Source organism: Calypte anna, chromosome 1 (genome assembly GCF_003957555.1).
Source record: "Calypte anna isolate BGI_N300 chromosome 1, bCalAnn1_v1.p, whole genome shotgun sequence".
Lineage (NCBI taxonomy): Eukaryota > Metazoa > Chordata > Aves > Apodiformes > Trochilidae > Calypte > Calypte anna.
In genome coordinates this window covers 8,415,174-8,703,531 of record NC_044244.1, presented here as the reverse complement: position 1 = coordinate 8,703,531, position 288,358 = coordinate 8,415,174, and the positions used below count along the sequence as shown (strand labels likewise).

Here is a 288,358-nt window from a genome sequence, read left to right as displayed (position 1 = left end):
CTTTTGAAGTGAATAAATACCTCTGTTTTCATTCTTATAAATCATACATCTAAATACTAACACTATAGTAAAAGTCAATGCAGCCATGACATGATCATCTAGTTACTGGATCTTCTGAGTACTTCCACTTAAATTGGGATTCTTATTGCTACCCAGACACAGTTATGATTTAATGCACACTCAACACATAGTTTAAATAAAATATGCCTGTAAGAAACAGATTTCAAAATGGTAGAACAGATTTGTTCAACTGTCATTAAACCTTACCATTCAAATGCAAATATAAGATTGTCATTTTTAGCAATCATTCATTTGTTTAAAAAATCTGTGGGTTTATTTCTAATTATAAGATAACAATAAGTTTGTCTGGGTTTCCTGAAAAATCTTTCAGTGACATTTATAAGTCCTAAATTATCACCTCGTGATGACACCAGGAACAAAGCATTGTATGTGCTGTCTCATCTCTCTGCTAACTATACTATGTTAATGAACTCTGACTATTATTATTAGTAGTAGCACTATTAGTATAAAATTTGAGGTTTTTAAAACATAAACAGAAATATTTATTGAAATCCTAAAATAATTATTTAATACCAGAAGGGATTAATATAAACTCAATCACTACACATTATTATTTCGTAGTAGTCATCCCTAATTACTATTGTTTTGTAGGGAGTGGGAACATTAACATTTACATTCCATGAGAAATTTTCTTCTCTACCTAAACATGATAGCAATTTGTGTGGTTATCAAAGCTGCTATATACAGGTTGACTTATTCAGTACTCTGATAAGGTAACTCATTTATCACATTGTTGAACTCTTCAGTCAGTCTACAGCTGAGCAAATTTCTTTGGCTTGCTTTTCTCAGGACAATTATTCTAGATATATTGCTTCCATGGGAGATGTTAACCAAAAGCACTGCTTTCTTTCAACCTTGCCCTGAAAATCTCTCTTGGCAAATAAGAAATATGAAACACATTGTTTAGATTTCACCAAACCTAAATCACCACAAAGAGGAAAGAGGGGGCAACTCACACATTCACTAGAAAGTAAAATGAGGAAAAGACAAACCACCCAAGAGGGAGGCTTTTGTTAGATATTTTATGATAATACATAAGAATCTCTTGTTTTATCAAAGGCAATCCTTTCCCCTTGCAAGTGTAAAAAAGATAAAAATAATATAGCTAGAACTTCAAAACTCACAAAGTTTGGGGACTGATGAATTAAAGCTTTCTAATCCTCTCTATAGCTGCTGTCTACTTCCTCATGAACCTGTTATTGACAGGAGATCCAGAGGGACCACCCACCCAGAGCCCATATCACCAAGCAGGGAAGTGCCAAGTTTAATCCTTAGGGGAGCTTTTTACCCCCACTGCATATCCAGCACTTCCATCAAGCTACATGGTTGAGTGACAAGAGATTTAATGTTTTGTAATGAGAGGCTAATTTTTCAGGAATTATACTGGGGGGCAAGGGGTCTCTGTAGCAGAGCTGTGTCAGTGAAAATGCCACAATGGTGATATCACATCCAGGTTGCTAAGATTACCACCTACTGATGTCCCAAAGGTGGAGACTAAAGAATGAACTTCATAGATTCAGCTATGAGTTCATGTTACAGAATGCAACCATATGTTGGCACTTAGGTTGTGGAAGAAAAACTCCCAACAATAGAAGGAACTGATAAGACAGAGTGGGGGAGAGAGAGAGATAGTCACAGATATGTGAATATAGCAGCATCACTTGAACAGTCACATCAAAATAACAAGATAAGATTCACTGGATTTTTCAGAGCAAGATAAATTTTCACTTAATATGTTGGAAGCCCCACATACTATTCTAAAATAACAGATTTTTATTTTCAATTTATTATTCAGTAAAATAGTTTAATATGGGTAAGCAGAGGCCAGCAAGCAAACTGTATTATATTTTAATTGGTTTTAGCATTATAATTATTTGTTTAGATTAAACTTGTCAAAAATTATTTGTTATTAAGAACGTGTTGATGGGAAGCTAAATGCACGAGTACTCTCATTGCCTCAGGGTGGTAAGAATGACTCTCTTCTCACACACAGAAGTACTTGACCCAGGGAATACATTCAAAAATTGGGGTCAAATGTGCACCAGCTGAGTTAATTTATAAAGGCCTCATTTGTCACATGAAAAATCAAGAAAGCAATGGCAGAAAAAAAACCAAATTGATGAGACCCTGGATTTTTACAATAGCTTCAGGTGTAAACAACAGCTGCTGAAGAGGCATAGCACCATATCTAGATAACACAATTTAAACAAGGGATAATAAAATGTACTTCAAATCTCCAAAAGTTCAGTTGAATACTCCAACTTGAAATTCATTACTGACAACTATTTTAAGCTTTTGTTTCAGTGAACTAAAGTTTCCTAAGTTTTCTCTGGATAGTTTCAGTATTCAGTGTTTAAGTTTAGAAGAGAGATCTAAAAAAGGTTGATTAGGTGAATTATGGTGAATTAACAGAATTATGTTGGCAACAGAGAAAATACATGGAACAAAAATAAAAAATTTTAAAAAAAGTAGTTTAGAGGGTATCTTTGAAAGGCTTTTATTTAAAAAAATAGTCAAAGCAAGAGAAACATTTATTGAATATTGAAAAGAAAGAAGGATTAGTCACTTTTCTATCCTTTAAGGGTAAGGAGTTCTTATTCAAAATAGAAATAACAAATATTATTACTTTATCTTTATTATATGATTAAAAATATGAGTTATGATTCATGTGACTCTCAGTCTGTTTACCTGTGTGCTGTAAGACATGATAGGAGACTTCATACAGGGGGCTGAGATTCTCTTTTTGCACTTTATCACATTTTTTGTGAGATTTATTTCCCCTTCTGGGGATGATTGATGAAGACAGGATTGGCTAAAAAAAATAAATTAGAAAGAATAATAAAAAAAATAGAGCTGACATTCATGACATGTGAGTTCATTACCTGCCATAGTGGTTTAAGGGAGTAAAACTTCTTAAAAAGAGGATGCTGAGATAAAACATCTTCTGATCAATACTGCATGTTTTGTCAGTGGAATCAACAATAAACTATGGAATTAAATACTATTTTAACTATTTAACTAAATTATTTGTGGGTCTATCTTTTCCCCTTATGTATAATGTAGCCTAATCAAATAGCAATACCTCCATATTTTTTTTCCCATATCATGCAACCAAAGTGAAGGAAATTTTAGCTAACACAAGTATCTTCACTTTTCCTAAATAATGTAATAAAATTTCACAAGCATTAATAGATGTGACCTTTTCCTTGTCAGGAACAGGAAAACTGGTTCTTTTTCTCCTCTATAGTCCTGTCTGCTACATAATACAGCTGGGGAAAAGGATTTTAATAATGAAACTGAGTATGAAATCAGTGCCTCTAGCACATCTGAGACAGCTTTAATTTAGCAAATTGAGGTAAAAAATCTTATTCAGCAGTACAAGGTTCTGCAGACATGTAAATTCATCCAAAATTTTTATGATTTGGTTCAGGCTATGTTGTAGGCTGCATTTTTACAGCAATACTAAAGTTATGCTGAAAACAACTATTTGTGCTTCAATCCTACATCTCAGTTTTAGTATGCATATAATCTACTACTTTCAATTCAAATACATTTTTCACTTCTTGACCCTAAAGAAATTTCATTTTTCCCCTATTCAGGGGTGAAAATAGCAATAAAACTGAATCACAACAGCATGCAATTCAGAGTAGATGTGGGTAGTGTTTCTTTCACACTGAAATAATAGAAGAAAATATACCCAAGAGGACATGATTTTATGAAGACAATTGTGCTATAATTCATGTCTGCTCCAAATTTGACACAATTCTCTTCTTTCTCAAGATATTTACAATGCACAATAACTCCCTTTGGGTTAGTATTCTTCCAGACCCATCAAGATTGAGAGGACAAATATAATGCATGACTTCCAGACCAAATATATGCAGAAGTTAGGTGGAATAAAGGAAAAAGAGGAAAGGAAATACCACTGTCATTATACAAGGAATTGACTCAATGGCTTAGACTGCAGAGGTGGATGATGCTGACCTTCATCAGGATACTTCATCGTATCAGTGTTAGACTTTTGATCAGCAAAAATTAAACATTGACAGCAAAAATGCTTAAACTTTGGGACAATGAAGATGACATATGTCTAGCAACTGCAGTATAATGAGAAAGTAAAAAAAAAACCATTCACCATTTTCATTCTGAAATTCTGAATTCTGAATACCATACATAGGAATAATTATTCTTTGCATCTGATTGTGGTACTATTTCCACATAGATGTATTGGAAGGATTGGTGTTTATGGAGGAAAACCATTAAAGTCCAGGGAGAATGCAGAGGCTTTTGATGTCACTGATTATTTTATCATGGACATGGCATTAATGACTCAGTAAATAAGGTTTTAACTAGAATTAAAATAATTTCTCCATATTAAATTTTCTAAAAGGTGTTAGAAGATGATTAATAATTTTGAATGTGTCCATATTGTTTTTGCTGACTTGAGAGACTTTTCCATTCTCTATTTTATTTGGAAATTATTATCAGAGTTCATGAGAGTCCTGGTTTCTCAGCGTACTCTCCGAGGATACCTGAAGTCATTGAGTTAAAGTGGGTATGTGAGAGTGTGTGCAGCATCTCTTTTATTACCAATATATTTTTCAGCCATGAACATAGTGTGAAACTGGAACAAAATTTATTTTCTCATTAAGTACTATTTATATTTACTATATATTTAAATGTAATATATGTTGACATGAGAGACTTTATTTGTGTCTGTTCTGAATTCAAGTTATTGGCAATACCAGTTTACTGTGAAACATTAAAAAGCAATAATAATAAAACAATGAACAACAATTCAGTTGTAAAGTCAAAAAATAATTTGTAAAGTCAGACTAGATATGTGACTTTGCAGTTACAAATTAAATTTTCATTGTTTTAGAATACTTCATAAGAAATTCCAGGTTTATTCTTTGTTCTCCAATACAAAAGGACACTTACAAAGTTGTAACTTATAAAGTTCTACAAATAATTTTTTTATGTTATTTTAGTACTGTTGTCTGAAAGAAAAGCAGAACTGAAGACAAAAATTTGTAGACCTTATTGATTATATAAAATAAGACCCTTATTAAAAAAGTAATTCGAATGCTAGCTTTCTAACCCTCCCTTAATGTTCTCCTGCCCATAGGAGGGCAAGCAAAATTCCTTTTGCCTCTTTCCTTAGAACAAGAGTGAAGAAAAATACAATATCACTGGCAATTATAAGAACTTACTTGAAAGTCATAAGCTGCTTTTGAGAGTCTGGTAGATAGAGAGTAAAGTCCAGCCTCACTGAGGATTTTCATATGTGGCTTCAAATGGAGAAGAAATTAATACCAGGTCTTTAACAGATGTCTGTATGTGTCACAGATAAAAAGAAGAGAGAAGAAAAACACTGTATAAAATTTGAATTGAAATATCATATTTTGTGAAGGAATTGCAAAAATGTATTTGTTACGTTCCTTTTATGTGTTCATACCTGAGCTTTGGAGGGGTGTCTATAAAAATATTATTTTGATCTTTAAATGCATATCTTCCAAAATTCATGTCCTTGTTCTTTATCCATTAAACAGAAAATCTGTAAAATTCTATGCAATCTAAATACCCTTTTGTTCTGTGATAGGATGGTGTTTCAACCAAAACAGATATGATTTCTAATTTGCAAGAAAGTAATTTGAGAATCAATATCTGAGGCAAGCACAGAATAAAACCCTTCATATTTGACCAAGCCTAGATTAGAAGTTTTAGATACAAATATAAACATTGAAAAATTAAGATAGTATTTCAAGATTTTGGAGGAGCAACAAAGAAAAATTTGCTAAAACATTTAAGTACCACAAGACTTCATGCAGATCTATAATCAAGTAATTGATTCTAAATGGAATGAAAGTATTATATGTACTTTAGACAGAGTTAATTGAAAATGAAGGAATTTGAGTTTTGGAAAACACCCAGGTAATTAACTGAATACACAAGTTTACACACTTATACTATATGGACACGAGCTTTTTCAAAAGGAAGTGTAAGCTCCTTTCTTTAAGTAGTTTCATGTACATAGACTACTGTGGGGCATTTGATAATTCATTTTTCCTCATCACCTTTTGTAGACCCCTGATATAGAGTCCATTCCTTTAAGGTCAAACTATAACTGATAAATTAATATACTACTAATAATTGATACTAATGTATCAAGATACATTTCCCAGCATTGAGAAGCTTCATCACTCATACTGCTAAGTTTTCAAAACTTTTGATAAAGATAAAATACCACTGTCCCAAATATTTCCTGGGCATAGTGCAGAAGATAAAAGTGTAATGTATTATTCTTAGTTTGTGGTTTACAGTCAAGTACCTTAAGATAATGAGGTATTTTAGTAGTCTGGATGGAAGCAATTCTATGCAGTCTACACTTAAGTCTAGAGAATGATCTCTTCACATTTCACATGCTGATGAACACTTATACAGCTTTAAAGTTTTGAGATTATTAGTTTCAACAGTAATAGAGATATCAAAAACAACAGGCCAAGTAAAACTAACAATCTGTTCTACATTGGTGGAACAATGTCCAAAATTTTTTTTAAAATAAACATACATTGCAGTATAGGGTAAGCCAATGAAATTGCTTACAAAATAAAATTATAATGTACAAATATAATTTTTTTCTAATTCTAAGTAAATTCTAAGGGATGTCTTTTGTAGAATTAGGTTTTCCATGGAATAAATTATGAGCAGGCTCAATATGAGATAAAAACAATTCCCTGTGATCCAAATTTTATTATGAATCTATCGGTTAATTTTTGGTTATTATTGGTTAAAACTAATTAAAAATTCTAATCAATAGCTAAAGGATCATCTTACGTCCATCAGAGAAATACAGTAAGTTTGTAAAAAATATGGAAAATACTGAATGACCCCCTCATAGTATCACAGCTTGAGGTCATGAGATATGTTTGTTAGGGCTAAGTTTCAGTTTTAATGTTATTAGTTGAGACTGCTTCTGACAAGACAGCAGACTCCAGTTAACTGAAAGATGTAGTATCATCCAGTTTTTTAGAGTTTATTGATGCCTGCTCTGACAGAAATCCATGAGCATTGGCTGAATTTGGCAGCTTGAAAAGCTTAAAAACACTTTAGCAAGGTAAATTCCTTGGGCTGTAGGGGGAACTAACAGTGCTTTCTTTTAAGTGATGCATAGATAATATAAAAATAACCCAAATTTAATTTGCTGTTACTTTAATAGCACAGCTTCCATTCATGCAACTAGAGCTGTACATCTTTGACACGATCAGTGGCTTGTATTTACACCATCAAATTAATTATCTATTTTGAGGAACTTTGAATTATTCTTCTCTTAGATAAATGATATGCATGGAGCCAGTATCTTTGAATCAAAATTGGTGTAATCTCTGAATAAAATAGAATGATAGCAGTGGAGCTGGCATACACTTGGTGGGAGGTATGGGTGATGAATAAAAGGTCAGAATCATATGGCCAGCAATTAAACTGAGGCCTTTCATTCTTGTGAAATGATACTATAGTATTTCCTCAACAGGAATGAAACAAATTGATTTCCAAATACAGCAAAGTAGTTATACTTGAATGCATGCTCTGTACTACAGTAGTGCACATTAGCCAGCTAATCAAAGCTGAGTTTTTGATCTTGATATTCTCTCTTTAATGCAGAAAATAATGAATCTGTCATATGAGCTTGAGAAGAATGGTTAAGCCTCAAGCTTGTTCCATATGTTTGTTTCATATACCAGAGGGAGCTGTGATAAGTAGCTTTTCAGCATATTACAGCCAGATTCCATTTCACCTAAGACAGATTTCTTTTGTGTTAAAATGAGAAAATCTGCATCTATTTGCCCCAGCTATCTCTAATTTTATCCGAATCTATTTTACTCTCATCATTCCTCTTCAATCAGTGTTCCCAGAGGCCAGTGCACATCAACACCATAAGAAGAGTGTCTTGCAAGGTCTACAATTACCCACTGACTTGCTGTGGCAGGCTAATCGCATTAAATTGCAGCTATATCCTTTCAGCTGGATTTCCCAGCTCCAAATAATCAACATCACAGAGAGTAAGGTTCTCAGTTTTAATCCTCTCTGGGCAGCCAGAATGAGACCCGTACCATTCTCACAACACAGCATTTAGCATAACTCTGTATTTGAAAACCATTGTGTTTTTAAATTGGTTTTAAACCAATTATTTTGGGGTTTGGGTTTCTCACAAGAAGAATACATTTTTTTCAGCCTTAAACAGCACCTAAATTGGTGATTTGCCTAGGTCATAAAATGCCCATTAAAAAAAGGCTACATTAGCCAGAGATAAGTTTGGCAGCAAATACTTAAAGGATGCAAATGAAAAACAGGATTCATTCAGCACCTGAGAAGATGTTTCCAATAATTACATACCCACCCCTGATTGATATCTTAATCCCTAAAATAGTTTTTAGTCTCTGCTATTGCTAAGATTTCAAAAAGTTCCCTTTAATGTGCAAAGGAGGCAAAGGAATGAAATAGAAATATCCAAAGTGTTGTAAATATATATCTTAAATATTATTAATACAAACAGAATCACAATAATTTTTCAAAATTTCCTCATAAAACTCTTGGAAACCTTTGATATCAAATTTAAAGCACACATATTTTTCAGAAAAATAAAATGTAAAAAATAAATAGACATCATATATTAAGTTTTATATATATTACTTCAGTATTCTCAAGCCATCTGCTCCCGAAAATCATGCCTACTATTCTAAATAGCCTCTAAGTATATGGGATTAGTATCATAAATATTCTGTATAAATTATGAGTAGAAGTGTGTATAAAAAATGAGGCAAATGAGTAGACACCTATAGACATACTAACAGAAGTTTAACAGAAATAAAAAATACACTATAGAACTTAAGTGGTCATGATATTAGATTAAATTTCTAGAGTATGGCCACACATGCAAACACATTTCAGAATTTGTCATAGAGAACTCCTAGTGGCCCTGTAGAAATTAGGGGTGCTACATTGATTAGAGGATAGTCAGAAAGATTAGCTGAGTGCCAGCAGGAAGTATAATTTTGTCATTGAAGGGATCACCAGACTACTGAGTGGACAGAGTTTATGCCTTCAAAGGTATAAGGTGTCTTTAGAAAACATTTTAAGTCATTTAAGAAAAAGACCTCTTTTCTTTCCCAAACTAACTTAACTTATTAAAAAGCACAAGAATGAAACAAAATTCTGCATTGACTGCTCATATACTCGACCTTACAGATGTATTTCCCAAACTGTTAAAACAAATACCTGCAGAACATAAAACCATTCTGTGATAACAGCACCAAGCTCAAAGCACAATATATCAGCAACAATATTTCTCTCACAATCAGACATGGAGAAAAAGGTAATGATAGGTTTGTTTCCCTTTTTAGCAAGAAAAGGTTAGATCACTTCTGTACAAAATAAACATATTCAAGGTTTTTTAGGCTGGATGTACATCTGATGGATGAATTTACTTTCTTTGTACCATAAACTTTCTCTGCAGGTTTATTGGTTTAGTTTTATGCATGTGCCATAACCTCTACCTGGTTATTAATCAGTCCATAAAACAAACAACAACAACAAAAAAAAAACAACCAGAAAAAACAAACAAAAACCCCACAAACAAACAAACAAAAAATCCCAAAAAACAGAGAGGGGAATGAGATGAACCTAAAAGAGGTCCTAAAAGAAACCATAAGAGAATGTGATTCTATAACATCTTTAGTCCCTTCAAGGGAAAACCATCGGGATCTGCTGTTGTTTATACAACTTTTTTTTAAATTTTTTTATCCAGCATACATAAGAAATCATTAAGAAATAGATCAAAACAATAGAGGATATATATAGAGAAAAGGTCTCAGATGGATGAAAATAAAGCAGTACTGCAAATCACTTGACACTACTATTCAGCAACATCTTAGTTTGTATCAGAATAGAAAGGCCTTGTACAGTTTAATTTAGAACTATGACAAAATATGCTTTCACATCCTTGAAACACACATACATCTTCTAGAAAAATGATGTCTTGATGTTAACAGTTGAATGGTATTGTGACACTAAATAATAAGGCTATGAATTTAAAATATTTGTCATTCCCTTTTAGTAACTATTTTCCTACCTGGAAATCCTCACTAAGTGGTTCTTCCATTAATCTTGGTGTGAAACTGGAAACAAGGCAAATAAAAGCCACACACCTGCATTCTGGAATTGAGCTGTCTTTGAAAAAAAAAGAAGGGAGGGAAGACAGCAGCTATAAAACAGGAGACCTTCCCTTCAATTACATAATAAATTCAAGGGAAATGCCAAGAGGATGGCAGGCTACACAATTGAGGAGGAAGAGATAAAAAAAGAAAAACGGAGAAATAAAGGACATTAGGTGACCATCTAGGCAGAGGTATGTTAACACCTTGGGAGGAGGAAGGAAGCATTAAAAAACCATTTCACCCCACTAGCATTTATTCCTCAAATTGCAGGTTTGGTGTTAAAGGAATTTAAAGCATCCATTAGCCTTTCACAAAGAGAACAGATCATGGATTATAACTGCTGGGGAAGCAGTGGAAGGAAAGCCAAGCCAGGCATATTTATAGAGGTAATTAAAAAGAGTATTCACTAGTTCAGATCATACAGCATCTTTTTAACTTTGCAAATGAAATTAAAAATGTAAATTTGGGGTTCTTCTTACTCAGGCTAAATAAAGACTCCTCATTGAAATCTGTGGTGCTATTAAGTACTGTCATTTAGGCTTTCAGAATCAGGCCTCTGAAGGTGTTGTAAACATTAAATAAAATTACTATGTTAGTTCAAGAGGTACTTACTACAAAATTGGTTTTAACATAACAACACTCGGAAAGGACATGTAAAGTTCACTCTTTGAAAACAATCTTATAATTTTTTTTTTTAATTTAAAACAGAAAATATGTTTATAATGGCTCGCTACAGTGAAAAAAAAAGGCACAAAAATAAATATTTTTGGAAATTATTGCATCACACTGAATCTATGCAACTAGTGGGGATTTTCTGCTGAAAGAGACAGAGTTTAATGCATTACAATAGTGAGTGATAAAAGTTCCTCTCACTTTTCCCTCTTTTCTCTTTATGCATTGCTAGGTTTCCTAGTTGCAGATTTTCCATTAATTTTTCAGTCTTTCAGAACACTGATATAGGTAGCTGAGCAAGTTTCTGTACCACCCCCACTTCACCATGCACAGAGAATATAAGATTGACTCAAGCTACAGAGTTTTTACATTCTTTTCTGTTCTTGATGTTCTGAATTTGCCACCTTGTTTGGTGGCCATGAAACACATGGGGATTCAGCACTGTAAATCAGGTATAGAAAGGGAAGAGAATGGCTGCTAGTCAGTGGATTGTATGAACAGAGTTGTAGCTGCCCCAGGCCTTCAAAAGAGAATTTTAAGTTCCACCCTAGTCATCTGTTATCTTGCTCAAAAGAGTGAATTTCCCCCTCAGGGAGCCAGTACTAGCTCAAATAGTAGTCTTACTGTGGAAAACTCACCTCAGCCTCAATTTACAGCATCTCCCCTCTCTCTTCTTCTCTCTACTTCCTATCCTCAGGCCAACAAAAGGAAATCTGGTTTATATTTCTCAGCACAAGCATTTATTTTCACCTTTGACATACCCTGAACAATCTCTACAGGCAAGCACCATGTTACCAGTAGTGCCACACTTCTTGCCTCCTGGTCTGCAGTGCCTTCTGCCCAGCTCAGCCAAATCAGCGACGCCTCTCATGATAAAGGCTTATCAAAGGGCTTTATTTCAGGGAAATGGGAAAAACTCAAAGATCATAATTCTGCCTTAAAATGGAAGCTTATCTTCCAAAAATTATAAGGAACCCTCTCCTAGAATGGATGATTCCTGTTTAGACATCTGTGTTATAGCCAAGTGTCAGAAATCAAAGACAGAACAGCTTTACTGTAAATGCTCTGTTTCAGAATCACCTTTGTTTCAACAGAAATACTTTTTTGAAACATAACAGCTGTGTTAAATATAAGCAAATGGAATATAAAATGAACTAATTTTTCTGTGACTAATCAGTGACTATATACGAAAGCAAGGCAGAAAATAGTGATAAATTCCATGGAAACTTAAACTTGCAGAGATGTGTTAATTGAAAAGTCTTGTTTTTCAATCTTAATGAGATTTTACTTTAAAATGCATCTTGAAATATGGTGCTCATCAGCCCCTTGTTATGTGCATAAATACCATGAAAAATAAAACACATTCAAAAATCTCTGTATGATTCGGGTAAAACCACAAACTTGTGACTTAATAAACATTCATACCATGACCAATTCAAGATAGACCTGATTTTTTGATTCTTTATGAAAACCATTTTCATCCTTAACATGAAACTGACTCCCAGGTAACCTCAGTACAGCCATTCCAGATTCTGCTAAGTTAAATTACCTTTCTGCCATTTTGGAGGCCCAAGTCCCATAAATGTTTGTGTCATGCTTAGCATTCTGCAAATGGATTTGCAAATGGCCTCTCTGAGACCATTCCTATGGTTAAAAACTATGCATGGTAATACAGTTGGATTAAATATCATTGTTCTAAACACTATATACAGACAACTCCTCCTCAAGGGCAATATAAAGCTAAATAGACTAAACAGAAAAAAAGTCTTGCAGGGAGAGCAAGAGGCATAACAACTTGTAACACTGTCACACTTCCACGGATGAAACCCTGACTGCTTTTTGTAAGAATTTTTAAGCATTGGTTTAAAAGCAGTCTATCTACTTGTCAGCAAAGTGTTTGAAAGAAGAATGAAGTGATTTTCCCAGGTTGCTAAAGCAGCTGCCTGGCATAGCAGGGAACAGGACTGAAGTCTCCAGAGCTATATTTACTAGCATGCTTCAAATTTTGACAAATTTGTGTTCTGGTGATAAGCTCTGAAATCTTATGGTCAGTACATAATGGCTTCTCTTGTTCTCTCCTTCTTCATGCTTTTCTTCTTCTTCTCCATGGGCTGGAGTTTGTTGAGGAAACATCCAACTGCTGTGGTGTGTGGTCCTCCATGGACCACAATGGACATCTGCACTGGTGCCATGGAATACCTTATAAACATCATCATCCTCCTCCTCCTTCTCCTCCTCCTCTATTCTTGATGTTCCCTCCACTGTTTCTCATTCTTTTAACCTCTTTCTCTACTGCCTGTGTGACATTTTTCGCTCTCTAAAACATGGTTTTTGCAGAGGCACAACCCAGTTTGCTTATCCATGCCCCGGTGGGTCTGTTGCATCCATCTGGAACCATTTATGTGTCTCCTCACCCTGAAACCCCTCTCTGCCAACAGCTGGGCATGGACACCAGATCCACGCTGCCACACTGGCAAGACACTCAAGTTAGATGTGTGATTCTCATTGCCTGAGTTAAAATTTATTTTAGGCATTTTAAATGAAGCTTAGGTAAACTTCAAAAATTTCAAGCCAAGAAGCCTTTTCAGCTTCCAGTTCACCTCAGAAGAAATCTGAATTTGCAAAAAAATACTGTCTCCTTATTAACCCTGAAAGAGTCACTTCGTTGCATGCCCAGAAAAACAGCAGCTCAATACTTCAGCCTACATGGTGTAGCCTAAACCTTGAGTGACCAACTTAGATTCAAAGAAACAAAACAAAATCACTTCAAAGAAACAAAACAAAATAACTTACAAGCTAATGTCTTCACATGACCTTAAAAATTATGGAACAGTAACATATTTTTCCCACGTTAATTATTTTGTACCCTATAAAATCAAGAAATTATGCTGAGATTGATCATACAGGTTGAAAGGATCAACATTTTATGACCATATTTACATTCTTCATGTTATCTTCATTTCATAAAAACATCCAGAACATCCATGCCTCTTCTCCCCATAAAAAAAGAAAAAAAGAAAAAAAGAAAAAAAGAAAAAAAGAAAGCAAACTAAAATCAATTTCAAAGGAGTGGAAAAGCTGAGAGCATTCACCTATCTAAACAGACACTCCAGACTCAGTAACTGAAAAATTGGTAGTAATATTTTCAGGAAATAAAATTTGTTGTTGTACATTAGATGAAGATGTAATTTATCAATTATTTCAGGAAGCTAATAATAAAGAGGATCTTTTAAATGGTTTAAATAAAATTTAGGGTTTTTTTCAAATGGTGCTTGATCTTTAACAATACTGCCTTAAATGAGGAGCAGTCTAATCTTACACATTCTGAAGCTTATGAGATAATGAATTCAATAAATACAAGTTGCAATAAGGAATTGCTGACCAAAGGATTAGGACATAAATTTGACAGAACTGAAAATACATCATGAAAAAGATAAAAACAGATTAAAAGTTTCATTTAATTACATACATCAATTTACAGATACTTGAATTAGTATTTGCTTTCAGTAAGAAAACTTGCCCTGACGTGTTTTCATATTTCATGTGAGGAATGTGTTGATTTTTCAGAAAAAATCATTATCAAAAGACTTCACAAAAATAGATATGTGTTATTTATATGCTGATTAGTATGTCTCAATTCAGTAATTATGTGCATCTTCCAGGATATCCATTAGGAACTGAGCTGATGCACTTTTTTCAAACCCTAGTTCACTCTTCTTTGTTTTTTCAGGTGGTATGTATTTTACCTCAGGTATGCGGTGGAATGGTATTTGTCCTTCATTGGTAGACTTGAATAGATCACAGAAACCTTTTCAGTATTGGATCTGTTAGGCTAGAGTCTAGATTAGAGTTATGTTAGTATATTTTAAAGCTATTAAAATAAACACAGAAATTGATTGAAATGTACTGTAAATGCTATTTTAAATAGTTGCTAGTTTGAATAATATGTTAATGTATGGAAAGCTGAATTATGCTTGCAGGAAAAATAATTGTTTTATTAAATGTTTTCAAAAAATATTCCTTAAAATAAAGCTTAGCCCTCGTTTTTTCATTAACAAATAACTCCAAAAAAAGAACTTCCATGTTTCTCCATTGCATCCAGAAAATAGACCCAGAAGTACCATAATCTCCCCAAATACTTAATAATTATTGCTGGTATTTTACATTACACCATTATCGGGTATTAGGGTGGGAAGGAAAAGAGCAGAGATAAATCTGTGAGCAGAGGCAAGTGTCCAACTCTGTTTTTTCCCATGTCAGTGACCTCTTAGCAGTTCTGTGACATCACAAATCCCATGGTCCTTCCTGCAGAGTGCTCCACCCAGCCCAGCAGAATGTTCCCATTCAGAACAGCCTTTTAAACGTCAGCGTATTTTCCAAGGATTTGGTCAGGAGGCATCAACCCGTTGTCTCATGCTGGATAAGGATACTAACACTAAGCTGTTACAGGGTAAAGTGGTGGGTTGATAACATGTTTTAAATAAACATCCTGGCCTGTGCTTTCAAAACTTAATTACAGTTCCCTTCCATCAGGAGAAATTTTCTCTACTCCTGTTCCTACATCCTGTTAGGCTGCACGACCAATGGGGAAGAAATTAAAGCAATTCTGTCACTATGGGCACATCTGAACTGGATTTTTGCTGATGTTTCTCTTTTCCTAAATGATCTTCAAAAGACAGCCCTGCAAAGCATGGTGGGCCACCTCTGAATTTGAGTTTCAGCTGCTTCAACTAACTGTGAAGGTAGTTTGGTTCAAACCCACAAGAGTTCTTGTTGAATTCTTATTAAAAACAACTGTTTTTAATGACAGTAAGATGATTGAATCCTTCTGTGGCTTTCTGAGACCCTGCTTCTTCAAAGGGTCTCAGGACTACTGTCTAAGCACTGACACATGGCATTTTGTTGGATTTTAGACTTAATATCTTTACTAGTAGGATTCTATTTTTTCCATATGTATTAACCAACTTTGTTTCAAGTGTAAATGATATAGTAAATAACACATTTGTTTGGGGACAACAAAAATGTGCTAAGTATTATCATCACACTAGCAGGTTTTTAGGAAGTTACTAACTTCGTTTATATAGCAAAAATTGTGTTCTCAGTAACTGAAACTATTTTTAGGGAGCAGAGCACCCGTATGCCCATGCAAGGTTGTAACTTTTCATCTCCTCACTCTAGAATTAAAGATCTCTTTCAACATGTCTTATGTAGTCAGAAACAAAGTCGGACTAATTCTCCAACAGAGGAAAAGAACTGGCAAATAACCACAGCCATGTCAGCAGATTCATGTCCTAACTTTCCAGGCTGCTACAACAACTAAAAACAACACATCCATTTCATCTGTCCTCTATCCTGAAGTTCAGAAGGTGAGATGCAAATCTTGCTACACCATAAACAGTCATCTACAGTATATTTGACAAAGAATTTTATTGTCTTAAAATGGCTTGGTTTCTACCACCCACAGTGTAGAATAACAGCAGTGGTGCTTGTAAACCAGCTTCCATCCTGTTCTATGATAGTTTAACAACCAGAAGAACTATAATGTTTAAATATAGAATTATTTCTGTTACACATTTAACTGTCCCTGGTGTTACTGGGACTTTGGCGGTTTACATAACATCCTCTGAACAATATGATATGTGCAGGTCTGTACCGGGTGAAATGATACAGCCATCCTTTAAAGGATTAAAAAGTTGTAGAACTTTTGTTGATCTTTTTAAATTGCAGCTAATCCTGTCTTTGATACGCAATGCCTGTGTTGGCAGCCTCTTGATTCTGACAGCATCTAGATTCAGTTCAGGAGCTCCGGTTTAAATTTACCACTCTATCCAGACTTCTAGGCACCAGACACTCTGGTGATGTCTCTGCTAGTAAATAAAACAGGGTACAATAGCCATCCTCTGAGCAGTGGGGTATTTAAATAAGAAATGTTAAAGTGGGTCATGTATTCTCCCTTTGCCTTTTGTGGATTTATTCCCTAAACTCAAATGCACATATGTGATACAAATACTCAGAGAAGGGAGCTTTCTGGCCTTTAGGTATCTTATGCCCAGGAGCTGCTTCCTTTAAATGTGACTGGCCAATAGCTCACATTTGGCTAACACTTAGCAATTGTTCCCTGAAAATTAGCAGTGTTGTTTTTCTTGGAACTACACATAAAACCTAGTCAGTATTAGACTGAGATTTGAATTCACTCATTTTCTCCAGCATTCAAAGGTGAATCTGGGATTTAGTTTGAATTTTCTTCAGGAGGCTCATCAAACAGTTGATCCTAGACTAATTTTTTCATGTAAAATTTCAAAGAATCATCTTGTATTATTTTTATTTATAGCACTGACTGGATTAATAACATGGATATTAACCATACTATACTCGTCTCATAGTAGAGATTTTTTGGCTTGACTTTGTTGTTGTTTTTTTCTTCCCATACTTTACATAATGCAGATAGTTCACAGATGTATCCAAAAATACAACCAGATTATCCCTTTGCTAAACTCTGTCTTAAAAAAAAAGAAAAAAAAAAAAAAAAAAAAAAAAAAAAAAGAAAAAAAAGAAAAAAAAAAAAAAAAAGCTTTTATTTGTTTCTCACTTTTCAACAAACATATATTAGATGAGTCAATATCATTATTTCCTTACAGAAGTATGAACTGTTATGCTTCAAAATTGGTCCAAGGTAAAGTGAAGCACGGCCAAGTCTCACAACCTGAAAGGTCAGAGGAAGGTACTGAATCTCCAGAATGCTCTGCAGAGGCCTCAAGGCTTCTGGTTATCATTCTTGCTTGAACTAAAACTTTGACATCTATTTTGACACAGACTCCAGTGACCACAGTAGAAGTAGAGCAAGTAAAGCCTCTGAGAGTTGTTTTTACTCTCTTTCATAACTGTTTCTAAAGCTTTGTGATTTTCCCTTGGAACACTAAGGACACACAGGGTGCAGGTTGAAAACCACTACCAAAATGCAACTTCCAGGGGAAAGGGAACAAAAGAAACCACCAACAAACTTGGTTTAAAAATTCTGCTTTCATTTTACAGTTATTAAAAACCTGAAACCCAGGTTATATTTCTTTACTTCATGTTACATAAGAACTGTTCCATAGAAATTAAAATATCTATATATAGATAGATAGATATAAGATCTATAGATCTAAGATCGATAGATGTACAGATCTATAGGTTTAAGATTTTTTCATTAAATGATACATGTTTTCCTTGGCCTGCAGTAAAAAAATCAATGTACTTCTATTGCTATCAAATCAAAGGTGATAAAATTGTCTTCAGGAATCATCAATCTTCCAAACTCGGAGGTCTGTTCAGCAACTATGGCTGTTACCAGATAGTATGGATAAAATGAATTTGGCCTATGTGTGCTCTTGGTTATATCAGCATATATTCCAGCACTAAACACAGCTGTGATAGTGACTGAAGGGAGTAGGCTCTGTGGTAATGAGAACATTTCTCCATTTCATAACCTGAAGGCACATGTTTGCATCAAGCACTGCTAACAGGCAACCACAACAACCATTAGCTGCTTCTTTTCATCACTCTTGTTAGTGTTTTTTAGGGGTATGTGAAAGATGCTGCTACTAAAGAAGCACCAATAACTAAAAAGGAAAATGTGAAGAAAACTTTTAAAAACTCAATGAGACAACACAAGGCTAGATTTCCATTCTCTGCTATACTCTTGTAAAGCTTATTACCACGGGTCAAAGGTGAAGACATTTTAAATTGTGATTTTGAAAGGTGGTGACAATTCTGTATCTCTGTGTTTATCACTCATAACATCTGGTTTATATCTGGGAATGCTTATAATTTGTTAGCATCTTGAAGTATTTTTCTTTTCTTTATTATGCTTGAATACACTGTGTCAGCTAGATGTCCTAGCAGTTAATCGACATTAAGGGAAAGGATTGTAAATATTACATAAGACAAAGTTATATATAAAATACATAAACTAATCCTAGGAATGTAAGGAAGTTGCCCTAAGATTGTTAGAATACAGAGTGAATACAATGATAAATTAGACCATAGGACATATAAATCCTTTCATATTGTTTTAATTATAGGACAATAACTTTGATACAGAATTATATAATTAATCAGTTACGTGGAAAGAATTCAAATGAACTGTAGGGGATGGAGATATGTCTACAACTTTGCTTGCAAGGAATGCTTATAATTTACAGATACATTGCATTGTACTGCTAAGCTCAGGGATGCAGATTGTATTACAGCAAAAGTCATTTAAAGGGTATATTAAGGTATATAAAGGTAAATCTAGTTAATTCTGTGAACATTAATGCCAAGCTGGTACACAGGCAGAAATTCAACAACTAAAACTCAGTGTTGCCATGAAGAATATATGCATGTGATCAAGTAATTAAGACACTTGAAGCTAAGAAATTGGCAAAATTAGTCTGCTGAGTTGCAAATAGTAAGTCTCATCTAAACATTTTACTAAAAACTTTGGGTGTAAAACATTTTACTGACCCTAGTATATTTTATTCTTAGCACCGGAGTTACAACCAAAGAAACTTCTCAGCTCTTTTAAGAGTGTTACTTGTATATCTCCAGTCCAAAAGCTCAGAGAAACTGATGTACTTTTATTTTCCTTACCTCCATTCACTTTTTCTGCTGTGAAGACCACCCAGTAACAGCACTATTTATGACACTATCTCATACACTGTGAATCCAATGAATCTAAAACAGTGATCTGTGTGTGTGTGTGTATGGACACTTTATTACTGATAAACCAGATATTATGATATTTGTGTCTGTAGTGATTCTAATTTATTTTAAAAACAGGAAAAATATGTTATAAAAAGTATGTAGCAAAGACAAAAACAAGTAAATATAAATTTTGTGAACAGTAACAAAGTGTTGTGTAACTAAATATACTTTTCAGGAGGTAGTTCATATTTATTTATCCCATGTAAAATAACATATGAAATATAATAAAAACATTTCATAAAACTTTTTCCTGCTGAGGGTGAGTATAGTGATTATAATAAACTAATTTTTGAGTATACATATCCTCCCATGATGCCATGCAAATTATAACAAGATCATTCAGATATTCAAAAAAGACATATAATTTATTATTTAAAAATAATAAATCTTGAGTACTGTATGCATACAAAGATTTAAGTAAAAGTTGGAGATCCTTAGTTTTCTGGTAAGTAAGAAAACATACCCAAGCCCACTGGTTCCTCATTAATCTGCCCTAAATTCCTCTTTCTCCCACACACAGAAACATCAAAATATTTTTAAATAATGCCTTCCAAAGAATTTATTGCTGCTTTGTCCATTCTTTTTTTAGTCTGGTACATGACATACACATCTAAAACACAGTAAATTTGAAGAGTATAGAATTCTTTTCCCTTCATCAGAAAGCTGTCTGCATGTTGGGTTTTTTTTCCTTCTACTCACTGACACTGTTATTGCCAGAAATGATGTCATGCTATTCATATCATATCTCACAATAACACTTTTCTAGAGTAAACCTTAACTCCTAAATCCAGTGTACAGTGGCTGTCCAAACAGAATAGATCTCTCTTTTTTCTTTTCTCTTTTTTTTTTTTTTTAATAAAAGCCAGGTGATAAATTAAGTGCTCTGATAAATGAGAACCCCACAGTTCTGTGGATCTAATCCTCCAGAGAGAGAAATATTTGACCAAGCATAATGTGTTTCTTATGAGGAAGGTATCTTTCACAAAGGAAACAAAGCATGGAATTTCTGAAACATTCTTTGCGTAAAATATTCTTATAAATATATTGCATATGGAAATAATAATAGAAAGCTAGCTACTTTCATCACTCTTTTTGGCCCAGGAAACAATAAATAGGTAGGAATCCTGTCCAAATTTTTCAAAGCTTAGTGTCTGAAGGTAGTCCTATAAATTGCATCTATGTGAAAGCACTTTTTAGAGGTATGGAGAATTCAGTCCCCACTGATTCCCACATGGACATAGGTACTTATTTCTAGACACTTAACTTTGAAATTTTTGGCATTTAATTCAGCTATATAAACTCAGGATTTGTCCCAATAAAAACATGAGCAAGATTTATAATTTCTTCTTCTGATATTTACTATCTTTATCTTGCTACTTATACAGTCCCATCAGCATATGTTTTGAGCACCTCCCAAGATTTAAAAATTAAAACCAATAAATCTCTCTCTCTTGTTTTCCTGTCTTCTTAGCCTAGAGAACATGATTTGATTCATTTATTTGGTTTTGCTTTTTTCAGTCTTTGACCATGAGTAAGAGCTGAGGGGAGGGGCAAAAAAAGACAAAAGAAAAGGATGCTCTTTCTGAAGAATAATTTAGAGATACCTAACTAGCTTTTAAACAAGCAAGGCTGGAGTGCATTCAGGCTGTTATGCACCTCTGGGAAACAAAGCTGATACCTCTGAGCTTCTTGCCGTGGTCATGCTGTCTCACGTCTGAACTGGCTCCTTTACAGCTCTTGGACTAAACTCTCCAGTGTGGCCTGTAGAATAGACATGATAAATTAAATAGGAGAATTTCACTATTTTGTTCCAAAAGTGATGAGGTCTGATCCTGAGCTCCTCAGGGGAGAGCTGCACACACATATCTTCTCCCCAAGGCTCAGATCAGGTCCACTCAGCAATGAGTGATGTCCACCAGTTCCTGCTGCTCTGTTCCTCTTCCTAGCCCTCACCTTCCAATAGAGTTTCACTGAAATAACTTGAGCTGCAGAGGTAGGCAGGGATTAGAAATTATTTCAGAGGTCTGAGGCCACAAGCTCCAAAGGTGTCTTCTGCAGGTAGGCAGAATGCTCTGAGGTAAAGCAGCACTTCTTGCTACGACATAACCCTCCATCAGCACAGAATTTCCTGTGTGTCTCTGGATTCTTTCCCAGTCTCCTCCTGACCCTCTCACCAAGAGATTATGGTTCTACTCCAAAAAAAATTAATATAATACAGTATTATATATCTTATACCAATTTATTGCCTGTGAAAAGTATAATTTTTAGAAAATAAATATTTGTTTACATGTCTGCACCAAAACTCTTGAAGGAGGTCAGTGCAGGAGAAAAAATCGTGGTGGTGTTTCAGGAGAGCAGGTGCTAAGCAGGGCCTGATGTTGTTCTTGAAACAAATAGTAGCTTTTCTTGGTTTATGAGCCTTCATTCCTGCGTTCCTGGGAACAGAGAATTTCATTAGTCAAATCTAAGAGGAAACAATTCTGCAACAGCAGAGGAAGGTGTGTGTTCTGGTAAGAGAGAGACAGTACTCTGGCCCAGCAGATGCTAACAGCCTTTTCAGTCATTTGACAGAACTGCTGGAAAGAATTACCATTTGTTACTGACTTCTTCAGGAGACAGCACTCTAGCTAGGACTGGGAATTCAGGGGAAAAAAAACCTCCCTGAAGAAGTTTCTTCTTCCTTCCTTCCTCTTTCTTCTTTCCTTCCTTCCTTCTTCCTGCCTCTCCTTCCTGCCTTCCTTCTGCCTTCCTCCTCCTTCCTGCTTCTGCCTTCCTTCTGCCTCTCGTCCTTCCTGCTTCCTCTTCCTGACTGCCTTCCTGCCTCCTGCCTTCCTGCCTTCCTGCCTTCCTTCCTGCCTTCCTGCCTTCCTGCCTTCCTGCCTTTCCCTGTCTTTTAAAAAGAACTTTATTATTTCATTCTGGCTCTGAGGGAGATGGGGAAGATATACTTTGTATCTGATACTGAGCCGAGCTAAGCCTAAATTGTCAGGGACATTGACTGCTAATATATTAGTCCATATTGCTACACAGGGTTTGTTGAGATGTTGAACAGTACAGAGAATGTTAATGACTTCTCCAGGACACATCTCTCTTCAGGAGAGATGTGAGGGTGGACAAATGTTGGCCGTAGGACACCTCAGATACTACCTGAGGGAAAACAATTAAACCAGTTCAAGTTTTTTCCATTTAGTTTTTACCATTACACTGTGATTGTCAGGCAGAAATTATTGGAGTACATAAAGGAAACATAAATTACTGTAGTTCTCCATGTGAATGCACTGGAATCTGGCTATGCTCAAAATAACAAACTTATACTCTTTAGACATTAGCAAAAAACAATAATAAAAATGATGCATAACTTAGAATTTCACATACCTATTAATGTAGTTATGATTTGCAAAGTTTTTCCAATGACTATAAATTCACTAAATTCAACTATGTCTTGGAACTGATTTTACCCCAGCTTGTAGTAACATGGAAAATTTTAGCAGCAATATTTAAGTAAGAAAGGTACCAAAAGGAAATTTACAAAACAATGTGGACATCTACTTTTTAGCAAGGTCAAAATACAATATTGAGATGGGAAAAAAAAAAAAAAAAAAAAAAAAAGAAAGAAAGAAAGAAAGACAAGAGATTTCATTTAAATGTTGAAGAATTGCATCAAGAGACTGCACAGCCATTGAGCATGGCCATGATACTGTATTCACCTTCTACCCTTTGAAACTACCAGGATGGGAGGGTTTGGCTGGACATGAGCAGACAGCCAGAGCTCCCACACCTGCCTGCTGAGTGGGATACTGAGATGTTCATGCAGCCATTGACAGGGACAAGTCAGGGCTACTAAGAGAATCATGGCAAGAACAGTAACATGATTTTCCTAATTTTTTTTTCCTTAAAATCCATGAATGCTTCTGAAATGTACAGGAAAAGTCAATACTTTTTCAATAGAGTTACATAGTCTCCTATATAAGATAAGTGCCTGATAGATACTATTTGATATAATGTTTCGTATTTTATATTTTTGGTGGGTTAAGCTGCTTACATATTGCCTTTATAAGAACTAGGACTTATTCCACATAGCTTCCCTCAAACTATTTTTCTCTTACCCTATAGTTATTTTTTTAGGAGTCTTAGAAACTTAAAATATTTTCCTATCCCTGGAATTGAGGTCAAGGCTGGGTGATATTTCATCATAATCGCACATCATGAAAAATAATGATTGTGTCAGTGTTTAGAAATGGCACATTTGAAAGTGAAGTCATTATTTATAGGATCAGAGAGGTGCCCATATACAATGATCTCAGATCTAGAATGTATATTAAATAGATATGGTGTGATTTTTCTCACACGTGGTGCCCTAAAGTTCAGAGAAGAAAGCAAGTCTCTGGTCTTTAATTCCACCTTAAAACATTAGCCACTTCCTTGAGCCTTACATTATCCTAGAGCATACTTCTGACAAACTTAATGGTTTAATTGGCAGAGGCTTCACGATACATTATTCCTATATCTTCAAACACCTATATCACTTCAACAAGCTGGAGGAGACAATGAGAATAAATATTTTAATTAAAATGTTCTAAGCTAAATAGCTGTCTCTGCACTACTCTTTCTATTCATAGCTTCCTAATGAACATTAAGAATGTGCTGAAGGTATTCTAAGAGACAGATGACTAGGGAGCTCTGTACATAATTTACATTAGCATACTTAAGTTGTTCACAGCAAAGCCAGGATGTCAGAAAATTAAAGTTTGTATGGTTTATCTGTACCGTCTTGGTGCACTGGAAAGAAACTGTCTTGCCAGTTCTCGGTATTTTATTCCATTGCTTATGATAATATTCAGTTGCTAAGGACAGATGCTTCTAAAACTGAGTAAGAATCTCATTTTTTACTCAGAAGGAAATGGAGGAAAGGGTAATTTTCACTCTATACTAATCAGAAAAAAATATTAAAGACTCAAAAAAACAGTGTAATTTTAGAGACCTTGAAAGTACTTTAAAAGTCTTTTTTTTATTGATAAAAAGATTTCCAAATGCTGAAATCTAAGAAAATTTAATGCTTACAGTGAGGATGCTAAAGATTTTGGACTATTAGAGGTCTGCAGTATTGCAAATAGCAGCTTCATGTCTTCTGGGGGCTTGGTGTATGCCAAGCAGGGGAGACCACACAAAGTCTGTAATTATTGTCTTGTCAATCCTGATTTTTTTAACTGGCCAACTATCATATGTTGCTGGGAAAACATCTAGCACATGGGTATTTTGTGTGTCCGATTGAAAAAAAAAAAAAAAAAAAAAGAAAAAAGAAAAAGCATGAAGAAAAATAATAAACCAACTGCAACCTTGTCAAGAAACTTCTAATTGCAACAGGGACTCAGTGCAATTAGCAGCCTTTTACTTAGATGTATTAATGGCCTACAGGCAAGAAAACTGATTCCCCACTTGCTGAATCTGAATCTCCATGCAACATACACAGCATAAGGTTTAAGAAAACTTTTTTTAGATATCTGGTGCATTCCCCAAGCACAGACATCCCTGATTTCTTCTTAAAATAGATGTCTAAAATAAATCAGATTAATTAGTGCCTAAAAGTGCGTATTTCTCTTATGACATCACCATGACCCCAAGAGGAGTGTCTGGGAAGGAAATATAGGTGCCTTCTGTAGAGGAGACCTCTCCTACCCTGGGTAGCAGAAAGCTGTCTTCTGAAAGAGTCCTGTGCAGGCTACTGTATCCTGGTTCTCGGCAATAATGCTGCTTCTGGTGTTTGAGTTAGTGCTGTTAAAGGTGAGCTGGTCTAACCTGATTGTTTACATCATGGATTGTGTTTATCATTTCTCTAAGTACTAAAGTAGAGAAACAGCTCCAACCTGTCAGGAGTTGGTGTCATTTCCAAGCAGGATATGGCATCCTCCTAAATTCTAAAGGAGCCAGGCTTTGAGTGCTTTCTCATTCACCTTGTAAAGTCAAATCAGTTTTAATGAGATCCCAGTATTTTCAAATAGCTGTTTCGTATCAAACACCTGTCATTTCTATGTTGGCCTTAGTTCTTGCAAAGCTGATTGTGAAACAAAGCTGGAGAAAAATTTTCTTGCCATCTAAAATGGCTGTTGACAAAGAATAACTGAGGAATTTACTGTTGGCCCCTCTTTTTTATAGTATAAATCTGTGATTCATTTTGACAGTCTAAGTAATCTGTTTATGATCTTAATTTTTTTTTCTTTTATGGGACTGATCATCCTCTCACTTGTTTGATCAAAATCCCAAAAGGTATGCTCTTTATTTTAGTCTGGCACTTTGACCAGCTCGTCTAGTGACCTGGGAAAAAAAGAAAGCCTAGCAGTGCAAAGAACTGACAGATGGTTACAGTTTCCTGACAAATTATTTATTTGAATTCTCAAACACTCAGCTCTTGCTTATAACTTTTTCACTTAAGTTTTAAGAGTCCATTTATCAACAAGAATGATCACATATTGATCATACCAGTACTGAAAAGCAAATATATTCATTTGTTCACTATACAGAAAGAAGTTAGTGACAAGTGAACTGATACAGAAAAAACACCCAAACTAAGGCTTCATTCCAACATTTGAACCATTGCAAAAAGCTTGTCTCCATCCTTTCTTCCTACCTTTTTCTAAGACATTAGTTGTAGATCCCTCATGCCCTCGTGCGAACCTCTTTTTCATTTCAGAAAGCTGACATAATTTTTTTGAAAATATAAAGTTGCTTTCTTTTATATTTTCACATATCTAGAAGGATGAATTTCATTCAAATATATATAGCATTTTCAACAGGAAGCTCTTTTAACATGAAAAGATTTTTCATTTAATGAACTATTTTGCCATTATATTTGAGTAAAAAAGTTTCTGAAGACTTGCCAAGAAGTAGGAACCCTTTCTTTTACTTAAAAAAATGTCTCCTTACAAAAAAAATAAATTTTAATTTTTAAAAGCAGCTTGAAATTTTACTCCCTTTCCTCTCAGTCTGCTAAATGGCTTCTTTTCTATCAGCAAGTCAAACAATCCTAATTGGCCCCTTCCTTTCTCTGGTACTCACAATGAGCTACAGGATACAGAATAGGTTTGTGCTCTTATTGATGCTGCAGTTTGACAACTAAATCTCTCCACTTCTTGGAATGAATAATTCTTTTACATGTAGAAATGTATCTTTGCAACTTTATCCCCCTGAAATGGGAGCATTTCTCTGTCACTGCTATTTGTGATTTATGTATGTAAAATTTATGTATGGGTATGTATATTTATCTGTACTGGTCTTAATGCATCCACTTCAAAAAACATCACAAAGTTGAAGCAGAGATTTTCATTATTTTCCTTGCTTCGGTTTCTCTTTCCAGTACAGTGAAGTTTTCCTTCTTTTCTCAAACATTTGGTTCAGTGTTTTATTTGTAAGTATATCCAAGCTCCATCCAGACCTTCAGCTTGTGCTTGATCTCAATTAAACTAGAGTGTGCATACACAGAGTTGTCCTGATACACAAATGGAGGGTTTTTTGTCTCCCAGTGGAAAACATTCAGGGCTCCAAGCTGGAAGTAATCTTTTCTGCATGTAGTATTGGATGAGTGCAATGTGTGTGTGTGGGAGGGAAAGAAAGATTTCACTTACTCCACAAGAGGAACTGTGGAATGGAGGCAACCTGGCATGAGCACAGTACAACTGCAAAGCTGAATAATCTTTCTTTCACAAAATGATAGCACAATACTTGAAGCAGGCACGTGGAAATTTACATGTCCCGGGTTACTGTCTATCCTAGGATAAGAGCTTTAGGTGCTTTTTTCTACAAAGTCTCCATGAAATCTTCAGTAAGATAAAACAGAATGAAGGAGATTTCACACTGAGACAAAAATGGTATTTCTTAAACAACTCTGAACATAGCATATTCATTCTGAGCATGCAGTTATCTTAAAAATTAGGTCCTTCACAAGATGATTTATCTCACACAGAGATTACCTTAGCAATTAAAATAAAAGTCTTGTCACAAACATCCAGGTCCTATCATCCTAGTAACAAGAATATCCTCTGTTGATTCAAGTAACCAGCATTTTAGTGACACAGACTCTGGCTGCAGAAACATGATAAATGGCTACAAAACTAAGAAAACACACCAATCAACCCTGCATCTGAAGGCCTTGTCTAATGGAAAAAATAACTGAGTGATGTAAACAGAAAGGGCAAACCTAGTGACAAACTGCAAGACCACCCATATGGGATAGGCAGCCTGTTTCAGGGTTATCTAACTGCTTCCTTTCTGCTGGTTCACACAGTGACTATTGGGTCTAAGTTTTGTTGACATGACCACAGATTAATTAGATCAGTGCTTTTTTAAAATGTAAACATTCCAGGTTAAAAAGACAGTTCCCCAGTGAGTTTGCTAGAAAAAAATCATATCTTCATAGATTGCTTAACTGTTGCATTTCTACATCACCATCTTCCTTGGGAGCTTCAGGCAGCAGAATATAAGAGCTATATTGTGAAACTGTGCTATTGCATCTATCTATACACCATGTGTCTCTAGTACAGTTTTAGAAAACAACTTTTAGAAGAGTTTGCCATGTTTTTTTTGCTGAGAATGCAAAAGAATTACAATATAAATTCAAAAAAGAGAACTAGGCATTACATGCAGGCACCATAGGAAAGGAACATTAAGCAAAAAAAACACACTAAATATTGAATTGGACATAAAAAACTTTACTAACACTCTTCATGGTATATTGGATTTAGAAATAGAACAATCAGAGGACTTGGATCATTTCTTTTTATTGTAAGTTATCAAAATACAATATGAGTCAGACTTCCTCACAAGAAATAGTTCCTATGCTCCACTAATAATCCTCCTGATTTCAGTGGCCTAGTTTTTGAGGAGAAAAGTACTCAGCATGCGTCACCAAGCCCTAAATAATGCAAGGAACTCTGCATCTCTTGCTTTTAGATATTTGTTCTCCTCCCTAATTGCACGTGCTAGTTGCTAGTTACTAATGAACATCTGAGCTTCCTACAGCAGAATCCATCTGTCCCAGCTAATGCCTTATTCCTCCCTTGAAACTGTTACTACCTTTACTTTGTTCCTCTGGAGTCCAAGAAAAGTGCTCGGGGAAAGCAATTGAAAGCTCCAACAACCAATTTAATTATTAAAAAAGCACAGTTACAAGGGACTTGGGGCAGATAACTGCCCTTCTTTTTCCAGTTTGGGGAAACTCTTTTCTGATTTTAGAGGCTTCCAGACTATAAGTGTTTCAAAGTACAGAGTGATGACCAGTAAATAGATTTACTGATTACTGGTTGAGGATTAAATGATACAATTATTCCTGCTTCTCCAGAGACAAGCACACAAGGAAGGGAACACTGGAAGCCAAAGTAACGCCCTTCTCCTTTTGAGAATGATATCCATCTCCGACAGCAAATATAAAAGCAGTTGAAACAAGATTTCATGGGCCTCAATTCCCACTGCTTTTTTCTAGGCATCAGATTTGATCACCATTGTAAAAGATTCTATGTGAGTAGCTTAGACATTGTAAAAAAGGGAAAAGAAAAAAATCCCTAACTCTCTAGTTCTGTGTAATTTAGAAAGCAGAATGAATCAGTTTTGTAGAAGGCAGCTTGATGTCAACTTGACAGCTTTTAAATCCGTTTCCACTAAATAAAGAAAGGATCCTATTCCTCCTTTTTGAGCTATTGTATGATTCTTTTTCCCTGATCTGCCCATTGTGAGTCAATTTTTTTGATTAATAGAAAAGAATAGAGGTAGCTATGTGAACCTGGTTTAAAATCTAAAATCATTATAGTTTACAGGAAGAAGACACGTAATGTGTTATAAAATAGTTTCTGGGACTATGACACTGAAACAAATAAAATACCATGTAAAATAGTTTTCCAAATCTGATATTTCTGCTTAGGTTTTGGTTTGATTTGGATTCATGTGTTTCGGGTTTTTTTCCCTTGATATGCTCTCCCACAGCACCAATGAAAGGGGAAAAAAGGTTAGAGATTCTTCATTAATCTTTGAATTCATCTTCCTTTTCAGATTCTGTAACACTGAAGTTTAAGTCCACAGACCCCATATGTGCTTTTATTCCTAGGCCAAAATCACAGATCAGTTTTTATTATTACCAACATGTATGCATAATGATCAGACAGTCAAGACTCATATTTTTCTCATGTTACTGACAGATGTTCACATAAAACTTCAACTAGGTTAACCTCACCCTATAAAAAAAAATGTTACAGTTTGCAAGACATCCCAAGCCATAGGCATTTCAGAATATTTTTCTGCACTATGGAGATGTATCTGAGGCTCACACACAACCCTGAGAATATTTTCTGGTGCTGAATTGGGTGCATTTCATGAATCTGAAAATGAGAAACCTCTTCTGCAAAAGAAGGGCAAGGGAATAAAGTCTTTCATATTTACTTTAATCTACTGTTTCTAGGCACTCTAGGCAAATGGGCATGGCTTGAACAGCTCAGCTGGGTTTAATATTTTGCCGAGTAATATGCAGGGATTTCTATCATGGTGATACTCTCCATCATCCTCTGAAAACTGTAGATTTTTTCACATCAAGGTCATCTTTCAGCTTGGATAATAACTGAACATACTGCAACACTAAACAGGAGGTTAAAAGCTTGCCAGTTCTTAAATTAACACTATTTCCACTGCACATACACTTAAGCATTAGAGATTTCTCTCTAAAACTTCCAGTGTTATTCTGTTCTGCTGACCCACAAGTATCTGTAAATTGGTCTTACTGCAGTGTGTGATTTGGGGGGTTTCCCTCTCACTCACAGAACTAGCATGTGGTCTTTTTCTTCTATACATGTCCCTTAACAACCCTCACTTCTCTCTTCACAAGGATTTCTCTTGTGGATTGTATGGCTTTGAAAACACACGATGTCCAAAATCCTGGAGTTCAGAGACAAACTGTAGTTCATTGTTGGGGATTCTTTTATTGCTGCAACTCTAGAAGGAGAGGACTTTACCTTTTAAATTCTACAATTTCTGCTGATTTTTGCACGGACAAGTGTAATTTCTCCATATTTTAAAAATTATAAACATTTATTTTCCTTTCCTCTTCAACAAGCAAACCAAATGTTATTATCTCACATGGACCATTGGTAAATTTTTGGGTTAAAAGGAACATTTTGCTTCTTTGAGCATTTTGTAAGGTACTATTATTAAATTATTACGCCAGACAATTAAAATTCTGTACTTTGCTAAAATTAATTAATATTAAAACACTAATACTAATATTTATGCTACCTCTACACATCTGGCAAGACGTTCAGTCTTGTAAACATGTTCTTCCTAGTATGTCATACTTCAAGTGCAGTGAACCAACACAATACTTGCCATAGAAGGAACTGACTGGTTAGAATATTCCTAATGCTTGACAGAGTCTGGTTTTAAACATTAGAACACAGATCTATGTAGAGAGACATTGTCAACCAGGTGCCTTGAGTTGCCAAAGAGTGGGTGAGTCCACCTGTGCCTGATTAGGACAGGCCCCCATTGGGCATGAGCAAGACCAGGGGGCCAATAAAGGTGGGACACACACCCACAGAAGGTACCTCAGCTCACTCTGGTGTGAGGCATGGAGAGGCCAGCAGCTCGTCGAGCCTCTGGAGCAAGAAAGGCTCTTCCTGCTACACTTCTACCCTGGAAGCGCTGTGTGGTGGCTGGAGTCCTGGAAGAGGCCAGCAGCTCGTCGAGCTTAAGGAGCAAGAATGGCTCCTCCCACTACAGACCTAAATCTACATGAGAGTATTTTCATGTGCCCTATCATATTAGATACTCACGTGTTCCTAGGTTCTCCAAAAACTTGGGAGAAAAAGTAGCAGAGAGATTTCCAGGGCAGCAATCAGCAGTTATCAGGAAAACGGTAGCCAAGGTGACCTGTCTGAAAAAGATTGAGGTTTATTAAACAATAAAACTACTTCAGATCACCAGAGCCCATGTCTATATCCACTGGCCAGTGAAGTCAGGGGAGAAAAACTGGTGTGCTCTGACTGGTGTGTAGCTGGATGGAACTGGGCACAGAGATAAGTGTGGAAACTGGAAACTGCTCCAGCATCTCATGATATCAGGCAGTGAATAATCATGTCTGCTCTGCATCTTTACCCCTTTAGAAAATAAAAGATTATTTTTAAGGCTGTTACTATTTCGAGATTATCAAGATACAAAAATTCTCTGTGAATTTATCACACTCCTGTATAATGGTGAAACTTTTTTTTTCTCTAGCTTTATGTATTTAGTAGCTCAGTAGCTGACAGTAAATGAAACAATATGCTATATATATATCACTAGATATCTGAACTCCCCATACAAGGACTGTAGCGACCACTCTCTGCAAAAGTGATCATACTTAGCAATGTTATAAAACATAATACAGGGGATATGGTCAAGAGGTTATTTAAGCCTTCCCTGCTATTAAGAGTTCTGTTATTGTCTTTTGTAAGCAGTTCATAATGGGAAAGCTTGATTTTATGAATGCTATCAAGTACTGACTTTTTTTACCTGTTCTAAGACATAAAAAAAACCAAAAAAATCTTCCTGCAGATATAAGCTAAACCATTCAGATTAAATCCTTGCACAGCTGAAGTCAGTAGCAAAATTCCTGATGACTTCTGTCCTCATAGATATACATAACCTTCATTTTTGGACATTCTTCAGTCTTCAATGTATTTAGCCTTACAGCCTCCTGGTAAAGCAGAGAACAGCTGTAATACTACAGGTGGTGAGGTAAGTTGTGAAAATTAGGATTCATTTAGCTGGTTCCACCTACTTAAAAATCAGACATTCCCCAGTCAATAGAAATAGATTTTGTCCTTCTAAGAAAATAATAGAAGAGAAAGAGATAGTAGAAAAAAAATAAGTAAAAAAACAAAAAACAAAAAAACCCAAAAACTTAAAAAGAAAAAATCTCTTTTCCTGAAGAAATTGCCTCTGGCACAGCATAACTATCTTGGAATCAGATCACTCTCCCCCTGGAGGTGTGTATCTCCACTGATCGTAGAAAGAGCTCTAAATGACACCAATTTTCAGAAATTAAGGTGAGCTAAAATCTAAATCTACAAAGGAACTTAGTGATTGCCACATTTACTGGTACAGTGCTTAGCTTGTAAGAGTTTGCCCACAGTACAGTCTGTGGCTAGAACTTTGGTTAAATATTTGAGTTCCATGTGCAGTGCCCCTCAATGCACAGTGTAGATGCCACCTGAAATCCCCAACCAAAACAAACAATAAGAGATGCTTATAAAAAGTAACCAGTTCCTGTTTCTTCCTATAAGGTTCAAAACAGCATTTATGATAAAGTTCATAAGAATGTTCTGCTAGAGTTCAGATGTCAGATTTGTCTCTTGCAATATGTCCCTTTCTAAAAGCAGAATATACCCTCTCTAATACATTACATTGACAATACATTGATAATTCTCTCTCCTCTGCCTATAAACCCTTCCAAGAGTGTAAGTGCTTGTAATTTTATTGCTCAAACATAGACAATTGTGACCATTTCTTCCTGAATCAAATGTGCTTGCTAACTAGTGGCTGAAGGCAGATGTCCTAACCTCATCAACAAACCAGTGAAAATTGGTTTGGAGCTTTATTTTCCAAGGTGACTGATAAGCACAAACTACTGTATTTAAATTAATAACCATCTTAAGAATTTTGTGAAATTATAAAAAAGTAAAAAATCATACCCTTGTTGATGAACTTCTTGACAATTTTGTTTGACTGTGTGATACTGTGGTACATCTGCATATAAGACTAGGGTTAACCTGGTCAGACAAAAAGAGGGTCATATTACATCTATTTTTTTATTATGGAAAATGAAAATACTAAAAATTTTTTTTTTTCACCCATACAGGTGTGGTAACTTCTTACTGTTACATTTCTCTTGAAAATAAGAAAGTAAAATCTATGCAATCACACATAACTGGTTATGTAGTTATATGTCAGTGTGGTGGCCAGGTACACACTCTCTGTGAATTCAATGACATTTAGAGACCATATTACAGTGTAAACACTAGAGTTATTTATCATTGCAATTCTTTTCCTAGGATGGTGGCAAAGTTACCAGGACATTAAATATGTGTTTGGCTTGTCTGTGGTGATGATGCTACCTTCATTATTTAGTGTTAATTGAGTAGGTGTTCTCCTTTTTTTTTTTTTTTTTTTTTTTTTTTTTTTTTTTTTTTTAATATTTTAATATAAATAACTGAGCAGAGATTTTTGCCAAAGTCATTGCCACACAAGCCTTTAATAGACCCTAGAGTAAGAACTAGAAAATCCACTGCCTGTCACTACTGATGTGGTTTAGAATTGAATGAATCACCTTTTGTATAATTCATTAAGCATTTTAGAATATTAAGTTAATTTAATGCTCTCCTTTCCTGATTAGGATATTTTGTCAATCTCTCCTTCATTTAGGTTTGCAGTGTCAGGTATTCTAATCAGTGACATTTAAACATGACTAATTTCAACTTAGAGGTGCAATCAGTGATTTTTCACAAGCAATCACCCCAGTAGATTAAAGAGCCTTACTCTCCTTGGGGAAGTAATTTTCTTACCCACATTTTCTAGGTACCAATCTGGGTTGAGGGTAAGCAGTATTCTCAATAAGACCCAGTAGTCTTGGTCTCTGGTATTTATTGGAGCATTACAAAAACAGGTACTAATATGAAGCACATTATACACTTGCTTCCCAGTAGCTGTTAAAGTGATAGCTGTGGAAAGAACTTCCAGGTAGATGAAATTTCCTGAAATGTCCTTGTATTCCATACTAGCTGTACAAATGTGGGGTCAACAGCCATGCCCTGTGGACTGAGATGAGTGATTTGGTTATGGAATTTCTAATCTCCAAAACTCGGAGGCCAAAACAGGAATGTGAGGGAGTAGGTGAAATTGAGGCCCTGGCAGAGTCCAGGGGAATGCTGCTAATAGCTTTAGGAAAGACCAGGATTTTCATTCAGTGTGTTTTAGCAATTAAAGTCAGGTAAGGGATTCCCAAAAAGACAGAAGCTAAATTACCTGTTTTGATGGTTACAGGGCAGTAGCATTCCCACTGAGAACCATTCAAAAGCTCACTGCTGGAAAACTTATATTTGCCTTCCTTCACAAGGCTGTATCTCCCAAAGCAACAGATGACATCAACCAAACTATGATTCCATTAAAAAGGGTCCTGATTTCCCCTACAAGAAAATTATGACTTCAGATTTCATGCACAATCCAATTTTAGTATTGGTCTTTCCATACAGCATGACAGGCGGTGAGAGTGGGAAACACACAGCAGCTTATGAACAAAATTGTTGGAACATTTGTATGGAACAAACAAACACTCAGATTGCAAGGTCTGTGCCAGGCTGCTTGGTGTTCCAGATGAAGGGTGATACGAGGTCACTTCTCTGTCTCTAGGCTGTTCTGCCTGGCACAGGTGCCACTGCAAGCAGGAAACACCAACCTCTGCTCTCAGATGCTAACTTCACAGGAATATGCAGAGGTGGTGAGATCTGGGGCCAACTTTCTCCTGCTTCAAATATTAATGAAGATTTTTCTCCCCAGTTACACCATTATAAAACATGGTTGGAACACGGGCTTTGCATTTTTGTCAAACACAATCCTTGCTGGCAGAGCTTGTTCAGCAGTGCAGCTTTTCTGCCCCTGCTTTGTAGTCTTTGATCAGTACTTGCGTAAAAAAAAAAAAAATACAGAGAGGAGCATTCCTGATATTCATAATATTAATTCAATTAATCATATATGAGAATAAAAGTAATACTAAGTCAGGGATAACTTATGCAAAGCTAACAAATAAAGAGCAGCAAACAGGATCTTTCCAATGTGTGCATGCCAAGGAGATATTTCCTAGGACTGTCTCCTGGCAAGCCTATTCATTCAGTCTGGATGACTGAAAAAAAATCTGGCTTTCTGGAGTGTTTTGGGAAGAAGAGTTGTGACAGGTATTCAGTGCTAGGATGCTTTTTTAGTTGGCTGCTAGAGTATTCAGGACATGAAAACTATTTTGTTTGAGCTTTAAATAAGAGAACTGGAACTTTCACAGAGTTTATTTTTACTGAGAAGAAAGCTACAGTATTGTACTGCTATTCAGGCCTAAAGATCACAACCCTGACCCTGTGTCTTGCACGTAAGTATCGTGAGAGGCTCTTCCATTACATGATCACATAACAAATTCACACCCTTATTCTTCTTTAAATAATTTGCAACTGTTTGAACCTGAGAGTTTCTCACTATTCAGGCAAGCCTCATGCCAGCTGACCACAAGTGTGCACCATATGAGCAGCTGCTGCTGCTCCACTGGCCATACCACCAGGATACACACCCCATTGCAGGGTAGCACATGTCTTGCTTTTGTGCTTAGAACTCTTGTTTTTAAGATGTTTAGGCAGGTGGTGTTATGGCCTGTGAAGCAGATGTGCGTCTAGGACTAACAGATCATAAAACGGTGTGGTTAATAAAGGAATAAGAGGTGTCACGCTTGCAATATCAATGGGGAGGTGGGCTTGACAGAATGCCAAGGTGTAACCATTGTTTAAAGAATATTATGTGATTTGTGAGGCTTATTAAAAAGTAAGAACTATGTCTCAGTCTTTTTTTGCAGCTCTCTCACTTTTTCCATTTTCTTCTCCCTACAAAACTCATGTATTTGCAAAAAAATTTTGGAATTACTGTAGTCAGTTCTGCATTGGTGAGGCCGCACCTGGAGTATTGTGTCCAGTTCTGGGCCCCTCAGTTCAAGAAGGACAGGGAAGTGCTCAAAAGAGTCCAGCGCAGAGCTACTAAGATGATTAAGGGAGTGGAACATCTCCCTTATCAGGAAAGGCTGAGGGAGCTGGGTCTCTTTAGTTTGGAGAAAAGGAGACTGAGGGGTGACCTCATCAATGTTTTCAAATATGTAAGGGGTGAGTGTCAGGGAGATGGAGTTAGGCTCTTCTCAGTAGTGACCAGTGATAGGACAAGGGGTAATGGGTGTAAATTGGAGCACAGGAGGTTCAAGTTGAATATTCGAAAAAATTTTTTTACTGTAAGGGTGACAGAGCCCTGGAACAGGCTGCCCAGGGGGGTCGTGGAGTCTCCTTCACTGGAGACATTCAAAACCCGTCTGGACACGTTCCTATGTGATGTACTCTAGGTGGCCCTGCTCTGGCAGGGGGGGTTGGACTAAATGATCTTTCGAGGTCCCTTCCAACCCCTAGGATTCTGTGATTCTGTGATTCAGTTATCATGTCTCTTTTCCATACATCTTTAAAACATAAAGCATCTTAGTCTGTATATTTACTTCTGAATAATCTAATAGGAAGCTTGAATGGCCACTGTAACATTTTTTTGCTTTTTCTTCCTTTTTCTTCTTTTTTATTTATTTCAGAAATGAAAAGACCAAGCAGCACATTCTGAGTCTCATTCAGATTAAACAAATTAATAAACAACTAAACAGGCAAAATCAAACTATTTGATAATCTGAACTATTTCAGGAAAGCAAATGAATTTAAATACCACTTCATCACACAAAGCCTGAGTTTCAGAAGTCCTTTCCTGAAGTTCATTTAAGGTCACTCAGTGCTTAATCAAGAGTTAACAGCAATAATAGTAAGAATAGAAATTAATAAAAATATGAAATTGGAAAGAAAAAAAATGTGATTGTAACATGGAACCAATGGAAGAAAACTGCATTGCTTAATGAAGTAGTGTACGGGTCAGGTTTTCAAGTGGTGAAACTCTTCTGATTTCATGTATTTTGGGTTCAACATTTTATTAACCTCACTTTTCTCTTTGATCACAACTGGATCTACAGTAAATTTGATCTTAATTTTTCTCTGTCTTTGCTCTCTATTTGCAGCTGCTGAAACACATCTAGTTCAGACAGAAACTGTATGTACTTAAATATTTATAGTGCACAAAGGAGTTTGGAGAAGCAAATGGATACAATGATGTTTTATAATTTTTATTAGAGCCAATACTTCATGCCAAGCATCAAATGTCTTTTTTTTTCAAATAAACCTACTCTGTGACAGAGTACAGACATATCATATAAAGGTATACTGCAGGCACAATATTGTTAAAAATATTGATATTGCAGGTTGGACCACTCAACCTCAAACTGAGTAGAATAAGAACTTAAAAGACTGCGACTCAGACAGCAAAAGGAGTAGATCTGATCTCCCTTTAGCTTTTTAATTTAAAGCTCCCACCTTGCAAGTTTATATTCACAGGGTAGCAATAGACTCTTAACTGAATCCACCTAAAATACATATTTAAATATCTAATGCTAAGACTCAAATCGGGAACTTTTTTTACCTGAGTCAGCAGTTATATCACTAAACCCTTCTCAACAGGAAGTTAGTCTTTGAAGATCTTATGAAAACAATTAATCCACAACTACTAATTTACCAGACTGAAGAATATAATTCAGTAACTTTCCATCTGACTCAGCAGTCCCCAGGAGCTTGTGAACTATACAACTTTCATCCTTCATGAAAAAAAAAAAAAAAAAAAAAAAAAGGAAAAATAAGAAAGAAAAAAATAATGGTAGAAGTATGAAGAATTTTATCTACAACATCTGATTTCAAGGCTGACCAAAACATCTATGCCATCTGCATTTCCCTTTTAGATTGTGTTTCATTTAACAGAGCAGACATATTTGGAGTATTGAATGTAACTTGTACAAAATTTAATATCCAGTTACAGAAAGTGACTGAAAGCCAAAGCAAAGATGACAGTCATTCCAGCTCCTTGGCTTTGACACAACATTTTTCATTGCTCAAGTACTAAATATCAATCTAGAAAACCTGATGCTTCCCCTCTAGACTATGCAGTAAGTGAGCCTTGTCCTCCTAATACAGGTGCTTACACAGTGTTTTGCAACTAAAGGGTGTGAGTAATGCAGTGTGAAAGAGTATCTCAGACATAAATCAAACATGCACCCTCTGGATCATCTGAGATATTGCCCAGACTTGAATGATCAACAACACCTACTGGTGAGCAGTCTGCTTTCTAAAGATAAGACCAACTGCAAATGGCAGAACTGGGTGCTGTGGAGAGTATCATTTAACTTTATGTGGGGATACTCTAGAGTGTAACATCGTCTGTAACTTATTCCCCTTAAATAAATGCATTTCAGTTTTAGGCTTTGTCTAAATTACCATAAGAATGTAAAGATAAACTCTGAGTCTGGGAAATATGTAGACATTCAGGCCATGTTTTTCACTTCTGATGCTTTGCTCTTAGGAAAAGACATGAGAGATTATAGTCAAACTTTCTTGTTTTGATTTCAGCAGAAGTTTTGATAGATTGTGCTGGTTGTTCCTGAAAATCTTGCCTCCTTTAATGTGCACCTTTGTGTTAGTTTGTGTTGTAAGGGCAAAGTTCTCCCACTTGTGTAATTCATTTTAGTTGAAGTGGGACCATGTACACTTTTACATGTTGATTAAAACCTCATTGTAGGGCTTGAGGGCAAATTTCTAATTTTCTCATACTTTCCTCATTCCTAGTGATGTCACTTGGGCTTGCATGGGGATGAGGCAAATGGATTACACCATGCAATATACAAGTCTTGAAAGTAATTAAATTTTCACATCACCTGAAGAAAAAGAGTCCTGAAAATAACCTACCCTGCAGTGAGATGTAAGACCTTGTATTTTGGCATAGCTTTTTTCACGGGAATTTCAACTAACATTTCAACAACTCAAATAAATGCACAATACTTTTAGTTTCAAACCCCACTGGGTACAAGCAACATTGCTTCTTTATGAAAGTGTTAAGCAAGGAGAATCAAGTCCTGCTTATGTTACTGAAATTGGTTATTCGGATATATCATTGATTAGAGAAGTTTCAAGTTATCTGCGTTTTAGTAAGAATCTCCATGACAATAGAAGTGTAAATGTATACTTTTATAGTTTGACAGCCCAAGACTGCAGAGATCAATCACAGAAAAGCTAAGCATTATTTTTTTCTAGAAGAGTGATTTTCCAGCAGAAACATTAGCTAGATGAGCTTGAAAATTTTAGAGGAACATGACAATTGAATCAACTCTTTTTTTTTTCTTTTTTTTTTTTTAAAGGAAGCCATCAGAATGCTTGCTCTATTTTGGCAAATAACTTTGAAAATACCATCTACCTTAAAATTTTTAAGATCAAACCATAAATATTTCAGAATATTTTCTTTGACATGAACTTTAAACATGAACTTTCATATTTTGTAACAATTCAAGAGGAATACAAATGCCAAAGGTTAAGTTTCCCATGAGCTGGAAAACTTTTTTAAAGCCCACTCTCAGCACATTACAATAAAGGTAACAATTAAAATTGATATGACATTTGGGAACACATCCTTATAAATAAACTGATAAGTAGTCTTTTCAAAAGCTATGCTAGGACCTGGGAACCACTTAGTGATGGAACTGAATGGAACTACATAGCAATCATCTTTCCATTCCTTTGAAAATCTTTGTCACAAAGAACAAAGGAAGGAAGACCTTTGAGCGAATTACAGCCTTAACTATAGCAGATTGATGAACTTTGGACCTAGAATCATGAGAAAAAATTAACATTTCATGCCCTGATTCCACCCAATAAGTTGAACATCTTCAGTGACATTCAACCTTTATTCTTCTTTTAAGTAGTTTAAACAGGCATAAGTAAACTTCACAGAGTCACAGTGTTACTTAAAAAAGCTGTTCAGAGTTTAAACTGTTCACTTTCAGCTTGAAATCCTTGAAAATTAGTCCTGGCATTGGTAGGATACAGTAACAATTGGTAGGATACAGAATAATGCCTTAGAGTAGATGCAATTGTGTTTGTTAAGGAAAGACTAGTGAAGATTTATAAATTTTTAAAACATTTTATTGTCTATGCTTTAAGTTCTCCTTTTTTACTATATTTTTGTTTGATTTCCTTGCTTTTTATTGTTTGGCTGATGGGTTTTAATTTTAGAGGGGTTTTGTGGTTTGGGGGGGGAAGTTTTTTATTTTTTTGTTTGGTGTTGGGGTTTTGGTTTTTTGCTTGTTTGGTTGGTTGAGGTTTTTTTTTTGTTTTGTTTTGCTTTGGGTTTTTTTGTTTGTTTTCTGTTTGGTTGGTTGGTTTGGTTTTTGTTTTGATTTTATTTTGTGCGTTTTGTTTTTTGATTGTTTGGGTTTTTTTAAAAACCAAAAAAGTATAGGAAGTTTGCTTAAAACTTCACTATCTGGTAGTCAGGTGTAGCGACATTTAGGAACATACATTTTCTGGGTCTTGAAAATGAAGTCATTGAATATTTACACTGTGAAATCAATCCATAAGCCTCAGGGTAAGGAAGAATTATTCCCTATGGTGTAATATCACATGCACTAAGTAGGTTTAACACCTTCCTCTGAAGTATCCAGAATTAAGACAAGATGCTGGGTAAGATGGATTGTTGATTTATTCTGCTAAAGCGTTTACTCTACTATTATACTCCTCCTTTAACCTGATGACTCCTTGCACGTGATAGATTCCAGCAGCTCTGCTTTGGGTGTCTCATGGTTCCTTGCTTAACTCATGGCAAATGGAAAACTGCTGTTTGAAAATTCTAAAAAACAGTAGGAACTTTATTTACAGAAATCCTAAAACCTTCAGCTATTATTCACAGAAAAGCATGTGTTCAAGTCCTTTTGTAAATTCACTCCTTGGTCTATGGTGTGCATGAAATATGCTTTCAGAAGGTAGGAAAGAGAAAGCAAAAAAGGAAAAGAGGATTAGAAAAAAAATAGAAACCTTATGGTAAATGTTAAAATACCCAAGAATGAGCTCCAAATGGGTATCAGATGGATGTCTAAGAAATCAGAAGAGATTTTCTCAAGGATCTAAAAATTCTGATTGCAAATTACAGTTGCTAAAAAGTGTAAGGACAAGGTTGATGGCATGGGCAATGGTGTGTATAGCAGTTCCACTCTGTATTCAAGTTTCCAGTATCTGTTTATATAGTCTCATTTTGTCCTCTTCTCTCCTAATTTACTGGCATTCAATGGACTAGCTATTGAGCTACTCTGAGAATGTATTGCAGTCCTATTGCATTAAAAGGGCATGATATAATATCTCAAATGGGGTTAAAGTTTGGAGAAGCAATGAATTTGAGAATTTTTTTAAGAGGTGGCCACTCTACTCAACTTCTAAACTCTTCCTCAGATCACACAGATTACACAGACTCATACACATACACCTACACATTAATTTGTGAAGAAAGGCTGGGGAAGGGAATCTGAGGAAGTCTCAAAATGTAATCAACAGCGTGAGGAAAGCTCTCTTACTCTGGTCTCCTAAATTTATGTCCTGTAGACACAGGATGACTTTACCTAAATCCCTCCCCTCTGTATGGATTGGAGGACAACTTCAGAAATCATATGCAAAATTTCATAATTGAACAGCAATGTATGAGTATCAGACTTGATGTTTAATACTCTAACCATTTTAACCTGAGCTAGATCTGCTTTTTTATTACTCATAAACTTCTAGAAAAGGTATGTCTTTCTTACCTTTTTGTTTGATTGAAAAGTCAGCATGAAGACTCTCATTAGACACAGGCAAATTACACTGAATTAATCGATTTCCCTGAACACCCTTCTGTTTGATTTCTCCCAGTACTCCCAACAGTCAAATATATTAGGATCTTCTGGGAAACATGTGATAGCACTTTTTTGAATTAAATAGATGGAGCAAGCTTGCATCTTTTGTAGCTGTCAAAGGAATGCGAATATTTAAAGGACTCACAAGAGGCAATTTGGTCGGTTTGTCAAGTTGACAATCTGAGATGTTGAAGTTCTGCAGGAAAAATCATCCTGAGCACTGACCTGCAAATCCTGGGACATAATCCAAACTTCAGCTTGATTTGACACTAATGTGTCCACTGATAAGAAGCAGGACTGTACAAATAGAGACATTCTTGGAGGAGGGATGAGATAGTAATCCAGCCAATAGATTGGCTGCTGCTCTACAGCTGAGCATCCTTGGCAACAGGAGACATCAGTAGTCACATTTTTTTAGTGCTGCACAGGAACAAGAAGTAAGCATTTCTTCTGCTCTGACAGGCTGACTCTTGAGACAAATTTTACATTTGCTGTCTGTCAGCACATCCAGTTTTCAATGAACTAGGACTTCTTTTTTATTTTGTTGAAAAAAAAATATCTTTTTAATACAAATCTCTTTAGCTGAGGAGAAAAAAAAATAGGAAAGAGGAGAAGTTTACCCACCTACTTTCTGTGGACTTCTTCAAGTAAAATAGTGGTGGGAAAGATTTCCCAGATAAGGCAGCTCTCTGTTTTCTCAGTGTAGACCTTGCATTCCCATTCACACCATGCTTCACTCTGAATCCCTAAACACAACAAATAATCACGCTTTGGTAAACACCTGCTTGGCTTATTTGAAGAATCCTTCTGTGACAGCATTAAATCCTGACCTTTGGCTTTTCCTCTCTGATGCCAAAATGGTTATTTCTGCTGATTCTCAGTCTGACATCAGGGACCAATTGGTTAAGCCTCACATCCTTCACCTTGTTACCTGCCATTCTTATAGATACCTGTCATATTTCTGTACTTCAGATTTACAAAGACGGATTTTATGTTCTAACAACTATAGAAAAAAGATGCCTCCATTTCAACAGATGTTAGCTGACCTACAATGCAAAAAAATCAAATATACCTTTATTTCACCTTGCATTTTTTTCTTCTGGAACTCTGCTGAATAATAAGCAGACATCTCAGTTCATAACAGGCAGTCACAGATGAATTTGAACCCCTTAGAGTTCAGGTCACCTCTGTAGAACAAACTGTCAGTGATGATTGTGCTACTGCAAATCCCACCTAGACTCAGAGGGAAAAAAATTTAAAAGCTTTTTTTTATTAAAGCATGTTGCATTTGTGCTGTCTTAGGCAATGATACAAAGAACTGATGTATTAAAACATTTAAAAAAAGGAGAAACAGTGGTTTCAAAGGAAATTTTTCTAAGTGAATAAGATGTTTATTTCAGATATGTATATTTAAAAAGTGAGGTGAATGTACATGAGTTACCATTACTAGTGGCATAAATAAAATTACAATTTTAGTTGCTTATAATAGTGTGGTACCATAGGAACATGTGGTTCCTCTATGGGCAAAATCCTACCCTAGCACTGTTCTGATGAAGGAGAAGACCCAGATCAAGGACTCTGGCCTCATAGTAGAGTCAATACTGTTCCCACAGCCATGCTGCTAAAGCCAATGAGCTTGTGCTTATGCCCAATGTACCAGTTGGATCAGCATGGATCTCCACTAGCTCTGGAGACCTTATTACACACTCAGTGCTTCAATGATTTCACATAACAGTGAAATTTCCATGACAAACTGGTGTTAGGAATGTTCTGGCACTTTTATGCAGTGGAGTCACAGATGAAGAGCTCAAACACACATCAAAGTCAAGAAACTAATGCCCAGCATGGGCAATAACAATGGCAATGTTCTGAGTGATTTCCATTTGTGGTGCTGTATTTTAAGGCATGTCTACTGTGAAAATTCCCTAACACATTCATTCAGAGAAGCACAGATCACTGGGATTGTGACTTTTTAATTTAAACAGTTAAATCCAATCTTGTTAGATGTAGTTTGTCAGTTAAGGTATTGAGGTTGTTTCTCTTATTGCTGATTTCCTCCAAGTGCAGGTCACATCATTAGCATAAATCAAAGCAGGAACTTCATTTTACCTTAGCCCTTTTTCTTTACTAATGAATTCTGTTTTCATTTTGGTGCGTCTTTTTAGTACTACAGTTTCTTCCAGAGCATGTCTTGCTTTATCCACTCTTTAATGTAGGAAGGTGTTTTATTCTGAATTCATATGTGGTATTGTGGTTAATCCTAGAGTCCACAATATTGAAGAGTTCCCCAACAAATACTGTATTTTTTATTCTCATTCATGCCCAAACTAGAAGAAATAAATAGAATTTAACGTTCCGTTCAACCTATCCTGTGCAGGACTGCCCCAGCAACAGGTTGTCACCATTAGGAGCCAGAACATCTCTTCTGAGCCACTGGACTGGTTGAAGATCCTTCTCTTACAAATAGATGTTGGTGTTGGTTTCATTCTCTGTCTCTGATTTAGTTTTTAATAGCTCATTTTCTTCAACCACCTGCTGCCATTGACCCTCCATCTTGGACTGTATTTTTTCATTTATCATTTTGGTTTATCCATTTGCATAGTTTTTATTTGATTTGGTTTGGTTTTAATCCACACATTCTTTGGCATTTAAACTGTGGTGTTGTTTTTATTGTTTGTTTGGGTTTTTTTTCCAAAAATATCATTCAGCATTATGTGAATTCTACTTGTATAGTAGCTTCTGGCCTAAGTCTGTTACTATTGAGGTCAGCTGGCAGCTCTCCACAGACCTCGGTGGGAGAGATATCAAACTGTTACTTTAAGTGCAAACTCAGTCCCAAATCTGCAATTCGAAGGATGACAGTATGTCTCAGTCCTGCTCATTTTGATCTGTTGGGATTTTAGCCAGCTTAAAATCTTAGATCATGTTCTTGGCACGTTGCTGTGAAGTTGGTCACTCCCCCAACCTTTTTCTATCATCATGATTATACTCTCCATGGGTCCTTACAGTGCTCTCATCGCTGTTGTATCTGAGGCCCTTGCACTTATTCATTAAGTGACTAACATCTGTCATATGTAATTCATTCCTGGGCTCCCTGGAGGAGCTCAGTGGAGAGTTTTGCCATGGCTTCCTTTTCCCCACATCAAACACAAGTTATACCCTGCCCTACCCATCAACTAAAATTAGAGCTTGTAAGAACATGCTGTCTAAAATGTCTAAAGTATCCCTCTCCATCCATAATGAATGTTTCCAAGGTCAAGATGCTGCACTGTTCCCTATGTAAGGGTATGTTTTTGCTGCAGGATATGTCCAGATACAGATGTCTGGGCTACCTAACTTTGCAGGAGGGCATCTACATTCCAGATGTGGATCCTCATTCACGTCATACCTATATTCCTATTGGCATTATGTGCCATAGTTTTTCTTATTTTACAACTGTAGCTCAAGGGGTGTAGCATAAACCACTTAGAGAGATGTGTTGCAGGAACGGCTTTCCTCACACTGTCAGGCAGCATCCTTGGCCTCTCAAGTCCACAGATGTTCCTATTCCTTCACTGTCTCCATACTACTCTCAATTATGTTTAAAGACATTGCAAAGAGCTGGCTCTGTAAATTCAAAGAATGACTTGCTCATACAATGTGTAAGGTTGAATATTTTTCAAAGACTGAGAGATGAAAGAAAGAAGTGAGAAATATCAGGTTTAGAACAGCAAGTGTCATAAAAATTAGAGTGCTAGTTAAATTAAGGAAAAAATATAGCAAAGTCTACTATCATGTTCTTATTTATTAGAAGATATTCATTCACTATAAAAATACCTTAGAGCCACCAAATACCCTGCAATGCAATTGATTCCAATGGGGTAGGATTATAGATACACGAGAAGTTGGAATTGCCTCTTTATTTTTCATTAAAAAAGAAAAGAAAACAAAACTTCACAAAAGCTGCAAAACTTAAAATAACCCTTTGGAAATTAAATGTTCAGGATCTGGTCTCAGAGGATGACTTCAAGCATTAGACTGAAAGCAGTGTACATATAGGGCATGAATATGGGATATAAAATATTCAGAATTCCAAATCATCTTTCCAGCTCTGCAGATATGAAAAAGCAATCTATTGAAGGAAGATGAAACCTGTGTCTCATCTCTACTCACTGTCATTATGCATTAATATATATGAGCATCATGCACAAAAAAACCCCAAAAAAACCCAAAAAAACCACAAAAAAGCAAAAAACCCCCACACAAAACCACAAAAAAACCCCAAAATTCTCTTTCTATCCAAAATCACTTTTTGTGAAACTAAAACAGTGTATAACTGAATAACAGGGCTTTTCTGTCTTAATGAAATATCACATTTTACCAACACTATTACTAAGCAAAAATATTACCTATCCTTTTGGAAACAATTGACATGAGGACCTAAATGCTGGTTTGTTTTATTGTGTTACGTGTTTTTATAATGCCATATAAAAAATGAAAATATGTGAAAGTAAAAACTGTTATTTCCACGAAGTTCATCATTTAGCACATGATTCATGGCTGTGGCAAATAAAATACTTTTTGATGATTCAGTCTGTTTAAGGGAACAGCAGACAGTATATGATGCCACACCTCAGAATTACTGTATTCCTCTAAAAGCAGATTGGTAAATGTGTTAATGTAAAATATTCTCACCCCAGACAGTTTGATTTACCAGTATTAGAACTCCTTTAAAAAAAAAACCAAAACACCACAAACCAAATTAAAATCACTTGAAGCTGGAGTAGTGGTTTGGGGGGCTTTCCTTTGAAAAGTACAAGCTGGAATTCGATTCACTAGACAGCATGACTTTAAGAAAACATCTGATTTGGGGACTACCACAAGGATATCTTGAAAACACTAACAAGTGGAATAGTTATCCTGGGAGTAAAATAGTCTATTTGGTTAGTATACAACATACTGGATCCTCTGAAGGAAAGCATTATTTTCATAAGAAGATTTTATTTAAAATCTTGACAAGTTTAGGAGTGATATTTGTATAAAACTTTCATATGTTTCTTTTCATTAAATACTTGTAACCTTTCTCTGTCCCCACTGTTTATTCTTTTAATGGGTCCCCAGAAAAAAACACTCGGATATCATAAATAATCACTCTTGCAATTAGCTTTCCAACTCTCAAAAAAGGTTATTGGATGAATCGGGAATTCAATATGACCAGTTAGCTTATTATGGAACCATTAATAGGCAAATAAATTCTGAAACAGCATGGGAATGAAAACCTCTCCTCTTTCAGAAATGAGCTTTATTTTTAGTTTTTGCTAATGTAAACTGTTTTAAGTATTCATACTACAACAGTCAAATATCTGAAGAAAAGTACTGCCTTTGAGGGTTATCTAAATAGTTACTCAGCTTAGTATAAGTTCACAGTGGAAGATGGAATCTACATTAACAACATGTCATATGGGAAAAACCTGTGATCTATAAAAAAATCCATGAGTGAGAATAGTTATCATCAAAACTGAAAATTTTTCTTGTTATAAAAATCAGCCATACACGTAAGGAAAGCCATACACATCAGTAAGGAAAGATTTTGCTTTTTTAAATGACACATCAGTACAATGAACATTAAATCTGACTCATTTTGGAAAACAGAATTTTCCATTTCTTCATCTGAAATATTACCATTCTGAGTGCACTGAGTCTTCTTTCATTACCTCTTCTCTTCATCTCTCTTCCCTCCAGACATATAATACAGGGTAGAAATTCAGGGTATCTAAGCAGGTAAAAAAAACCCCAAAACTTAAGTAAAAGATAATTTTTTATTCTTATACTTCCTTTTCTTCCTTCCTTTTCCTTCATTTTTTTTTACATTGTCATTATAGTCACATTGCTGGATTTTTAACTTTATTTCATATATTATTTTTGTGTGTGACCCAACTAAGATTTTCTTTTTCTTCAAAGGAATTTCCATACTAGAATAGATTAGCCACTCATTTGGATGTTACTCAGACTTTGTCTCCAGAGTTGAGGCGTTCCTCAACTCTCCAGGGTTGAGGAAATCAACAGAAATGCCCTTTATTATTCCATACTGTCCTATAGTACACAAACAACTAAAAGATTTCTGCTGTCAGTCAGCATTTGTCCTGCAAGGATAGTAGCAGTTAGCAAAATTGTTCTATATTGGATAAAGACAAGTTTAATTCCTAAAGCATTCAGTGGTACTGATGGGCATTTGAGGAGAGTGCATACTAAAGTCTGGTCTTTTTCTATTTATAATGCATACTGATATATCAACATGCCAGACTCCCAGCTATATAAGCTGAGAAAATTGCACTGTTGACAGTCACATCTTTTATCAAGTAAGAAAAGAAATTCTATGCCACAAATCCAGATTCAAGGGTTATATACCTAAATCTTTCTGTACCATATGTTTAGCCTGAGATTTTGATCTAACACAGTGACAGTTGGATAAGATCTTTATTGGTCTTACCTTTGCAGAGGTTAAATGCACAAATGAAAGCAGTCTGTATGGATTTAACTAGATTTTAAAATGATATGAACAGGGTGGCAAAACGCACACACAGAAAATACAAGCATCTTTTCTTTGGTGACCGAGGTTTGATCTGATTCAGCACAGAAGCATAGAAAATGTTAAAGGTCTGGGTTATGTTTTTGAAAGAAGACTCCATAGAAAATATGCACACAAATTACTATAATGAAGGACAGTTGGCAAAAATGATAAGAATGATAAGAAAAAAGAGTGAGCATATTTTAGTCTGGAAAAGTCTTTCACTATCACATACCATCTGTTTCCACAAAGCATTGGAATGATGCTTAACAGTGTTTTCCTAGCTGGAAATAAGAAAAAGGAAAGTATTTCTGCCAATTCCTCCTGATCATGCTAGCAATTGTTTAATGCCATGGTTCTGAAAATCTTTTCTTTGAAATCAGACTCACTGGAAACACTGAATTCACAGTTTATGGCAATATCTTAATTCAAATCAGCCAATAATTCCACTGGATTCTTAATCTTGCACTCCAAAGAAAATGGAATCACTCCTTGTTCATTACTAAATCACTGCTTCTTGGAAAAAAAGCCAAACAGATCAAGGTACTTCAGAGCAAGTTTCACTTTGATGGGCAAAAAGCGGGGGTTTTTTTGTCATTTTCTTTCACAGCTCATCACAGACAACACAGCAGCTGTTTGATATCTAAACTTGTTAACATTTAAAAAAACTGAAATAATGAGACACACCATAATTAAAATCTTCCATAGAAGGAGTTGCAAAATAAAATGAGTGACTTAGCAAAGCATTTAAAATCTTAGCAGAAAATCTAGGATATTTAATTAGTTAGTTAGTTAGTTAGTGTTTACATAGTTCTGTTTGAAGCTTTCAACTGAAAATTGGATGTATCTACTACACTTTATCAGGTAACACAGTTAACTCTAGGTTTAAGTTTAGCTGAAACCTGCCCAAGCCTTTGCAACTGCTGCCATAGTACTGAAGCTGCTTCGTTTTAATCAATTGAATTATTTCTGATGCAGAAGCTGCTTAGTGAGGAATAATGTCAGACTATGACCTACAACCCATTTCTTCAACGCTGCTTACATCATCTCCTAACTAATCATAGAGAGGTCAAAAGATTTCAACAAGACAAGTCTCTTAATAGAGTCCTACTTAGCACAGGTCAGACAGCAAAATGGGATTCTAAAATTATGCAGTGAAAGTGTGTCTTTGGTCAAAACTGTGAAATAACTGTGCAGCTCTGTTTTTTTTTCCATTTTCAAACAAGATGAATTTATGACCATTTGCATGGATTGCATTATCTGTTAAATGAATGTACAAAGAAGCAATCTTTCAGCAGCCCAAATAATTTTGTATTTGCCTACACATACTGCATTAAAAAGAGCTTTCTTTGCCGAAGTGAGATAGATAATCTTATCCTATCCTATCCTATCCTATCCTATCCTATCCTATCCTATCCTATCCTATCCAGTTATATCTTACTAGTTCTCTTAATCACTTCAAACAACAAATTTGGAAAGAATTTGGAATAATAAAGGGACATATCTTTAAACCTTTATCCTCAACACATGGTATAGGTTCTTTTGGTGAGTTTGAGAGATCACTAGTTGTGTACAGTTAATAGGTCACAATACTTGGACATTTTTTGGAGATTTTTGCACCATTTGTGAGTGAGGAATGTTCACTGGCACCTCATGGGTATATTCATCGGGAGGTTTCCATAAAATTATGGTATTCTTAAGGTTGGAAAAGACTTCTAAGATCGTCAACTCCTACCATAAACCTAACATCACGATGCCCACTGAAGCATGTGTCAAAGGGCCAAGTCTAAAAGTTCTTTGAACACTTGCAGGTATGGTGATTGCACTACATCTTCAATAGCCTGCTCCAATGCTTGACCACTCTTTCAGTAAAAACAAATTTCCTATATATATCTAATCTAAACCTCCCCTGGCACAATTTAAGGTCATTTCCTCTCATTTCAACTAAGTAAACTTGAATAAGCATTTTGGTTGCTGACTCCATATTCTCAAGTCAGACTCTTTAATAAAAAAGTTTTTTATTTAGAAAATATTATATACAGGCTTCTTGAAATTTGAAAATAGATCAATCTGTCTGCAGAGAAATAATTTTTTCTTCTTAGCAACATTCAACTTAATTGTGACCAACTTCCATGTAGCAGGTAAGTCATGCATTTGGTCTTCAGCATGCCAGATTTCATAGCTATGGCTCTTCAAACTCTGAGATACACTCATTTCAAGGTTTAGCAAAGCTGTCTGTACAACACAGTACTAAGCTAAAGCATATGGGTCAAATTCCAACGTACACACCACTGAAATGGGGCACAAATTTAAATAGCCTGTTAGGAAAATACATAAAAGAGGATGTGATTTTAGGTGTGCCTCAGAAATTTTGAGTGGATCAGACTGAATGCACTGTGGCTGAATTTTGTCAATATGCTCAAGGCATATAAACCTGGCCTTAATTAAGTTAACTATGAATGATTTCAAGGAATGACCAAGGGTTGGGATTGCACTCCATCACATTTCTGGTATTTTCAGTTATATTATTTATGGTAAGCAAGTGGGAATGATGGCTGTTATCCTGTGATCAGTGAGCAGATGGATCCCATATTTCAATAGGAAGTAAATCTACAAATGACACAGCCAGATAATGATGGCTTGATAGAATATCTTTTGTAATAAAACAAGATCCTTGTGTATGGGCTGTAAAACAGTATTTCAGAAAAAGCTTTGAAAGATTTTTATGTTTTCCTTTTAAATATTGTGCTCCTTCAACAATATCTACAAAGACATAGGGACAAATATGCAACATCTGTGTAACTTATTTCTTTTTCTGAATAGACACTCAGCATATTCCCAGATGTATTTTTCCTAAAATAATGCAAAACAGAAAATGCATTATCATTTCCATTACTTCTTTATCAAGAGAAAGGAAAAAATGCTGTTATTTTCATTTCAATGTAAGATTTTTTACTCATTCTGTCACCTCTGAAGTAATTATGTTTATGACACTCACTACAACATAGTCCTTCTAGTCAGTCTGTTAGTTTAGGATGTACTTTACCTTAATATGTTTTAGGGTCTGTCATTAAAATTATTTTGCTATTTCCAAAAAACTACAATCAAGATTCCACACTTTAGATTTCTTTATCCCGCAGGTGTCATGTCAAAGCAGACCACTAAAATTCTGGTTATTTCTTCTAGATGAAGATTTCCTTTAATATTTTCAACTTTAACATATCTATTGCTGTTAATGTTTCTTAAACAGCTCCTGTTATTGTAATTATTTATATATTCCTGAGCCAACCTTTGGATTTGTGATTAGAGGTAAGTCTGTATTATGTAAACAAAAAAGATTAATCTTTGGAAAACCATGGTTTATGACAAAATGAAATATAGTATAAAACATAAAGCAGTCTTCCACATTAAGTTTCCAGTCTTTGAGTCTCTGTAATTTCATTTAGCCAACTGGTTACACATTGCATAAAACAAACTTGACATATTATGTCTGAAATTTTGGCAGTTTCTTAATATTATGTTTTCCTCTTTTAAAAAACTTCTATCCATAAATGTAATCCTACATTCTGTTATGAATAAAAAAGGTCTCCTTACAGTCTAAACAAATGCAGAACATACAATGCAAACAACAAAAGCTAGAAAATAAAACCCAGAAGATTTAGTGTTGTGTGTAGAGAAAAAGGACAAGAGCTCTCATGTTGAAAAAAATTCCTTTAATAGGAACAGAATGGAATTGCATCAGTGCATAAAATAGCGTGTGCTTCCTACCACTTATATTCCTGAGAGTTTTCATTTATCATAGAGGGCTTTCATATGCTGCTTTAGTGACACTGAAAAGGACCAAGGAAGGAAGCTGAAGTATGCAACAAGTGAATTGTGAATTCCTGAGATAAAGGCACCTATACAAAACAGAAGTTAGGTTGTATTAAGTGAAATAAAACAGTTAACCTCTTCACCATGCTTTAAAGCCTATAGTCTTGAATCTACTCCGAAGCATGCTCCACATGAGAATATGCCTTCCTCTCAGGAATAAGAAAGAAAAAAGAAAAAAGAAATAGAATTATTTATCATCTGGGAGGAAAAGAGACAAAGGAGACAATATACAGATTCAGCAGGGCTGGTTGTTACCTAGTCAATCGCTACAGTTTTCATTTTGCAAAAGAAAATAATGTGAAAAGACTGGTGCAATATGCCTGTTTTGTGAAAGATACTTTACTGATAGACCATTCTATCAAAATAAGAACACAATTATGATTTTCTGACCTGGCAGCATATTCACTACTGCCAATACCTTCTGTGGGAACAAGAGCATTGTCATCAAGACTCGGTCTCTCTCCTTCCAAAACTACATTAAGCTGAGTAAACAGATTCTTGTGGTTTGAGCTTTGTTTTCATTTGAGCAGAAAAATCTGAACTTTCTGAAAAGTGAAAAATTATATAAATTCTTCCCCATTAAAAAACTTGGGTTACAATCTAGTAGAAGCAATCCTCCTCTTCTTTTTCTAGTGATGTCCTGCAGATGACACTGTAACATTCAAATACATTCAGAATTTGTCTTTGTAATAAAAGGATAGTTCAATTGGTAGGTTGTTATTCAATGCCTTATGTTTTAGAGTTCAGTTATTTCTCTGTCATGCAAATGTTAAATTTCTGATTTAGCTGTAGATCCTTAGTACGATTCACTGCTACTTTGTGATTAAAATCCTGAGCTTTAGCTTCTTATTACCCAAAATTAAATTTTTGTTCTGGACTGTGTGACTGGGCTGCTTACAGAAAGCTAAAAAGGTGTTGGAAATGTAAAAAAAAAAGGAAACAACTGTTGGTTAGATTAACAGTGACTGGCAATCCTGCTTGGTGCCTGGAAAAGCAGCTAGTAAGTTTTCTTGTACTATGGACTATGGCACAGAATCCCAGAATTGCCAGAGTTGAAAGGGACCTCTAGAGATCACCCAATCCAACTCTCCAACTAAAGCAAGATCACCTAGACCTCATTACACAGGACTGCATCCAGGAGGGTTTTGAACCTTTCCAGAGAAGGGGACCCCACAATCTCCCTGGGCAGCCTTTTCCAGCACCTGGTTACCCATGTAGTAAAATCTTTTCTTATGTTTAAGTGAAATTTCCTATGTACTAGCTTGTGTCTATATGTTGGGTTTACTTTTACTTGTGCCCATCATGCTGGGCACTTTCAGTGTCCCCCTGACTCATACAAATCCACAAATCCTTTTGTATGCCACAGTTACATTATCTGTTTGGTTCACTTAAGCAACCCTTTCATATCCAAAAGATTTTCTGAGTGTACATCTTGTCTCCAGTTCATTAGACTTGTTGTCTTACACAGATATGAACCAGGAGATGGCCACCAAATTTGCAATTCTTCACTATAAAGCTAGATCCCTGTTCCCCATGTAACTGAGAGCAGTGGTAACTTTTTCATATAATAATCAGTAATGGATATATCTTCTTTTTTGGTAGTACCTAAGTAGCTCCCATGGCACAGCCCCTGCATACCCATGGTGAGTCTTATATACCATGCATACCCTATTTTCCTTACCATAAACATCTGCTGGAAGACACAAATTAGGAGAGGCTCTGAAGACTGATTTGTATCAGATTAAGAGGCAGGAAATCTCTAGTCTTTCTTCCATTAAAGGAGAATGTTGGAAATGTAAAAAGTTGCATCATTCCTGCAACTTTCTTATTATTTATCTGGAAACCTGTTCTTCAAAAAAGCTTTGGTCCAGTGCTGTACTTTGGAGAATTGAGTGAAATTTACCTTAGTTGCTGACATCTAAGGGCTTTACTTTCAGGGGAGTAAAAATTTTATACCATGACACATCTTACCTGTAATGCAGCATTACTCAAAATTTATCTTACTTTGATTCTATAAAAAATTTTTGTGTTTCCCTAAATAATAAAACTTAATAACAACAACTTGTATATTTTAAACTATGTGGCCAAGCCACCTATTTTCAAAGTTTCACTGCTACCCATGGTAACACCTGTGCTCAACTTGAAATCACTGAGGAGAATCCCAACCATGAAGAGAAGCAAGCCTAGGATTTGATCTCAGATACAGTCTAAATGCTGAGTGATTGTGGTTGCTCACTTTATGAGGGGGAAAAAATACCAACCAACAAAAAACCCAACCAAAAACCCCAGGGACCACACCTACCCATAAGAGAAAAGCAGAAGAGGAACAGGTTGTCTTGTGCTGCTGATTTTCTTTCCTGCCTATTGAAATGCATCTAACAGAGGATGCTGTAATGGTAATGTCATGTAACTGCAACACTGGAAGATGCAATAAATGATAGCCATTAACTTTTTTATTGCAAGGCAAAGAATCAAGCTTTGGCCAAAGAGGCAAGGTTTGTCATTTCCTGTCTTAACAACACTTCAGCTTCATCAAGCAACTCTTAAAAAAGTTTGCTAAGATTTCACATTATATATTCAGTTACATATTGATATAAAGAATTCTAAGCAAAAGCAGGGAGGAAGATAATGTGCATTAGCATTTCATAAATTGCCCTCTGCAAGCTAATGTATATTTTTGTCCAGTATTTGATGAGCATTCCTGCAGAAATATGCTTGGGAACTGCAAATTCTGTCATTCTGCACCAATATGGTTCTCACTCTACACGGTAACAACGTGGATGCCGTGGTGCAAAATATATGAACCCCTCAGTATCCTCCACACCATGCTTTACTTTGCAGAAATATAAATGATTATGAACAGGCTGTTAGCTCCCAGTCACTTGTTTTCATAGTACATATGGACTCTGCATGTGAACACATCCCAGAGCATTTCCTGTTGTTTGACTCATGAAGGGCCGGATTTTACCTCATACCTCTTTATTTTAAGCACAGACTTCCTCAGCTAACAGCCCTTCAGGATTCTAAGGGCCTGAAAAGAGCCACCAAGCCATGAAGAGAGTGGATTAGAGAGAGCTCAGAAAGCAGATTCTGGAAATGTTTCTGTGGAACTGCAGAAGAGCTTGTGTGCTTCTTCCTGCGACTCATCATTAACTGTCTTGAAGTCTGACCCTGCGAAATCCTTACAGAGAAAATGACAGGTTTCAGCTTAATTGGCTTTTGTTTTTGTTAGTGCACAAAAACCAGTTCTGCATTTATGCTCTTACTGAGAGAGCAGGGGCAGGAAGAAGCTGAAGGATTTCTTTCTTCCTCTCCCCCCAACACCCACCTCTGTCTGCTAATGAACTTGGATAATCAGCCAGCCTGTGCAGAGCACCTCTTCTGCTGGAGCTGAAAGTGCTTTAGCAGCTGGATGCAGGAGCAGATCTGGGACACGCTGGCAGAATTCCCACTTACTTCAATGGGACCAAGATTGATTCTACATGAGACATTATCAAATACAGCCACCTGTGGGGAGGGAGCGGGGGAACACAGCAGCTGTTTAGCAGCACACGGTAACACAGAAACAAGAGTTCAGGCTCGGAAATGAAGAATACCATATCCAATTGCAACTGCAGGTGGAATTTAGGTGAGTGGAATCCTCTTGCTGCAGTTGGGATTTGGCATCAGCTTTCAGGCCAGCAGTACCCTGGGACCTTTCCCAGCAAAGGGTCAGAAGCACCGTGGTCTAATGGACACAGCATGGGACTGGGAATCAGACATCCTTCAGCGCGCCAGTGCGGATGTCCTTGGAAATGACATGCTGACCGTCTGTTAACAAAATAGTCTCCTTAACCTTTAATAAATCCCCTGAAACAGGGGGCTGTTCTGAAGGTTAGGAGAGGAGGTGGACCAGTCAATCTATTTATTTTCCTGCCTCAAGATTTTTATTTTTTTTTTTTAATTTCCCTCTCCCCTTAACAGTAGGAGTAGGCAATGCCACCAGGTATAATTATGAATAACACTTTATTCTCCCTGTTATCCCCATCCTGAAAACATTTTGAGGGGCAGGAGACAGTCACACTCCCTTAGAGCCAAAGGTGCACCTGAGACAGTACAAGGTCATTAATTTGGCTTCAGGGTAACTGTAAAACATGATGTCAGCACAGTCTTTGAGGACAAAGGTAGTTGCTAATCATCTAGACTGGCATGCATTAAAAAGCTATTGTTGAAATTAAATTACTAAGTGTAGAGTTGCCTACTGAGTATAGGCCTGCATGTATTCATCTCAATCACAGTGAGACTCGTGGCTTCTCTAAGTTGTTTTTTTAGGCTCAGTCTGTCTCAGGAAAGTCCTCAGTGGTTAGGTGAATCTCAGTTCTTACTCAGGCAGGACTTCTGATGTACGATACTTTTCACTACTGGACTTTGCATTAACATCCTTGTCATTTCCATGACATGTCAGACTTTGTCTATCTGGAATTTCACATTTTACTACAGTTTGATATGGGTTTACAAAAGAAGCAAAACCTAAGAATTTGCAGTTTATTATAGAACAAGCAAAATATACATTTCTTTCAGTTACCTTTGAGTATAAGATTTTTACCTAGCAAAAAAAGCAGGCATAGTGAGCACATAGCTTCCTTAAACTGTACTTCAGACATCATATCAACTCAACAAGCACCATTTAGAAATAGATACTCTTATGAAAATGTTTCAATATTATTATTCTAAAAATAGTTATACTTCAGAGTGAACAGCACACTCAAAGCCAGCTTAAGCTTTCCTCATACCTTACAAATCAAAAAAGATATACAGCACACAACTCCTATGCTGGGCTTCTGAAGGACTGATGACTTTAACCTTAGGACAAGGACTTTAACCTTAGGACAAAATATAATCTTTACTGGTCACATGTGAAATATTAATCATAATCCTTCCAGTCAGTCCATTTAGTGTGGAATTTAGAGATTTGGAATTTGGAGATTATATACTTTGCAAATTCTTCCTTTCTTCCTAACAAATATACATCCTGAGAGAGTCACTGGGGAGAAGGGAATGGAGATGCATGCGTCATCAAAAGCAAAAAAAAAAATTTTAAAGGTTTAGAGAGGATCTTTTTTCATTTTTCATTTGAATTTTCATAGATTCATATGCTTTGCATATGCTTTGCAAATGAATGGTTTTTACAGCCAAGATATATTCACAGGCAGTCTTAAAACGTGATTTTTACAGTTCATTTCTATAGAAAATGTCCTTGAAGGAAGTCATATAAAGTCTTCAAAGAAGGATATGAGCAGCTTCTGGTGTTCTTTTTCTTCATCTTTTTTTGAGAATACAATGAAATAAAATATATTTTCAATTTTCACTTACAATTTTCCATTTTTTTTCTTATGTTTTTGTAGAAACTTGAAAGTGCAGATTTTAGAGATACTTTTAGAAAAAAAAAATAGTGAAAGTAATTCATAGTAAATATATTTTAAAATGAAAATTGCAGTTATTTTCCAAAAAATTAAGTATTGTCAAATATGAAAATAAATTTAGAAAGTAGAAATGTCTTTATCTATTTTTATTTTTCTATATCTATATCCAGTTAATATAGACAACAGGCCTAATAACAGCTTATTTTTCTGAATCAGTTTACAATTACATTATTTCAGAAATTTTAAAAAATATACATTCTGTATATTTATTCTCAATTTAAATTTCTCTATTCTCAATTTCGTGGGCCTGACGAATGGCACAATGGTTTTTATATTCTCAGCACAGTTATTTAAGCCACTAGACTTTGCTGCTTGTGAATGTAATATGCTGTCTCCATACTAAAGTATCTGCCCAAGCCTTATGCTTCTTTTACTGCTTTGTCATATGTTGCATCACTAGACAGCATCTGGCTTTGGGCATGTTTCCTTTTAATAAGAAAAATAACATGAAAAAAATGAGAACTCAAAAAGCAAACCAAATGCACACATACACACAAAACAAACAATCAAAGAAATCTAAAAAAACCTAACCAAACCAAAACAAATAATCAATTTCCCCCCCAAAAAACCCAACCAAAAAGCAAAACCAAAAAAACACAAAAAACCAAACAAACCCAAAACTAAAACAAATAAATAAATAAGTAAATGAAACAATCCTGAACACTTTGCCCTCCCAAAAAACCACCAAAATCCCAGCCACAGCAATTATATTCAGTAAAAGGAAGGGAACAGAATATGAAACACCACCAGCACTGAGATTTGTCAGGGCTCCTTATTAATAGCACAACTGTCTATCGATGGAAAATGGAAAGATTATTTCCTTGGCTTGCACTGTTTGAAACTATTAACCAGAAGTCCGTATCAATCAAAAAAATCACTTGGAATTGTTCTTGTTTTTACATCACATGGAAAGTCTTACACTTTGAAGAACAAAAGACTTTGATTTTAAATTGGAGAATTATATACAGCACCAACATAAGCAAAAGGAGAAAGGGAAACTCTAACTAACTGTTTAAAAAATTTCCTTTCTAAAATAAACCCCCATCTGGTCTCCAGTTTACCTCAAAGTGTTGGTTTGCATCTTCAATTGAATGCAAAAGCTAATGCTTAAGAAAGCTAGGCAGACGCTGATACTGTGGCTTTGTAGGAATGTCAAGAAAACACTGGATCCCAAAATATTCTTCTATTTAAATGTGGAATTACCCAGCAGATTAGAGAGCCCCAAAAGCAGGAGACAATGATCTTAAGTGGTGGAAGAATTAAATATCCTTACGTGACCAAAGCAGACAAACAAGTACTGGTGTTTATAACACATTTTAGGATAACAACTCTTTTATACAAAGAAATTAAATCTTACAGGTCTGTTTTCTTGAAAGCTCTCTTCCCAAGCTTTTTTTCTTTTCTTTTTCTTTTTTTTTTCCTGTTACTGCAATGAACTTATTTTACAAACCTCGAAATCTGGGTTACAACTGTAAAGAATGTCACACTTCAGCTAACAACAGAAGCCTAGTTCAGGGTAATATTAGCAACACTATGGTAAAATATTACAATAGAGACCATTTAAAGTTTGTAAAATGTAATAGAATATATTAGAGACACACGTGGGCTTAATTTTCCATTCATGCAGATGTAATTTCTTAGACCTCCACATCTTAACTACAACTGTGTGAGAGAAGAACCAGGCCAATACTCCACAAAAAAGCATGGTTTAGGGTGTGTGACTGCCAGGCTATAAGTGGTTTGTAGTATACTAAGAGTACAAGTTAGTTCCAGAAGGATTTTAATCTCTTAGCAGAGTGGAAGCTAAGATGAACCTTGACTCTTTAAATCACATTTGCCTTTTGTAATTAACCTTTGTTACAAAAAAGAACCGAAAATAACACATTTGTATATGCACTCCTGTACACATATGCTCATATGTAGAAACATTGGCAAACTCAGTTTCCATAAGTCATTATTAAATATTGAGACATTATTGTGAGACACAGGCTCATTATATTAATAAAGAGCAATAATAACAAATAATTATTATCTGAAAGGTTAAATGCAGATAAAACCCCATAATGGTTATATTAGAAGGTTCATAGCATGGCATTTGAATGGTTGGCATCTTCTGATCCCAGAAGTACATGAACCAGAGGAAATCTGTTGCATTTAGCATAATTACTTCATTATGAGTGGCATAAGAACCAGGTCCAAAATCTACAGACGAACTGGAAAGTATTCAGGTTCTTAGGTACCTCAAGCTATGTAAGTTTAACTGCTTAAAAAGAAAAGTATTTGCTTGTGGCAAGAACACATATTCACACCTGTTGTTGGAACAGTTTCCAGTAACAGAACTAGTTTATCACAGTTAGTGTTAATACTTTATTCCCTTTTCTGCTAATCCCATTTTCTGTTTTTTAACTGACTGCGAGATCACTACAAAGTTTAAGGCCCTGTTGAGCTTTAAAGCTTATGTCAGTTTTCTGTATTTTTATAACTACAGTTCACATTGTGCTGGTTATTCTAAGAATCTGCTTGAAACCACTCCAGTTCAGTCCAGCATTGGCCTTCTGCTGAGGTGGGATCAATGGAAAGGCTTTGCTGAAAGAAAAGATAATGTAATAATAATGGCACTCCTAGCTGAATGCATGTGTAAATAAATATCTACGTTGTATCATATGAACTAAGGATGTGTTGAAAACATACAGTTATTAAGACGGAGGCAACTTTTTTTCCATTCTGGACCAAAACTTCATTTAACTTCATTTTTATTGAGCTCTTGAAGGGAGGCAAAGTTCAGTCTTATTTTAACTATGAGACTGCTGTGGCTCACAGTTCAACTCCCAGCAGACCAACTGACCTTCAAATCACTGATATGAAATTTAAGCAGACCTAGAGGTGAGCGTTTAAATTATACAGAAGAATATAATTTTTTTATTAAAAAGGGGGATCCTCTTCTGTTACAGTTTCTGGGTGAGCTCATCCTCTGAACCCCTGTTTATGGGACTGCAGGTTGTGGAAAGATGACTGCTCCTCCTGTTTCTGGGTTTGCATTGTTGAGTTGTGCCTAACAAAACCCTGTCTCATTTTCTGTAGTGTTCCCTGATCTGCCCCTGGCACTCTGTGGTTTCCGAGGTCCCCTGGTCTCCTTCCATGTATGATACCCGCTGTGCATGAAGAGTTGTGCAAGCCCTGCCAGCTACAGTGTGCCTCTTCTCCCATGTATCAAAACACAGACCTTTATCCATGCCATGTTATAAAATACATTCCTTGGGGTGTCCTGAATTCAATGTAACACACTGGTTTTGAGGATACTGAATTTATTTCCCATGACAGAAGCGGCTTTATATCTCGCTTGGAGTTTTACACTACCACTTTACCCCAGACTGATGAGGTCATGTATATGAGAAGTATCTCATTGCCACAACATTTGAAATAAAAGAAAGTTGCTTTTAAGAGTAGTAACACTTTATTCAACCATTTAAATCTAATGCTCCCAGCACCGAGACCTTTAGTCATTCCAGACTTCACTAAAACAAGTGGGGAAGTTCATTTGTAGAATGCGTACCTCCAATCATATCTAAATATCAATCAGATTATTTAGTTTTCATGGAGAGGAAAAAATACCAAAGAAAGAAATGATCTGCTTGTTTATGGAGTAGGCAAATATGTCATAAGAGTTGTCTGAAATGGGATAACTGAAGTACTGCATCACCATGGAAGGGGGGTAGAAGAAGACCCTTCTTCAGTGCATGTGGATGTGGGCCACCTGTCATTCCACAGTCTTGGTGTGGTTCCCCTCTTTACTTAATGTCCAAATCAGAGAAATAAGACTTTTTGAACTAATAAAATCTCATGAAGAATAATTGGGTAGGTTCTACATGGTGAGAACATTACCTTCCAGCCAGGAATATTAAGTATTCCCGTCTTAGGGTTCTTTAAATGTAGTATTTTAATGCCCTCCCCCTCATACCTCTTCTAAATAGTCTTAATTGGCCTTAAAATCAAGGTACCCAAAATGACAAGCCTCTTGTGAGACATTCTTGGCCTGTTATTTTGTAGCAAAAATGCTTAAATGTTCTCTGCATGTTCTCAAAGTACTGCACAACTGGTTAGTATTTCAGCATCAGTTTCTTTACTGATTAAAGGTCCTGTGCTGAGAAATACCCTCCTCCCCACAGACATATTTTGTAATATTTAGCACTCAGTGCTTTACACTATAAAAGCATTGTATGCATGCTAATATCTCCTAATTACTTCATACGTCTCCTATTAAAAAAGCATCTAAAATTAATGACATATGGTATCACTGGCTTTTAGATAACACATGCAAACTCAGCTTTTGGATTTTACAAGAAACGTGGGTAAGCTGAGATTCCTTTCTGAAATCTGACAACCACTTTGCTCTAAATTACTTTCAACAGAGAGGGAAAGAACAACAACGTGAATTGGATCTACACAATTCTTGCTCAGGGACTGAAAGCACATACAAACACCAGCACAGGCAAGGGTGAACCTACAACTTTCAGAGCCACTGTTTTTGGTTCCTTAATGAGGTGCATACCAATTACACGGGTTTCCCACAGACTTTGCTCTCAAGATCTGCAGAATGCATGAGAAACAAGTAAAGTCTGTTGTTTTGGTATCCATCAAAGCTCTCTTCCATGTGAGGAAGTGGCTAATTTGTCATTTCACACTCAAAAAGGCGTGAAAGGCAAAATGGAGGGAGTTTAGGTGGAAGAGGGGAAAGGGGGGGCTGTGACTCATGAGAAGAGGCAGTAGGGCTGATTTTGAGCTTGTGTTTGCTGCTGCATATCAGGAATAAATTCAATTAAATCACATTGTTGACAAGAATGAAGCCAGTTGTTCTTGCTTACATGGAAAGATTTACACAAATAAAACCAAAATATGAAGCAAGGAACTAGGAATACTTTACAAATGAAATTATGGTATATAGCAAATTTCTAACTTACAAGCTTTATTTACACACGGACATCTTTTGTTTTATTTAATTATAATAAAAGTATTAATTCCAACAATGCAAATTCCATTTAAAAATACATAATACCTTTGGGAGAAAATCCCAAATACACACATCTGAGGAATGTCAGCTCTGTCTCAAGAGCACTGGTCTCAGCCACTAAGTATTTTCCCTCATCGTCTTTTGTTTTAGCTTTGTTGTTGTCTTTTATTTTTATTTTCCTCTGTTTTCTTTTATTTTCATTTTCCTCTGCATAAAACAAAGCCAGAAAAGGGACAGAGAAACAGTCAGAGTCAAACCTTTAGAGAGACAGAAGAGGTGCAGGCAGGAATCCCATTATTTGTTAATAGGATTTGTGCATGTATCTCCTACAGACCACTTAGGAAATTTACTCCCAAAATATCTCCGTGGCAGTTTCAATTAGAGTCACCATTTCATTTCAGCAGATGGACTGCAAACTGATGGCTACTCAAACTCTAATGAGTAATACCTGATAATTCTCCTCTCTAAAACTATGATTATGCTTTCTTTTTTTTTTTTTTTTTAATTTTGTTCTAATGGGAAGAATGAATATTGTCTGTAAGCCAACACATAATTTGATTTTCTGCTGAGCCTCTCTGTGAAAGCAAACCCCACCCATGTGCCTGTATACAAGCTCAATGGGAAAATTAGCAGGTATTTTTGCATATCTGTCACACATTTCTACCATGCTGCTTATTCAGAAAGATGCCAAAGAACTAGAAATACATCTGCCTTCCCCTGAAATGCAGCCATCTCTAGGGTAGAATGTGGCTGCAAATATTAACATGGGAACATGGACACTAAATCCTACGTGAAAATTATGCAGGAAGTACAGAACACACGTCACGTAGCCTCAGGCTACCCAGGAATTAGCTAGAAGTGTACTTTGCTTCTTTTTAATGAATGCATTTTTAATTATTGTCTGGTGTGTGTGTGGTACTCCAGTAAGGAATTTCTCACTTAGTATCGAATCCCACTTTACAGTCTCCTACAAATTAATAGTGATGGTGAGTTATCTGATGTCAATAAGAAGCAGTACTGATTCATAGGCAGGATGCACAAAAACAGAACACAGTATTTTTCTCATGGTAAATGTCCTTTCTTTAAATAGCATTTACAAACTACGTAGACAGAGGTCTGGCTGGCTCATGGTGTCTTCGGTTTCGCTTTTTCTTCATCTCCTGCACATGCTTCCATTTGGCACCACCTTTGTTCCGCTGCCGCCGTTTCTCCCGGTGCCACATCTGTTCACAGTACTCATCCAGGCTAAAGCTGGGGCTGCTGACGAGCTGGATGTAGTCCTTGTACCTCAGCCGGGACTCTGTCAGCAAATCCCTCACCCGGCCCTCCTCATCCTCAGTTTTTTGAGTGCTTTCCATTTGCCCATTCTCAATTACATTTAAATTCAGCTTCACGATGGTGTGGACGAAATTGTGCTCCTGGGCTTTGCAAAAGTAGGCTCCTGCATCCCTTTTTTGCAAGCTGCGGATCAGCAGGCCGTGCTCTGTTTTGATGATTCTTTCATCAGCCTTTAGCTGTAGGGTTAGACAAAAAAGAATAATATACACGAGATTCATCAGCAAAACCAGAACATTTTTCAGTGCTACGTTGAAGCGGACGAAAGGCTCAGCTGGCACCCAGCATGTCCCGTCCCTTGAATGCCAGAACATGCTGGGGCATGTGCAGCTCTGTTCCTAACTTTAGCATCTGTAACAGTGACATTTCAGGAGTAAAACATACATGCTGTACAGCCTAAAGGACAGAGATGAACACTTATCACACCACAATGAAGAAGTTAAACTACATTCTGCAATGAAGAATAGCTATTTAGTGCCACAAATACCTTTTTTTTTTTTTAGCTGCTCTTCTTTAGGTATCTGTAGTGCAGACAGTACACCAGGATACGTAACAGGAGCACTGAGGCCCTATTACACTGAAAATAAATACTAATACTGATTTTCAAATGGAAATTCTGTGATTCTTATCTTTTCCAACTGGTTTTTATAAAATGAAGCTGACTCTGGCTTTGACTCATTAAGAAGTGATTAAAAGCACCCAGTGAGGTCAGATGAATACAGCTGACTACAACTATTTTATTGCTAAGATATGTGAAGAAATTGGAGAAAAGAAAAATTAAAAAAAAAGAAGAAGCCAAAAAAAGAATGAGATTGCAAGTGAGGGTTGAAGTCTGTCAGTGTAGAAGTGTGGCTTCACTTATGAACAGAAATATTTCAAAAAATACAGCAGGTCCTCACATGTTAAAAATAAGGTGTACCTCAGAGTACTAATAATACTGTGAGGTAAGTTACATAGATGGTGATATGAAAATTATTTCCAAAATAATCTAAGTCAAAAATAAATAAATAAAAAACATATTCCCCCCCTCTAAAACAAAAAAAACCAAACCAAACAAAACAGGAGGGAGCACCGGGTACATAAATACTTTTGCAGCTGGGCAACATAGAATGTAAGTGATTTGCCAAAGACCATACAAAGATTAGTAGCAGAGGTGGAAGTAGAAAGCAGAGCCCTAACTCTCAGTGTCCAACACCAGCATTTCCTTTGAAAATGATCCTGGTCTAGGCCACAGCTGCCACCTCCCAGGCACGCTATGTTCTGCTGCCACGCAGAGGCTGCAGCACACAATGGCATGGAAGAACCTGGAGTGCTGCTTAGCACTCAGCCTGCAGCCAAACCAGGGCCTTAAAGACAGCCTCAGCACTGCTGGCATTGTTATAATGCAAAGAAACTTCAGCAGAAGGCTGAGTAGTGGGCTTAAAAAAGGGGGGAAGAAGAGGAGGGGGGGGAGGGGCAGAGTGAACCAACACCAAATCTGGAAAATTTCCCAGAGTGCACATCTGACCCTCCAGCAAACTTCAGAGGAGGAAGATCAGGGAGGCATAAAGATGACTAAATTAGATTTATTCACAGTGGGTAAGCTACACACTGTTTCTTTATGTAAAAAATCTGCACACAATTCCCTCCTCTACTTCATGGGAAAAAATTTATACATACATATGATTCTCCATCTGTTATGATTCTAACTCACTAGTACTTTATCATAATAGCTTCTCTTGAAGCAAAGAGATGGATGACATGACTTCCCAGGACTTTTTGCTTTATAATTTTCTAATTTTCTATGAGAATGACTTTGAAAGAGTCAAATAATTTAAGAGGCCATTTAGAGATCACCAGAAAAAGCAAAATGCATACACATATACATATACATATATACATATATACAGAGAGAGACTTTGCGCTCCTACTGTATTACCTGTGACATTCTTCAGTAACACACAAACTATACAGGCAGTTATTTAAGCAGGTACATAGGTAGATGAATAGATAGGTGTGTGTATGGATGGATATAGGCCTATGTACTGTCACTGACAGGACTGCAGCAGAGACAAGAACTCAACTGCTAAAAAAGCCTGGTCAGAACATGGCTCTAGCTGCCTAATTCTGTGGCCAAGGATTTTTTGGTTCATGCCACCAGCTGATGTTGTTAAGTAAGCCACAAGCTTTAGTTTCCTTGTTAGTAAAGTTTATATATGCATGCCTATTTGGCACCAGTAGGGTAAAATCATGCTAATTTCATGACATTCCTGGAAAATCAATTGTCCTGACAACAGGTGCTACATGAACACAAGCTACTTTTGATTCACTGCACTGAATTTAAACCCAAGAAATCATCGCCAAGCCACAAGCACATATGCAGAAAACAAAAGGGATACAGACTATAAAAGACACCTTTCCACATCCAGAACCTACATCATAGGGCAGCAGTCCTTAATTTTACCAGCTAGTGACACTTCTTTCCAAGTAAATATACCTTTCTTACAGTAAGGAGTGCAAAATGTGTAAATGAATGCACAAATGAGTAGCTGTAGGCTGAAATATGTCTACGACAGGTGTTTCTTTGTCATGCTGTACTCCAGAGAGGAGTAGGAACAGGGGCCAGATGGAAGTGCTTGGAGGCTTGGTTGTTGCAGTATGACAAGTGAGCCCCTCTTTCTTCCACCCAAAGTTCATGTCAACATGAAGGCCCAAGTTTGAGAAATTTCGGGAAAAGGAAAAGAAGAAGCAGCTAGTTTCCAGACATTTGGGTTTCATAAGGCACTGTGGAAAGACCAAGTTCCCACATTGTCTGAGTGAAAACAGGACAGATCTCTTTGAGCTCCAGGCTTGATGCAATTGCAGCAGTAGCATCTGCCTATTGGTGGCTCTGCCAGTATTGTAGTCTAGAGGGTCTTAACAGCTGTGCACCTCCTACACTTGGAAAACCTCCAGCTGGCTGTTTCAGCTGGCTGGGTGCCAGTCACAAGAGACCTCAGTGGTGCTTTGCCTATTTTCAGTGAAAGGAAGGCAGAATAATGGCAGATCTAGACTTGAAAAAATCACTGGACCCCCAAATCCAGCACTGCGCTACTCATAACTATTTACCATTTTTGTAGCAGCCATCAATTTTAGTCATAAATGTGCTGAATTTCCCTCCTATCTACCACAAAGAAAGCTAACAGGGTCTATATCAGTTGTGTCCCTTAATCCCAGCCCATCACAACTCCTATTTTTAATGAAGCAATGTTCTTACAGAATGTCCTGTGTTAACCTTGGATATTGATTTACAGTGACTGTCACCTCCTCCTTCTCCGTGCCTTCATTGTTCATTCCTTTCTTATCCTCTGGCAGGATGAAATTATGGCTCCGATTTCACACGTATTGAGCAACACTTCATTACTGTTTTCCTCCCTCACTTTTCTTTTTGGTATCCTGTTTATGTTGTTTTACCCATAGGTTCAAAACTCCTCCTGTCTTTGCTCTCTACTTTTCCCCCCACAGGGCTCTGGAGTTTCATAAACACCTGGCATTTCATTACTTGGTAGTAGATCTTTAACCTTTCACTTGAATGCCTAATGTGCTCTTTGGTTCCTGACCTATAGATGTAAAACATATTTCACTAAATTTTGAGGAGAGTGAAAAGACTAGTTAGATAAAAGATAAATTTATTTTGGTCAGCTGTGGATTCATTGTTTCCCCCTCCCGTGTCATAATCAATAACTCTTGTAAAATATTTGTAAATAACATCTAGCAATTCAGAAGCATAAAGGCTTTAATTCATAAAAGCTTGCTGACATGTGCCTAAATTTGAGCATACAATAAAAATTAAACATGAGAGACATATTTTGTTCAATAGGGAACAAATTATAAACCACAAAAATGAAGCAATTGATTACTTTCTTTACTTAGTGGAGTGGGAACAGATTTCTGACAGTATTTTATCAGCAATTTGCACTTTCCATCCTTCATGATAAGCATGTTTGTTTGCCTAAAATTACACTATCTGAATTATTGCACATGCCATAGGCACTGGCAATATTTGAAAAAGGGAAAAGATCTCCAAGCAAATCAAAGAGTTGATTTTCACAATCTGAATTTAACAATGGAGGAAAAATAGTCATTGCCAATAATAATGGCAAATCTTTAAACAATCAGTAAGTTGGAAAACAACCAAGGATTTGAAAGTGCTGTGGCACCAGGTTAGGTCAATGCCTTTTGTCCTTTGCTAATGATGTGTTTAGATAGCTCCCTCTTTACAAATAATTCACATGTCAACTCTTTCACAGTTAAAACACTGCACCTGTCTGGGAGAAGAAAGTGGCTTCAAAGCCTGCCTTCCCTCATTAATCACCATGTGAAAAAATGTTGGAGGTAAAGCTGTACTAATCATGGGTTAGCTGCAACCCCTGAACAAACTGAGAGGAGGAGAAAGGAAAATGAGGAACATTTGCTGAGAATTCACATGTCTTTGTTTTTCTATTGTTTTCTTCTTCATTCTCATCATTTGACTGGAAATAAAGGTCACTGGAGTTTTTTGGTATTATTATTACATATGACTGTTTCTCTTGTACTGGGAAAATCATCATTTAACTCAAATACAGCTGTAGAGTTAATTTCTCTTTTATTTTTTTCTTTATTCTTTATTTTTTATTTTAAAAACCCATATTTTTTTTATTTACCAAGAAGCCACATGAAAAATGAAGAATGTGTTGCTGGTACAATGCCATGTATGGAAACAGATGATTTCTATTTTCAAGGTGAAGCTAACTTCTTATTCTGAGACTAAATTTTAAACTCCTACTGCCTGCTCCCCCCCTTGCCCCCCCAAGCCCTTCCCCCAATATATCCAAATCAAAGCAGAAATATCACTTGCTGTATCTCATTTCAGAGTTACCTTTTTTTTTTCCCTCAAAAAACACTGTAAAATATGAATCTTAAGAATCTCAAGATACTAGGGGGAAAAAAAAAAGTTAATGAGTCATAAAAGAGTGAGAGCTGTAAGTAGTCCCTAGGCTGCAGAATGAATGTCTTCTTATTTTTGTCCTTTTTTATTTCACTGACCTAAGGATTCAAACACTGGTATACACTTCTCTAACAGAAGATACTACTGGTACTACTGGAACCACTGACCTTGGTGTATGTCCTCTTCTTTATTCAGCTCTCATCCAACTCTTAGATTTTAGTGCTAGCACTAAGTCTGTGACCTTTTTTTCACAAGATGCTACTGACAAGATGTTTGTAACAAATAAAGCCAACACTGTGACACAAAAATCTCCAGATACAAAAATACATGGAAACTTCTCTCTTGGATAGACTGAAAAATTCTCAGTCTGGCTACAATGTGGAATGGAAAAAATGCCTTTTTGCTCCAACAAGGGACCTTGGTCACACTCTTGCACCTCCCAAGATGTCCTGTCCAACAATGGGCAATCCTCTTGTATCTACCAAACCATCAGATGGTTACTAAGCTGGATCTATCAGAAAAAACACAGCCCAGACTGTAGGACAGGAACATATAAAAGGCGAGAAGCCCTGAAGAGGGAACTGGCATGTCCTCCTGCTTTTCAGGGATTTATTTTCATCTCCAGATATGAATAGAGTAGGAAGAAGAGAGAGTTAAAAGTGACCTGCTCTTATTCTGTCACTTCAGGCCATATGGTTTGTTCTATCTCCTGCAAAAGGAAGTGCCAGCTTGGCAGACCTGCAGCCACAGGAGATGCTGGGTGAAAGGCAGCCTAAAGCAGGGGGGGCTAATGCTTTTCGGAGCCATGGGGCACCAAAACTAATGACTTTGTAGGGAGCCATGAATTCTTTTTTTGCAGTCCTGACACCAATTACACACATAAAACACAGGAATTTTTCTGAGAAATAGATAACTGTTTTAAGCTTCAGAAAGCTTCAGAAGTTTAAGATATTGTGAACAGATGACATCCTCACTTTTTATGAGCTCTGGTCACCGAAACGCTTTCCCTCCTCCCTGTGACTAACCCTGCATGCACAGGAACGAACGTGATCAATTGTGTGAGCAACATGAAACACAAAAGCACTAGATATTTGACTCCTGACCTTAAAACAGCCTCAGACTACAGGGAAATGTACTCCCACTGGCAGCAAAATGACCTGGTGACAGCTCCTGTACCACAGGAGATCCTGTCCCTCCCCACAGGTTGCTCTGCCTGGAAGTCACATTCTGAACCATGACCCTAAGGGTGAAAAGTCAGGGACATCCTGCTGGGCCAAACGCTTCCCATCTAGTCTGGATTTTGCCCTTTTCCTTCCCTCAGGAAGCTGCAGTGCATGTCCAGGAGACTGCATAACCACTTATTTGTAAAGCTGGGTTTAAAGACTTGCTGAGACATTACAGTTGCAGCCCTGGAACTAAAAGTCCTTAACTTAAGTTCCAGGTGCACAGAGTCATTTGCAAAGCATGGTATCATCATCACAATAAGTTACACCACTAAGACTCACACTAAAATTATGTACAGTGTTATTTGAGAAATCTGCTGCAGGAAGGGAGAGAGAGAGCAGAAAATGTAATTGTAATGGGAAAAGTTATGGTAAGGTATTGTCTGAGTAAAGATCAAGCTACACACTAAATATGACCACGCTGCTTTTGTCAAATATGGTATTTTTGTCAATTTGAAGTACTTTGAAAAGAGTACTTTGAAGTACTCTGATGATCTTTGGATTTTCTAGGAAGGCTTCCAATTAGTCTGTAATACGAATGAATTCATTATTCACCGATAAGTAAAATTAGAAAACCTAAAAATCTCCATTTCTAGATCCTAAAATTACCAAGGGTTTAACATTTTAACCTGCAAATACCCTTCTTCTATCTAATATGAGGAGTGATTGTTCAGCATCTCTGCAGACCCAGTCATTTAGTTGGGCAGCCATGTATGAATTTAGGAATAGAGCAATAGAGGTAGAGAAGCCCCCCTTCAAGCCTCCCTCCAACAGCCCTGGAACTAACATGGGTCAAAATACAAGAAATTCTCTTATTATAAAAATGTTCTGGTAGGAATTGAACTAAACAAATAGCTACAAACTGTCTTTAAGTGATCTAATCCTGTAATCATGAGTGCGTGCATATGCATTTATATAGGCTGTTACCTTCAAAGCCTGCAAGAAAATATATACAAATAAACTAACAAAGCCACCCAAAGGTGTTGCAAAATATAAGCTCCAACTTCTCTTTTATCAAAGTTACATCACAGAAGCATTGCTGTGGCTTCAGGGACAATGTGTGGTAAAAAACTATTTGCCTGCTGATAGCATTCATAATGTAGAAAATCAGCCTGCAGATTTCTCCTTAAAATTTCTTCTACATTTGCCTCAAAGGTCAATCTAGCCTTTTACCAGAGCTTTTTTTTTCTCATACAAACAGATGTCAGACTGTTTACACAGAGCAAACCCAGTAAACACTGGTGTGGAAGGCTGCTAATGTGCAAAGATGTGTGCTGTGTGCTTGCTGGAGCTTCAAATGCCATCAGTCGTATGCTCACATTCCTTTACTCTCTCTCAATGTGCACATCCTTGGCATGTTAGGCAGTCCTGCAGTACTGGACATCACCATATCTGTGTAACTGGCATTTGGCCTAGAACAAGTAGCATGGGCCAGGTCACTGCCACAATGTACCATAAAGCATGGCAAAAAATAAGATAGCTTTAACTTCAGCTATGCTTTACAGTTTAGTCTGCCCTAACTTAGTTCAGAAGTTGGTTTGACCTGCAGTTTGCTCTGCAATTAAATAGGGAAGATAGATTGAGCTTGGCTTCCTGACCTTCAGAGAGCTAACTGAAGCTGTGATTTATGAAAAAAATCAACTGATTTTTTTTTTCCCCCAGATTGACATAGATAAAATTCAAAAGCAGCCCTTCAAAACAGGCTTCCGAATCTTGAATGTGTGGCTTCTTACAGTACAGAAATATTTCATTCTTCACTGTCTTGTTTAAGCACAGTTTGTACTTCTTTTTGAGAAGCCCAGAAACATGCTATAGATGTAATACAGTATTTTAAAAAATTATTTGAGTCTCCTCAAAGCTTAACTTCCAGTTCAGAAAAAACAAACAAGAAAAAGAAATAAAAAGCAAACCAAACCAAAAATCTCTTACCTATCTGCCTAAACTTACTTTAAAATGAGTCTTAAACACATGGGTAGGATTAAACAAGTACTTTACTTGTTTCTGTGATCAAATATGTAAGTGCATTTGCAAACTGTTGCCTTATAGAAGTAGAGTCTCCTGTACAGGACAGTTAAATCAATTAAAGCAGAAGCAATGAATGCCTACAGATCTTTAAAGGCTGCTGCACTTCTAGCTGGGTTTTTCACTTCAGCCACCTGTAGCTGTGAGCACACTTGACCAGCTGACCAGAAGATCACTTTTTTCCTAAGGTTGGACGTTAGAGGTGGGATTTCAAACCAGTAATCTTTCTTCTGGTGCTCAGTTCATTTTGTAGGGAGCACTGTTTCTCCTAATTCATGGATTTTTTATTCTCAGCAGAGGAAAGAAATTTTGCCAATCCAAATCATGAGTAAGAGAAGGGGAGCAAATTAAAAGAACTGCAGTAGCATAGTCAATCTACAGCCTTGCAAGTTTTTTTGTCTTATCTGATGGAAAATCAGAAGTGCCTTGTATCCCCTTACTTTGGCTTTCTGGGCCAAGACTTAACACTGATTAGAACTACTGTCATGAGTCACATCTCATCCAGAGGTGATGCTTTCATAGGCACCTGCCCTGCTTTGCATCTTCCCAGCCTTTAGAAAGAACCATCACACTTCTTGCATTCACAATGTCTCGAGAGGATGAAATATCATTGAGAATGGAAGACTGGTTGGGTGTTGGATAGGTCCTGTCATTTAAACTATATTTTGTCTCAGCTGAATGCTTAACAAAAAAAGCATATCTAACACCTGGGACCAGCTCATTTCAAAGTACAGTTCTTTTTCCTTCTCCTTCCCCGTTGCCATGGTTGCCATCACAGCAGGACTTGGCCTCAGACACAAAATCACTCATGTAAGAGAAAGGCTATGAAAACTCCTGAGGTTTGAAATTCACTCAGACCCAGTCCAAATCAGTCCCAGCACACTGACCTTTTGGCAATGTCAGAGGGCTTCTTTGTTAGTACCTCAGAAAGGAATCAGCAGAAAATTGTGCAGGGGTTCTGTGGGGACCTGGAAGCTTCTCCAGGGCTTTACCACCAGTGAGGACACCAAACCTGCCTCCTGCAGGAATTAAAAGTCATCACAAGTCTCACTGCTTTCTACTCCAGATGCAAGGTGCTATTCTTTGACCTGACATCCCTGCATCAGCACAGAGTGCCATTTAAGAAAAATTCTCAGATGTCACTAACAAGAAAAAAAGCAAGTAAAAAGCTCTTTACTGCACAGACCATTCTGACTGAGGATAGATGGAGAGAAGCAGCAAGCCACACATGCACTTCTTAGCTACACTGTTTAATACGATAAGGGAATGTAATCAGACACTAAACCAGAGATTTTATTAAAACAAAGGATTTTGAACATACTTTTAGCTACTTTTAGCATACTTTTAGCATACTTTTAGGTTGTTGTGTTGATTACTATACAAAAAGTCTTTCTTTTCAGTACTTTGATTTTTTTTACCACTATTGGGAACTTAATTTCTCTTTTCTTCTTTACCTTTAATAGAATGAGCACAAAAGTCAAAATAAATATCTAAATCAGTTTATGACACAGTGCAAATGGCTTCCCTCTTCCTCACTGCATGCCCCAAATGGTAATACCAGAATGCTATGTGATACCTAAGGTGAGGCTGGGAAAAGTAAAACATCAACTAATCCCAATAACTCCTGCCTTTCAATGCATCTGAATTCTCCATAGAGGAAACTTGCCTTGATGACTATAACTTACCTCTTCTCGATGTTCTTCTCCAGAGCGCTGAATATACCACCTAATAGAAGCTTGCTGGGACTTAGGAATACATTCCAGAAAAGTTGAATTAAATTCAATGCCAAAAATCACCTTTTCATCAGCAGTTTCATGACTAATGCCTGGAAAGCAAACATGGTACAGGAGATTAACCCTGACCTGGTTTTTAAAGCAATGGGAAAATAGCCTGATTCAGAACAGATGCTATAAGAGTGAGTGAATTGCAAAAAAGCAAAAGGAAACTTAACTTTTAGCTTAAACTATAACTATGAGGATTTAGAGGTGGCTGCTAACCTTCCTCAGTGCAACTGGTTTTTAAAGAGGCCAATAAAATCTATATCATGAGTTTGCTCCATTTTAAAGTTGAGGCTTTCACCTTTGAGGAATTTAAAATCTGACCTGTATTTTTCCTTTAAGTAATGCAACTATTAAACGGAGCTAAAACTGCTAAAGGTAGACTGTACAGTCTGGTTTGTTCATCCCAAACAGTTTAAAGAAGTCACAGACCTATAGGAACCTTGTTTAACTTCCTTCAGTATGATTTGAAATGTCCTGTAGTACATTTCAGATCAAACACTGTAGGAGCCATGAGCAGATCTGAGTTCCTTTCTTGGCCTTCTGTAAACCTGACCAAATAATTTCTAATCTCTGCAACTCCATTTTCCTCTCCTGTCTGTTTTATCTGTGTCTTATTTGCCTTACAATCTGACTAAAGCTATTTTTAATGCCCTACCAGGAACAGAAAGGAAGGTGAAAGAAGCGTTGTCTCCTAAACCAAAAGTTGCTCAACAATGAAATGAATACAATTTTGGATTGGTTTTTCAATATAGTAAGTACCTATATGAGTTCTATAGAAATTCAAGCTCTCCGCATTAAATGCTTTTCTTTTATTTCACTGTGCCACTGAGATTTCAGTAGAGCCAAACAACTTCATGCAGCCAAGGAAGTCTCTGGGAGTGAATCTCACACAGTGGAGCACTGAATTTAAATAGGTTTTGGGGGCCATAATGTTATTAATTATTGCAAATGGCATAAATAAGCCAAGATCCTGGAGCGGGGCAGCTCAGCTTCATGGCTTTATGGCACGCAGGGGCCATCCCCAGCTGGATAAAATTTCTATTGGTGGTGCTCCATCAGGGCAAAGGATTAATACCAATTTCTGTGTTATTTTACATTTGTCCAGTAAAGACAACTCTTCTTCCAGTAAAATGTGACATGGGCAGCCTTTCTGCTAGTGTTTCTATAACCTTAAGCTTTGCACAGTCTCAGATACCACTATTTGGAGAGCCACGGTAAGCAGAAGTGGGGAAATCGTGGCCCTTGAGAATGAACAGTAGTTTTGTCATTGACTTTAATGGAAATGAGATTTTAGCCTGACTTTTTAACTATGCCTGCAAGCACACATGTACATTCAGAGCCCTCTATACAGTGCAACAGACTTAAGTCTTTGATTCTGTGGCAAGCAGCTCTGATTTCTGCAGTGACTCATGCTGGGAGCTGGGGCAGGCATCCAGCACCACAGCAGCACGAAAAGGACCAGAGATCAATGGAAAGTGGTGGCTCATCCTGAATCCAACACTCAGCTCAGTGATACAATCAATACTGTTTTGACTGAATTGCTCACTTTAATAAGTGGCTAGAAGAGCCCCAGACAAACCCAAGCTTGGTTTTGAATGCTTTTCATTTATTTTACGCTGCTGCAGAGATTGCTGCTCAACCGCAGGATTTCATACTGACAGTGCTTGCTGTAAGAGAAGTGATGAGGTTGCCAAAGGAGCAAGCCAGACCCTTTGGCATCTGAAAAGAGGGTGTGGGAAAGGAAAGGGGGAGCCAAAAGGGAGAGGGGGGTAGGCTTTTGTTAATAGCAAGAGTATTTATGTAGCTGTGGAGAGGGGAAGGGGCTGGTTTGGCAGCTGGGCTTTGAGACTTGTGTCAAATCTACGCGGCAGAAGGGAAGAAGATGCGTGTTTCCCATTTGCCCCTGTGGGTTTCCTCATGGGATTATCTCCTCTGTTTCTGGCTGAACAAAGGCCCTGGTAGCTACTTGTAGGGATGTGTGTGATGTTTTTACATCACAGGCACATCTTGTTCCCCTAGGTGAGTTCTGGGAAGGGTGGCCTGTCCAGGGGTGTGAGGGTGCTGTCCCATGCTGGTTTACCCTGACCAGCCCCAGCTCTCTAAACTTAACTGCTGGAGTAGTAATGTATATTAAGTGTGGGACAGGCAACTGCACACCTACTGGTGTTATTCTGTTGGACTCAGAAGGTTTCCACAGACAGACAGAGACCTCTGCAGCAAACTGTTGCCAAAGTGACTAAAGAGCAAGAAAGGTGCAAAATACTCACTGTCTTCCACATCCCAGCACTGTGCAACGGGGTCTCCATATTTGATATCTTGCCTTCTGGCTCGCCTGTGAGAAGAGCATGCAAACTTGTAACACTTCAAATGTAATTGCAGGAATTCAACAACAAAATACAGAGGAGCTCAGCAGATGTGGACTTGCATTGCTCCCACCCTACTGCTGACAATTACAGTCTTAACTAAAACCAGCCTCACCCTCAAAGCAGCATGTGGCCTAGAGAGATTTGTACAACTGACATCAAGAGAAGGGCCTGTGATCTGGGAAAACCACTGGGAGGGGAATGAGAAAAAAGCAAGAGAAAATAAGTCTGAGTAGAATAAAGAGTGTGCAATTTGTTGACAGAAAAGCATCTAAACCTGCTTTAGGAGCACGGGACATGCATGTTCTGGTGGGTCAGTCTGTCTTAGAGATACTTAAAAGCATCCTTAATATTGTATGCTACAGAAAAATATCTGAGGTGCAACAGGTGGCATTCAAAACTGAGCTCAACATCAGCCTGAAGTAATGTTGACTAGTAAAGCAATCATTAAAATGAGAGAAAAGCATATTTAATTTGGTAAGAAACAACTGATAAATCTGATTATTTTTCATCCTTATGGATAGAAAAAATATTGAGATTATCTCCTCCTTTCCACAACCAACTTGCATACTAATCTTTGGGTTTGTTACTTCAGCTCATTCTGATTAGTGTATTTTTAGTGTAAGAGCATTAAAATAAATATTTTTTTTAATAAGCAAACTCTTCCTCTGTGGATGTTTGCATTTATCTTCCAAGAGCTAAAAAAAAAAGAAAGCTGTATTTTAATTTTTTTTTTAGTAGAATAATTAGATATCCAAGGAGGAACTGTTTCCTTCCAGGAACACTGTTTCACAGCAACACAGATGATAACAGAATTGTGACCTCCTAAGTGCAAAACACCTACAATGTCTCAGCAGGACAGCAGGCTCCTGAGGCTGAGCTGTCCACTGTGGTAAAAGCTGCAGGCATGCTGGAAGCACAGGCTGCTATATAAAAAAATAAAATAAAAAAAATAAAAAAATCAAGTAACTGATCTACTGGAAGATTCCCATAGTCAGTTACCCACCTCTTGCTTTTGAGACACAGACTTTTGCCCTTCCCACCAGACTGCACATCTGTTAAAATGCATAGACCATCAATCTCTATGTCCCAGCCCACCTCAGGCTTCAGCAAGCCTCATGTGTCACTAACTTTGCAGTGAGCCTGAACAGTTGCTCTTCTCCTTTCATTTACGCTTCTCTGAATTTAGTTTGTTTTAGCTTTGAGGGAAAACACATAAAGTTCCTTGACACCATGACACGACAGTCTACAAGTCATTAACTTCAATGGTTTGTCTAATTGCTTGGGTTCCAGCCTTAGAGCCACTGAGGTAGAAGTCTCATACCAGAGCCTGAGCTCAGCCTGCAAACTCCAACCCTCGCTGCAAGAGTTACTGTCAGGAAGGCTTTGTCCAAAGGGAAATGAAGAGGCTGTGAAAGACCCTGGCTCAACCAGTGAGCTCAGAGTTCTGGCTAAATCAACTGAAAACTCCAAGAGACACATGCAGCAACTTTGGAACCATACTCCAAGAGCCTACAGATGCTCTCCCTCCGTGCAGATTCATGTTGCTCTCCTGGCTGGTGAAAGTTCAGATGAAGTTTCTTTCACTGTGGAAAAACTTTTCTCAATGTGGTCAAATCGCAGTACTTAAATCTCTGTCTCCCTCCTGGCTAGACCACAAGTACAATTGATGGGTGTGACACACATTGAGTCAAGTTATCTGGGTTAGCTAAATCAGACAGAATAAGCTTGCTCATTTAGATGGGGGAATCAAATGTATTTTATTACTGTCTGCTCTGAGATACTTTCTTCCTTTCTCCTTTCTTTCTCCACTCTCAAACTGTGATGGTGCCCTATGCAAAAGGCAGGAGATTGAGAGAGGCTCTTGCTTATCAGGCAATGTCAGCTACAACCCGTACCTCCATCTGAGCATCTTGTGCCTTAAGGCACCCAGTACAAAAAAAGGAAAATGATGGATTTATGATGTTAGCTGTTGTAACTGATTTACTGTCACACAAGGATATTTTGTCTTCACAGCTCTTTCAGAAGAAATGTGAAATATGGCCAGAGTATGATCACATTTTAAGGCAAACGATATGCTAAGTAAAAAGGAGATGTGTTCTGATCGGGAACCCCTAAAATTCTTGCAAGCAGCAACACATTTTATAGCATGTTGTTTGTTTTTGTTTCTTACCTTTTAGAAGTGGGAGCATATCTGGAACATGAGTTTCCATCCCAGGCACAGTAGGGGTCTCTGGCAAGGCAGCAGTCTGCACAAGCCTTCCCATACGTGTGACATCTGTGCAGAGAGAGCTGAACCAATCCATCCCTGGAACCAATGTACAATTGTTGCTGCAAATCAGGCAAAGCGAATGAATTAGGAGCGTTCCTCAAGTAGCCCATTTAAAAAGTTCCCTTCTTCAGTGCCACACTTGTAGACTTACAACCTTGCCCCAGATTTTACAAAACAAAGGAAAATTCCTCTTTTAGCATTAAGTGTTTCTCAGGGTGCAGCGTGAACTGGCCAGTCCCCATCAATACCTGACAGAGAGGGAAGGGAACTGAAGTCCTGGAAAGACACTAGCATTCAATTCCCTTACACCTTTAGATTTGTGCTGTGATAAAAAATCAGAAGCAAACCATGGAAAGAATGGTTTAATAGCACATTCAAACCCAAGCGGCTGGATAGCTGTGACAGTAAGAATCCAGGAACTAGGGATGACCTTGTGGGACTAAAACTCCATCTTCTGCTTCTGATCTTTAGGTAGCATGGGGATAATATTACTCCCCTCTTTCTAACGTGTGAGTGTATTGCCTGTTGAGACAAGGGTGGTCCAAGAGTTTGCTGTTGAGCTGGAGCTGGCTCATGCAAACCTTCCAGCTGGCCTGCCACCTTTTTTTTAGGGGAGATGGAACCCAGCTGTGCTGTGCGTGCCTGAAGAGCAGAATACCTCCTTCCATGTGAGGGAGACGTGTTGTGTTGGGGCTGCTCTGGCCACTTCTGTGAAGCAGGGAGGGATGGCTCTTGTGTCACGCTGCCTCCTGAACGTGCATGTAGCCATCACAGAGCTTGGAGATGCCATAAAATTGTTTCCTATCAGGAGATTCCCAACTGGGACTGGCCCCTGCAACTGCCAGTACTGGACCACCCAGATCTAAATGGCAATTTCAGAGAAGGGGGACTGGTTTTCAAACTGTGTGCACAGATTTAGAGCAATGAGGCCCTGATCTCTCTTGACTCCTAATAAAAACCCCAACAATAATAGTAATAATAATTTATTAATAGATTGTAAAGAGACAAGTATTTCTATTGTCTGGAAAATCGGTGTGCATTCATTCAAAAATCCCCCTACCGTATGACTAAAAATTTTCTTCCATTAATAATTACCAGCTTGGGCATACAAATTACTGTTCATGAGCAAACGCAAATTAGGCAGGCAAACAAGTTGAAACATATTTCCTTCTTTCCAGATACATTTTAAGAGTCATCTATGAAAAGCCTGGCCAGTAAGTGGCATCACCTGAAAGCATCAAGCTAAATGTTTCGGGTACCATATATCCTGCAATAATTAAATAAGCTTGTGATTACCTGCTTCTGAGAAATCTCCATGGTTGAGATAGAAGAAGGGTGCTGCAAAAAGAATCAGTAAGGTGCATTAGTTTACAATTTCTCTATTCATGAAGAAAAGAAGAACAGAACTTAACATAGAAAAAAGGAAATAAAATTACAGATGCAATTGCTTGGTTTAAAGAAATATTAAAAATAAAAAACCAGAAATCACTAAATTCATGCTTCCAAAAAGTATCTCCCACAAATTTTCTCTGCTGCTTATGAGGCAACTGACTTTAATTCTTAGAGCTTGTAATCTACCCCATCCTGGAGACTGGACATGAGCATTCACATCAACTTACATTCTTATTAAGCACTATTTGAAAGGCTTAAATGGCATTTAAGGGATACATAGGCAGATCCTTTGCACCAGGATGAATTTCACTACTATGAAAGACAGTGAAATTTTTGCCAGTGACTGAGGTAAAACCAGGATGAAGCTCAGAGTATTACCAATCTCCTAATAGAAGATAATTAATCTAAGCCTATTGTTTAACATTAATGCAGTTTGAGGAAATAAAGGATGTCTTCTCAGCCCTTAAACCCCTCCAATCTTCTGGATTCAGAACCACAGAGGTAACAGTTATAAATGCTATCAATGAAAATGTGAAGGAGTATCTTCTGAGCAGGAAAAAAACAACAACATTTCTTTGTTTTCACTATGATATGATACACTTGCCACTGAGGTTAAATTTTAAAAATGCAGCAAATTGGTGCATGTACTGAAATGCTGATTACTTGGCAAGTCACTGAGTAATCTTGACATTTCAAAGTAAAATTTATAATTGGTGTCCAAGACAGTGGGAATATGCATTGAGATCCTTTAAAACAGAGTTGCTTCATACAGTTGACATACCAAAAGGCTCATAGAGAAATGTACTCTGAAATAATTATTAAAGATTCTGTCCTTACACTTGGAAAACACAAAGTTCCAAATTCATTTATTAAGTATGGGCAGAAATGCTGGCTAAGAGTTCATACAGCACATAGGAGAGAGGAGGATGTATGAGAAAGTAATCAAAATGCAACAGATGCAGATAAAATTTGATGAAAACACAAGGTGAAAACTGAAGAGCTATACAGTGACACAAAAGCAAAGTGAGAATGAAAAATTAAGAAGGAACTAGTAAAAAAAAAAAGAAAATTTGTAGGGAAGATGTGGGCCTCCATTTTCCTACTTAATGGTACATTGACGTCAGCTCCCTCGCCAGCAATGAGGTTATTCAGAAATTATGCCTGTGCAACTAAAAGTTTTGGGCTTTTTACAAGCTGTGATTAGTATTAACAGGGCTCTGGTTACTTTCCTTCTTTATCACTCAACCAGGGTAAACTAATCAAAATGGTCAAGAAGTTGAGCCAGGCTTCACCAATACATTAAACCACATTGATAATCAAAACTTACTTTGCTTTATTTTATGCTTTCCATTTCTGTATCTGTTATGTTAAAGAACTTCTCTGCTTCTGTGGAATTTTGTTTGCTTCCTTGTTTTTTAAAATAAATTATAATTGTACTAAGAATAGTCCTAAAGCTGAGAAAATAGAAAACTTAGCCTAAAATTAAAATGCTACTAATACAAAAATTTAAATAAGAAGAATTCAAATGAGAAAAAGGAAGAAAAAAATAACATTTTTTAAGAGTTAAAAAAAACATGGTCTGTTTTGTTTTGCATTTTCTTCTATTGACGTACCCAAAGGTAATACCAAGGCATTTAAAAATTTACAGTGCCCTTCTGGAAACTTGAACGAGTTCCAGTAAACGAACAATCAGACAAAAAAGCCAGTATGGGCCCTAGAGTCCCTCAAATAATATTTAATTTATGTCATGGCTGTTAATGCTTACCTTGAATATCTGCAGCTCTTCCAGGACTACTTCTTCCTTGGTCCACTTCTCCTTTGTGATGCTTACAACTTTCAGGACTGTGCCTATGTCTGAAATACATGTTTCTCATGTAAAACCCACGCTTACATTTCAGTACCTACATGCCACTCCATTTCATGCCCTGAAGATAGAGCTAATGCATCAAGGATGTAGCTTTCAAACTACATCTATCCCTGTTTGTGTCTTTTGCTATCTCAATAGCTCTATACAATACATTTATGGTTTTACTGTATGGGGGAGCCAACACAATTATGGGATACTCCTGGCAGAGATGGTCCCAACTCTCCTGCTACACAAACAGGAACACAAGCACACACAGAAACACAGACAAGCTGTGCTGCCAGCTAGAAGTTTCTGCACATTTCCTTTGGCCAGAATTGAGGCCCATCTGACCCCAAAAAGCTGCAGTTCAGGGAAATTGGCAGAAAATTATGTACTCTTTTTTTATAGAATGAATTTTCATTCAGTATAGCACCTCAATCAGAAACGGGTTTCATTTTAATGTTAAGCAGTACACTTTTAAAATTTATCTTTTCATTTTAGGGAAATTTTTGAACAAAATTTCCACTCAGCACCAAAACCTTAATTTAATCATTACATAAATTATTACTTTGGAGTTACCTAGGTGATTTTTTTACATTAAATCTATTCAATAATTTTAACCTGAATCCCTGCTTAGTGAAAAAAAACATCTGCTCATTTCACCTCAGACCATCACACATTGGTGAATCTTAAATGGCCTTAAAAAGAACCCTTAAAAACCACTCAGGGTAGTGGGCCGGGTGCTGGAATGTGCAGTGTGGAAATACTATGCATAGTATTGGAATAATGAAAAATAATACATTATAATAGAAAGCATGAGATTTTCATTCTTGTTTACCCAAACTACTGGAGCTCATATTACCAATCAAACCCAAAAGCATTTAAGTTTGCCTTATGTATTATAAATTTTGCTTTTTTGTATGGCATAATTGCCAAAGCCTGCATATGTGCAAGTTGGTTGCTTACATTCAAACACAATTTTCTCATCTCCTGCTGCTCAAAATCTCCTGGGTTATTTGATATATCTGTATTCAGCCTATATATATAATATCAGAAATTTTATCTTCGAGATTGTTTTTTTCCTTAGGACAAGTTTAGGGGATAAAAGAGAACAAAATCTCATGCTTCTGAAAAGGAAAACTCTCTTTCAAGGAAAGTGCAAAAGTTAAATATCTGCATGTTATGGAGTGCCCTCTGGTGGCTGCATGGTACGTCCTGGCCTTCACACCTCTAAGTGGACGATTTACTCTAGAATTACCATTAGTGATGGGTAGTAACAGTAAACCTGGGACTATTCAAGTTGCTGGTTTCTCAAATAGAATTTAATTCCTATTACAAATTTTATAGTGGAGAATAGTAAACATCTGAAATCAACCTGTCTAGATACTGAAATAATATAATGTATATTATAATGTATATTTTAACTAATTTTTATCTTATCTTTCTGGACAACTAAGTTTAAATTACCTTTTCTCACGATTATAAGAAGAAAAGGACGTTTTAGTGAGTATTCCCAAATTCTAGGCATCTGATAGCTTGGGAGTGTGTTTTCTTTCCTTCTCTGCTGACTATACTAATGATTGCATTCAGAAAGTAACAAGGATTTTCCATCATCATGGCTAAACCTTATTCCCAGCCTTCTCAGCCAGCAGGGGAACACTTTAATGTTCTTCTTTATGAAACTGTACTTTTCTCTGTGGCATCACTGTATTTAGCTTGTGGGGCACATAGAGGGATTTTTCATACTGTCACTTTTTTGGAAGACAAGAGTTGTGAGAGGGACTGAGCTGGTAGATCTAAATGGTCCAACAGGGGCTATCTCTGTGCTCACATGTGTGATAAAGCAGCTAGGAAGCTCCTGAAGGCTGAGAAAACTCACACTTCGTAAGAGGGAATGCTCTGTGACATTTCTGTCCTTTCCCCCAGTCCCTTCTGTATATCCACACCAACAAACAAACACTATATGGTACAAGATTTGCTTATAGGCCAATAAAATGCCATGGAACACAACAGGTCTGGGGTAGGATTAAAACAGAAATCTTAATTTACTGCATTTTATGGTAGAAACTGGATAAGCCTTTTCACCTCCATGTACCTTAGTTTCACCTGCTGCAAGATGGAGATAAAGTCAATGACCTACTTATTAAAGCACTAAGATCTAACAGTGAGAAGTGCTTATAAGACCTATTACTAGTGAGAGAATGCTAAATTGTGGATTAAGAAAAAGAAATTCCAGTGGATTAAGATGGTAATTTATTACTTCGGAAATGTTATGGTTATATAGTAGGTTAATATTTGCTAGCATACCATGCTGTTGGGTGATTCACCCAGTGATTCTAAATTTAATTACTACAGTAAAATTAAGACTTTTTCCTTAAGGCTTAATAATATCTGTCCTAAAGACAGATATATCTGTCCTAAAAATGCAAATAGATATATAAATATCCATAGAAAAACTACAAGACGGGTTTCTTTCCTGACAGAGTAGCTTAACCTCTCTGTTCAATCCTCCTCTTATTGTTTAGAGCCAGTCATGTAGCTAAATTGTAATTTCAAAAACTTTTAAGTGGAATTGTTGCCTTATTCTCAATTTTAAATCCTCCTTAGCTGTTCAATGGCCAATGAGATTTAATGCTGAAGCACCATTTCAGTGCAGGTAATAGGAAGTACTTCTTGAGGTGTTTTTTTTTCTTTTTTGGTTGGTTGTTTTTTTTCTTTTAATTGGTTACTGACAAGCAGGAATTTGAGACAGACTATGATGTAATATAAAGTTAGGCACTCAGTGGTACTTGGAAGGTAAGAAGGTCCAGCTACAATGACCCTTAACTGGTTTATCACCTAGGAACCAAGAGACATTTAAATCTCAGCTGTAGCAATCTCTTGAGCTGGTAAATTAATCTAATCTTAGCATTTACATGAAGAAATGGAACAGAATCAGGAGCATCTAAATCCTTCCCAAAACTGCATGCATGGGAAAGACACCTTAATCAACAGGTTTATTCAGGACTTGCAGGAGCAGGAGTGATCTTAAAGGACGTGGTTTGAGCAGAATGATAGTGGAAGTTCTCTCTCATACCTGTTCCCAGGAAAATAACATCATATTGTCCATCCTCTGCTATGACATGATCCACTACAATCTGAGTCAGACGATAGTCCACATTGATTTGAGTGAACACCGGTCTTCCCGTCACTGGGTACACGGGTTTGTACATCAGTGGATGGCGTTTGATAAAGCTGATTACTTCATCAGGAAAGTCTCTGGTAGACTTTATGAGTGGATCATAGGTTTTGCTTGGGCACTGAATGAAAAAAGAATGGGAGAAATATTATATTATTATTATAATCTATTATCATTGATATAAGGAATCTGCAGGTTTCTTTGCATAGTAGGAAAGCTGTCTGGTCTGGATCAGCTATATCACTTTGAGAAAAACATTTGCCAGTGGCTGGTAATTAGATTTACAATTGAAAAACCTTAGTGTTGATTTGAAAGCCTGGCAGCACACTGAAGGTCATTTTCTCCTTCTTCCTCCAATCTCTCCTCTTTTCATTTTTACCTCTCTTCAAAAGCTCTTCCACTTCATCTTTTTTTTCTTTTATCCTGCTCCCAACAATTCTCCTTTATCTTCTAAAACTGCCTAATTATTTTTGTTTCCTCTCAATCATACTTCTATTCATAATTATAAATCTTCTGTTCCTGTTAGTTATATGCTCACACCTGCAACGACTTGCAGATACATGCAGGCTTTGAAGAACAATTTTTAAAGGCTTTTCTTCTTTCTCAGAGATTCTGATAACCAAAACTAAAACTTAGAGGGAAGATGAACTTCCTTAGCTTCTATAAGATACTTAGAAAAAGAACACAGCATTAGAAAACAGAAGTTGTTTGATGTTGGATAAAATGTGAATTAAATCATATTTATTGCATTAACATATTGTAAACAAAAACTACTAAAAGCTACACAGTTTTTTTCTTTTTAGTTTTATCACCAAATGGTCTTTAAGACTATAAACAAGACCCTTCATGTTTTTACACCTAGCAATGTTCCTGAAAAGAAGATGAGACATGCCTTAATATTCATACCACTATCACTGATAATTAAGACATTATTATTAATATCCAAGCAGTACATTCACTATTGTGATGCACTTTGAAATTCTTTTAATCATATATTCGAGCCAGAAAGACTTAGCCATAAGCAATCTAATAGAATATAAAAATACTTATTTTTTAAAAAATATTCAGGATCTGCTTGTATATATTACCCTAATAGATGTCATCACTGCAGGCCATTTTTGAATTTTGGTCTTACCAATATGCCACAAATCCAACCCATATTGAGGTAGAAATCAAGTTTTCTGGGAGAACACTTGTGAAGTCAGTGTGCAACAAGGTTGCACAGATATTTTCCTCATTCCAAAGCACCTCTCAGTCACCATTACTTTATTTTTTTAAGGCATTTCTTTAAAACCAGTGAAATTCTCACAATGGGCTCTGCACACCTGCAGTAAATTTCACCTCCTTGTTCCCTGCCACACTCACAGGTGCCTTATCAAATTGGCTATTTTAAAAGACAAGAAAACCAGGTCTGGAGTGAAGGAGACCTGTCACCTAGTTCTTATTTCAAGACACATGTGACTACCAGCAGTTAAATTTGCTATTTGCTGAACTAGTGCATTTAACAGTGTAAAGGACTTTCACCAGCATGGCTAGAGTGCCCTCCGGTGGCTACCAGAGGATAATTTCAGGGATTTAAAGTGCAGAATCTCCTCACGGATCAGTTTTCCTGGTTTTTTTGTATATTTTCTCCTCTTATCTGAGGTTTAACAGAGGCTGAGCCCCTGCCCAGATGCAATGACCCAGAATTAGGCAAGAGCCACCCCTGAGCATCCCCCCATGTTAGACAAATGGCCTCATTTCTCTTGGGACGTATGCTTGGATGTACTGTGGCAGAAGGCTCCTAGTAAAATGCTTCAACCATGTTCACTTTTCCATGCTAAAACACCAACATCTGTCTTTTCCCTGTATATATCCTGCAGATGCCATACCTCTTCAGTGAACTGCACGTCCTGTGACTTCCCTTTATTTTTCTGCTAATAGACAAAGACTCTCCAGATGCCAGATCATTATTTCTCAGAACTGACTCTTCTTGTATACAAGAAAATGTATACATGTATACAGCTGAAATTACTGCCCAGGCCCACAGCTCGACTGCTGCAGCATCCTTCTATCTGACTTTGAACAGCACAGGCTCATCCTTCTCTGGTTCAGATACCTACAGCATTTTCTCCCTCAGACATATCCCCAGCATCACTCACTGGTGGGGTTGGAACCTAACTTTATTAGACCCATACTAGCAAACTAATCAATTCAGCTGGTGGTTTTTTTGGCTTACACAAAGTGAGCTGGGTCTCACATATCTTGCGGGAAGCCCAAAGCTCCTTCTTTAACTTCCTTCAACTTTTTCCCTTCTGTGACTTTTGGAGTGAGCATACTTGCAAGGTCAGGCATGTTGACCCACCATCTCTCATGTTCACCTATCTCTGTTTTCATGCCCACGGCTGTATCTCTCTTCTGTCCCTTGTTTTATTCTTAGTCTCTCAGTCTGAGAAAGCTTCTCTTTTGCAGCCAGAGTCAGCTCAGCATTGTAAATCCTGGATAATAATTAGACAAACTGAAAACACTATTCCAGTTGGTGACATCCTTTTACATTTATAAACTGTTGTTTGCTTCTTCCTTATTTTCAACTATGCAATCCCTGGATTTACTGCCAGGTGGAGCCATAACACAGTCTGTGAAAAAAAAAAAAAACGTGTTTCAATAATGCCTTTGTAGTGTGTGGGGAAAAGGACTCATGTCCTACAGTACTCCTTCATGGCTAACTTTTAACAGCAATGATTTAGGTTCACATTCCCAAATTTCCAGTGTGACACGTGTTCAATCTATGATGCCAGTTAAGGGCAATTCTGCCGTCAGAATTTGTGACACTACGTAAGGTTGGCATTATCTAAAACATTTGCATTAGGAGCAACATGCACAGTGCTAAGAGCTGAGCACATCCCTCCTCCATTGCTGACAAACTCCATCCTCACAGACACATAATACCAGCCACCAACAGCAAATCTGTTCCTGTGAGTTCAGGACCATCCTGGACCTTCTCCTCTTGGGTTTCCACTGCTCCTTCTCTGCCTGGACTGAGGGATGCACACAATTAAAAAGGGAACATAGCTTCCACCTGCTGGGTACAGGTACTGTGTACCCATGCTGAAGGATGAATTCTTCATGCAATAAATACGACTGATACAATGCAGAAATATTGTCAGCATACACAATTCTACATGAACTTTGACCTGTATACAAATTTTGACCTAATTGCAAAGACAATAGTAACTAGTTAAAAATTTCTGACTAAGCTTGACATTCTCAGAAGTATCAGAGATTACCTGTGTATTCAGAAACTAAGCAGGCAACTGACATTCTGCATCTACAGCCACATCTGAAATGTATGTTGAAGGCAGTTCCTGATCTACCTTAGGCCCCAAATACTGCCACAGATTTGGGTGGGTGGGTACCAGCTGGAGCATGCCTAAACTTTGGCAAAGGCTGTTTTATCCTCAAACAGTCCAGGGACTGTGGGTCTACTCTTGAAACTGACCTCTGGTTTTATTTAGCAGAGATGTAGCCCGAGTGACTTAAGAGTCTACAATTTCCAAGCTATTTCCAAGCCCTGCTTAGACAGAATTTATGGCTATCTAGACAGAGATCTAACAGATTTTGTCTAAGTGCCCATTAACAATAAAAGTGTGCTAATTCTAATTAAGATACATTCTACTGCATATTCAGTCCTTTTGTTTCAATACACAATTTAATGTATGACTATGAAAGAACTGATAAGAAACCAAAGATGGATTTGTATTATTCTCCTATGATATCTACTCCAAGGACATCCCTTGAAAATGCAGTTTAATAAAAATGAAAAAGCAGAAGGAAGTCCTGTTGAAAAAAATAGTTCAATTGGAAACATATTGCAGTGAATTATCCCTAGGGGTTTTATGATAGCATTTCTGTAAGAATTTCACCTTCTGGCTTGCTGAGTATGATCTCCCACATTCTGTTTTCTGCTGTGCTTTCAAAAATTAAAGTCTTTGCAAGGTTACACACTTGAGGTGAGCTATAGCCAGTTTGGGTTTTGAAGAAAACACTATCAGCTAAGTAATTTCACAATGAAATACATGCTTTTGTATTATATAGCAAAAAATATTACAGAAATGGTGTGACAAAAAAAAAAAGAAATTAGATTTTAGACTTTGGGGTAAAAATTAGTAAACAGGAGAAATTATGCAGACAGCACAATAACTACACAGAAACCAAACACATGCACACTTGCTACATGAACAGTATTTCAGCAATAAACATCTGTCCTTGCCTTTAGAAAAAACATGGTCTGAATCTTTGTCGTTTATACCAGAACCAGACCTCAAAACCCTATGGAGTTCAAAAGCATGTTTATCTTGCAGGGGTTGAAGTAAATTTTGTTGGAATAAATAGAAAGAAACATCTTTTAATTGTCTTTGGATGAAAATTTTGCATCAAATTTTTCTATACTTTATGAGAAACAAATTCACTTCTTCAACCATGCAATAAGTCTCTTCCCCCTCATTGAGTACTACAGGTTTTCCCTTATATGTGTATTTTCTGTGGTTCATGTTCTCACTCATTACTCGGAGTTACAGCCTGTACATTCTGGAACTTTGCTGATTGCTCACCTAGTCACAGCTCAGTCCCAGAAGTCTTTTTCTATATGAAAAATTGTAGTAGCCCCATATAAGCCCTCATCTTAAAGATGTCCTAGACTTTTGCCAAGAATGCATCAACAGAGGAAGATGAGAGCAATGACATCACTTACAAAAACCACTAGGATAAAATGTCTGCCAATATGGAACTATAAAGTTGTTACAGTAATCCCAAAGGCCCAGACCCTACCATGCATGGTATAGGGAAATCTTTGCCAGCTCGTGCAGCTAATTCAGTAGAAACAAAGACTAAGGGTCTTATCCAAAGACCCACTTGAGTCAACAGGGCCTTTTCTAATTATTTTGTTGGGCTTTGGATCCCATCCTAAGACAGCATGACCACCAAGAACAGCTGGACAGGTGTGACCTTGTTATGCTTGGCCAAGGGAGTTATTTCCAGAGGCATTACTCTCTGTGGCATGATGGATGGAATAGGGGAAGGAAAAAATCCTTTTGGCCACCCTTTGGCAAAGTCCTCAGGCAGCTGTCTAAAGCTGTGTCCACCCATCATTGCAGAACAATTCCTGTAGGCTTGTGCTTCCTCTCATAGCAATCAATAGGATGCATGATGATAAAGGCTGCATGGCCAAGTGGGTAAGTGAAGCAGCCTTTCACCTCTGAAAATGTGAGTTCACATCCTGTTGCGTGTTTCATGATAATTATATTGGTGTTCTCTGCCCAGTTCACAGAGCACATTTATTCACATCATCAGCACCAGATGCTACCTCAGATATGTGACACCTCCCTCTGAAAAAAATAAAACATTTGCTTCTATATTAAATGTCACAGGAATAGGCTGGCAAGGTCACTTCATCTGGACTGCAAGCTCATCTGACTCCCTAAAAGTTCTTGTAACACCATCACTGTGCTCTCAGCATCTTCTGCTTTTGCAATAGAGTGGGATTCATCTCACCTGCCCTAGATTCTTATCTTGGCTGTGTATTAACTGCACAGAGGAGGCACTTTTTTTTTTTTTTTTTTTTTTTGTGATAAAGAAATCTAAACAACTAGCTCGGATTTGATACTTTTATTCTAAATAACTGACATCAAGAAAAATGGGTCACACTACATGATTAAAATTAATATTGCGAGAAAAGAATCCTGCAAAAAATGGATCCACCACATAATATATCCTTCTGAGGCTACTTAGACCTTCACTGTTGTGAAAATAACTTGATATAAATATACATGTTAAGAAATGAAAAGTAAAGAAACAGACAAACAAAAAAGTATAAAAGAAAATTCCCAACAGAAACAGAATTGGAAGTGTTAAGGCACCTCTATTCAACTGCAATATAAACTCTGGCACAAAACTTTTAAATAGTCAATTTAATAGTAACTTAAATTTTTTCCAGTGCCTTCTGTGTGAGTTTGATTTCACAATAATCACCCTCGACTAAGTCTTGATCTCAGATGATCTAGAAAGATGCCTTTTATTGCCTCACCTGTTATTTGTATCCAAATGTAATCAGGAGGTGGCAAATAAGGCTAATCTTTCTTAAGTAAAAGCAAACATGAATAGACTTAGCAATTCTGCATATACATAAGCTTTTCTTTTTTTTTTTTTTTTAACTTGTCTTATAAAATTTGCAGCTTAGCAGAGTGCAGAATGTGTAGATCTCACACAATACTGAGACATACGGTGTGACTGTGTTAACACTATGTGGAAACCCTGGCCAAGATTCTCAAAGCTGGCACCAGACATTAGGTTCCTAAATAAACCTCAAATTTGCCAAAATGCATAATGCTTCACACCACCCAGTGAAGTTGGTATGAGCTGCTCGATCTAACACCTGTTAAAATTGTGGTAATTATTTCAGAAACTAGCTATGAGGTATGCAAAAAAAAAATAAAAAAATTAAGTTTTCAATTAATGATGCATATTTGGTTCAGCAGTGTTGTTGTTTACTGACAATTTTAAAACAGAGGCTGTTCCCTGGGAGCTTCAAAAGGGTTTCTATTTCTAGTGTGCTGAAAATCCTAATTTCAAAGTGACTGATCACATTAGACCCATTTAACAATGGGACTCAGACACCCATAGGATAGAGATACAACAGGGACTTGATAATAATGAGTGCAGCAGGCATCTGCTTCACAGATTTTGCAACATCCAGGCTAGGAATTTTTATGTATTTCCCATGGAGAACCAAGCACCACACCAGCAAGGCATTCTCTTGGGAGCATATGAAGTAGCCAGAATGAGACATAAAGGAGTGAAATACTTCTCATATCATTCCTGCATTGGGGAATTAGATGTCTTAGCCATGACTTCTTTCTGGGGGGAGGTTTCAGGCGCATGGGCCAGAGCCATCCAAGGAGCTCCAACCTCCTTCCTGTTGAAGGTTTTTCACTTTTCATGGGATAATTACCTCTCAGCTTAGCCAAAAATAGTCAGAAAGTTGCTCAGATATTAACCAGCAAGGGAGAAGCTATGTTTTCCTCTGAAAAGCTCTCTGGTTCATATTAAGCACTGTAGGAACTGAAGGACCAGACTTTGCCTCAGAGCAAACAAATTAACCCTGTGGTCCTTCCTTCTAAAGCTCCCAGTGAATGGATATTTAACTAGCAAGGAGATATGGCCTTGTAGTCAGCATTCTCCTGTGACATAATCTGAAGTCTTCTAAGATCTAAATAAATTCTTTATCACTGATCCAGCAAGCAAAAAGCAGAACACCAGAATCACCTACAATTAGTCACTCGTGTTAAATGGGGACACATCCCAACCCCCCCAACCTACTCCCCAACAAACAGAACTTTATTTGTATAATGTTTATGGAGAAATGCAAAGTCTGAGTCCTAAGGGGTTAAGATATAACACTGTCGACTGGTGTGATTTTCCAGGGTGCTCACAAGTACTTTAGAAAATGGAGTATTTATAAATTGAGGATCTTCTGTGGATTAGATAACAGCTAAGAGATGACCCTAAGGGCTTAGTCACTTATATGCCATTGAAAATTCAACCACAAGTCACTCTGTAGATGAAACCTGGGCTCCTCAGTGGCCTAAATAACATATGGCTTATTCTCTGTAGTCTGATCAGAGCTGCACAATACATCTTACATTTCCATATGCCTACAAAAAGCCTTGGTGTTTCTCTAGATATGGTTGTGCCAGAGGGTCTGGACACTCAGCAGGGAGACTTTCATGAGAACCTTGCAGCTACTTAGAGCAAGCCTGGAAAAGGGCAGGGGAGAGGGGAGAAGGAGAGTCAGCAGACAAAGTGCAAATTTTAATCAACCTCACTCTACCCCTACCACAAAAAGATTTTTTTTAGGGTGGAGTTTGCATCCCACTGGATATGTGATATTTGCTTCATCTTTTTTCACTGTTTATCTTGAGCACTTTGTATTGCTTTTGCATTTAACATACCTGTGACATTGATAGAAAAGGCTGACATAAGAGAGCATCAATCTGAAGATAACTGGGCTGACACCAGCTGGGTGAGTGAACTTAACTCTGCAGGTGGCACTTCGCTATTCTCTGCTGACCCTGCCAGCAGGAGAGGTGGCCGAATTTGCAGAGTTTCGAAAGCTGCCATGATTTAAGAGGTGATTCATGTTGGGGAAAACAGGTTGGTAAGTAACAGGAGGTGGAGGAGGCTTTCTCAGGAAAATAAACCCATAAAGTGAAACATTTCCCTTAATTAAGCAGCCCCATTTACAGTGGGGAGATCAAAGGAGAGAGGAATTGGAGAAGCAAAGAATGCAAGACTATCCCATAAAAGATCAGGTGAAAGAGGAACATAAGTCTAAAAATAACAAGGGAAACCTGTGCAACCCTCAATGTTTTATGAACACGCTTATTAAAGCAGCTAAACTACCCAGATGGGAGGACAGGGGGAGGCTTTTTGGCAGACAGTACTTCTCTGTGGCTTAGCCAAGTCCCGATGGGATGGACACCACATCTTGATCAGCCCATGTACTGGGTTAGCAGGAGAAATAAAGGAAGGGGTTTCACTGAATAAATGGAGGGAAAAAAGCCATATAAAAAGATGAAAAAGATCACAGAAGAATTTGAGGGCATGTAAAGGAAAAAAAAATCACAAAGAATTCAGGAGCTCAGGGACATATTCAGATCAGGACTGGAAAAAGCTGAGACATAAAACCCTTCAAATGCTTCAAATGGAGAGAAGTAATGTGCTGGGTTGTTTCTTCTTGTAGGTAAGAAGTGACTTATATTGCAAGAATCTCACTTTGCTGATCCAGAGACACCTTTTGAACAATTAACAAATCAGTAAGCAAAATATCCAGATCAAACAAAAATTTTTGGTGTTGTCTTGCATAACAATTAAAAGTCCTAGATCAACCTAGGTGTTAATCTTCATCTTTAAACACTGATATTCTTTTAAAAATCTGACCTCAATGACATTCACATACCACCAATGAAATGAAGATGATTCCTCTGTATCCCACCAGAATATCCAAATGGACATTTTGAGTTGCTGTGATACTGCAATGGTTACAGATAAATAGATATCCTAGAAATGTTTTTTCCTCCTAATTAATGGAAAATCTTGTTCAAATGCCTTCATGATTACTGGGAAGGTATTATGAAAATTATTTCAGAATAGAGACAGACAGAAAGAAAGAAAGCAAGAGAGAAAAGAGAGAAAAGAGAAAGAAAGAAAGAAAGAGAGAGAAAGAGAGAAAGAAAGAGAGAAAGAGAAAAAGGCTTCCTTTAAAAAAAGACTTTAAAGAAAGTCTTTGATGATGTCTTTATGAATGGATAATTTACTGTTTGAAACCCTAAGACACTGGAAGAAAACTGGATTTGTTATCTGGGGACAGCTGCAGATATGGAAGCCCAATTTTTGAACAGCTAAAGAAGTCAAAGCAAAAGCTCTTTCTGTTTTCAAATCGCCCTTTGTCGCAGGACTGCTGGCTGCCTGTATTTTTGTATTTTCTTCTCTCTCTCTCTCTTTTTTTTTTTTTTTTTTTTTTTTTTTTTTAGCTTCCAAATTGAAATAGATTTGAAGACTTGCTCTATTTAATTCCTGTTATTTCCACATGATCTTTAAGACCTCAGGGACAAGTCAGAATAAATGCTGCCCCATTTTGCAGCACCAATGGTGAGGAGCATGCTGGAGGTCCCCAGTCCCCCTGTCCCTGGGTCTCCCATGACAGCAGAGGGCAGGCAGATCCTGCTGCAGCACCAGCACCCCAGCCAGGCAGGAGCTCAGCATTGCAAAGGCATGATATCATGGTCATGTTGGGAGTTTATCTCCAACACAAATTGCCACAGGAAGCATTTTGTCAAAATTTCAATATCAAAGTGGTCACAGTCTCTACAGTGAACAGCTTTATTTACTTAGGAGATAAAGGCAGCTGACCAGAAAGTTAAATTAGGGTAAAGCAATCTCCTGCTTCTGTATAAATGCTGAAAGGAAGTCAATGCCTCTCTCAAAGCCAAATATCAAAAGAAATGCATTTCCTAGTATAGCCATTTTTAGACTCCGCCAGTAACTTAAAATATAAGAAATGTAAAATCAGGGCAGTGCTGGCTATACCAACTGTAGGCAACACTTTCAATTTCAAAAATGTTCTAGTAACTTCAGAAAGGATAGATTATCCCTCAATGGCTTTTTTCTGAGCATTCCTGAATCACCTCATAGCTGGCAAGAAATTATGAAACTAATCTTTAAGGAAGAACATTTCAGCATTCACACTGCAGTGTTACCCAGGGGTGTAGCGTGCTGCTTCATCTCCTCCTCACTGTGCTGCTTTTTCAGATCCCAACCTAAATCTAGTCATGTCCAAAGATTTGACATTGCCCATTATATGATGAAAGCATGCCATCAATGTACTTGTATGGTACCTACGTTAAAATACTGAGCCTGAAATGCATTGCAGTCCAGCTCACTAAGACAAAAGATACATAACTATGCAGCAGTATGTTTACCTTATCTACACTACAAATATTACAGATATCTTTCATCTGAGAGCTTTCTTCAGTAAAACCCACTTCCCTTCTCAGTCCTTTTCCAGACAAACTGTGACAGAAACCCACTGAGTATGGAGGTCCTAAGGATTTTTATGAGACCACTTTCTCACAGCTGTTATCAGGTGCTTAAAGGAAGCATTTGGAGAGTTAAGGAGCAGCTTATGGAAAATACCCATTTATCTTTACACTTTCCAACTTTTAAAATACTTGCAAGCATGGATATTCAAATAAGCGATAACGATCAGCATTGACATGCTTCAGCATGACATGTTTCCTTCCTTGTGAATCCCAGCTCAACCATGTGATGGCTAATACACTCAAAAATGCAATGAGCTTATGACCCGTCTATCTGTACAGAGTGTTCATCCTTATGGGGCACTCTGAGTTCTTTAAGAGAGTTATTTTAATCTCTTTAGATGCCATGGGACCAGCTATTGTTCTCACTGCACCATTTTTGTACTTAAAACTAAATGCATCTGCCCTTTTTAACCAGTAATTGAGTTGTACATGCTGAAGGAAAAAAAAAAAAAAAGTAATCTTCTTTTCTGGGGGCACTATGCATTCTGTGTGAGAGAGATGCATAAGCCCACAGTGCCTAAATTTTCTAAATTAGGAGTGGATTTGCTTCAGCAGTGCAGATCCTTGAAAGGCCAAATCAGTCTCTGGAGCTGCCTCAGTCTTTATAGAGAAAGCTGCTCCCTGTGACTTGCCTGCAGCTGAAAGGAGGGAATCACAGCTCAGGACCTGATCTGTTGAAGCCTGGGACAACAAACAGCAAAGAGCATGGGCTTGGACCATGCAACTGAGTCCACTGGAATGATGATGAGCAAAACATAGAGATCAAAGGAAATGTGTGGAAAGAAGAGCTAGATAAGCTTGACTGAAGTAAAGGTTACACCAGTGCTGATGTCAGAGAAATAATGCAGAAGCACCAAGATGGCTTCCAGGCAAAGTACCAGCCATCCAACCTCAATAGCTCAGTGCTTGCCTGGATTTATACAGCTACCTAGTACTAGTTCACTGAATACCTAGCCGAAATTATGTAAACTTATCCTTGATAATGACTATCTTACTTTTAAATAATTGCTCTTTTATATTGTACATAAGAGTTGGTCAAAGTTGTGATGACTTCTTTAAAGCAGATGCATTTTTTGAAAATACCATTATCTTCTTCAGCTGTATATGCAGGTGCTTTTCTAAATTTACTACCAAAACAGAAGTGGAAGAAGAATTTTTTTAATATCTCTTCCAAAATTTTCCTCATTGTTCCGTACTGGTTGTTAGATCTGATGTCTAAGAGACTGGGATTTAAAAGTGTTCCCATACATTAAACTTTTCTTCCTACCACCTTTCATCATATAAAATTTGCAGCAACTAACTTCTTATTCTACTTCAAAATACAACACATGCACAAACACACATAATGGAATCAATGACCATATGTCAAGTAATGAGATAACAGATATACAAGATAGCAAGAAATACAAAATAAAGATAACAGAAATGCAAGGCTTCAAATAAAATACTTCATTATAACTTAATACTCCATAAAGAAATGCTTTTGGCTTTTTATGAAGTGTTGATGCTTTAGAGGTGACACCAAGAGATAGAAACACAGCTGTACAATAGGAGATCACAATAAGGGAGACAATCAGGAAATAGTCTGGACACAATGTTATCTCAGAGACATGGAAAAATGTATATTTATATACCTACAGGGTAGGTAGGAGTCTGAGTTGTTGACAGAAGGGAAAGGGTAGAGAGGACAATTTGGAACATCCTGAGTGGAAAATATAAATTGCCAATCCAGGGAGGGGTGCGAATTATGGTTGCTTTGAGTGAAAATAGAAGTCCATAATTAAGGAGACACTTACTGTACCAGGCCTGGGATACGGGATGCGACCTTCATATTGTACCCACCGATGATCCACACTCTCTTTGTGAGCATAAGGGCCATTGAAAACAGCTCTGATATCTGCCATGCTGTACACACAAACTGCAGAGCCTTTAAAGACAGAGCTGAAAAAGAAGATGGGTTGATATACACATTGTAAACACCTCTTCAGTAGATGTTTCATCCAGTGATTTAACTACTTCCACAAAATCTGATGGAGCCTGGATTAAACCCACATTTGAGAGCTGGTATCAGGGATGCTAAATAACAGACTGATAATTGCAGACATTCGATGTCACCGTCATTGCAGTTTAAAGCTTTGCTTGGTTGAATTTTTTACTTAGTCCTTGGGACCACTTGATAGACTGCCTTCTTTTCTAGTGGCTGACAGTTTCCAGTTATCATTCATTAGCTATTTTGATTACAATTTTCTGCTAATGAAGGAAATGTCTTTTAATTGTGTTCACATCTGGAAGTTTGTATATTAGTGATACTGCAGCTGATGTGCCTGAGAATTACAAGTTGCATTGGACAGACTATAAAAAGAGATAGATATAAGTATTTATTTATGTATTTATTTATTTATTTTTCTATGTATTTTCCCTCATTTTTTACTTTCCTACTTTTTTAGCCAGAAAAACAATTCAATTTTCCGAAGAACACTAAAAAACATTCTGTCAGGTTGCTGAGTGGCATATCCTTTATTTATTTCATATGCTATTCTATTTCTTGTGCAACATTTAATTCAATTTCAAATATTTCATGTGGTTATATTTCTATGGAGCCACTGTGGTGATTGTTTCTGACTTAAGAAGAGTCTTGCCAATTCTTCACTATATACTCATACTGTTTAGCATTTGGCTAATCTTTATTATTTACAAATAATTCAAAGGTTCTGAAGACAAAAGAAATAATTATTTCTTTCCTTTGTGACAATTCTATATAGACTAACACACTATTACAGCTGATATGTTCACTAATTAATTAATTAATCTATCCCCTTGAGATAAAGATGATTTATCCTTCCATCAACTCCTGTCTTTAAAAACACTGAAATACCATTTTAGAGCATAAAGACAGATGGTATCCAGCTGCTGCTTACAGAAATAATGCTTCATGACAAGGATTTGTCTTAAATAGTAACTACTGGTTGCTCAGTAAATATGACTGAAACTTGTAGATTCAGCTAGATTAGGTTGAAACAAACTAAAATGGTTTTGATTGTTAAATTTTCGCTTTGTGTTACAATCACTCTCAGAAATCAGGCACACAATGTTTTAGGGCCATAATTTATTGTTTCCATTTCTGAAAATATGGTCAATGATGACTGCACCCCAATACTGCAAGCTTCTTCAAGCAGTCTCTCAGTGCTCTCAGCAATCAGGATGTAGTTTAATAAAGGCTTAATAAAGGTTTAATAAAAGGCCTGAGTAGGATCTTCAGCATTGATTGCCAGAGGGAAATGTCATTTTAGAACATACCTTGTTGTAGTGAAGACTCCATATACAAGTGGGTTTCTGTCATCTCTTGTAGAAAGCAAGAATATATCTTCTGCAATGGAAAAATGTCATTCTGTTAGGTTCTTTTAATTTAACCATTTACTATTTCTGCCTGTACCATTTATAATTCAGAGATTTGTAAATATTTATCAAAGCTTTATTTTTCCCTGAATTTTTATTTCTGCCATGTGAATATGTGCTAGTATTCAGAAGTCTGTCCATTTGAAGATAGTCTGTTTTGTATAAAGACCTCAATTTTCGCTTTCCAGCTTTTTAGTATGAAAAGGAAAAACCTCATATTTCTGATCAGACTAATTCCAGTTACAATCAGGGACTCTGATAGCAACCAGGGATATTACCACCTACTGTTTGGAAAAAAAAACAGAACAAGACATAGTTCTACAAACAACAAAAAAAAGCACCTGAGAAATACTGATGTCAAAATAGATCACTAAAGATAAATCAACTTACGCAGCTCATCAAAATGTGTGTCTGCTCCTTCAGGACCAGGTATTGAGCACACAAGCCTGGCTTTCAGAAAAGTAGTCCACTTGTTTATTAGGCTTCTTTGACCTCCCATATCATTCTAATAAAAATAAAAATAAATATTTAAGTATTCAACAAATAAAATTTTTAACATATAATATCTGATGCGAGCACAGTGTTGACCATGCTTCTTAAGCCTGATTCCACTGTTTGATCTCACCACAAAATAAGATTTTTTTCCCCATAAGCAGTGTAGGACAGACTTTTTAAAAGTACCTCCAGTGCCTCAGAGTGTGGGCAACCCAAATTTCCTAAATATACCCAAATCTGTTTGAAAAATTGTCTCAGCACTTCTAGAGCTGCAGTGATGTCAAAACATATTTCTATATAATGTGATTACTTGCTCCCTGTGGTACTATTTTTTCAATCAGTTGTTCAGAATATCTTTACAAACCCAACAACACAGAACATTCTGAATAGATTTCTAAGTAAAGAAAAGCTACATTCATAGCAGTTCTTGAAATATAAATACTGTGCTGTTTGTTTTGTGTACACAGTAGAGAGATGAGCATTCCAGGGAAAACCAGTTGTATTATTTCATTAATAATTCTTAATGGAAATATAAGTCTATCATCCACAAAAGATTTTTTTTCCCATTTGTTTCACTGTGGATTTTCAAGACATGAGCATACTTGCCCATCTTCCCTATACTTACTAGAGAAAGTAACAAATCTTGAAAATTTCAAATAATTTCAAATGTGAATTAGTCTTCTGAAGAGTAAGTATCCTTCTATTGACCTGGATCAGTAGGGGGTGTGTGAGGAGAAAGGATTTTAGAAGAAAGTTGTGTATTTTAAGCTGGAATGAGGATTTTGTTTAGGATTCCTCTAAGGACTCTCCTTCCATTGAGAACGTGAAAAATCTAATTAATTACATCCATTTGTCCCCTTTGCCCCCAAATAACAGATCTATTTAGGTTCTACAAAGCCCTGCACACACCTTTTTTTTTTCTTTTTCTTCATTCTGAAAACTGTAAGAACAGGGATAACGGGGATATTCCAGCAGAAACCAGGAATTCAAACAGTTAGATAAATGGTATTGTCAACAGTAATCTGCCAGCTGCATGTTGTGAATTACCCCATGAAGATGCCTAGTTTTTTTTTACTTATGAAGTCTGAAGCCTAGGAGATGTGTGCTGTAATGTGAGCACCACAAATTTGATCACACACATTCATTAGGAGAAATGTCTTTTTGTTGATTGGCTTTGCAGATCTGAAGGTTTAGAACCAAGCAGTAGGTATCACTGGGTAGTTGAAATTACAAGACATTTCTGTAAATAGGACTGTACCATAAATATTACAGACATTCAAAAAGCTGATTTTAAGTTCAGAAATTCACTTCACAAAGAATAACACTTCTCTGGTAAGGAACTCTAACCCTTTTCCCTTTTCATGTGCTTGCTATTTTAAATAGGTTGCCTCAGTTGGAAACAGTTCCTGTTAATCTATTGCCTTTGGAACTCCTGTTGAATTGCTACCTCCTCTCTTGATTTTCTGAGGTCCTGCCAAGCCTGAAGCTTTGCATCTAGCCAACAGATTTATTACAAAGGTGTCAAAATTAGCAGCCTGAAGCCAACAGAAGAAGCTCTGTATGCTTGTGTTCTGTTCAAAGGCACAGCAGATAAAGTTTGTGGTATAATTAAAACCGAACAATCACAAAGATGAAACAAAGGAATCTTAAAAAGCAAGAAGTGTTAAGCTTTTCCTTCCTTTGGCAATTCAGATCAGCTGAGGAATTCTCCCACTGCAAAGCTTCCACTTTGATTTCTGGTGGATGAAGTGCAGCATCACAGGAGATGTCTCTAACTGCCTGGCTAGCTTCAGACAGTAGGGAGAAATCAAGACGTTTTTATCAATGGGGAAATTATCCTTGCCTAACTCCAGCTCCTGTCACTGTGTTCAGCTTCTACAATAGATGGAAAAATGAGTATTTGTGTTTTACTACCCTTATGTCACGATCCAACACAGCATTTTCACAAATGCTCATTTTAAATGCATCAGTAGTTCCACTGATTTCCTGTGCTTAAAGTAAGCAGTATTAGGAAGTGCTATGTGTTTTAAAGTACAAGTATCACTCCAGTACCACTGGATTTAAGATGTGTCCCTATTTCCTCACTCTCAAGGCAGGATACAATGTTAACCATGTTATTTGAATTTAATAGACATTAGGACAGACATTTACTAGGTGTGCCACACATATCCAAAAGCTAGTAATAACATTGTGCAGTTTATATAGGAGCAAGGGGAATACAATGACCAGCCAGCACTACATGATCTACCAAGTCCTTCTGAAGCCAGAGAGTGACAAATTTACAGTGCAGAAATGGGGAGACTGAAAAGACCTTTCACTGACTTAGCCAGTTGCACATATAATACCCTGACATATCCTCCAAATGCTTCTACCTACTGCCCACTGAACGAAAGAAAATGTACTTTTGTATTAGAGGAACAGTGGAGGTTTTGGTGTTTGTTTGGGGTTTTTTGTTTAATTGTGGGTTGTTGTTTTGGGTTGGTTTTTTTTTTTTTTTGGAGGGGGGTTATCTTTGCTTGCTTGTTCGGTTTCATTTGGGGTTTTTTATTATTAGCAGCCATATAGTACTCTTCAATTCCTTTATGTAATCTCTGAACAATATTTTTTTTTTCAGTTTCCTAAGATGTGTGCAGGATTCTAACTGGAAAAGTGCAGGAATTGACAAATGCAATTCCTTTTGCTTAGGCAAAGAAAATAAAAAAACAACTATCTTTCCTTCTGGACTCTCAAATAATAGTTGTTTTGGTAAGCTCTGAAAATCTCAATTTTTTTTTTAAAAAGGGTGCACCCTTTCCTTCCTAGTACTATTTTTGGTGCATATTAGGTTAGTCTTTGACATGTCTTGAAGCTTCAGGTGCTGGAGAACAAGCACTTATCCACCTTACCTTCAGAACATGTTGTCATGAACTCAGTCCCTTTGCATATCTGCCTATTCTATTGCAGCCTCCTTACACCATTAGAGTTCATAATTATTGGCCTCTGAGAGGCTGGACAAAGGGCTTACTGGCCAAAAATCTTTTTGAGACTGGGTTGCTACAGAAAGATGACAGTGTCTTCCTAGGTAAAGATTATTTCAGAGTATCCATCTGCAATGAAGCACTGAGGTGCTGAAATCACCAAAGTGAAGGCCTGTCAGTGTGGAGGTGAACAGAAATAAATATTTAACATGAAGTTACAGAATCCTAAGAAGACCACTGGACTGATTTATGCTAAGCAATGATTTGCCTCAACCCTGCTGGAAGTGTCTGAGTGCACTGAATTTATTTTGGACAAAAGATGCTGGTACTGGAGGCAAAGAACAGTAAATATTTCAGAGGGATGAGACAAGAAGACAGGATAAATGTAAGTGCTGAGAGAAGGAGAGGGCAGCATGAGCAAGCTGCCTTATTAATTCCAAAAATAAGGCTAATCTACTTGTAACAAGAAAGCAGCCACAAGTATCTGAAATCTTATCTCCCAAAATATCTCTTCTAAGCACACTGGATTAGCAGTGTTTACTATAAACTTTGTTACAGTACAGATGAAGGCACTTAGGCCTGCATATTTCTTTTTTAATATAAATAAAGGTTTAATTAGCACTTAATGTTTTTTAATCTCACCATCTGTAACAGAAACCAATGCTATTGCCTGAAATATCTTCTTCTTAACAGAAAGAAGGGCAAAGGGCCTGTAAAATCTTAGTTATTTGGTTACTTGTGTTTTTTTCTGAGTAAGAGATTTAGATAATTGCCAGCTAGAAGGTGGGCAGTTCAATCTGTCACCTATTGAGGAAATATTATTGAAAAATAGAAGTTTTAAACACAGAAATTAATTAGATAAATGGAGAAGTAATCAAATATTATTTTAAGAAATCAGACAGACTTTTATCCTGTGGACATCCTAAAACTTCAATCTTTTTCAATAAGTTAGTTCTAAAAAAATAATTTGTTGGAGTGACAAATCAGCCAAACTACATGAAGAATTTAAATATCTGATTGATAACTTCAATAAGCACAGGTAGGTGTATGACATTCTGACATCCAGGAAGAATGTTGTTTAAATGCCACAATATAAAATTTTTGAATTAAATTCAGTTCATGTCATACACCTTTTCTGGGAGACTTCCATGGAAATACCATTTTTCTGATCTGCAGTTTGAGAACTGAGCAATACAACAGATTTGTTGTCAAATCCTCTAGGACAACTTTACCATGAAAATAAAAGCCATCATAAAAAACAACTGCTCTGGGAACAAGTGATTTAAAAACCAACCTGTATTAAAGACTTTCTGTTTTGTCTATTTTCTATTCTACTGTATCTTATATATGATATGAATGTAGCTTCATTAAATACACAAATGTTAGTCTTGGAATCCAGTAGGTTGTGAAACAGATGGCAACAAAGCTAAAGAACATCTGCATTTTTGGGTATTAAATCTCTTATCTGTTTGTAAGTAACAGTGACAAATTGAACATGAGAACAAAAAGTGCAGTTTTCTGAAAATCAATCAACATCAAAGATGTCAAACACTGTGATTCATAAAACTTTAAAGACAGTAATTATCCTGAACAGCCTCTTAAATTGAAAAAGAAAAAAAAAAAAAAGACAATGAGTGGAATTTCTAGAAGCAGGTTATTAATTAGAGCCAGTGGCAAGATGTACAGAAGGACCATCCAAAGTGAATTCCTGGCCTAAATAAAAGGAAATGCTGGAGAACAGAGGGGGAAAGTGCTGAATCTGCAAAAGACCCTGGAGCTCTTCTCTTGTGTGAAGCCTGGCTACCTTACAAAGGCCCCGGAAACAAATGGCAGCCCCTGCAGCAAAGCTTTACATTGGGGGGGGGGGAACCAAAACACAACTCAAATCCTTCTATCAGACTTCATAAATGAAGAAACAGACAACAATATTCTTTGGGTCTCTGCCTTCAAATTTATAGGGTGTTGGGGTTTTTTAAAATTATTTAATTTTACTTTGCATATTCTGGTCCTACTTTACTCAGTTAGGTACTGACCTAACACAGGAAATTAAGATTTCCTCCTTCAGGAATTCAGATTCAAAATTTCTGGTCCAAACATCACTGATGTCAGATGAAATATTCCTCTCAAGCTTTCAGCAGTCTGTGGGTAAGACCCAAAACATCTAGCTGACTTGAGAGAGAATAAAAGTACACTTGCAAGATAAACAAGAGAAAGGAGAAATGTGTGATTTTAGATCTTTGGCTGCTCTGCTATGGATACCAGGAGTAAACGTGGCAAAGTCAGTTCACCTCTGTGTCTGCAGTCCCCATCTGACAGCGGGAGTGGTAATGATGTTTGGTAATTCTGCTGTTTCTATGAGATTTCAGAATCTTTCATGTGGAAAGCATCTCATTAAAGGATTGCAATTACTTCATATTAGATGACACCAAGCCCTCTAAACACTATCGCTAGTATGCAACACTTCTGCTGTCTGAACTAGTTGATCCACAGATGAGGATTTGAGTGGGACTCAGTCTCTTGCACCATGCGCTTTATTGAAGTGATGTCTCTTATCAAGTCCAGCCTGGCAGATTGATGAATTCTTCAGCCTACAGACTATGCCTTTTTAAGGCCTCTGTCTCTAAAAGGTCTTTTAAACACCTTCAGGGATGACGATTCAATCACCACCCTGGGCAGCCTATGCCAGTGTTTAATAACCCCTTCTGTGAAGCAGTTTTTTCTAATATCCAATCTAAACCTCCCCTAACACAACTTGAGACCATTTCTTCTTATCCTGTTGCTTGTTACTAGGGGGAAGAGACCAGCTTCCACTTTACTACAACCTCCTTCCAGGTAATTGTAGAGAGCTATAAGGTCTCCCCTCAGCTTGGTATCACTGCAATGTCTCTCAGGCCACAAGAATGCAGACTGCATGTCCTTCACCCCCTCCAAAAGCATAATGTGAAGTTTCTCTAGATTTGCATGGCTTGGACATTAAACTTTTCCCTAGGCAAACCTCCTTTCTGAGAATCCTCCTACAATTGTTTTTCACAGCTTTCCTGCTAGCTTAATGCTATTGAACTTTGAAAGAAAAAAAAAATCAGTCTAGGGAACAGGCATACAATAGCTGAGGCTGCCTTTTGGTCCCTGGGACTTGTCAGTTACAAACACCTTTCTGAAATCATCCTTTGTCACAGTCCAGACCTTAATGCACAGCTTATTTTGGCTTCTTCCTTATTTTCCCCATCTGGAGACAGAGCCATCATGTCAGATTCTCAGACTAAAGGGTCCTCATCATCAGTGCAGTAGATTTACTGATCTCATAATCTGTCACTGCTCTGAATCAGCCAGCTTCAGTCCCTCAGTGGAAACCACACAGTTTGTTGCAAAAAGAACTGGAGAGGTTAAATAGTATCTTCTACAGACTAAGATTATAGTCTGCGGGTCATATCATTCATTGAGCTCTGTGCGCGGCCAAAGTTGATTGCACAACCAGGGTCGAATACAGATCTCAAAACCAAAACAAACACAGAAGCTAAACATTTGTCTCAACCCATGTTCTTGCCTATCTAGCCAGCAGGGTCAGGCAGGAAGGACACACATCTCAGTCAGTCATGCAGGAGTGCCCAGGCTGGTGCCAAACCTGCTTTTGGCAGCCCAGGAGGACTGAACCAGGGAAGCCTTTGGCATGAAACCAGAATGAAGCTCAAGTAGCTGAAGGATGATGTCCCAGTCCCCTGACCACAAAGTCATAATTTGCTACGCTAAGAGATATTTGAACATCTGAATCAAAGCACTCTTAAGTCAGGGACTTTGGATTAAACATATGAATTCCTCTCCAATTAACTCTGCAGGCTTCCCACTTCCAAGCCAGTAGGTTACTGACAGTTTCTTCTACAACTAGGATGGTTTCCAGAGTTTGCTTCAGAGGTTGTGCAGCTGTATTTTCATAATCTAGTTTTTAAAGCTCTATCTTGACACTACAATTCCTTTTTCATTTTCCCTGGGGCTCAGCAAAATTCAGTCACACCTCTTTACATATAAGCATAACTTGCATATTTTTGGTTCATGTGCAAATCATGATTTTCCCCCTCAAAAAAACCCCAATTATATTGTTGAAACACACCCATGAGGGACAAAAATATACAAAACTTCCTATACTCATGCCTGTACCCTTGCCAATAAAGAAAGTTGGACCAAAAAACCTGACAAAGCCTGATGTTATATCTCTTAATTCATCATAGTTAGAAGCAGACAACATATGGAACTGGTCTGTCTCCAACACATCAGCCCCCAAAATGAAATCATCTTGAAGAGCATCTGCTTTTCTACATAATTTTAAAACTTTTAAATGGCACGTAATATTCAAATACCAAATTCGGAGATCCAAGAGGAGCTGGCAGCTGAAAGACCAAATGCTACAAAGATGCTAAACAGGTAAACGGGGCCAATTTTTTTCTAGCAATGCCATTTTCAAAGTAGTTTTAAACATTATCACTGAGAAATAATATTTTTTTTTAATGAAAAAAAAAAAAAAGACAAGGAAACAAGAACAAGAAAACTTACCCATGGTTAGCATTGAGTCTAGGCAAGATTATGGTGACAAAGAAAAATATGCAATATGCAGTAAGCTAAATCTTGTCTGGAACGAGTTGCCTCCAGAACTGGAAGCAGGATAGCTGCACGAGCATGGCTCTGAGCCCAGAGTAATTAGCCCTGCTGAGAACATGTTAACATGGCTATTTTGCTGCTGGGACCCAAGCTAATACGGCTGAATGGTAAAGCAATATGCTATGAGGACAACTCACATGTTTTTGGAGATAGATCAATTATCTACACAGTGATGCATTACACAATATAGAAATACAAAGAATGTTAATGACCCAGTTATCCCTAGCCACAGTAAAGGCATGGCTAGACTATTTCCAGGACAAGAAAAACACCTTCTCACTTTTACACACAAGCAGTCCCACAGCAGAGCCTATTGGAGACCCTGGACTTGGAATCACAGAGGAACAGCTCCCTCCTGCCATTATGGGAATACAAATTGCCTGCAAGCACCAGACGGGAGGCGAGGTCATAGCCTTGAACTCTGCTCATGTTCATGGCTTTGGAAATAAATCACATTACCTAAAGGTGGAATGCAGGGTGTGGCTTAGGCTCTCAACTCAGGAGCTCTTAAAATGATTACATTCCACTGTGTTTAGAAAGTACAGTTTAACCAGGAGGGCTGTGCCTAATTGCTATATTCTCGTCCCCCAGGTACAGCATGGTATATATGAGGGTGGAAAGGCATACCAAAAAAAAAAACCAAAAAAACCTAAAAAAACCCCCAAAAACAAAGAGCTAACTTGTTCCCACTAGAACAAAGGCAACTTCTGGATACAAATTTCTCTGGGAAATATGGGAAGGCATCAGGGTCCAAAGTCTGATTTCTTGGCAGTTGATGTCTTGGAAATCAGTGTCTAAGACTGCATGCTGTAACTTTTGAAATACATCACCAAAGACATTAAAGTAAAGCTTGTAACACAGCAAATGCAAACCACTGTAATAATAAACAGGATTTTCATATTGTAGCAGAGAGACTACTGCTTTTGGCTAATTTCCACTCCATTCCAGTAGGATGAGGTTAGAACTATGAAAAATTTTGTTTCAATTAGAAAAGAAAGAAACAAAAATCACAACAATCTCTCTCCATCTCCAAAACCTTTATGTGCCGCAGTAAGTTAGGCTTTTCATTTCTCACTTTATGCGAGTGAGAAAAATAAAAGGGAAGCCTTGGTTCTTTCTAGGGCTATATTTGTGCATATATGAGGTTATCCTTAAATAGAATTCCAATTCTGTCATCATTTTGTGGTGGATGAGTATAAAAAAATGTGGCTGACTTCTTAGTTGTCTGCAGAGGGCAGTCTGCATAGGTGCTGCAATACTGTTTCTTTTTTCAAAATACAGCACAGTGTCTAGTGTCTGTGTCATGTAAATGTTTATTCCTATGTTTCTATAAATAGAAATATGTGTATCAGTGCTCTTAAGAATTTAAAGTTTGCACAATGATGCAATATACACATATGTATCTATATGTGTTTTTAAAACCAAATTAACTTTGTGGGCTAATCTTTAATTATATTTTTTCTTTTTCAACTTGTGTCCTTACTTAAAAGCAAAAAGCCCAAAAGATTACATTTTATCTAGATAGGAGCATATAGATAGTATCAAGTATTAAAGATAAGTCAGTGATACTTCTGCTTTCCTTAAATCACAAATAGGAAATGTCATTTGCCATGATAAATTACAAAACTGGTTCTGAAAGTGACTGTTGAAAGCACTTCTGCCCAATTTATACTGATATCCCTTGCTGCTATACAGAATGTAGATGATGTAATTCTAAATTAGTGCTTTTAGTGCTACACAGGATGAGTTACTACAGCTCATGCTTCGAGGTGGTAAGTATGAATATAGTCTTTTTAACAGGAGAAGTGACAGCTGTTTGACTCTGGGTAAAGAGCTGCCATCAAGAGTATTGCAGTCTTCTGGGTCTGAAAGTAGATGGGAAAAGGGAATGCTTTCCAGGGAAGATTTCCCCTAGGGGTGAGAGATCAGTAAGAAATCATATTGCTGAGCCATTGAAAATTAGCCAAAGAATAGGCTGCATTGACTAACCTCCTTATTGAAAACAAAGCCTATTCTAATTTCAGCATGTGTCCCTGGCATTAATATACAGGAGCCCTAAGGCACAGTGAGGTAGAAAAAACCCTGTGTTTACACCAAGCAAATTATTTAAAAAGTTGCTGAGCTCCTCCCATTCACTCTTAATCTCTGCTTGCTGAGGAAAGAAGGCAAATGCTTAAATGCTTAACTTTATGCAGTACATATCATATTAATGAAACAGTGAAAGTAGAAATTATGTTATCAACTGTTACAACCACAGACAGTGATCCCATTTAAGAGAGAATTTAGCATAGCAGTGTTTCAGTGCAGAAAACAGATCCAGACAATCTTAATCTCTAAACAGAGGAACCTATCTGCATATTTTAATTTATAGTAGATAAACATAATAATTCTATTTTAATTATAATAACTTGGATTGTTTTGTTTCTTTGCAGATAATCAAGACAAATGTACAAAAAAACATGAGTACAAGTATTCAGGAAAATTCTGCACCTATCAGGAAATTATCAATGAATAGAGAATGTTGCAAAGCTGACATAAATAATGAGTTCCCTTTATGCGTTTCCACTGTTTTGCTTTGACTATTAAAAATAAAATTCAAGACATGTTTTTGCCCTTAATATGGTAACTCTACAAATTCAGTATCATCTGAGGTACGATTACATATGATCCTTAGGATTTCCTTACAATACATTTGCTTTTATTACGATATCTTATCTCCTTTTTCTTCTAGGTAAAGGATGCTGGAGATTTCTAATATATCTTAGTTTACAATAATTTCTCGTGTTTCTTGCCTTGAAAATGTTGTCTACCAATTTCTCCTAATGCATTAAGTGCTTTCTCATAATCAGCAAATGCCATGTCTAGCAGCAAATCATGTATGTTTGTGTTTCCATTCTGCCATTAATCACACTGCTGTGAAATACCCAGCTAAAGATTATCCATTCTTTCATCCGGCTAAAAACCTACTAAAGAGCTGATTTATGAATGAGTATTTTTGTTTTCTTAACTCTTTAGGTCAAGGACAGAAGTGTGAAATGGCTGTGGTCACTGAAATCTTGATTGGAAGGAGTAGTTTGCTGGACTGCAGAGCTGCTGTAGATTTACATACCCATACACATGTCCACTCTCTTTTTCAGTGCAGCTATTAGCTGAATGTGTGCTCTTCTCCTAGACACATCTTACCATAAATCACAAACTTTTGTTTGCTGAGTAATTTTCAAGCTTCTTAAGCTTGCCAGCAGACTCACATCACTCAGAAAATGAAAGTAAATTAATGCTTCTGAACAAGAATATCACAGAAAGGTGCCATTTGTGAGATTGTGGTGATGGTGGTGCTCATATATAGTTCAGAGTGAAATAAATATTTGCTCAGTACTTATTAGTATGAAGGCAACTTTGAAGTCCTGTTTTCCTGACTTTTATCACTGGTTCCTGCGTACCTGGGTTCACTGAAGACCCATGCACAGGATGGGAACACTTATACTGACTGCTTCTGTTCCTGCAGTATTCTGGGACAAAGCAGTGAAGAAAAAGTACACCTGACACAGAAGTCAACAGACCTTTGTGCTTTACTAGGAAGAAGACCTTAGAAAAACCACCATGCTCTTAAACAACAAATTCTACACTGACTGCTGCCTTCCTATGCAAGAATTGGTTTATCTGCTCGTTTCCATGAGGCTTTGGCCCATGACAGAGATGCTTCTTCAAAAACAGGGCATCTCATGAGAATCTGAGACTGTATTATGAATACTGTAGGGAGAGAAATCTTTCACAAAAGGCAAAACCAAGCATAATGAAAGAGGAAGTTAAGGGAATAATCATTTAAAGGAGGTCAGGCATCAACCAAATTATTTTTTTACACTGCAGCAGACCTGGGGCCTGGTTCCTTCTGCTGAGAAGGTCAAGGACTCCAGTTCTTCCCAGGGGAGGAAACTTCCAGGCAGATGTGAGTGTAGCTCAGAAACAACATACAATTTTAGCCTCCTTTCACCTTACCTGATTATCAGGAATGTGCAGAAAGAAATTACTGACCCCAGCTCTCAGTAATGCCCAGGAATGATGTCCTGAGCTAGGTTGAAGTGATGGGTTTGAATATCCCTCCAGTGGGCATTTTCAAAACAAAAACCACCTTGCCATTGTTTACCTGCAACAGGTCGGTCCTCAATGAAAGCTTATGAAACAAAGCAGGTCACTGTTGTACATCTGAAGGTCAATATATTATCTTTTAGACATGCGATTATAAATTATAAGCATATTATTGTTTTAAACGGAGGTGGACAGTCAATATCAAGTCTATTTTTCAGACAAGAAAATTTCAGACAGCAACAGTAATCTATGCACAGAAAATTACTGTGATGGCTCATAGGGTAACAGCACTATTTCCTTCCAATCAGAAGGGGAAAACATGTTTAACACAGAAACCAACTAAACCTTTTTTTTTGTTTCTTTAAATAAAATTAAAAGATAAGAGTTCTTACCTTACAAACTCTCCCAACTCGGGAAAGGATTGTCTTGTCAGATGTGGCACTATCTTGTGATATTTCTCGGAAAAAGAAGTAAATTTTGTCATCATCTGGGTTATAGGTGTCTGGGATGGGAAAAGCTCCAATGAATTTCGCTCCTAGAAGTTCCCAAAAAGCAAGATTTAAAAAATAAAATAAAATAAAGTCTTCACAGTCACCATTAAATTTCTTCTACAGTATCTGTGTTTTTATTGCATCTTCCAGTGAAATAAAAATATCACTATACAAACATGTAGCAGCAAGTTTCTTGCTAACTCTGAGTGAAAGCCACCCTAGATTCTGAAGTATTTACTTTGGTGTGATGGGTTTGTGTATATATGTTACTATCACTTGCATAAATATGCAGGACTGGCTATCATTCTCTGTTTGAAAATAGGATAAATCTCAGTACAAAATATTGCCTACAAAACTGCCTTGCTGCTCTTGACACCAAAACCAAGGTAAGCAAATTTTCTGAAATCCCACTGTAGAATTTAAAATAATTTAATTACTCATTGCAGCAGTTTTGAGTATAAAAATACAATGCAGTTTACTAGAGATGGTTTACAAAGGAACAGGAGAACCTTTATGGATCCATGTGATTAAAAAGTCAAGATAAATAACAGCTTTCCCAAGCTAAAAGCTCCCTCTTTTCTGTGCTATAACAATCTTGTAAACTACCAAATCCAACACAATGCCATCTGGGATGCTCAAGTTAGCACAAAACACAGCGATTCACTGGTCTGACTGAAGGACACAGTGCCTTGTTGTATAAGGAAACAGATTAGCTGTACCATCACAATGGTGTGTTTGGGTTATTTAAATTTGCTTTTTGCAAGAAATGCTGGAGCATACCTTGCTTTGACATGCTAAGCCATTATATTACTTCTGGTCTCTTCCAAAGCGTGACTGTCTCTGTTTGCATCTTATAGGCATGTGTATTGGGCAAAAATTCAATATTTCCTTCACTGTCTTTGTCAGCTCTCTCATCCCCAACCTCCAGCCCAGCTCTACCTGCTCAGCAGTTTGGTTTTCTTTTAGGATGTTTTGCTTTGTTTTATTTTTTTTCTTTAAATTTTGCACTGAATTAAAGAATTTAAGTAATTCCAGGGGCCTCTGACTGCAGCAGAGCAGGCAATAACTCTGTCTTGAACAAGTGAAACCGATACTTGGAGAAGAGATTTTTAAGACACTCCCCAATGTGCTACAATAGCTGAGCTCTTCTGAGGGCACTTGGATCGATGGTGTGTTTCTTTAAACAGAAGTGGCTATACAAATATGGTGCAAAGAGACCCTTGACTCTAAAATACATTCTTTCAGCAATAAAATACACAGTCTTTGTCCCTTGTAAGCAGGCAGACTGCAGTAGAAAGCAGTAAGGATGGCCTGAGATGGCAGAGCAAACAGAGCACGCTGACAATATGTGAGGAATACTATTATCAGCTTTTAATGTATCTTCATGCCTTTGTCCTTTTTATAATGTTTGTTACTTTATACTAGCTTTGAGGAATTTCCACCATGAACACAATAGTATACAGAAGTCACAAAGAGGGTCCTTGATTCAAAAGTTCACAGTCAAAGGCTTGAGAAAAAATGGGATGTGTTGTAAGTGCTGAATGTGCACCTTTGTGACAGGAGTAAATTTATGGGTAAAAATAGTCACAGTGCTACTTCCATTTTAAACCATTCTGACATTAGAGAATGGCACCAGCAAAAAAATGAAATGATGCAGGCATCAAGCTCTATAAATTTAAGTTAGGATTTCAAAATGAGCCTAAAGAAAACATTCAATTACCCCTCAAGGCCTGTAAGGTTACTTTGAAGATCAGATCTCCAAGTGTGAATAAATACATAAATATGCTTCCAGTATGGTTTCTTAAATATGTGGTTGGCTAAATAGCCATTTAATAGGAAAAACTGTGAAATAAGTCTATAGCAGGCTTTTGAATTTCACATAGATTTTTTTTTAATCCGCATTCAAAAAACAAAACTGTAAATCTATTTTTTGTTGAGGTTTTTTTTTTTTTTTTTAATTAAATTTCATTGCTTTACTTGGCAAGCCAAAAGAAAAAACAAATGTCTCAATACCAATTCCTGGAACCGATTTAGAAGAATCTCTAACAAATTATAGGAACACAAATATTTGATGATTTTAAATCACAATTGAAAACACTGAAGTTGAAAGTTAAATCCAAATAAAAATACACTGTAAAAGATATGAAGACAAAGGGACTGAAAACAATTTAATGAAACAGATCATGATCTGAAATGCACATTATGTTCTGCAAGTGAGATCTTTGTCTCATCTTTTGTGACAGATCCATACAACAATGCATTTAAATCAGCTGTCAATTAGGGTTTTGGATTCTTTGCATGGGAAACAAATTATATGATGATGATTCTAAACCACTGTCTGTTTTCCCATACACACAGTTGAGCCCTCCTAATTGCTTCAGTAGAAGTTTTTACCTAGATCCTAATTTCACTTGTTTGTAACCCAGCGGGATTAAAGACATCATGATCTCCAACAATATATTGTACAACAGATTCAGGTGTTGCTCATGCTTTTTTTTTTTTTTTTAAATAAGCTCTTGTGGCCAATTGGGAAGACCTGTTACACTGCTGGGTTCACTGGAGTGGTCATTTTCTTGTATCACCAGAAGCTGTTTTAGACAGTGCATGCCTTAGTAAGACCTACAGAGGAGTAAGACTCATGAGGGTCAGAAAAAAGAGGACTGCAACCAAGGAAATGTCACTTCTCTCTGTAAATTACACAGACAACTGAAATGACTGAGCTCAGACATGATTCTAAGTTTTGCCTTTTACAGTTAAGTGAGCTGAATCTCATCCAAAGTTGGCAGTATATAAAGAAGTCATTGCCTTCAATTCTTTGCCCTGGCAAAATGATCAAATTTCAATGAAAAAACAAACAAACAAAACCAAAATAAGACTAATTCTGTGAATGCAATTCAGGGAAACACTCATTCCTACTGTGGCTTTAGCTTCCTCTAAAGAAGGGAGGGATTGAATCCATCATCAGCAAATTCGCAGACGACACTAAGCTGGGGGGAAGTGTCGATCAACTGGAAGGCAGGAGGGCTCTGCAGAGGGACCTGGACAGACTGGAGAGTTGGGCTGATTCCAATGGGATGAGGTTTAACACGGCCAAGTGCCGGGTCCTGCACTTTGGCCACAACAACCCCATGCAGCGCTACAGGCTGGGGACAGAGTGGCTGGAGAGCAGCCAGGCAGAAAGGGACCTGGGAGTCTGGATTGACAGGAAGCTGAACATAAGCCAGCAGTGTGCCCAGGTGGCCAAGAAAGCAAATGGCATCCTGGCCTGTATCCGGAACAGCGTCGCCAGCAGGTCCAAGGAAGTGACTCTGCCCCTATACTCAGCCCTGGTGAGGCCACACCTCGAGTACTGTGTCCAGTTCTGGGCCCCCCAGTTCAGGAAGGATATCGAGGTCCTGGAGCAGGTCCAAAGGAGGGCAACCAGGCTGGTGAAGGGACTTGAGCACAGACCCTATGAGGACAGGCTGAGAGAGCTGGGGCTGTTCAGCCTGGAGAAGAGGAGGCTCAGGGGAGACCTCATCGCTGTCTACAACTCCCTGAAAGGAGGCTGTAACCGGGTGGACGTTGGTCTCTTTTGCCAGACGACTTTCAACAAGACAAGAGTGCATGGTCTTAAGTTGTGCCAGGGGAAATTTAGGTTAGATATTAGAAAGAATTTCTTTACAGAGAGAGTGATCCGGCATTGGAATGGGCTGCCCAGGAAAGTAGTGGATTCTCCGTCCCTGGAGATATTTAAAAAGAGACTGGATGTGGCACTCAGTGCCACAGTCTAGCAACGGCAACGGTGGTAAAAGGGTTAGACTCGATGATCTCTGAGGTCCCTTCCCACCCAGCCAATTCTATGATTCTATTCTATGATTCTATGATGTGCAGCTGTTAAGTGCAGCCTGTGTGCAGGGCCTGGGCATCCCACCACACTGGGCTTGGGTATCTGACCAGCGTGAGGCAAACTCAGTCCAAGTTGGTGGTTTTGCCTTCCAGAGCAGGGCCACAAGCCCCACATGCCTCATCCCTGGCCACAGTCAAGGGTGAGGCAGCTCCGGTCAGTGGCCGTGGGATCGCCAGATTCTTCAGCTCTGCTGAAGCTTGAGCAGAGGCAGCATCCCCTCTGGCTTCAGTGCCACTGCCTGCAGGAGTATCAGCCTGTGTGAGCATGAGTCATGGGAAAGATTAGCTGCCTTCCTCCCTCTCTCCTTTGTGGAGCTGCTATTCAGTCATTGAGATTAAGACATGTCTTAATTAGTCAAGATAGAGATGCCCTGCAAGGAACTGGAAGGTATCCTACGCATTTTTCCCTTATGCTTTGTCTTTCCCTCCCTTCCCTCAGGAAAGGATAATCTTTTTTCCAGAAAGAGAACAAGGCTAAATTTAAAAAATATTAAGGTGCATTGTAGCAAAACTTCCTCAGCTCTCTGGAAAAAAACAAGTTATATATTTTATGCTTATCTTAAGTAAAACATGAGTCATGCCTGGAAATAATTTATTTCTAATTGTACAATTACTCAAGTTACACTACAACTTTCCTGCTTGGTAAATGGGTGGTAGATTTAGAGAAGAGGAGCTTTAGATGAGATGAAAGTGTTATACCTGGTATAAAGTAAATATTTTCTTTGTATCAGTATCAGCTGAAAGCACAAAAGTGTATAATTGGAAATGTAATACAATCAACTAGTAATATATTGGCTACCCCATAGCTTATTGCAGATATGATCCCATCATTTAGAGTTCCACTCAAAATTTTCTCCAGCCTTAAAAGGACTGTTTCAAAATATTAAAAGCACCTCATTTATATCTATGCCTCTTAGTATAACAGTGCATGAATTGTGTATGTGGAGGCTTAGACAGAGCATGGCTGCAGCTTTTTATATGACTGGAAACAAGGTAAGTAGGTATGTGTATGTAAGTATATAAGGGGTCTTCAGTGTTTCTATAGTAATTTATATAGTGGGGTAATTTTCATGTCGCACTCTTACACACTAAAGCTTTTTTACAAACCCAGACATATTAATATATTATTCTCCTTAGAAAATTTTACAAATACAGATGCTTTAAGTGAAAACAGAATAAAACATGAATCAATTTAGAAAAGAAGAAAGGCAGACAACCCCCATCCACCCCCCAAACTAAAACACACAAACAGTTCTCAAACCTTTAGTATATTCTGTGCTCTTATATTGTTCCCTTGCCTCAAACTGCTCAATGAAGAAGCATTAATTTAGAGAAGAGCATTAATTTGCCATAAGGAAATGTTTGGATGTGGATGTTTAAGCTCTAAGTTGTTTTGGGCTGTGAACTGAACCCTGTAATACTCATCAAGGTGGATCTATTCTGATGATAACACCAGGTGCTCCTCCAGACTAAACTGCAGTTAATCTTTTTTTTTTTTTTTAAGGTATTATAGTATCCCTGAGGAAAGTGGCTACCCCAGACATTTTTCCCTGATGAACATCAGCAGGCCATCAGTGAATAATACTGTATATTCAATTGCACAGTTAATTACAGTTCAAGAACTGTCTGCTGGACCCTTCCTGCTCCTTATCGTTTACAGCCCATTTCTGGACTACACTGCACAAAGGATGTATAGAAAGGAGAGACAGAAGACAGAAGAAATGGGATAAGAAAGGTTTTGAGCACAGGAGATGAAAGTGGGAGAGGTCAGCACTCACAGATGTGATTTTTTTTTTATCTATTCAAAAGACTTCTCCTATTTGGAAAGGTAAAATGACTTTAAGTGGCTTCTCCTTTCCTCCTCATTCCACAGCAGAAATCCTGATGTTATGGACTTACATCTAGGCAGAAACCTAAGGCAACAGCTTAGAAGAAGTGAGAGAAGGGGTAGGAAAGAAAACTAAAAGAACATTTCCTTTTGTTGAGGTCGCAAGGAGTTAGGAGGCAAAATTATGCCTTTCAGAAGTTGTCTGCTGGGAAGACAACCTAACCCTGTGGTCAGCAGGCCCTGGCTTTACAATACACCCATAGTAGTTACACAGGCATCCTGAAGCAGGGCCAGTGTTGCCACATCTTTAAAGACAGCTGATGGCTAAAAAGGGGATGCTTTAATTGAGGACGGTTAACTTGTGAGTGAAGTTTTCCATGTTTCTCTGTGTGTGGTTTCAGACTGGCTGGGTGTAAATGCAGCCACTTTTTTAGAAGGTTTAGTAGCTCAGGATGTTTTTTAACAGGCAAGAAAAAGTGCTGTTTTTGCTTGGGAAGCTATTTTAGGGTGCCCTTAGTCGTTCTAAAATGATTGTCACAGCAACAAAGAGTATTTTTCCCTCTCAAAAATGGAAAAAAAAAAAAGACCTCTTACCTAAGAACATAGAATTTCTAGTCTGTCATTTCAACATGGTATAGGGAACAGCTTTTAATAAGTGATTGGAAAAAAAGGTTTTAAAAAAAATATTCCAACAAGACTGGAAACAGAAGCATTTAAGTCATGATACCATTCCAGTTTTGGGACTTTATACAGATGTATAGATAAAAGACAGAAAGAATGATAGGTCATAGGCTCCTACTCTTTCCATAATTAGCATTTTCACCTCTGTGACGTTTCTCAAGTGCAATTTTGTTCCACTGAGCTTTTTTTAAAAAAGCCTACATAATCCAAAGATACCATGATACTGTATCTATATTTATAGTTACTGGACATATGTTTATTTAAGGAAGGGGCTATTAACTTCAGAGAGGCAGGGATGATGCAAATGAAAACAGCATATGTTTGGGATCTTACCAGTAAGCCAGTAATGTTCAGAAATGTCAGTTCTGATGTAATGGTGGTCGTGAGAAGGGCCCAGAGAACGTGTTAGTGCGGTGTCTTTGCCAAGGAAATCAGAAGCTGTTCCAGCATAAAGATATTCGTCTGCAAATGAAAAAGAAACAGGGTTTCTACAGCTATGGGATGCAGAAAATTAAATCTATTTGTGTTTTGTTGGGTGAACAACACCTGTGTTTAATTGGCCTATGAACTCATTTAGTGTTTCAAAGTATTATTAGCTTATATTTTATTCGGATTTTGGGTTCTGTGAGGTTGCTTGCCTTTAAATGAGGGTAATATTTGTAATTGCATGCCTGAGAAGTAAAGGAGTCCAAGTCTCATTTTCATACCTTTTAGGCATTCAGAAAAGTAAATTCCCTAAGCTTCAATGGGTGCTGGGCTCTTAAGGGTATAAGGGTGTATTCAATCTGAGCATCCAGGCCTGTGAGCACTGACCAGGGGGTCACAGAGAGCACACAACCATCTATCCATTCAAGTTAGCTCTTGGTGTCTCAGGTTTGCCATAGCTATGATGGCTTTGCTTCTTCTGGGCTTGAGCTTAGTAGTAAACATGATGGGTTCTCCACTAAAGGAATTTTATAACTTGGCCTTTTCCTGATGAAGTTATTGCCATCCAACACTTCATGAACAAAGAGCATTTTAATCAGTACAAGAATTCTTAACTGCATGACACATTAATGGTAGGAATATAGCTACAGATCCAAATTGTGATCATTTTGAATTAGCAAGTGGTCCCACTAAAATAAATGAGACATCTCACTTGAATAAGGTAGACAGCCTTGATCTCTCAAGGAAACTGTGTCTATAATATAGTACACTGGGCTTGCTGAATCTGCAGTTATTGTTTTGTCTTCTGCAAGCTTCGTCAGCAATGCAAAAATTTACAGCCTTAAGAACCGCGCAATATTTTCTGTTTTCCTTCAGATCTCAGAAATTTTCTAAAAAGAGGTAAAGAAATAACATTATTGTTAATTTTTTTGCACAAATATTTTATTTTTTAATTTTTTTTTTCTGCAAGATAATACAATGAGCTGGAAGAGATTGGCTTTCATTTCATGAATTGCGACAATAAATCTCTGGAGTTTGTAAAAAGAAAAAGGTTCCTGTTCATAAATGATCATCATATGAAAAGCTGTATGGTATATAAAAATCCCTTTCTGAGAGTTCCTACTCCAGATTTTCTTATACTCTGGGTGGAAACATTTCACAAGATCTCTTAGAGAGAAGCCCTTTGTTGAGAGTGAATACAGAATAAACACCATTCAATATATGTTTGTGTTTTCATTTGCAAAAGATGTAAAATGCACTTAAAAAATAAGATCAAGGAAGAGTGGGGGGTGAACAATACCACAACCCACAATTCACAGACACTTTATTTGGCAAAAAAAAAAAAAAAGATCCATCGGTTTTCTTTTTGCTTCATTATTATTGTTACTTATGTATTATTTCCATGACAGTATTGGAAAGCATGTCTTTCAGACAGCATGTCGCCTTTGTGAAGAAACAATAGTGCATTCTGAAAGGAGTTTGTCATAATGAGGAATGGGCAGGGTAATTGGTGTTTGCTAACTGACAGGCACTCAGTGATCGATAAATCTGAAGAGCTAACAGAAATTCTCCATCCTTGCTTTGCCTCTGCTGACAAGGCATTTTCATCACTTCTCTCAGCTTTTGGTACCTCTCATTCCAAGTTCCAGTTATGTCCAGAGCAGTTTTGGTTAGCAGCAATTTGTAATACAAGATGAATTATGAGCAGGTGATTTTTTCAGTCAGAAAGACTGGCTTTTCAAATAAATCTATGGAATTTACTTGGGGCAAAAGGCTGTGTAGAATTCAAAGACATTATAGACACACATGGGTGAAAACATAATGAAATATTATTTAGCTCATATATGCATAACTGATTAGAAAGTGCTTTCAAAAGGATACAGCTAATCTTTATCACCATTTTGCAGATAAATAAAACGAGGCAGAGAGCAGTGACATGCCAAAGGTTACTCCTCTCATAAATGGCAGAGACAGGAACCAAGCTCCCTTGAGTCCCAGGGTAGTATCTTATCCATGAGCTACACTGCTCTCCTAGTACTCTGGGAATAAAGTAATCATTAAAAGACTGGCCAAGAACTCATTCTCTGGTCAGGCCTGTAACTCTTTACAATGCTCCTTGTACACTATTGCAAAGCACTTGACACCAGGCATGGTCAGAAAAGGGATACCACAACACACTGACCATTAATTTTATCTAGCCTGCAAAATTCTTATGTACTGAAGTTCATGTTTTAGTTTGCTAAAAGATGTCAGCTTCTTCATTTCACAAGATTTAATAGAGCAGTCAAAGCACTAGAGTGCTACTGGAATTAGCCAATACTATAATAAATCACAGAGTCCCATTCCACTTTAAAAAAAAAAAAAGAAAAAAGAAAAAAAAAAAGGAATAAAAAGAAGTAAAAAAAGTTAAAGTCTCTATAATGCTATTTTAAAAATAGACTTCATGGTCATTAGACAGTACTAGGGGTCCATGAGAAGAATAAGTGGGGCTTTAATCTATTGTTTTTAATAAAGGAAGTCCTGCCCCATCTGCTGGGTCAGAATTACAAATCATCTATCTTATTATCTGAGAATAAAGACTGAACATTAGTCATATTCTTTTTATAACACAGAGTGACTGATACTTCAAAGCATTGTCACCACTGCTCTTTGGCTGTAAATGAAAACGTCATGGTGCTTCACTCTTATCTTGTATTCATATGGTTGATGGACAAGTTAAATGAAAATTGTCCAAAGCTATGAACCAAACCATGACAAAAGTAGCTCTTATAGTGATTTGAAATCCAGAGGTCAAGCTGACATTCCTTGGCACCAAATGTCAGACCACACAGTGCTGCGATGCATGCAGCAGGCAGATTGCGCTATCTTGCTCCTAGGCTTCCAGCTTCAGAAGTGGCTACTCGAGTAAATAGAAACCTCAAAAATGTATTTATGGAAATAGTGGATGTCAGCAGACTTCAAAGAGCAGAACATATTGATAATTGCGGAAAGAGGCCCAGAAGCGTTTGAAACATTTCTGTCCATGTGGGAATTTTTTGTTGTCTTCTTAAAGGAGAAATGACTGGGTAAGGATGAAACCACCATCCTGCTCAACTGGCAGAGGCTTCCCAGCTGCTTGAATGTCTGTTTGTGTTGCTGCTCTTCCAGCTCTTTGGTGTCTGCAGACTGAAGGCTCCCTCAGCTCCAAGAGGACAGAGAAGCATCAGAGACAACTAACACCAGAGAGGCTCCAAAGGTGTCATCTCCTGAGTCTCCAACCACAGGTTCATGTATGAAACCATTGCATATCTGAGAGGAGAGCCTGGCTCTTGTGGCTTCTTACCTGCCATCACTGAAGCAAATGGCTGCTGAGGATCAAAAGGGCATTTCAACCTGCCAGACTCCAAGTTCTGAGTATCCAGCCGGAATACCATTTCCTGAGAATAAACACATATTCGTTATCCTGGTGTGGCTGTAGAGAAAAACTCACTTAAACAACTATTCTGCTAATATATGAAGGTGTGTTAGATCATGCAGCTGTCATCTCAACGTTGATGTTTACAGTCTGCGTCTCTGTTCTATAATCTGGATTTTTTTCACTCGTTTTTTTAATATAACCTGTTTGCTCTATAGTGAAACACAAAACTTAAAAAAAAGTACAAATATTTTCAGAAATAAAGATGCAATTCTACTCAAATTAAAAGCTGGATTGTACTTAAAAGTCAATGGCTTCCATTTGGGAAAGTGCTGATAGAGTGTGTTGCAACAGGAGACCCAGAAGGGATTCTGGCTGACTCCTAAATTTCTCCAGGGACTGCTGAATAATGTCTGCACCAGACACAATTCAGCCTCTTTTAAATGAAAGCAACATATGCTCTCTCTTGTTATTTTTAACAGGGCTTAATGATACAGAAATATCACAATAGATCCTTCTCGGTAGCTCCCAAATACAGTGTGATTAATTTCTGGTCACAGAACAAGGGCATAGAGCAAGATAAAGAAAAGAAATAATTTAAAAACTGTTCCTGATGTTTTCACTGGGCAATCAACAGCTCAGTTGTTGCAAGCAGTAATTTGAAGTTTTGCTACAGTTTAGAATTGACAAAATGGACTTTTTTACTTGTTCCTTTCACTGGTTTCCTAAAAGCATGCTTCATCTGAAACCTATAGAGTGTCCCTTTGAAGGCAAATTGATTGCTCAGAGGAATAAAGTCAAGTCTTTGCAGGTATAAAGATTGATTTTCAGAATTCTCCAGCTATTAGAGATGGGAGATTTGCCTACAGCAGTACTCCTAACGTGCTCCCCTACCTACTGTGATATTTAAAGTCCCACTAAAGTTCAGGAAAAAAATCATTGTGGTTTTAATGTATATTGTAGAGACATAACTTCTGAAATTAGTTTAAAAAAAATCAAAACACTTCAGTGATTTAAACAGTTACTTTTAAAAACATGAAATGATTTTAAGCATTTGTTTCTATACTTCTGCCTTCCAAGAGGATTTAAGAGGCCATGCTAGCAAATGCCCAAAGATGGCCACATGAGATCAGTCTTCTTCACAACATGTTAATTAAATTCAGATTATAAATGACCAAATATTTTTATTTCATTCAGGTGTCTCCTAGAATCTCTAGACTCAGAAGATAAATGTCCAGAATATTGAATAATTAAGCTCCTTAAGAAAAGAAAAATCAATTCCAATCTGTGAAAATTAATTCCATTTCCTCCTGCAAACCTGGCTGATACAAAACAGAATTTAATTGTCAAACAAAAATCCTGTTTATTTTCTCAAACCTATGAAACATCAGTTAAAACAAATTCATAGGCTACTAAAGTGTATCAGAGCACAACAAGGACAAAACAAAATTAAAAATTAGGTGCTTTTTTTTTCCTTTTTTTTTTTCCTTTCTTTTTTCTCCTTTTTTTTTCTTTGCTGGCAATGCTATGCAAAGTTATGTTAGTCTCTCATTATCATTTCTTCTAGAATGTGCAATCCTGAGCTGCTCAGAGATCACATCCCTTCTGTATCACATGAAAAAGGGCCATCTCCAAGTCCAGCAGTACTCAAGGGGCTGGAGGCCTTACAGATAAACATCAAATATTTCAGACTTCACCCAGACAAACTAATGGACACTACCAGGCGTTCACAAAGAATTAAACTCCTGCTTACACTTTGGACAAAGCTTTCAAAGAAATGAGCATCCCTTGGAGAGCTGTGGCTAACAGCACCAACCAGGCCAAGTCTCTTCTTCACCAGCCAAGAGAAGTTTTGGCAGTGACTTCAGCAATAGCAAGACTAGGACTTTAATCCCCTTTAATTGTGTTATCCCGTTGGGGATTTGTACTGCTTCAAAAGCAGTGTCTGCTGTGGTTTTGAGTCACCTGACCCATACTGTTTTCCTCTCTGTTTTCACAGCACTGGCACTGGCCAGCAGACCACTGGGCAGATCCACCAGAGGCTTCCTGAGGTCAGCAGGGCACTGCTTGGTTTTGCAGCCTCAGTGAAGCTATCTCAGGACTTGGCTCTCCCAAGCATCCTACAGATGCCTGTAGAGGTTGCTAATTACCAAGCATCCATTATCCATTCTTAAAACCCAGAGTTAAAAAAAACAAAAAACAAAAAACTGGGGGAGAGAAGAAGAGAAAACTAACAGAATGGATATGCAGTAAAAGTGCTCTGAATTCTCACGTGGGACTCCTCACTTCTGCTCATACAACCAGGAGAAATTTTTATCTGCCTGTTAAATTCACACCCATGGGTCTGTCCTCAGCACGCCCCTGCCATGTCAAAGGCAGTGCAAAGATGATGGCTGTGGGGTGCTTGGGACCCAAGAAGGAAAGGCAAAATATACCTCATGCCATTCACAGCTGCTGATCCACAAAAAGGCTGCAGACGAGATGCACCATCAGAAAAGACACAAGTAGTGCTGAACGCTGCCCACCCTCCCATTGCAGCTGAGCAGCAAGGAGGAATGCAAAAGAAAGGCAGAACTGGGAGACAGTGAGGGGATTAGGAAACACAATACTGGGATTCTTCTTCCATTTCCTCTCATAAGGTAATTGGTCATGTCTAATTGAGACAGACCCCTTGTCTAGACTGGCTGCCAGACTGAACAATCAGACCAAATCCATAATTTCATAATGCGTGATGAAAACAACCTTCACAAACGAAGTAGTTAAAGGTGCAATGGTAGAGTGAATAAGGAATCTTGCTAATGACCCAGAGGTAAACCAGAGCTTTACTTATACTCTTGCTGAGAGCTGTTCTGTTGAATTCAGCCGTGTATTTGATCATTCAGGCTAAGGAATCAGCATGATACAAGGGATATAAAATTTCCATTGCTTCAACTGGACAATCTGAAGTAGTGAAGCAAAGAAACCTAAAAAATTATTTTGTTGCATGCCCAGTTACACAGCTTAGATGAAACAAGGCCAGTAGTATTAATGTCTTATTAGGGAAAGACCACCACCATACATGCAGATTTCAGGCAGCTTCAGTTTTCTGTAACACAAGCAGTCCCTCTGGGCTGGTTGACCAAAACACAGATTATGTGGGTCACAGATGATTCTCAGGCTGGGCAAGCATTAATAACATTTGTTGGTTTTTGTTTGGTTGGTTTTGGGGGGGATTTTTATTTCTTTTTCTTTTTTTCTGTGAACATCTGCCCTTGTTTACATGTCAGGGTACCTAATTCATTTCATTGTTTCATTTAATAACTTATCATTAGACGTAAATATTCTAGAATTTCACCAAGATCCAAAGAAAAGAGAAGGTTATTTCTACAGCAGCATAGGAAACCAACACGAAAGGCAAGCAGCCAGACAGTTCACATCTCAACACTGTCTGAGAACAGAGCCTGTGTTATAAATATAGCCAAAGTGTTATACCTATAGGAGTTAAAAAGAGACTTGTGTACTAAGTGGCTGCTTGACACAACACCAGAATGCTTCTGTTGTTGGGGTTATGTCTCAAACATTTACCACTTAGGATAGAGATTTCTTTGTCACCAGCAAATGAAGACCAACCAGTTGCTAACTTCAGTTAAGGAATATGCCACAAGTGATGGAGAATGCCCAGCACCTACTTAGCTACAGGGCTGGAGACCATCTGCAAAGACTGGAGATGCCATCATGGGCTCAAACTGAGAGACTATTTACAGTCTCATGCATAAGGAACAGGAAACAATCTCTATGGACCGAGGTTGTATCTACATTAAAAAATAGAACTATGTGTGTCATCTTGAACTCTGCTTGCATGCGAGTGTGTACGTAAGCAGAAAGCATGTGAGGAAATGACTTACTACAAAGACATCTGGGCTAAATGTTCTCTTCACTTAGTTAATCATACAAAAGTGTCATTCTGAAGAACTTTGTGTATTAAGCCTACTGAGGGAAGTGCTTTGTTTAAAAGTGATACGCACATATCAAATGTGAGAACGAGTTCCCGTCTGATTTGCAAAATCCACCATTTATCCTGTTATTTATGCAAGCTGCTGTCAGTTCATTTTTTACACACTCACATAATATTTTCCAGCCTATGATCAATGCTAAACAAGATGAGGGTTATTCCTTGACAGGTCAGAGTGGTGAGGAAACTAAATTACCTCTTTGTGAGTTCCGAGTTCAATGTATCCGCAGAGAGGGTGAAAGGCTCCTGTGCCACAGACATAAACATGGGTTCTGTTGTAGGGCTGAAGAACCCTGATAAAATTGGCACATTCTGTCTATTGGGAAAACAAAGAAAAAATTTAATTTTAATGTTTCATATTATCCATTCTAATAGGATACAGCTATAGTACTGACATATTTAAACTCAAGCCTAGTAGAGAAGACTGTTTACTAAATCATTCAAAGTTGTGACAGCTACAGCTTTGCAGTCACTACCTAGTAGGCAGTTCATTAATCAGACTTGCAAGCTGAATTCTGCTATAATGTTTACAGCCACAAGAGGCTGTGTGGTTAAAGCTCACTTTGGAGGATATCTGCTCCCCCTGTGCTGTAGCAAACAACCCCTGTCAACAACTGGGCAAAGGTTGGAGAGCCACTGGGTTAGTCTGGCTACCAATCCTGCCTTTCTTCCCATTTCAGGGTCCTGCACAAGGTTCAACACCAAAGACTGCACTATAAAAATAATTGTGGTGGACCAAAGGGCTTCAGCATACTTCCAAGGGTATGTTTTGTGTATGAATAAATAATTTACCTATAAGAAGGTACTTAGGAGGGAATACAAGAGCTATGCATATGTCAAAGCTGCTACCCTAGACCTACGTACGTGGGAGGCAAGCTGCAGAAACAATGTAGAAAGCAAAAAGGAGATTATTTCTGATCTAAGTTTAAAACAAATATTCTCCTCTCTGGTCCTTTTCCTTTTGTCTCAGTGTCGAAATAGATCTGCACTAATCCTCCACATAGACCAGTATCAGAATTTTCCCAGTGCTCAGCAGAGGTGTTGTTTAGTTTTTATCTGCTGTAAAGATAAGGGTAGCAATAAGTTAGGATAAAAAGTTGAAATTCCTCAGGCAAAGAGCTCAGTAGAGTGTTTTGAGCTGGTGTCCACCTTGGTAACAGACAAGCTGGACAGAAACCACAGGATTTGTGGAAAGAAAAGGAAAAAATTTATTACACAGACAGGAAAAGTTTACATTTATAGTGGGTCTAGACACATGATGTAATCTGTGCTATGCAAACGAGATATGAAAGTTTTGTTTTACATATGAATGTACCTTTAATACACTTCCTAAAGAGACTTCCTGAAGAAGATGTGTGGTTTCAGGGAAAAGCTAATAAGTCTGAGATTTTATTTTAACCTTGACTATGGCTGTCTGTAAATTAAGTTAATTTGTACTCTGCTCTGCTACTCTGTTCTGTTAATAAATTATAATGAAGTTAGATTCAGGACATTCCCAAGAAAAAAAGAAGCAGTTTGATGGGAAAAAAGGATTTCAGGGGAATATACCCTGGGATGCATTTCAGAGGAAAGTCCATTCATCTCTCAACTGCACCTACGACATACAAGAATGCCTTAGTAAGATTGCTGCTTGCTATACTGAACTGGTTTGGTTTTTTTTTTGTAATATTAAACTTTAAAGAAAAAAATAGAAATGTAGCATTTTTTTGTAATGAAGAAAAAAACATGTTAGTTCATCAGTCCAGGAAAATGGTGTTAAAAACAGTTTACTAACCCATTTTGTGCATCTAGAAACACATCCATAGTTATACAATAATCACAGCATTAAAAATATTTATATATACCATACTTACATGGGCATCTTTCCCAGCTAATTTGCATAATTCTACCTTTTCTTTTGCTGCAGTCCAGTAAATCTGTAACAAGACCATAAGACAATTATGAATATTATAAATTGTCCTGTGACTATGGTTTAACTATTTCTTTGAATGAACAATTAAAACTGATTTATTCTTCTTGAAGGAATTTGCATGCAAATTTAAACGAACATTTCTTCAAGCTCAGAGTTCAATTGCTAAAAGTGAAGAGGATTTAAATCAACCCCTCTGTTCTTTGTTAAATTTTTCATTCAGTATATTTACTTTTTAAAAGTACTTAGTTGATGGCTGGCTAGCACACCTTGTCACCATTATGCATTGCATGTTTTCTCCAAGCTATGATGACTCAAATCACCTGGAAACTAAATTGACCGCAAAACAAGGAAAATTACATTTGTGAAGAATTTGGCCCAGTGAACTTGGCAAAGCCATTAGAAAAATATGTAGCTGTTACTGCCAATTTTAAAGTGAAAAGAAGTTTTGTTCAAAAAATTAAGGGTAGCTGTAAAGAAATGTAGAATAAAAAGTACATTTGACAGAAATCAGTAGCACAGAGTTTAAAAATGTCACTCATCAGCACTACATGGAATTTATTGGGACAATGACATGGAAGTTTAGAGGAACACCTTGTACCTTAGATAACTGGTAGCATGTATTATTGTTGTTTCTCTTCATTCACCTGCACTGCAGAATTCTGTAAACTGGGTTTAGGTGTAGATGGAGCCAGATGACAAATTACTGTTACTAATATAACCTCATTTGTGTTAGTGAAGTAGTACTTATGAACAACACCTCATGTTCTGTCTCACTGATTTAAACTAAACAGTCAAAACTACATGCTACTGAGAATATATTTGATTCTAATAAATTCAAAATATAAGCTAAGGTCTTCAGAAAACCATACCAAAGACAAATCTTTTTTTCCTTCTTGTTTTGACTAGACAAAGCCATTTCTCATTACTAATAATAACAACAGCAACAAATCACACTAATTTTTGAGCAATATTGGTTAGGAAATTGCCTCTAGTCCCAAGAACCAATAAACAGATTACTAGTAGTCACAGATGCTTTAAGAGTAGTGTTGAGTCTCAAATCACACTTTATAAAATCTTAAATAGTGAACTATGTATGAATAAAGAATCATTATACTTTGCATTAGGAAAAAAATCATCAAGGAAGGATGAACAACTCAACAACACACAAAAGGAGGTAACTGCTGTCATATTTCCTTTCAGCTAGGTGGCATATTGAAGGATGTGGCTTGCCAGATACACAGACTGAGTCCCCACACAGGTAAGGAAAGCAAAAAGTGCCCTGTGTCAATAAGCTTTATCACTTTCCCAAAACTACAGCCAGTGTTTCTTTCAATCTGGAGTCTTCACTTTACTTCTCCCTCTTCTCTTTCCAGTGAAAACAGACATGTTAGCCATATGCAAAGGTATCAATTTTAAGTTACTTAAACCTTAACCCTTTACGGCTGTATTTACTTTAAGTCAGAGATAAGGTAATATGACATCTCAGCACTGGAGCACCAAGAGCTCCTTCCCAGAGCATTTTTTCAAACTGACATCATGAGAGCATCCAGGTAGGATAACACAGTCTGAAATCAGCAGTGCCAGTGTGTCCAGCTCACACAGCTTATAATGCCAGCAAGTATCGAGGCAAATACTGGGAATAGTGCAAAGTCATTGGGAAGACATGAAGGTAACACCATCAGTGAACTCAACTGGTCTCTGCCTGAGAAAAGTAGAATGGGTCTCACTTGTAGCACTGGTCTAGCCCTAGTGCCATTGGTTAAGGAGAGAGCCAAAGACTTAAGAGGTGCCAGTGGACAAAAACTGATGAAAAGGAACAGCTGGAAGAAAGTTTGTGGATATCCAAATACTTTTGGACAATTAAAATATGGACAATTACATAAAATTTATGCCTAATTCTGCCCAAGATCCCTGTATCAGTAACAGAGAAGGTTAGAGGTCTTTGAGGGTTTTTTTGAGATTTTTTTTGGCCAAAGTTTAGGCATCCATTTAGGTAGACAAGCTGTCCCTCTGCAGCCTTTCAAAAGTGCCTAGCTCTCCTTGCTGCCTACAGAGAAGAACAGGATCCCTGCTTTGGGAGGCCCAGTTATATTCAGAGACATCTGTCTGAATAAACATCTCACAATTCTTGTACAGATTCCTTCATGGGAAACAGTGTTTGTCCTGCAGTAGGACCAGTCAGGCTGAGACACAGCCCAACCTCCCCCCGTCCTCTCTTTTCTATGATAATTGACCACAATAAATTATCATAGAAAAATCAATTGTTTTACTTTCTGGCTACTCAACAGCCTAGTATTTCTCATTTTACAAGGCTGTATTAGACAATGAAAAGTGAAGCTAAGTGATCCAACTGTAAAATCAATTTGCAATTATATATGGGGGAGTTAAAGTGATATTTATTTACTTTCCATAAGAGAAATTAGAGGTTCCCAGAAATTGTCAGTTCTAAATGGTAACGGGTCAAGAAAATTGCATCATAAATAATGAGCTGACGTGTTGAGTAAGAAAGCATAAACTTAATTTTTTATTAAGCTACATACTGTGTAACAGTACCACGGGTCTGGCTCCCTCACACACTAACACGCAAGAAACTTCACATCTGTGAAACAGTCTCACTAAATTTTTACATGAATCTGCATTGGCTTTTTTGTAGGGAGTGAGATTAAGTTTAACTGCATTTTTTTCAGGTAAGTATTTAGTCTCTCAGTATACAAAAAGTTAGACTAGATGTTCCAGTGATTTCTTTTATATTTAAAATTTTTGAGCTTGGAGTTGGGTTGATGCTTTGACACTGGTCAATTTGTTTCGTAATTTTTTTACAGTTCACATGCTGAATTCACAATGGTAACATCTTATTTGACAAAGACTTTTTCTTAAGTTCCTCAAAAAATTAAACCTCAAAGAAAGAAAAAAGAACATGAATGACCAACATACAATAATAGTGACAACCACACTGACACTTAGATTTATAATATTTTGATGGTATAAAATTACATATAGAATATATTTATGGTTGCACATGTATCTGAAATGTCTAAAAAAATCTTGGAATAGCTAGATGGATTTACTGAATTTAAGGCAAGAATGTAACTAGTTGAAACACATGAATTATAGACTTTAACAGGATTATTTTCTTCTCTTAATCTTAAGTTTATTTTCCTTGCAAAATATCCATATCAAAATTCCAAAGGTTGTCTACTGTCATGATTTCCTGATTTTATCTTCCATAGTCCAATTAAAAAAAATACAATTACTTTTAAATCCTTCTACAAATATTTTCTTAAATTTAGCAACAGGAAAGAAATTAAAATCTCCTAATAAGTTAAAGTTAATAAGTTCTTTACTAGAAGAGTGAAAGAAAACCTCCCAGGAGTACAAAATTAAGTAGTACATAAGTGTAGGACAGATAAGATATCACTTTAAAAGGTAGCTGGAAATTGATTCCTGATTAAAACAAAACACTAAAAACCACAAAGGTCCTTTTCATATCAGAAGCAGAGTCATTTTAAAAAGTAACATTTTTCTTCTAAAACTGCATTTTTACTATAAGAAATGAATGAAAAGGAATTTTTTTTTTAAATAGAGATTTATTTACCTATATAAACTGATGTGTGGATGACATATACATCACTATACATATATATTTAAGTAACACCTGAGTTGACTTCTAAGAGTTTTATTTCAGCTGTCATCTCTGATGAAGATTGATCAATATTGTTTATAGGTGAGTAGTTTCTTCATCTTTCTGTATCTGTGTTGCTCTAATTTTGTTCCTAGGCTAACACTTGGACTATAAATTCTTAGGGGAAGTGATGCCTCAAAAATAAAACTGGACTCTGACTCCAAAGAAACTGTAGTATGAAATTACAGATTTTTCAAGAAACACTTATAAGGGATGAAGCAGGACTTTACTAAAGGATCAGAAAATACTGTATATTGTCACAACACAAAAGAGAAAGAATACAAGATATCTGAGCAAATTACAGGCTTATTTCATCTGTTTGCAATGTGTCAAAATAAATTTTTTGTTCGTTTCCAATGAAAATGCAGTATGGTACAGGAGACTTAGTAAAGAGCTGTTATTCCAGCCTAATGTTTTTCTTTAATATCAAAGCTGAATCCCACACTACATTAACGTAGTAGATTTCCTCACTGTCAGGCTCCAATTAAGTATTTCATAAGTTGTCACATAGAAATTGATTAGCTCAGCTGACAAAAATTGGCATTATTACAAGAAAAAATAGTCTGGTAAGTAAAGTACTTGTGGTAGAAAGTTGCTCATGCAGTTCCTCAAGGAATACTGTCAGAGCTCATCCTATTTTGTATATCTTTCAGTAGCCTTGGAAAAAACCCAGCACTCTGCAACACATGCAGATGTTTCAAAGTTGAGAAGCATCACTAATACAAATGAAGACTGGTAATATTATGCAGGAAGAATCAAAGGGCTATGAAGACCAGAATTATAAACAGTCAAAGGAAATGGATATAAACTAGACATAAATACATTTAGAGTGTAGGCTAAAAATAAATAAATCTGAAGTATCAGACTAAAGAGGTTCTGGTCTGCAGCAATGACTCTCCTAAAGTATCCCAAAAGGCCCCTTGCAGCAGATTTGGATCAGGTTATGAAAGGAATAACAGCTGGATGAGGTAGCTGATGATGATAGCAGGGAGTGAGACAAACTGACCAATGTGACTCAGACCAGTTTTGTGTCCCCACAACAGTCACACTCATGCCAGCAGCAAGCACTTAAGTGTCCCATTGAGGTCGATGGCTTTCAGTGGCCCTGAGGTTTTTACTGGAGCCTCTCATGCGCTTGGTGCTGCACACGTGCTTAAGCACTTCTCTATCAGGGAAGTCTCTGGTACGAGAAACCCAAGTGTTTTATTAGTGGTACATGTAGCACCAGCAGGATGTGTCCATATCTGGAGTCAAGGACATCAACTGATGCCTTGTAACATTCACTCACTGAATTTGACACCTGTAAAGAAAGGGATTGTTCCCTTCCTATTTTGAAGGAATGAGAGGTGGTTGAAGCACTCAGAAGAAAATAGACTGATTTTAAATGGCTACTTGAAGCAGTAAGAGAAAGCCTGCTTTTTTCCTTTTGTTGTTTTCTGTGCTCTGGATATCTGTGGCACTGATGCTTGAGGAAAGGCATGCAACAAAATCTCAGCTTCCAGGGCATCAAAATGCTTCATTAAGGCTTTGTGAATCATGTAAACAGTGACTCCGAAGCTAAAGCTCATTGGTATGAGTGAATTCCCTATACGACAATTCCATCTGCAGCTTCTAAAGAAAAAAGCCAGATTGAGCTATAAAGCTATGGTCACACTGGCATATGCAATCCACTCCCTCTGAGAAACTCTCCTCCATGGGAAAAGACTCCCTCCATGGAAACAAAAAAAAAAAAAAAGGAAAAAAAATAACATATTCATTACTTAACTCAATGTGACCATAAAGAACATAAATAGGGCAACATGAGCCAAAATCGTTTAAGTATATCAGGAGTCTAATCCCATTTGTCTTGTGATATGGGATGGTCAGATCTCAATTTTCTCACTAGTAAAATGACAGTAATGTGTGATGGTTTTGGTTTTTTTCCTGAAAAACTTAGCAATCTGTAGCTGAAAAATGAAAAGCAAAGAAAAACTGTAAGATGGAGGAGCACCAAGAAAAGATATAACAGTGATCCAGTAAGACTGCCACACTGCTGCATAAGAAAATATCATAAATATCACAGGCAAATTCTGTAAGAATGGGTGTTCATGGATTGTTCCTGAGAACTATGAGATTTGTCACTTCTGTATAGTGACTCCAGGTCAGTTCACTGAAAATTAGCACAAGCACTAGAAAATTATTGAATTTCCCATCAACGCCTGCAAAGAGTTTAATGCTTTTTTTAGCATTATTTTGCTGAATATAAAAGATACTTCAATTAATGGGAAAATGACCCAATTTTAACATAGTGTGCAAGTATACCAGTTGCACTCTAAATATTTCACATCTGTTGCATTTATGTGTGCAGTGTGGGAAGTCCACAACTTGGGGAACTGGACAAATTGTTCTCATATATAAATTCTACGAGGAAGATTACCCTGAGCTGTTCATGTGACTGGCTCCCACTGTACTTGTTGTACTCTGGAATTCAGTATTTTAAAGTCATCAACAAAAGAAGTTGAGACATCTAAGTTCCTTATCTGAATTTCTCCCTGTTTTTGGAATCTAGCCATGCTGTATTTAGGAGCAGATCATTCACCTTATCTTTCTTTTCAACCCTTTTATCTCAGAAATACTTAAGAGATCCCTAAAATGCCAAGAATGTATTCTTGCATCTTTTACTTACATGAAATAGATTTGCTCTCTTCCAACAGATATTCCTACACCTGACGCACTAATTCCCATACCCTTATACATTCAGTGAGATATGTGAGTGGAATTTCCATCTCAAATTCCTTCATAGCAGGAGAAAACAGGATCTCCAAAAGACATAATTTCGTATGGAATGGGGTGTGGGGAGTGGGTGGGAAGGGTATGAGGATCAACTCAGTGAAACTCTTTATTTTCACAGTGCTGACACATCGAGTAAAATGCACTGCAAGTCAGAGAGAAATAACAGTTGTGTATCTCGATGACACATTCACAGACTTTTGGTAGCTTAAATTTGGCAGGTGGCTCTTAGAGTGAAATCTCTTATTAGAACCAAATGTTTCTTATGTTGCATCTGTCTCATAAGAAGTGAGATCTGTACACGGCACAGTTCCCTCCTAAACTGCAATCCATTCTCCAACACAACTTTAGAAGCAGCCAGTGCTTTCAGTACTTCAGGTTTTCTTTTTTAAAGGACATTTTCATGTGTAAATTATGAGCATATGTGAAAGTTTAAAGGAAATGGACCAGATGCTGATCTCGCTTACACAGGATTAAAATTTGTAAAGCTGCAATGTTTTTATACTTCACTTTCCACAAAGCAGCCATAGCAGACTTCTGAGTACCACCTGCTTCTCCTAAAAGGAAACTGTACTCCAGGATTTTAGGGTAAATGGCATTCATTCCTTATGATGTTTATCACGGCAGACTAAAGACAAATCCTACCTTTGAAAAAACTCAAGTTTTTACTTAAACTGAGTACAAGTTTTCAGTGAGAAGGAAAACATAGGGGTAAAATATAAAAATGACAGTGGATGTTTATGGAAATGTAATTTATGGCAACAATGCAAAAGAAAATAACTGAGACACTCTTTTCCACCTAGGATTGCTGTGGTTCTGGTTAGATACTGCTTTCTTCACATCTTGTCCCTGTCTGCTGTCTTGCATCCATAAACACTATTTAAAAGCTTCCATCTTGTCTACACAGGTGTCAGAATTTTAGTCTATCAAACAATGTTATGGACTCTTGGAGTATTCAGAGGTCCAAAACAAGAATTACATAGCTCAATGATGAGAGTCCTCCAAGGGAGAGCAATCACCTTTTTCTCTGGAAGTCCCTAACCTGAAGCATTGCTATGACTTCTCCTTAAGCTCTTCCTTCAGTGCTCACTGCTGACTATCTGTGGGGACCGGACACCAAAATATATGGATAACCAGTACAACCACCCTTTTTTATTGTAAATTGTAGGTAAGATGGTTTCTACTTCCATCAGTTTTGGGATGAAGGAAAAGACTCTAAAATAGGTGGAAATGAGTACTCTCTGAACTGCAACACCCAGAAAAGTGGGGCCATCAGCACACACATCTGAGAACTAATTCCTCATGTGCGTAGGGTCAAATCCTGCCCATCTAATCTCAGTCTCACGTCACTTCTTTTCTTAGAACTTTTTCTACTCACAAACACCATCCCAGATGGACTCATGACCATCCTCCTCCAGTTCCACTGGGTTTATTCTAGATCTTCCTACTCTTCACGTTCCCAGATGAAGAACTTTAGGTATCTTCAGTGGTTTCCATGTAATACTGGTTTGGTATGTCAAGAAAATTTCACCCTCAGTCAGCCTACAGCTTTTGCTAAGAGGCAGAAAGCTAAATTCCTTTGACATACAAACTAAGCAGCACATATTTTTTCAAAATGGATCAACTTTGGTGTTGCTGTGTTCCAAAGCTGTATTAAAGATCTCAGACTCTACGTGTGTTCCATGGTCTGGCTTGATGGTGAGAACCAAAGCCTCCCTTCAATACTGGTTAAATTCCCACCAGTTTTTTTCCTAATTGAGCCAATGCTTACCTAGATGGAGAGGAGGTTTCTCACTGAAATGACTAAAATTTGGCTTTTGTATTTTGAGGGTGCTGTTTTGCATAAATATGCATCTGTATTTGTATCTATATTTCTCTATCTGCAGAGATGGGTGGATCACACTGAAAATATTGCCTAGTGATGACAGCGCTGGCATGTAACAGCACTTGGGTTGTTGGTAAGCACTGGAGGCATAGAAAATTACATAAGTATTTGCAGTTATTTCGTAAGCATTTACCCATCTGTTATATATGTATATATGCATATGTATTTTTTACTTGAACTGAAGATAAAAATCAATATAAAAAGGCATTAAAGGATAAGTCATAAGACAGCTGCACCTGGTAATGCCAAAAAAATAGTAGCAGCTATAAACCAAGGATGCTCCAAGCTAAGATAATTTGTGACCCTGTGCCAATACACACAGGGGCAGATGAAAACAACTTGTTCCAAAGCTGCTATTGGGGATCTGACATGTTTATCTATTTGGCCCACATGTGGCTGTGTCTTCTAGCACTGACAGCTCCTGCAGGTTGGCAGCTTTTCAAAAGCTTGTCAGCCCTTGATAGCATTCCTATTCCTGCAGAGATGGGCGGGTCGCACTGCGGATTACACAGTGATAATAGTGCTGACACATAACCCCACTTACCCAGAGCACAGGGCTTACAGAAAGGTGCACCATTTCTTTGCAGCAGTTTTTAAAAGGTTTACCTAGCTGAAAATATTTTCTATTCAGTATTTATTTAGTTTAGGGAGTAAATTAACAAAGGCTTTAGGTAAACTCAAAAAGCCCTCCTTATGTATCAAAGTAATATTTTTAGCAGGATCCCAGGCCTTAGGGTTCCTACAGAATTTCTTCTCAGGCTTTCCAGCCTCTTATGCTATTAAACATGTTTGCTCATTTTACACTACATTTCTACTGATTATGGCAAAGTTGTCTTCAGATTTATTGTCCACATTTGTATTTCCCTGATAAATGCATCCTGCTGCTGCTCTTTTCTGCTTTCTTTTGCTGAACATCTTTATTTTATTTATAGGATGGAACCACAAATCCTCCAAATTATAAATAGCTGACAATACTTGTCAGGAATCTCAGGATCTTTCAAGAAGGACTATGGCACTTGATAATGCTATTCCTGCAACAGAAGCTAGAGGCTTCTATTCAGGTTCACAGTTCACAGAAATTTTACCCCTGCTAGAGAACGAGGATTACTTATCTTTTGCTAAGCTTTAGATATTTGTAGAGTGTAACCATTTTAGCTTTCTGCATTTGTCCTTCATTCTGGAGGACTTTTCTATTAGACTATGTCATTTACTGTTGCTTTATAATAAGATTCGCAAATACTGGAAACTGGATGATTTTTTTTCAAGCTGGCAGCTAAGGAAGTTTTCCACCAATTATACAATAAATTGAATAAAAATTGCAATGATTTAAGAAATAAGAACATTTGATTATTTCCTCAGGAAAACCATACCAGGAAATAAAGCCATAACTTAATATATATAAGTTAAATTAGCTATTTTAAGTAAATCATAAGGTCATAAAAATGATGTTATTAAATTATGTATATGTATACATCAAAGGAGGGGAAAAGATATAATGCTTTGTGTGTTTCTTTGGATACTATTTCAGCAATACCTGAATATAGAGCATTAGACTGTACAATATGATCTTGCCAAGTAATTATATTCACAGATGAGGATTTTCTGGGAATGAATTGTTGAGGATCTTTGGCTTTTTGGTGTATCAGTAGTTCCTAGTACAACAAATACTTGAAATTGAGAGCTTACTTAAAGTAATCTGAATCTATGCAGCATAGAGCATTCTACTTTCATGTTCAGTCTTTTTTGAAAAGAAATAAAACCATATATACAACATTTTTACAAAGTTCCTACACCTCTCACCAGCCTCAGCTTCCTGGTTTTAGCCCTCCTCCCTCCAAATCGTTAAGAAAGAAATCATTTATAGGAAGAAACTTAATATTCTAATCAATTACTTCTCTTTTTAGTGGCTGTGTATAAGGAGATATCTTTTTTACAGATGAATCTTACTCCGGAGGAGTACAAAGGAGACACTTCAGACCCTTGTAGTCCCAACATGTGTGGTTTCCTCTCCCAGGGAAAGCCTGGAAGTGAGCCGCCTGGACTGGCGCCAACCCAAACCGTGGTCAATCTAAACACACACAGGCAAATGCTACTTTCTGACACTTCTCTGCTACTGGAGAGTATCCTTTAGCATTGAAATCTTGTCAGGGACTGAGATTTATGCATAACTTCTCATGCAACTTCCTTCATTTCATTTCATTTCATTTCATTTCATTTCATTTCATTTCATTTCATTTCATTTCATCTCTTCCCTCCCAGAACACATTTCTACCAGTTCAGCACAGAGGAAACAAACAGAAACAGTTGTGTGACAGGTTTTGTGTTATCTGTGTTACTTACCCAAGAGGGTAAGTTTCTAAAGTTGCTGAATTCCCTAAGAAACCTTGGAAATCAGCACGTCAGAATGCTCTGCATAGCTTTGCAGTCAGTTTTGGATATTTAAATACACCTTGTCTCAGTGTTTGGTCTGAAAAGTTAAGGATGACCCTAAATGGTTAAACTCAGAAGTGGAAGTATGTGAATCTGCAGACAATCATTTCTTTAGTCCAGATGTACAAGCAGTTATGAATTTCCATTCTTCCAGATATGTAGGTATACATTATCTATTCAGCTTACCAAATGCAAATTTTCATTCAAATAGTAAAATCACAGACTCACAGCATGATTTGGGCTGGTAGGAACCTTTGGTCACCTAGTACAACCATCCTGCAGTGAGCAGGGACATCTTCAATAAGATCAGGTTGCTCAAAGCCCCACTCAACCTGGGCTTAAACACTTCCAGGGATGGGGCATCTACCACCTCTCTGGGAAATCTGTTCCAGTTTTTCACCACCCTCACTGTAAAAGATTTCTTCCTTACATCTAGTCTGCATCTAACCTTCTTTTACTTTAAAACCATTGCCCTTGTCCTACTGCAATAGCCCCTACTTAACAGTAAACAGAGCCTTTGCTCTACAGTTTATTAAATGGCACCGTCTGATTGCACACTAATTCTACTGGCTCCATCTGTGTTCTACTCTTCTAGGAAAGCACAACATCCCTAATGATCAGTGGTGGCTTGGCTAAAGGGAAAATGCTACCAGCTTGGATGGAGGGCCAGATCATGCAGGGTGCTACCACCTCCAGAAAGCTCTGAACTAATCAAGCCCCACGGATCATAATGGGAGGTGACAGCACTCAGCATCTCTCAGGAGGTAAGCAGCATCCCACAGAAACTGAAATCTGCTTTGTACACAAACAAAATTTGTTTTTACAGAAAGCCTATGCCAGAAATCAGTCTATAATCTGAAAATCTGAATATGAATAATGTTGTTATCAGGAGGAGGTGCTGCTTTTTGAGTAAACTGCTGAGATGGAAGATGTAAGTTAAGTGACAGATAAAGCATCTCAGGGAAGAAATTTCCTGAAATGCTCAAAATCTGAGCTTTAAGGAAACTGGCATATGGTGCATAGCAGATGAAAAAAGTAAGAAATAAGATATTCAGCCTGGTACTGTATCTCTTCTACACAAAGACAGCAAGTGTTGCACTCAAACATGTGTGGCAAAATAGTCTCCTGTTACACCTGCTAAGCCCCAGCATTTCAGTTGAATTAATTCAGGGTCAGTTACCTCTTCAGAGCTGACAGCAGAACCCAGTAATTTAAAACCTCCTCCTGGTGCTTAAAGAAAATATCACACAGCTGAGAATCTGAATTTTTCTCACATAAGTAGCATACATGGAACAAGCAAGAAAGCAACTTTCATGTGTGTTCCTGTGCAAGAGTCTGTTTTGTACATGTAGCCATCAATTGTGCTTGTAAAAGCTCATAATGTCTGCTAGAAATAAGGAACACTAGATTGCCATCTTATTATCTGGAGTTCACAGAGTGTCGTAGGGCTTGGACAAGGGTGTACAGTAGATCCTACTGGAAGCTTCTCCTATCAGTAGTAATTCTAGATACTAATACAAATGTTAAAATTGCCACTAACATTTTTACTATAATCTAAACCATCCAAATTGTCTCTGCTCTCTTTAATATCACAGTAATGTAATCCCAGTGATGCCAGGAAAATTAAGAAGCAAGAAGAGCTGCATTTTTGTCTCTTTTATATATTGGTATTACTTTCATGCACTGCAGGGCTCCTCCATGTAGTATTACAGGAGGTCACAAAACATAAGAAATTCAATTTATCAAAGATAACTTGTGAGACTGTGGTGGTGAGAGGTAAGATTATCAAATCCTGGTATGCAGAATTGCACAATGAATTTGTCAGTTACCCAGTGAAGAAAAAAAAGATGAGAGAGAAAAAGGAAAAAATTGAACTTATGAGATTAACTCTCTGGAAAGTATACTGACCTTTTTTACATTTTTGTTTAAATCAACCAAGTTGAGCAGGAAGATGTGGTCTTTAGCCCCGATTAGCAGCCGGCCCCTCTCCTCATCTAGCAGCAGGGTTCGAAAATCAAGCCCCTCTGTTGAGCCCAGGAATGGGATGCAGCTGTTTGAAAGCAGCAAGTCTGTGGGAAAATGAAGAAAATCTTTATAATAAAATGTCTACATATGAATCATTGGTGTCTTTTACAAATATATGCAAGCAGCATGGAGCATGCCGGTGAGATAACTGCAGTCTCACAGTGTGTCTTTCCAGGGTTATAATACAAATCCTGTTAACCTCAATTTTCTTTAGGGCTTTTTACTTCCAAATTGGGTAATATTTACTTTTACAAAACATTTTTCTGTATGAAATTTTCTTAATAAAGTATGCTGAAGACATAAATGAATCACATTCTTTGACAGAAATTATAAACTAAGGTGACAGAATTTAGCAAAATATCTGCTATTTCTCTCCTGCATTTTAAGATATCTGCTTTATGTTTATATCATCATACTCATGCTCTACATATTAAGCAACAAAGATCAATCCAAACAAAGAACTGTTCAAGCAGGAAGCAGTATTTAGAGGGGGCATCTAGCTCAGAATGGTCTGAGCTAGAGGGAACCTTCAAAGCTCATCTAGTCCACACCCCCTGCCACAGGCAGGAACATCTTTCACTAAATCAGGTTGCTCAACCTGATCTTGAACAATTCCACTGATAAGCCATCCACAACTTCTCTGGGCAACCTGTGCTTATGTCCCACCACCATCATAGTAAATAATTTCTTCCTTTTGTCCAAGGAGAGCCCTCTTTTAGTTCAAAACTATTGCCCTTTGTTCTGTCACTAAAGGTCCTGATAAAAAGTCTTTATCACAAGCTCCTTTTATATATTGAAAGGCCACAATCAGGTCTCCCTGGAGCCTTCTCTTCTCCAGGCAAAACGACCCCAACTCTCAGCCTTTCCTCATAGAGAGGTGCTCCCACCCTCTGCCCATTTTTGTGGACCTCTGGACCTGCTCCAGCAAGTCCTTATCTTTGTAGTACTGAGGACCCCAGTACTGGACACACTACTCCCTGTGGTGTCATCCACAAAGTTGGTGAGAATGCACTCAATCCCACTATGTAATTGATTAACATATTCAGTGGCATTGGTCTTGGTATGAACACTAATTATGAGTGGGACACCACCCTCTACTGATTTTCCCTTGGACATTAAGCCAATCTGTGGTTGACAGGAAGAGAAACAAGGTGAGAACCATAATGTGTATAAAATTTGGTATAAGGTTGCACTTGTCCATTGTCTCATATTGAGTTCTGGTGACAGTATATAGAACTACTTTAAATAATTTTTCAATTACTCTAATCTCAATTGAGAATTGAGATCTGAATAAGCAACCATAGAGAAGAGGTATATCCCAGGACATATTACTGTAATGAAGGCAATATAGAGGAATATTAAGGGGAGGATTCAGTAGCAAGAGCTCTAAGATCCTGAGTTCTTCCCCTTCCTTACAGAGATGGAAATGGATGTCTGTTTCTTCATCTCTGCAGAGGAAGTTTCCCCTATTAAAAGCAAAAATCAACACTTAAATTTTAGTGTGATTTAATAGTGGTTTCCAATCTGTCAAGAGATAATTAAGGAGAAAAAATTTCTCTGTGAAACTAATGAAAGAATCTTTGCTTCTCCTCTAAAAAGGACAAAATCTGGTAAAATAAAAAGGCTGTAACCTTTTGCTTAATGAAGGTTCTGTGGATATAATTCTGGATGAGGACACAAACAACATACAGAAAAGAGCAATAGAGTTAGGTCTTGTTGGGCAGCCATTAATTTGGGGAAGATGAAAATAGAAATGAATCAGTTCTACAAACTCCCCAAGCTAAACTATTGAGAAAACATCAGACAGAAAGGCAAATCCTGTACTGAATTGTATATAAAATTATGGACATTTAGACCTTCCATGCCACTAGGTGGACAATGTATCCTTCCTGCTGCAGAGGCCAGCTTAGAGTGCAAGTTATTTACACTTCCTGAACACAATGAAAATCAGGTCCACTGTTCTTCATAGGAACTACCCAAGAAACTAGGAGGTCTCTAGCAAAACATGTGAAAGGCAAAGCAAAGATTAAGTCCTGTTGCTGGTTAATAAGCAGCACTTTGGGAGAAAAAAAAATTTATTATTATTAATCTGACTACCTGCTATATGGTTTTGGCAATTATTTTTTGGCTCAGTCACTTCTGCTTAAGCTTGTGTGGTTTTGTCTGGCTCACTGCTGAAAATGTTGTTACAGAACAGTCTGAAAACAAATTGTCTTGTATTGCAGCTCCTATTCCCGTAGGTGAGATTTATTTGGCAGAACTTTGAAAAAATATGTGAAAAATTAAATGCAACATTAAGAACCACATTGCTTTCACCGGCACTATCCTTTCTCACACATCTTTTGTGAAGCCAAAAATGTACGGGTTCATTTTTTCTTTTTTTTTCTTTTTTTTTTCTTTTTTTTTTCTTTTTTTTTTTAATTAGTAACACTTTAAAAGACCTTCTTATTAATTGACAGAAAGATCACTTTAGAATAGCTTATGGTTAGCATAGTACTATAAAACCTAAATCTTATCCAAATGACTTCTTACACTAGAGCTGGCTGAAGAATAGCTAAGCCAGTGCAATAAATAAATACAGATTTTAAAAAGGAAGAAGTAAAGCCCTCTAAACACAGAACTTCTGAAGCTCAGCTTACTCTACAAGTGTGTTTTCACCCAGTAAGAAATAAAGATGTACTTCTCCTGACACTTGCTGTTACTGAGTTCTCTGTTACAGGACAGCCACTTCTAGTGAAATCCTATTAATTTGTGTCTGTGATGTAGATGAGTCTTCATTAGACATCATGTTCTGTACAAACCTCCTCCCTTGTTTTTTTCTGACTGGAAATTCTTGGAACAGAAAACGATGGAGCTGTTTATTGGGAAGGGCTTCTCTAATTCTGATCACAGCACTGCAGGAAGTTTTAGTTCCCTTGGGCTACTCAAATTCTGCTCAGCTGATCTCTTAAATACTATTTATCAGCTGAACATTGCTGAAGCTTGTTACTGAGTAATCATCTTTCTTTTCTCCAACCATGATATAAAAGCTGCCTGCATTACTAGATTATCTGATCCACTGTATGCAATAATAAATGCCTTATAAATTCTGCAGTTAAGATTATATCTCTAATTATTCTGTGTCCCAATTAGTACAAAGAATGAAAGGAAGAAGAGGAATAGAGGATCAAAATATCTAGTAATTAGTCACTCGCAGGCATTAACATGGGTAAGCAGGAGAGATTAATTAATTTAATGAGCTTCTGTATTTCAGCAAATCGTATCACCCTCTGTTACTTTTAAATCTCTTCTGATGACAAGCTTCCAGTCATATCCCAGTGCTCACCTGCAGGACATGGGCAACTAAGATGCAGAAGGTGAGAGAAAAAGCCTTTTCATTTCCATGCATAGGAACTTGATCCAAGTAATGACAAAATATACATTTATGCAAATACTGTCAAGCACTTGGTTTCATTGCCTACATTATGCAATCCATGAACCATAGCAAGTGTGTCCCTTGCCAAAATATGTAGATCTGATTCTTCACATAACTTAAAGGCAAAGACCAAGACTACTTCCCACTTCTTTCATATTTGGAAGGAATGATCTCTCCAGTGATATCCCAAAAGGACATCTGTCAGTTATTACTTAACACTCTGGTATTTCTCAGCTAAGAACCACCTAGGACAGCTACAACAGGGAAGGAAAAAGTTGCCTCATAACTGAAATGCACAAATAGAAATGAGTCCTGCCTGGTGCCCTACAGTCACTTGTTTCACTGCACCATAAGGAAAACATTTTACAAATGTTCCTGGTTGAAATGACAGCATTGCACACTGATTTCTTACTGACGTAAATGACAACACAAGCTGCAAAGTGGCAGAGAACCAGGTTTGGTCAGTTATTTATGAGCTATTGAAAAGAGCTTGGAAATAAGACTCTGCACATGGTGACTGATAAAACTGAAAACGAAACATGACCTAACAAAATTTGTCAAGTAAACATTACGGAGAATTGATTAAATTACAGCCAAATTAATCATTGTTCCCCTTATCAAGACTTATGGGTTGAAATCACCCTTCACAGAGAGAGGATTTAACATTAGCAAGGATATTACATCAGAAAAGTTTACTATGAAAAGTACATTTGCACAGTGGTTTTCAAGCTTAGACCAAGCAGTTGATTTGAACCACTGCATATCTGTAGCTGGGCTAATATAGAAGCACCATTCTTACAGTCTACAGAAACAAAGTTAGTTTCACAAGTACATGTTCAGCACTCAGTTTCTAGCCTGTATTTGCTCTTTTACTGAAAATTAACACTTTTCCAGTCTGGCAATTAAATGGATATTCAGCAAACCCCCTTTCTGGATTAATGTTTTATGGCTGAGTGTTTGAAGCTGGCATGGTGGCTAGATTTTATCCATTTTGAAATTATGTCAGTGGACTTGGCTCTCAACAGCCTAATCATTGCTTACCCAAATAATCTCCAGCTGCAGAGTCACGGCATAAAGGGTTCAAGTGAAAAAAAAAAAAACCTCACTGTGTTCTGGTAACATGTATTTACATTTATACAGCATATTTAGACTTCTTAGCCTTAAGTCACATATGTGGTGACCGTACACCATTCCTTAACACCACATGGTATAAAAATCCAGGAATCTGGCACCACTTGGTTGAGACCCAGAACTGTCTTTATGGCCAGTCACAGGTATTTTTTGTAATGATGGGCTATGTTTAAAGTGGCAGAAGGGGAACTCCTCAACCTGTTCCAAAACAGCTACATTTAACGACACCTTCAAAGCACTTGGAGTTTAAAGGTTGTATGTGTATATTCTGTGATTTTCATATACAGTAAAAAACAAACGTCACAACATTTTCCTTTAGCTAGGAGCAAGTCCTTACACGTTACAGAAATTACTCATGACAATTTACAGGGGTATTGTGTGAATCCTCAACTAAATTGTTGTGATATAGAAACGTCAATGTAACATAAACACAGAAATTCACTTAATTCCTAAAATATTCTGAGTTTAAAAGATCTCATTTCCACAGATGTGTTTATATGAAGGCAAAGAGAATAGTTCCAGTCTACTATTAATGTCTACTGCTTATTGCAAGAAGGGAGTTATAGTTTGTTTTGCTGCATCTCACCATAGACCATGATGAATTATTGTGCATGCCATATGTCTCTCACGATGAATTTTATTTGGCCTGGAGGAAAATGTCATGTTCATGACACTGCAAGGCCTTTCCAAAAGCATATAGGTTACTGGGAACAGAGAAAACATGACTTCTCATTGGCACAATATTGTGTCAAAATCCTGGTTCTCTTTCTGAGTAGTAACCAAACCACATTGTACTCCGCCACATATTTTTAGCTTAGGCACTTCTATTCCTCTTTTAGAACTGAATTTTTTTTCAGGAGGGTACGGAAGTCTAGGGAGGTGACACTGGAAAGGGAACTTTTTCAAAGATTGCTTCAAAATTCAGGAACAGTCTGCTTCAGATTTTAAAGCATTTCAGGGCACTTTCACTTGAAGCTTCAGGTACTTCCATAGACCTGCTCAGCAATCAGCAAACTAAAGATTTCTCACATCTCTATTTACAAATACTTATTGGTAGATGTCAAATCTGTCAGTATTTCACAACCCAGGAAAAGTAATTTAAGTAGTAATCCTTATGTAATTAAAGTGGCTCCATTATGGACTATGCTTCAAAAACCATCATCAGACAACAGTAACTAGGTATTAGGTCACTGTGCAGTGCTGTGAAGACATATTTTACACCTTTCATTGCATAAACAGAGGTCATCTTATCTTCAGATAACCTTAGCAATGGCTACATCACTCATACAGAGGCAAAAAAGTAACTCAAGCTGTGGGACCTGATTTGATTTCATATCAGCAAGGCTCACTTGAAAGGTTTCCCTGCAAAATCAGAATTAAAACTTCTGAAGATTATTTATTTCATCTGTTTCAGAGATGGGAGTGAAATCCGGACACAGTGTTCTCTCTTTCTCACTGTTTTTAAATCTGCACAAATGGTAATATTGTAAAATGGAACATGTAGGTGCTTGCCACCAAAAATACACCCAGTGAAAGCATGAGCTAAACAGTTCTCACTTATATTTATGGAAGTGTATTTCAGTTGCATTTTAACTGAAAATTAATTTGTCTAGCGAAACAGCTGCACAAATAACTTATAAAGTGTTATTGCAGAGATTATTAAAAGCTGCTTTGTGACTTCATGTTATTGGTGAAAAAATGCAAAGGTCTAATTCACAAACTTCACAGAATAATTAAGTTTAGATAGCAGAAATGAAGATGTATCTGATTGAAACATTTGTTTCTCTGAAGAAGACCTAAGACCATGGATTTGCATAGGTTCCATTTTCTTAAGTAGTTTATCTTGCAAAACTGCCAAAGTAAGCAAACTTACCGTTGTTTCCAAGGCAAGATTAAAGAAAAATGCTTTGGGGTTTGTTTGTTTTTTTCTTTTTAGAGTGATACTGTGGATACCTAAGGAATATGCACTTGAAATGCAATTCAATATAAATGATCAGCAAACATATGAGCTTTGGTAGCAAGTAGATAAATTAAGAATTAATTTAATCAAGAATTTAAGAATCCATTAAGAATTAATGCCCATTAAGAATTCCTGACACGTCAATGGATTTTTAAAAGTACCAAATATGCTTTGTAAATTTAAGATGCAGTATGCAAACCCATCATCTCTATTTCCACATTTTCAGTTGTTAGAAGTGAACTTGCCTTTTTCCACTTCACCTTTCACAGATCCTCAGCCTGGCTGCCAGTCTCATGTAATGAGTGAAAAATCTGAGTAAAGAAAATCTGTTTTCTTACACCTGCAAAGAATCCCAGTGGTGAAGAGGTTCTCTAAGAACAAAAGACTTTCCCCTTATATCTGGCAGAATAAAATTGTAGGCCTTTATCGAAGTCAGAGGCCAGAACTCTTCTCAGCTCTAGATCAGGAGCTTAACTAAAGACCATGCTCTAGCCTATTCTTTTAAAAATATCTTCCAGTGATCTAAGTGTCAAGCAGCTGAGCCAAAACTTCTGCCCTTGTCCAAACCAGGACACTGAAGCAGATGGTTTATAAACTCACCTACTTCTACAGCTATACTGAAACCCCACATCACTAGATCTAAAGTAGTCAATAGCATCTGAATTTACTGACCCTGGAAAAAGGCAGCTCCAAATAAATTCTACTACTCCTGCTCTCTTTAATTAGAATTTAAATTTTTAGTTATCTTGGAACAACTCAAAATAAAGTAATTGCATTTTCTGCCTGGTTAATCATTTCCCAGCCTCTTGTCCCTCCAATGAAACACACAGAAAGCCAGAGTGCAATGATAGGTTTCAGGTGGAAATAATGGCAAAATCCTCTTTGACTGGCTTCCTCATAATACCCAAGTGAAACTCACTGTGAATCAGTTTTACTGCTCCACCTAGTCTACCATCTCATGTCATAAACCTTCTAGCTACCTTTGGGTGCTTAATTATATGACGTGCAACCAGAGAGGTGTGAATCTTACAAAGGACATAGCCATGAGGAATGAACTGTGAAGGTTAGGGCATGCTCTGAGGGACAGGCAAAACAAGCAAAGTGCACCAACAATAGGTAGTGCCTAGTAGACATTTAGCATTAAACCACCTAAGGGATTTGGGACTTGCATTAACTTGCATGAATGAACACACTGCGCTTGGTAGCAGTGGATTAATTCTTTCCTGCTTCAATGGAGATGTGTATTGCACTTTGTGAGTACATCCGGGTGTTAAAAATGCAACACGATGACCATGCTCAGCACTTTAAGGAATATAAATCTTCCTTTGTCTGACTATGGTTCATACAATTATATGCAGTGCTATCCCTCCCTTCAAAACAAATTACTGTCATTATATTGCACTTGTCTTCAAAATAGTACCAGCTCTTCAGTTCAGACTCTACCTTCTTCAGAATGATGCAAAAATGGAATGTTCAAGCAACAGTAGCAGCACCTTCAGAGAAACTGATGAGAACAAGATATTCTCTGCACATGGACACAGAGAGAAGAGCTCTTTGCTACATCTTATAGCCCCTATATCCGTGGGCTGATAAAACACCAGCAGTTTGTGTTATTTCTTCTGCTCACACTATCTGGTAGCAGCTGTACAGAACATGACATGTTTTAAAGTCCTTACTCAGTTTTTGCCCTGTTGATGAAATTCCAGCCTTAGGAATGCAGATAAGTGGACTTAGTTTCACACTTACAGCGAATGAGAATTTTGTTGTGGATTTCATTGTTCAGGATTTAAACCTGCAAGGACTTTTCTCAAACAAATCCAAGGTATAATTTGCTACAGAAACCTGGATTTGTCTCAGTAGCTGTCTGACAGTACTGACAGGTGCTGACAGATCTCTGAGAGTCTGACTCACTTTATTCAGACCTGTTTTCTCAAATTTCTCATCTAACACCTGGACTTGCTCCACTGAGCCTACAGCTGTTATATATGAAAAATGTTGAGTTTTAAATGGTCAGATATTTTACTAACACCTTTTTTTTAACACTTTTCTCACCAGTTTCAATGTATTTGCCAGCTTCCTAAGTGATATAATGTTCATAACAAAGTAGACAAGGCCTTCATGCTAAAAGATGAGAGACCTTGAGCTGTGGTGGTATCAGCAGCTCTCCTGTAATAACATCAGACAGCATGGGCCTGAAAAACACATTATTATCAAATTATTATCAATACTAACAGGCTTAGGAGAGATTTGGAACAGCATAAGCTATTCCTGTAGAAGGTGAGTTGACAGTGCAAAGGAGAGATAGTACCAAACAGATTTACTTGTTCAGTTAATTCATTATTGTCTCTCTTTTCAAGACTTAAAAGATCAGCCCACAGACAGAAAAGTACAGTTTTGTTGCCTGTAATTTCTATTACTGAAAGCTATTTGCAATTTCCATACTAGTGCAGCCATATGCTACATACCAGTTATAATCAGTGTCTGTGAGCAACACAGATTTTTATGGAAACACTCAATAGCTGCACGTCCCACCCTTCCCCACCCTCTGCATACTCCACAGACAGACACACACCCCACTTGCACTTGCACCAAGACTTGAAGCCAAACCCTCAGTTTAACCACTGAGACCTGGAACAATTTTATCAGCTGCAGCTCTAGCCCTGAGTGTCTAGTAAGAAGCTGAGGGGGCCATCCTGCTCTTTGACTCCCAAGCATTGGACCAGAGCCCACACAAGCTGTATGTTCAAGCTGCAAAGCTAAGTAAGAGAGCAAAAGTCCTACTGCCAATAGCACATGTCCTTGCCAAAGGGGCTGATGAAATCTGGACCTGGTGCAAGAGAAAGGGTGGGTCCATGCATCAGGGAGAAGGTGAGGGGGAAAGAAGTGGAAATGTGTGTTTGGGGAGAAGGGAGAAAGGAGGGAGATGCCTTCCTTCAAAAAGCAGCATGCTGTTATGTTGGCTTGGCTGCCATGAAACCACTGTCTGAGAGAGCCTGTCAGTGCTGATGGTCCTTCAACACCATTCCCACCCTCCCCCTGAGGGCATGGAAATTTCCTTGTAATGGGCTTTGAAAAACTGTTCTAGTTTCTCAACTCCACCAAGACAGGTCCAGATGAACTAAGAGGCAGAGCAGGTAAAGTAAAAGGGTGAAACCAAGTCTGGGAACCAAACAGCGGGGAGCAAAGGCAGCATTTGGCAGGGCTGAATTGGCTGTGGTGGAAAGATCGCCTGTACAGGAAAGGAGGTTGAAGGCAGGGATATCTGTGGGCAGATTTACCTGCCAGTGGAACAGATATTTCCTCTGTTGGCAGCAAACCTGCTTTAGGAGGTTCCCACTTGCTCTCCCCCACACATAACTGCTTGTTCCTGTCCCCACCGGGGGGTTCCCTCTCTGACATGGGCCAGATAATGTTTTTTTCCCATGCTCTGAATAAGGAATGAGAACTTCTACAGTGACAGTGGGGGCATTAATAACTTAGTTGTTTCTACCATCATGACTTCTGCTTAATATCACAAAGCAAAATTAATAGCTCTGCACTTAATTGCTACTGAAGTGCAGGACAGAGATGCAACTGCTGTACAAAAGCACTGTTTAAGTCACTTAATCATTATATGGTGTAGCTGAACATAATGGAAATTGTCTGAGAAAATGTGGTTGAAATGTGTGTGGTTGAAATTATTATATTAAGAAAACTTTAAAGATTTTCCTCCTTATATTCTTTTTCCAGTTTTCCAGATGTACTTTATTTGATTGCAAAGCCAGCAAGTGTCACAGGATAACTCAAATGGCACATTTAAAGGTAACTTTTCAAACTGTTTTTGCACTAGCAGCAGCAAAGGATAATTTCCAGAGATGAAAATAAAACCAATACACATCACAATAAAACCAATACACATTGTAATAGCCTGGAGTAGCATAATGTTCTTCCATGGCAAAGTGAAATATAATTATCCGTTATACTTTCTGACTTTGACATGAGTTAAGTACTTATGAAGCCATTAAAGCTTGAGGTCACTGAATATATACTTTAATTCCCTTCTAAGCCAGTTGTTTGCGTTGGAGTTGTGCCTGGCCACCTCTGTCAGATCCAGAGTCACATATGCAGATATGCAAGTGGACCCAATATCTGCTTTGTTGGCTTGGGCAATGCTGCAATAGGACTGTGCTAACTAAAAATTACAGGGCAAGGTAAATCAGAAATGCACAAGGTAACCACATGCACAATCATATTACCTCGTGTCAATCATTAGTATATAGGAATAAGCTATTATTTAATATTGGAAGGCAAAAGAATTGATATTTTTTATTTGAAATATCTTTCAAAAAATCTAAAGTTCATGGATGATGCAGAGGGAGTTGTAAAGCTGTCCTCAAATTGCATGATAAGTTAAACCTAAAAATTAGGTTTTGGCTAGCAAGCTCAATGGCATCACACAGCATATTTCTCTGGGACAGGCAGGATTTGTATCACAAAGGAGAATGCCAGCTTTCTTGAATTAGCCTCATATAACTGCCCCTGTGTAACTACAGTTAGCCAGTCCCTCTGGCTTCTCTGATAGTGCTCTGCCATGATAAAAGAAATTTTGTCTCTGTCTTTCTGCTATCTCTTTGTGTATTTATCTCCAAAAGTTTTGACTACAGCATAGACCACCCCTCGGCCCTTCTTTGAGGAACTCGTCTATAAATAGAACAGCAGAAATGTGGAGGAAGGAAAAGGAAATAGGATGTGACTGGAGGACCTGTGCTGCAAACGCAGATGTCCACTGCTAGACACACGCTGACGTCAAGAGGATCATGCCCTCAAATTAGTACATAGAAGGAGAACAAGGTTAGGATCATCTGAACTACTCTGAATTCTGTTTCCTTCTCAAATGTCTTCAGTAGCAGTGCAATTAGATAAATATTTTTTAAAGTACTCTCTTCAAAGCTGATGCCACCAATCATGTATCTTCCCCACATTCTTCTTCTAGGGAAGCAGTTTTGGGTGTTGTCTCATCCTCCTTTTTACAAGGGACCTATCATTCATCCCAAAGTCTTACTCCTTTGTTTTTTTTCTCTCATCTTCTGAGATTTAATCAAGTGGACATTCAGCAGAATAGTTTGGTATTTTGGGAGCACAATTCAGTTTTTATCCAATTGAGGCCCTTTTGTGATCAGGAAAAAAAAGAAAACTGTTGTGAGCTACAGGCTGTTTACACTGTTAAAGAGGTTGATACGGGTCAGTTCTCTAAGGTTATTCTTAGTTCAACTCCTATGTAAACTGTTGATGTCACTGACTGGAGGCTGCTCTCCAGGACATTATATATATGATAATTATATGACAGAAAATGCAACATATAGTTGGATCTGACCTCCAAGTTCACTAGTTTATAAAAGGAAAAAACTGTCTGTAAGAAACTTGCTGTTTTTCCTGTTACTAAAATGCAATAAAACCCTTCCAAGTTTATACTTAGTCTACAGCACTTCCAAGAGTCTTTTCTTACATGAACAGCAATGCCCATTCATCTTCAGGCTAGGGTACATTTTAAATCTCGGTGTTCGCTGCCTCCAAAAAGCATTTTGGAGACAAACCAGGCAACATCTATTTTATAACTAGGAAAGGATCTGAAACAAGGATCTTAGCTCTCACTTAAACATTGTATGTTACTCTAGAAAGGAATCTGAGGCATTTTTTTCAGAGAAATCACAAATCATAAATTAAGAAAGAAACAAGGGATTCAAGAAAAGCAGCACTTGCTCACTCAGCACAATTTCCTTGATCTTCACAGGCATTCAGTATGACAGCTGCTGATACTACCCCAAAAGCATGTTTTTACTGATTTTTGTTCCTCTTCCCATGGAGCAAGCACAGCTGCAGAAATGCAAGCTCATTTCTAGGTTTTTTTGTACATTACCAGTTTACCATGTTCCAGCCATTCATAGCTCTGCAACAGCCACATCGTGGTACCACAATGTCACCAACAGTTTAAATAAGACTCTTGGAGCTATACAATTCTAGCTGTATTTCACATGGATAATTAAATGATGCATGACATGGAAATAAGCCAGCTTTACTGAAGCAGAGCAAACTGCTCTGATGCAACAGTTAAGCATCTCCTCAGTTATAAAATGTAACTTGCTTAAAGAAAAAGATATATAGAAAACAGGATGCTTCACACTGTAAAGCATCATTAAAGGATCATTTTTAGAAAATTAAGGAAATGTACTAATTCAGTGATATTTTCAAATGAATTCCTGGCACCAAAATATTATCCACCATGTTACAAGAAGGAATCACTCTTAAAGGGAAGAAAATCATGTGTGCAAGACACTGCATGAGGCTAAACAATTCTTAGACATGGTAATTTCCATGTGGAGCTGATGATTTACCATTGTCATCCTTCAATAGAGGAGACAGAATTGCAGGTCTTTAGTTTACTTATTTAAGATGAAAATAGCAAGGAGTGGAAAGTCGAACCTGCTTCAATTTACTGAAGTGGCAGAACTCAGTGGGAGTGAGAACTCATCTTAATTGATTCAACACGAAGAAAAAAAATCAGCTGAGAATAATGTTCTTGTGTATTAGATTTAAATTACTGCCCTAGTTCTTTTTAATGGTGTTAAGTAAATTCTGTTTTAAAAGCCAAAGGTTGCCTTTAGTCTTCCCTTTTCCCATGTGTTGTGCCACTAAACAGGATCCCATTCCTCTGACCATGAAAATCAGCACTGGATACAGCAAGCATGGCTTGCTTTTGGGGCATGGCCACATTCCCCATGAGCTTGATTCAGGTTTGTGGATATCAATGTGTATGTCACTGGTGACAATGTCCAAATCTGGGCTGGGGCACACCCTCCCAGCCAAGAAAATAGGATTCACACTTCTGTGTATAAATGTATTCTTTGAATGCACAGACTATTTCTAAGAATGCATGACAACAAATAAAATAGAACAAATAAATAGGCTTAAAATTGCAGTTTAGGAGTCTGCATTTCTACTGGAAAATTTTCAGAGGGCTAAAAATCGAAAAGAAGTTGAAAATGTTTTATCTTATTTTCTTAGAAGGTAATCCACCTTCTAGTCTAGTTATTTTATGTCTCTCCTGATAAAGTAAAACCTAGGAACACACACAAAACCCCTGCATAAAAGTACCTGCTAATGAATTGGCAGAGACTACAACTCAAAAGACAGACACAGATAAAACCATCTACACAGTATGAAATAACACATACAGTTCTATGTCTGAATTATGACACAGACCCTTCCCTTTTTCAGTAACAAAACTGATGCTGTCCTGTCAATGACAGTATTGAATGAGATTAGTACATGAAAACCTTCTGCTTTTGCTGAAGGGAACAAGGATGTTAAATGAGATAGCAGACAAGAAGGATTTGCTGCTTAGGGAAGCTGAAGGTCACTTCTATGCTTGCAGAGTTCTGCAATTTGGATTGTGGTCTTAGGGTATCTCCAGTCACAGGGGAATGAATGATAAATACACATTGTTCCTCTGAGGCTGAACACAGTGTTATACAATGGCTTGTAAGATATGGAGCATTACTCAAAACTCAGGGCCTTGTTTTCTAAGGATGGCAATCTTCTATTGGAATACACTTTGCCTTCTTATAGTATTAAAGCTATAATTTATTAATAAAACCATCTCAGAATATTGTAAAAGTGTCTAAAGAGGTAGATTACTTACAGTCCATGGAGTGAAAGCAGTCTAGAAGCATCATGATAGCAGTTATAATTTCTGGGATAATAAAAACATGTACTAATATGTAGAAGCTAAAATCAGAGTGAAGAAGATAAAATATATTTTGAAGAATAATTCAATTAATGAATCAGTGAAAGCATGGGAATATAGGATGAGGTATCTAATTAAAGGTCTTAAAATATTATATTAACACAGGTGGATACATGACTTTGCCTCTGTATTAAAAGATATTTTAATTGATTTGTGTGGTTTTGTGGGTTTATGTGTTTATGATTTTTTAGAACGGGCACCACTAATGACAGAAATCCATCATATGACATCATGTTGATACCCACACCATTCACTGTAGTATCTGTATCTCAACATCTCCAGCAGAGATTTCCACCTCTTAAGCGAAGTCAGAAGATGAAAACCATTCAGACAAGCTGAAAAATTTTAATTGCTGTCTGAACGCAGGGACTTATGATGAACTTATGATGATTTGCAGCACTCTTGTGGCTATAGATACTCCTTTTATCTAACACAACCTGCTGCTGCTCCCTCTTCCCCTTCTTTCTCTTTCTTGTCCCCTGCACTTTCTAACCCTCAGCATTTGTCACTTGGGGTGATTTTTCTTCTCCTTACTGTCAGGACATGGGAAGAAGCAGTTTCCTACCCCCCAGCTGAGGTGTGCTGGGCTGCAGCTCTTTGGTGAAGCAGCTGCAGGGGAAAGTCCTGCTCACTTCCAGCTTGACCAAATTTTCAGCCACTCTAGGAAAATGGAGTTATGCCATCCCCTAAACACATTGCACTTGGAAGGGGATTACACCTTCCCTTGAAAGACAACATCTTAAGCAGCCAAAAAAGCACACACATGTGACCAGGTTTTCCAAGGTGCCTGATGTAGCCATATCTGGTCCGTAAAAGGGCCCCATATTATACTCTTCATGCTGTTTCAAGATTTAATTCCAAAGAATGGAGATGCCAGGACTTGTCAGTGGCATGACTGTAACTTTATGAGAACTGGCAAGACAGTTCATTTCTCCTACATCTTGTTCTCAGAAACCATGGAGTTATTTTGGCTGGAATACTTGGAGGGGGATGGGGACAAGAAAGGTAAACATAATTCTGAATTCTGACAACTGTATTAAATAGTCAGAACATGTGCCATGCTGTTATCAGCAACAAAAATATGATTTAATTATGACAAGTACTATCTGCACCATTGCAATGCAAAAGTGTTAAAACAAAGCTGTAACTTTTTTCTTGTTTCCTGTGGAAAATAAAAATACTCCCCTTCCCCCCACTCCAAAAAATAAAATAAATATAAAAATTAAAAAAAAAAAAAATTAAAAAGGCAAGAAGAGGCACAATGAAGTCTGATAATTCTCTTTCCTTTGGTTTTCAGTTCCATCACAGCTCTCCAACTCAAGATTTATGTGCCATTTTGTATCTTCAGTGGCTTTTTTTTTCCCCTACAGGGATATAGGTGGATAAGTTTGGATAGGAAACTCTATACCTCAAGCCAAACTGAAAGTGTTATAAAGTTGCTAATAAAAGTTTGGGTCAGGGCCTAAATATCAATCATGCACTCATTGTCTTTTTAAACGAGCTCAGGCATCTTCCCAACCACTCCCAGAAGGTCGCTACCACTATTTTAAACTAAGATTTCAGTGAACATTTTTTTTTACTTTTTTGCCTGTGCTGACCTCAATAATTTTTCTTGCTTCCCCTCCTTACGTGCCAAATGCATTCATCAGGATTTTGCCACAGGCTATCTGCTTTTGAAGTTGAGAGGAATTCACTAATCATGAGTGTCAAATCCACAATAAATGCCATCAACATATGGTATATACTGCTATTGGGAATTATCTCCAGGGCCTAGCTGTGAAAAGCATGCCTATATGTTAGGGTTTTTTTACTGCTATCGTCCATAACTCATGTCAGGTCTTTCGGTTTCTGTATTCACTGGCTTCAGTGAGTGCAACTGTTTCCTGAATTTATAAAACTGTTGTCAAGATCCCTTGATCTTTGGTCCTCTGTCTCTCTCACACAAACACATTCAAACGTATATACACAGCGGAACAATGTACAAATCTAGTAAAAGGGAAGCTTGTAAATAAATAGTATGTCATCATGCTTACTCAGTAAATTCCTATGTGTGCTAAATTCCTGATAAACACATCATAACCACTGATGAAGGCTTTACAGCCTCCTGTCCCATCACACTCTCCTGAGTGTAAATCTGTGATGCATAGGAAGACTTATGTTGGAAAAATTGAGAGCCGAATCAGCTCCCATAAGGGCAGGGTGCTGACATAACTGAAAAATGACTAACTGGAGAGCATTTGCTTTAGCTAAAGGAGACAATATCAAAGTGATGCGTCTCTGAGCCTTGTAAAGACTGTGGAAATGTACTGGACATTCAAAGCAACAAGAAATCTACCTAATATAAAAACTTGCCCATTGATACATAAGTGTATCTGTGTTTAAATCTCCCAGCCTGTAAGATTCTCAATAAGAAGTACATATAAGGTTAAGAAAGCCAGCAGAAAAACATGCTTTTGTGATCCAAAGGGGTAATAAGAAAGAAAACATAGTTTCACATACCAACTTAGTGGTAGAGAAAAAAAATATTACAAAAATAAAATAGTGCCATTAGAAACACTTTGGGCAACTCTTTCCTTGATTCTCTTGGAAGGTGTGAGTGTCCCCCATGTTCCATGACATCCCCACCAGCCACATGGGAATGTCTCCAACAGACCTCATGGTGTTTCAAGTACCACAAGAAGCCTATTTTAGGCAATGACTCCCCTCTAATTGTTTATTGTATATTAATAACCTCTTGGAGAAAACTGAAATAATAGTTTTAAAATGCAGTTATATTTCAGTAACTTGTACCCCCCCTACACTTAAAAAAAGAGACTTTAATACTGTCCCTAGGCATAATTCATCCATCTTTAAGGCTTCTATCATGTTTCTGGGAACTGCAGGGACAACTGCATTTCATTTTCCATATTAATAATACAAATGAACTGCTGGCAACATCACATCAAAACAAAAGTGGTAGAATCAGAAAAACTACTGAAAAGTTTACCTTTATAGGAAAGCTTAAGTCTTGGGATATTTTGTTTTGACGTTCCAGTGACTGGAAGGAACAGCATCACAAAAGATAACAGGCTGCAGGCATGTGGGACTTGGGAAGCTCTCATTCTGCTCTCTTCTTCTGTCTCTTCTTTTGCACTATGGTGAAGTTATCTCCCCACTTTTCAAACAGTACAAATTTTATCTGGAAGAAAAAAGGAAACATCTGTAGATTTTTTGCATTATTGTATAAATTATAATTCTGACAGCAGGCCAGACCGATCTTTAAAGAGTAGCTTATTTAACACTTTTGTTACAAAAAGCATTTTTTCCTCTAGTATAAATCAAAATTTAAAACGGTTTCTTTAATACTAATCTTACACATTTTGAGACTGGAAAAATATGTAAACTTTTCAAATGCCAATCCCTAGCATAGCTACAGTTTAAGCACAAATTAAATTAATGCAGTATCCATAAAAAGAACATTTGCCATTCAAAGTGATCATGCAACTTGTTAGCTCATTCCACTCAATTGGATATCTTCATGTTTTATAATTCTCTCTTTATCTCAGTACTACAGCTATTGTGTGTTTATACTATGTCCAGAATAAACTGTAAGATCTTAGATACCACAGTTGTACAAGAGTGAATACATCCCCATCATAAACTTTCATAAACAAACTAAGAAAACTGGATAGAGCAAGAAGTTGTGTATAGTTTTAACACAAAAAAAAGTTGATGCAGCTGATGCTTTTAAATATGCTTTCAGTATGATATTTCCAGCTGAATAACTGCCTCAATTCGCCCACCAAAATGTCCTATAAACTTTAATGAGTGGTTCATGCTGAAGTCAACAGGCTGATACAGGACTTTATTAGCCCAGCGTGCCACTAAGACAGCTTTGCAACACTTTTCTCTTAGAAACATTCATCTATATTCCATAAATGTTAAAGTGTTTTACAAATCAAAGTAATTATCACTGGCCTTATTTTCTCTATGCAAAAAACTACAGTAGACCCTACTTCCTCAGGGTCTCACTGCCACCCCAGTAGTTGAACAGAAAGCAGCAACAGTTCTCCTGGTGTCCTGTTTGTAACCACTTACAAGATACCCTTTTTGCCCAATAATTCCACTTTTGCATATGAAATGGTTTGAAATTGCATCCCGAGTTCTGAAGGCAGAATTAGATGGCTAATAAACCACAAAGGTCAGAGCATGAAAATATCTCTGAAAGCAGTTTCTTCTCCCTGCAAGTGCATGATAGCAGAGGTCAAGGGAGACAGTGGAATGACAAATGTCTGTGTTGGAGTAATGCTGTAAATCAAAAAGTAAGGAAATGTTATGGTAAGTAGTGAGATTAATGACTCATGACTTGCCATGAAAATTCTTTTCTGAAAGGTACTGACGCTGCCTGATTAAAAGAGTAAACCTCGTGCCCACATCAGCCAACACTTGCACAGACATAAGGGGAAAGGCTCTTTGTGAATCCAGGGGAGATGCAGCATAGCCTGGGGCCCTGGAACTACTCTATGGGTCTGGCACATCAGCTGTCTACAGCATTGGGCCAGAGCACCTCTGCAGGCTGCAGAGGCATCCAGAATCAATTTAGCACCTCATGATGCAGGCAGTACTTCCTTCCTGGCATGAAGGGACTGGAAAGAGTAGCCCTTCAATTCTCTCTGCCAGAGGAAACCTCTCTCAGATGAAGCTGGGCCTTTCTGAGCCTCCAAACTTTCTGTGAATAGCAACAGACAAGGGAGTGTGCAGGAAGGGTGTGATGGGGAAGAAAACAGAGCAAAGCAATTTTTAAAATGCCCAAAGCCTCGTCCATATTGCAGAACACTGGACTTCTTTCTTCCCAATCCCCTCCTCAACACTCACATTCAGTAAGTGAATGGACTACTTTTGGCCAAGTGCCACTACATATTCATGAGATGACATGCAATGAAAACAAAACAAACATGCAATGCCTCTGGTTCATCTATTCCTTCCCTTTATTGGGGTATAGGATCCTGAGAGAAGGCCTGTGCTTCTTCCATACCAGTACAGCTGTTTGTGGTTGGACTGTGAAGGACTATCGTAAGTTTACATTCACCTTAATATATTTCAGGAAGAAGAAGGGGAAAAGAAGGGCAGGGAGGAGAAGGAAGATTCTGTTAAGATAAGGGACACCAGCCTTGTTCATCTTCAGTGGGCTGAAAGAGACAAACTATGCGTCAAAAAGAAGCAATTAAGAGAACAGCAGTCTCACTTCAAATACACAGAAGTCATGGTTTGAGGGTCTGGGTCTGAGCCAATAGGAGTCTCAGCAGAGGATTTGGGGCTCATCATCTCCAAGAAAAATTGAGTGAAGAATCAAAACTAAATTTGTCACTTATAGAGAAAAAAACTAAAACAGTTGTCTGAACGCACTGTCGCTTGATTGCAGACTGAGAACCAGCACTAAACTTGACCATTTGGCAGTACTTCACAATCTCATTTTTTCATGTAGGGTTCTTTTGCTAATGGTAAGATTCCTTTTGAATTTTTTTCTTTTTCTTTCCCCTTTTATTTGAATAATGTCTGTGAAAAACCAGTTGCTTTACCTGACATAAGGCACTAATTTTACGCTGGAGGCAGCTGATTTGTGAGCTTAAGCCAACCCTGCCTTGTCCTAGATCCATTGAAATCTGGACAGATTGCCATATATATTTTTAGTCTTCTAATACAATTCCAGCTTCTACACAGAGTCCTTCCAGCAGTCTAACAACTAGCTCAGGTTAATGAACTTCAAACCAACTAACTGGCTGTTAATCTTCAGGAAATATCCTTCTTCTCTGTTACATCTGCAATGTCAATCAGTGTCCTGTGTTTAGAAGAGCCTTAGTCACACTGCTCAGAAGTAATCAGACCCATCAACAGAAATAAAATATAAAACCTAAAAGTAAATCTAATTCCCTTGTTATTTCCTCCTCTCAAAAGTAAGAAAAGAAGGAAAAATTACTGCTTAATATAGTTCTTCAGTACTTCTGCTAAGCGCTAACATGCTCTAAAACTTCCTCATCATTCACACACCCAAAATAAATAAGGAAAAAGCATTTGAAAGGAAAAATGCTGAGGCTAAATCCACTTTTCCACCTTGGCTTCAGCTAGGAAATATCTGCCCTGTGTTAATTATCGCCAGTGACACCAGCTGGGGAAGCTGAAAATAGGGGTATTTCCACTGGAATGAAGCAGCTATTATTTGCCTTTATGTGGAGGTGGGAGACAGGATGCTGAAGGGTGGCCAAGGAGCCTGGCTCCATCATGCTAGGAACTCCCTGAGAAGCTGATAAATTTGTAATGGTTTGTAGGTTAAAACTGCCAAAAGACAAAATGTTGATCTGCTGGTGTCCTGCCATCTTGCCAGAGCTGGATGTAACTGGCACATGCGTGAATGTTACATCCCTGAAATGGGAGGTCACCTCTCTGCAATTGGTTAGATTTAGTAGAGCCTATAAAATAGGTTGCTCCAAAGCTACTGTCTGAAATAGGAAAACCTGGAGCCAATTTACTAAACATAATTTATTCCAGGCCCTTTGTTGCAATAAACAGAGCTCTTCAGCCTTCTCAAACACACAGACAGTAGGGAGCTCTGTGCTTATGGGAGGTTTTTCAGATTGTGCAGTTCAAATCTATCTAAACGCAAAATCTCACATTCACAAACACTGTGTGAGTTTCCAACTTCTCCTAGCGTCATGAAGTCCAGGGCTGGAAAGACAGTGACCTATCTGCAAACACACACTTTTTAAACAGTAGTTCATGTCACTCACAGTTTAATTCCTTAATAAAAACTTATATGCAATGGGAGGATAACTTAAAACTTGTCTCTACCATCAGCTTTCCAAAGGTATTTCAAAATTTGCAATTTTTTACCCTGATAAAGAGGGCAACGAAAACAGCCAGCAGCAAATACAGAAAGAGTGTTTAACCAAGTGGTATAGCACAGTCATACTGAATATAATAGCAATGTTAAAAATTGCAGAAAACTACTGAAAATATTAAGCAAGATTTGAGTTGAATCATGTTGATGAAAAAAAGCTAGAATAAAATATAAGAAGGTGTGGTAGTCAGTATGGACTTACAAGTAGATTGACTAAGTTATATAGGCCATTTAGTCTCAATATTTAAACTACTGTCTCTGAGTTTTCCTTTCTTCTCTTCAGATGCCCCTGTCTGAGATACTGGGGGTTTAATTTATTTTTCCACAAAGTCAGAAAAGACTAAAAGATGTCCCTTGCAGTTATCAGCCAAATAGGAGGAGTGGCCTGTTAGACAAACATTTCCCTTTAAGAGACTTAAAACTAGTAAGCAAGAAGAAACAAAAAGTACCTCGCCTAAAATTAAAATATATTGAAAGGTACATTATCTCTTTATTTATGTTGTACAAGTACTTCATATATATGCATACCAATCAAAAGCATGTTACTTTACAAACAAATACACAGATGTAATGTACCTGGTATCTCACCATTAAATTCTGAGACACATTCCAAAAGAAAAAGTTGTTATGGTTGTCTACTGTGTGGTTCAAAACTGTAGTGTAATCATGAACTGGGTACTGAATACTCTGTGTTAATAAGAGGGAAAACTACAAGTATACATGAGTCAGGTTAGTAACTCATAAAGCAAAATAGACTAAAAATAAAATTACATCTCCAGACTAACTTAACATTCTTAACTTCTTAAATAACAAAGCCGAAATTCATCCAGACATCCAAAGCACAATGAAACTATGTTCTTATACCCCTCAAATAGATGGTCTGTTGATATATTCTTTGTCAGAGGAGGTTTTTCTCTTCATTGTGAAATCTGGTTTAAAGCTAATTCCATCCAAGAAATGGTAAACAGTATTATCCATCACTAATCTCCCACTTATTAAGTAGCTTTTGTGCTGCTAATAGTGCAGCACAAATGTTCTAGAATTCTGAAAAACACTTCTTTCTACAGAAAAAAAAAAAACCCAAACCCAAAACAGATAAGTATTTCATCACATCTCAACAGTAGCAAATATTACTGAATAAAAAGACAATAGTTCAGTCCAGAAAATTATGACAGCCAACAGTAGGTGGGGTTTTTTTGTTGTTTTTTAGGGGAGTTTGTTGGTTTGCTTGGGTGGGGTTTGTTAGGTTTTGTTTTATTTTGCTTAAATTGTTACTTTTAGTATATCTGCTTTAGCTAAGACTTTGTCATAAAGCAGACCTTGCCATTGTTAAATACACAGATGAATAATACTCATCTGATGCATAGCCCATCTTATAAGGAGTTTTACAAAGCTTTACAGGCTTTACTTTTGCTGAACTCCTCATAGGATTGATACCCTACCCATTCAACACCAATAATTTGGAAGGCAAGAAAAATCCGTGCTCTGATTCCCATTTGGGCCAAATATAGGAAAGAAAAATGAAGGGACAGAGAGACAAGGAGGACAAATCCAAGGGAACAAAGAGTCAGCAGAAAATTCTGGTTTTATTGCAAGGAGCCATCTGATAATAAATAAAGCTCTCCAATGGATAGAAAAAATATTCGAGGACTACACTATAATATTTATGTTCATTAAGATAAAAATAAACTCAAGCTAAAGTAAAAATTGTGAATAAGTAAGCGAAACATGAGAGAATAACCATGAAGGAACTCATCTGGTTTATTTTTTGTAGTTTTCTGTACCTTTGTGAAGCCTGTCTACTGATGGAAAAATTTATAAAAGGCATGCAGTCTGTTTGGAGATAATACTGGAAGAATTGGTAACATTTACAGAGCAGTTTGTGTTGCACTGCTATGAAGAGCTTATCTGACCATGAAATTTACAATCAGGCACTTAAAATTATACACATAGGAAATGAGCACTTTATCCTTAAAAGATACTGGGATATTTTTCAAGTCAGTGTCAGTGGGGTCAGGATTACACCCAAAGATTTCACGTAGACATAGAAGTAATCCTTTCAGAATGTGGCAGATAGACAGCCGTGCACCCAGACATGCTGTATATCACCAGTAACTGATTCTGGGAAGTTTTATCTGTGGCATTGTATCTTTTGGACATACAATGCATAAATCCAAGACTGATGATAAAAAAAATGCTACTCTCTAACCTTAAGTCTTTGTATATTGTGTCACCCTAAAAGAAGTAAAACAAAATAAGACCTATAGTTCTACATTTTATACCCTATTTCTCAAGCCCAGTGTCTATTGTCCAAGAAAAAGGATAAGATAGAAAGCAACTTGTCATCTGATAATGATATTGCAAAGAGGAGGTAGGCAGATGAATACAAAATCCCACCAGTCAGATGAGCAACTGATACCTTCCACACGTAAATACACTCTGAAGTTAGATATATGCATCTCAGATGGAATTTTTTTTTTCTTTCTTTTATGGAAGGAGCTGTGATTTCAAATACTATGTCTTTAATAACAACTTCCCATAGGCTCTTTGTTTAGAACAGCATGGTAACATGCTACATATCTGATCATTAAAAAAAAAAAAAAAAAAAAAAAAAGAAAAAGAAAAAAAACCAAAACCCAAATGCAAGCCAAAGAAGAAAGCTGTGTATGGTATGACTTAGCAACACGTAAAAATCAAAATGAACCCTAAGCCAAACCTCAGTGCCAAACCTTTATTTTAAATAAAACATGTTTCCCCACCAGATTAAAAAAAAACATTTCAAGCTATGAAAAGTAATTCTAAGATGGATTTTGTAACTTTAGTATCCAAGAAAAGAAAAAAGCAGTAGGAAGAAAATTCCTTGAGACATTAATGAAAAGGTAGCCCAGACACAAACCACTTCCTGCCACGAACCATGATGTTTGGACATTTTCAAAGCGAGGCAGAGAATTTTCCTCTGAAATGTCTGTCACCACCTGCAGCACTTGGGGTGGGTTGGCTCAACTCTGAATAAAGTAGACAGGAAGAGAGAATGGATGCAGGAAGCTTTGCCTGCAGAACAGCCTTGGCCTGATGTTGAGAACGAAAAGAAAAGCCAGAAAAGTGTCATGATGGCCATCAGAGGAAAGAAATGCTCATTTTAGGGAGACCTGACTGAACATTTAAACATGAACAGATTGAATTTGTCCTGCTAAAACCTGAATTAACCCCATGCAGCACTGTCATGCCAGCTAAACCACTGACCCTGCAACTACCGTTCTTTTGCTGGAAGAAACACATGCCTACGATGGCCAACCCCAAGGAAGGATTACAGCCCCTTTTTCTCCTCAAGGAATTCTTGCCAGTCTTTTGCTATGGAAAAACTGTTTTCTGTACCTCTTTCATTAGGAGAACTTCCAGCATCTGCAGGGCTGGAGACTGAGTCAAGAAAGTGACTGGAGTGGAAAGTCAAGAAAGTGGCTGCAGAATGAGTCAAGAGTCAAATGACATTTCAACCACCAGAGGTCTGGACTGGCTGGTATTTCTGGGGTCACCAGCAAATGCTGGCAGATTAGCTGCTTCCACGGAAAGTTGCCCTACCATGTATTTTGTATGTTTATGAAAACTCAGCTTGATGGAAAGATTATGTAGCATTCCGGTGAAAATTGCCAAGAATTAAGTCCAGGCTTACTTCTAGGCACAACACAGCAGCAGGGTAAATAATAGCACATACTCTAAAAGCATATAGCCAGTGAGCTGCCTGTATGGATACATCTACAGATTCAAGTAGGTTGAGCTCTTCTGTCCTTAATCCAAGCAATCCAGACTTAAGGTAGATCCTACAGCTGTACTTTTCCATTAATTGCATACTATGTAACAATATACTACACATTCCACCTATGCATGCATTACAGGCACCACTAGCCAGCCAACCCTGTGCAAGCAGAAACTCCTTGGTTCTACCCATAGCTAAACTGCCTGTCCACACAGTTACAAAATAGCAGACGCTGCTGAAAAAATAAAAATAAAAAACCCTCCACCCAAAGAAAACAACCCAATTAATAACAAAAAATTAAAATAAATAAAGGAATAAGAATTTACATTTACAAAATATATTTCTAATGTCAATGTCATTTCACAGTAAACACTTTATTGTGGTACAAATTGTACTTACATTTCTCTGATGAAAGCAGAAATGTACTGCCAAATAGATTGGAATTTTGCTTAGAAGCTGGGAGGCACTCATGGATTCCACAGCTATACCTAAAAGGTACCTATGGGACTCCCAGAGAAAACTAGAATGTTTTACATATTAAAGACAAGCAACTTAGCATAATTAACCAATTTTTTTATTATTTCTGTATTAATTTTGATGCAATGTTCCATTAACCACCAGTATTACATTTATTCATTGTCATCTGTGTAAAAGTGATCTGGTAATTAAAAAAAAAATAAGGCTAATGCAGTCTAGTGATGGTTTGAAAATGTGCAATTATAACAGCTCGGCTTTGATCAAATATGTTTGCTGTATAACTAATGGCATGATTTTTTAGAATTCCTTTCATTTTTGTATGGCCTCCTTATTTGATGCACTGTCAGTGAATTCTGTGCAGCAGTCTGCAGGGCTTCAACTATAGCACAGGGACAGACATGCTGGAAGGATTTTAATTTACACTTCCAACAAATTTTGATTTAATGATTCACGACAATAATCTTGAACTCTTTTGGAGGAGGGGTCTTTATATCTATTATCCAAGTAATTTTGGATTAACGTTTTCTACAGCCATTATGTAAAATGCAATACATATGAATTTGTACACTGCAGTGATCTATGCTGGCACATCAACCCAGATATTACATTTTAGGCTGCATGCATTTGCTTTTTTCTTAGGTTTTGTGGGGTTTTGGGTTATTTTTTTGGGGGGGTGGGGTTTTTTTGTGGTTTTTTTTTTATTAGTATTTCATTTACATTTGGAAGTTGTGTGACAGGAAGCTGGCAGAGCCACTGTACCACATCCCATGTATAAGTATACACAATTCAGTAGCTTAACTTGGACCTATCCCTTTTGACGGGTTTCCTTCAGGTGTCATCACAGCATTAGAGCAGTTTAAAAGCTTTAATGCCTCTACTCTCTGTCTTCTGTCCTTGCCATTAAAAGTTAATTGTTTGGGGTTTTTTAATGTTACCATAGGAGATGACATCACTTGCATAAGATCACACCAGAATTTAGGACCAGTACCCACATCCCCTCAACATCCAGGCAGTGCCATGGTCACCCAGACACCCTTCTCATCAGGGACTACAGACTGCTGGCTGTGATTCCTGCAGCAAGATCCATGACAAACATATCACTTTTTCCAGTGTTTTACTCTGGATTTAAGCCCTTATGCAAGCTGCATAAAATTGCAAGCAATCATAGTTTCATTTTCAATAAACAAGGACTTCACAGAGCTGCCTAAGGAGTAATGAGTGGCCAGTGTGAGTTCAGGTAACAAAATTTTAACACTCCTGTGGTCACTGACCACCAACCTTACCATTTTTAAGGGTCAGAATATGTTGGTCTCAGAACCTGCAAGAATTTTCTGCTTGTGTTGCAGCAGAAATCAATTTATCTTTAGTGCAATAGAGTTGTTTTGCTGGTCTATTTTTAAGCGGCTTTGTGAAGAGTGCTAGCATGACAGTTCCTGGAATGTGAAACAGCTATACTGAAAAAGAAAGCAAGAATTCAGGCATCACAACCTCCATTCAAAGCAGAACTATTTCCAGTTTGGTTTAAAACCACAATAACTTTCCTTTGTCTCGTGAGGACAAAGTGAGGACACAGAGTGCACAGATGAATCAAGAGTTCACTGAAAAATAGCAAAGCTTTTTAAACAGTTAACCAGTTAGTTACTGGTGAGCTGCTATAACTAGAAGATTAATACAGAAAAAGATAAGGTGTAAAACACCATTTCTAATTTCTGTTTCCCTAGCAAGCACATATCCCTTAAGAGTATGAGGCAGTCTCAATGTTAAAAGAGTTTTGAGACTTCATTCACATACAAGGGTGGTCAACATTGCAACAAGGGCTCAGAAAAGTCATGGATTCTCTGTCTTTGAAAATATGTGAAACTTGACTGGACACAACTCTGAGCAGTCTGATCCAAATGCAAGTGGGACCATATGACCTCCTCATATCCCAGGAAAACAGACAGAGGAATAACTGAACTGGATGACACACTAAAGGTCTTCAAACACCTTTCCACTGACCAACTTAAGGCTCTAACAGCTATCAAATGCCTATCTGATCTGCTCACAAATCAGACCCTTTAATACTGAAATCAGGAATGATTTCCGTTTATAAAAATGTCCAAAAGCTGCAGTCATTCATGAGCTGATTCACAAGCATAAATCCCTGTAACAAGAACAGCAAAGTCTGCACAGGACAAGTGGAGTGCACACAGAATAGGCATAGAAACTGCATTCACTATCAAATAGAATATATTTTGTAATACCTAATAGCTCAAGGTTGTCAGATACCGATCACCCACACAATCCATGTCAAAATTATTGACACTGTATTTGAGATAATGTTTTTCTCCACACTGATGACACAAGAAGGGGATTTCTTCCAGCATTCCCCAACTGGAAGAGGAAGCTGGGTGAGAGATATCACTGGGTAGATTGCTGACATGCAAACCACACCAGGGAGCTCTGCTCACCCAGAAGACAGAACACTGGCTCTGTGTTCCAGCCTGACCTCCCTTTTCTGTACAAATGAATAACTCCTTCATTCCAATCTACTACCTTCCAGTTCAAGAAGTGGAGGCCACTGTGGTTACTACACTAAAAACTTCTCAAGGTTGGGGGGAGGTAAATGACTAGAAAGGATTCTAGTCACCACCAAAGCTAGCAAAGAGATGTGGTAGTGAAGATTTATTTGTGTTTCTATAGCTGTGATTGAGCAGGTGGCAAATATCCACCACAGGTGCTTGTTCTATAGAGGATGCCATTCCTTGGTAAAACTGACAACCCCCAAAGAAATCAAGGCTTGAAGATATAGAGGATTCTTCATGGCAGATGAGCCCTATGTAAGTTTATGAAATCCCATGGGATCATCGTGATTAACTATCTTCCTTAAACCATTCCCCACTGGGATTTAGAGCTTTTAAACCACTGACCCCTTGAATTTAAAAGGTAAATTTCTCTTTTCACAGCTGTGTCTCAACACAGGGAGGAATTAAGAGACATCTGAAAATAAAACCAGGCAGAATTTAAAACAAAATACTTCCATGATGGATTTGGAGAGTGATGGCTGCAGCTGGAGCTTACAAATATAACAACTAAATAAATGATCATGCAGTATACAAAAGCCTTACATGGACAGATCCTATGAAGGGCAATTTTCTTCACAAGAAACCAGAAAAATGGAGCTATTAGAAATAAATAATCATAAAAAGTACTTCAAAAGGAAGTTTGGTCCATGGGCCTTCAGCAAACTAAGTGGTAACCACCTCTAAATAGAAAAGCTAGGTGATAGCATATTAGGCAAATTCTTGATATTTTATATATATATATATATATATATATATATATATACATTCCTTTATCTATAATGCAAAACTGAAATTCCTGTGACTGGAGAGAAATGAAGCACTTCAAAAGTTAGTTTTTACACTTATCATATAATAACTTTCATATGCTTAATTCAAAATACACAGTAACTACCACATACATTAGTAAGCCTTCAGTAACTAATAGTTATTGATGCTACAACCTTATACACGATACACTTCTTTCTACCCAAATATGATAAATATGTAGCATATCAGTTTTGAATAATCATGTACAAATGTAAAGATTAATCTTATAAAATGCAACAAATGGTTTGAAGTTACTCAAGCATAGAACATGGTTACAGAGGAATTAATCTACTGACCATCTCCACACCATGCTGCAAAAGCAAACAATAACTACTGGAAATTCTGCTTCCCTTGTCTCAGCTGGGGCAATGTGACTTGCATTAATAGCTCAGGGAATAATGTACTTGCACTTAGACTGATGTCAAAAGAAGTTCAACCATTCATATTAATGGGGATCAGCATTTGTCTGAGGGAATGGAAGTTTCTTAGACGTCAGGGTCATGAATTGACAAGTTATAGGACATTTTCTCTGCTGTGCTGACCATCCTTGATTCTCAATTACATCAGCTGTCTAGACCTTTAGTCCCAGTACAGCTGCTTTGTGCTCCTCCTGAGGTACAGAAAGACCTCATTGCTAATTCTTTCTGTGCAATGTAGGTTGAGAACTCACAAGTCTCTTTCTAGGACACACAGAATAGTCACATTTCTCTGAAAGCCAGGAAAAATACAGGCACATGCATGTAAGCTGTGAGTTTTCTTGTTTTAGGGATCTGAGGCTGACCAAGACTTAGAGTAATAGAAGTGCCTTTAATGAAGGAAAAAAAAAAAAAAAAAAAACCAACCAAAAAAAGCCCACTGAAAACATCATCTAGAAGGTAAAAAAGATGACTAATTATTTGTACAAAGAAAACAATAACTAGCTTGCCATCATCTCTCACCATTAGTAAACTGGGAGGAGGTAAAAAGCAGTTTTTTCTTTCTGATTGACTTTCTAGAAAAATACATTCTCACAGCATTTTTTCTTGACAGGCTCCAGAGCATCTATAAGCTTGTGGTTGTAATCACTCTAATGATCAGCAAGCAGCTATTTCAGATGGCTGATGCAATTCTGTGGCTGATAACAGCTGCCAAAACACCAAAACATTAAAAGATGCAAAGAAAAAAATTCCTACAGAATTTTGGTCTTCTTAATATTAAGTAGAGCAATTTTGGGAGTAAAGACAGTTATAGATTTCACCATCATCATTAATACTAATCATTATAAGAACAACAATAATAACATTAATAGCCATAACTTTTTGGTTTGGTTTGGGCTTTTTGTTTGTTTGTTTTTTGTTGTTGGTTTTTTTTGTGACAGCACTTCTGCCAGAGGCAAATTTAAACTTTATGGATGATAAGAAAGTTGACTGTTTCCAGTGACATTTACAAGTTAGAACACAGCTCTGGCAGTCAGGACATGCAGTGTGAGCTAATTCAGAACCCTCTCAAACCTTGGCATCTCTATTCCTTTAGAGACACCTCAGCCACATTCTTGTTTTTCAGACATGCTTGTGTAAACATTAAAAACACAAAACAATAAAAAGATAAGAATCCAGCATTCAAGGCCAATGCTAACAAAGGATGAGACAAATGGAGAAAACAGTATTAAAATAAATGCCTTATGTGCATAATAAAAAATTTCAATATTGTGAGTCATTGACTTGACTCACAAACTATGAATTGACCATGCCCCTTTTAATTGTTGCACATAATGATCTCCTTTCTGAAAAAGATGAACAGCTTTAGCAGACACAGTTCCTACAGCTAATTGTTTCTTTGTTTGTCAATAGTATCAATAGTGCAACCAGTGCAAATTCTGGTACTTAAGTTTGGCTATAGGTTTAGAAAGCAGCACACAGGAGATATTCAGCTCGCTCAGCAAATGCCTTCTGCATGTACTCAGAGAATTCAGGAGAATTCAGAATGCACAGGAAAACTCACCAGGAAAACAACGCAACTCTATTCCTCAGTGATAAAAGATGAAATGGAAAAACTAAAAAGCAAGATTGAAAACCTGTGCAGTTAGTAACAGAGAAAGTAATCACATTTGAGCATCTTTAAGCACTAAAGTTGTCTCTCAGTTTGCTTTTTTTTAACAATATTCACCACAAAGAACATTAATGATTTTCAGCATTTAAGTTCTGGGCTTTCTCCACCTTCAACATTCATTTCCTGTTCCAGAAAAAGCTCTGTCACACAACTCCCTTCCTAAATAAGAATATAGGAATGTTTGTAATGGCAAGAGTGAAGGCTCATTAAGTCTAGTAGCCTGTTTTCAGCAGTAAGTATAAGGAAGAACAAGAATAGAACAGTCATATATGATTTTTCCTCACCCTCAGTGCTCCCCTTTCTTTCCACCTATTTTTAGCTCAGGAGATTTTCTGAGTCCACTGTGGCTTTTCTATTTTGTAACCACCAAGCAGGTATCACTTTCACGAACTTGTCCAGCTTCCCTTGGAGACCTTGTGAAATTCTTGCATCTGCCACACCATCTAGTTAACAACTGTGCATGTCTGCTACCCAGTGTGTGAAGAAACACTTCCAGTACCAACAATGCAATGTGACAACAAATTTATTTCCCCTCATAACCTATAATCTTTAGTAGATATTTCCCCTCATAACCTATAATCTTTATTAGATTAGCCAGAAAGCAGATCTTACTGGGCAATAAATATATGAAGATTCCAATTGAGCTGTCATGCTCATCCATCTGTTTTCATGCATGTTACCTCATTTCTTTATATAATAGACTCACAGAATGGCTGGAAATTAAGAGAAAATTGGTCAGATGAAATTAAGAAGGTGATAGTAGTGGTCAGCTCCAATGAGTGGTGCCAAAGAAAAATACTTTGCTACGGTCACCGCACAAGATGAGATGTAACATTTAACAACTAAATCTTTGGTCAGAATCCAGGACCAGCTTTGAGCATTCAACCAAAGAATTTTCCAAGGTTGGCAAATATATGGGTGGGGCAAAATCACAGCTTAGATCAGTGAAAAAGAAATCCTCCAGGTTTCATAACCAACACATCACCATTTGCAAAAAGGCTCCCACTAATTGTTCTTAATGAACACCATTAGATATTAGGATAGAAAAACCATCCCAGAAGTTTGGTAGCTTTGTCACCTCTTTCCCTGACCTCTGCCTCTCTCATGCTGCAGCAAAACCCAGTTTTATTGTACTGAAATGGGCAAATATTCTCACATCCAGAAATTTTATTGTCATTATAAATTAAGTAGGAGGAGGGTGGGGGGGAAGGAGTTCACTTTTGCACAAGTTGATAATATACCCTTTAAATATACTGTCCTCAAAATTGTTAAGATAAATAATTTTTTTTAATTAAGATATATACTAGAAAGTGACAATGTGGAAATACAGTTATAAGCTTTATTAATCTTCATGTTTCAATGTGTGAGTGCTGTAAAAATAGCATCTTGCAATTTAGAACAGTAAAATTGTGAAGATTTATGCCTTCTATTGACATATGTGATCTTACCCACTCTTGGTGCCAGAATGGCAGACTGGATGAGCTACTTGTTTGCTCCAGTCAGGCGTTTCCTTGACTCCTGGACTTTATGTTAAGCCATTATGAACATCTTACTCCCACAGGAGAATTTCTACTGTCATTAAGCCAGTCGGCCAGAACTGCAATTTAAAGGACATGAAAAGGATTCTTCATATGAGCTAGTTACATTCTAGTGGATCAGTGGATAATTATAAATTCTGGAAAAAAATAGTACATTATATACTCTGTACTTGTACTTCATACCTGCACAGTCGTTACTGTGGGGGTCTGTCAGAATTCAGCCCCTTTATGTTAAATCATGAGGGGCTGTAAATAAATAAACGGTTTATATTATGTAGAAATATTACAATAAGCCATATAGAAAAAAAAGTTTCTTTCCACGACAACTCAGTATTATAAACTGTAATTATGCCAAAGAATCAACTGGTTATATTTACTTATTTAGAATTAAAAATTATTTAGGTATTTTGATTATATCTATCAAAAGTCAAGTTTCAAGCTAAGTCCTTATCCGTAATAGTTCCAAATAACATAATGACATTTCTGTGATTGCCTAGTGAGTTTCAAAACCACACATATTCAAAAGTTCCATGACTTTTTAAAATTCAAAACCTAACATTAAAATGATGGTGGAAAATATTACACTTTTTGCAAAAAAAAAAAAATGCTATTAAGTTTTAAAACAAAAAAGCTACACTTCCTTTTTCACTTCCAGCTACTTTCACAATTTTCCAAAGGTAGCTATAATTTGGCCTTGATCCTGCTATTGCAAAGTGCCAGAAATACCTAATTATAGCAGTGAAAACGTTTTGTGCTCACATGTGTAAGTGTTGGTCTACAGTCTGCATGAGCAATTTAAAAATATCTAACATATACACACAGAAAACCACATAATTAAAACGACTCTTATGCAAAGTAAATTTGTCTTTAATGTAGAAAATAATGGAAGGACAGCAGAGACTTCTCAGTACTAAACCATAATGCTTCATTTAATGAGTAATCCCTGGAGCACACGGATGTTTACCTCACTCTGGGCAAGCTCAAGTGCATGGACAGACAATTACAGAACTTCAGTTGATGTGCAACAACTTGTTAAGCAGCTGTAATGAAACCACATTCTTTCCTGGGCTTACAGACTGTATTTCTGTATTTTCATCCATGCTGACAAAAGTTTTGACTCCCAATATTCAATGGCTAAAAAAATATCAGAACATGTAAAGTTAGAATGCCTGAATCTGGATCTTCAAATTATTAGACTCTGGTCAAAACTGTCTGCAGTCTCTCCAAGTTTGGCAGGTACTGTATCTAAATCCACCACCTTCAGAAAAATAAAAAAATAATAATGAGAAAAAGGCAAGATTTTGTGATAGGAATAACACAATGCAGTTAGTTGTTTCTTAAATGAATAATTGCTGTATAAAAATTTTATTAATATTACCAACTGTCTGAATATGATTATTTTTTAAAAATTAGAAACATAGATATAGGGTGTAGATCAATAGAAAATGCTGGGAAATGACTTTAGAGAGTCTCCAAGTTTTGCTTTGGGAGAAAGGCAAAAGGAGAAGAGATTCTGCTAAAGCTTCACTTCCCACCACTTTTACACCAGTGCCTCCTGTGAAAGAGTAGGGTGCAGAGTTCTGAAACTGTTATTTAGCAAAAGTACAGTGTAAATTATAAAATAAATAAACCTAATTGATGAATGGGGAGTTGCAATGAACATAGAACCTTTCAGTACAACATCAATGTTCTTTCAGCTATGTTTTGATGCTTCATCAACTATGCTTTCATGTTTCATCATGTACACAGGACACAGATTTCATTGCTTTGGTCAGTCCCACAGAGGCTATCGAGCACCTTTTTCTGTGTGGTGACTCTGTACTTCTTAAACAAATCTACAAAAGCTGAAAGCAGTACTTCAAACTACTCAGTAATTTCCTAGGTTTTTCACCTTTATATAAAACTCTACTATGGTCTTATTTAATAAATATCAAACAGAAGATGAATTTTATATGATTTTTATTTTAATGAAGCAAAAAATATCAATTAATGGTCATTATATTTTTGTTGGTAGAGTTGCCTTTTTCACACAAGTGACCTTTGATATCAAAGTATGGTTGAAGTATCAAAATTCCTTCAAATACTTATCTCTTTTAATAATAACTGCAGCTGCACTCAAAAACTCCTGTCCTTGGTATCACTTACATTCCCACAGGAATAGAAATCTCTGTGAGGCAAGGATTTAAAAAAGGTATTCTTCTCAGGGCACAGGAAAGATACACAGGATGCTGCATAATGGTATTATTGAGTGAACAGGGTGAAATGCTCAATTTTTTCTGAAGATTATCTATTTTCACATTACTAATCTGAAAATAAGCCAAAAGAAAAAACAGATTGAGAGATCCAATGAATTTAGAATTCAAGTAAGTCATTTGGACCACTGAACATCTTCAGTGGAAGCAATTTAGTCCAAGTCATGGGAATATTGAAAAAGAAACATTATGAAGAGACACTACTGAAAGCTGATTGCTATCTTTTCAAGATCAAAGAGGATCAAAGCAAATATTGAACTGTCTTATACCATGAGGTAATAATGTACATAGTGATCTTGGAATGAGTTGTTAAAAAACTCATATTTCAACATTTCATTTTAAAAGGTGTGCATTTAAATCCTATGAGTAATCCAATGATGATAATCACAAAACAGCAATATAAATTTTAAAATTAGATATATTCTATACCTGAATCAAAAGTATTTCCTTCATTATGGTAAAGCCATATTGTTTTTAAAACATAGTGTCTATATTTGTTTAATTTAATGTCTAAGCCCCTGGTTATCACTGCAATTTTACTCATATATAAGTCATCTACTGTTCATCGCTATAACTGTTTGATGTGTATTTCCAAAACCCAAAAAAATCCCTAAGAGTTAGAGACACATCACCACCTATTGCAGAAATGTCACTCATGCTATGAATAAAGCATAAGCTTAGAAAAACATCACCACTCAACAAACAAACAGCATTTGCTGAACCAAATACATGTGTCTGGAATTCTGCTTCCAAGCTAATTGGAGGCAGGCCCTGGTGCTGCACCGCAGGATGCCACAGTTGAGAAATCCCTCAAACTGGTCAGGAAGAGTTCAGCACACCAGGCAATGGCAGTCACTTAACTCTGGGGGCAGGAGGGATGGTGAGAAATCTCAAAATCCAGTCTGGGAAACAATGCTGTCATTTTGTCGTAGACAACCACAGAAGTGCAAGAAAGCCAGCAAGAAGGACAGGGGCTGGTGTAAAGCTGGCTGTAATGCAGCAGCAACCACTGCAAAGGGCCAGCTCTGCTCTGAGGGATAGCTGGGGTTGTTTTACTGTGGAAGAGCATTGGGGGAGATGAAGGGTAGGCAAAAGCAAGACAGGATGAGGCCTGAGAAAACTCGAGTAGAGCACCTGTTCCCATAAACACTGCCCCAAACCACCATGTATCTGTGCATGGCTGTGTCAAGCTGAACTGGGGCAAGCCTACATGTGGGACACCATGGCGAATGCCATCAGAGGGGCTACTACCCCTTGGTAGTCTTCCTCTCAAAAAATGGAGTAAAACTGGTATGAAACAGCAATTATTCACTTAGTCAAATAGCAAAAGTAGAATGGGAATGTACATACACACAGATGGAAGGTTCTCTTTTCCAAGCAGACTATCACAATCTGACAGGCTGCCCAAAACCTTTATGCTATTGTTATGCTATTGTTAAGCCCTGAGATCTAAACTCATGTTTAATTTGGAAAGCTACTGCTACAATATAGTTTGCAATGATTTTCTGGGTACATCGAAAGACACAGAGAAGCAGACAAACAAAAAAAACCTGAAGGGGCCTGGTCACTCAAAAACCTGTTCTAATTTTTTAAATTCAGTAAGTGTAAGCACTGAACACTGATCTGGCCCACTCTGATGGCCAAGATGGAGGACAAAAGGTTTTGAAACTTTGCAACAACTCCTGTCCTTCTTTCCTGTGTGTCAGACTGACCCTGACCCTGAGTGTATCAGCCTCGTCCAAAAAGTTGTTCCAGACAGGATGTTGCCTGTAAAACCCTCACACATTAATTCCACTAATCGGAGCGTTCAAAATAAAAGCAGAGGTGTTTTTTTTTTTTACCAAAAGGCCATGTTGCCTTTCCAATAGTAACACACTATCCAGCCACAGCCCAGGCTGGGAAATCATGCCTTACTGAGCTAATTTACTCTCACAAAAGCCATCTGACCCATTCAATCAGACTGTGGACCTTGATTTATCCATGTGGCAGCCCTGTTCAGCTTTGCTGGGCTGGACTTTGCCCAGAGACACTGCTGGGAAGCTGTAAAGTATCTCTGTGAAAAAGCACCTGCAAAAGCAGAAGGAACCCCTCAAACTTGGTAAAAGATGCTTAAGAGAGGGAGAAGTGGACAAGGGCTGAGATGCTTAACCTATGTGAACTGTATATAGGAACAACAGGGAAATAAAAGCCAATCTAACACAACTTGTCACAACAGAGACAGCTCTGAAAGACAACATCTGATAAGGCAATGCCTTTTTAAAATACATCTCAGGATATTAACTGCATATTTGTTTGTTGTATTATAAAACTAACGTCATGACAACAACTCAATTTAGCACAAACAATAGTCCAATAAATATAATACTAGTGCTTTAAAGTAATTAAATAACCATTTGTTCTTGCATTTATGCTGCTTTCAAATACTGGCAGAATTCCTTCACATAAACAAATGGCTCTTTTCTTTTTTTTTTTTTTTATTTTTAAAGATTACATGTTGGCAGTAATTGAAGAGAAGCTGGACATTTGTTCCATTCATCTGAGGTGGAAAAAACAAAGGCACATCTACCAAGTTGCATTTTCACTCTTAGAAAGCCAAAACAAGCACCCTCCAGGGAACAAGAAGTTTAATTATAAACAATCACTGCAAAACAAGATAGATTCTGGGACGTATCTCTGGGAACACATTCAATATGTTAAACCAGTGCAATCTGAAATGCAATTGTCTAATTTATTTATTTATTTAATGGAAAGGCCATGGCTCTTTTTGGTGTAAAAAGAAAAAGTCAGCAAAATAGTGATTAGTTACAGAGGCTCAAAGTTCACCACAAATAATATCCATAATATAGCTAGTGATTCTTCAGAAGAACTCAGAAGAATAGAAGAACACAAGTGGTGTCACTCAGCAGCCTGTCTAGTTTTTACACTGTAAATTTGCACTGTTCAACACTGAGAAAATATGGAGTATAAAACAGTCACAGTGCACGAGAAAATCACCACCTCTGCGCTGCAGTTTTCAGTCTCAGTTCCTACAGAGCTTTTTATATTTGCTGTATCAACAACATAAAATGTTTCTTTAGGAAACATCCTAAAGAGAAACAGAATTTCTTCCATTTAATTTTTTTTCACCTTTCCCATCAAAAAAACAGGTTTATTCCAAAATCTATTTGAAATATTTCTTCATCACATTTGATACATCAAATAGTTAATTTCTGTCCGCAGAAAATCAAAAAATGTATTTGTTTATAAATAAAATTAAAATTTAAAGATAAAAAAGATGACAGAAGTTACAACCCTCCTACACTTCAATACAGCTATTTAATCAGTCTGTATTTTCAGTTTCCACTGTGGAACAGAGAGGAAAATGAGTTATGTCAATAACACTGTCAACAAGGTCAAGTCCCATAGGAATCCTTATGAATTCCTTCTAAAATCCTGTGTAGGTCTGTAAACTATGTCATGATCTTACCCACCACATCGGTAAAGAATGGAGCTTATTTTAAACACCTGCATACTGACAGCCTAATTCTGTTTCTGAAAAGACAAAGTGGGTATCTAGGAAGGCACATAGATGCCTCATAAAATCTGAGGTGTCTATCAAGTAATTGATTCTCCTGAGCAAATGAACTTCAGAAGTAAACATGAAAGCTTTGTACAGAATCTCATTTAGAGAAAGATTCCATATTCTAAAATCCACACATGACATTAAAGATGATCACTGAGAGATTAATTTTGTTTCACCATTTCCAAATCTACATATAGTTACTCCCTACATAATGCTCTTCACTGAGTATCATTTGCTGAAGCACCATAAAACCCTGGTATGTTTGAGCACAGTCCTCTTCTGTAGAAGATAGAGGAATGAATCCCTCTGATGGTTGTGCAACAGGCTTTTAAGTTCCTTTTACTAAAAAGTGAAAGCATATTAGCAATGCTAGTTGTACATGTCCTTACTGTGGTAATTTTCTCACTTGAGAGGAAATGAAAGAAAATGCCATGCTACACTAAAGGGATGCTATGCTAAAAAAAATGAGAAAATTGCAAGGACAAGATCTTCAATGTTACAAAAGTAACATAACTACAGCTGGAATGTGACAGCAAACAATGTGATCCTGCCTCTCACAGTCTGTCTGCAAAGGAGAGGGAAATGAAAGGCCATATTTTAATAAGCTCTAAAAAATAACAAGACAACATTTCTAGTTCCTTGGTGTCTTTCTCATTCTGTGTCCACCCTCTGCAAGAATGACCCAGAGGTCCTGAGGAACACATGCTCTCTGATTGCATGGTTAAAAAATGCAGCCTAGTACATATACATTAGAGAGTGGGAAGGAATGAAAATGGTTATCCTTTGGGATGCTGATAATGAAAGCATTTGCATGTTATTTCTCAATGTTTCCAATGGAGGGGAGCACGGCTCCAAATCACTGAAAAGTGGCATATCTATACAGCTGCTAGTGGTTTTCAACATGTTTGCTTCTATTATCTATGCCCTCTGTATTCATGTAGTTAAAGAGATGTTTGATTAGTCCTGTGTAACATTAATGAATATCCCTCTGACTTCTCTTGTCTTCAAAAGCATTCAAGTGTTCTGAGCAGTGGTTGAAGAACCAGACTAGATGGTAAACTTGCTATGATACCAGAAACCTTCTGAAAATGCAACAGAAAACTGCTGTCTTGGAGATCCAGGAAATGAGACTTGGAACTTGTCCCAGCCTTAGACTAGATTCTAAAGGTAAAATGGAAAAATCTCTTCTGTTCTCTCTCCCAAGCTCATTTATTTACAAAATTTGTAATTCGTTTCTTTACACGTAAATTTTCAAACGTAACTGAAGAAAACTGATTCAAGGAACTGAAAATATATCACTACTTTTTCTTAAGACTCAGTCAAAACATCCATGACTATTTCTGTCACTGAAATCTGGGTAAAGAGCAGAGCAGCTTTCTCCTGGCAGGTCCCAGGATATTTCACTTAATCTTCCACCTCCCACTCTGGGTCTCATTCATGTATTTCAGTTCCTTTCCCTGTGTGGCCATACTGGGAGCACTCATAAGCTAAACCCACAGGAAAGAAATAGAGAAGAACAGGAACCACGCAAAAGCCTGCCTGGACAGATTGAATAATGCTCCCAATTTGTTAAGCACTAGAAGATGACTGAACTTCCCCACTGTTTTTGTTTTATCATCCTTTTGAAATCATAACTTAATGCTTTTACTCTCTGCGAACTAGTGCACTAAACACAGTAATCTTTAATGGTGAATTATTAGAAAAACATTAATGTCAATATATAATAATAATAATAATAATAATAATAATGTAAATATACTGACATATGCTTATGATTATTTTTACAAATGCCCCTTGGGAAGGCCATATTGAATCTTGAAAATTTATCTTTAACCGTGGCCCAGAATTCTGGGTTCTGTTATATCCATTCAGCCTGAACCTTTCTAAGTCACCATGTGAGGAAAGTATAGGCTTTCAAAACAGACCAAGTCTGGCCATAACACAACAGGATCAGAGACATACTTCTGCCTCAAGGGAAAGCACTTCAAACACCAGGGTGCCAGTCTGTCAGCACTTATCACTCACTGGGTTATACTATCTCTTCAGCAGATTCCCCTTCCAAACTTATACTTCATCACACCCCTGACCTTGCTGCATGCGGCCCCTTCTGCAGAGTTCAAGTCTGTATTGTGTAAGACATGGAGTTTATTCACCATTTCTCTTTACCAGCTCAGAGCTTTGTTCACTGTAAGCCAAAATTGTTTACTCTGCTTGTGGCATTTGTGGAAGATGAAGGGATGAAGAGAAGTCTCACCAAGAAAATGTTACGCTCCAAAGAAAATGAGCAAATACCAGCCCATTCATGAGCAAATGATTGCTCTTGTGCCTGTTTGGTGCAAAACCTTCCATCCAAAAATGGGATGGAAACTGAGACAGACAGACCATACTGCACTCCAGTCAATAAAGTGTTTCAGATCAAGAAAAACAGGCAAGACTGCATCACTCTGGCCTTCACCATATGGACTCTTTTTTTTTTAATCTTTGAAACACTGAATTTGCTGTTCAAGCCAAGACAAGAAAAGTAACATTTTTAACCTTAAGGTTCAGACATAAGCCTACAAAATTAAATATCCAGGGCTGAAGTGAGGCAGGTTTAACAGTTCTTAAGTAGCTCTTCTTTGTTCCTTCTTTCACTGTACAGTCAGTCAGGGAAAGTGTATGAAGCTGAAAGCAAACAGGCAAGAAAAGCTTCAACTGCCTTTATTTGCACTGAAATCTTTGCAGGTCTGCACCACATGGTACTAAATACTCTACAAATAAAGAACAAGTGTCAATACCTCATACCCTGATGAGCTTACATCTACAAAGACAAAACAACAAAAGAGGGTGGAGGAAAAGTCTGTGTAGTTACGGGAATAGGGTACAGTCACCCCCAGTGGCACAGACACCCATATTGCAGTTCTGACTTGAGCTCCAAGACCCCAAAACCTAAATCTGTATAAATAAATAAAGTGTGTCAGACACTACTTACAGATCCTGAGACAGAGCAGCCTGGCACATCTTCTGTCCATAGAGCTGAACCCTTCAAAACCAGGCAGTCTCATCCTTATTGCCTCCTGAGACCCCTTCACATCTACCCCAGCTTATGACAGGGCAGTTTGGAAATGTGCTAATTGAAAAGAGCAAAAAACAGTCCAGTGAGAAAGCTAACAAGCATCACAGGCTGTTGCAGACCACTAGTGTCTTTTGGCCTTGTTTAACTTGCAAATACAGATGTGACCCACAGATGTGACCCATCTGTCTCCTGCAATCTGCCTGAGAGTCCCTGCACCCACAAGGGATATGTCACTAACTCCATCAGCTAAGCAAGATAGGCAGCTGGTGACAGAGAAAACAAAGCATCCCATCAGCTTTGGGCACTTAAAAAATACTGCCTTTCATTGTGTAATTTCTGCGGAAAATAGGAGACATGGTAAAACCATGCAAAGTTTTCCAACAGTCTGAGTACAGATGCCTGAATTAAGCTAAAATGACCATCAAGTAGAAATAAAAAAGGAAAGGTGGGTTCTGGGTTGGTTTGTTTTTTTTTTTTTGAGACAGTGGGCAGATAAATTATAGATGACATCTTAGAAATTAAACTCTTGTTTTAAAAAAGCTGGTGCTGTGCCAAAACATCAGCTGCTTTCTATGACCACTGCAAGACTATTTTCAGAGTAGCTCTGACAAACTTCAAAGAAAAGAGCAAACAGCTGACATACACTACAGTGCACACAAGTGTCCTCCTACAAGATGGTGCTCAAGGGCATGCTTTTAGAGCAGAAGTTCACTGACTTCTCCACCACACTTATTAGTTCACCTTCCATATCACCTTCACTTCATAAAAGCAAGGGAGGTGATAAAAGCCATGTGGGCAGCACTGTGACCAGGGATGAATACTGACGTCCAGCACTTGTCACAGCCCTTGTGCCACATGTCACCGCCTCTTCCCTTCTTCCAAACAACCTGCTCCTGGAGTCACTCTCAGCTGCAGTCAACATTGGATGCTTACCTTTAAGCACCCTAAATTCAGTGCTGCTGTACTGCCTGGAAAAAGAACTGCAGGACAAAAGGCTCACAATAAAATGAGAGTGGAAACGGGAAAGGAGCTTTTAATGTGACAGCACTACAGGCAAATAAAGACATGTGATGAATCCCTTGCCCTCTTCCACCACATGCTGAGAAGGGATTAATAACTGATCACACTTAAGTAGGTAGCAAAATTATTGCTAGCATCCTCTCATATTCAGATGAGATGACTAATTTCTTTTAATCAAATAATTCATGAGAAATAAAAACTAAAACAAATAAACAATCAGCATGGATCTTGGAAGAAAGAGTTTCAGGAAATGTCTTATGGCAAAGAGCATTCCTTCTGCCATCCAGCTGTTTGTTTTGTTTTAACAATTCATGAGAGTTGAGCTTCTGCAGCTTCTTTTGTTTTTCATATTACAAAAGCCTTGGGGATGTTTCTTTTTTAATTTTGAGCTCACTTTTGTGCTGGGAATTCCTTTCTCAATGTGTGAGTGTGAATGATATGAAGGGATATTGTGCAATTGCTCACCTCTTCTCTTGCTGCTCAAGTTATTTGCCTAACTCTTCCCAAGAGTGATGAAAGAAACTTTTATCTATGGGTTTATTTGGATATGTGGAAACCAAGAACTCCTAGTCTCCCTACTTGCCTTCTGCAGGACTGAAGGATTGTGTTTACTATGATGAAACTCTGACATCAGGAGCCATCAGATTGTCTTATACAGAAAGACTCAGGAGTCTGTCTTGCACAGTTCCTAGCACTTACTCTTTCAGGTTTGCTGGACCTCCAAAGAGCTATCAAAAATAAGTGATCTCATGCCACAGAGAAGGGTAGAAGGCAAGCAGGAAAATGTCCACCATGGCTCCAGCTAAAACATAAAATACTAAGACAGGTGCTATGGAAAGCAGAGAAATAAGGTTTGTCTTTTTTTTCCTGTATGTATATATTGTGCTGTAGACAAAATTTCTGATTAAATAGGCCCAATCCAACTCTTGAAGTTAAGTGGAATTTCTTCAGTTTCTTCACTCATGTTCTCTTTGATTTACTTCTTAATGTTATTTGTGATATGACATAAGAGCACTCAGCAAGCTGTCACACTCCCTTCAACAAACAGCCACCCAGATGCTCAACAGCCATGGCAGTGATGATCCTAAATCAAATACTAGTTGGTTTTCCTATATTAAATAACATATGCACCTGCAGCATCACAAGTGAACATGGGAGGAGATTAGCTCCAGCAGCCACCAGCATGGAAGTCCATGCTGGTTCAGCAGCAGAAACTGAAGATGCTACCTGTGCTTCAAATTTCTAACAGCATGTTTCTGTAGAGATAAAAAGAAAAAAAAAAAGATATTTGGCTCAACCCCCTCTGGCACTGAATGTGCTGACAGAGATTCATCCCAGCTTGCTGCAGTGCCTCAAAGCACTGCAGCCAAAGTGAACTAAATATTTTGAACTAGGGTTTGCTGTCAGGGATGCTGTTTTCCAAGATCTTGCTGTCATTGATATCCTAATATCTGAAATTAAAGAAATACTGCAATTCCTTCATCCTAAATTTAGTCATCTGAAAACTAGGTGTCAGTTCATCTAGTTTCCATTTACAGTCATCAGAGACAAACAGGCACTTCAGGGGCTGATCAATCCCAGACACTTAAGACTTCCTGAAGGGAGAGCTGAGCTCTCCCTCTCTGCTGATTAGACAGGGAAACTCTATGACCATGTTAGTTGAGATACTTTAAGCTTGCCTCTTGGAGCCCTCAATCAGGATTACGAAGTGGACATGGAATGTATGGAGCCATGGGTCAAACAGAAAAGTATTTGCACAGAAGGATCTTTAAAATTATTGTGGAAAATTGTGGACCTGCAAGTCATACAGTAATCAGGTCTGATGCTTTTCTGTTACATGAAATTAATCCTCGGTGGCTATGGACTTGTCAAGAGCATTCCCACCTTCTGAAACCCCCCTAAGCAATTCCATAAAATCAATCGAAAAGAATCATTATCTGCAACTATTCAAGAGCAAATCACTACCACTTCATGACTTCAAGTTGAATGAGAACAGTAATAGTTCATTCCTGAGCTCCAGCTTTGCTCTCTAACATATCTGTTAACTTTTTTCAGAGTTTTAACACATGCTCTTTGTGCATAGTGTATTCTTGTGAGAATAGCTCAATTGCTTTGACTGCAGAAGAACTTTACCACAATGGCTGTGATACAGGTAAAAATATTAATAATCTCCTTTTTTGTTGTGTATACCCTTGCATACCTCCAAAGATGAGATGTCTGTATCACTGAGATAAATTAATCCTACCTTGTGCAACATGAACCATCAGTACTGTGGCAAGAGACAGGAAGCTGCTACAAACTCCCAGACTATTGCAGCTATTGTTGCAGCTGAATTTGGTCTGATTGCTTGACTTCAACATTTTTTGATGTTTTTTGCTATTAATCTTGGAAAGTCTCCAAAATAAACCTGATAGAATCTTTATTGTCATAAAAGATGCATTCTTCCCTAAACTTGTAAATCATCTTTGGCACACTTCCAGATTTTAGTAATTATAGATTTCCCCAGAGCTCCCTGTACATTGCCCATAGATATAAGGCTTTGTGTGATCTGTTTGCTAATTCAGAAAAATACAGCAAGCCATTGCATGAACACTGCATTAGACAGTAGATCAATGCAATACTAAGGCACTCTTTAGGTCTCTGTATGGTTTCCTTGATGGATGTTACACTACTGATCTATTTTTATGCATTATTTATACTGGGACAGTGCCTAGAGGCTCCAGTCAGGGGGTAGAACCCCACAGTGCTACACATACAATAAAGGAGTATACAAGAGCTTCTTCTCCTTGCAGCTGATAGTCTAAGTATATAATGAATGTCACCAGATGGATAAAACAGAGGGAGCAGAAAGTGAGACAGATGTTAATAACAGTAACAGACAAAGCACAACAGCTACTTAGCTATACAGAAACAATGGGATACTCCTGCCACTGCTGTTTGCTTGCTCTCCATATTGTGCTTTATGACTGGAGCTGACCTGTGGACAAGCATTAAGACACAGAGTTGTCCTCTGTGTGTCTGAAGCACTGGGTACTTTGAAGCATCTTTCATTGCTCACATCATGCACCTAGGTGAGAACTGGAGGAGGTCTGCCAGAAAAACAAGAGAGCTACTTACTGAGGATGATTCAGAGCGCCTGAATTAAGGCATAAAGCAGATGATGTAAATTCATGGATTTGGAGTTACTCATGGTAAAGATTAACACTTTGAGGTGTCATGGGAGCCCAGCAAAAAGCTGGTCTCAGTGCAATTCACATAATCAATACCTTTATCCCCTTGCACACTAACACTGCAGAATATAAACTTCTTGGGCATCTGTGTTTCTGCTTCAGGAAGAGCCAAGGATCCTTACAGAGTCCAGGAACACAGTGCCTAGTTCATGTCCAGACTCTTGAGAACCAGCTATAGGGTCATGTCCCATCTAACTGGCTGGAAAAGTCTCACCCAAGTTGAAGATGGACTTTTAAGATCATAGTTTTGTGACCCAAACACACCTCTCAGGGAGTTCTTATTTCACATGCTGATCTGAGTCAAGGTTGCTCCACACCCAGATAAGATCCCCACCACATTTACATCCCCTGTGTGAACCCTAAATCCTCTAAATTCTTAGGTCAGTCTGTCTCTGGTTTCCCAAAGCAATAGGTCCTGGATCATCAAGGTCAAGAAAATATAATAAACATAAACTCCTGTGAACACATTTTGCTGAATTCAGCATATTTTAGAGATTCTCAAGCATAAATCTAGTTCTCTGACACCAGGTCCCTGAAGTGACTGATCACTCACTCATCTCTGCCTCTTCATCAATAGACAAGCCAAAAGACAGGAGCTGAATAGCAAAGGGACACTTTCTTTCCCTTGCAGAGCCAGTGAAGCAGACAAGTGACAAGCAGCTGTGAAGCAAATAAGCATCATTTCCATGAAATGAGCTCTGAAGAGGCTGGAGGTGGGAGCCACTAAAAGAAGAGGGACAGAACCTGAAAGCAGGCATTTTCTTTGAAGAGTTCAAACCAAAAAGAATAAACTGGTCATAAAGGAATGTTGCTGTCTTACAGAGTCATACATGTAATAATACAAGGAGAGTCTCTTATCACTGAGTCACACGTACAGCAGGATAAACTGATGAAGCTGATCTTTGTTTGAAATGCAAAATTGTGCAATTGCATGTGTTAGCAGGGGCCTCAGAGAGGTCACCTCAGGCTTCCTCATGAGCCTTTATTATTCAATCTTTCCTCAGATCCACAGCATCCTACAGCTGCTTGGCACATGGACCTCCAGCAGCTCTAGTAGAAGCTCCCAAATTTTTTGTAGCTATTTTCTGAATAATGTTATTTTTCCTTTTTTTTTTTTTTTCCTTTTGTTTTCCTTTTTTTTCCTTTAAACACACAGCAGCCATAATTGTATTTTCTCTGAGGAACAACCATTTCCAAAGAGGTAGCTACTACTTAGATGCAACACAGTATTTCCAACCTGCATGAGGTTGTTGAATTAAAGCAAAAGGCACAGGGAGCAGATTTCTGAAAGAACTCAACTCCCACTTAGTTATTCAGGCCTAGATTTTCAAATGTAATATTAGGTAACTTGAGAGACATGGAGGCCTTAGTGAATACATCATTGGTAGTATGTGCACCACAACAGGTTCAGGATGTTCCAGTCAGCACAAGGACTACTTCAGAGAAAGAAAAGTGGGACCACTGTTATGCATTTAGTTTTTTAATTAAAGATTCCCTGAATGTTTATGAGAAATAACAGAAGGAACACATAAGTTCTTTGAGGTGGTTTCTGTTTCTTTTAAAAGAATATTTTAGCAAATGTTTTCAAACTTTCATCAAATGTCACTTATTAAAGACAATTTCGCCCTCAAAACCAAGCAAGGCTGATTAAATAAAATCTTTTTATTCTTAAAATAGCATTCACCTTGTCTGATTCCAATAATCTAAAATTCAGGCACTGTCTTGGATCTCTCCAGAGAGGGTGAAGACAGGCATTGCTGGGGTGAATGCATCCCCTGACTCATATATTGTCACCAAATAGAGCTCTTTGCTGCTTGGAGTGCCTAATCTCTGTACTGGAAACAGAGGAAGATTAAGTGACCACCTTACCCTACAGACAAGGGAAATAAATCCCAATTTAATTAGTTTTTCTATGTAGTATGCTTGCATGACTTCCATTGTTACAACATCTGAACACTCATATTTTCTGAGTCTATTTCAGTGTCATATTCTTTTTATGACACAGGGTACTTTTTTCCCATTTACAGACATAGAGCTGAGGCAGGTAGAGGCCAGGATCCAGGTCTGCAAAGGTATTTAGCAAGTTAACTGTCTAAATTAAGTGGTTTTCAGTCTCAGATGACTAACACTTAATGATGTAGACAAAGAAGTGGCAGTTGGGTGCCTTTAGGAATTTGCTGGGATCTACGCAGAAATGACTTGCCTAGGGATGTATGTCATGGAATTAACCCCAGGTCTCGAGTTGCTGTCCTAACCTTTGGAATGTCCTTAACATTAAGCAAATCCTCTGATGTTTTTGGAATTAAACTTTTGAAGTATTTACAGTCGTGTCTTTTTCTCTGTCAAACTCAAACAAGCTATGCACACGCAAATCCTTTAATTTTTCCTCATAAATCAAACCTGACTCAAAGCCTCCCTTCTCATTTTTCTTGCTCTTCTCTAAGCTCTCCTTAGATGTTAACTTACCACTAATAGCACAGTAAAGGCAAAATTCCAGGTTTGATTTTTAAGTGTTACTGTGATACAAGTAAATACATGAACACTAGCATAAAGTTGGATCTTTCACTAAAATCAGTGAAAGTTTTATTTTTACTATAATGAGCACAGAGTCCTGCTCTGGTGTGTAGTATCTGGGCACTCTGTATCACAGTGCAGCACGCTGGTATTGGCTACTGTACTTATAGAAATTATTGCTCAAGACCTTAAAAGTGAAATACTTAGTGTTTGTCAACATGCCAGCCCAGACACAGAAAGATGGGAATTACAGCATTCTAACTGCTCTTCAACCACATCACACAGAGGTCTCTATTACAAGACTTCTTTTAGAAGAAATTAGAAAGTTTACTTCACTTTGAAAGCAAACTCAGGACCTATATTCTGCAACTGGTCATATTCTGCACACTGTTCTGTTGGTTTAACAGCACGCTGACTTCCACATGTAGACAAACCTTATCAGAGCAGAGCAGACTTCATTATTGAGTGATATGTGTTTCTTAGAATAATCTTGGGGAGAACTGCTGAATGCTAAGAATGTCCTCTGACTTCCCCGAGACTTGCACCTGGGTCATAATAAGGGTCAATTCATAATATAGATTCCATTCATTTAATCTGTGTTGATTTTTAATTTTTTTTTATAATCTCAGTAAGGTGAAACAGGCAAATTTCTTTAGTGAGAAAGAGGTGATAGTCTCACCCTATGCAAACAAATGACAAGATAAAAGACTTTCTGGTGCTACACAAGTGCAGTTCTCTCGTTCTAGGAAAGCAGCCTTGATCTCTAACTAATCAAAACAATTCTATATCAACTTTGAATTATCATCAAAGCCTATCTGTATTTCATTTTGTAAAACAATAAGCAGCATGGACAGAGTGTGGCAAACACAGAGATAAAGTATCATGTATATTTCAAGAAAGATGTTTAAATAAGTGAGAAAGGTTCTTCAGATTATTAGAGGGACATTTGATCAATTGATGTATGAAACAGACCACAGAAACCTTACACAGTTACACTTACAATAAATCCAATAGACTGTTTATGGACTAGCACTTATTGTCCAAACAGAATTCAGTTTCTTTGGACATCAAGAAAATGAGATTCTATAACAGCGTTTGCATTGTATTGCCTTGCCCACCTTCTGAAATTGAAATTGATAAAACTCCTACACCAAAATGAGGTTACTTTGCCCAATCACCCAGCTTCTGAGAAAGAAGTATGTTTTTTCTGTTTCAGAGTTTCCAACCTGCTTCTTGTGAACCACAAGAGGAACATGTTACTTCGAAGTTTTACACAAACCAGAAAATCTCAGGCATCACCCTATTTCTGTAGGGAATGAAGAATAAGTACTTAGGCAGCAAACACTGCCAAAAACTAAAATGCCTATTTTGTGACTTTGTCCCAGGCTAACAGAAAAGCAGGAGGTGGAAATGACAGCTACACAACTAAAGACACCCATGGGACTGAGGTCACATCTTCAACTTGAGCATGTCCAGAAAGAGCTCTGAGCAATTGCTGCTGCTTCCCCAGTATCACTGGTTTTTTTCTATGAGTGGCAGCAGACACAGGCCCAGGAAGATGTCTGTAGCTCAGAACAGATCCCACCAGTGGGATCATTTCAAACTACTTGGAAAAAACCTTTTCATCGTCTAGAGGAAAACACTGGACAGACTGAATGAGGATCAGGGATCCATTTGAACATAACCTACATAAAGTCTTGGTTGCTCTATGGAACAACCTTTGTTTGCTTAGTGTCAATCATCAATTTCTCTATCCTCTGCCAGCGCCTTTTCAACTTCTCATACTGCTTGTTCTCGCACTTCTTCTCCCATGTGACTCAAAGAAGAATGAAGAGGGACAGCACAATTTAAAAAGGGTCCTGCTTTTCAAGCATCAGAACGCTATTTTGTTGAGAAAGGAATGAAAACAGATAATAAGGATATTACAGTGCCTACTGCAAGGCCTTGTGAGATCGCTATGGGGCCATCACAACAGACCATGGTAATTTCTCCTGATAGTTGCACTAAAGAGAACAAAGCTGCTTATATTCAAAGTCAGTGTGTCCCTGTTTGTCTGGCCTTAAATACAATTTCACTTGTAAAGGTGAGTTCAGCATTTTGTAGACTAGATGAACTAATAATTTATCTTGGAGGTGTCAGATCCCACTTTCCATTGTGTCATATGGATTCTTGGATGGAAAACAAAACACAATGATGGCAAACAAATTCCAAAATGCTCTTCTCACATCACTTCTGTGGCATTAAATTTGTTTGCAGGGAAAGGAAGGAAGGAAAAGACAGCAGGGATGGAAAGTATTTTTTAAAAAATATCTTTTTTTAGCATAGATTTTATTATCCTTAAAATAGGGTGATAACTTCAGTTAAAAATACAAATAAAGACTTTCTTTACTAAGAAAATTACTATCCGTATTTCAACACTGACCAACTGCAGAAGAGCTGTGCTTCTGGTATCGGTGGCATTAATACCATCATAAACAAAGGTGTTTTTACCACTGTCATGAAAACCTGACACAAGACTTGAAATCTGTCTGAATTCTTTCTCTTTAACAGCTTAGCACCAAGATTGCTGCTGAGCACAGTAACCCTAGGGAGTGAGACTTTTTCATCGTGTCGGGACAGTTCCTGAAGTTTTTATAGAAGCACAAGAGATAGTTAAACTGTAGGAAGGAGATAAAATTTCATAGATAAGATTAATTTAGAGGCAGGAGCAGCCTGTCTTGTGCCTCAAAACCACCTGGAGAACTGCTGCAGCAGAGGTGAGGATGGGCAACTCCGGCTGAGACAGGCCAAGCCCTTGAGCCACAGGACACGCTGACAGTCAGCACAGTCCCAGCACAAGAGGAAAAACAGGGGAAAACCAAGCAGCACCACACCTTGGGTTTTAAACTGAGAATGATTATTCCATTCTGCTTTTTTATTTTTTAATTGCTTTGAAACCAGATGTTTGGGATTAAGAGACTCACAGTCACTGCACTGTTTGCTGCACATACCTGCTGCTTTTCTGATGGGCTGTGAAAAGGTACAGAAATTGGCACTGGAGCTTTCAGCAGTGTTTTGTGCCTAGAGTATTTATTCTTCATACTTAAGCATCAATGTAAAATGGCAACAAATTGAGACAAAAAACAACACTTCCCTCACTGTAAGAACCGAAGCACAGTAATTTATCTATCACCAAGTAGCCAGGATTTGATTTTAAGCACCATCAAGGAGATCACTGCCTGTGTTATGAGTTTCATAATGCTGCTCGTGTTGCCATTTAGGAAAGCAGTGAGCTGTAGCAAAGTCACAGGAAGCAAAGGACACAGGAGCTCCAGTTTCACGAGTGAAATATTTTATCTGTACTTAAATTAAAAATATCTTTAGGGAAAACAAAATAAAACAAAACAATGCCCACATAACACAACAAAACAAAACAAACAAGTAAACAGGTATATGAATTTCCAGAAGGGTACCATAAGAATATCATTCTACTATTTCCCCTTTCACATATATTTTATTTTGTGAGTTTATGTAGTCTTCAGTCTGAAAAGTCTATAATGATTTTATCTGAAGGTGGAAAATCCTCCCATGTGAAAACTCTCCTGATTTCACCGAAAGGTAAATGTGTTGTCTGTGTGTTATATAGGAAAAGATATTGCTTTGCCATGCATTCATTTTTTATTCTTTTTCAACCTGAGACAGCTTTATGACATAATATATGTCTGCTTTTTGTAGATGTCACTAGAGAACTATAACCACCAAGTCATAACTCCAGAATAAATCTGTACACTGCAAATGGTATTACCCAGAACACTCATCTTAAAAAGTTAAGACAGAGAAGCAAATGTAAATGCCCCTTTTCTTCTGGAAAGAGGTCCTAAATGATTCTTGAGCCTGAACAATGTTTGTAATTATCTTAGATGCAATAATTCTCTCTCTTTTTCCTCAATTAGGTGAAACTAACATACCAAAAATTGCATCCAGTCAGCTTTTCTTTAAAGCATTTAAAACTTTGAGTTCAATTTAAAAAATAATATCCTGAGTTTTAAAATAAAAACCTTGAATTTCATCACGTCTGAGAAAACTTTAATCCTAATATTATACATTGTATATGACACCAGATCAACAGTCCACAAGTATTCAGTCATTAGTTATGTAAAAATCGTTGTCTATTAATATTGTTTTAGTCAGCAGTTTAGCTTAATAACAGAGTTATGATCTCAACAGCCTCTACAGTCAGGCAGGTTCAGTATCAGAGACCATTATAAAACCTGTCTTCTGCTGTAACCAGGCTTTGCATGTAGCCAAACCTGCTTAACAACACATCCCCGATGGCACCTGGGCCATAGGGTGCTTACACAAGATGGTGACTATTCCAAACTGTTCAGAGCCTGTGGTGTTCAAAACCAGGCTTACACATCTGCTCACCCTATTTGCAAAGCCAGGGTGGGCTCCAAGCATGCCTTGTTCTCCAACAGACTGAAACCAGAAGATCCCAACACTCATTATCAAGCAACCCCAAGGTTAGAACACCCATCTAGAAACAGGTAGGATTTGACGTCTCATAATTAATTCAATAGTGCAGTTCAGTATCAAACAGAAAATATCAACACTGATACCAAACCATTAATTGGATCGGGTCCAGTAAGAGAAATCTTGTGCCTGAAAGATGCTCTAAGCACGCCATTCCACAACCCTTTCCTGTTGAACCTTTGATAACAGAATGCTTCTAACAAAGTGGAATATAGTGGTGGCTGAAAAAAATGAAGCTTCCATGCACCAGCAATACCACCATTCACACATGAGCTTGAAAAACTGCACCTCCAAGTCAACTCAGGCAAGAGCAGGCACCTGAACCACTGAAATCTGTTAGAGATTTTATTTAATTATTATTTATTCTATTATTGTTGTTATTATTATTATTGTTACTGTTGTTGTTGTTGTTGTTATTACAGTTATTATTTTGACACAATGAAAAGAATAACCCTGCTTAGATACTAATACACTGGGAGAGCTCATGGCTGAGGATAGCAAATGAAATTTGGTGCTTAAATCAACAGCCCAATGCTTGAGTTGCAGACTGCTCCTCCTACCCCTCTTCAAGCTGGCTTACACTGCCTTCCCTCATGACTTCTGGCTTTGGGGGATCCCACCACAATAACCCAGCCAGTGCACAAGAAATAGCACTTGATCAATCCTTCAGTCTTTAGTTTCTCTTTACAGCTGTACTCCCTAAATGCTTTCAGTGTACCACTAACTTCAATCTCTGCTTTTATCTCTCAGCTTTTAGATCTGCTCATTCCTTCCAAAGGCCCGGGACTGCCCTCGGTGCTTACAAATCACTCCACGAATTTCAGTTACACGCTTCAAATTTAACACCAACTGAAGACAACAGCTTGTTAGCTCTTAGTTAGTTAGATTTCTTTGGAAAAAAACAACTGCTGTGTGCTGAGGTTACTCCCATGGACACTGTCCACTTCTTCAGTGCAGCATTTTTACCTATGAGATGGCACAGAAATTTGCTCAGGTCAAAAGTCTATCGTCCAAGTTGGAAATGTAGAGTGGCTCGTGCTAAATTAAAACTCACCCATTTGTGGATAGTTTGCTTGTAATTAAAATTATCATTATGAAACCCCTCACACAGGACAGCTTTTGCAGGATTGCATTCAAGAAGTGTATTTTATTGACTTCAAACTCTGAAATGAAGACACACAGATTGACATTGACATAAAATTCATCACAAAAAATGGTATTACATTTCAGCTTTAGGATGGGGATAGAACTAATAAAGACATCTGCTTTTATTAGCTCACCCTTTTTGCTTGGATTTCTGTTCCTTTGAATAAACTGTTTCTACAAATCAATGACTTAAAATATTAACATTAATATTTGCTCTTAGATAGCAAACTGGATGAAACCAACTTTCTTCACTATTAATGTGCCAAGATACATGAAGATCAGCTAAAAATTAGGATATTTTCTTCCAAAAAAAACCTCCAAACAAGCAAAAACAAACCCCAAAACAAACCCAAAAGCAAACCTCAAAACAAACAAATAAAACCCAAAACACTAAATTATGTTTTCTCCTTCTTGGTAAGTTTGTGTTTCTGCATAGTGTTTCTAGAAAATAACACAAAGGCTTAGACTCTCCAACTGAAAGTATTACATGGCTCAATGGATCCAAGAACTCCAGATTTGTTCATGTGAAGATGCTGGGCCTCTATAAAATCCTATAACTTCCTTATAATATACCTCCCAGAATAAAGTGGATTCTTTGAAGATGCATTGTTCAGAAATTAATCTGCTAACTAAGGACGTCACAGAAACCAAAAGTCAGGTTAATTCAATGTAATTTATTGAGGCATCAGGCCAAATTTGCTATTTATCTCTCACAATAGGGGATCTCTGCCTTTACACATTCAACTTTGCCCTGATACTTGTGTCATTCAAAACCAGAAAAACAGGCTGAGATCCCTGTTCATTCTATGAAATAAAATCGGTCTTTTTACTTGTCTCTTGAGGAACCCACAACTCTTTATCTTCTGTGCTTGCTGGCACATGTCCTACCCTGTGGTTGAAAGTGGGGTTTGGGTTTTTGTTTAATTGGATACATCACTGGTGCTAAACAGAAGAGGACTTTGATTTCTGACTAGGACCTGCTGATGCTGCTGCAGTATAGCTAATAAACTAATAACAACTTCTATGAATGTCAAAATGTCCACTGCTTCCAAATAATGACTACACAAACAGAAGGGTTAAATCATTACTATCTATATCATATGCCTGCTTCCTACTAAAATCATATTTTAAGAAATAGGGAAGATGCAGATTTGGTTCAATGTCTCCTCCATTAAACAATGGATCTTCAGAGATGTAACATCATCACTCTGTTAGCTGCATATGCTGTAGCTTTGAAAATTAATTTTCTGGCACCTGCTTAAAAAGAAAATAAGCCATGAAATTAAGTAAGTTATTTGTATTTTATATGCAGGTGGAACATGTCTTATGAATTAATATATGAATTTTACAGCTTGCACAGATTATGAAGGAAGTTAGAAATACTGTGCAGTAAACCTTACTTTTAAGGCTGTTTCTCTGTGAATTTTGGAGAATAAGAACTGTATTTGCAACAGGCTGTCAATATTTGTCACTGCCCCTTCATTTTACTTCTCTCTCAAAGTGTGGCTGTTTAGCTCATTTGATACCAAAGGATGCTATGAGCAGTTTTCTTCTATTACACTGTTTTAAAGCCTTTTGGTATAAGTCTTCATAAAACCTCACATATGTGCATTATAAAATTACAGAGAATAAGTTCCATATGAAAAATTCATCGTGTTTCTTCTTTCTGTTTTTAGCCGAGACTCAAACACGAAGAACGAGAGCGACAGACATTGGTTTAATTCTTCATTGTGGAAGGAAAAAAATAATCAACTTGTTGCTTTTGTTTGAGAAGGAATGTTTTACATACTCCCTCTTTGCAGTCTCTCCCTTGCAAAACCAAAAAAGGATTTTAGATGAACAAAAAGCAACCACAATTATATGGAGTGTGTCATTGATAAATTCCAGGGGAATGTAACAAGCTAGGTAGGCACATACCATTAGATCTAGCTGTTCAAAACGTTAAAATTCTAGCCAAGATTATGCTAGAATATTTGGCCACATCAGCCCTCAGGACTGCACTTAAACTTTTAAAACATTTGATCAGACTCTAGATTTAGACTCTAGGAAGCACCTCTTTCAAGAGGGCATTTTACACAGGACGCTGTCTCTAAGCATGTGCTTAAGTCCCTTAAAGTCACTAAGTACAGACTGACTGAGATCAGACACAAATCTTGCAGCCTTAGTTTTGTGTAATTTTCAGCTAATCTGAAGTATTTTCTTTCCAGTCCTGAGTTATGCTGATGCAAAATGAGATCAGACTCAAGGCTGCAGTATCTCCAGGATTTTTGGAAGGGGACATACCAGGAAAATCAGTAACTTCTCCCCAACCCATCCCCTTGGAAAAAAAGAAGAAAAACCAACAAAAACTCAGTACACCACTGGAGTGTGCTCAGATGTTACAGAACCTTTTAGCCTCTCTTCTTCTGCATGACATATGGCAACTGCAAGTCTACTGATTGACTGACCAACTAGATTTGAAACCGTTTAATTATGGATATTTGTTTTGCTTTAAAACTGACCATATTAAAATAAAAAGCTCACATTACTCTTATTTCTGTTTATAAAAACACAAGATGAAAATATGCGAGGATGTAGAAACACGATCCACATTACTGAAAGCTGAGTAATATACACAGTGTGAAATTCATGCAGTGCCACAGGTACTCATGAGTTACAGGTGTCCGTGTCCATATCAGTTATAGAGCATAAATTGTCTTTAGCCATATATATATATCCAGAACCCTATAAGATTCATCCTGAAAGGTTGCAAATAAATACCTCTACTGCACTGTGCTTAGTCTGAGCAATGAAGCTAATTGTTAGGTAAACTGTCAGGTACCAGCAGAGCTCTGAACAGTCATCACATTTTCCAGTTATGTTGCAGGGCAGTGCAATGATTTAGTTAAGTCCATCATAACACTACCATAAGCCTAAATACCACACCCATCACTCTGATAGTCAAATCGAGTCAATGATTTAACACAGATGGGAATCCAGGTTCTTCTTGGCTTACTGTTATCTGTTCTGCCCATTAGTCTATATGACTTCCATAAATTATTTTGCAGTTCCTGTTAAAAGAAAATAATTCCACATGATGCTAAATGCTGCCTCCCAGCTGTAATGCAAACTGGAATTTTGGACCACAGCACTGCTCCCTGACTCATCCTGGATCCCCTCCATGTGACGCTGGATCCATCTAAGCTGGAGAGAGTGAAATAGAAGGGCTTTTTTTTTTTCCTTGGCTCTTCTTTTTTTTAAATCACTCACTCTCAGATAACATGTGGATGTTCACGCAGCATGTCTCTAAGATGTGAAAAATAACAATACCAGAGAGGGGCCTTTCTGAATACACAAGGATAGAAAGGAAATTATAAAAGAACTAAAGATTTCTACAGGCATAATTTAAGCACTGACTCATTGCCGTTGGTAAGTTTAAAAAATACATAAAACCCAGACATAAATGTTGGGACGAGGGGGAGAATGTGTTAAGAAGCATGACAGAGGTGCAGTAGTATAAAAAAAAAAAAGAAAAAGATAAAAATAGCACACCCATGAAGCAAAAATTTTCTTCACACATAGTTTAAATGCAGCCACCACACTTCATGTCTCATGGGCATGGCTTTGCTATGAGCTCCTCTGTTGCTTGTTTGCAGTTGGAGAAACTCCAGAAAGCAAGGAAAACAAACACATCACAGAGTCACTGCATGTATTTGATCTCACGACACTCAGAATGCACCTTAAGCATTTTCCATGGATTAAATAGAAAAGGGACCAAATATAGCTCTGACTCTCCCACAGGCTGCCTTGCCAGCAGAGCGTGGTGGGAAAGCCTGCTAAATCAGTATGGAAGGATTCCCTCATGTAGGAAACCTCAAAGAGTACAGAGGTGGCTTAGTGGCCAATTCCAGCACCAGGGGTTTTAGCCAAAGAAATGCCAGCATTTGTTGGGAATTGAGCTGGTTCCCAGCGAATTAATCAGCTTCTCCAGAGCCACAGGTAATCAGTAAGTGTACACTGCAGTGGCACACAGTTAAGAGACACCTGAGATTACAACTTCTGTATTTTTTAACAGCAAAAATAAGAACGAGATACAGTGTAAAACAGGGATTCAAAAAGAATCCAGAAATACATTGTTTTGACCACCTTAAGCTGACAGCATGGTCACAGATTGACTCTGAGTGATTATGATCTTAAAGATTTTGACTGTGTAGGACATTTGCAACTCTGCTTGTTCTGCAAGAGATGCTGAGCAGATCTCTTCCGCTAGGATCAAAATAGGGACAGGTGTTTTGGGGAGTGCTTCATTCTTGGCTTCACTTTTTAATATATTGGTGTTTACCATGCTGATTTGCTTTATTATCATTGCTTAATATTTGAATAATAATGATGAAGTATCTTCAAACATTTTAAAGGACTCTTCCCAATGAATAACTATTTCCACTTAACATTCTAGCTTAATTAAAACTTTTTTTTTCCTAAGGTCTTGCTTCATTTAATTCAATTGCCAAATACCAATAGAATATTAGTATAATTTGCATAATTAACATAGTGGTATAAACAATGAAAATTTGGCCTCTCAGAAAACAAAAAACAACAACAAAAAAACCAATGCAAGCCATTGCTCAGGGCTATTACAGCATTTTGGAAAGTCAGCTGATGGCACAACCTGCAGGTGGAGAGAGGCATGCAAGAGGCTGGTGTGTAACTGTGGGTCCAAAAGAGATATATCACTCTTCAAGGGAATCTGACAGCAGCTTCCCACCAACAACAATATCCTGACAACAGGGAATCCCACCAAGCCAAATCTGAGGACACAAATTCAACTCAAAATTATGTCTTGATGAGACTTAGTTACCTTACTCATCACTACCAGCAAGCATTTCTCCCTTCCTGGGATTATTGTCCCAAAAGCATCTTGCACCAGTAGTTCTAATTTCAATCATTCTTATATTTTGAGACACAGAAGAGGATACTGGTGAAGCTACTATTTCCATTTCTGGTTAGAGTGCTCCATGGGCAGAGCTCACACACTGGATGTGGGACACTGTAGCATAATATGCTTCTGCCTGGTTTGAAACTCATCTGCCTGTGCTTCAGTAATGCACCTAATGAGGAGTCTGCTCTCTTTCCCATTCCCTGAGAATCTGTGTTGGATTGATCCAGTGGTAAGAAGAGGGGAATTCCATTCCTGGATCTTAGGCTAGTCTGGATGTCAAAGCCAAAATAAAGTTCAACTTAAAGTGAAGCCAAGCTACTCAGCCTGATTAAGAATAAAATGCTTCTAATTATGAAGCATCTCAGAGCAGGACTTGTCTTAAAAGATTTAAGCAAAAGAGGTGTGACACCTACAGATTTTTGGTAGCTCTGATTGACAGCAGGATTATAATTATGGATTTAAAAACCCAAATTCCTCTTTAGAAAGCTATTTAGACACTCAGCTTTCACAGATTTAGTAAAGACCTTGTCCCTTACATACCTTGCAGGAGATAAGTAATGTTTTTGTGGATCAGGCCCATAGTGAGTAAACAAACAAATTAAAAGGCAAAGATGAAAATCCCAAATACACTTCAACAAACAGTATTAAAATATTGTGCCATACAGTACATCACCTCCTTATGGTTACGGAAATCAAGTTTCTGTACCTGTTCCCTGAGATCTGAAAGTACATAGCAAAGAAGAAGTGGTGAAATGTTACAATTCTTGACAAAGTTCTTGCCTGCATCTTCCTGGCCCCTGTCAGAGGCACAGATGCAGTGTTTAGCTGCTGCATTCTCAGCAATGTGCTTGCTGCTTATGGTCAGACTGCCCCATTGATCCCTATTGTTCTTGGACAAATTTTCCCAGTCAGAATTAAAGTGAAGCTCTTCTGTGGAAACATAGGTGGCTGCTTTGTGCTTCTTCAGTACAGTCACCAGTTGCCTAACATGCTCAAGAATGTTTCCCTTCTAAAAACAACTTTCATTTTGTAATAGTCACTGCAAAACAAGGAACTTTACCACCCTCTGTGTTATACTGCACAAAGTAGAGGTTGTCAGTGTGAGAAGACAAATAATCTCATTTCAGTGAGCACCTCAAGCCAACCAGGTGCTCTGCAACTCCTAGTGATGGACACGTTCGGCAAAGTCGCTCCAGACAACGCTGGAGGACCATGTGGAAAGGAGAGAATTTTGCCACCGCTCCAGAATGCAACAGTTGCTGATGAGCATGGACTGATCGTGCCCATGCTGCCCTTCCCAGCGCACGGAGACACTTGTGTGAAGCAGAAGCAGTAACAGGGTGCCGGGGCTGAGAGAACGAACTCCCTCTCCCTCTGCCCTCACCGCTCCCACCACATCCCAAACCTTTAACCCCCGCTCCCCAAAACTGCCGCCTCCTCGCCCCTCACTCTCCAAACCCACCTCTGCTGAGTTTCCAGGGTAATGCCGAGAGATTTTCCCAACCACCCCACCTCACCGCGGCTTCCCACCTCCTCAGTGACAGCAAGGCAGGTGGCCCGGAGACCGCTGCCGGGTGCCGGGTGCCTGTCCCAGCTCCGCTCCAGCCCCGGCTGCTATCGGGGCAGAGGCGAACGGAGGGTCCGGTTCAAGTAGGGGGGACCCTATGCACTTTTCCACACCCCTTCCCCCCTCCCTCCCCTCCCCCCCCCCCCCCCCACCCTTCCCTCCACCCTTTCTCCGCGGCGGCGGAAAAGTACTCGAAGGAGCGGCGCGAAGTGCGGGGTGCCCCGCGGGGTTGTCTGGTACCTGCCGGGCAGCCGGAGCGGAGGCGAGGTGTGGGGTGAGGCCGGTGAGGAGCCGGGGCCGGTGACCGGGTTTTTGGAGGCGTTGCGAAGGAGGCGGGCTCCTCCCCGACAGCAGCAGCAGCAGCAGCGGCGGCGGAGGGTCTCGCTCCTTCTGCGCCGAGTGTCAGACTTTCCCCTGGCTTCCCTTCCTCCATCCCAGCCACCCCTTTCCACTCCCTCGCACGCACATGCACACCCCTCCAGCAAATAGGCTGCTTCGTGCGTGTCTGTGTGTGTGTGTGTGTGTGTGTGTGTGTGTGTGTGTGTGTGTGCCTGTGTGTCAGGCAGTTCAGCCACACACCCACTGCCGCTGCTGCCGCCGCAGGTCACAGACCCGGCCACCAGGAAACGCGAACTCCCTGAAAAGTAGCGGAGGGCACAGACACAGGAGCACACACAGAGAGAGTGGCAGCAATCTGCCCACCCTGCTGAGACCGGGCACCCAGGGACCCTGTGATAATGTATGCCCCCTCCCTCGCCCCCGGACCACAGATCTCTGCCTCTTTGCTGGATCACACACCTGTGAGCTGGCACATCCCGATCTAATACTGCTATCACCTGTGCTGGTCCAGATATTAATGTTCAGTGCAACCTCAGGTCCACTCAACTACAGGTCACTGGACTTGTAGACAAGCAGACACACACGCAAAAAAAAGGCAGCTTGCCACAGTTGCTGATAAGGAGAAAGCAGCTGGGTAGTGGCTCAGCACTAGGGGTTGGTGCACTTTTTAAAGTGTAGCCCGCGTCCAAAATTGTAGCTGCCAGGGTTGCATCTGCCTTTGCATTTATTTGTTTAGCCCGTGGAATGTGAAGGCTCTCCAGCCTTCACATGCTGCAGACCACTTCCTAAGAGAGAATTTCTCTCCTGGACCGACCCACTCCCACACCAAACCCTTCTCTCCAACTTACTTCCTTCTGTGGCTGCCCAAGGAAGAGTCTTTCTGCCCACAGGCTGAGAGCCATTGTACACATGGCAAAGATAAAATCAGACACTTCCAGACAAGACACACTGGAGTTTTCAAAAACTGTTTCTGTTAGTGAGGAGCTCAGACTGGAAGCCTTTAGCGAGCAACTTGTTTGCAGAACAGGCCCTGACTGTTATTACCATGAAATAACAGCAGAACCAAAGAAGTCCAGAGGAACATTATTAGAGTTTCCACCATGTTACCCACATGAGCAGAATTTTATGCTCACCCTTCACACAGAGGTCAGTTTGGTGGTCTGGGTATCCAGGACAGGATCTAAATATGCGTGGGTTTTTCAGTTCCCCAAGAGTCAGCTTTACACTTTTAATCAAGGTTCTTTAAACAGTTTGTTACTACAGCACCAACCTGATGTTGTTTTTATAGGCTTTGCACACACAGATACACAAACTCTGCTTGTCTACATGTATCTTATATTCCCACAAAATAAACAGAGGAATTTGAAGACAGGTTGTTTCACAGTAGTCATTGACTCCTGCTGTTTTAAGGCCTTCAAAAGGGGATTTTATACCTGATTTTCCACATTCATTTCATGTGATAAAACTTTACTTTCTTTTTTCATTTCAAACTTTCCATTACTTTGATTCCTGGATGGCAATGTTTAATAAAAATATTACTGTGACTGGTGTGATGTAGATAAGAGTCCAGTTTGTGTTTTAAATTCCTGTTCAGTGGTTCTTGCACTTTACCTTGTTCCCAGACATTCACAGAACATCATGCACACTCTGCTTGTGATACACTTTCTGCACCAGAAGTTGCTCAAGAAAGCTGAAAGCAGGAGTAGGCTGATGAAAGAAAAATCCCTGTTGTATTTTTAAGCATTCATTAGAAATGCAGAATTGGGCTTTGATGTATTCTGAAAACATGAATCCTGGCAAAAAAAAAAAAAAAAAAAAAAAAAAAAAAAAAAAAAAAAAAAAAGCTGAAAAGTATTGCCTGATTCATGTATTAGGGACTTGTCAGAAAAAGAAATCAGTAAGAATGTCCCTTTTTCTCATTTGTAGAAACATTGCAGTCTCTGTGAAATGCAAAAGAATAGTGTTTTTATATTATTTTATTTTAGTAGCTAACTTTTCTTCTTTGATGTCACGAGTACGCAAATGTTTTGGTAGAAGATTCGTCTTTCAATTACTATAACAATGAATTTGTGAAATAACCACGCACTTCATTTACCGAAGTGGAAGAAATCAAGAAAAAAGATGCCCTCTTGTGGCTGTTTGCTGAAGGAAAACTGAGAAAGTCCGTCAAATTTCTGAGCAAGCAGCGCGGGTTGAACAGGCCTTTTTGTTCCTTCTTAGGCTGTTAAACCGGGTTACACAAGTTCAGACCATGGACACATCTGGGGAGACATTCACCATCTGTATAGTATCATTTTAAATGATCATTTGGTGCATTCCTTAGCATTGAATTTAAAGCCACTGTTCAGATAATGCTTGACTAGGTAAGTACAGCTTCATCAGCAGAAATTAGAAAGAATTTTACCTTCCTCAGTGCCTGCATTACTGCAACCTCTCTGAGTGAACTTTTTGGTAAGGCCTGCATTTGCCCCTTACAGGATGTTCAAAATGCCCCCAAATATATGGGAATTTCTGCCAAACTTAGAGAAATAGTCTAAAGTTTTAAAGGAAGAGAGGGGTTCCTTCTGACATTTTGCAGATGAGACGACTATAATGATGGCAATGATGATGATTGTTTCTCCTTCAGAAAGGACACTGACTATTGGGTGAAAGATTAGCACCCTGGGCAACTGTTCAAACTTCCTATAAGTTTGAGTGGCTCATAAAAGAAACAGAAGTTGAACATCAGATATCTGGATTTTTCTTTTCTAATCAAACAATAATAAAAGCATGATTTAATTGACCAAATGACTTTAGCAAGTAATTAAAATTCGGAAAAAAAGGTAAGCAGTTTCTTTTATTTTCTGTTCCCTTCTTTTCTGCTTGATCCTAAGTCTGAACACTGTCCAGATTCTATAATACCAAACTGGCACATTTCAGAGAAAACTATTTTCATTAGAGATAAACTGTCAAAGCAGTTAAATGGTGTCTTAGTAAAATCTTCAGGAGAAACATGAGACAGCAGCATGCTGCCACATTATAGGTATTTATCTTTATGCTGAGCACTATTGTTTCATCTCTAAGTAGAGACAGAAATGCCTGGAGCTCTGAACAATGCAGTGATCTTGCTTAAATCTCTTAAAGAGACTGATTTCCAAGTGCAAGGCTAAATTGTGCCTAGTCAGTCTCTTCCAGTTGAACAGCTCTGTATTTGGGGTCTTTGAGGCCTTTCATAAGAAGATCATAGAACTCATGGCCAGCTTTGAAAATTTTCAAAGGAACCTCCCTCTTGCTAATGATGAGACAGAGAAATTTGGTGTTGGCTTACAAACTGGAGTGTTTTGAAGTCTGGCAGTGCTTATTCTCATCCACCCAACCCTGCCCTCAGCAGCAGATATGAGTGTTAGATATGGAACAACTTTTGTACCTGGCATGTTAAATAAAGTTTTTCCATCCACTGGATTGTGGATTGTGAACTGGACCAGTGAAGGAGGTTCTGCATGTGTAGTTGTGCTCCTTCTCCCCAGGTGGGGAAGCCTTTGGAAGGATGAGGTGGGAAGGAATCAGCTGAGGCCAGAAACCATCTCATCCAGTCAACCTCAAGTGCTTGTGTTTGTGACTTGGCCACCAAATCTGCTTCCTTGGGCAAGACTGGGTCACTGAGCAGCTACTGCTACTGTCCAAGCATGTTGGTGCCTGGGCCCCACACCTGCAATACAGTCAAATTCAGACTCCAACACTGTCCAGGTAATCCTATCAATATTCTCTGAAGACAGCAGGTATATTTCCACCAACATTAAGGGGCCTGCACTGACTGATGTTGGACTATATATATAATTTTATATATGCATGTGTATATATGTGTATGTCACAGAGTAACTAAAAGTAAGGAGGATGAGTAAGACAGAATAGCACTAGTGAGGTGCTGAATTGCCTTCCTTCCATCAGCAAGTAAAGGCTAATTTGCTGTGCTCTTTCTCCAACAGATCTTTGCCTTGTCTGAAGGGAAATCTCCTGAGTTTACTCATTGCCCAGTTCTGATTCTGCTGGGCTGGCCTTCTGGGGTCTCCAGAACAAGACGAGGGACTCTGCTCACCCCCTCTTCGTTCAATTTGAGGAATCTGGTTTACTACAGTGTTGGTAATCACAATGCAGCACCTGTAGAATAGTGCACTCTGATTTCATACCTACTCCCACCCCAAGCCAGGGCTGTCTTAAAGCCAGGGTTGGGACTTGCTCCTTTCTTTTATCTCTAATATAGCTTGGAGAGAACCTTGATGTTGCATTTGTAATCTGATTTATTCACAGCAGTATTTCTTCTTAAGCAGGTTTTTGCTTTGTGTTTGGGGTTTTTTTGTCTTCTTGTTTTCTTTTTTGCCTTCAGGATAAGTATGCACAGATCATCATCTGTATTGCATCTGTATTCCCACCCTGTATGTTGCACTTGAGGAGCACAAAGTTGGAAATATTGCCAGCCCTTAATGACAAGAATTTCTGTAAGTCCTTTAATTTATTTTTTTATTTTTTTCCTGACTATTCCAAGCCCTACCTGATCTAAAGCACTGAGAACAAGAAGTAGTGGGAGGAGAAAGAGGAAGTCAAGACTCCTTCAGCCTACCAGTTAGCAAAGCTCAGCATTCACTCTAGATTGCATCAAGAGAAATCCTGTCAGAGGTTAAAGTGCACAAAGACAGGCATTTGTAGCCCCTCTGGCTCCCAAATAAGAGCAGATTTCCCTTCACTGATTGCTGTAAGGTGCAAGATATAAATTGTCTCCACTGAGTTGATGTAAAAAAATATAAAAAGAAAAAGGAAACTTCTATTGAAAGTGAGAGAAGTCTAAGATACTAGTTAGAGGAGGAAAATCTTCCTTAAAAGTGCTAGGTAGAAGTAGAATATCCATCTTTGTCTTGCTGCCAAATTCCTAGCTAATTATCAAAACCTAGTCATAAGGGATGATACTAAACGTGTTCAAACTCCATCAGAGTTCACAATATTTAACTTTTTTCAGCATTTCACAGGATTAGGTACAAATTAAGCAATGCAACATCCCAGGTACTTTCTTGCTGCTATTTAGTCCCTATCCTCTCAAGACTTCAAGTCTCCCATGAAACGTCTACAATATCCAACTGATTTTGGTTCAAGCTTTGGTGTGCAGTCCCTGTGGGATCTGGCCCCTGGTGAGATCTGTGGGATCTGGTGAGAGGAATAAAAAAATTGTCTACAGGTCATGGTTGGGATATAAATTCAGCCTTTACAAAATAAATAGTGTGGAAGGAAAAAATTTGTTTTATCTCCATGGAGGACATGTATGCCCTGGATAGGAAAGGAGAGCAAGACCTGGAAACCTACATTTCTATGTATTTTATGAGTCAGACAAGATATTAGTTTACATGAAAAATTAACTGAAACTCATTTTTCTACTTTGGAAAAATTATGCTTTTGTATACTTCTAGGGAATGGCATTTCTACCTTGTATTTCTACTCCCAGATGAACCATCATCTGAACTAATTGCTTTAAGGGATTATCCTGCTCTCAGTGAATGGCATCAACTGCAATATTGATTTATTGGCTTCAGCACCAGGCAGGGGAGAATAAAAATAAAATCAACTCTGAGCTATGCCCAAAAAACTCCAGTTCGCCTCAGCAGTGGCTGTAACAATAATAAAAAACACTCTTATTTTAATAAAACATGAGTTCTATTACAAGAAATGGTTCCATGTATTTTCTTATCTCAGAGGACAGAGTATCTAGTTCTGTTTATCCTTAGCATGAACAAATCTTTATAAATGCCCGAAAGTTACTTTTTTCTGGTTTAAAAATGTACTTGTGGTTAACAGAAGACAAACATCCAAGAAATGGTTCTATAGAAAGAAGTGTTCTTTCATGCCCTAAAAGATAGCTTTGTCCAAAACACACCCTATTTATTATTTATTCTTTGATATTTTTGTTTCCTACCCAATTTAGGGCAAGCCTTAGCTCTAGGTGATCACTTTGCAATGAAAATAGTGTTAAATGGAACCACATGCCTTAATGATTTGCAGCATACATTATGTGGGCTCATGTTCACTGTCCTCAGAAAATAGCTATTTTGATTGTATTAAAAGATTGTCTCTCCTAAACTGTAAACATTATTTTTGTTCTAGCTTCATCAGTAAGAACAGGTTGTTTTTAGTAGCTTAAGACAATATGCTACTGGTCAAGTCAGTAAAAAATTTGTCTGGAAGATGTAAGGCCTCAGCCTTGTTAGAAGACTGAAAAGAGCAACATGGTATGGTGGGTTTGTTTACACACAGCCTCTGTTCTGTGTTCATATTATTTTAAAATCCTTTCATGAAATACCTGTGCAACAGGTTTGAAGTAAATGGAGTCTTAACTTGAAGATCACCTCATCATTTCTAATACAGATAGGCATATATTCATGGAAGTTGTGGATTTTGGGAGCTCTGGAGGAAAACCTTAAGGGTTTAAGTCTGGGTTTTTCTGTTCAAGAAACCTAGCCTAGACAGAAGAGATTAGTGAGGCATCTAAATCCCAGTGAGTGGAAGACAAATCCCAAAAGTTTAGCAAAATCCCTGCAGCACACCATCATATTTTGAGTATCTTCACAATCCAAAGTGAGATAGAGTTTGATTTAGAAGTGTATTTCCTGGGGAGCTGGTGAGAGAACACCAGTACCACTTTCTTGTATTTTTTTTTTTCACAACTCAATGGCACTTTTTATAGGAGCATAACTCTTGCCCACACAGTCAGGTGTAGATTTATAGCAGACAAACTAATTTCTCTTGGACCTGTAAGCACCTCTCCCCATTACTGTGGTTCTGGTCCATATGATCCTTGTGTACTACTTCCATTTACATCATAATTGCATCCAGGTTTGATTGTACTATAGCATCTCTATTGTCTTTAGACTATCCCCTTGGTAGGCAAAGGAGGCACCAGTCATTACTAAGATATGCTTCACACTGAATAAAGTGATGAATATTGCACTTACTGTTTCTCTCCACAAGTAGCTCGATTGACCAGTGTACCAATCCCAGGCTTTGCTCATCAAAAATGTATGCACTCAAATTTGAAAATAAACTTATTTCCTAAAGATTAGGTTTCGAATCTTAGAGGCCCCTTATGGAGTGAACAGGGGCTGATGCCAGTCTTCCTCTGTAAGGACACATTCCATCATTTAAAAGAAAAAAAAAAAAAAAAGATATTTCGGACAAGTACCACAACTTCTTCCTTATTGCTCTCTGTATCTCTCCTTTGCAGAGGGAGCTTACATGTCTACTTCTAAATGTCTAATGTTGAGTGAAACCCACCCTGAAGTAGTACAGCTGAAGCCAACGTAATTACATATAAAGTGTTTTCAGGATCAAGTCCAGAGGTTATTGAGGACTCTGTTATGAAAGGTGCTATTCATCTCAGCATTATAACCTGGAAACAGTGTCACCACATCTTGTTGTCTCTTATGGAACAAAATAACCTTCAGAGTCTAACAGAAAGATATTTTATTCCAACTAAACAAACAGATTTTTAATTAATTTTGTTTATTTCTTTTTTTCAGTATAAATCAGTTATTCAGTTTTATACTAGATTTAATTCAGTTTACATCAGAAACATTTCTCAATGTGGCTGTGCCTGGCTGCCATTCAGTCTTCAGGGCCACGGCTTAAAAAATTCAAAAAACAGAAAAAAAGAAAAACAAACTAATAAGTTTAGCATCATTGAAACCATGTGCATCTATATAAAATGCTTATATATTCAGTGGCTCTATCAGCTGAGAAGACTGTAACTTGAACTCAAATGTGAAGGGCTACAGTGCATTCAAGAGTCAGCATTTGATGTTGTGGTTTGTGTTGATACCTTCTGTCCTAGCAAACCACAAATATGAAGTGAAATGTGGTGTATAGATCTGTTTGGTTAGCTAGCTCTAACATTTTCTCTTTCAAGCTTTCTTCTTTTAGTAGATGAGGGCTTTTGTCAGTGATTGCAATGAGAGGAGAACCTGAAGCTTTAGAAAAGCAGCTTCAGTGCTGCTTTTGAAAGCAGCCTTGCAAACCAAGTGCATTTGTATGTGGAAAGCTGCTGTATGTGTGTATGTATGTATGCTCAGTCACAGCCTTGGGTGCTTCCAGTTCACAAAAAAACATAAGAAAAAGTAACAAAAAAGGAAAACAATGCTTTAGATTAAAAAGCAAGACTGTAGTTTTTACAAATCAGGTACTTTTCAACAGCTTTGTTCAGAATAGAAAAAAAATCAGTTTAATTTTTCATAGTTAAATATTGACTAGATTGGAGAGAGGAAAAAAAATAGGAAATTAAGCTTGACTACTACCTTCTCTGGCTGATACTAATTTACAAATTTCAATAATTTATTAATAATTGTTTATTATTGCAGTCTAAGCTCCTTAATAGCTACACATTAGTGTCAGTCAGATAAGAAGACTTAGTTTCTAAAGAGAAAGAATTTAAGGCCAAACCTATGATTTGATCACTTATCTTTGACCAGACTCAGGAATTTAAGTGGATAATCTCTGAGCTCATCCTTCAACCTCAATCTGAGCTAGAACAGATACATAAGGAAAAAATGCCAGTCCTGAACTAAGTAACTGGAAGGAAGAGAAATCCCTGTAGAAATAGTCAATGGCTAATAAATATGATCATTAGCAACATGACTGATTTTTAAAGTAGTGTTAGAGCAAACTGCAGTGCAGCAGAATGTTTCATCATCCTGATTTTTGGAAGGCAAAGGTATAACAACGTATTATTTTGGCATGTTAAGGTTTCTGAATACGCAAGGCCCTGTAGACCATTTACCGGAGATGAACATATCCTCAGCAAAACCAAGAAATAGAGCAGATCCAGATGTATGTTGAGGAAGTCCAGATTATATCCAAGCAATACTAAAAAACATGGTAACTTCTGAGTTTACCTGGGAGTATTTACATCTATCCTATATTTTAATTTTAAAAGGAATCAAATAATCACACTCTCCTGCTTGTGAAGATCTTCGTTGAGAAAGATGGAAAAAACATTATTAAAAATCTGGTTCTCAATAAAAAATAATAGAAGACAAACAAAAAAGAATGAGGGAAACACATAAAAGATTGCTTGCAATAGAAGCATCTGTGAGGTCAGAAAGGGCTCAAATATATATCCAAGCTGTAACTTATGTGACTGAAGGACAGAGACTGATCCAACTTCTTACATTCTTCCAGGATATATATTGTAACAGTGAGGACTACTGCCAGAATCACGCTGTGTTAGAGCAACCCTTTTCTAGAGGAGATGAAAACAAAAAAAAGGAGGAACATTTTCATTAAATAAAGCATTTTTAAAATTCTGGTGAAAGTACACTTTTGTTTCTTCACTTCCTATTATTCAGTTTGTTACCTCTTTTATTCCAGTCCTCTCTTTGGGATACTCCTTGATCATGCAGAAAGCTCAACCATGCAAGTGTGAGTCAAAAGTAAGGCATTAATTATGATCCAGTCACCTGAGACTACCAATTAGTCTGAGGAGAGAAACAGGCACCTCCAAAGAATATGTGAGCATATTCTAGAGAGATCAGATGACTTCTTCTTTGGAGGACTCCCACAAAGACAACCCATGGTGACTAGTTCATTGTATGAAATTTAATCTTCTGATACAGAAAATCCAGTGACCTTTTTATGTGTACTGCCAGTCTTCTTATAATTTTTTGATGGTCAGTTGCTAGTTTCTGATTAAAGTCAGGTGTAGCTTAGGAAAAGAATGATTTTTTTGTGTGCATTTGTATAACGTGATAAATAGATCTAACTCTCTCTGAGAAAATTTAGTTATGGTATCAATATCTATGTTTTACATACATATAAGTGAAAGCAGATTGAGCTGGAAAATGCTTTGACAAACAGAGAGGAAATTTTCACCTGCACATTTTACTGATGTGAGAAAGTTTAAAAGCAGTGTCTGCCTTTTCTGATTAATTTTGGGTTTGTTTCTTTTGTTTACATAAATTAAGGAATATAATTTTTTATTTAACTCTAGAGATTACTGAAGAATTAAGCTCACAGAGTGGAATTATAATGTGCTAACTCAAGAACAATTTTTATTAAATTTTTTTGCATACATTTCTATAATTTAAATTATGAAGATTGTCAGCATGAGTTATCAAAATCTTCTGGCTGTAATCTGTTTATGAAATCCTACTCTTCTGCCATTGATGTTAAAATGCTTCCCCTACATCCAAAATCCAGAATCCAGAATCCAGGAGGATGGCTTTAAATGCTGTCAGTCTGAAATAACAAGAAAGATACCCATTCAGCACAAAACTTTCATGAACCATAGGCTCACACCTTTATCATTGATGAACAAAGCCAATGTAGTAACATGCTTCAAAAATCTCAGGAAATTTGACTTGAAAATGAAGAATCATTCTGCCTCAGGAATATTTACAAGCCTTTAGCTTCTGGTAAAGTATGAAATGCTCAGGTTGGTCCCAATGTTATTTGCTTTTATTTTCTATGAGGTGAATTTTAATACAGTTTTCTTGGCCTGTAGAGCCTGTTTGGAATCTTAGTTCTTTGATATTTTTATTCATCCCTTACACATAACATCGTTCTTCTGCCTGGTTTTTTAAGATGTTGGCTGTCTGAAAGCACAAAAGTTGTTTCTTTTGGCAACACTGTTGAGGAGCTAAGTTTCAAAAGAGGACCATAGCTAAGGAAAATACACTTTGTGTACATGTCATGTAGTATTTTAGTTTTCTAAAAATCCAGAAAATACATATTGCAGGTGCAAGTTGTGATTCTTTCATTTCAGCCCAGAGACATAAGTGTGTCCACAGCTGTATCCGTATTTTGATGAAACACCAGTTACATGTTCTAATTGTATATTACATAGCATCTGTTTCTTTGATGGCCTTTTCTTTGTGCTTCTTGAATCTAGAATTAAACTATAAAGGAAAACAGCTTTGGCAAGGAACTAGGTGGTTTCTGGAGTGATCTGAAGCAACTTATTCCCGGGTTTTGTGGTGGTTGTGGCAGAAACAGGTTCTGTGCTCATGGCTTTATGGAACATCTTTGGATGCCTGTACAGACACACGTTCTTTCTTTTCCAAAACATCCTGAGATTCACTGGAAAAAAATATCTGAATCTGGTTTTGTGATACCACACCACTGACAAGGCAAAATACAAACCATACATCAAGCTAGTATTTTTGTAATGGACAATGCCTATTAGTTGCATTCCCTTCATATGTGGCCAGAAGAATCTAGACCTTTCCATCAAGAGAAGCAGCTCATGCTTGTCCTGGGATAGAACAATGAGAGGTTTTGCAAACCCAGAACAGAAAAAGATTTAACAGAAGTCATAGTAATAATTTCTCAATGCAAAAACCAAACACACACACAAAAATGACTAAGGAAGATGCCACTGGAAGTCTAATTTTATGTTTTACTTTCATCTAGAGGCAATCAAAAGAACAAGATTGTCATCCTAGTCCACGTGAAACAGCAGAAAACCAGAACAATTCCAAAGATTGAATATTTACCTCTGTTTTCTTTTCAGCCTAGGACATGTGGTTTTCTTAATTTCATTTCTTAATGATCCACCTCACACCAGGGCATGCAGTGGATAAAGTATTAAATAGCACTGAAGGTGAGGAAGAAGGCTGTGTGGAAGAACACACTGTTGCAAGGACGTAAGATGGGAATACATTAGTGCTAAAGCTAAATGTAGGACTGACTGAAAGGCATGGTTGTGGGAAGGACCATATGTAACAACATGTAAATGGGAATTTCTGCCGAGCCCACCTTAAAGCAGATACAGAAAATTGCCTTGAAGCAAGACCTCTGCATAGCGATCTTTCACCATCAATACCACTGCAGGAGAGGGATGAGGGGCCTCGAGATTTTTTTGAAGCAGGGAGCACAATAGCCCCAGAATGTCACTGTTATTCCTGTCCAATCGAAAGGGGAACATGGGAAGGTTAGAAGTCTGCAAAGAAATTAAGGCAAGATAGAAACCTCCAGGGAAAATACCCAGAACCAGCCAAATTTCATTACTCCCCTGCAAAACAAGGGAGGTAAAGACTTGGGGTGGGCTGCATCTTAAATCCCATGAGTCATGGGATGGATTCTTCAACTGCTAATCTCATCTTTTAGGGAGTGACTCTAAAAGTCTTGAGTAGTCACATCTTCAGGTTAGGGGAAACAGCATATGATTATTCTCTCAGGATCAGCCACTTAATTAAATATAGAAAATCCACCCAGTTATAGCCAAACAGGCCTGTTGACCTCAATTTTTTAATATTTCTTTAAAGTGCAGCATCCTGTCCATGCACTCAAGAAGAAAAATGTGATAGAATTTATAACTGTCGTATTTCATATGTTCTCCAAAGAGCAGATAATCTTCTGGCAGACATAAAATCACCAGTTTGTGAAGGAAACTGTAGTATAAAAAGCTCACATATTTTTCTTAACTGATACCCCACAATGGCACCAACATTTTTCTTTCATGGTCTGATATGTTTTGAAAGATGATGTGTGAAAGTAGATTTAAGGTTCAGTTGTACCATTTTTCAGTGAGGGTACTGTTCAAAAAATGGATTATATTTTTCTAAGCAGAGCTTCCAGTCTAGCAGATTATTTTCCATGTGTCTTTTAGAGGAATTCTCACACCTTCCTCAGAAACTTGAAAAATGTGGCATCTGCTGGAACTAGGGTGCAGAAAAGATTTGCTTTCACTTTGAATGGCTCTGTTCTTTTTACATTACAAGAATCAGAAAGGCAAATTTTACTTAGATGTTTTATATTCTTAAATTTGATTAAAACAAAATTACATTTGTATTTAAAAACTAGAAGAAAATATTTGTCATACTATTTTTTTTTCATGTCAAACTTTTCTGCTGAAGTGAGCACTAGATTTCTGGGAGGGTTTTTTGTATTTTTGGTGTCCCAGGTAGTTCTGCTGATTTCTCTATTCCTGTTTCACTTTGCCCCTTTCATGACCCTTAAGCTGCATTATTTTAGGTATCTGTTTTATAGAAGAAAAATACCCCAAAACAAACAGTTACTATGACTAGCCCCTGAAATCAATGATAACTGTAACATTTTTTGGCCACTGTTTTTTTTTGCTAGGGACTCAAGCCTTTGTTCTTACTTTTGCATTTTGAATAAGGCATTTTTTGTCTCTGTACGTTACATTAAATTTGCAGCTCAGTTCAATAGCAGATCCTTGGCTGATGTAATTCATTGCAGCAGCATTGACCTCGGTGAAGCTGTGCTGAAACATTGCAATGGACTGAAAGTATGAACTCTGTTGTGTATTGCACAATATCCTACCACTTAGGCCAAGTAATACACTGTTTTCTCTGAAAAACCAAGTGGTGAAATGATTTATTAAAAACCAAAGTATAAATTACTCATTTTCCATTGCAATAGACCTGAAATATATTAAGCATGTTAGGCTTATATGTTACTAGACATAACTTAAGAGATCAGTTTCAATACAGAATTGTTAATTTGTGTTAGATGTAGGCAGAGCTTTAAAGTGTCACCTTTCTGCTGTGAGAGGGGTTTTATTTGGGGCTGTTCTGTTGTGGGTTCTTTTTCAGAAGAAATTCAAACACAAACTTCAGAAATATCTTTACCTTAATAAAGTTTAATTTCCTTGGGATGATTATAGCCTTTTTGGTTTTTTCCTCATTAACTGGTTGGGATATCAACCATATTCATTCTGCACAGATATTTTTCAAACTGTGAGCAGAGAGAATCCATTGTGAAAAATTTGCTGTGTTTACAATGCATTTATTGTTCATGTAATAGAATTTTCTAGGTGTTCATGGTTATAATGTTTTTTGTTCCATACCAGTTCAAAAAGGAGGATAGTACACTATCTTCATTGTACTTCTGTTTTTGAGATAAGCCCATACTGTCATTTTAGTTTTATCTTTTATCATTTTTATTTTTCTACACACTCATGTGTAAAAGACTCAAAATTTCTGCTGTAGGCCATTGGAACATAAAAAGATACCCTTAATGAAAATAAAATCGTAATACAGACAACTTTACTCATGCAAACACTTTGTGACACTTAACCCTCTGTTCTGATTGATAGTAGACTACATAAAAACTGAAACCAGAAAAAACCCCTAAATTAAATGTAGCCTGAGGATGCTCATTTTGTTTTGATCATGAAAGAAAGAAAGCTGTCAGAATCTGAAAAATGCCTTTTGAATGAGACCTCCACTGGCTGAACTCACAGTTTAGTTCCAGTCAGGGGCAGCAGCAATAGGTTGTCATCCATGGATTTATCAGTCATGAGAGGGAAAGATCCATTGTCATCACAACCGGGTGCTATCAGCTGCCACTCTGCTCTGCCACTGACCTGTTTGACCAAAGCAATTTCACCAAACCTTATTCCTAGATATATATTTTTCCAATCCACTCTCAGTCTCCATTACTTAAAGGCTGAAAGACACTCTGCATACATTTGCCCTGCTGTGCACTACCAAAATGCAGAAACTCAAATAAAGTAAAACTTGCTAGGAACCCTGAAAAATTGTGTCTTTTATTCCAAATAAAATAATGTTTAAAGTTCTACAAACCAAACTATATTATATATTGATGTTTTGTCATTTTTCAGCCAGTGGGTGACCTTCTCATCATAGCACAAGATAGAGTTAAAAGCGTTTCTTGAATATCTCAACATGAACATTTTGAAATATTCTAAATAGCTTTCCCCAGTGCCTAACTAATTTTAAAATTGTCTTACCCTTTAGGTGACCTGATTGCAGTCACTTATGCAGGCAACTAATTCCCTAACTTGTTCATTAAGATTATTATTGAAAACTTTAAAAATTCATTATGTGTGAGCACAGCCAGAACAGGACAAGTTTTTGGCTCACTGCTAATAAGAGATAAGTTATTTTTTACCTTCAAAGGGAAAAAGAAAAGACTCTATATTTCTCAACTTAAGCCTATAAGAAAGATGATTCTTGACTATAGTACATTATGCACATAAAAAACATCTAATATCTCTATACAAGTAGAAATTTGTGAAGGAATTTTACTCTGGGGTGCAAGTTAATGAGTATATTAATTAAATTTAAGTAAACCATAGGAAAACAATGGGATAAAAGACAAAGTGAGCTATACAAACTTTATGAAAGAGAGTGAATGAAAGGAGGAAGTTTTTTATATGTAAAATTATAAAATATATAGTTTAAATGACTACAAACGCAGGAGGTGATGCCTCATGGAATACAGTTCTTCAAGAATTTTTTTTAGGACTGAAACCTCATAGAGAGTAAATTCAGTTTAAGTTTCAAGAAAGAACTGGAAGAGATAGAAAATCAGTGGTAGATTTGTTTACAATTATAAGGATATGTATATATCTACCTGTATAAAGATATAGTTTTGATATAGTGCACTATATATATTTTGATATAATGCAAAGTGCATTAAAGGGTATTACTAGACTTGAATGTAACTTCAGAAGGCCCTGAATGGTTTTTCTAGATTTTTATCATTTTTATTATTCCTTTTTACATGATTACATATGTGTTAGTCACAAAACTGTGTGAAATACCATGCCAAAACTAACATGCAAGATGAAAAATCTAGCAGTTTACTAAGGACATTTAAATATATTGATAAATGAAATGTTCATTTCTCTAGATCAAAGCATCTCCCCTTGGAAACAATGTAACATGTTGCATTTAAATACATCATTGTTGCTGAAACAGCCTTCTCAGATGAAAAGGTGCTGACAACATTTTTATAACTATTTCTAGATACGATGAACAGCTCTCATATGCAACTCATCACCATCCTTGTCTTCTGCCAAGGTGGAGAATGAAATGCAGTGTTTTACAGGGTTATTTCTTGGATTCCTTTCCCTTTTCTTGTTTGTTATAAATGTACAATATTTTCTGCTCAGAGCAAGCAAGGTTTGTGGAGTCCCTGGCTTTTCTGGGAATTAATTTCTTTCTTTTTTATGAATGCTGTTCAGTTCCTTCATCATCAAGTTTGCACTTGGTAGCAGCAGAAGCTGAGGTGTCTCTGGATGAGTGTATTTGAAAATAGGAGAGTAGAGGACCCAGAGAAGTCATCCACTACATTAGTACATGTCACACAGCTTATTAACAGCTCAGGATCATCAAAGAGCATCTTTAGTCCAGTAAATTCCATTTTTAAAGCTCCTTATTCAGCTTCCCCACTCCCTGCTGAGCACCCTACCTGCTCAGCTGGTGGATCAAGGCAGGGACAGCCCATTTTGTTGGTGGGGCCACCCCACTCCTGCAGAAATAGACAGCTTATGTCTCATGGCAAGGACCCTGGAAGGGCCAGAGGGAAGGATGAGCTACCTTAAAGTAACAGGTTTGGGACTGGAGCATTCCTGTGTGGAAGGGGAAAGGGCTTGGGATTTGAAGGTGGTGGGAATAGACATGCCATGTCTGGCACCTAGGACGTGCTGAGAAAGAAGTGGCTGCTAGTTTATTCCTTTTAATTTCAAAAAGCAGTTTCAAAACTTTAGGAAACTCTTTTCTGGGGGACAAAAATCTTTAAGAAGATATTTTGTTAAAAAGAATTTACTTTCAAGAAAATGTAAAGAAATATTTCCATTTGAATTAGATTACAAACTTGCCTTAAGAAAAAGCCCTGACGTCTCTGTGATCTGATTAACCTGACAGCCTTTTTTAACAAAGACACAAAAATATCTGAACAGAAATGTACAGTGAACTGCATTCCACTTGCAGTTCAAATGAACAGCCAACTATTTCCTACAAAATGAGTTTTTATCTCAGACAGAAGAGGGAAATGCACATTCCAGAATGTGTAGGAAGGTACCAACACTGTACTGTACTCAGTTTCACAGTTAGATGTCCTGTAAGCACATCTATTGGGCTGAGTTGTGCAGGTGGGCTAGGCAAGACAAGAGGATGAAGGCATGAAGGCACTTTGCTCCTGGCCATCCTCAAGGGAGACATTTCCTGCCCCAGAAATGCAAATGTCCTGGGCTGCTCCTAAACTGACCTTTAGCTCTGCACCATGGAAGACCCTGCAGTGTTTCAAAACAAAGACTTCTTAAAAGTTCACAGTAGATGACAGACACCCTGTTTCTCAGTTATCTTTTCCCAGTAAACAAGACCTGGGAGATGGCTGGGGTGTGCTTGAATCCCACTTTCATGTGGAATTAGGACAGGCTAAGATTTATACTCAGATCAGGAACCTCCTTCTGCTCTGGAGTTTCTCAGTTTAGAAGTCACATGGGAAATTATGTGAAAAAAATCACAAAGGGTAACATGAGGGAGACTAATGCCCACCCTTCCCATCATATCCCCTGCTGAGAAAAAGATTATGCCCTGCAGGGCATTTCAGAGCAGGAGCCTAATGCAGCCTCTTTGAGTCAGCCTGTCGGAGCTACTTTTCTGCCCATTTAGAACAGAAAATCATCGTGGTGCTGAAGCTGTGTGACTAACCCCCTAATCCATTAAATTAGGCACTTAAATTACCTACAGGGTTAGGTGGAAATTTGGTTAATGTTCGGGGCACCTAAATGATGTCTTGGGATTCTTAACAAAGCATTTAGATGCTCAAAGTGCCTTCTGAGATCACCTGACTTCTCTTTGTAGCTGTGAATGCTACCTTCAGGCAAACCTTTTGTTTCAATTAGCATAGGGACTTTCCTGACACACATTTTTTTCAATCTGAAAATTTTCTACACAGTTGGATAAGGTCAAGACTTATGTAGTTGTACTCAAGTTAAAGAAGGCAATACACTTTGTACAAGAATGTGCTCTCTTTTTAGTAAGAGGTTAGTATAAAGCTTTAAAAATATGCTCTATTTTAGAAATATTACAAAGCTCCATATTCTCAAGACACTTTCTTTTCACAGAATCACAGAATCATCTGGGTTGGAAAGGACCTCTGAAATCATCAAGTCCAATCCTCAATCCAATATGGTTACCAGACCATGGCACTGAGTGCCACTTCCAGTCTCTTCAAAACCTCCAGGGACAGAGAATCCACCACCTCCCTGGACATCCCATTCCAATGCCTGATCACCCTCTCTGTAAAGTTTTTTTCTACTATCTAGCCTAAATCTTCCCTGGCAGATCTTAAGTCCATGCCCTCTTGTCTTACTGGTAGTCACTTGGGAAAAGAGACCAACCCCCCCTGGCTCCAAGCTCCTTTCAGAGAATTGTAGAGAGTGATGAGGTCTCCCCTGAGCCTCCTCTTCTCCAGGCTGAACACCCCCAGCTCCCTCAGCCCTTCCTCACAGGACTCATGCTGTATCCCTTCACAGCCTCCTTGCTCTTCTCTGGACCTGCTCCAGCACCTCAAGCTCCTTCCTGAACTGAGGGGCCCAGAACTGGACACAGGACTCAAGGTGTGGCCTCACCAGTGCTGAGTACAGGGGAAGAATCCCTTCCCTGGACCTATTTGCCACACTGTTCCTTATACAGGCCAGGTTGCCATTGGCCTTCTTGGCCTCCTGAGCACACTGCTGGCTCATGTTCAGCTTCCTGTCAATCCAAACTCCAAGGTCCCTTTCTGCCTGGCTGCTCTCCAGCCACTCTGTCCCCAGCCTGTAGCGCTGCATGGGGTTGTTGTGGCCAAAGTGCAGGACCCGGCACTTGGCCGTGTTAAACCTCATCCCTTTGGAATCAGCCCAACACTCCAGTCTGTCCAGGTCCCTCTGCAGAGCCCTCCTGCCTTCCAGCTGATCAACGCTGTCATTCCAACTTAGTGTCATCTGCGAACTTGCTGATGATGGACTCAATCCCCTCATCTAAATCATCAATGAAGATATTGAACAGAACTGGGCCCAACACTGATCCCTGGGGGACACCACTGGTGAGCGGCCACCAACTGAATCATCACCCTTCAGCACCACTCTCTGTGGGCCTCCAGCAGTTCCTAACCCAGCACAGAGTGCTCTTGTCTGAGCCCTGGGCTGACAGCTTTTCCAGGAGAATGCTATGGGAGATGGTGTCAAAGGCCTTGCTGAAGTCCAGGTAGACTTCATCCACAGCCTTCGCCTCATCCACCAGCTGGGTCACCTGATCATAAAAGGAGATCAGGTTGGTCAGACAGGACCTGCCCTTCCTAAACCTGTGCTGGCTGAGTCTGATCCCCTGTCCCTCCTGTAGGTGCTGTGTGATTGCCCCCAGGATGATCTGCTCCATAACCCTGCCAGGCACTGAGGTCAGGCTGACAGGCCTGGAGTTTTCTGGGTCCTCCTTTCATCCCTTTTTGTGGATTGATGTGACATTCACCAGCTTCCAATCATCTGGGACCTCCCCAGTGAGCCAGGACTGTTGGTAAGTGATGGAGAGCTCTTCCCCAGCTCCCTCATCACCCTGGGGTGGATCCTGTCTGGTCCCATAGACTTGTGAGGATCCAAGTGACTCAGCAGGTCACAAACTGTTCCCTCAAGGATTACAGGAATGCTACTCAGCTTCCTATTTCTACAAGCCCCAGAAGCCAGCTGTCCTCTGGACAACCTGTCTTACTGTTGGAAGCTAAGGTATAGAAAGTGCTAAATACCTCAGCCTTTTCCTCATCTTTGGTAACTGTTTCCCCCCATGTCCATGAGGAATGGAGGTTTTCCCCACCTCTCCTTTTGCTATTGATGTATCTGCAGAGAGACTTTTTGTTATCCTTAATGGAAGTGGCAAGATTGAGTTCAAATTGTGTCTTCATCTCTCTAATTTTCTTTCTACATGACCTAATTATATTCCTAAACCATTCCTGAGTAGCCCGCCCTTTTTTCCATAGACTGTAAGCTCTCTTTTTAAACTGGATTTCCTTCAATATCTCCCCTTTCAGACAGACCATTATGCTCTTGCCTTCTAAGCCAAACACAGTATCCTAGCATTAAGATAAAAGCACCAGATGAGGTGGTTCATATAGGAGCACTGAACACATAAGCTATTATAGTTAAGTGGTAAGAGCATGCTATTTGTTCCAGGGATGCAAAAATGGGACTCTTCAGAAGGCCTACTCCCTTTGACTCTAAACACCATGCTAGCAAGCTTGGGAAGAAGGGCAGAAGGAAACTTTTCTAAATGGCCAGCTTCCTCTGTTGGCATCAGTGCATAATGGCCATCTGTTCAGACTGGTTCCAAAGGACATGTCTGGTCTACCAAACAGCCCACATCCAAGCTAGCTTTGTTTTACTTAATTCACATGTTGAGTTAAACTATTATAAACTCTTGAGATTTAGAATTTCAAGTCTGCTTTTGACTTTTTGCTTGCCTAAGTTCCACTCTTCATACCTTATTCAAACAGGATATCTTATATATTAAGTCTTATGATTCAATAAATTGAACATTATATCTAATTTTAAAAACTAATCTTCTCAGAACCTAAGGGCAACAGTCCTGGAACAGAACAAAAACCAATCTGTATCAGTATCTGGCCTTCAGCACTGGGAAGTCACAGGAAAATAGTCAAGTATGTGGGACTCTGAAATACTCTTAAAGAACCCATGTCACAGAACTAATTTGCATCTGCAATGGCCTCCACAAGTCTGATGTAGTGTATTTATATGAGCAAATCTTCCCCTGTCCATTTCTTTATTCACAGAATCATAGCATTGTCATGGTTAGGAAAGACCTCTAAGATCAATGTGTCCATCTGTCAACACAGCTGCCACAAAAAAAAAAAATTAAAAAAAAATAAATATATATATATATATATATATATATATATATATGATATATGACTATGCCTACTAGAGGATGTAGATGTTCTGGAGTACTTCCAGGGAATGAATTAGTCATTTGTGATTTTTTGAGCTGATTATCTGCAACACTTCGTGAGATCACTTGTTTAACTCTTTGTTAACAGGTTAACAGTCACCTTCCTTTGACTGTTTGATCATGCATTTTGCTAAAGTATTTAATGTCCCAAAGCTCGGGTCATCTGATAACTTCTCAGTAGTCACTCCTTCTTCACCTTTGCCAATTCTGTTTACTATTTTTGCAGTTTTGCAGTTTTGGTCATAATCTTCCCTTTCTGTTTTTCCGTTTGGACACTTCTCATACAGAAACCAATGATCATCATCTGTCTCTTTCTGAAAATTTTTTCTAATATGACTAATTTTTTGACATTGCACTCAATATATGCTATATCTTTTAAGTGTTTTTTAGAGAACAGCTTTTATGTAACTTCATGAGCAGTTATTGTGTATCAGGAACAAAATTTATTTTTATGTAACTCCTTTAAAATAGAAAGCATTTTTGAAGCAATTTAGGAAAATTTTCATAAAATAGGACAAGGGCCAATGGCTACATGCTTGAGAATAGGAGGTTCCACATAAATATAGGGAAAAACTTTTCCAAAGTGAGGGTGACAGATCAGTGGAATAGGCTGCCCAGGGTGACTGTGAAGCTTCCTTCCCTGGAGACATTCAAAAGCTGCCTGGACATGTTCCTGTGTGATCTGGTGTACGTGACCCTGCTCTGGCAGAAGGATTGGACTAGATGATCTTTTGAGGTTCCTTCCAACCCCTACATTTCTGAGATTCTGTCATTCTTTTATTTTAAGTAGATGGTCTATCAGGGACTATGAACAAATAAACAGAGATAATGGAATAGGAACATAAATAAAATATGTTTTTTGCAGGCTGGTTAGATTTAGAAATGGATCTAGAATGTGCACCATACAAATGGATTTAAGAGAGAGATATTTTTAAACATTCAAAAATTCCTTTTACTTCTTAATAAAGGAATATATTAGATTTAGAAAGCTTCAGCTGTCTAAACCCAAACTTTAGCATTCTCAGACCAATCAGACCTTTAGTGATGCTTATTTCTCATCAGGTCAATGAAGTTTGGAATGGATTTCTAATGACATACTCTTTTGATATAAAATTTTAAAGTAAAAATAAAGAGGTTGGGCTAGAAAATCTTTAAAGATTCCTTTAACCCAATTCTATGATAGTGAAGAACCCATTTCATACAGTGAAGCAGCAATGTATCAGGGAAATGCCAGAGGGAGGCCTGCCTTGTACTCATTCTTATGGAACTTGCCAAAAATAATTAAAAGATTTTAAATGTTTTAAAGGGTATGGACAGTTATTCCTGTTTCTGACTTAGCTGTAATTACCTTGTGTTTAAAATAATTCTAAATAATTCTAACAGTCTAGTCAGGCAAATGACTGTTTTACATAGGATTTTGAAAGATGTTTTAGCCTTAGCAAAGTGTTTATTTTAGGAGTTCCACAGAAATGCTATCTTGCTTTCTTTCTAGCAGTGTAAGAAGACAAGGATTTAGCTTAGAGATATCTGTCTGTGAGGAAAAACAACTGCTCACTATATAAGTACTATACTGTATATGTAACCCTAATATACTCTCTGAAAACTGCATTTTTTTTCTTCACACAATGTGTTCTTGTAAAAAACACTTAGGGCACACAGGTTCTGCAATCATGTTTATTAAACCTTCTTAAAGCAGGTTTGCTTACAGAGTACTTTTGAATCTATGTTTATTTATGAAGCTTGTCAGCCTCTCTTCTAGCCCAGCCTTAGCCTCAGGAGTAACGCAATTAGCCCTAATTGTGTCAAAACAAGTTCTTATTAATCCTTATTAACGTCTTTGTTATGTAAAAAATATCTCCTTCCACCAGATAAAGGGAAAGTGCAGAAAAAGTTGTTGAGTTTGGAAGCCTTACTGCATCTCGGGTGCTGCTGTGAGTGGATGGCGCCAGCTGAAAGGCAAACAGTGGCACCAGGCAAGCTCCACCCATTTCTACTACAGGATTTTCAAATGCAACATCTTCATGCCAAAGACCCAGAGTGTGCTAAATCAGGAAGAACTGGTTTACTCACTGTTATCAGCAAGCCTGAACCCACTGGTTTTATGCTCACCTGCTTCAGTCCGGGACCCATTCTGCAACCCACATCTAAATTACATTGGTGAAGAAACATTCAGCATGCAGTTTCTTTTCTAAACTATAACCTCATATAATACCAAAATCATTTTAGATATTTATTGTTTGAGAAATGACTTACCTAAGTCAGTAAGGATTATTAATGCCACTTGAAAGCCTTCATGGGGAGGAGCCTACTGCCTTTGCAGTGGCTCGTGTCTGAAAACAGACTGTGCTGTGCAGAGGTAGCAGGGCTTTTTGGTGAAAGGAGTAACTTAACTTTTTTCACTCAAAGCTTTTGATTTGAAAAAACAACAACAACAACAACAAAACCCTAAGATAAATCCAAGAGAGAAAACAGAACAAAACAAAAAATCAGAACAGAAATTAGAGCATGTTTTCATATACTCAGCCCAGTGTGGTCTTAAAATGCACTGAGTGCTGTTAAATGGTCTTAAAATGCACTGAGTGCCAGTAACAACATTTTGGCACACTTGGATTTTCAGATGCTAAAAGAAGTGCCAAAATAATAGGACACAATGCTCATTTCTTAACATGTTCTTTTAAACTGTGTTCCTATCATGGAAACACGATATAATCGGAAATTTTTCATACGTACTTCTAACCATACTAATCTTTTGTGTTTGAACTGTCAAGTTTCACTAATGTTGGTGTTGTAAAATTAAATATAGGCCTCTCTTTAAGCAAAATTTGAATTTTCTTATAGTCTGGACTTTATATAATTGTTTAAATGTAAGAATTTAGTGGTCTCTCACGCATGCTAATATGCATCTGCCTGTGCAGCTCCAGTGACAGCCTCAGCACAGTTTCACAAGTAGGTATCTACATGTAAATGTCTAAATTTAGATTTAGTCCATGAATTGCTTCTCATTCTGAGAGACAAAATAATTAGCTTTACCTAGATTTTATCCAAAGTTTTCCAGTTTGGTAACATAACTGCCTATACCTTAGATCCTAATTATTCTAATTCCTTAAGTATAGGCCATTAAGTAAGGATACTGAATAAGAATCCTAACAGTTTAGCTAGCAAGTAATTAATCAGAATAATCAGTCAAATTCTTTCTTTATCACAAAGGATTGACACTGAACCTTATGCTACAGAAAGAGTTTCCTTCACACCGCCAAGAACTATGCAGAGTTCTCAGCACTTAACAAGAACATGCACTGGTAAACAAGGAGCCTGGATAATAGATTAGTAATCAATTTGTCTAGAATGCCAATCTAAACATTTTGTAAACATTCTCATGGCAAACTGGCATCTTTTCAAGTTTCACAATGGCATGGTGGCTTGCTATCAGAAACTTCTGTTTTCAATTTAACCTGAGCAAAAGATTAATAAACAGATTGGAAACCCTGTGAAGATAAATTGATCCTATTAACAGATACATATTGAACACTTCCAGGGAAAGGCAATGCTGCTCTTAACATGTTGCAGAGTACACAGAGAGTTGTCACCTGTGAGAAACACCAGGTTGAGGGAGAGCAAAGACATTACCAGGCACATAAAACTCAGGACTCTCCCTCCTGTCTGTAGCCTCCTGCACTGGCAGTGAAAAGTGAAACAATTTCAGCAAGGATGAAAATGGCAGGAGAGATCTTTTCTGTGAATGAACACCAATCAGCATCACTCATACTGGACGATCTGGAAATTATTCTTAGTGTATGTTAAATAGAAATGAGCAATATGCCTGCCATGCTGACCCAGCTGGCATGGGTTGTTTGTTAGTGGAGTATTTAACACATGTACCTGAAATCAAACAGATGCCACTACCAAAACATCCACCTGCCTATTCCCTTCAACACACCTCAAAATCATTTAACAGATCTTTCTTTCCTTTTACCTCCTTCTCAGTGTGCAGAAGATTCGAGAGCTCCAATTATTCAGGCAGAGGTGTGACAGACAATTTCAGAGGGATTATGTTGGAGAGGAACAGACTTTTTCTGAATTGTAAATGCACTGACAGAGTACAGGAATATAGAAATGGAGGTCATGAACAATGTCACAAAACTTAAATAGCCTGTTGCTTCCAGAAAATGAACATACAATATTTCTGGGTGAGGGTGCCAACAAAAAGGTAAGTTCTGAGATTGTTGATGTTCATTGTTAGATGTGTTTCAAGCTAGCAGTTGTACTTTAGATTATTTTTCTGTATCTGAACATCATACAGTTTAGCTGTGCTACTCGTGGTCACAGTATGTTGGAAATGTCTATTCCTTCTTTCCTGTGATGTGAGAAACAGTAAGCATCACAAAATTGCCCAGTATCAGGTCACAACAGTCAGGGTAGTACCTGTACACACAGTGCAGAGAATTAAACTGTGGGATATACTGTAGCAGGCTGTGGTGAATGTTAAAAGCCTACAGGAATTAAAATAGGAAATAGATGAATGGGAAGAAAAAATACCTTAATAGTCATTTGCATTTCAAAAAATCTATGTTGCAGGAAAAATTATAGGCAGATTTGTGGTTGCACACAATACTCATGATGTAGTAAGGACACTTTTCTGATTCATTCTGCAGTTTATTTCCACAAGCTGAGAAATAAGAAAAAATAACTTGCTGATAGATTGATTGAAACAAACATCTATGTTTGTCAGTGGGATCCCAGTGATCACTTGGGAATTTTCAATATCAATACAAACAACAAATATAACGCTTAAATGCAGGTTCATCCTCTCAAAGTTTTTCTTCCAGCAGAAGCTCAAATACAAAATAGACTTTAACTAAAATACTTAGTGTCTATGCTGTTTTAGTTAAAAAATCCAAGTGTGAACACTTCAGTCCCAAGAGAATTATTTTTGTGATAATTTAATCTTCCCGTGTGCCTACAAACAAATCCAGTAACTCACATGTTTCATCTCATGGTTCCCAAAAGTGACAATGCAACAAACTGCTGTGTTAATACCATTATAAATTAAAATAATTTTAAGCAATCCAAGACATAGCTGCTAAGAATGATTAAAGCAAACTCCATACAAGCCCAGTGGCAGCTTTAATGTTCAAAGGATGCTGTCCTCATTAAATTTCATAGTTCACTGTTCAGCAGTTTATTACTGTCCTCAGATACTTCAAAATGACATGCATTCCTTCCTCAAAAATGTACACATTAATCAATTTTATGTGACAGTACAGAATTTGACATTGTCACTCATAATGTATTTTAGAGATTCCCCATTTTTCGTAGATCTGTAAATCCAAAAGGTGTTTGATTTGCAATAAAGAGTACAAACTTATTTAAGCTAAGATATTAATACTGAAATCTTGCAATTGTTAGTACTTTTTTGACAGCATCATAAAAACCAATAGCTATATTACCATGAGGACTTTTATCACCTTTGACTGTTTTAAACTTTTCTCACTATTTCCAGTGATGATTTGACAACATTGAGAAAAGGAGTGATGGAAAACAGTAAGTATATCAATAATTTTAAGTCTGATTTGTTGTTTTTTTCCCTGCTTGAAATGAGGAAAAATGTGAAAAAAAATACTTTCTGCAGTGGTGGCCATTTGAGTGTGCCTGACATCATTGTAGAAGCAATAGATAAAGCTATCAGATTTACATGGGAAAATCTGGGAGCTCATGATAGATTCTGAGCTGGCTCATTTTGAAATTTGAGTCTAATGACAAGTAAATGTACTTTGAAGCATTTTCCGCTATTCACAGAGGACTTTTTTGCAATCCTTCTTCCTCACACATTATAATGGAGTCAGCAGAGCCACTCACATGTGAAAGCATTCAGAACAAAAGTTAAAGAAATTGTATATTGTGAATGGAAACAAAAAATAATGTTCCCTTCACACCTTATATTCAGATGTGAAAAAAATTCAGATAATCAAGAATCAGGTCCCAGTATAAAGGAGGAAGGGGTTGCTCAATCCAGGAAGCTTTTAGAGTAGGAGGACTTCTTTTAAAAGATTATTGAATCATAGAAAAGATAATTTTCTAGTAATAATCATAGAATCATCGTAATAATCATAGAATCATATAAAACATAATGTCTGTATGGAATTTCCTCTTGTAATATGTAGAGCTCACCCGAAAGACATTGCAACTGCAAGAAAAACTAAGATGTGTACACAAAATGGGAAAAAAAGAGGTGTAAGGAATTAACTGTCAACTCTTATAAATCTATTTAGTTCCACTCATTTCAACTGAACCATGTCAGTGTATGCCAGCTAAGCAAATTACTCTGTGGTTGTAAAAAGATTTAGTGAAGAGATAATGGATCTCAATGGGTGTTTAAGTCTCCTTGGTATTCTTCAAAAATCCATCTACAGCCTTTATATGATGTCTTAGTATAGTGGTTATTATGTATTCTGCATGGCTAATTGATTAGCTCTAACCTAACATCAATTGCCCTAAAATAGATTAATATCATTCTTTTATTTTCACATCAGTGCTGATTCTCTTAAATTATTGATTCTTCTCTTTGTTTCTATAATATTAAATACCACTATATATTCTACCCAGATGACCTCATACCTGACATCAGACACATGTTGCTAGGGGAGTGAAGATGGGTGATGCCCTCAAATCCTTTCTGCTTTTCACTAAAATGGGTTTTTACAACAAATCTTATTCCATATGAACAGTAGTGTTTAGAATAAGAAATGAGCTGTGGGATTCATGTCACCTAGTTCTAAGTTCCAAATAATTTAACAAAAGTTAAAATAGCCAAGAGTTTGTTGCACCAGCACAGTACAACTGTTGCTCTCTACAGCAGAGCAAGAGATGATTTATCATTAGGATAAAAACCAGAATGCATCAAAGTTACCATCTGATGGCTGGGAAAGTCCTCACCAGTCTATGATTTTATTTACATCTGCCTTCAAGGTGTTGAGTGGGCCAAAAGAATAGATTCAGAACTTTTCTAGGAAACTAGGCTAGTATACTTCAATGAAAAAGTGCCTATTCACTCATACTGACTCTCTAGAAACTTATATAATTTTCAATAATACATTTGTAAGGAGATTGAAGTAGCTAATCAGAAGTATGAAGCCTAACATGGTCAGGGCATTCATGAGAAGTGATAGTCAAAAGTAATTCTGTAGTTAAATCAGCAGAGATCCATCTATGTAAACCAAAGTAAAATGGTCACTAGTGCGCTATATACTGTGAATTGTAAAAAGAGTATCTGCATTCTTCTCAATATAACATGCTCATTTTGCATTTTCACCAAAGCCCAGATCTAATTTATGCCATCTTTTACATCACACTGACCTAATGACCTTTTTTGTGTTAGAGCTGAGTACACAATTTACAGTTTCCCATAACTGGAAATCCTTTGGCTTCAAACTCACTAACTGTAGTGTTTTGTTTTTGCCAAGTTATAATACCATTTTATTCTTATTGATGCCAGATGAAGATGGGAAATTCAGGGATGCCCTATGACAACAGTAAAAATATTCACATGAGGCTCACAGAGGAGGCTGGTATATGAGTCACAAAAAGAGTTTGGTATCAAGTTTTGAAATAAAAATTTGTTGTATTTATTCTTTCTTAAAACAAGTCAGTTAGCTGGGACACCTGCCTGTCAACCAGACATTCTCTGCTGTCAATCAGAGAGAGAGCTCAAGGTATCCCATTGAATGTCCTCCCTCACAGGACTGGTGAACACAAGTCTGGTTATATTCATGCTTTAGCTCTTTACCCTAAGACAGAAATCAAGAAGAAAAGTCATTTCAAGTATAGATCAATATATAGCCTTAAAGGTTCAGACAGTTGGACTAGATGATTGTAAGTCCCTCCCATCTGGAAATTATTCCATTGCATTCCACTATTCTATTCTATCCTATCCTATCCCATTCCATTCTAAATAATTCCATAATTTCTAATAATGGACATGTATAAGACTAATTTTCCACACATGTACTAGTATATTCTAGTGAGCAGATGTTCTTGTGGAAATATACACTAAACAAGAGAGAAATAACTGTAATTTTAGAAGTGGCAGGACCGTTGTAGGAGGTATTAGAGACATTATAGCAGAAAATGATACACAAAGTTTATAAAGAGTGGAGAAAGACACCAACCAATGAAGAATCTACATTCTGAAGGTCACAATACATGAGGATGGGGTAAAATCAACTTTTTTTAAAAAAGAAGCAAAGGTATAGCACAAATATCAATCTCACATGGCAGGCATGCAGAGGAACAAAGAACGAACAGTGGTAGCTGTGCAAGGCAGACTAAGTTGACATTAAAGGAATGAAACATGAATATTTTTCAATGATGATGTTGTTCATAAAGGTGGAGTGACTGATGGAAGTACAAGTGAAATCACAGACTCATTTTGGTTGTAAAGGACCCTTAAGATTATTGTTTCCAACTGCTGAAATGGGAAATACCATGTGAAGTAGAAGGAAAACTCAGCATTAAGTTAAATTAAAACAAACAAAAAAACAAAAATCAGTTGAAAATATGACAAATACACAGGTTGCCCCAAATATCTTGTAATCTTTAAATATCTTTAAATATCTTCAAATATCCTCAATCTTTCACAAAATTCTTCAATTTCTTATGAAGAAAATGTTGTAAATATAGTTACATATCTGAACTTCAATGAAGTGTTTGAGACTGAGTCACAGAGGAAATTTCTTGAGATAGAGACAATTAATATAAGACCTGGAACTTGCCTCAAGAATTGTTTAAATGGAAGATGACAAGGCACATCTGAATGGGAAGCCTTAGATCACATGGACATCGCATTGCAATTTCTCGAGGATCAAACTTTAGCTAAATTTATGTCATGTTTTCATTATGACTTTGGCACAGAAACCCAGAGTGATCTAATAAAACATGACAACAGAGTTGGAAGTCACTGTCACTACCATGAAAGATGCATGAGCCATAGAGAAAGAGTTGGATGCCTTTTGTTAGACAAAAATGGGAGAAAATTCAGTTCTGTGGAAACAGAGAACATTCATTAAAACCTTCTTCTGAAGGGGCTGGATGCTAAGAGCTTGAAAGTAGCAGAGAAGAAAAGAAACTGCCTACTAGAGACTCACAGCATGACTGTGATCTGCTCGTGCTGTAGAGCTGTGTAAAGGCAAATGTGATCCAAAGAGAAAGGGAAAAAAAATGCCTGTCTACAAAATAAGACCTCATCTGGTGCAATGCATGCAGTCTGATAGTCAAACAGTAGAAAGATGGATTAAAATGGCACCAAAATGTCAGGCAACACCATAATATGGACATCATTTGAATATTTCCCAGTACTGGTTGTGATTTGTTTCTAATTGTGAAATGCAAACTATTCATAATCTGTCTGTGACAGTGATAACTTTTGTGTTTTAGCCTTTCTGCCTCTGCAGTCTGGTCTGCGGAACTACTGATGAGAGCTTGTCAATGGCACAGTCAGCATAAGGAAGTGCTGGTGGTTCTTGAGTCTTCAAAGATACTGCATCATCCTGAACAATAGGCAGGGAAAGCTGGAAAAGAACCTCTGAAGAGTTTTCGCTGGTTTGTTCCTGTTTAAGCTACTTCAAAACTGCATTTTTTCTACATGTTTTCCATATCCAGCAGTTTGACCTGCTATGATCTGCCTCCTGGTATGATCTGCCTCTATTAATTCTCTCCATAAGAGAACTAATGTGGCAACAATTCAGTCTTGCCTGAAATCCCATCTAGTCTTTAAAAGCCCAACTACCTCTATGCTCCTATTGGAATTGCTTCTAGTTGATTTCTAAGTTAGAGAGCCAAAATGCAGGCATATTACTTGTCCTGTGCATGGCAGATATTGGGATCCACCTTGCTCATCTTACACAAATATTACAAAAGGTTTTCATTCAAAATTACCTGATTTTTTAAAAAATAAGGGAATAAATTTAGCTTCAGCATCTAGGACACTGTTCAATCCATAAAACTTAAGTTCCTGGGTAAGGAAGGTAAAGCAGTCTAGTATTTAAATGATAATAATTAAAAACAATTCAGCTGAGGTTGTAATATAAAACTTAAGTGTCTGAGACAAACCAGTGAACCAGTACTTTAGCATGCAGCTATTTATTATAACCCTCTTTTCACCAAAGGATACACAGTCCTTAGCCTGATTATTAGATTAGGATGTTATGAGGCACTGTTCTGTCTACACAAGTCAAGATGCTATATATTTCTGTTCCTCTTGGATTAGGACTTTTTACTGGTTCCTTTTCAGTATTTTCTCTGAGAACATTCATCATTATTTTTCTTCCAAAGTAACTTTCCAGCACTGGGTGGTGCTTCTTGGTAAATACTTTATTTCTATAGTTGTTTAAAAATAAATGAAAAAAAAAAACAAAAAAATACTAAAATAAAATTGAAATCATATTTTACATTTCAAAAGCTGAATTAAATTTAAAGAAAAAACAAACAAATGAAAATGTTTTAAAAAGGGTTCAAGAGCTAAATCAAACCTTCCTGGGTGTCCCACAGAAGTTTTTGAAATGGGCATTTTTCCCATTTAACCTAAAATTCAGATATCCAACATGTATTTCATTTTGACATTTGGCCACTAACATGGAGACCCCAGGGTTAGTTTAGCTCCAGTGACTTGGAACCTCTTCAGCTGTGAGGAGTGAGAGTCAGTAAATACCTAAGAGTATTTTAGCTGGGAGGATTACAGCTCTACCAGTGTTTCCCAGAACAGCTGCTGCAAGAAGCTTGCTTAATACCTGCTGCCTGTAAAAAGAATTAAGCAGTAAATGAGGGCTTGCCACAGGACTTGTGTCCAGGTTTACTGAGCATGCCTGGAGAAGAAAAAGCACAGGCATTTTGCTTTCTTTAAGGAAATATTTTCCCCTCAGTTGGAGCTACCTATGGTTGTAGAAGTAGGTGTTTAAGGGTTTAGAAAAGGCCAGGAGAAGAAAACCTGCTCACACCACCGGTGTTTCTGTAACCTGTATGTGAACTTTTAAATTAAGTAGCTTTGTTCATAAGCCTTGGTTATCTGGCATAGAACAGATTCATTGCTAATGCCAAAAAACCCCATGTGGTTTAGAAAAAGCAGTCAGTCCTCACAACTCCTCACAGCCCTTAAATATACTAATCCATGAAATAAATAAATAAATGTGCTGTAAAAACTCATATTACCCAAAATTTGTTTTTAAAGGCCCAACTGCTGAATAGTAAGGCTTGAGGGTGTTTTTCATCAAACTATTTTGGAGGGATAAAAGAAAAACAGGTTTTATGTGTAGAAAGCAAATACCAAGCAGGGGTGTTTCAAAAAAGCTAAGTGGTTTGGTTTTAATAAAATCCTTTCGTGTTTGTCTTCAACTTAGAAATCACAGCAGGTCATTTTGAAAAGTCAGGCTGGTTCCCTTATAGAAATGAAATCAAATTAAATTCTTGGTACAGTCTTAATGTCTTCTTTGAGAGGAAGTAAAAAACCAGTGTAAACTCAAAGTGTAATTATAAGGAGCTCTGTTTTTGTGAGATGGAAACAAAAAGTGAATTCCACCTGTCTGCGTGAGGAAGAAGTGTGTGGTCTGGTGTTGGCCCTGGTTCAACTCTTTTGAAGACTTGTCCAAGGTATTCTAGTCTCTGTGTCCTGTCTCCCAATTTACAGGAAGGTCTAATACCAATTCACTGAAAATTGTTGACAATATAAATACATAAAGACTGTGTTATAAGGAAGACATCACATAATTACTGCAAATTCTCATTTCTTAGAATCTAATGAAGGGAATGAAATGCATTTCACAGACACTGAGCTTTCCAAACATCAGTCTTGCAGTGCTCTTCTGTAGTACCTCACACGTTCTGATTTTGTTTCTTCACTCATAGGCAGAGAATAGGTGATGCTCCCAGCTTACTTTTGACTCAACACATGGATTCTGTTGACTCCCTCAGCCAGACTCCCCTGAATAACCACGTATGAGACTGCAGTAAGACTGCCCACACAATGTACAAGCACCCAGGTCTGATGAAAAGGTCTCAAGGGATGATTTCTAGAGCCCTCCTTTGCCAAATTGCTATGTTCCCTTATTTTGGGCAAGCCTTTTTTGGAACAGCCTTAGCTTTTGCAGTAACACACTGAAGTTCTTTGGGAAGACAACACAGAAACTCTCTGAAACTCTCTGAAACACAGAAGAAAAATTTCATGATGCTTTCCATTATCAAATTTCAACTGTATGGACCATTGATTCAAGGAAAGAGATCTCTTTTAAAAGAGTTAAATTCAGCAACCAAAAGCTTAGGACATTCTCAGCATCTTGGAAAGCCATCCCAAGACACATCAGCTTGGGAAACCCATCAAAATATTTTCATAGAAAGGCATTTCATAGAAGCTTTTTCATGCAGTCTTATTAAGTGGTGTTTTGTATACAGTAACTTTCCAATCTGAAGTGGATGGCTTCTTCTCTGTCTGTGATGCCAAGTCTTATCATACTACCTCAAGTCTGAAAATAGTTGAAGGATGTCTGAAAATTCAGGTCCAAGCTTTATGTTCACATGAGATCTGTTTCCATTAAAAGTTAAGACAAGTGTAGCATAGAAAAACTTTGAAATTCAAGCCAAAGCAACTCAAAAAATACAAAGCAAATAACAGAGATCTGGAGACTCTGCTTGGAAAACATAGCATATTTTGAGTCTCCCACTTAAGCCAATGACTGCTTTTTCAAGTGTTTGGGAATGGTAATGATTAATTTTACCTATAGAATTCCTGTTAATATTATTTACTTCATTTTCCTTTGAAAGTCCTGAGGGATATTTTCTCACCTTTGGAATTTATTCCTGTTCTTCAAAAAAATTTCTTCTTTGTTTCTGAACCTTGACTAAACAAAGCAGACATGAAATGAATAAATCTTTACACAGTTGACATTACATCACCAGTATAATGAAATTCAAATATTCAAATTAAAAACAATTGGTGATACAGGTAGAGAAATTCAGTAAGAAACAGGCAGGGTAGTTAATTTTCATTTTGCATGCAGGTGTCCCTGACCTTTTCTCTATATTTAGTCTCATGAGGTCTTTTAAATGGTTTCTTAAATTCATTTTCAAAACCTAGACTAATTGTTTAAGTTTGGCTGCTCATTGAAAGGTATGTACCAGATCAGTATCAGCCACAAAAACTAACTTGTGACTTCTAAGTAGGAAAACTGGGTTTTGGCCTTTAAACAACGTAAAATCATCTGTAATGGGTCTTCCTTGACACAGAGAATGAGAGATCACTGCAGGCACGTTCTCAGGTAATCAAACCTTTTCTAGGAATAAACAGCTCCTTCGGTACAAAGCCTTTTATACCTCAAGGGCGAACAGAACTAAACAGAGAAACCTGAGCCAAAGACCAGTCTTGGAATGAGCACCCTTTTCTGACACACATGTTTTCCAGATGAAATACTCTCTCCTCTATCTTCATTTAATACTTCTGATTTAATTCTTTGCTAAATCATTTGTTCTTCTTCATGATTTATGATTTTTTCTTCAAGATATAGTCTGTGATTTGATTTGTGCAGAGTAAAAAAAAATATTTCCAAGATTAATGGGCTTGGTAGACATGCAAAATCTCCACATTTTCTGAAATAAGGAGTCACATTTCTTCAATGGAGGTATGATACTTGAATTAGATGATGATATGATACAGAAATATTTTCATTATGAAAACTGACTTATGAAAGTAAAATATTAAGTCTACATCTGTACGTGACATATAGACAGATGCAAATTTATGTCTGTCATATATATTGTTATAAACAATATAGGACCCTGTTAAATTCTAAAACCTGAACTTGTCTAAGCCTAGGCAATGGTCCCACTGCATTTAAATGATTCATTTTTGACATGTAAAGTGTCCTATTGAGCCTTTCAGGTTTGCTTAAAGATTACATTTTGGAGCAGATGTCTGACACAGGCTTCTCCATTTAACTTCCCAGACATTTTCATTGTTACAGGGTACTCCATAGTAAAAGACATGGAATCAGATCCAAAGCTGAAGTATGGTCTGGAGTTTAAATTTTATGTGCTTTAATGGAACTTCACCATGCTTACAACTTACCATACTGAGAAACAAGTGAAGAGCTGGAATTTAAATCAAGTATCCTGTAACAGCTGAACAGGGATGTGTGTGAAGAGGGGAGAAAAGACAAGGGCTAAATACTTTGAATATCTGGATTGAAAACACTTTAGGAGAGTTTATTTTGAAAAGCAAGGATTTTCAGTCTGAAAGGGTCCTTTTTCAGCTGCAAAAAATTTTTTATATAGTTTCAAAGCTAGTTTCTAATATTAAATGTCTTCTTACTTATCATGACAAGAAGCAATTAAAAGCAGTCTGATGTACTCAGCAAGAACTTAATCCAGCTGAACTGAATGAGGTACAAATGCAATTAATATCTTTTTACCAGGAAATATCGTGTTTTATAGGTTCTTATTTTTCAGAAATTATTCAGATAAAGCATCCTGACCAGTATCTAGTCTAGGAGGCAGGATTTTTTTTAGCTCTTAAAAATTCTCTGGGCAATGCAATTTGCATCTTCTGGGCTTAGCTGTTAGAACTATCAAAATTGATTTTTGTTTCCACCTCATAGATATCTGTGTTTGCAATTGATTTTGCAGATCAGTGCTCAGCACTCCTTCAAATTAGGACTCCAATAAAGTTACATAAACTGGACTCAAAACTAATTTTTTTTATATCTTGATTTTATGATTATCAGTTCTCTCTGCACTGACACAGCTCCTCTAAAGATACCGAGGATGCTTCTGGCCTTTCTTTTACACTGTTTTGCCAAGAGCCCAAGATTTCCATCTCTGTGGGAATGCCAAAAGATGCCAAAGATGAAGTGCTCATGAATAGAAGACAACTGCCTACCCTGTCTCTGTATCCTCTAACCTATACTTTTTTTCTGTCTGGACTTTTTCTGTTGCTCCAGCTACTTCCTTGAGGAATATGGTTTGGGTACACTGGAGGGCTCAAGAAGAAAGTTAATGCTGAGAAAGAAAAGGGAAAGATGATCTCACCTCTAAAGCTTTGTGTATCCACTATGTCTTTCAAAGGTCTTCATAAGACCTTACCTTGGCAAAGCTGAAAGGCTATTAAAAGGGCAAAGGGCACTTTACATTTGAACTGGGCTTTGTGTGGTTTTTTTCTTCATACATGTCAGGCAATAATCACTGGATGAGGAAAGGCAAGGTGCACCTTTTTTCTGATCTGTAATGGTAACTTTCATATCTCATTTGTCATGTTCAGCACACTGTATTGTTATATGTCTGGCAAAAAAAGAAGAGTAATCTTTGCCAGTCAGCAGTGAAATGTTTGGTTTTTGTTTTTTTTGTTTTGTAACTGTTTTAACAGTGTGATATGTTCAGTGGACATCAATGTCAACATAGCTCCAGAAAAAAATATAACTACAGGAATTTATTGCAGCCCAGGTCTCAGGCATCTTCGTTTCTCCATCAGTTTTCCAGAAAGCATCTAGTCAAGTAGCCATAAAACCAGGAGACAGGGTATTACAAGTACTAATTTTCACTATTTTCTTCTGTAATTTTGGACATTTTGACTGAAACCTCTAAAATCAGCAGTAAATTTCAGACATTATTGCTCAGACATAGAGTATAAAAACATGGTTTGTAATTCCCATGCTTTTCAGTTTATCGAGCATACCAAGGAAAACTATGTTATGTGAAAAGCTCTACCTTCCAGCCTCAGTGTATTATTCATAAGCTACAGATTATAACAATACGTGAGAAAAAATGCGTATCCACACATTGTATATTGTATTTTTTACACTTTCTATTTTGTCTGCCACTTAAGATAGGGTTTCAAAATCATGCCTAACCCTCCATTCACAGGGCTTATGCAAGCTTACATTGATGGATGAAACTCATACTCACTATGAGTATGGGAAAAGCACTTTGTGTAATCCTCAGAAATCCTGTAGTGTTGTGAGTGATGTTTTAGCTGAAATATTCCAAGGGAAAAAGAAAGATTAGACCCCAGCTGTATATGTTAATTAGATAATATTGCTTTTTGTACTATTGTGATCTCAAGGGACTTGTATAAGAATAGACAAATGTTTAGTTGATTGGGATATTAACTGATTATCTCTGAAAGCCTGTTAAAGTTCTATCAAGAGTCATATACATTTAGTTATCTCTCATAACTGTCCATTAGAAAAAAAAATGATTGAATGTGGTATAACTAATTCTTTTTTGTCCAGGGAGAGTTACAGAAATACTGTATTTGAGGTCTGAGATGTGCTGGAAGGTTTGGAGGGAGGAATCTAGTAGAGCTTCTTCCCATACTATACCCTGCTTAAGCAAACTCATCTCCATGGGGTGGTGAGGAGGAAAGCTGGAAGAGCACCAGGAGATATTTACACAACTGGAACCATTCCATACTCAGTCAAGTGAAGCAAATAGCTGAAAAAGCATTCTCTATTTCATCCATCCAAGAACAACACAACAAAGTGGACATCATGAGAGGTCAGTTGCCATAGGCACACAAGTGTCTAACTGGGAGAACACCCACATACACCGACCTCTGGTTCAGCAAATGCCAAGTCTATTTCTTTTTAGCAGAAGTTTTGCTGTCACTCATCTTTAAAAGCAACCTTGGAGCTCCAAAGGAAACATGTGGAGCCAATGGATAGTTCCACTTCTGAGACAAGACAGGAAGGAAGCAAATGCAACATCCATCTTGGACAGAGGTGGGATATCTAATTTTTTCACACCAGGCACAACAGACACTGGTTCCACTTGACCAGCTCAAGCCTGAGTACCTAACTCTTCTAAAAACACAGGCTACCCAGTAGTCATTTCTCAGGGAGTCTAGATAAACTCTGATAGGGATGGATAATTCTTGTAGCTAATTCTAGTACCAGCAGGAGAATCATCTGGGACAAGTCTTTGGAGTACTCTGATTTTTTAAAATCTTACTTACATATGGGTGATCAGTTTTGAGTATGGGTAACAAGGTTCTTTCATCAGCTTGACTACCTACAAAACCTAAGGACAACTGAGCAGAATTCAACCCAATCAACTGGAGAGTAAAGTCCAGCTCTCATAGGTTTTTAAAGCTGGATAAAATATAAGAGGTCATTTTCTTTATGGATACTCTTGCATGTTTAGAAATTAATCATTCAGGTTTGTTTTATTTTTTTCTTTTAATTTGAATAAGACATAATATAAATTATTGTAGCAACACGTCCATCAGTACTGAATGCAATATAACCTCATGACAACAAAAAAAATTATTATTCATAAGTCATAACCTAGCTCTGCTGACTGCCTTCCCCTCACACAAGCTTTCTTCAGTTTCTGTAATGCCTCCAGTCTTCCCTTCTACTTCTCATGAAATAAGGGATTGGAAAAGAAAATCTGAGGTTCTCAAGTCATGACCAATGCCTTTGCTCAGGCTTCTTTGGACTTGGATCTTTCTGAAGAACAAAATCCTTTCCCAATTGCCAAGGCAGAGGCTACATCTCAGTGTCCAACAATCTAACTTGGGACACACTTGCCTAAAGAGCATGCTCCACAATTAACCTTCTGCAACGATTTTATGACCCAGCCAAGACAGATAAATAGACAGCAACAGACAGATAAAAGTCTGTTTTTGAAAAACATGATCTGCAGCTATGTTACCTTGGGATATGATCTCCAAAATAAACAGTTCAAGTATTTAGTCTAGGAACACCTTGTTATTGTAGGTCATTTTTCTAGTTCAGCTGGGGTTAAGCTTCTCTCTAAGAGTTCTACATGCATGTTAAATTTGGGCTTTGGGAAACATTGTACCATGGGAGTTGTATTTCTTCAAATAAAGTATATCCCAGAAGATGCAGTGCAGAACACAGTCATACTATGGAATCACCAGGCAGAGAAATAGTAGTTTTTACCCAATGTAGACTTTGTAGCTTTCTGGTTGGTCTTTGGGTTCCTCCCTTCTTGCATTTCTGGAAAATCCTAATGTGCCTCCCGTCAGGAATTATTGCCTCACAGTATCAGGAAGCCCATGCATCAAATACATGGCTACAATATGATTCAGAAGATGCAGAGCATTTTTAGGCTAAACAAATGGCAAAATGTTGATGTGTGGCAATAGTACTGAGACCCTGAACTGCAATGCCTCTGAGAAAATCAAGAAACTTGGAGAAAGTAAGGATAGATTAAATCTAAGGACAAGATTTACAGTGAAAGCTGGGCAATTTTTCATTCCTTTTTTCTTCTTCTTTTTTGACAAAGTGTAGTTCTCTTGAGTTCTGTATCAAGAAAACTTTATGAGATTGTAAAGAAAAAAGGTAGTTTCTTAAATATCCCTTGAAGAGAAACAGAAACAATGTTGTTTTTTTTTTAATTAGACATCACAGAATTCATCCAGAATTTGGAAAACACAGGATCAAAAAATATTTACAATCTTTCTACTCCCAGAGCAATCCTCTCACTATTCAGTAAACTGGAGTATGATTTCAGTGGATGTGGCAATCTTGCAATATCAGAAATTTGGGATTCATTCTTTACTTTCTACTTTGAGAACTTTGAGTTATATATACACTATTTCATATCAAAATTTTAGCACAAGTTATTCCATCCTCTTTTTGAGATTCACCTGAGAAGTGATAACAATTCTTCGTTCCTGTGAATGTTTATTTATTCAAAGTGGAAGAGCTCAGCCATGATGTCTCCATGAAGCTGCACTTATGGCATTCTTCTAGGGAGGAAGAAGCAGGTTCAAATGTCCTCAGTGATGCATTGAACCTGAACCTGACCCTGACCCAAACTCCAAAAAAATCCTGAGTCCTGTCAAGGGTTTGATATTGTATGTTGACAGGGTATAGAATGAGAAGGAAGGCTAAGCTCTTTCCCAGTAGTAGTTTATTCCTAGAAGAACTCAAAATATACCTCTTTTAGGTTGGGTTAAATAACAGGCTTCCAGTTTTTTGCCTTTCCAGATCTGACCTGATTTTCTACCTGTATCTGCTTATATACAGTCTTCTTTTTCTCTCTCCTTTTGGTTCACTTGTGGATCTAAAATAAAAAAATACGGCTCTATCATTTTCACAGCCCCCTCACAATCTATGCCAGCTGTCTAATCCTTATCAAGTCTTTTGTGGGCCTCACAGTTGAGATTACTGCAGGAAAGACTGGAGGAAGGAGAGGTCAAAGACTACATGGTATTTACAGCTATGTCCATCAATGCAAAGTGTGGCACAGAGCATCACCACAGGCTATGTCACTTGGGACTGGAGTGATAGGCAACAGAAACCCAAACTGAGTAGGGATAGACTTGATGCTTTGACAGCAGGAAAGAGATAATGGACACAGGATGACCTGTCTGTGCTCAGGTCTTGGTAGGACAAATGGTGGCCTCCTTGGATGCCAAAGGCCTGACTCTAGGTAGTCAGGTAATCTGCAAGATGACAGGGTAGAGTTTTCTTGTCAGTCACATACAAAAAAGGACTCAGAAAAGCAGTGTCTGAAGAAGCTGTTCTGTTCAAGAATAGTATGTGGTATGTTTTACTGGTTTGGATGTTTCAGGATGCTTCTGTAACTCAACTCACCCCTTGTTTTTATGGAATATTTTTACTGGCTGTTTTCCCTTTCCCAGTACCAGAATGATACATACGAGAAAGCCAGCCAATTTTTTTGCTATTAAAAAATAATCAGGATTGTAAGAACCATAAAATGATGTAAAATATTCAGCCAAAACATCTCTCAGTTATTAGTTAAAAATTGCCCTCTCATTAAGAAAAGGCAAACCTTCAGTTCAAAGGAGACAAGGCACCATCTAGTACTTTGCCTCCAAGAGATGCAGAAGTGCTAAATTAGTCTGGCTTGTGCTATTAACATAATGTTCACATTACACATTTGTGCCACAGTAATTCCCACGAGTTGGGCTTTAAATTGCCTCAGCTACTGTAGCAGAACAAAGTAGTGCAGAAACAATGAAGAATTTTCACATATTACACTGCCAATGACTGTGACAGTGGTCTTGTGGCAGAAAACACAGTGAGGGTTACAGTCTTGGTCTGAGCAAATTTGCCAGTTAATATCATTGCAACTACCATCTCTGTCAGAGAAGATTGAATGGCTGCTTCATTTTATTTATTGTTTTATTTCATTTGTAAATTACTGGGAAGACTGTGACAAGTCCTATCCCATTGCTACACTGTCATTAAGTCACAGAGATGTAAGCCAACTCTGGGGAATTTTTAAGACCTTTGCTGATTCTACATGTCCCAGTGTGTGAACAGAGCTTAAGAACTTGGGTTTCATGTAGAATTTTTAAATTCTTTTTCCCATAGCTTTGTAGTAATTGCCTTTGGGGAAAAAAAGACTTCAACTTTGCAAGTTTTAAGTCATTTTAGAAAACCACAAGAAATATATTGAATAAAATTTTTTATTCCTGATAGCTGCTGTCTTGACATGTTCTTAAAATACCCACAGTATCAGTAACTATACTGGTCATGTATGGAAGCTTTGTGGAGTCTCCAAGCTATGTTTACATTTTTATTGTCTAAAAAGTGAACATTCACACTGTATATATTCAAGACATAATGCAATCATGCTGCACTTTCCCTGCTTTACCACAAAACTCTCAAGAAAGAATAATACAAAAAATTAGGATATTTACTGTATTATTCTTTTTTCTTGGTAACAAAATATCTCTAGGGGAGGCCATATTATATTGTCTTAAGGCCCAGCTTTAATGAGTGAAAGTTCAGGATGTTTGGGGCCTACTGGGACTGTGCTGTTTGTGATCTTACCCAAGCCGGCTGGCTTGGAGCAGCAGGAGATGATGTTTGCAGAAAAATATGGCATTCATGTTGAAGTTCACTTCTTCACCAGAGTGACTTAAAAAAAAAGGAAAAGAAACTTACTCAAGGTTCATGTTCAAAACAGATACCAACAGGAAAAATCTTATTAACCCACCTATAATATTTGTATCATTATCACAAATATCTGATTGTTTTCCATGTAGAATATTTATGGTGAGACAGTATTGCTCTCTTTGCAGAAGAATGTTTTAATACTAATATTGAAAGAAAGGGACTTTGCTGGAGGCGGATTTATTTTCAAAGTATATTTGTTAATTGTGCTTTTGTCACATGCTAAACAAGATACCAGTATCTATATGGTAATCAATTTACTAAAAGTCATCTTTGTAAAATTACCTTTCTGAAATTCTTTTAAGATTTTCCCAACCCTTGGCACAAAAATCAACATAATAGAGAGTATTGAGCATTTTAGGGGGGGGTGTGAATAAGTGTCTGGGAAAGGTCAGGTTTCCATAAGGCAGATCAGCCACCACTGGAGCAGGAGAAATGTGCTCTGCTCCATTCTTGTCCTGCCTCATCACTCTTGCTTAGCTGAATTAACTTTTTGAGTGTCTGCTCTCCAACAGAAAATGTGAAAGCCACCACTATAGGCAGTGGATTATAACAATATGGCCAGTGTAGTTGCTGTATAATTTTTTTAATTAATACAAATTTCTACCCAAGAAGCAAAACCAAACAATTCTACTCTATTGCCTATTCTCAGTATTTAAACCGGAGTTCATTATTTCTTTCATCTTGGCCATCACATTTTTAAAAACTTTTTTTAAATGCTGTCAAGTCTGTGCCAGTATAGACAACATTTCTCCAGGTGATGCATTGTCTCCTAAATTTTCCCTACTGTGGGCTAAGACTTCACTGTTTTCCTCTGTTGCCACTTTTCTTGTACTTCAGCTGCAGCCACTCTGGCTGTGGCTGTGTTACAAACAATGGACAAAGACTGTTCTGTGCTCCTGACCTCCAAACTCATGGCGTGGCCTGCCTTCACACACTTCATCTAGCTTCTTTCCAAAGAAAACCAGGATGAAAATACCCAAACTGCCCATGGGAAACAGACACAGACATGTTCTGTCTCCTGCATTGTGCCCATGTATCATCTGGTCAATGCTAAATGGCACAAGGCAAAACACTGGTAGGGAGGGTGAAGCTTTAAATGACAGATACTAATGTGCTCATGCTATGACTTGCTCCCTGGACATGGGTTTTGATACTATTTACTAATCTCTGGGGCTGGGACCAGCTTTTATTTTTGTTGGTGAAGCAATGTTAGCCCAACAGGTTCTTTATTACTGAGGGAAGCTCTCTGGAATGAGGAAAATAATATCATATTACTATATTAAACTGCTGATTTTTCTGGGAAAGTTAGCTCATGAAACTAGAGTAAGATGAAACTGAGTTTGTAGTGACTTTTTCTGCATTTTTAAAAATTATTATTATTTTTCTTTCTGTAACCTGAAACAAGAAGTCATGGAGTCTTCTGAATGAAACTACTAAAAATGTCTATAATATCTCCTGTTCTACTGGAAAAAAGAGAATCATTTTTCTTTCTGAGTACCATCGAAAGTGTGGCTGTCCACACAGATCCTGTCAAGTAGTAATATGGATGATCTAAGAGAAAGAAAAGCAAATCAGGAAACTGCCTGCAGAGATAAGAGGGAGGAGGATTTAAAAGGATAGTGTTTCCATAAATCAAGGCAACCGGTGACAGCTTTAAAGTAAGGGTCAAAAACATTGCGAGAGGTGTCACTTGGATAAAAAGTTGATCCAGGTTTCCATCTCTCTGCCTTTAGTGCTTGTTCAAGTGGAAGTTAAAGATCCCATGGCATTATTTCAGGATCATAAGAGATTGATATCCTCCTCAAATTCTCTCTTTCAGGATCATCAGAGACCTCTGCACCAGTATCAATACACACAGATTTATGTGATTGCTATAAACAAAGGAACACATTTGTCTGCATACCATTGCTACAGTTTATTCAACTTGTTTGTGTAGCAGCACAGAATGTTAAATTAGCAGAAGAATGCTGGGTAGTGTACAGTGCAAAACCCATCAGGATAGGTTTTCAATGAGAGGAGAGAAACATAAATAAAGAACTTTCTATCACAGAGAAGTCCAAGCAACCATGAAAACTGAGCATCAGAGCATCTCAGTACCTACTAACTCAAATAAGATACTTTTCCCAAATTTCTCAACAATTCCCTGAGAAACACTGGGAATTATGTTGCCTTATCCTACTAGAAATTAATGTTTCCACCTCAAAAAGAAAGTGACATTTATATCATTCTCTTAGGAGTCTGAAACATTGTCTGAAAGACTCAGAATTTGCATTGCATCATGCACAGGGACATCCTCTAATGTAGCATTATTTTCTTGAAAATACATTCAGTTGATAGGTTTTGAAACAGAAAGAATATGAGAAAATTGGAAATTAAATACCTATGTTACTCCCACAACATGTCATAAAAAAAACCCCCACCTCTTTAAACTGATCTGTAGAAAGATATCTTCTAGTTCAGGTATGACTCAATCCTGATTCATACTTTCTTAATTTTTCTGGAAGTCTGTAGAGTTGCTAAAGACCTTTCATGAGTAAAATAGCTATCAAGTGAGCTATTTTTGAAAGCAGATCAATATTATTCCATATAACTTTGTTAAAAAAACCCAACAAAACAAGGTCCTGTGAAAAATTTATTTTCATAAATGACTGTAGCGGAAATATACAAAGTAGCTAATGAAGGCAGTGCTAATATGATTTCATTTCTGTAATGTTGCCATGAGTCTTACCCTTCTATTTTCATTATCCAGATGGAAAAGAGGGGAAAGAAAAAGCTCATTGAAATGATATTTTTCAGTATTAATAGCAAAAAGGAAATTAATCCAGAGGCACTTAACAAATGGAAAAATTGAAAATTCTGAGTGTGATTTTCCTCTTACACCAGTTTTACACCAGTAGAACTAGTTCCATGGGATCAGACTATTGGGCAGAACTCAGGGCATACCTCTCAGAATGGTGATGAAGTGGAAAAGATTTTTTTTTTAGGTTCCTGTCTAAATGACTAAATGAATACTAAAGAGATTTTACCTTAATTGTCCTGTTGATAATCTGCATTCTTTCATAGAAACCTTTATTATTCAAATATAAATATAATAATTTTTTTAAGACTCTTTTGGCCTCTACTAAATTAACTCTGGCATATCCCAATGGGGTGAAAGCAACTTTTTCAAAGAAATAATACTGCAGGTTGAAGGATTAATTTAAGTGGTTGCTCTAAGGGAACACCCAAACTGGAGAGGTTACAATGGGGGAAAAAAACATATGCCAATTCACAAAATCCCTGAGGTGGTAACAAAAAGATTTGCATCTGTGTGAGATGATTTCAGTTTTAAATTGAACCATATGTGTTAGTGAGTTTGAAGCAAACTGTCAGTATCCTGTTAATGGAACTGGAAATTATAAGATGCAGGAATGGCATGACCCTACAGAGCATTAGTGTATAGTGTATGTATCGAGGTAACCATTAAGAAAGAAATAATAACATAAAAATAATAGGACTTCGTCCTAGGTAACAAGTAAATAAAGGGGGGAAAAGCCTTCCTGACAGATGCTTCAGTGCTTCATCAGGTTATGGTAACTCTTTGCTCCGATAGATAATTTCTGGAGGACACCAAGAAGTTGCTTTCATGAAAAGGTGCTGAAATAGCAGAAAGGCTGAAACATTTGGAAAGTCTTTAGCTGCAGTCATGGCAACTAAATACAGTTTACTTTCAGGATTAATTCAGCAAAATAGCAGAAAATAACCACAAGGGTCACCACTGATGTTTGGAGCAACGTGAAAGATAAAATAAGGATATAATAATATTTCAAAATATGAAATCCCTACCATTAATGGCATTTTTGAACTGTAGTAGAAGATCATTAGTTTAGTCAGGGAACCTGACTGCAGGGAACAATGCAGATTGTAACAGTTTGCTGTTAAATGAATACTGTAAATGATCTCTAAAATAGTCCTGGGCTACACAGCTGCAGACAGTAGGCATCACAGCTGCCTGTTTGGGAATTTGTTTACGCTCATATATTTGCAATGAGCACCAGAACCACCATTGCCACCTCAGTGATGAATGCATCCCTCAGGTTAAATAAATCTTCTGTAATTTCTTAAGTGCTACACTGTGTTATACAAGAGTAGAGAGAAGCAAGAGTGCCAAAGTGTCATTGCAAGATAAGAAAGAAAATATCCTCTGTCCTTTCTAATGAAATAAATTATTTCCTATGGAAATACTGTATTGAGAAGTGACTCTTCAGGTAAATTACATTTATTTTTAAAACTATATTAAATGTTGATGATCTAGAAAAGATTTAATAAGATAGTCCATGTGTTTTAATAAGTAAAAATAAATAATAATCCCCCACAAAAAAAAGGACTTCTATTTGGAGTAGAGCCAAAAAATGCCTTGCTCATCTGAGAAAAAGTATTATGTTTTGAAGTAGGAGAAAGCTCTTTTGACTAGTGAACAAAGAAATCAGTCATTCACAGTTAGCTGCAGATCTCAGAGTACTTTAAGCAAGAACTATAGTTCCTATATTACAGGTAGGGCAGGAACCTGACTTCCTAGCAAGTGCTCTGTGTGTCCAGGTTCAGTGTGGGAACAAAGCTGAAACACATTTGGTCTCTCCAGGAGAGTGAGTCCAAGCTGGCTCAATGAAGCTACTTTCAGTACATCAAGCTGTCTGTTTTCTATAACAGGGAGCTCTCTGTGGGTCAAGTTACAATTAAATTGCTTGCAGTTTGGAGATCTCTCCCTTACACACTACAGAATACAGTGTGGACTTCAGGTTTCACATTAGAAACCTTGGCTTCAAGTCACAGCTTGGTGCGTTGTCAGTCTTCCCACATTGCTACTTTGTGAGGTTTTGTGCAAACTTGGGCTGATGGTGATGAAGCACTTAGATTTTCATTTTACTCTGAAGTTTTTGCCTCCAGTCCTCTGTGTGCTCCTGTCCCTCATTTGATGGGCACAGATCACTCCCACTCTCCTGTGCAGGCAGACACAGGCGGTGTCTCTTATGGGGCATTTCTGGAAGCCATTTAGGCTTTGTGATCAGGGAAGAAAGGTCACAGTTTACTCCTTCTTCATCAAGTGGGTGGGAATGGATGGCAGGCAGCTCCCCTCTCTAACAGCCAGCACGAAGTGGAAAACAATCAATGCCTGTATGAGAGCTGGTGTCAATCATTCTAATGCTCTCAGGGAAAATCTGGACCTGAGTTTGACTTCCACCCTACCCTGGGAGCAGCTATGGACTGCTCCTTGCTAAGGCATGGACTGTTTTACAATTGAGCTCAAATAATTTTTTTTAATTATTATTTTATTATAGCATATTTTGTAAAATTCTGTTCTTTTCCTCTAGTGCCTATTTTTCGGGACAGTTTCAGTATGCTGGGTGCATTACTGAAGTCAACCTTTGGTTGGTTGGCATTTCTGTCCCTGGGGTGATTTGCTGGGTTACTCTTCCAGTGCTTGTCCAGCTACACTGCAGGGACTGAAAAGTGCCAGAACAAACGCAGGAAGATGTGCCAGCTCTTGGTACATGCTGAAGAATCCTGAAGCAACAACATTTGGCAGAAACAGAAACATTGTTAATACAGCAAGCCACTAAAGTCTGTGTTTAATCATCAGAGTGCCATCTCCCCACACTTGCAAGAGAATTTTCAAATGAGAAGGGAAACCAAAAGGAAAATTAAAGTGCCACACAGGGTAGGAACAAAGTATGTACTCAGAGGTTTAACTCCTTAGAGCAGAACTTTTCTTAACACACTTTTGTTTTACAAGTGAGAGAAGGAACATGATGGCATGTAAGTGCTTTTATTAGAATGTGAGTGAAACAACCAAATTTCAGTTAAATCCACAGACACCCCACTAGGCCATGCTTGTGTTGTGAGAATTTAAAAAAAAATGAAGGCAGAAAGGACCTGTTAATGTTACTTCTGCTGGTTGCCAGCACAGAATTCTTTCCTACGGACCATTATCTAGTATTTTGGATGGGATACTGGAGTCACTGACAGCTTTAATGAAGACAGCTTCTTCTTTTGCAGTGAATAGAGAATCTTCTTTGTATGCACTAGCAGTGCCCCAGATTTGCATGTATTTATCTATAAGTCTAATTTGTAACTTCCCACTACAAATCACTGAAGAGGAAGTTTCATACTCAGAAATTACTGCAATAGCATAGGAATGCAAAATAGTAAGATATGACAGATACAAAGGGCATGCTGACTTGTTTCTAATCTTCCTCCATTTCACAAGAGTATTCTGGGGGTTTATTGTTTTGTTTTCCTTTATTCTTGTTAGCTTAGGTAAATCAGCTGGTGACTTTAAAGTATGCAAAACACATGGAAACTGAAAATGTGAATGTGCCACTCTAAACAGAAACGAATGAACCCTACTTTTCCATCCCAGACCTTCAGTGCTATGAACACAGCTTCTGAGAATATATTAATGATCTTGGTTAGAAACTTAGTCATTTAGTCATCCAGGACTAATCAGAATCACCGTGCAAGGTTGGTGAATTTACAGGAACTGAGGATGGAGACCTTCATCTTAGTCACTGGCAGTGCAATGATTGCTTTCCAAAGAAACACAGTGAGCAGATGTGAACTGTTTGGCAGGTAGAGTTGCAAAGAATAAATAAAGAGCTGTATGTGTAATCCTTCAGCCAGGCAGTTATGTAGGCCAAGTAAAGTTCCTAGGGATCATTAATAAAAATGAATCATATCCACCCATGAGCATCTTGGTAAAATTAGCTCATTTAGCTAAACTTCAGTCCTGCAATCAAGGAGAGAAATAAACCCTTTTTTGAAGGAGTACTTAGAAGCAAGAACAATAAAATAAATATTATAATACATGGTAAGAAGTTGGTCTTTGCGCAAAGTAGTTCTCAAAATGTTTTCAGTCTTCTTCTTTAATTTCTTGGGAAGACAACTGCTTGGGCAACTGCCTGCTTCCCAGACACTCTATATTAATGCTTCATTCACAATTTGAAATTTCCAGGGCTTTGACAACAGTCCTGAACTTTAGTAAGGACACATCTAAGTGTCAGCTGACCCAGAAATGTGAGCTGCCATTCACTGTACTGTGCTGCTCTTGTTCCACTACTAATTTTTATTTTCCAGGCATTTCTGTATTTTGCTGAAATTCCATGTAGGGTGAAGGACCACACACAGTTCTTCCTGCTAGAAGGAGACTTAATACTCTCTTCAATATTTCCTTATGGTTTGTGACTATTGCACCTCTAGCCACAAAATGTTGCCTTAAATTAGGGTAACACCTCAGCTCAGGCATGCCCAAGCATAATTAGTTTGTCCAGACTTTCACAGATTATTATTACAGCTATGATTTCTTCTAGGTTACAACAAGCTTACTTAAACAGAAATGTTCTCAAACACCTTAGTGCAGAAAAATGCGAATTGAACATGAGTCAAGCTTTCTTTTTAGACCCTTTAATTTAAATCCCATCTTCATCATTGCATTCCAATGGAGACTTCCTCCATGCATGAGTTTCCTTTACTCTGAACATGTTCTGTTGTCTGGTTTGGGTTTTTTTCATTTTTCAGGTTTCAAACACCAAAAGCACATGTTTGGAAACATCAAGTACTATTACAAGGTACACAGAAAGAGGCCCACAGTAAATGCAAATCATGTTAAATTTCCAGAAAACCCACTGTCAGGCAGAAAATAAAGATACAGTGTCCATCCTGCTCAAAGATTAACTTTTATTTCCTGAATATAACAAACAGAGGAGTAAGAATAAATTCTTGGACAAATTCTCTCTCTCTTTTTTTTTTTTTTTTTTTTTTTTTTTTTCCCAAGGAGTCTGTGGCTTTGGTGAGTGGAAACTGAGTTTTTAGGGAACAGGATAAAAATAAAAGAGAATACTGACCCTTATAACACCCAATACAGCTGTAAAAATCAGATAGTAAAGGATAAATATTGTTCTGTTACAAGAACGAGATTGCTCTTTGGCTTTATTGATCTGCCTTGGTATATAAAAAACAAAGCTAACTGCCTTGATGTGAAGAGTTGTCTCCCAAATACACAATTTGCTTTCCAAAAGCTTCATTGTACACTTTTATATAATGTTAGCATTTCTCTTATATTGGATAAATGCGCATGAATGGAAAAGGTTTCATGCAAATGAAATGAAGAACACGTGTTGGATTAATGCAAAAATCATGCTGGCCCATTCTGTTGCCAAAAGAGTCTCTCCACACCTTCTATTACTTCCATCAAACTCAGACAAGCATCCCATCAAGTGGCCTGGACAGAATTCCATTTGGAACTGTTGTCTAACCAAGCAAAATGCAATGGTTTGGACTGAAAAGACTCAGGGATGTTTTTGACTATAAAGCATAAAGCCAAATCAAGGGTCAACTGGTCTTTAGGGTATTACCATGGAGTGCTACCAGCTACCATCATCCAATTCTAATACACTACATCAATGCATAAATCACTTTCAGCTCTGTTATAGTGAATCTGTATCTTTGAATGTGTCTAAATTTAGGAATGTACTTAATTTATCTGAATTTAGGACTCTGACACCAGTTGAAATGCTGCAAGGAGTCTGAGACTGTTATGCAGGACTGGAAGATACAGCAGCTTACTTACAGCAGAGCCATGTCCTTCTCAGCTGGCAAATGAAGGCCAGGCAGCTGCCATAATGTTTCTCTAATACCACCAAATATCTAACAAAACCTAAGTCTCCACTGACTGACATAAGAGACTGAATACTGTGTCTCATTCACCTGGAGATATTTATGTCATGGACATAAATCTCCATATTCTCACCTAAGTGTTGCAAATGATCTTTCTAAACTGGTTTGTTGAAAACATTTTTAATTTCCTCTCACCTTTTAAATTCAAAGTAAAAATTTGGCTTTTTAGTTGAGATTGTAAAATACAACTTTTTCCTGGTGAAATTAATGGAATTTATTTCAACAAATTCAGATTTATTGGATAACTTTCTATCTGTTGCAGCAGCCAGCTTTATGTCTATAATATAAAAATGAGCATAAAGATGTGAAGAAAAGAAATTGTCTGTATGTATGTATTGTGTTAGGCACAGCAAGCCTACTAATACTGCACATCCCATCCAATGTTTCTCCAGTTCCCATTTTCATTGAGGTATTGTTTTCTTTCTTTTATTTTAGATTGGGTGATATGGAGTTTTATGCATGTATCAGAAAACTTAAAAAAAGAAAAGAAAAAAAAAAAGAAAACTTAAGCTTGACTGGACAGAAACCAGTCAGACAAGCTCTGGTCATCCCCAGACTAAAAATTCCCTGAGTGAAAGGAACAGAATGTTTGGCTGAGGGAGGTAAGACTGGAAGATACTAAATTATCTTGCTCTGCTAGACTTCAGAGGACCATATGAAGCAATCTTAATTTGAGGTAAACGAGCCATAATCAGTGGAACTGCTTTTCTAGTGCCTAGCAGGGAGTCTTGGTTGACTCTGAGGATTTATACTAAGATGATGCTCTGTGTTTCCACTGTAATACTTGGATCTCCAGTCTTTCAAGTGTCAGTATTCATTAATCCTACTTGTTTGTCTGTGAATTGGAAACTCAAGCAAATTAACTAAAGTTTTCTAGAGACATTAGCATTGGGAACAGTCAGTTTAAGTTCAGTTTATGTTTAGTGGAGTATACTCAATGGACAATATTGTAATGAGGGACATGAATCACCTTCTGGACATGCCACTGAGCAGAGGGAGTCCAGACTGCAGTTTCTAGAGAATTCCAACAGGTATTTCAGGTGATCAAGGTAAAACTTATCATAGAATCACACAATCATAGAATTGGCTGGGTTGGAAGGGACCTCAGAGATCATCAAGTCTAACCCTTGATCCACTACCGCTGCTGTTACCAGACCATGGCACTGAGTGCCACATCCAGTCTCTTTTTCAATATCTCCAAGTACGGAAAACCCACTACTTCCCGGGGCAGCCCATTTCAATGCTTGATCACCCTCTCAGTAAAGAAAGCCTGTTTGTCTCCAATCTGGAATTCAGGTTCTCTCAGCTCCAAAGAAACCATCTCACACTTGATACTCAAAACCCACTAATTTTACATGGCCTAGAATATTAAAATGCTGATTTTATTGTGGGTGAGTCTTAGGTAAATACCCATACCTTTAGGGCTGTGTATGGAGCAAATGTTCTAATGTGGGTGACTGGCTTTCCAATGCTTAATATTTTAAAATACTAACATATATGCAAGGAAAAAATACAGACATCAGGAGATCCCAAAAGTAAGTTATGCTGTCAGTCATTAACAAAAAGCTGTATCAATTCTATTATGTTCAAGTATTTATATACTGACTCTAACTGCAGAAAAGAAAAAATCCAACTGTTACAATTAAATAGCTCACCCATAAATTTCAGTTACTGTGACCTTCATTGGGCTTAGTAGTTTGAACTTTTCTCATTAACTTGCATAAAATTTTGTTCTTATAGGAGAGTATTCAAGCTACTGAGTTACCTCTGGCAATACCTGAAGAGTCATTACCTTTTTCATTCCAAACTTGCAAATAACCTCTGGAATAAGTCACTTGCTAGGCTTAGTGCTCAGGTATCAGTCTGTTCCCTGATCTAGTTATAATGATCAAGGATTTGTTTTCCAAGCTTTTACTGAGACTTTGCTATGTACAAATCTTGTGACAGTGTCAGATGTATGCTTTCCAAGATACACAAGACAAATATACTTGATCACACCTCAAGGAAACACAAGGAGAAAAAAGTTATTTTGTTGCTTTTAGAATTATTTTGTTGGACTAAGGGTTTAACTTCTGGTATAGTAGGAAAGTGTTTTGTATATTATTACTTTTGTTAAGAAAAACTCAGCTGTTTCAGAACACTGCATTTTTCATGTGAACCTGCTTGTTGCATTCTTGAAGAAGTGCCAGATGGGCACCCCAGAGCCTGAAATACTCTTCTATCCACAAAAGCTTCACAAGCCTCTCCAGGCACCCAGCTCAGCCCTGAGACCTCCTGTATGGATGTGTCTATGCTGAAATGGCAATGTGTGACCACTTTCTTGTTTTACTGAAAGTGTTTTGGGTGTCAGGGGTAGAGTATCTGTAGTATTCTAACACCAGTTCCCTGAGGGGGGTTTACTTACATCAGTTTGAAGCCAAGTTGGCTACAGTGAACCTGTTATTGAAACTAGTTAATTTAGGGTGGGTGATGTTGTATCTAAACTGGCACTTCAGAGATAGAAGTTCCATGATTTAATATAATCTTTGCTGTGATTGCATTAGACTATCAGCTTTTCATTGTTTTTAGACAAAATAGAAACTCAAAGAGAGTGTAAGATGTGAATATTACTAAACTCAGAACCTGAGTTATCATCTAGGAAGGTGATAAATGCTTTCATACTTATGACAGAAGGAGATAAGTTCCTTAAATCTTCTCAGTTTCAGAACTCTTATCCAAATCCATTACTTACTTTATTTATAAATGGGAAAGGCTTTCTAAAGTCTCTGAGTGATGAAGATCCAAGGGTTTTGTTAATTTTGAGGAAGCAGAAACAGCCTAACCACACACATTCAATGTCCTTACTATAGCTCAGATTTACACCCATGTTCTAAAACAGTAGAAAAAAAATTTTCCATTGACCAGCCTGATGAAATAAAAGGATTGTAAAAGTCATCCACCTGGATAATGTGAAGAGATGGGAATATTTCTAAACAGCTCTATAAATGCAAAGTATTATCAATGACCCTAATGGTCACTCCTGCTCATTACAGTAAAAGCACATCTAGTTATATAGATTAAACAGAAAAAGTGTTTGGCCTATAAGACAATATTGTTCAGTCACTAAACGTTTCCTCTGAGGCTTTTAAATTGCTTGGGGTGCATTAAGACCCTTAACCTTTCCCACTGGTGATTATATGAGCATTGTCCTAAGTGATTAAGGCTCACAATGTTGCAGGAAAATGGACAAATAGCATCTGACAGATTGGAAGAGAAAAAGTCTAGGACAGAGGAAGTTTCTTATCTCTCAGCTCACAGTCCATGTCTGAACACAGATGTTGCACGCCAAGCACTGTATTGTAAAAGGGATCTGCTTTAGAAGTATCCTAGTCAAGTAATGCATTGTGATGTGTGGGGTTTTTTTGTTGATGTTTGGTTTTTTTGTTTCTTTGTTCTTTTTTTTGTTTGTTTTCCCCAAATTATTATTTTGCCCTTGGTACTCAATCTCACTTATGGACAAAGACATAGCAAGATCAAACAGATTAAGAAAGAAGCAGCCTTCATTTCCTCCTACTTTCAGCCAAGGGAAACTGGCTGGGACACTGGGACATTGTGGGGTCGGTGTGCCTTTTTATTTCTGCAAGGCATCTTTAATTTTACATTTTACTAGACAGCCTACTGAACATTGCACTGAACATTCACAATCTGTTTTTTCCACAGTATTCAAAATTTTGCCCTAATCCACCCTAATGTCAGTAGGTTCTTTGCTACCATTTATAGCAAGGTAACAAAGGACAAAATTGTTCATATTGATTAGTGGTTAAGATGTCTAGAAATAAAAACTCCTCTTGGTTCACAATGAAACAGTAGTTCTGTTAAACATCCAACTATATTATAACTTTAAAGAAACTAAAGATCTTTTCTTTAGAGAACCCTTGTATTCTACTTTAAAACAGGGTAATTTTTTGGGAAAGCAGAGCATGTAAATTGTGAATATGAACAGTCTTCAATAATAGAACAGGTTCTACTCAAGAACTCTTCAGTAAGAGTTATTTTAATACATTGGACCTTAAGCTCATTTAAGTGAATGTGTTTTGTTTATTCTTTTGTGAATAAAAAAAAATAGAGGGGTAGATGATGATTCCTGTACTAATCCAGAAATTCAAAGCAATTGTCTTCTGTGCAAAACCTCCAAGAGAAGGAAGCCAAGTCTTAGAGGATGAATTGAATAACCAAGTCCACTGCCCCATTTCTGAAACTTTGCAGCAATTTCAGTGAAGATAAAAGGACTTGCAAAGTTTGCCTGCAGGCCCACCTTAACAACATAAAATATATAAAAAGGTTCCACTAATAAAAATCAGTTACTTCCAATGTCAGGCAAGTCAGATAAAATAAATGCTGTATGCCTGTTAGAATATATAGTGAATATTAGTGCCATGTGAGCACTGACCATTTAGTTACAACATGGGAAAAAGTTGTGTGCTTCTTTCATCAGTCAGATTACAGTTCACTTGTAACAAAATTAAGGGCTTAATTCACAAACTATGGAAATAAATTTAAATATCATATTTTAAACATTAACATTGTTGTTTAAATCCTCTTCAACACTTCAAATTAGAAACTTTCAGTTGTGGCATTTTTATTTCTAAATGCACATGTTGCCACAGCTACACATCACAGTATTTTCATGGCTTTTTAGGAATCAAGCAGCAGTTACAGATTGCTCCAAACTCAGCGTCTTGCATGGACACCTCAGGCTGGGGCTGACTCTGCCCCTGCTCCCTAATTTGGATCCTGATGCACAGGCCAGTGCCCTAGACTGGTCTCATACCATCCCCATGGAGGTGTCCCATGTCCAGGGCTGAGGGAGCCCTTGCTGCTCCCCAGCCTGTCCTGGATGTTCTTATTGTGTCTTCTGTCCCATAAGAAGCAGCTGACCCTCACTGCCCCTTGGCATATCTGATTTCTTTCCTTGGTAATGCATTACAGTTCCTTGTAATCTTTTGCTGACTATATTTTTGCTGTGTTTCTTTTCATGGAAATATTTTTTGTGGATCAGTGTTGGTGTCAGCATCTGTGATCTGAAGTAATTCTGGTGCTGTCACTACTGACAAAGCTCATCAGGATTATAGTTTTTGGAGAGAAGGTAACAGACTAGTTCACTTCCAGAACACATCTACTTTCATTGCCTTCTTAGACCAAGTTAATTGCAGGAATTCTATAAAACTGCATTGATGAGGTACTCTGACCCTCTGGAAGTCTCTTAGTGCCCTGAATCCACTTCAGGAAAAAGCCCTTCTGCTTCTGCTTTCTTTAAGGAAGAGCCTACACTAATGATGCCTGCCTACAGGTGGTAACATTTTTCATCCTAGTCTCTAGATTTTTCTTACACTATAAATGTGTATGTTATCCACACATTCAAGCCTCACTCCTTTTTTAGCCTCCAGCCAGACTCCCTCAGTGCTCTGGGCTCCCCCAGCCTCTGCCTCCATTTAAACAGTGTGGACTTCACCTTATTGAATTCATCTCCTACACATCTTCACCTACCTATTGTCATTTCTCCAGGTGTCTGCTTTTAATTCAATCCTAATCTGTCACCCTCAGCACTTTTCAATGCTCAAGCCTTATTTCCCTGAGGCAATGCAGTTCAAAGTTGTGAACTGCCTAAGATGACAGAGGAGCAATCCCTTTTTCTTTCAGACCCTAAACCATACACTGGAATTTATCAAGAAGCACATCATCTCTTTCAATCCCCTAATTTCTCTCAAACTATAGACCCTACAATGAACTTAGTTGCAACACTGATTTATTTGGCTTTTTTTGCTTAACATGTGTAATTGTGCACTCCCCCAGATTTATCTAATCTGTTTGAGTTCCGGACTTCTTGTATTCCAGCTAAGCAAGTAAGGGGAAGATTCTCAATTATAAAATTGGAAACACCTACTAAAGAATTTGATATAAATAAGGAAACAATCTTTAAATGTGTCTTACCCTTGCTATCCTTGCAAGCATTTATCAACTAGAGAACTGAGGAGCTGCTGAATTAATTTATTCTTCCAGAGTATTTCTGACTTTCACTTACATCTGAGGATTTTCCGCTGAGTGTGGACAAAATTTCAACCCATGTCTTAGGAATCCTTTCATTTCAGTACTGTTTGAGGGCCCTGGGAATAGCATGGCCTTTCATCTAGCTGCTTGTTGTCTATCAGAATGAAAAAGCAATTCTCTTAAGCTTATTTGAAAATAAATCTCTTTAGGTAAAGAGGAATCATGGAGTGCTGATTCTTCTATCCCATTTGCCTTTTCTCTCAGGAAATCAGCTGAAGTACAGTGATAAAAATTAATTACAGCAGTAAGCCTACAGTGTGCCATTCTTTAAGCTACATATCATGAGACGTTTTTGGCACAAACATACATCTTATTTCTGGTTTACTGGCATATTATAGACACTGCATATAATACATTAATACACTTTTGGGGCTGGGTCACTGTGTCACAGTCCTATTCTGGGAAGCACTTAAGCATCTGTATAATATGATTCATGTGATTAGGTCCCACAGGTTCCAATGGAAATCAAGCAACTACTCCAGTGCTGCCTTGAACAGAGATTTATTCCTAAACCATGTTCTAAAATGAAACATTATCCTTTACTCTAGTCAAGGCAGGAATAAACTAAAACGAAACACTTTTCATACAGGGTTTGGGTTGGGGTTTTGATGTTTGATGTTTTTTGCCCTTTTTTTTTTTTTAATGTCTTTTTGGGATACCTCACAGTTTCCTATTCATTAAATGTGTTGGTCTGCAATTGTGAAACTATTAATCACAGAATCATAGAATCATAGAATGGCTTGGGTTGGAAGGGACCTTAAATATCTAGTCCCATCCCCCCTGCAGAGGCAGGGACACCTCTCACTAGATCAGTTTTTTTAAGGCCCCAGTTAGGTAAGTTAAAATTTACCTAAAACCTCGCAGATGGATAAATGTCGCAGTTCAAACAGAGATGGATCTAATCAGTTTCCACGGAAATTTTGTACCCCTCTTTTCTGAAAAACATTGATTATCAACACATAGCAAAGATACTTCACTTAGTATTACCCAGTGAAAACAAAACAATTTTATACCTCAGTGACCCTACTGGACTCTGTTTAAAGGAGATCATTAATAGGGTAGCCAAGGTCCCTAAGTCAGACGCCCTTCAACACTTTGCCTACTTAATGATAATTTTTTATTTAAAAACCTCTATTTCACCCCTAGCCAGTGCTCAAACCTGTCTCCAAGATTGTCCTATCTCTATTATGAAACTGGCTTGCTTTGGTATTCCAGAGAATCCACTGGGAGAAGTTAGGCCACAGAGTGCAGGATGCACTCAGTGCTGCAGAGCACAACCTCACCAAGAACTGCATCCTGGAAGAAGTCACCCAAAAATTATCTATTCTTCACTTTATAGCTTTCTATTTTCAGCTACTTCTTCCTATTAATCTTCCCCTTCTTCTCCCTCTTCTCCCCTCTCCCTTTCTTCTCCTCTTCTCTCAAACTTGAAGGTTTTTACTATGTGGCCTCCATCAGGGAGTGGTTTTCTTCTCAAGAAACAAGCAGCACAAAGTTGGCATTCTTCTGTCACATCACCTCCCAGTTTGAATCAAAGCACCTTTCAAGAACATAAAAATTAAAGGGAAATAAATTTTATTTCCAACCAGAAACCAGAATTAATTCAAGATCTGTATTGGAGAAATAGGTAGTTCTTATTTCATTTCCAGGCTAACCAGGAGCCTGGGTTTCATTTCAGAGCTGGTATTTTCTAATGCTGTTGGAAAAAACAGACAGCCTGCTATTCCCAGTCATCTTTATAATATTTTCCAGCACTGGAAATTGTTGACTAGCACGGCCTTTGAACAAAAACATTCACTATGCTAAATTTAGACTTCAGTCTTGTAGCAAGTGTGTTTTAAAAGAGCAATTACTAGATCGGCACCAGTTTAACCATTGGCTAGATCAGAACAAATCTTCTTTAGTGGTCTTTCAGAAAGTGTTCTTTGCTGGAAGGAGAGATACAGGTGACTTGCCCAGCTGGTACCTTTTATCTATATATGGGGTCTGTGGTTTAAGTAGATGGATATTCAGAGTAACAGCAAGAGAATCCAGAAGAATATCTACTCTAACAGGGCTCACTTTTGGGAGCTAAGAGGTCCAAGTCCTGCACAAGTCTATAATGTCAGCATTGACTGTTTGGGTAAAAGCACAGGGTATAGAACAATCAAAACCACAAATATAGGCCCTCATCTATAGGACTCAGATACACTGAATGTTTCAGAAGGAAATAGTCCTGAGCAGTGCAGTCATATACCTTTTTTTTCCACTTGGCCTTGAGGTTGGGCATTACTTACTGGAACTGAATGGTTTTAGGAATGGAGATTGCCAGGGACCACCAAATGAGTCCAGAGGAGGCCCTCAGTGATGATCTGAGGACTGAAATAGCTCTCTCATGAGGACAGGCTGAGAAAGCTGGGGTTGTGCAGCCTGCAACAGAGATTGCTCAAAGGAGGCTTTACATCAGTCTTGTGGTACCAGAAGGAGCTACAGTAAAGCTGGGGCAGACTTTTTGCTAGGGTGTGGAGTAGTGGGATAAGGAGCACTGATTTTAAGCTGGAAAAGGGTAGGTTTAGATTTGGTATTAGGAAGAAATTCTTTAGTGTGAGAGTGGTGACAAACTGGAATGGGTTGTTCAGGGAGGCTGTGGATGCTCTCTTCCCTGGAAGTGTTGAAGGCCAGGTTGGATGAGGCTTTGAACAAGCTGGTCTGGTGGGAGGTGTTCCTGCCCATGAAGGGGGGTTGGAACAAGATGATCTTTAAGCTTCCTTCTAACCCAAACCATTCTGTGATTCCATAATATGAACAGAAAACATATATGCCTTCTGTATAATCCCAAGGTGTCCATAAAAAAAATCTGAATATACATCTGAACTGAGATAATTTTTAATGAGCTCCATTTTGCTCATCACTCATACAAGCTTTCCAAACTCTCTGCCAGAGATATCTTGGCTCTGTCTTTTAATGATAAAGAAATAATTCATAATCTAGACTACCCTCTACATGCCAAATGTAGAATTCAATTTCAGACTAGGGATGCAATTTAGAAAATACCTCTTGAGAAGATCACTGGTTAGTGTATCATATCTGCCAATTCTGTTTATCTTGAATATTGCAAAGTACTTCAAAAAAGCCCAAACAACCAAACAAAAAAACCCAACAAAATTCAACCCAACCAAAGGAAAAGAGAAAAGCCTGGCTTGATGATTGGTACTGGTATTGGTGCTCTGTAATGTCCTTTTTGGCAACATGAACAGTGGAACTGAGTGCACCCTCAGTCATTTTGCTGGCAAATTCAAACTCTGTGGTCTGGTTGACACACTGGAGAGGGACACACATCCAGAGGGACCTTGAGAGGACATGGAGCCGTTGAAGTAAATCCAGATGATAATCAGAGTGCTGGATCACTGAAGACAGGGAGGGAACTGGGGCTGCTCAACCTGGAGAAGAGAAGGCTCAGAAGAGACCTTATAGCACCTTTCCAGTATATGAAGGGGCTAGAGGAAAGCAAGGGAGGGACTTTTTATGAGGCCATATTCTTATAGGACAAGGAGCAATGGCTTAAGATGTAAGAGGGTAGATTTAGATTTGATATTTGGAAGAAATCCTTTCGTGTAAGGGTGGTGAGATAGTGGCAAAGGTTACATAGGGAAGTTGTGGATGCCCTCTTCTTGGAAGGATTCAGTACCAGGTTGATTGGGCTTGAAGCAACCTGGTCTTGTGAGAAGTATCCCTGCCCATGGCAGGGGGGTTGGACCTAGATGATCTTTAAGGTCCCTTCCAACCCTAGACATTCTATGATTCTATAAATGCCTTTAGATGTCTAATTCTATGTTATTGAACTTAACTTTATGTGTCTCTGTAAAGGTGAATTGAACTGCTCAGTAAATTTTACTGATGGTTTTGATTATATTGCCACTAAATAAATAAGAGAATTAAATACCAGTCTCACATATAAGTTCCTTTCATGTAAGTACATCAATCTTGAAGTAAATGGCATGCCAATCCTATTGTTTGAAAGCGACACAATTTCTACATTGTATGAATAAAGGAAACACCAGATCTTGAACCCAGATCACCAAAGGCTGAAAAGTAAATTTCTGGGTGAAACAGAAATATGTAGGCATTCAAGGACTTTCAAAGAAAGTAGATAGTATTGGTCAGTCTGGTGATCACTAATAGCAGTCAATGGACTTAGCTTGATGTTACCTTTCTATTTGTAAGCAGCCCAGGGAACAATTTTAAGGAATGATTTGAAAGTTAAAGAGACATCTTTGTGTATGTGGCATGAGAGGCAGCATGGAAAGGAATATGAATATGTTCTTTCTGATGTTGAAAAAGTGACCATATTTTGACAAGTTGGGAAGGAAAGTATTTCCGTACTTGTAAGGTTGGGGTTTGAGTTAATTCCACTAAACAGAGCTACAAAAAGATGTCTTTAAAAAATCATACAGTATTCTAAAATGCATACATTCCAATCAGACCTCTTCCATGGGATTTCTGGTATAAAACTAGTGATTATATTGGAATTTCAGAAACAACTTGTAGGGATCCCAAAACACAAGGAGGAGTCCCTCCCAGGGCTGAAATATTAAGTTGGCTGGAAGAGTTGTTGGCTTCACAAAACATCCAGGACCATATTGTGATCATAATGAGGTTTTCTTACATTTTTAAAGATTTGCATGAGAGGTTTGCAGGGATATGGGCTTCTTATCAAATAATTCACAGAAAAATCATTTGTTTAGTGAGACAGGCTTTCTCCAAGGATGCCAGATATCTTCCATGAACACGTGTAGTTTGACTTTCAAAACTGCAGTTTTGTAAGACATCAGCAGCTGATAACTATGAAAATGTAATTGCATTATGGCAAATATAGCCATACATTTTCTGGAATAATTTATTTGTACTCAGATCTATGTTCAAAACACAGAGAATCAAGTTTCATTTTAATGTGTTCATTGCATTCATTGAGCTCTATGGGAAGAATACAAAGTGAAACTAATTCTGATAAGCCAGTCTAAAAGAATTAACTCTCCCCAGAGTGTACTTTATTCCAGTTCAGCTGTTTACATCCCTACCCTGCAGCCCCAGGTGTGAATTTTAATACTGTGATGAATCTTTGTGGGAAAAGAGACTCCTTCACACTGAAGTTGTTTATAAGCTTTCAGGTTGTTAATGATTCAGGTATGGATTCAATGCCTCCACAGGTATGAATTATACAATAATTGCTGGAGATTACTGTAACTGTAACTGATTGCATCAATTCATGTTAATTCTATAGTTTGCCAGGCAGGCTCATGTTTAACTGGGATAGACTAAAAGGAAAAAACAATATGCTGGTAATTGTATATAGACATGTTTTCCCTGATAAAGTCCCATCTTCCATGAGTACCCAACACCAACAACTGAATTTTTTTGCATCATAATTTTCTTTCCATATAGACACATAAGAGTTTTATAAGTACCAAAGACATTTGGCTGCGAGCAGAAAGATCTGTTGGCTGTTGAACAGTCAAAAATCCTTCTTGTTTCTATTTCCAAAGGCACCCTCATCTGTACATTAAAAAAACCTGGTTAATTTATACTGGAAAGAAATAATAGAAACAATATATATAAGAAATAATATGTTTTCTCTCATCCCCTATGATTTGAAAGCCACAGAAAATAAAGTATTTGAGGTTTTTCTTCAGAATTTTTTTGAAATTTCAGTTAACAGCATTAATTCAGAAGTAATTTAATGAACTCAGATTATTTTGAGCATTTGTGGTTCAATGCCCATTTCACTAGTTCCAGGAAAGGGTTAAGTTGTGGCTTTCCCTTACTGTAAAAAACAGTCAGGCTACAGCTTTCAGGCTTTCCCTTGGAAAAAGGGTTGCATCTGATAGGATGTGATCCCTGAGAATCTGAAGTCCCAGGCCTGTAGCTGGGATAAGTTCTTAGCTTTACAGTGAGTACCTCAGTGGCTCCAAACCTCAGTTTACAGGAAGAGAGTCTGCAGTTACCCAGTCTTTCATGACCCTTCATGATTTCCTTGTCTTCAGGGATCTTCTTGCAGGGGTGCAGCTCTTCAGTAAAATACTCAGTTTTGGTCAATTGCACCACTAGTAGTTTTAATGAAACTTCCAAAAAATTCCCTCTACATAAGGGTGTTGTCAATAAATAAATAAATAAATCAATAAAATTGATCACTGCAGAATTTCTGATCTGTACAATACTTTGGAAGTGTTGGAGTTTGATCTGATTGGACTAAATCCATTCTTGCAGGAAAATACAGCTTTACTGAACTGGACTGTCTTCCTTTCTTCAATTTGAATTTTCTCTATTACTATCCTCAAAAATCATGTTGATTTGGAATTACAAAGTTATCCTCTCCAGTTTAAAAATCTGCTGGGGGTAATAAATATTAATTTTTCTATTCTCATGGAAGAAGTCCTCCATACTCTTAAACAGACGCAGCCTGATTAGGATTTAGGTTGATTAATGTACTGTGCACTCATAATGATGTCTGTGTACTTGCACTTATCTTGCTTCAGATGTGAGGCCATGCAAATAAGTTTAGAGATCTTATTTTTCCTCTCCTCTCCTCTCCTCTCCTCTCCTCTCCTCTCCTCTCCTCTCCTCTCCTCTCCTCTCCTCTCCTCTCCTCTCCTCTCCTCTCCTCTCCTCTCCTCTCCTCTCCTCTCCTCTCCTCTCCTCTCCTCTCCTCTCCTCTCCTCTCCTCTCCTCTCCTCTCCTCTCCTCTCCATTTTTTTTTTATGTAGTAAAAATATTTCATATTTTCTTTACTCTGCTTTACATACCTGAAAATCCACACTATACCAGAGGTACCAGTTAAATTGCACTGATAGACTTTGCTCAAAACATGATGTGTATTGGCTTAATAATGGAGGTGTAATTATACCACAGGATGATAGTATTCTGTTTTTATTATTGTTTGATTTGTTTTGATTGTTTGTTGATTTGATTGTTGAAAGTTTTTCCAAGCCTTTCTGAGTATATTAATTACAGTTTCTTATCAGACATATCTTCTAAAATAATCACTACCTTTTTTTCTTATCACATTTGGAAATGAGTCATGTTTCCACACCTCCTTTTTCCCCTACAGAAATGAATTTGTTATCACTTAAAAATACATATTGTTTTCATGAGGTAAGTGTTCCCAGACACATACACGAACCTCCCTCCAAGCAACTGGGGTTATCTTTAGATCAAATATGGTTTGAATCCAGGAACTGTCAATTACCAGCAACTCAGAAAGGTCCAGAAAGAACCACTTGGCCTTCTCTCACTTGTGATTTTTCTTTATGCATCTTAATCTGGTCTTTAGTTAGTTTCTTTCTGTTTAATCTGTTAGTTTGTTCCTCTCTCTTTGGTTTAACTGTTCTGAGTATCACTTTCCTCTTTTTAGTGCTTTCAGGAATTCAGTTGTCTTTGAGCCCTGCTCTTGCTTTCTTTTTTTCATCACTATGTCAGGCAGAATACTTGTCATCACTTAACATTTCTTTCATTGCTGAGTCCAGCCTGTACTGCTGACAAAATATGAACTTCTTCTTCATCAGAACTCCTACCAGGCTTCATTCCCCACTCATGAAGTTTCCAAAGATTGATATAAGCCTATACCCCTGCATGTGCAATTTGAATCCCTAGCCAGGGCGAATAAAATTACCATTATAATCCTAAAATGATTCTCTTAAAATTTCTGTTGTGAAATAAATAGAACTCTTCAATAGCTGGACGGTTTTCTAGTAGAGGCTTCAGGAACATTTCTTCAGTCACTTTAGTGATATGTGCAAGTTCCTAATCACATCTGACAGTGAGAGTATAAACACTTGTGTTCGGCTTTCTGCAAGAGACATCAATAGCTGAGGTTGCAAATGTCAATAGACAGAAATAAGCACTTCCAGGGTGTGATATACTTGACCTATTTTTGAATCTATTTCAAGATGTGATGAAATAAAACCTCTGCTAACTGCAAAGAGAGCCTGCAGAGTCTCAGGTGACCAGCCACACATTTTGATGTCTTGATTTTATCAGTTGTATCATACACTTACTTTCACTCTGCATAAATATTCTGAATCCTTAAACTCAAAGCATATAAGCAATCAACTATGTTTTTAAGCCATATCCAGAAAAGATCAAAGCATTAGAATCTGCCAAGAATGGGTAGGTATGAGTAATACTAATGAATATAAATAGTGGTATTTGCTCAGTGTAAGAGCTTGTACAAAAAGTCTCAGAATGGTCAGTCAAGTTATTAGCAATTTGGTATTTTTTCAACCAGAACAATATTTCTTGGATTTTTTCCGAAGATCTGTTGTATTGAATGCCTGAATAGCATCTAATAAACACAGAATCTTCTTTTATAACATCAAAGAAAAAAACATTTCTTCCCTACAAGTCTGTTTTCATTTGACATACAGAAGATTCCTTTCAATACTCCATGGACTAATTTTGTGGCAAAAAAATGAATGGTTTGGATGAATAATTCCTGCCTTCTACTCCCGAAGAATGATTTATTTATTGGTGCACAAGTGAAATTCTAAGGTCAAAGATAAGTATTTCTATGGGCAGAAATCTACAAATATCTTCTTGGCAGATTTAAACATTTATTTGAATTAAGCCATCAGACTAGACACTGGCCAAGTTGAAATTACATACTAAACATAGTATTTTAGTATTTTTATTATTATTTATTAATATTATTATTTAGTATTTTTATTTTTATTATTATTCCCTTTGGTACTGATTTTGGCTAGGATAGAGTTAATTTTCTTTATATAAGCTAATATGGTGCTACAGTTTTGATTTGTGCTGGAAACAGTGTTAATAATGCAGAGATATTTTCCTTATTGTTGATCAGTGCTTACATAGTCAAGGTCTTTTCTATTTCTCACTCCATCCCACCAGTGAGTAGGATGGGGGTGCATGAGTTTGGAGGGAACACATCTGGGACACCTTACTCCAACTGACCAAAGAGTTATTCTATACCATTTGACATCATGTTAAGCAATATGAAAGCTGGGGGAAGAAGAAGGAAGAGGGAAATGTTTGGAGTGATGACTTTTGCTTCCCTGCTAACCATTATCCATGATGGAACCCTTCTTTCCTGGAGATGGCTGCACACCTGCCTGCTGATGGGAAGTAATGAATTAACTCTTTGCTTGTTTTGCTTGTGTGACAGCTTTTTCTTCAGCTATTGAACTGTTTTTATCTCAGCCCGTGAGTTTTTTCACTTCTATTCTTCTGATTCTCTGCCCCATCCCACTGGAGGGGATCAAGTGAATAGCTGTGTGAGGCTTAGTTTGCATGTTGGGTTAAACCATGACATCTTTGGTGACAATTCCCACCGGTGCTTGTATTTTAATACATCTACCTTCAAGCATACAAACAATAAAATATGTTGTTAATTTTTTAAAAAGTTAAAATGTGTTTGTACACCTCCATTTAATATAAATCGAGAAGTATTGCATGGAATGGAATGAATGTCATGGCTTATTAATTTGAGTTGATAACACTTACAGAAATAGAAAACTTTCTCTTAACCAATAAAAAGTGCCTCAATTTAGGATAGTCATGATCTTTCCATACAGATTTGAATTTCTTACTTAATGTGAGATCAGATAGCCTAATTCTACTAGGAAGGTCTTTAATGTTTCCACTGAGACATGCTCTTAGAATTTAAGGCTCTAGTTTTTCAGTGCCTGAGAGTGTGATTAAAGTCTGGTCAATGTCTGAACTGTTGGATTTGTTTAAAGGAGTTTTGTATCCAACAAATTTAAAAGAAAGACAGACACACAAAATGATTCTTTATAGTGATAAAACCCAAAGATTTATTCCCACAAGCTAAATGAGGGTTAAACTGGGTTAAGTATATCTGTATTAGGCATTTCCTCCTTTTGTCTACAAAATTTTGGTGCGGGCAGTATTTTAGTGAGCTCGATTTAGTCATATAAGTACTTTCAGTCATGTTGAAATGTCAAAGTCCCAATACTGAATGTAATGATTGACGGTGTATTTGGGCAATATTAGACATGGAAGGTGAAGCTGGGGGTTGGTGATTTTTACGGCTGCTAAGAATTATCATCCCAAAAGAATACATTGAGAGTGGCTTCTTCTGGAAATGTCAACATAAAACTATTAATCTGTTTAAAGATACAGAAAGAATTTGTGGATACAGTTACAAATTTTCACAATAGAGCTTTTTTTCTTCATCTATTCACATTAAGCAGGTAAAAAATTAATTTCTATTCCACAAATCGAAGAATTTAAACAGAGATAAAATGCTAATACTCCTTTTTGTTACTATTGTATTTAATGACCTCAGGACTTTACCTGTGTTGCACTTGCTAGTACTTTAATTTCATGGAATATTGTTGTTCAGCATATGAATTTTAACTGAACACCCTTTCCATGTAATGCAAACTCTCTTCCTTCACAAAGATCAGTAGCAATGAAAAAATAATTTCTGAAGAAAGTTGATTTTATCTCAGTTTCAGAATACAGACACAAACATTTACATACTACCTTCTGGTTCAGCTAGTTCTAGACTCTGCTGGAGCAAAGTCAACAGAAGAGAGCTTCATTTCAGAAGAGTTTACGTTGTCCATAGGAAGTGCTGAAGCCACCCTTGCTCAGTAACCTCAGCTAATTAAGGCCAGAGAATTTTTCTCTAATGCAAAATTCCTGTTCATTACCCTTTTTCATATGTGAAGGCTTTCTGGCAAGGCACTATAGTAGGCAAGCCAATGTCTATGAGTACATTATGTCAGGGAAGATGTCAGGGAAATACATGAAAACACTTGTACATCTCATAAATATAGGAGAAAATTTTCATTCTTAAACTTTACAGTGTTTACCCTGAAGCACTTCTAATTGCTTGCACTTTTTGACAGGTCTTGATCATCTCCTGTTAATATTCTCAAATATTTTTTATTACTTAATGATGGCCTTGTTTAATTGCTGTCTATACAGGACCTGGCTAAGTTAGAGTTAACTTTCTTCAAAGTACCAGTATTAGTAAACCAATGTTTTGACTACTGCTGAACAGAGCTTTCACTGAAGGCCTTCTCTCCAACCACCCCCAAGGGCCAATATGCAGCTGGAGAGTAAGAAGGTGGGAGGGGATGTAACTGGAAGAGTTGACTCAAACTGAGAAGTGAGATATTCTGTGACAAATAGTGCTCAGTAATTAAAGCTGAGGGAAAAGGGAGGATGCAGAGACACTCATTACTATGGCATTTATCTTCCCAAGCAACTGCTACATGTACTGAGGCCCTGTTTTCCAGGACATGGCTGGACACCTGCCTGCTGATAGGAAGGAGTGAATAAATTTATCTTTTTTCTTGGTTTCCACACACAGCTTTTGCTTTTCCTATTAAACCATCTTTATCTCAACCCACAAGCTTTTCTGTTTTATTTTCTTCTCAGTCCTGTTGAGGAGAGGAAGTGAGAGAGTGTCTGGGTGGAAGTCTAGCAGACAGACAGGTCAACCCACCAATTAGAATGCACAGTAACACCCAATTAAATGGAGGAATTATGTAACATAATGACTTTGCCAACACCAGTACAGTCATCTGCAGTCATCTGCTACTACTTGGTTTAACTTGCTGATAGTCATGTATTTCAAGACAGTGTAAAGAATATATTATTTTGATAAGGTTCTCCTCTTTCTCCTCAAGCTTCACCAAATCAACTCCAAAGTCCTTGAAAAAGTTGCAAGACTCTGGAAACCAACTGATTTAAATTAAAATAATAATAATAATAATAATACTAAAAAAGTAAGCAAAACCTGTCTTAAGCTTCCAGTTCTAAAGCCAGAAGGAAGAAAGATGGAGAGAAAAAGAGAAGAGGCACATTGCCAGGCAGACTCCCACAAGAAGCACTAGTAGTTAGAGTCAAGGGAAAGAATCTGTTGTAGAAATAATGTTGATTAGGAGCAGAAATGGACCACACAAGCAGAAGCAGCAGATAGGGTCTATAGTTCCTGGGACCCATAGAGCCAAACCATTATTTCTGTGTCATATCCCAAGGCCTCCCATTGAGAATCAAAGAAAAATTTGTTTAAGAAACACTGACCTATTTGGAAAAAAATTTGTGTTCTTGCTATGTGAAGAATAATCACAGAATCACAAAATCAGCTGGCTGGAAAGGACCCCTGAGATCAAGTCCAACCCTTAATCCACTGTGGTTACCAGATCACGGCACTGAGTGCCACATTCAGTCTCTTTAAAAACCTCCAGGGACGGAGAATCCACCACCTCCCTGGGCAGCCCATTCCAATGCCTGATCACCTTCTCTGTAAAGAATTTTTTCCTAATATTTAACCTAAATCTCCTCTGACATAGCTTAAGTCCGTGCCCTTTTGTATTACTTGTAGATACTTGGGAAAAGAGACCGACCCCCACCTGGCTCCTTTCTTTCAGGGAGTTGCAGAGAGTGATGAGGTCTCCCCCTGAGCCTCCTCTTCTTCAGACTGAACACCTCCAGCTCCCTCAGCCCTTCCTCACAGGACTTGTGCTGGATCCCTTCACAGTCTTCTTGCTCTTCTCTGGACCTGCTCCAGCACCTCAATCTCCTTCCTGAACTGAGGGTGCCCAGAACTGGACACAGTACTCGAGCTGTGGCCTCACCAGTGCTGAGCACAGGGGCAGAATCCCTTCCCCGGACCTGCTGGCCACTCTGTTCCCGAGCCAGCCCAGGATGCCATTGGCCTTCTTGGCCATCTGGGCACACTTCTGGCTCTTGTTCAGCTTCCTGTCAAGGAAGCTTGGTACCAGGTCCCTTTCTGCCTGACTGCTCTCACCCACTCTGTGCCCAGCCTGTAGTACTGCATGGGGTTGTTGTGGCCAAAGTGCAGGACCCAGCACTTGGCCTTGTTGAACTTCATCCCATTGGAATTGGCTCTACTGTCCAGTATCCCCCACTGCTGCCCATGGGAAACTGTTGGATGTTGAAACTGGGTGGCCCCAAGCCTAATTCATTAGTAAAAGTAAGAGGACTATATTTTATTTGCGCTATGCCAAAACTATTAAACACGATGTGAACAAGTCACATCACCTATCAGGTATCAATCCCATCCAAACCAGAACCATACGATCAAACAAAAATTCTCTCTTGTCATAATTAGCTTAGTACACACATTTTCTAACCTCATGATTTCCATCTCACACTCAAGTTTTCCTTGTTCACCTGTGCTAAATCCAGTTTTCCTTGTCTTCTGACATTCTTTTCTCCTAGCTGCATATCTGTGGGCATTTCTATGATTTCTCTAATCCCCATGTCACATTGTAAATAACTATATTAGTCACTCTACAGTGCCTTAGAGAAGAGATTCCATAGCCAAATAGGTCTTATTCATAAAAATAAGCACTAAATTGGAGTTCTGAACTCCTTGAGGTCAAAACCATTTCCATAGAAGCATATTAATGTGTATTTATCTACTTTGCACAGCAGCAGGGTCTATCACGGTCAGTGATTCATTCAAGCTTCTTGGTCTCCTCCCATCCTTATCCATCCTTAAAAGATAGGCAAAGCTTTGACAATTTCCCCTACAGAGTGAATGTTATCCAAAGTGTACAACATAAGTCAGGCCAGGGGATGAATAGCAAATTGTCCCTGTTCTAAATATTATCCTTTCAGCAGTGCAGAAGAAGTCTCCAAGCCCCAGGGGACTCTACAGCCATGATTGTTGCACAGACATAGTTCTTTAGAGGGAACCAGAATGCTTCCATTAACTAGCAAATCTCTGAAGCTGAATCTTTATCAAACCTCCAAAGTTACATAATGTCCCTTTCAGCTACTAAAAAAAGAAATGTGAATGAAGTTTTTGTACTTTTATTGGTGGTTAGGCCAGTATCCCAGGAAACACAAAGGTTGAGTGTATGTACCATCTGAACTGTGTTCCGGAAACCATCAGCATTTAAAGCCATACTTTTCCCAAGTTGGTCAGGACACTTTTACTGCCATTAGTGCGAGGAAAACTGGACGAGGGATAGTTATGAAATGGTATAAAGCACAATGAGTTGGATTGTGTATTTTGTAGCTACTTTTGTAAGTGAGGGGAGAACAAAAGCGGCTTTAAGTTACTTTGTTGCTTTTTATATCCTAGACCCTGCCAGAGAGCTGATTAGTCACTAGTGGGTTAGAACCAAGAAGAACTTGTGTGCAAGGGTGAAATTATTCCAAGGGTTTCTTGTCTGAAGCTGCTCTTAGTTTTAGCCAAAAGGAAGTGACAAAGTTGTGTTAATGAAGTATGTATGTGCAGAAGGGGGGAGCAATGGGGGCTTAATTTAAAATATTGCAGTCAATTTAATTTAAAGTATTTCTTCATATACTTATTTCTTAATTTGGTGGAGGAAAACACCTAGAATATTCCATGGAAAGTTAATAAAACCTATCAATACACTGAGGTTTGTGGTAAGGTATAAAGAAGGTAAATTTAAAATATTCATTGTAGTATTCATGAAGTGTGTTTTATACTCTCATTTTCGGACAATGTCAGTGACTGTTGGCCTGCATGAAGAACTGCAGTAGAAACCTACTATATCATCTTTGAAGGCAGGAGAAACCCAGAGGAGAAAATAGAAAGGTGAGCAGAACAGAGCTGCAAAGAGAAGTCTAATTTTCAGTCTGGAATAGAAAATTAATTTCAGCCATACAGTTTGCTAAGGTTAATCTTGGATAATATATAAATTATAAGCCCCAGTAGATTAGTGTTAGGAGAGCAGTATTTTATAGCTCTGTAATTTCCCACTGAATCAACCAGTAGGTTTAACATAGCAGACCTCCCAAGAGTGGTATGTTATGAAAAAAGTAATCCTGATGCTGTAGATCTGTATCTACACTGCAAGTTCAACCATGCCCTAAACCTGCTGGGCTCCCAACCACTCGCTGAGGCAATTCAGAGGACTGATCAGAGATTAAAACACAAGAACACTGTAATTTAACAAAGGATTTTGTGTCTTTCTTTTTAGCTCTTGAAGAAGAAACAATACACAGTAAATGTAGCAATAACACAAAATCAGGCAGACAAAGGATACCACATCACAACAAAGTGAGGAAATACAAATACAATTGCTAAAGCTAATTTTTTTAGCTATTATCTGGAGCTCAGGTTTTCTCATTTTTTACCACCAGTGCTGTAGACCATTGAGATTTTATCCGTTACACAACCTTCTCCTGAGGTGTAGGATACTTTCCCATCCTTATCATTTTGCTTTCAGCAAAACCTGTTATGAAACCCACAGCTCCAAATCGTAAAGATAGAGCATTAGGTACAGTGATAAGAGTCTAAAGCGATAATAAACAAGGATAAAGCTTTGTCAGTAAGGGCAAACCGAAGTATATGGAAAGTAAATTATACCTATAGCCAACAGTATCTAAAGGCCTGGATTTCACTCCATCTTCTGCATAGTAGGGAGACTTGGAAAAAACCAGAGTGATTCAATGGCCATGACATTCCTTATTGTCAGTGGCCAAGTATGACATTCCTTATTGTCAAATGTAGATTATTAGTTTCTAAAAGTAGTTGTAACTGTCAGTGAGAAGAAAAGGGACGCATATCCTATTCTTGGTGAATGACCATAACTCTGAAGGTTTACAGACCTCCAAGTTATTACCAAAGTAAATCCTGCAAGCTTCTCTATACCCACAAGAATAATAGTGGATTATCTGCTCTTGATAAGGGATTGGGTAATTTCCTATATTTGTTCAAGAGTGTCCAGCAACAGGACAAGGGGAAATGTTTTTAAACTGAAGGAGAATAGGTTTAGATTGAGTCTTAGCAAGAAGTCTTTTAGTTCATCTGGAATAGACTGTCCAGAGAAATTGTGGATGCCCTCTCCCTGAAGCTGTTCAATCCCAGGTTGGATGAGGCGTTGAGCAACTTTGTCTAGATGATAGGCGTCCCATGGCAGGGAGGTTGGAGTAGATGATCTCTAAGTCCCCTTACAATCTAATCCATTCTATTATTTTATTATTCTATGATTCTGTGATTCTAAGATTCTAGTCCTCGTTAAATAGTAGGGAAGAATGCATTCTTCTCTGATTATAGGATCTGCAGGAATATATGTTATGCTGATGTTAAGGGGGGTAGTTATAGCTTACCTTACACAAAAGTTCCTGAACACCATTATAAGATGAGAAACAGATTTATCTTTTTTTGTTTGTTTTCCAGACGGTTTTCAATTTTGGGTGTGAGAAAGATTTGATTGCAAAAGCAAAACACCTGTAAATTGAAGAATTTAGAAGAGGAACTTCCAATAATCAATATAAAAATTCTGGAACTGATTCATGGTGAGAAAAAAGATACATAGAAGTTGAATATGCACATATATATCTTCCATATCTGCCCAAGAACTCTTGTAGGAACTCTGGATTTAACAGGAGCACAAAACTTCCTCTTACCAACCTGAAACAGTCTGTAAAGAAGAAGGATAAAGTAACGAAAAATTTTTAATTTGCAGACATGCTGCAGAAATAACAAAACAAGTTGAGGTCAAGCAAACGTGTCCTTCTGGCAGAGGTCTAACATTTATATGATGTTCCTGCAAACTCATTTGGCAAAACCAGAGCAATCACAGGTCAAACAGAGAGCTTTTGCCTTCTAGGCGCAGGTCTTGAGTTTATGGGCTGCCCAATAACCTAACTATTGAAAAAATTAAAAAATTTCAAGAGGGACAGCTGAACCCCTCTAGGCATAAGAGATCACTTCGATGGGTTGCCCATGAAACAAGCAAGTTTATAGATCTTCAGGGTGACACATAATATAAGCCTTCAGGATAGATCTGTAATAGTTCTCTAAACTAAACTGGATTTTGTTTTATGTCTTCCTGATGCTTGTCATCATACACACTGGTTTTCCTTCCAGCAGTGACTATTATGCCCTTTCAAGTCAGAAGCACTGACACATGGCATGTTTAATAACTGGGAGATTATAATAAAGAGATATTGTATGATTTATCTTCTGAAAAATATTTCCTAAAGGTAGACCTGAACCACAGCATATTGCAATCATATGTTTCCTCCCCGCCCTCTCCCCCCCAGATTCCTCTTTCAGACACTTGAACCAATTGTAAGAAAACTTCCAGACAGCAATGGACATTACTGATTACATGAGTAGGTTTATTTTGCAAATGTAAATATTGGTCTTCTCAAAACTCTGTATTTGGCTGTATATATAGTTAATATATGGGCCATATGTGTGAATCTGTCTTCTAATTTCAATTATATAACATTTAAATTAGTTAGAAATCTAGGCTCTTTCTAGGCCAGGGAGAGAGAGCAAAATGAACATCCTAGAAATTGATTCACCACGACATGATCTAGGACTGAGGTGGATGGGAACAGGAATCTTCTGGAAGTATATTTTCCTCTTTGAAGGCAGTCTAAAGGCTAGGGCACTGAAGGACCCAGGAAAGCTGGCAATGTTGAATGGGATGAATCATATTTCACCACTGTGTCAAGTTAACATTTCAGGTACTAGAAACTTTATCAATTGATGAGGAAGGAAAATACGGTTCTTTAAATTGAGGTAAAAGGGAAACTGAAAAAAAATTAAGTAGTTTCCAAGTATAACATAGGAAACCTCTGAACTAGAAGGTGGCTGTCCCATTTCTTGAGACCTTGGGTCTCAAAATATATTTAAGTTTCTCCTATCATTCCTAATATCACCACTTACTATTCCTCATAAATATGTTATATATTACATATTTGCTAATTATATGTTAAAATTATACATAAACACAAAAGAAAAACTGACTGTGTATATATCAGAGTATTATGTTAACACCAAATCACTCTCACAGCACAATACTGAATCTAATTGAGGGCCTTATTAAAAAAAAATAATATATAAATGTCAATTCCAAAGAATAAAAGGCAAATACCGATGTAACTGTAGACTCCCAAAATGAGTAACTGAAACAGCACTCTGACTGAGATTGCTCTGCCTTTCCAATGAACTCAAGTGATACACTCCTTATTCCTATTATATCTTCCTGGAAAATATTTGTTCTAATTTAATTAGTTCAGTGGAAGGTATTAATGACTGCAAAAAGAAGCTGGGAAAATTATAGGACCAAAGCAGAGTATGAAGGAAGAGCAGAAGAGAGAAACATTCCAACACAGAAAATATTAAATGAAACAATTGAAACTTTACAAGTAAAAATTTCAGTTAAGGATCTAGGCCAGAATCAACTGGCCTAACACCACTGAAATCATGGTTTTTAACCCAATTTGCATTGTCTGTGAACCTGACTCAGTATCCTTCAGTGAAGCAATATTCTGTCTTCCAGAAAACACAACAATGAGTGTATAACCTTGTGCAAGTGGATCAGTTTTTTAGTGTACAGTAATAGTTACATGATATGAGTCTGAAGTATCCTCATTTATCTTGGGATCCATCTGGAGTTTTATTTCACCTAAAGAAGCAAAGCTGAGCTGTTGTTGAATAATTTTTAATTTTTTTTTTTTTTTTAGGTTTTCCTAATGTATTGTTTCTCAATCTGTTTTTTGGTTTTGTTTTTGATTTTTTGTTTTGGGGTTTTATGCATTTGAATGTTCTAACTTAATTTACTTGTGGAACTCTCTGAATTAATTTCTGTCTAGCCACCTAGGAGTGGTTCCAGTATTATTTACTGCTGCTGCTTTTACATTTTCTAAAAACCTGCCTTCTCTCTGCTGTTGTTCATACTACACCTAATCACTGTTGCCAAAAGGAGAACTTCCATCAAAGCTAAGTACCTGTACATAAATGTGTGCATGGTGGTCCATAGCTATGAAATATTTTAACCAAAGATATATCAGGACTATTATCATATGAGATCTTTGTCTACACTTTGAAATACATGTTCGTTCTTGTTTCAACTCCCAGGCAAACAGATTGTATCTGCACTGACTGAAAGTTTAATGTCTGATAAATCTTGGCAATTGCACTTTTACTCTGAGTCATGCATTTTAAAAAACAGCTATTGACATTTTATTTTGAACAGTTAAAGCACCCAAAAGTTTTACTGGCAAATGACTAAGTTGCTGAGTATTCCATTTGGAACAAGAAAATAAGACTTGTGCTTTGGACAAGAAAAAGGATCAGAGGAGACATGTCCACTCCTGCAAGCACACGCGTGCAGTGTCAAAGTCTTAGTTTACTTTCCTCTCTCTGCTGGGAGTAGCCTTAAAACACATCTCAAGACCATTCAGTAAATACAGTTAATTAAAACCTGTTTTTTGAGCCAAGGTTTCAAACTATGCTAATTTGTAGTAATATTTATCACACTGAGTTCCCTTCAAGGGTGCCAGATGGATATGCTTCAGCACACATGGAACCGCTCAGACAAAATATCTTCTCCAAAAGGTAAGAATTTGACTGTATTCTTAGACTGGTGAGACAATAGAAGACTCAAGATGTCTTGGAGACAACTGAACAAGTCTGGAAATACAATTCTGAGACAGCACAATAAAGAATAAAGAACACATATGATACAGGCTGATTAATGAACATCTGCTCTTGGATTGCACATTGTGTGCTTTCACTCAAATATCTTGAAGTACCATATAAAATCTGACTTTTTACAATACATTTCAGTGTACTGTGTCTGCAATATGTCACATGAACAGATGCTAAACTACTCAGGGGGTTGTTTGTCAGAGAAGCCTTGGAGCTGGATTGCAATGATGAAATGGAAGTGCAATTGCATTTGGAAAATGTAGGTTGATCATGAAAGAGCACTTGGATAGTGAGAAGATACTTCACCAAGACAAATGCAGGATTTGAGAGCCACCACAAAGCCATTTGAAAAGTGATGCAGAAAAGAGACATTCCTGAGGAACAACTCATCCTATATACATAAAGGATAAATATAACTAGAAGAGGTATAGGACAGTCAGCTGAATCATTATCTTACACTGATCTCTCAATTGACAGTGAATGGAGACTCGATCAGATCTACTATTGACATCTACATGAGATATATATAACATGTTAGATGAAACCCACAGAACATCACTCCATTTCACTACTGTCAACACGATCAATGCCAGCTACAGCACTGGTTACATATTTCTGACTGCAACATTTCTAGAAGAGTTGCCTTCCAAGAGAAAAACCTTCTTGCTGTCGTCTACTGACAGAAGCTTTCTGTAGCCCAAGTAAATTTATTAAGAAGGCACATTGTGAAAACCTGACTTGAAGCAGATGATGAAATTTTTACCCTTCAAAATGAGAGCAAGATTTCACTCTTAGGTTCTAGCCCTGAAAATGTGGAACAAATTATGAAGTTTTTGTCTACCTTTCATCCATGGGAAGTCATTCTGTATCTGTGGTGCTGCTTTGCCAGGTCAAAAGCAGAAATTTTACTCCCATGAGTGATTTTTGCAATTTTTTTTTTTTTTTGGACGCTAGTATTCACGCAACAGGAGGATTTCTAGAAATAGTTAAAATGTGATTGCATTGTAATCTTGTTCTACAGCTTCATTCCAAAGATACTATTTATCTAGATGTTTGAATTCAAATATAGGTGCTAATTAATTCTAGAGGAACTCAGTGCATAGTGAAATGCCATCTCTTTCATCAGAGCTGGAAAAATAGGAAGAAACACCTTTGTTCTCTTTAATTGTATTGGGATCAAAATGTCCTACTTTACAATATCATTTAAACAGAACTTCATAAAGGCTGGACATTTGAACTACAGAGAAGGCTCTGAAGGTGGAGATGCTCACCTTTTGTAGACTTGATGAGTTTGGATTAAATCTGTCCTCCAGGACAGGCTGCAGAGCATTTTCTCCTGATGAAAATTGTCATACATTTACCATTATTCACACAAAATTATTTGCAGAGGAATCATTTCTGTGTTTGTAAAATGTAGTTGGCAGTGAAGTTGATTACAAAGTTTGAGGTACTTGGCTAATTATTACATGGATCTAAAAAATGTTGTCAGGATGATTCTGATTCAAATAGGCATTACCCATAGTATCTACCATTAAATCTGAAACCTTTGTTCCTTATTTTTTTAAGAGCATACTGGTATATTTAATAACCCCCATGGTCTAAGCATAACACCATCTTTGGCAGAACAAATTCCAAAGCCGCCAATTCTGCTTTTGATTTGGTTCCGAGTGAAAAATGCAGTGAATTTTTTTTCCTTTTTGTACTAGGAAGAAAAAGAAAATTACTTAGAGCTCTTCTGAGCTCTAAATACTGCATTAAATGTCCAATATATATGCAATGACCTTCTGGAGAGAACAATATGTTCTTAAGCATTATACAGAACAGGGCACAGGGTCAACATCCAACTGAGAATCAGAAAGACCAGAAAGAGCACTTGCTGCTGTACTTTGTACAGGCAATGACAACATTTTTAGCACAGGCTCTTCCTAATGCAAGGAATGGAGCTGAGGTCACTTGCCTGAAAATCACCTGGGCTTTCCTCTGGTTTGAGAGTATGATACAGAGGGAAATTTCTGTGAGGGTGATTTTGCTTTCCATGGTAATGTCACTCTTCAAATGTCTGGGGAGACAGGAGTGGCTCAAGTGAGAAAGAAGCTGATTTATTGAGCTGTAACATGGTCTCTAGAGGAACCTTGCTTCTGGAGACCCAGAGAGGAGAAAAGGCGAAAAGAGGGTCATGGAAAGGGCAGTGGGGAGCAAGACTAAAGACAAAGAATGACTAACACAAAAGAAAAATTTCATGATAAGTGGACGTAAACTTTGTCATTTGAGATACTTTAGAATAGGACTGCACTGGAGTCCTTTTTCTGTTGTCAGCTAGAGATTCATAAAAAAATCCTTTTGTAGCCCTTGGTCAGCAGAATCTCCCATATAGGAGCTGTTACTGTCTGTGAGTGTCCCAGATCATAACCTAAGACAGTGCTACTACTTTAATGAGAGCAGAAAGAGCAGTATTAAAAAGGGGCAAAAATTAAGGTGAAAATAACATTCATACTGATAGACTGTTCCTTTTTTTGATATTTTGAAAGAGAGGAAATCAGAAGATGTGAGAGTAGTTCTTGTTAGACAAACTCAGAAAGCATTAGAATAATTTTGTTTAGCCTCATAAAAGTGTTGGAAAAGGAGGGATCAGATTATATTTACCACAAAGCACTATCTACAGCAAAAAGAATACAATACTACATCTCTTTGGAACAAATAGAACCAGAAAACTGAGTGAAGCCAGAAAATTAAAGGAAATAATTTTTTTCTAAGTTGTTTTGACAGGCTAGTTTAATTTCTATTTCCTAATATTTTTTTTTTTCATTTAATTCTTGCATCAATGAATATTTTTTTTTTTAAAACAGAGGCTTTTGAACACTTCAGCAGAACTGATTATTCTGCCTTGTTGATGCTAAGGATTCTTAAAGGTAGGTTGGCCTGCAAACAAAGCTTCTGTTTTGTTCATGGATATAAGATTGCAAAATGTGTTTCTGTTGTGATAGAGAAAGAAATCAAGTCAAACCTGGCAAATATTTTTCAGAGGGTGGGGGAAGGGCAGAAAAGGGAGGGGGAGGTAGAGGAAAAAGAGAGGCCCAGAGAAGACCTGCCAGCAACATGGAGGATAAGGTTCTCATCTGGCATGAGAAGAACTGAGCCTCATGTTCCTCTTCTGAATCAGGCAGGTTGCCCTGAGTGCTTGCCCGTTTAGGTTTGGCATTCCTACTTTAAAATTAAATCCTGAACCTAAAACGTTTGTTCAACAAAAGCTTTGTCACTTCAGAGTAAGAAACAGATCAAATTATTTACTGCAAGATTTTCTAGTTTGGTGACAAGAATAATTGCTTCAAGCTGTTTTAAAAATCAAGGTAAAAGCCTTTAAATGCTAATGATTATCAGCATATCTGGTTTGGGATAGGGGACAGGTACAGGACACAAAAGAAAGAGGTAGGTAATCATTAGGAATATAACTTGAGACTTCTTCAATTGAGAGGTTTACTTAATATCAGATGTATAAATTCTCCTTCTGGATGCTTGGATAAACATGCATCGTATGTGAGAAATGCTTAGTTTTTACTCTGAAGTGTTTATGTCTCCCCTCTTATAATAAGTGACTTATTCAGGTAAAGGCATGTACCTATCAGGTATTGAAACCTGGTAAGGTGTACCCCATGATTAGTTACTCTCTAGTCCCTGAACAGACTGTGATAACTCTTCTGAAATTCTAATTTAGAAATTCAGAATGACCTTTTGGAGGAGGATGGTGTTCTCTGTGGCAAATACAGTTAACCCAGGGAGATTTTTGCTAAGTTAAATTCAGACTTTCAGGAGCTTAAATTTAGATATCTAATTAAAAATATATGTATATATATATATCTATAAAGTACTAAAAAAATATATCTATAAAGTACTAAACAATACCCATGGTCAAAGCAATACATTTATATAATTATTGATGATACCCCTTTTACTGTCTGGAAAAAACTTGTAATTATCTGAAATTTTTTAAGCTAAAATGAGCCCAAAATGAAACCAGCCATTCCATGAAACCAACCTAGCAGTCCAGCACCTCCAAGAGGTATGTAAGTATTACACCAATGTTACAAGTGATCACTCAGAGGGACAGAAAAGCAGACCAAATGATTTATTTCAATGTACAGTTTGGGGAAAATCCAGGTCTGAAACTCATACATCCTGACACCCAGTGCTTTGGTTTTGCCATACAACTGTCCTTTCACTCTGTAATACTTTACAACATGCATAGCTGGGCTCCCAGCTGGAGTTAAAGCTGCAATGAAATCCAGGTTTGTTATAGTCAGAATGTAAAGCAAACCTTGTCACTAAAACTACACAAAGATTTCTGTGAGAGCTCTTTCAGTTCCCTTGCCTCTGTGTTTTAATTTTTCCATCTGGAATAGCTTGTTTCTTCTGGGTCCAAGTAGCAGTCCCAAATGATTTTCCCCTAGCATCCAACCATCAAAAATAAGTGATAGATGAAAAAAATGTGTATTTGCATTATTAGAAAAGCTTACCACTGAATTTCAAATACATCATGACTACAGGAGTTGGGTGGTAGACACTTGAAATGTAATACAAAGGTCAGAGACTTGCTGGAAAGCAACTGTAAACTGAATTATTTGTCAGAGTTATAGGGACATATATATATTTTATATGAATATAGTAGATTTTGTAAAGCAGTAGATTTTGATCTAAAGATCAGAGAATCAGGGCCTGCTTTGGGTTGGAAGGGACCTTTAAAAATAATTTAGTCCAAAGCTTTCCGTAGGGAGGGACATTTTTCACTGGTTGCTCAAAGTTCCATCCAACCTGGCCTTGAATAATTTCATATATGGGGCATTCACACGTGCCCCAGTGAAGCCACTGAGCAACCTGCTCCAGTGTCTCACAACCCTCATTATAAAAAAATTTCTTCCTTATATTTAACCTAAACACACCCTCTTTCAGCTTAAGCCAATTGTCCTTGTCCTGTAACTACAAGCTCTGGTAGAAGTCTCTCTATTTTTCTCCTGAGCTCTCTTTATATTTTGGGGTTTGCCCCAACCCAGGTGCAAGACCTTTGCATATGGCCGAGCTGAATATCACATAGTTCACATGATCCCACTCCTCAAGCCTGTCAAGAGCTTGTGATAGCAGTCAGTCATACTGGGGGATTTCAGACATTGTAGAATAACATGTCTTTTCCCTTGTAGAAAACTTCCATTTTTTGCAAGAAAAAACCCATATTCTTTCCTTGTAGAAAAACTGTGTTACTTGAAAGAAGAAAAAGCCTCCTCATTCTCCTCTGTGAATCAGAGCTGAGTGGAAATGGAGCAAGCAGAGCACCATGAAGATGGAGCAACATTAGGGGCAAAAGTGAGGGAGAGCTGCTGATCTGCTTGAGTGCTAAGAGTCAGCAAAGATCAGAAGTGTTTGCAAACATCACAAGCTTCATTTAGCCATGCATTTGCCTCCCTCCGCGTAGTATCAGCTAATGCAAGCTCAGGATCCTTTGACTGTGGAAAGCACCATTTTACTCTATAAGAAGGCTGTTCCACCTGTTTTGTCATCCTCTGAGTTCTGAATTGTAGAGTCACTTCCATCACTTCAATGCTGTCCTTTCTCCAAACTACTGTCCAATATTTACCCAGGAAATACATCTACAAAGTGGAATTCATCCTTTTCTGTCCCCCTGTCCAATCCAATAAAACCTGAGTGAGTCTGGCTCAGTGACACAGTTGGCTGGGAACAGAAGTGAAAATCTTAGCTCTGCTAAGAGCTAAAAGTTGTGCTAGATGAGGCCATACTATTCCACAGTGCTCATGTGCATCTGTCTTGCTGAGCAGGGAAAGCTGAACTTAGCCCTGTCCTGCAGTGCGTTGTCCCCAGTAATGTTTGCTACTTGTAGTACTCTTACATTCATTGCAGAGAGAACATGATACACAGTAATTTAAACCACCACACACACAAGAGATTAATTGCCCTGTGAATTAGGGCACTGGAGTGCAATCTGAGGGAGCTGGATATTTTTCAAGACCTTGATCCCCATATTGTACAGACAAAGTGACTTAATCTTTTGGCTCTGTCGAATGTGGTGAACACTTTTCTGTCCCAAACTGGAAGCTGAGGAGTTTGTTCTTGTTGAAGATATGCTCAAATACTGTAACAGCAAGTTTCAGAGTGGCAGAAAAAATAAGATTCCTCTGACCAGATTTCAGCTAGCATGGAGCAAATGAGGCATAATATTATACTGAAGGGTAACAAATGAAATAAAAAATTCACACGTGGAATATTGCTCATCTTGTGCTCTGATGGATGCAGTTGCGTTGCAGGAAATAAAGGCTCACACAATAAAATAGTGTTGCAATACACATGTGCAAGTGAGCATACAGTGGTCTGGCTTTTTAAGTAAGTGTTTATTTTGTTCTCCTCAGCAACATTTGTTCATGTTCTTGTTTCTTTCTAAATTGTGGAAGATATTTGACTTGAGTTGCTGAGTTCTTTGGCCAGCAGCAAAACCCAAAAATTAATGAAAATTTACCATCTAATAAACAAGGAAATATGGTAGATACTTTTGGATAGAGAGTAAAAAGTGTAAATTTGCACATTGTTTCTAAGTCTGTTTGAAAATGGTTATCCCCTCTCAAGATCCTATATGATATTGTTCTGTATGAGAAGCAGATTCCCTTGTTCCTTGCTGCTGCCTCTTCAAATTCTTTATCAATACTTTGCATAAATATCTTGAAGAAAGAAAAACCTAAGTATGAAATCATCCTAATTATTCATAATTAGGGTCATATATTCAGACTGAGGTAGAATCCCATGGACATCAGGGATGCCACAGCAAGGCAGCCATGTTTGGTGCTGGGTCTTCTAATCTGGAGGAGTGCAGTTCAATCAGTGCAAGGGGTAAACTTATATTTACATAGTGTCTGGAAATAGATCTTTCCTTTTAAGGCACATAAAGGTACACATGAAATTTAAGCAGCTGAGAAGAAAACTGTAACAGTATAATTATTAGGAAGTATCAAAATGCAATTAACTCAGGGTCCTGTTGACATGTCAACACAGGTACTTGAGACTAACTGTGCTGTTTCAACCTTTTACACTCTCTGGAAATGCCTACAACTCAGATTAGTTTATTGTTTAGTAATTATGTGTAGTTCTTTGGATTTAGAATATACCTCCAGATTGAAATGTTTTCTTAAAGTGATTATTTCATACCCCTTAAACCAAATTTTACTCTGTCTTACTCCATAGATAAATTAGGTCCATTACAGCATTCTTTCAACATCTGTATTTATTGGTATGAATAAGACTTTTAGATACACAGGTATGTTAGGAGCCTAACCTTACGAAAATAAGAACATGAGTATGAAACACACAGACATTCAAAATGTGGCTTAGGTGTTTGTTCCCTGATTCATTGGCAGTGTGGAAAACAAGTTTTATAGCTAGGTATTGGCTAAGGATTGCAGATCCTAATACAAGACATATTTCTAAATTGCCAGAGCAATCAGCGAGCATAAAATACTATACAGAACATATTTACTTCTTTTCTTTGTCAACTGTAAGTTCCCATGTTCACAGTCTGCAATTCGATGTTTGTTTTTAATTCTATGAGTTCATTAAAATACTTATAACTTTTTTTGTTTATTACATTTGTTTTCATAGTTTAAATATTATTCTTGCTCTAGCATGACCTCTGGGTTTGCTCAAGATTTTTACTTAGTATTTTTTTGTTCAAAAGCATATTCACCAAAATCAGACTTATTAAAAAAAAAACAAAAAACAAAAAACAAAAAACTCAGGCTTACTTTATGTTGTATTTCCAGTTTTCTCAGAAATATAAAAAACCCTAGAGTATTACTTTCTCGCTTTTGTGATTCTCTAAGTCAAGGATGGAAAAATGGAGATGAAACAAAGTGTAAAACATTTAAAAAATCATTGAATACACAAAATAGTTACAGTGATTGATATATATATATATATATCTGAGTGATATATTTTTTAATTAGCTCTGCTTTTCTCATAAGGGGAGAGAAAAGGCTAAGTGAATTTGAATTCAATTAAAGATACTACCCAGAAATCCAAAACAAGTGTGATTATTGAAAGTCTCAGCATGTGTAGTGGAAGACAGCTGAGTGTTAATAGCTTTGTATATATTATGGTATCTCATCAAGTAGTGTGGTACCTCATCAAGTATTATGTGTATATGTGCGTCATCCTACTTATCTCTGGCAAGTCAAAAAAACATCTTGAGTGCTTTAGGATGTGAAGCATGATGTGTATATTTCCTCTTCAAGGAGCATACTTTCCTCATTAACGTGAGGAGCAGTTGCACATGCATGGAGAAGGAGCCTGGTGATCTAGGCCAGGTGGAACTACATGGTTTTACAGATTAACACTTACTATACTGTACCATTCACATCATCTATAGCAAAAAGATTGTCCTTCTCGAAGATGATCTGTAGAAATGAGGAGAAAGTACTCCAAGCCAGTGCTAAAAGAGCTTTGAAGCATTAAAATCTTAACCCCTTGTGAATTAACTCATTAAATGATCAGTGGAGCTGATATGCCACATTCATTTGCAGCAAGGGATGTGGATGAGTATCGAATTCACTTACTTTTCCATGTCCACTGAAACACAATAGACCATATGAGGAGTGCAGACCATGCCATTACTACAAATGCCTAAACAGTTCAGTCAGTGCATGTGTGTGACAACATTCAGATCAGATCTTTGAGACTTTCAAGACCTGCCATTAGAGTGGCTATTCCATACCCAAGATCCAAAAAATACTGAAAACTTGGAGGCTTCTTGCAGAAAGATGGTACTGCAAAATCTGTTCATCCTCAGTCACATCAGTACAGATGTTCTGAAATCCCTGTAACAAAAGCATGCCGGGTGTGCTGCTCTGGAGATCAAAATGTAACTTCTTGAATCTTGAAAAACTGATAGCTGCAATAAATATGATTCCTACCTCTCTTGGAATAATATTATGGAGGTTACAAGGAATGTGTAGGAAAAGTATGACTCAGAGGGATTCAGGTTTTAGGAAAGGGTTTCTATATTTAATTTGCTGTATTACTGATGTCTATGACACCTTTTCAAGAAAGCCTACGGTGTATAACATCTAGTTTTCTATTCACATACCATCACTCACCACACCTTACCCCCAAGCAATGACTCTCCACAATACACTTACACCTACCTTACACTAGAACACCTTCTTGTCACCAGAAGATCCAATATTTATGCTCTTATGTCTATAAATTCCTGTGGAAAGCAATGTCAACCACTGGCTGACCAGTGTTAGCTGAGTAACAGCTAACAGGATAACTGCCCACGGACAGCATTGCCTCAAGCCCAGTGCTGGGATGAAGATAAAACATGGAAGTGGCACTTGGGTCTGTGGTGGGGAACCTTCGGATTAAAGAATAATGGATGGGGAATATAGGCTACTGCTTCTGTTCAGAAATAAACCAGTATCCTGGCAGTGTAGGAATCCTCAAAAGAGTGGTTAGTTTCATCTTTATTCCTTGTTCACTAGAAAATAGCATAGAACATATCTGTCCATGTTAACCAGTATTATAGGTATCAACACAACAGATATAATACCTATAAAGCTTTCCCATGCTGGCCTATAGGCCTGTGAAGAATTTGTACAGAGAGCAAAAAAAATCATTCCTAGCTGAGATGTGGGAACAAATCTCCATGTTCCTCTTTTGCTGCCTTATGTATAAGGAAATGTAAATTACTTTCCAGGAGCTTATACTGATTGAAAGTAATGCTTACAGAAAAAAGAAATCCAGAAGTCTGTAAACATTTATGCATGAGTCAAAGCCACAGAGAGATGAGAATAAAACAAATAATAAACAAACAAAAAACCCCAAGTACAATGGCTGGCAAGTGAGGCAGCCTGAATTCCACACTGCACACAACACCACTATGAGGTTTTTGCAGTAGGTGGAGCAGCAAAAGATTTCTGTAGAGAAACCCAAAAGAGTTGTGCACAAAAAATTCTAGTATGTACCTTTTCCAACCTCTCTGGATGAGAGAGAAGCCTCCCTGTAACTCCAAGGCTTTAATGTTGTGCTCCAGATACATATATATCTTAAAAGCATTTACAACTTTCTTCTCAGGGCTGCCCTCAATCCTTCCTACTCCCAACCTGTACCCATGCCTGCAATTGCCTGAACCCAGGTGCAGAACCTTGTGATCAGCCTTGTTGAACTTCATGTGGTTTGCACAAACCCACTTCTCAAGCCTGTCAGGATCCCTCTTGATGGCATCTCTTCCCTCCAGTCTGTTGACTTCACCACATAGTTTGGTGTCACCAGCAAGCTTGCTGAGGGTGCACGTGATTCCACTGTCCCTCAGATTCAGAGAACTGGAGCACCTGTCTTATGAAGATAAGCTGGAGAAGTTGGGGCTGTCCTGGAAAAGAGGAGGCACTGTGGGGACCTTATAGCAGCTTTCCAACACCTGGAAAGCTGGACCAGGACATTTTGCATGGATGTGTAGCAAGATGACAAGATGAGCAAGGGGCAATGGTGTAAAAATTGAAGAGAGGAGACTTAGGTTAGACATAAGGAAAAATTCTTTATTGTAAGGGTGGTAAGACACTGGCACAGGTTGACCAGGGAAGTTGTGCATGCCCTCTTCTTGGAAGTGTTCAAGACCAGGTTGGAGGGGGCTTTGAGAAACCTGATCTAATGGGAGGTGTCCCTGCCCATACAGAGGGGATGGAACTGGATGGTCTTAAAGGTCCCTTCCAACCCAACCCATTCTATGATTCTGTGTTCAGAGACAGGCCAGGAACACAGCAACGTAGCTCTGAGG

At 37.6% G+C, this 288,358-nt stretch overlaps 1 protein-coding gene across 4 annotated transcripts; it reads right to left on the bottom strand.

Moving 5' to 3' along the window:
• Positions 1–63,338: 63,338 nt before the first annotated feature.
• On the bottom strand, positions 63,339–201,866 carry SEMA3D (semaphorin 3D). 4 transcript variants are annotated; one of them, XM_030459138.1, is made up of 19 exons: positions 201,560–201,719; positions 200,459–200,472; positions 158,428–158,619; positions 141,036–141,196; positions 128,303–128,365; positions 126,646–126,765; positions 122,387–122,480; positions 118,972–119,100; positions 112,143–112,285; positions 99,953–100,067; positions 99,464–99,533; positions 97,963–98,107; positions 85,431–85,653; positions 82,274–82,362; positions 80,413–80,454; positions 79,018–79,175; positions 76,749–76,813; positions 74,386–74,525; positions 63,339–64,689 (listed from the first exon to the last, which is right to left on the bottom strand). In XM_030459138.1, exons 3-19 carry the CDS (start codon positions 158,540–158,542, stop codon positions 64,276–64,278), a joined length of 2,286 nt encoding a protein of 761 aa, XP_030314998.1. In that variant the 5' UTR covers positions 158,543–158,619; positions 200,459–200,472; positions 201,560–201,719; the 3' UTR covers positions 63,339–64,275. The 4 variants fall into 4 exon arrangements, with proteins under 4 accessions (XP_030314998.1, XP_030315006.1, XP_030314991.1 ...); XM_030459146.1 differs by lacking the exon at positions 201,560–201,719 and adding an exon at positions 201,283–201,370; XM_030459131.1 differs by lacking the exon at positions 200,459–200,472 and having other exon boundaries at positions 201,560–201,866.
• Positions 201,867–288,358: the final 86,492 nt, after the last annotated feature.

Bases quoted from the DNA above. Each gene is read 5' to 3' on its own strand.
- SEMA3D (XM_030459131.1), bottom strand. From the start codon at position 158,542: ATGAGAGCTTCCCAAGTCCCACATGCCTGCAGCCTGTTATCTTTTGTG. The intron at 122,481-126,645 runs GTAATTTAGTTT...GTTTATTCTCAG, and splicing joins AACTCGGAACTCACAAAGAG to GAAATGGTATTCCGGCTGGA. The intron at 82,363-85,430 runs GTATGAGAGAGA...CATGTATTTCAG, and splicing joins TGTTATTTTCCTGGGAACAG to ACATAGGCACAGTCCTGAAA.